Source organism: Aotus nancymaae, unplaced genomic scaffold (assembly GCF_030222135.1).
Source record: "Aotus nancymaae isolate 86718 unplaced genomic scaffold, 86718_ANA_hifiasm-v0.15.2.pri h1tg000006l, whole genome shotgun sequence".
Lineage (NCBI taxonomy): Eukaryota > Metazoa > Chordata > Mammalia > Primates > Aotidae > Aotus > Aotus nancymaae.
In genome coordinates, this window is record NW_026988417.1 from 38,321,757 (window position 1) to 38,590,806 (window position 269,050).

Sequence of the window (269,050 nt, forward strand, 5' to 3'; positions counted from 1 at the left end):
GGTCTCCTCCTACTTTGTTTTATTGGGCTATGCCCCGCAACCTGCTATCTGTAAATTTAACAGGGTCCTCAGAAGGGAGAGGATATAAATGTGTGCTCCATATGCCATATAGACCAGGGACTCTGCTTGTTGTCTTTTTAATAGTAGCTTTGCAGATAATTCTACATATATGTTATAATGATCTGAGAATATATGTGTATACACACACACACACACACACACACACACTTTTTTTTGAGACAAGAATCTCTCTTTGTCGCCCAGGCTGGAGTGCAGTGGTGCAATCTTGGCTCACTGCAACCTCCACCTCCCAGGTTCAAGCAATTCTCCTGTCTCAGCCTCCTAAGTAGCTGAGACTACAGGTGCACACCACCAAGCCTGGTTAATTTTTGTATTTTCAGCAGGCACGGAGTTTCACCATGTTGGCCAGGCTGGTCTTGAACTCCTGACCACAGGTGATCCACCTGCCTTGGCCTCCCAAAGTGCTGGGATTACAGGTGTGAGCCACCACGCCCGGCCGTAACAACCATTTTTAGCTCACTCGTGGCTGGCCAGATTTGACCCATGGGCTACAGTATGCCAATGTTTATTTGCTAGATTCCCTTTGTTTCATCATTTGAGAGAATGATGTAATACCCTCGTCTCTCAAAAGTGAGGAGTCATTTTTTTCCCATCTAATGTCAGGCTGTCATGACTCAGTTACTTGTGCATTGACAAAAATTACACCCATTTAGTTGTTGATGGAGAATGTTTTATTTATATAATTTTTTTCTGTACAGATGCTTCTGTCCTCATCTTTATATTTGTCTTCCTCTTTTCACTGAACTGTAAAATTCCTGAAGGATGAGACCTGGGCTGTTTAATGCAATCTGTACAATCTCAGCAGAGCACAAGCATCAAGTGGACATCTGATAAACTTTAATAATGATCAAACACAAGTAAAAATAACCACTGAAAATATAAAACTCAACAAGAGACATAAGAAAAAAACAGATGGAAAACAAGAAAAATTCTTAGTTTAGAATGATGCTATACGTAACTTGTAAAATATTTAAGTTTATTCATGAGATTATATTGGTTTCCTTATTTAAAGAAAAAAGGAAAAATACAATTAAAAATAGAAATTAAAATGCAGAACCAAGATAAATATTTTTGGCTCGGCCCAGTGCGGTGGTTCATGCCTGTAAACCCAGCACTTTGTGGAGGCTGAGGCGGGCGGATCATGAGGTCAGGAGTTTGAGACCAGCCTGACCAACATAGTGAAACCCTGTCTCTACTAAAAATACAAAAATTAGCTGGGCATGGTGGTGGGAGCCTGTAATCCCAGCTGGTCAGAAGGTAGAGGCAGGATAATTGCTTGAACCAGGGAGGTGGATGTTGCAATGAGCTGAGATCGTGCCGCTGCACTCCAGCCTGGGCGACAAAGCGAGAGGACATCTAAAAAATATTTATCTTTTTGGCTCTTGGACTAAAAAAAAGATTAGTGAGGAAAACCAAGAAATAATGGGGAGAGAAGAAAACAATACTACTAATTTTCTCTTTATGATTTAAAAAAAAACACTGCTAAATTTGACTGGCTTAAAAAAAAAAAACCTTTTGGCCAGGTGTAGTGGCTCACATCTGCAATCCCAGCACTTTGGGAGGCTGAGGCAGGTGGATCACAAGGTCAGGAGTTTGAGATCAGCCTGGCCAATATGAAACCCTGTCTCTACTAAAAATACAAAAATTAGCAGGGCATGGTGGCGGATGCCTGCACTCCCAGTCACTCAGGAGACTGAGGCAGGAGAATTCCTTGAACCCAGGAGGTAGAGGGTGTATTGAGCTGAGATCACGCCATTGTACTGCAGCCTGGGTGACAGAGCGAGACTCCACCTCAAAGAAAACAAAACAGAAATCCCACCTTTTAACCATATGTGGGGTGATTGTAAATTAACGGTGATGATCTTTTCGAGCTAAAAAATCAGTGACACATTTCATTAAAACAAAAGGATCAAAGGAACTTTAACCAGACCATACATGTAAAGGCTATTTAGCATAGCATTTTCATGGATTCAAAGTACATATTTAATGACAAGCAAACCAATAACCAGAAAAAATGAAGACTGTCCTTCCCTTTATAATATGATATTAAAGTACTGCCTATGGACAATTTATAAAGTGTTTGAAGTTTAATTTTTATTTTACAAAAATTGACACTATTAAAACCAACATGATTATCTTTCACTCATCCAATAACTGAGCTAACAGTATTATAAAAATAAGTAAAAAAATTCTAGATTCAATTACCAGATATGCGAATACCCATATAGCTAGTATAAATCTGATGATTAAAAAAATAATTTTGTTTCCTTAAAAACACTTGGTTCATTTACCATTTAATATCAGATAGATATTTGCTATCCTGAAGTACCAAAAAAATCACAAATAAAAATGGTAATGTCTACACTTTAGGTTTCTTGTTAGGTGGATCCTGAAGACTAAACTTCGGAATTTCACCAGAAGGAGCATATGGAATTCTCTTGGAAGACACCTTTTTGCCAATTGTTTCAATCTGAAAAAAAGAATTTTTTTAAGAGAACTATTAATAATTACATAAGTATAAGAATTTATAATGTACTGAAATGGGGGCAGGGGGAATCTAGAATTTTTTTTTTTTATCAGAAAAGGATTCTCAAGTTGTCTGGGTTGCTATGAGAGATCTTAGGTTTTTTCCCTATTTTTTCTTTCTAGAGTTAATCTACACTTCATTTTAATATTCATAACTAGATTTTCTCATTCCTGCCACTCCCCACATCTGACTCCCTCAAAGTAGTAAATCATGTGCTACCAGTCTTTAGAAACGTATGAAAATAATTAACAGACCAGATTCCAGTGAGTTCATATTTTATCTCAAACCTTATTCTCACTTCAATTTCCCTTATACTAAAAAGCCTTCAAAAGCTAACAGCATAATTCTTTTTTTTTTTTTTTTTTGAGATGGAATTTTGCCCTATTGCCCAGGCTGGAGTGCAGTGGGATGATCTTGGCTCACTGCAACCTCCTCCTCCCAGGTTCAAGCAATTCTTCTGTTTCTGCCTCTTGAGTAGCTGGGATTACAGATGTGCACCACCATGCCTGGCTAATTTTTGTATTTTTAGTAGAGATGGGGTTTTACCATGTTGACCAGGCTTGTTCGTCTTGAACTCCTGGCCTCATGTGATCCACCCACCTTGGCCTCCCAAAGTGTTGAGTCACTGTGCCCAGTTTGTAACAGCATAATTCTTTCTTGCTCTGTCTCCCAGGCTGGAGTGCAATGGCACAATCACGGCTCACTGCAACCTCCGCCTCTTGGTTCAAGCGATGCTCCTACCTCAATTTCCCAAGTAGCTGGGATTACAGGCGCCTGCCACTGCGCCCAGCTAATTTTTGTATTTTTTCATAAGGACAAGGTTTTGCCATGTTGGCCAAGCTGGTCTCGAACTCCTGACTTCAGGTTATCCACTCACCTCGGCCTCCCAAAGTGCAGGGATTACAGGTGAGTCACAATGCCCGGTATATAACAGCATAATTATTACGAGTTCAGGCTTCAGAGTCTGAAAGGCCCCAGCTGGAATCTCGACTGGCACTTGCTGTGTTACCTAAACTCTCCAAGTCTTTCTTCCTCACTTGGTAAATTGTGTTACCACCACTTACCTCAAAGGGTTGTGGTAAGTACTAAATTAGGTAAAGTGCTCAGCACACAACAAGCCAGCCTTCGTTAAATGATAATTTTGTTTTGGCTATTACATTTTTCATTTATTCTAAATATTCAAAATCATCATCTTACCATTAAAAATACTACTACTTCAATAGTCATGAATTTATCTCCCCTCCCTGGCAGAGATAAATATACTACTTAATTTTCATAAGTTTTTTGAATTAAAAAGTAATATTTAATTCTGGCTCATGCCACAAAGGGCTTCCGCTTTATATTAACCAGTTGTCTTAGTGACTTACAAATTCTCCTTATTTAGTGATTCCATTCCTAATTGTTTTCTTAATCCTCACTAGGAAAGTTAACTTTTATAATAACTCAAAATCATTTAAAATATGTATTTCTCTACATATCTTTTCCCTTAGATGAGTAAAACAGGAATGAGAGAAAATGTGTCTATGCCTTGCAAATAACCTTTTAAAAATAACATTCCTGGCCAGGCGCGGTGGCTCATGCCTATAATCCCAGCACTTTGGGAGGCCGAGGCAGGAGGATCATGAGGTCAGGAGTTCAAAACCAGACTGGCCAACATGGTGAAACCCCATCTCTATTAAAAAATACAAAAATTAGCTAGGCATGGTGGCTCGTGCCTGTAATCTCGCTACTTGGGAGGCTGAGGTAGGAGAATTGCGTGAATCAGGACCCGGGAGGCAGACGTTGCAGTGAGTTGAGATTGCGCCACTGCACTCCCACATGGGCTACGGAGCTAGACTCCGTCTCAAAAAAAATAAATAAATAAATGAAAAAAATAACATTCCTGAGTTTAGTCATGACTGGGAAAAACAGTCATGTTGTTACTCACTAAGGAGGGGTGAAAATAGAAGAGTCCCCAAGGTCTATGATGGAAGAGTTCACAGACAAGGATACCATTTCTTTCCACAAGCAAATCTCTCATGAATGAGAAATAGGCACTGAGTTCTAAGTAAGAAGAACCTTCAACAAGTTGGTGAGAGGTTAAGAGAACCAGATCAGATATTTTTGAATAGCAGATCAGGCCTTACTGGTACCTCTCCAAGATAGCTGGTGCTGAGAGGTACATAGCAAGCTATCAAATACTCCTGTTTTTCTGCTCTGCTTGGGCACTATATTGACAGCAATCCCAGGGCATATTTTTTTATTCTTCCTAACTTACTCTACCTCCCCATCCTCCCATCCACATACACACACTGCTCTGAGGAAATGGAAAGTAGCTCCTTTTTAATACTTTTGGGACTCCTTGGAGAACTGAAATAGATGTTAACATACAAATACACTGTTCTGGGTGGAGGCTTCTGTCAGCTTTCCAAATGTTCCATAATTGACAAACTGTTTTTTGTTTTTTGAGACAGGGTCACCCAGGCTGGCATGCAGTGGCATGATCTCACCTTACTACAACCTCTGCCTGCCAGGCTCAAGCAGTTCTTCCACGTCAGCCTCCTGAGTGGCTGATATTACAGGCGCAGACCACCACGCCTAGCAAATTTTTGTATTTTTTTGGAGATGGGGTTTTGCCACGTAGGCTAGGCTGGTCTTGAACTCCTGGCCTAAAGCAATCCATCTCCACAGTCTCCCAAAGTGCTAGGATTATAGGTGTGAACCAAGACATCTGGCCAGTTGACAAACTTTGAATCAGAAGAGGGCCAGCACCATTGAAACTCCCATGTGTTCCATTCAGACCCCTCACAGCACTGGGACAGAATGAGTACCGTTCAGAGTACTCAGAAGATATAGGATGAACACATGCTGATTGACCAGTACCTCTTTCTTCCTGTATCTTTAGATCACAAATTTAGGGAGGAAACAGAGTAGTCAGAAAAATCCCACAGAGACTTCCTAGAGAACTGACATGTTGCCCCAGAGTTACGTTACTGCTAAAGAAAATATGAAAATTCTAGGCTGGGCGCAGTGGCTCATGCCTGTAATCCTAGCACTTTGGGAGGCCAAAGTGGGTGGATCACGAGCTCAGGTGTTCGAGACCAGCCTAACCAATACAGTAAAACCCCATCTCTACTAAAAATACAAAAATTAGCTGGGCGTGGTGACATGTGCCTGTAATCCCACCTACTTAGGCATCTGAGGCAGGAGAATCGCTTGAAACTGGGAGATGGAGGTTGCAGTGAACCAAGACTATGCCACTGTACTCCAGCCTGGGCGACAGAGCGAGACTCCATCTCAAAAAAAAAAAAAAAAGAAAAAGAAAATTCTAAAATCCACGCAATGGATTTAAAAAGCAAATGAGCCCTTGTCCCAATTGTTGAAATAAACTTCTGATATTGATTTTGTTTTCCAAAAGAATTTCCCTAGAAAGAAGGTATCATCTTTTTTTTTTTTTTAAGACGGGGTTTCACCATGTTAGTCAGGCTTGTCTTGAACTCCCGACCTCAGGTGATCCGCCCGCCTTGGCCTCCAAAGTGCTTGGATTACAGGCGTGAGCCACCGCACCTGGCCAGAAGGTATCATCTTAATCAGCTACACATATTCTGACCTGCTATGGTGGTCTTTTGATATGTCACTTGACTAGATTATAGTCTCCAGTTGCTGAATCAAACACTAAAGACCAAACCAAAAAAAATTAAAAACCAGTCCAGGATCATGATTACCTGGAAGCCAATGGTCTGTAGTTCATTGTGGAGCCCATCCAGGACACGCCGTCCATCAAAGATAAAGGCTGGCTTCAGCATTTTTTTATGAATACGTTCATAATCCAGTTCCTGTAAAGACATACCACAGGAACAATTAAAACACATACATGAACACATATACTCAACCCCAGCTGATAGTGGAGCACCTCTAGAATTTTCCTTAGTATCATTTCTGTTACCTTACCTTAAACATGTCCCACTCAGTGCAAATAACAACAGCATGGGCACCATCACATGCTTCATATGGATCCTTGGAAATGGTCACAAGCCGGGACACTGTAACAACAGCAACAACAACAACAAAGAAAACAGAAATAAGAAAGGAGTTATTTTACATTACAGTAGTTTCCCCCTTATCTGAAGGGATACATTCTAAGATCCCCAACTGTGGAGAGTACTGAACACTATATATACTTATACACATACTTGTTTTTTTTTTAATCTGACAGCCAAAAGTCACTAAGAGACTAATGGGCGAGTAGCACATAAAGTGTGGATATGCTGGACAAAGTCATGATAAATGTCTTAGGCAAGATGAAGCAGCATACAATTTAAAACTTATGAATTATTTCTGAATTTTCCATTTAGTACTTTCACACTGCAATTGACCACAGATAACTGAACCCGTGGAAAGCAAAACCACACATGGGGGATAGTACTATAGATATTCTAACATTAGGACTGCAGGAGGAGTTGGGGATCATCTGATTGTAGAATCAATGCGAATGACGGAGAGAGGCCCCAAACCCTGCTCTGAAAGCATCTCCTTGGAACTCTGGGACTTTGTGGAATATGCTGGAAAAATACTGGCCCAATCAATCCAAAGCCGACCACTTCAAATCAATGTTGATGACATTATGCCTAAGACTTTCATTTCAGAGAAATGAGGTTTAAAAGAGGGCATACCAATGATATAAATGATAAAACTGAACAACCTAAAGTTCCCAGATGATAACAAAGTATTCATCTGTACTCAAAATGATTTATGAGACTCAAAGGCATACCTTGGTCATCCTCTGAAACACCTGGATGAGAAAGATCCACAACTATTTGTTCCCTAGGTACTTTTGGATCATATATATGGAGGTGTGCGCCTTCATCCATCAAATATTTGCTAATATATATACTTGAAGATTCTCTAAAGGAAAAAAAAATCAGTATTGCTAAGCTTTACATGGCATTATATTCTAATACAAGGGAGTTTAAGATACAGGTAAGATTCTATTTCTTAGGCTGGTTAAGTGGTGAAGATATGGATGTTTATTTTTATTCTTTATATATATACATGTATTTTATGTACACATCCACCAATCAAAAAATTAAGATGAGTTAACGCACTCTCAAAGGGGTTGAAATATTTAAAAAAACTGTTACCTCGTATCACCAGTGTCCTTTTTGAATGCAAACCCCAAAATAGCTATCTTCTTATCAGTTACTGTATTAAACAGACTATCTATGATCCGGGAAGCAAACCTCCTCCTCTGGTAGTCATTCATGTCTATGACCTGAAATTACATGTACAATTGTGCAATGATTAGTTGAAAGAGGCACAGCCTGTGACACACATTACTCAGAGTTTTATGGTGAGTGCTACTGTACAAATATAGTGCTTACATTTTAACAGGAGGCAAAAATTAACCAAACTTTAGTGCCTATGCATTTAAAAATAATAAAAAAAGAACCACTCATCCCTTTCCTTAAAGCCATCCAAGGCCAGCTGTGGTAGCTCACACCTGTAATCCCAGCACTTTGGGAGGCCGAGGTAGGCGGATTGCTTGAGCTCAGGAGTTCAAGACCAGCCTGGGCACCATGGGAAGACCCTATCTCTACAAAAAATACAAAAATTAGCCAGGCATGGTGGCATGTGCCTGTAGTCCCAGCTACTTGGGAAGCTGAGGTGAGATGGCTTGAGCACAGGAGGCAGAGGTGGCAGTGAGCCGAGATCGTGCCACTGCACTCCAGTCTGGGCAACAGAGCCAGACTCTGTCTTAACAAAAAAGAAAAAAAAAAGCCATCCGAAAAATTTTTAATTTCATTTGGCTTGATTTTCCATGCATAAGGCTGAGACGGATGCAAAAAATGGAGAACACAACCAAGTTTTTTTTTGTTGTTTTTTTTTTAAGACGGAGTCTCACTGTATCACCAGGCTAGAGTGCAGTGGCATGATCTCGGCTCACTGCAACCTCTCCCTCCCGGGTTCAAGTGATTCTCCTGCCTCAGCCTCCCGAGTATCTGGGACTATAGGCATGCGCCACCACGCCCAGCTAATTTTTTATATTTTTAGTACAGACAGGGTTTCACCATATTGGCCAGGATGGTCTCAATCTCTTGACTTCGTGATCTGCGCGCCTCAGCCTCCCAAAGTGCTGGGATTACAGGCATGAGCCACTGCGCCTGGCCCCCAAGTTTCTGAGGTTCAGCTACTAGACCAGCCTAAATAAGGCACATAGGAAACCATATTCTCCTTAGCCCATGTCTCTAAACTCTGTGGAAAAAAGCTATAAGCAATCAAACACCTTCATTTGCTTGTGCCTACTATTCACCAAAGTTCCAGTGGAAAGTGGACAGGGAACAAACAACATGCAGAGTTCTAGCTGCCTCTGGATGAAGCATAACACCACAAACATTTGACAAGGTTTTTCACTAACTAAATGTTATAAGAGTTTCTGATCACTTAATCTGTTAAATTTAGGTTGGTGACCAGGTGGGCATAGCAAAAGAAACTTTTTTTAAGGCTTTAAGCTTCCAGGACCATCTCAATCAAACCTTGAGAGCTTAAGCAATTAGCCCAAAGTGTTGGAAAATCAAGGGTTTATCTGCATTTTTCACACAATGAACAGTGAGATAAAGCCATCATGATGGATTGGGTGGAATGACACTAACTGTATCTATTTTCCCTTAAAAATGTGCATTTCTGGCCGGGCATGGTGGCTCACGCCTATAATTCCAGCACTTTGGGAGGCCAAGGTGGGCAGATCACGAGGTCAAGAGATCGAGACCATCCTAGCCAACATGGTGAAACCCTGTCTCTACTAAAAATACAAAAATTAGCTGGGTGTGGTGGCACGTACCTGTAGTCCCAGCTACTTGGGAGGCTGAGGCAGGAGAATCACTTGAACTTGGGAGGCGGAGGTTGCAGTGAGCCGAGATCAAGCCACTGCACTCTAGCCTGGGTGACAGAGCGAGACTCCATCTCAAAAAAAAAAAAATGTGCATTTCTGATTAGGCAGGGTGGTATGCCTGTAGTCCCAGCTACTCAGGAGGCTAAGGTGGAAGGATCACTTAAGCCCAGGAGTTGGAAACTAGCCTGGGCAACACAGTGAGACCCTGTCACTAAAAAGTTAAAAATTTTAAAAAAAGAAACGTGCATTTTTTTAGATTCCCTCCCATATCCACTGCTGAAACCTGAAAAATTATAAACTCAGGGGGAAAATATTTGGGAAAGGCACATATACTGACTAGTAATTTGGGCAAATTACTTAATATCTCTGTGTCAGTTCCCTCATATAATAAAGGGGATACTTTAGTGACAAGGTTTAAATGAGATACTGTATACCAAGTACCCAAAAGAGTACCCAGTACAGGGTAAGCATTCAATAAACATCAACTCTACTTCCAGAGCTCACAAGGCTTCCAATTTGGGAAGGGTTTCTAATTTTGGCTCTTTGAGTCTGAAAGGTCCAAAACAAATATCAACAGATACAAAACCACTTAAAAGCATTAAAATATAGGTTCTTTTTTTTTTTGAGACAAAGTCTCACTCTGTCATCCAGGCTGGAGTGCAGTGGCAGGATCCTGGCTCACTACAATCTTCACCTCCTGGGTTCAAGCAATTTTCATGCCTCAGCCTTGCTAGGCCAGTCTCGGACTCCTGATCTCAAGTGATCTGCCTGCCTCAGCCTCCCAAAGTGCAGGGATTACAGGTGTGAGCCACCACACCTAACCAGCATTACAATATAGGTTCTTACTTTATTTTGATTTTATGCCTTTCAAGGTAGAGAAGAATTAGGCTAGGTTCAGTGGCTAATGATTATATTCCCAACACTTTGGGAGGCAGAGGTGGGAGGACTGCTGAGCCCAGGAATTCGAGACCAGCCTGGGCAATTTAGTGATACCTTGTCTCTACAAAAAAAATTTTTTTAAAAATTAGCTGACATGGTGGTGCGTTCCTGAAGTCCCAGCTGTTTGGGAGCTTGAAGTGGGAGGACTGCTTGAGCAAGGACATCAGTGATGTGAACAGCGACGGCACCACTGCACTCTACCCTGGGTGACAGAGTGAGACCTTGTCTCAAACAAACAAAAACAAAAAAGACAGAGAATTATAATTAAGGATAATTGTTCTTATTTTACTCTGGGAGCAAATTTAGTTATAAAATTAGAATACTGGTTTCTCAAAAATTTCCATTACCATTGATTAGCAGGAAAGATAAATAAAAATGCAGATATCCAATAAATAAACATAAAATAAGCAAATTGAATATACTAATTGTTGAGTTCCTGGAATAAATAAATTCAGTCAAAAAAATTTCATGGACAAAAAGTGACATGCTTAATGAGAAGCTAAACAGAGATTACTATTATTATTATGTTAGAGACAGGGTCTCACTCTGTTGTCCAGGCTACTGTGCAGTGGAGAGATCATAAGTCATTGGAGTCTCCAACTCTTAGGCTTAAGTGATCCTTCCACCTCAGCTTCTCGAGTAGCTAAGACAGCAGGTGTGCAACACCACGCCTAGCTAATTTTTAAATTTTTTGAAGAGATGGGGTCTCACTATGCTGCCCAGGCCAGTCCTGAATTCCTGGCCTCAAGTGATGCTCCTGCCTTGGCTTCCTAAAGTGCTGTGATTACAGGTGTGAACCACCATGCTTGGCTAAACAGAAATCAACTATAAAGATGAACACCTGCTGCCAATAACGAGCGACTTCTGGCAAATTCAGAGCCTCACAGAGATAAACCAAATTCAGAACATCCTTTTGGAAGCAGCTCCCACCAAACCCTGCAGAAAGAAAAAAATGAACAATATTTTAATGTAAGAACAAGACAACTTGATCATGTGACAAATTTCTTTATACTAAATCAGAAAGCTTATATTAAGATTTTTAAGTAATAAAATTCAGATGGATAATTAATGGGCTTATAAATTGCATAAAATTTGCAGGCAACTTAACAACTCCACAAGTAACTTCCAAATAATTTTCTAACTAAAGTTTCATAATGACTACCTTTAACATTTTGTTTCCTTTTATCCCCTATTTTTTTCTCATTCATCTAGTATGACTGCCTCACATCCTTTACTTTAGCACAAGGTCAGCAAACTTTTTGTTTTTTTGAGACAGGGCCTCACTCTATCACCCAGGCTGAAGTGTAGTGGTGCAAACATGGCTCACTGCAGCCTTGACCTCCCGGGCTCAGGAGATCCTCCTACCTTAGCCTCCCAGGTAGCTGGGGCTACAGGTGTGCAACACCATGTCTGACTAATTTTTTGTAATTTTTTTGTAGAGGTGAGGCTTCACCATGTTGCCCAGGCTGGTCTCAAACTCCTGGGCTCAAGCAATTCGCCTGCCTTGGCCTCGGCCTCCCAAAGTGCTGGGATTATAGGCATGAACTTCTGTGCTTGGCCTGGGTCAGCAAACTTTCATGGTAAAGGGCCAGACAGTAAATATTTCAGCCTTTGTGGGCCATTCAGTTTCTGTTGAGACTATTAAACTCTGCCATTGTAGCTCAAAAGCAGCCATAGACAATATGTAATCTAATGGTCATGGCTACATTCCAATAAAATTTATATACAAAAACAAGCTGTGGGCTGGATTTGACCCACAGGCCATAGTTTTTCCACCCTTGCTCTAGTGCAATCCAATATGCTATAAGGAATAATAGGCTTTGGCATCAGAAACATCTGGTTATTCATTAGTTGCATGACTTGAGCAAGTTGCACAAATTTCCCTGAGTGTGAATCATCTCTAAAAAGAAAATAACAGCACCTTCCTAACAGGTTAAAAGGAATAAATGAGATATATAAAGTGCTGGTACTGAACCTGGCAAATAATATGCTTTCAGTAAATAGTAGCTCTTTTTATTAGAGAAAATTTTTAATTTACCAACACTGGCTTTTAGAAACTTGTTTCCAATTCTCTGGTCCATTCCAATGGCTGTTGCTACCTCTTCTACATCAGCTCCTGTGGCTTCACACAGAGCACTTATGGAGTTAATGCTGCTTATTCTCTGGGCAAGAAAAGCATTTGCCGCCTTAAAAAAAAAAATAGAGAAGAGTAAGATAAACCAAAAGAGCAATTTTATACATCTAGTTTATATTTCATTGAGTTGATGCAGATTACTGAGGGAGATACATAAGATACTCATGGGCTCAATTTGAGAAGACAATGGATGTAAGGGAAAATGTTTTAAATTAGAGAGGACAGATGATTAAGAAAAAGGGTAAAGGGAGGGAAACAGTGATAAAAACCAAATTACTATTTTAAGATTGCAGAATTTTTCAGACTATTTTATACCCTGATATTTGATCCCTCTTGTGAAAATTATTTCATAATTTGAATGTGCCAGCATAACCTCTTACTACTATTAAAAAAGTATCTGTGTAGCTTATCAGGCTTAAAATAAATAAATGCTTGGCTTTAATTTAATGGAGAGTTGAATGCTATATACTAACCAGTTTGGAAAGCTCTGAAGACCAAGTATTAGTGGTGAGGATCTTTTCTCTGGGAACCCAGTGCTCATATACAGCACAAAGGGCCTGCACAGCTCTCTGGCCCTCTGGAGTTTCATCCCCTCCAATCAGTACTCTGTCTGGGTTCTTTAGGTCCTTGATGGCCGTTCCCTCTGCCAGAAACTCAGGGTTGGACAGCACCTAGAATCCCAATACAAAGGAAAGGGTTTTTTTTTGTTTTATTTTGTTTTTTTGAGATGAAGTCTCGCTTTTGTCGCCCAGGCTGGAGTGCAATGGTGCAATCTCGGCTCACTGCAACCTCCGCTTCCCAGGTTCAAGTGATTCTCCTGCCTCAGCCTCCCGAGTAGTTGGGACCATAGGCACGTGCCACCCCGCCCAGCTAATTTTTGTATTTTTTGTAGAGATGGGGTTTCACCATATTGGTCAGTCTGGTCTCAAACTCCTGACCTCAGGTGCCTGGAAAGTTTTAAGCTAGAATTAATTATGAGCAACTTTAACATATCAGGATTTACATAAGAATAACCAGTATCTAATGCTTCATTTTTCATACCTGTAAATTCAAGTTGGGTTTTGTGTTTGCATCAAATATGCGACGAATACTTTCTGCTGCCCGCACTGGAACCGTGCTTTTCTCAGTCACAATTTTGTACCCATTTGAGTTTTGCACAATGCGTCTAGCACAAGCTTCAATATACTTCAGATCTGCTGCCCGGCCTTTCCCCATTCCATAGGTTTTTGTTGGAGTATTCACCTGATGAAAGTATATGGGATAAATAACAGAGTACCTATGAGATAGTGATTTTGAGATATACCCTGAACTATTGATTCAAGTGCAGAGGTAAAAATCATCAGTAGCCTTGATTTAATCCTCCATTAGATTCACAGAAATAATACATTTTATAAATATAATCATCAGAAGAAACAGCTTGAGGCATCTAGAGAATTCATTCAATAAATTTTTGTTGGGAAGCTACTATCTGTGTGCCAGATAACCAGGGCAGGCAGATTCCAGTTAAGCCCCAAAAATATACAAATGAATGAGTCAGTTATCCTAAAGGATTTCACAATCTGAAATGAAACAGAAGCCTTCTCTTATTCCTTTATTGTATATATTACAATAGTCCTTAAAAATGAGCTTTAAAACGCCTTTTTTTGTTTGTTTGTTTGTTTTTTTGAGATGGAGTCTTGCTCTGTTGCCCAGGCTAGAGTGCACTGGCACAATCTCAGGTCACTGCAACCTCCACCTCCCAGGTTTAAGCGATTCTCCTGCCCCAGCCTCCCAAGTAGCTGGGACTATAGACACGCGCCACCATGCCCCACTGATTTTTTTGTATTTTTGGTAGAGACGGGGTTTCATAAGTCATGCAGGCTGGTCTCGAACTCCTGACCTCGAGACATCCATCCATCTTGGCCTCCCAAAGTGCTGGGATTATAGAGGTGAGCTACCGCACCTGGCCTTCTTTTCTTTCTTTTTTTTTTTTTCTTTTGAGATGGAGTCTTACTTTGTTACCCAGGCTGGAATGATCTTGGCTCACTGCAAACTCTGCTTCCCAGGTTCAAGCAATTCTCCTGCCTCAGCCTCCCGAGTAGCTAGGGCTACAGGCGCATGCCACAATGCCAGCTAATTTTTATATTTTTAGTAGAGATGGAGTTTAGCCATGCTGGACCTGGCCTCCTTTTTTATTCCTCTATTTTTACAGTCCTATATTAACAGTCTTTTAAAATATCTACAGTATCATTCACAAATGCTTTCTGAGCTCATTAAAGCTAAACATTATCTATCATCTTCAGGATATAGAATACTATGTGGACAAAGACTTTTTTTTTTTTTTTGAGACAGGGTCTTGCTCTGTTACCCAGGCTGGAATGCAGTGGCGAAATCTTGGCTCAGTGCAAACTCTGCTTCCCAGGTTCAAGCGAATCTCCTGACTCAGCCTCCTGAGTAGCTGGGATTATAGGTGTGCCACAACACCCAGCTAATTTTTGTATTTTTAGACTGGGTTTCACCATGTTGGCCAGGGCGGTCTCAATCTCTTGAACTCCAGTGATCTGCCCGCCTCAGCCTCCCAAAGTATTGGGATTACAGGCATGAGCCACCACACCTGGCCAATGGACAAAGACTTTCCTATAGGGTAAAAAAAAAATTCATAAGCCCAGAGCCTAGGCATTTAGTTTTGGATTACAGTAACCTTGGAGAAGTGTGGCAGCCTCTGCCTCAATGATCTCATTGGAAAATGAGGATAGCGGGCTCTCTAAAAACTAACACATGAGTGTGCTCTGACAAAATGAAAGTGCTCTGAAAAGTCTAAAACTTAAAGGGAATAGGAATTATTTTTGAAATAATAGAAAGGAGTAATCACTCTCTTCTCTTGATAAGATTATAACCTAATGGGAGACTAAATAAAGGAAACAAGTGAAAATAAATCAAAACTTGAAGATTGAGTTGAGGTATGAAAAGCAGAAGGAAAAAGTTGTTTATATGCATGGAACAACTTAGGGCAAGAGTTAGATGTAATGGAGTACAGAAAGGCAAAGGCAGCTCATGATGTAGGGTGAAACTGGCTGGAGATGGAAGCTGTCTGATCAAACAGTTGAAAACTGATTGCTACAAAATGATTCCTGTCTGGCATTCAAAAACATATTATTTTTAGATGTCCTTTCTGCAAAAAATTCTCCTATTACCATTCCAGGCTCTGGTCACCTAAAAATTAGACTAAGTAACTCATTTTTTCCAGGTACCTACTCGAAAATATTCTCTTATTTTTTTATGCCTCTACTCTAACTTTCTGCAAGTTTAAATAGGAGATGGGTAGGTAAGTCATAGAAGCTGCATCAGTTTCTCTGAAGTGATTAAGGAGGTCAAAAAGAAGAGGCTGAATTCTTTCTCTTTTTTTTTTTTTTTTTTTGAGACAGGGTCTCCTTCTGTAACCTAGGCTAGAGTGCAAGGTGCAATGATGGTTTACTGCAGCCTCAACCTCCAGGGTTCAATCAATCCTCCCACCTCAGACTCCCAAGTAGTCAGGATCACAGACGCACAGCACCATGCCCAGCTAATTAGAGACAGTATTTGACCACGTTGTCCTTGCTGGTCTCAAACTCCTAGGCTCAAGCAATCTGCCTGCCTTGGCCTCCCAAACTGCTGGGATTACAAGCATGAGCCATCATGCCCAGTTTGTAAAGATCTTAAGTCATATAACACCCTCCTCAGCTTCCAGTTGGTGATAGTTATATCATTACATACAGAATATTTGAGTAGATGGTTACTAGGACAGCAAGATATAAGTTGCTTTGGTTCAAATATTGAATTACTACAGTTTAATCTCAAGTGTTGGTTCTGTTTTTTTCATTATAAAGGTAGGACAGTTCAGCTACATTATGAGGCAAAGGTGTCTATTGGTTAACTGATAATCTAACCAACATATGCCAAGTTATAAACAATTAATGTAAAATTCATTTAGATAGGAGATGCCTCTAAGTTTGCAAACTGATTTTCTTCATCTCACCTCTGCCAACCACTGGAAACAAGAAATGATGAAATAAATATGAAATATACTATTATCACATGTGCTCTCAATGTTACCAGCATTTCCTAGTTCTGTATCTCAGATTAGAACTTTCTTTGAGTTTATTTGTTCAATGACTTGAAATGACATATTTGACCATATGATTACGGGGTTTTGTGAACTGTTAGACAAAGTGACAACCAAAATGCAACTGGACAACTCTATACTAAGCAATGTTGAGGCTTAATACGAATGGATTTACCATTAAAATATGATAAAACTTTTATATAGACATTATATAAAATTCACACAGCAAAGGAAAATACTTACAGAAATAAATACAAGATCAGCTTCTTTGATGGCATCATCAATATTGGTAGAAAAAAATAGATTTTTTCCTCGACAGGATTCTACCACTTCTTTTAGTCCTGGCTAGAAAGAAAAAAGAAAAGGAATTGTACATATAACTTGCCAGTTATGTGAGATAACCTAATCATATAGAATTACTTTTGTTAAAGGGGACAGTAATATGGTAATTTAAATGTGTAGGTTGCTCTCAAATTATCTTTGTAGAAAAGTTAAGGATCATATACCAAAGGCCACAAGTGCACATCCTATTTTTTTAATAGAGACAGAGTCTCTGTCACTCAGGCTGGAGTGCAGTGGTGCAATCTCAGTTCACTGCAGCCTCTGCCTCCTAGGCTCAAACAATCCTCCCATCTCAGCCTCCCAAGTAGCTGGGACCACAGGTGCCACCACACCTGGCTAATTTTTGTATCTTTTTTTGGTAGTGATGGGGTTTCAAAATTTCACTGTGTTGCCCAAGCTGATATCAAATTCCTGAGCTCAAACAATCCTCCTGCCTCAGCTTCCCAAAATGCTGGGATTATAGGAGTGAGCCACCATGCCCAGCCCATTTATTTTACTTACTTATTTTTCAGACAGAGTCTCTCTGTCACCCAGGCTGGAGTGCAGTGGCATGATCTCGGCTCACTGCAACTTCCATCTCCCTGGTTCAAGCAATTCTCCTGCCTCAGCCTCCCAAGTAGCTGGGATTACAGGCATGAGCCACCACACCTGGTCTATGTTATTTTATTTTTTGATACAGGGTTTTGCTCTGTCCCCCAGGCTGGAATGCAGTTGCATGACAACAGCTCACTGCAGCCTTGACCTCCCAGGCTCAGGCAATCCTCCCACCTCCTCCTCCCAAAGTGCTAGAATTGTAGGAGTAGGCTACCACGCCCTGCTTCATAAGTATACTAAATAAAGCAAAATGGAAATTGCTATTGAACTTGTTACAGTCAGAAGAGCAGCTCATTTAATGCTTTGTCATTGTTTACCATGTGCCTCACTCATAAGAGTTAACTATTAACTCTGAGTATCAACACGATTTTCAGGAAATTCAAGGTCCTCTGTGATTTCAAGCAAATGTACTTTGCATTGTCATTATGATTGCACATATTTTACTCCCAATAATTCAGGCCATACAACTGGCTGTGAAAGTCAATTTATTCTTTATACTTAAATAAATGTATATTTTCTAAATCCTATTACAAGAAACCCTTTTATTTTAAAAAAATTCCTAGTTTAACAAGAGATATATTTATGTTAAAAATATTGAGGAGTATAAAACCACTTAACAAATATCCTTACAAAAAGAAAATCAAGCCTAAATCTGATTGGACCTGTCCCTGTAGATCTAACTACCAATTTACATAAAATAAAGAATAAGTTGAAAAACTCCAAGGGAACTCAACCAGCAAAACCCAGACTGAAAAATTTCTTTTTTTTTTTTTTTTTTGAGACAGAGTCTTACTCTGTCACCCTGGCTGGAGTGCAGTGGCGACATCTCGTCTTACTGCAACATCCACCTTCCAGGTTCAAGCAATTCTTGTGCTTCTACTCCCAGGCAGCTGGGATTACAGGCGCACAGCACCATACCTGGCTAATTTTTGTATTTTTAGTAGAGATGGGGTTTCTCCATGTCGGCCAGGCTGCTCTCAAACTCCTGGCCTTAAGCAATCCACCCGCCTCAGCATCCGAAATTGCTCGTATTATAGGCATAAGCCACTGTGCCCGGTCTAGACTGTGAAAATTTCTAGGCAATAAACAAACTAGTTTCTTCAACCAATAGAAGAGAAAAAAGGGAGAGGAAACTGTGAGGATTAAACTATTATGGGCTACCAGACTCGGCAACATGGTGAAACCCTATTTCTACTAAAAAAATTTCTTTAAATAGCTGGGCATGGTGGTGTGTGCCTGTAGTCCCAACTATTCAGGAGGCTGAGGTGGGAGGATCACTTGAGCACCCCCAGGAGGCGGAGGTTGCAGTGAGCCAAGATCAGGCCACTGCACTCCAGCCTGGGCAACAGAGCAAGGCCCTCTCTCAAAGAAAAACAAAATTATCTTTTAGAGATACATGATAAAGTATTTATGGATGAAATTATAAATAACCAGCATGGTCGTAGTTGAGAAGGGGGACTGGCCATGTAGATAACAGTTGAAACGAGGTGATAGGCACATGGAAATTCATTGTACTATTATCTTTAATTACATGCTTGAAATTATCCATAATAAAAAGAAAACAGGGGCCGGGCGCGGTGGCTCACACCTGTAATCCCAGCACTTTGGGAGGCCGAGGCGGGTGGATCACGAGGTCAAGAGATCAAGACCATCCTGGTCAACATGGTGAAACCCCGTCTCTACTAAAAATACAAAAAATTAGCTGGGCGTGGTGGCACACGCCTGTAATCCCAGCTACTCAGGAGGCTGAGGTAGGAGAATTGCCTGAACCCAGGAGGCGGAGGTTGCGGTGAGCTGAGATTGCGCCATTGCACTCCAGCCTGGGTAACAAGAACGAAACTCCATCTCAAAAAACAAAAAAAAGAAAGAAAACAGACCTAAAGCACTGAAGCTCACTCTTAGGGGAGAAGCTTCAAACAATATCTATGTTGTTGAGTGCCTTCTACTCTATGGGTGCTTTTTCATAGATTCCCATATCTTATATTCCTATAGATAGCAGGCAGACCTAACTTAAGAGATAAAACTGGATTGAGACTTTCCTTCTAAAGGCCTAACGCAATTACAGTCTATGTTTGATAACAGTCATAAATAAACAAGCTTTGGTGGGGCGCAATGGCTCACACCTATAATCCCAGCACTTTGGGAGGCCAAGGAGCGGGGGATCACCTGAGGTCAGCAGTTTGATACCACCCTGGCCAACATGGCAAAACCCTGTCTCTACTAAAAATACAAAAATTAGCCAGGAGTAGTGGTGGGCACCTGTAATTCCAGCTTCTCAGGAGGCTGAGGTAGGAGAATCATTTGAACTTGGAAGGCAGGTGTGGCAGTGAGCCAAGATCGTGCCATTGCACTCTAGCCCAAGTGACAATAGTGAAACTCTGTCTGAAAAAATAAACAAAAAATAACCAAGCTCTTCTGGGGAAAAAAAATAAACATATTAATGTTAGCTAGCAAATGCTATCATCAAATTTGCAAATGCTTTCCTGTTGAGTTTCAAAAGCATAATATGAACTCATTTTTCGGTGAAATAGCAACAACAAAAAAGGCAACTGAGATAGCTCAGTAAAATAGTTAAAAGCATATTTTTCTAAATTCTCTAAATTCACAAAATTTTGAAATTTCAGTTAAAAATATTTGTGGCACCAAACTCTAAATATGAAAGATGCCATTTATCCGTCTAAGGTTTGCCTGATGTTAGTACAATAATCCAAAAATATATTAAACTTATATTCATATTATAAAAACAGTTTATTTTTACAGTATACCACTTTTTAACTTTATTATAATATGGCAATGATACTAACAGACAAAATTAGAAAAAAGGGAAAAAGGCTGGGCATGGTGGCTCATGCCTGTAATCTCAACACTTTGGGAGGCTGAGACAGGTGGATCACTGAGTTCAGGAGTTCAAGACCAGCCTGGCCAACATGGTAAAACCCTGTCTCTACTAAAAATACAAAAATTAGCTAGGTGTGTTGGTGGGTGCCTCTAATCCCAGCTACTTGGGAGGCTGAGGCAGGACAATCGCTTGATCCCGGGAGGTGGGTGTTGCTGTGAGCTAAGATCGTGCCATAGCACTCCAGCCTGGGCGACAGAGCAAGACTCCACCTCAAAAGAAAAAAAGAAAGAAAGAAAAAGAAAACAGGGAAGAGAAAAAATTACCCATAATCTCACTGCACTAACACAACCATTCTGATAGACTTCTTTCTGGTCATTTTTCCCACCCACATTACCCAAAGTAATGTGTTTTAATGTCCATAATGTTTTTTGTTGTTTTTTGTTTTGTTTTCTTTTCTTTTGTTTTGTTTTGTTTTTGAGATAGAGTCTTGCTTTGTTGCCCAGGCTGGAGTGCAGTGGTGCAATCTTGGCTCACTGCAACCTCCACCTCCCAAGTTCAAGTGATTCTCCTGCTTCAGCCTCTCAAGTAACTGGGACTACAGGCATGTGCCACCACGCCTGGCTAATTTTTTCTATTTTTAGTAGGGATGGGTTTTCACTGTGTTAGCCAGGATGGTCTCCATCTCCTGACTTCGTGATCCGCCTGCCTTGGCCTCCCAAAGTGTTGGGATTACAGGTGTGAGCCACTGCGCCCGGCCAATGTCCATAATGTTTTATATCCAGATTTTTAAAATTTAATTTCTTATCAGTTGCACTTATAGATTTTTACATTGATAGTGTAAATAAATTATTTAATAAAACAGAAAACAAAGAGCATAAAAACAGAGTTGTTTAATATGTTTACCTCATAAATAGGAAGTGTAGGAGAATTCCACGCATTGATTCTTGATTCATTGACATCAACAACCGTTACCCTGATTTCGGGACACATATGAGCAATTACACTACATGTGGGTCCTCCAACATAGCCTGCACCGATGCAACAGATCTTCTTAATTTCAAACATGATTGTACTAGAAGGAAAACAGTAAGATTGTTCTAATATTGAAAACAGAAAATTCGAAGAGATCATATTGTACATTCATTACACTTTATAAAAATTGTCAAGATGACAGATATCTGGAAAGATTTCCTACATTCACTCTGAGGAAATATGAAAATAGAGATTTAAAATATAACATTCCAATTGGATGACCTATCCTGTTCTCAGCTGCACTAGCATAAAACATATGGAAAAAAACTACAGTAACTGATATTACTGAAGGGGAGCCACAAAGATTATAATGACCTAATATTTAGAAAGTAAAATCTTTCTTAGGCCTATAATACACTAGGACAATTTTGATTGCTGAAAGTTCCAGGATGAACATACTTGTACAATTCTTGCTTAAATAAATGCTAGTGTACAAAGATGAAGGTTTTTTGTTTTGTTTTGTTTTGAGACAAAGTCTTGCTCTGTCGCCCAGGCTGGAGTGCAATGGTGTGATCTTGGCTCACTGCAACCTCCGCCTCCCAGGTTCAAGCCATTCTCCTGCCTTAGCCTTCCAGGTAGCTGGGACTACAGGCATGAGCCACCACACCTGGCTAATTTTTTTTTTTTTTTTGTATTTTTAGTAGAGATGTGGTTTCACCATGCTGGCCAGGCTGGTCTCAAACTCTTGACCTCAAGTGATCTACCCATCTCAGCCTCCCAAAGTGCTGGGATTACAAACATGAGCCACTGTACCCGGCCAAAGATGAGTTTATAACAGGTTTAGATTATGATGAGATAGAATAAGATTAGTTCCACAGTCCAGAATTGGCCTCTGAGATTATATGCCCTACACACAAATTTGGCTTTCGAAGTTTATTTTTAGGTACTAGGCAATGATCTTAAACTCCATTTCAACTTTAATCAGAAACCATAAGATGGTTAAAGAAAATGTAATTTCTGTAATTACCAAAGCTGTTACACAGATTTTTTTCTTCCCAATGCCAGCAGAAAAGTGGGTTACACAGATTTTGATAGGTTTCAAAAGCATTAGGTAAATTGATTCACACTAATCAAAATTACAAGGAACTGATTTATAAACATAAGTATGCCCATTTATCTGTTATAATGAGAAATATCAAACTGATCATATTCTTAGAAGCAAAGAAATGATTTTGCCTTGCCAAGACCTCAGATATCATCTAATCTAACCCATTCACAGATTGCAAAGAGAAGGAAAATGGTAATCAGAGAGTTTAAGAATTTGTTAGTATACTCCTGTATGAATCAGAGAACACATTCTGGAAGGCTGGCCTAATTTGGATGCCTGGCAAGAAGAATATCCCTATTATGAAAAAAGACAAAGCATATAATTAAGATTTTCCAATTTTGGCTTGAGTCTGTTTTAAACAATGTTATAACTTTTCATTTGGTTCTCTGGATAGATTTTCCTACTATAAGAAAATGAGCTGACTCATCCATGTAAGTACTCTGGACTGTTTGTAGCCTGTGTTAATAAACTACTAATCTGGCTTCTAAATTGATCTTTTAGTGCTGCAGATATCAACTCATGGAGTCTGATCCATCATGACTTTTTTTTTTTATTATTTATTCTTTTTGAGACAGGATCTCACTTTGTCACCCAAGCTGGAGTGCAGTGGCACCATCTCAGCTTACTGCAGCCTCTGCCTCCTGGGTTCAAGTGATTCTCGTGCTTCAGCCAGCCAAGTAGCTGTGATAACAGGTGCTGCACACCACCACACCAGGCTAATTTTTGTATTTTTAGTAGAGACAGGGCTTTGCCATGTTGCCCAGGCTGGTCTCAAACTCCTGAACTCAAGCAATCTACCCGCTTCAGCCTCCCAAAGTGCTAGGATTACAGGCATGAGCCACCGTGCCAGGCCCCTCATGACTTTTAAAAAACTATTAAAAGAAATAGAATTTTGGCCAGGCGAGGTGGCTCATGCCTGTAATCCCAGCACTCTGGGAGGCCAAGGTGGGCGGATCATGAGGTCCAGAGATTGAGACCATCCTGGCCAACATGGTAAAACCCCATCTCTACTAAAAATACAAAAATTAGCTGAGCGTGGTGGCACGCGCCTGTAGTCCCAGCTACTTGGGAGGCTGAGGCAGGAGAACTGCTTGAACCCAGGAGGCAGAGTTTGCAGTGAGCTGAGATCACACCACTGGACTCCAGCCTGGTGACAGAGCAAGACTGTCTCTCAAAAAAAAAAAAAAAAAAAAAAAAAAAAAAAAAAAAAAAAAAAAAAAAAAAGAAAGAAAAGAAATATAATTTTGGGGCCGGGCGCGGTGGCTCAAGCCTGTAATCCCAGCACTTTGGGAGGCCGAGGCGGGTGGATCATGAGGTCAAGAGATCGAGACCATCCTGGTCAACATTGTGAAACCCCGTCTCTACTAATACAAAAAATTAGCTGGGCATGGTGGCGCGTGCCTGTAATCCCAGCTACTCAGGAGGCTGAGGCAGGAGAATTGCCTGAACCCAGGAGGCGGAGGTTGCGGTGAGCCGAGATCGCGCCATTGCACTCCAGTCTGGGTAACAAGAGCGAAACTCCGTCTCAAAAAAAAAAAAAAAAAAAAAAAGAAATATAATTTTGGTAAAATAGTAAAAATGGACAGAATTTTGAATCATATGATTCAATTAAATAAAGCAGTATTCTTAACCATATGAAATAAATTTTTAAAAATTATTTATTCTGGCCAGGCATGGTGGCTCATGCCTGTAATCCCAGCACTTCGTGAGGCTGAGGCAGGTAGATCACCTGAGGTCAGGAGTTTGAGACCAGCCTGACCAACATGGCAAAACCTCATCTCTACTAAAAATACAAAATTAACCAGGCGTAGTGGTGCATGCCTGTAATCCCAGCTACTCAGGAGGCTAAGTCAGGAGAATCGCTTGAACCTAGGAGGCAGAGGTTGCAGTGAGCCAAGATCACACCATTGCACTCCAGCCTGGGCAACAAGAGCAAAACTCCATCTAAAAAAAAAAAATTTATTCTGAGTTGATATTAAAAGTAAATTAAGATATTAAAAAAATTAAGATTCAGGCCGGGCGCGGTGGCTCAAGCCTGTAATCCCAGCACTTTGGGAGGCTGAGGCGGGTGGATCACGAGGTCAAAAGATCGAGACCATCCTGGTCAAAATGGTGAAACCCCGTCTCTACTAAAAATACAAAAAATTAGCTGGGCACGGTGGCGCGTGCCTGTAATCCCAGCTACTCAGGAGGCTGAGGCAGGAGAATTGCCTGAACCCAGGAGGCGGAGGTTGCGGTGAGCCGAGATCGCGCCATTGCACTCCAGCCTGGGTAACAAGAGTGAAACTCCGTCTCAAAAAAAAAAAAGAAAAAAATTAAGATTCAAAAATTAAATCTGTTGTAACAAGATATACATGAGAAGTCTCACTCCAGCCCCTTCTGTATCTACTTTGCTATCCCCTACTTTGCTTCCACACAAGCAACCCTTGTTTCTTGTATATCTCCCCAGCTACAAGTAATATATATTCTAATAATCTTGTCTTTCTAAATTCCATAGAATACCATATATACTATTAACACCTGGCTTTTTTCACTTAATTAAACCCAGTATATTTAGAATACCTAAAAAGTAGAATCTCAAAGTAATGTTGGACCAAAGGATCTTTTAGAGTTACCACTTAAAATAGCCAAAATGTTATTAGTTCATAGCCAAAATGATACTAGGGCAGCCTTTACCTTCAATCTCAACCAGGACAGATTCTGCTAACACATATATTAAAAGTAGAATCAATGTCTACTTGTTGCAGCTCCTGGGCTTAAGGAGTTCATAGTTTAATAAGGCACAGCCAGGCTAACAGTTCTTATTTGCTGCTGCTCCCTGATGTATCCTTGACTCCTAGAACAGCAGCCTCTCAATGATTATTAATTGAATGAATAACTCTCCACAAGGGTCTCTCTTTTTCAGATGAAGACTTCTATGTAAATAGCTTTAGTTCAGATTGCTGATCATAGTATTTTTGCAGTAATTGACCAGAATACTATCAAGTTCTTTTTTTTTTTTTGACACAAGGTCTCACTCTGTTGCCCAAGTTTAAGTGTAGTGGCACAATGTGGGCTCATTGCAGCCTCCACCTCCCAGGTTCAAGCGATTCTTCCACCTCAGCCTCCCAAGTAGCTAGGACTACAGGCACCCGCCACCATTCCCAGCTAATTTTTGTATTTTTTGGTAGAGACAGGGTTTCACCATGTTGGCCAGGCTGGTCTCAAACTCCTGACCTCAAGTGATCCACCTGCCTCAGCCTCTCAAAGTGCTGGGATTACAGACATGAGTCATCGTACCTGGCCAAGTTATTTTCTTGAGTTAGCGTGTTTCCCCAGAGTTACTACCTTTTTTTTTTTTAGATGGAGTTTTGGTTCTTGCACTCCCAGGCTGGAGTGCAATGGCTTGATCTTGGTTCACCGCAACCTCCGTCTCCTGGGTTCAAGCAACTCTCCGGCCTCAGCCTCCCGAGTAGCTGGGATTACAGGCATGTGCCATCACATTTGGCTAATTTTGTATTTTTAGTAGAGACCAGGTTTCTCCATGTTGTTCAGGCTAGTCTCAAACTCCCGACCTCAGGTGATCTGCCTGCTTCGGCCTCCCAAAGTGCTGGGATTACAAGTGTGAGCCACTGCACCTTGCCCCCCAGAGTTACTTCTTATCTGCCTTGATTGTAAGACCACATTTCAACTTGCTTTACATACATCAGCTAGGGTAGACTACTGATGGCAGGTGGACCTGCATTATAGAACTGGATGTGTTTTACACAAGCTTTATTTTGGGTATTCTTGCCTTGCTATTTCCCATGAAATACGGCTTATAGATGACAATGGGAAAATTACTGAAGAAGCTGATGTACAATCTGTGCAAGTCCAGTTAAATGGTCACTTGGAAGTTTCAATAAAATCTTCAATAAACTTTAACATGGAGTTTGACATAGTGCTAGTGATACACTTTGCATGACACAGATGTCTTCCAACTCTATTTTCTATTTCTACTTTCATGTACCCTCTGGTCCTCTATTGTTCTGTCAGAGACATGGGAGTGTTTCCTTGTTAAATGGGTTATTTTGAAATGAATTTTTACCTCTGTATGTTGGGAAAGTCACAACAAACCAAACCATTCTGAAACTACTCTTCATGTAAAATGTCATAAATTCAAATAAACATTCCAACCCAGAAGGGGTCACTAACAAATAATATATGCCCTACTACAGCCTAAACAGAATACAATTCTTCTAGCCCCAGCTCTCTACAGCATACTTTGCATAGGTACCCAGGAGCTAACAATGGGCATTATAGTTGGATACATCAGTTTCACACATCATTTTAATCATTTCCAGAAATTAAACAGTAAAAGATGCCTGACCAGAGAAAAATATTTAATCAGTAAGAAAGCCGGTATAAACTTTGTATCTAAGGGTTATCATGTAAAGCTGTGGAAGTAAACAGGAAGGAAGATGGATTATGCTTATTCAGTTACAGATTTTGTTAAAAAAAAAAAAAAGGAGTACAGCAACGGGAGAAGAAATGAAATCCTTTCAATCAGGGTTGTCTATCCCTTACCTTAAACTGGATCCTGGCCACTAACAAGCACATCTCAGAGCAGACAGTCAGCTCTTTCATTTCCAGAACTCCCCTGAAGAAAGACTACTGTTCTCCATTTCTTAGGGGATTTGAAGAAACTCAAAGGCTCACTGTGTCTTTGAGGTCTGCGGATAAACAGCTACTGCTCTGTATGCCCATGAATAGATTCCTACCAGCAAACCCCTCTTTTCTCTATACTAGTATTCCCAACCCTACTAAGTTATCTTCCCAAATATTTATAGGACTTATAATTTTTTTCAAGATCTCACAAAAACATGGTCTCCCGAGGCACCCAAGAAAGGCCTTCCCCGACATCAAACAGAGCAATTCTAGGGTGTGGGGGCCAAGAATGGATTCTAGCACATCCCAGACAGATATCACGATAGTCTTAGGATTTTGCTCTCAAAAGGGCTTTCTGGCTTCGTTTCTATTTGGTTTCTTAAGAGAGGCAGCCTGAGAAAAGCAGCAGCCCCTCAGGTGAGCATACGCTTAAACACAAACAAAAGACTACGACTCTGCAGCCAAAATGAGGTCCCCAACGAGAGAACCGCTTCCTGTGGTGGGCGTTCGGCTTTGGAGGCAGCAGGGAAATCTCATCCAAGTCAGAAAGTGGGTAGAAGCAGAAAGAGAAGGAGCTGGAAGACTCAGCGAGTCTTGAATAAGAAGCCCAGGCTACCCCGTCCCAAGGACAGCAGTTCCAAAATGCGGTTCCCGCCCAGAGCCTCAAAAAGACGCAGGTCGTGAGACTGGAAGCCCGGGACCGAGCGCAGCGAGCGACTGGGAGCAGTGCGCACACCCGGGAGCATCCCGCCCCGGCGGCGGGGCCAGCCCAGCAGCGGCGCTCACCCACTTACCAGCAGCAAGCGCGGGGACCGTTCCTATCCCGATCGTTCGGACAGCACCTTCTTACACGCCGCGCTGCCGCAGCTTCTCCACCCGCGCCCCGCTCTGCCTGTGCTCCCTCTCGGCGCACGCCTCTCCCTCAGGCTGCCACGCGCTGCAACCTCAGTCCAGGGCCTGAGCCCGTATTTAAAGGCTTCGGCCGGAGAAGGCGGAGGCTTCATTCCCCCGCAGCCAGGCCCTCCTGGATTCTGCCCTCAGACTCTTCCTAGCTCCCCCTTCCGCTACACAAGACTCTAGGCCGGGTCCCTATTTCCTTCAGGGCCTGGGGCGGGGTGACGGGTGTGGGGCTGGTCCTGGAGGGGCGGATCTGCCCCGCCCCTGGCCAAGCTGAGCGAATCCGCTCGGGCCAGCTCAGCGGTTCCGCCCCTACCGCGAGCGGCGCTGGGCGGGGCTGCGTGCGTGGCGTATCCGCTGGACCCGGAGATTGGGGCGCGCAGCGGGTGCAGGCCGTTTGCTCGCCTACTCTGCGGTCGTGGGTCGCGGAGTGGTCAAGCCTTGTAGTCCAGCAGCTGTCTTCTCGCCGCCCTGTCCTGGCCGAGGCGAAGTCCGCGTGCGCTCCATGTCCGTCAGGCTTTAGGGCTGCGGGGGTACTGGGCAGGTGGCGGGCCGAGGGGACCGGAAGGTCCTGGCCACCTTTCCGGTCTCCTCAGCACCCTGGAGCGTCGCCCCCGGGTTTCGGCCCCCTAGACTCTGCGGGTCGGTCCCGGCGGGCGGATTACTCCTCTCCCACAACCTCAGGATCCCAGGATCAACCGCGCCCTCCGGGCCGGCCACCCAAGGTTTAGTCAGATCCCTCCCGAGCCGCCGCTTCTGGGAAAGAGGCGCCTCCTGTCTGGAGGATGCTGAGTTTCTCATGACTGGATGAGCGGGTGTCCACGCCCTGGTCCCTGGCGGAGAGGCAGGACCCCCACGCCCTCCGGGCGCGCTTTCCAGAGACGTTCCTCAGGCCCATTCAGGGATTTGGGATGTCTGTGCATGCCGTGGAGCAGAGAGTATGCAACATGTAAGTGCCGTGTGTGAGGAAGAGTAAAATGAACCTATGGAACCTGCTCATTTTTAATGTGGAGTGCAGTTCTGCTCATTTCTTTTGCCGCTTCGAGGTCATTTTAAGCCTCTAATATAGAAAAAAAGCCAGGCACAGTCATGGCTTTTTATTTTTCTCATTAAGGATTACATCAGGTGACATAAGCCATTTTAACATACGTCATGAAGAAAGTGATTAGTAATTTGTAAAGGCACATTAATGATGTGAGCCTTACAGACTCCACAGATGTGAGGCTGACAAACCCCATCTTAGCCTCTCCCTCCCCACCATTTCTCCTTCAGGAGACTCATCCCTCCACTCCTCTTCAATGTATGTTTAAAAATTTCTCCTCAGGTTTTTCGGATGACTACGGAGTTTGCCTTACAAAAGGTAGACTCCGGACTCTCTGTGAAGTGAAATGGCCAAATTTTGGAACCGGATGGCCACCGTCGGGGTCCTTAGATCCCCTGAAGGTCCGAGCTGTTTGGCTGGTCGTTACCGGATCGCCCGGACACCCTGATCAATTTCCCTATGTTGACCAAATGTTGGTGGCTGGACTTAGTCCAGAACCCTCCCCCTTGGCTCCCATCTTGCGGCGTTCACAGCCCTTCATCCAAGGTCCTTCTGAGCTGGACCTCTCCTTTGCCCTTACCCCCTGCTCCCTCTGTTCCCCTGTTCTGCCCCCTTCTGAGGAGGAGGAGAACTCTCTTCACCCCTTACCCCCACCCTATGATCCTTCTGATTCCCCTAGAGTCCCCCTCTGTCTCCTCGTGCTCGTCTCCTGTTGCCTCCCCACCTGTCGCCTCCCAACTACGGCCTCAGCCGGAGGCCGCTGCCCCACTTCTCCCCTTAAGGGAGGCATCATCGCCGTCAGGTAGTGAACGCTCAGCCCATTTCTAGTCTGTGTTCCCTTTTCTACTTCTGACCTGTATAACTGGAAGGCTCAGAACCCACCCTTTTCTGAGAAACCTCAGGTTTTAACCTCACTGGTTGAGTCCATACTCTGGACTCACCGGCCCACCTGGTATAACTGTCAGCAGCTTCTCCTGACCCTTTTTCTTTTTTTTTTTTTTTTGAAGTTCATCATCTTTAGACTTAGGAATTAACAAGGGTCAGGGAGACTACGCCAGGCTGAGGGTTTTTTGGCTTCTGGAGACAGACCCAGCTACAGCAAACAAAGGGAAACACGAAGGCGGCAGCTGGAAGATTTGGTCTTGAACTTGGGGGGTGGGAAAGTGATGATCCCCACGACCAGAACAGCAGGAAGAAGCTGCATCCGAGGAAGGCCAGGGCCATCCAGAGGGGCAGCCCTGCCCTTGGGCTTGTCGCCAGGAGGGAAGGGAAACAAGCCCCCTCCCTCAGTGCTGAGGAAAAGGCATTTGGCTGGGTCTCCTCCTGCCCTCTCCCCATCCGTGGAGAGCCGGGGTCCTTGCTTCCCTGCCCCTTTCAGCCACCCAGAAGCCGGTCCTGGTTGAGCCTCTGGAAGAAGTTTTTGCTGAACTCATAGGTGCTGATCATGATGGCACAGGAGGGGGCAGCCTTGATGATCTGAGGAAGGAAGCCTGCAAAGAGTCCCCTGGTGCCCAACTCGGCTGGGATCCTCTGCAGCAGCAGCCAGGTGGAGTCCATGTGCAGGGGTGTCAGTCTCACAGCCTCCATCGCTCCCAGTGCAACCTGGCATTGGATCTTCACCACGTCAAAGGGTAGAGTCAGCACGGCAGCCACCGTCCCTGAGATGCCACCAGCCACAAAGCTCATGCCCACAGAAGTCTGGTCCTTTGGCCTGAGCCCATTCAGCCATCTCTTCACCAGCTCATAGTTGAACCAGTACAGGACTGAGAAGGGCACATCTCGAAGGGCAGTGGGGCCCCAGTCCAGCCACAGTGAGCGCCAGCCACCCTGAGCCACTAACACAGGCACCCAGCTCCCGGTATGACACGTGCTGAGCCTGCAGCTTTGTCCGCATGAGCTCCAGGGGCCTGATCACAGTCACGGTGCCCAAGCGGGCCAGCATGCCAGCCACCATGAGTACGTAGAGGTCAGAGGTCAGGGCTCGACCACACAGGAAGGCCTTGAGTTGGTCATAAGCTGTGAAGTAGATGGCAGTAGCTGGCACAGTCATCACCAGGGTGGTGGGGAGGCCACTCCAGAGGGTCCGGGTGCCCTCGTGCCTCACGATCTTCACGAAGGCATCCATGGTGCCAGTGAAGCGGGTAGGGTCTTGAAACCAGGTGGCACAGTGGGCACCATTTGGGCACAGGTACAGGGGCTCCAGGACACCATTGCAGTACAGGAGGCACTTCCCTGTGGATTGGAGAGAGGAGGGCAATTTGGTATAGGAGAGGCTCCACAGTCTGGAGGAAGGCATCAGCTCGCTGGCCACGGAAGGCCGTTGAGACTGCAGGCAAACCTTCACCACGTCCATGGGTGTCATGAAGAGGGAGGGTGACCACCGCCCCAGTGCCTGAGGCCACCATTTGCTGGAGGGGGCTGATGCCCCCAGGGTCCTGGTCAGTCATTTTGAAGCTTCAATCCTGGCTCTAGGCTGGTGCTCTAGGCTGGTACGCCCAAGGCTGGGTGGGTCCATACCGGCTCCGCCGCCTGCGCGGGGTCTGCGCACGCTAGCCCTCACCGAGGCCGACCTCTCCTGACCCTTTTTACGGCTGAAGAAAGGGACCAAATTAGAAGGGAGGCCAAAAAGTCCTTGTTGGCTTCATTAAACAGGCCGGAAGACAAGGCCCAAGACCTCTTAGAGGAAATCTTTCCTTCCACCTGGCCTGACTGGGACCCCAATACCTCAGCTGGGAGGGGGGCTCTGAACAACTTCCACCAGTATCTTCTCACAGGTATTAAAGGGGCCCCACAGAAGCCCATGAATTTGTCTAAAACTACCAAGGTCGTCCAGGGGACTGATAAATCTCCTGGAGCATTCTTGGAATGCCTCCGGGAAGCATTCCGAGTTTACACCCCATTTGACCTGGCGGCCCCCGAAAACAGCCATGCTGTTAATTTGGCATTTGTGGCCCAGACAGCTCCGGACATTGCAAAAAAGTTACAAAAACATAAAGGATTTACTGGAATAAATATTACTCAGCTTTTAGAAATAGCCCTCACCCAAGCCCTCAGATGGGGAAAGAACAAGCATATCAACATCTACACTGACAGCCGATACACCTTTGCTACCATACATGTCCATGGTGCCATCTACCGAGAGAGAGGGCTACTCATGTTGGCTGGAAAAACTATCAAAAACAAGGAAGAAATCCTGGCTCTACTAGATGCTGTATGGCTTCCATGCCAGGTGGCTGTAATCCATTGCAAGGGACACCAGAAAGAAAACACAGCTGTTGCCTGGGGAAAACAAAAGGCAGATTCTACAGCCCACGAAGCTGCTAGGTCCCGGTTACCCCATTAACTCTATTGCCAGCCATCTCCTTCCCACCTCCCAGCCTGCCAGCCTGCCCTGTCTACTCCCCAGAGAAAGAAGAGCAAACAACAAACCTCCAGGCCAACAAAGATAAGAATAGATGGTGGATCCTCCCAGACCCAAGAATCTTCCTTCCTGGTTCTCTCAGATCAGCCTTAGTCAGCCGACTCCATTCCATTACCCAACTGGGAGGGACCAAATTGACTCAACTCTTAAACAGGGCCATTTCAAAATTCCTCACCTCCAGGACTTACCTACCCAGGCGGCCAGCAGCTGTACAGCCTGTGCACAGGTAAATGCCAAGCAAGATCCCAAGCCTGAACTAGGCTGCCGTCTCCGAGGATGTAGCCTGGGAGAGAGGTAGGAAATAGAATTCACTGAAATAAAACCTCCCCGAGCCGACTACAGATATCTCCTGGTATTAATTGACACTTTCTCAGGATGGACTGAAGCCTTTGCCACCAAAAGAGAAACCGCTTCTACCGTGGTAAAATTCCTAGTCAACGAAATCGTTCCTCGACACGGACTCCCTTTTGCCATAGGATCAGATAATGGGCTAGCCTTCACTCATCCATAGTTCAGTCCATTAGCAAAGCCCTAAACATTGAATGAAAACTCCGCTGTGCATACCGACCTCAGAGCTTAGGACAGGTTGAACGCATGAACCGAACCTTAAAAAACGCTCTTAGAAAGTTAATTCTAGAAACCAGTGAAAGTTGGATGGCCCTCCTTCCTTTAGCCCTCCTGAGTGTTAGGTGCACCCCTTACCGGGCTGGTTTTTCTCCTTTCGAAATTATGTATGAAAGGGCACCCCCTATACTACCCAGGTTAAAGAATCCCTAATAGCAGAAATAGCCCACACTAATTTGTTACAGTACCTACAGTCTCTCCAACAAGTTCAAGACATCATCCAGCCACTCGTCTAGGAAGCACACTCTAATCCAGTTCCTGACCAGACTGGGCCCTGCCACTCTTTCTGTCCTGGTGACCTGGTGTATGTCAAAAAGTTTCAAAAAAAGGACTCACTCCTGCCTGGAAAGGACCTGTCCTGTCAAGCCTCTCCCTCTGCACCAAACCTTCTCATTCCTTCACCTTGGGAGATAATCTCAGGAAATGCCTCTTGCTTAATTAGTCCTGCTAATAACATGTCCATTTCTCCCTTTCAGACTACCTACAACCAGTCTTTACTCACTGTTATAAACTCCTCAGTTTCCTACTAGGCACCCAACAGCACCTGGCTGGCATGCACCTCAGGCTTAACTCATTGCCTCAATGGCTCAACCCCTGGCCCTAGCCTGTGTGTCACCATCCATGTGCTTCCCCAAGTATATGTGTACAGTGGACCAGAAGGACAACATCTCGTCACACCACCCAGACCGAGCAGCTCCACTTCTAGTGCCTCTCCTAGTGGGACTAATTGTGGCTGAGTCAGCAGCCATTGGTACTGCTGCCTTAGTTCAAGGAGGAACTGAGTTAGCCACCATCCCAACAAATAGATGCCAACCTAGGAAGGCTCCAGGTGGCTATTGATTTGTTACATAGCCAGGTAGAGTCTTTGGCTGAGGTAGCCCTTCAAAATCACCAAGGACTAGATCTTTTATTTTTCTCCCAAGGTGGGTTATGCGCTGCTTTGGGAGAAAGTTGCTGTTTCTATGCCAATAAAACAGGTGTCATTAAAGACACTCTCCAGAAAGTCAGAGAAAACCTAGATAAACACCAGCAGGATCAAGAAAATAATACTCCCTGGTACCAAACTATGGTTAACCATCGTAATAACTGGATTAGGAGGTCCCCTTTTTCTCCTCTTAGTAGGCTTAATCTTTGAGCCATGCGTACTGAACTGGCTCCTTAATTTCATAAGACAGCACATAACTTCTGTCAAACTTATGTATCTCAGAACTCAGTATAATCCTCTTTCACTATGGAGTCAATGATTTGACTCCCCAAAAACACAAGTGGGAATGATGTGAGCCTAACAGATTCCATCTTAGATGTGAGTCTGACAAACCCCATCTTAGCCTCTCCCTCCCCGCCATTTCTCCTTCGGATGCACACTGGGTCACACTGTACCCAGCACCTTGTAACCATTGTAACCACATCCTGCTTGGCAAGTCCGCCAGCTATTGTGAATACCCCCACTTGGTAACCAACAATTATGGGAACGCTCCTGCCTCCTGGTTACCAGCTTTCCTCTTCTAACCTGCTTGTTCTGCTTCTGTAAAATTCCACTTCAGCTAGACTCCCCCTCTCTTTTCCCCTAGAATGGGTATAAAAAGAAATTACATCCCCCTAGTCAGGGCCAAGAGATTTTTGAGCATGAGATCCCTCTCGGTTGCCAGCAATAAAGGCCTCTCAATTGAAACTCAAGAGTGTGGAGCTTTCCTTCTAACTCTCGAGGGTATAACATTAAAATACCATATAAATCACAGTTTTCTGGATACGATCATGATGGCAACTTTAAGAAAGTCGTTGAATGTGGATGAAACATAGTTTGCTATGGATTGTAGCACACGCGGCAGGATATGTAGGCTTTTTGTTTTTGTTTCGTTTTGTTTTGAGACAGAGTCTCTCTCTTGTCCCCCAAGCTGGAGTGCAGTGATATGGTCTTGGCTCACCGCAACCTCCTCCTCCCAGGTTCAAGCAATTCTCCTGTCTCAGCCTCCCAAGTAGCTGGAATTATAGGCTACCACAAACAAGTCTGGCTAATTTTTTTTTTTTTTTTGAGATGGAGTCTTGTTCTATCGCCCAGGCTGGAGTGCAGTGGCGAGATATTGGCTCACTGCAACCTTCGCCTCTCAGGTTCAAGCAATTCTTCTGCCTCAGCCTCCCGAGTAGTTGGGACTACAGTTGCACGCTGCTACGCCTTGCTAATTTTTTGTATTTTTTTTTTTTAGTAGAGATGGGGTTTCACTGTGTTGCTCAGGCTGGTCTCGAACTCCCGAGCTCAGGCAATCTGCCTGCCTCGGCCTCCCAAAGTGTCGGGATTATAGGTGTGAGTCACCGCACCCGGCCAGTATATGTAGTTCCTGCATTCTGTGAAGTTCAGTTCATTCAGACAACAAGTTTTAATGCCTGTTGTGTGTCAGACATTATCCTAAAGGCTGAAGATGCAAAAGGGGTCAAAACTCAATTCCTTTGGCTGGGCACAATGGCTTACACTTGTAATCCCAACACTTTGGGAGTCCAGAGCAGGTGGATCACCCGAGGTCAGGAGTTCCAGACCAGCCTGGCCAACATGGTGAAACCCCTTCTCTACCAAATACAAAAGTTAGCTGGGCGAGGTGGTGGGCACCTGTAATCCCAGCTACTCAGGAGGCTAAGGCTTTAGAATTGCTTGAACCCGGGGGCCAGAGTTTGCAGTGAGCCGAGATCACGCCACTGCCCTCCAGCCTGAGTGACAACACGCCTTCAGCCTGGGTGACAGAGCGAGACTTCATCTCAAACAAACAAATAAACAAGACTCAATTCCTTCTTGGAAAGCTCACAGGTTAGGTAGAAGAGATATATAAACAAGTAATTGCAGTACATTTGACAAGTACTATAGTAGGGCATCTTTTTGAACTTGGCACATACATAGATTTAAGTTACCTAATACAATTTGCTTTGCAATAAAAACCACTTATATATGATTAGTCCCTTCATTTTGAATTCAACACTTTTCTATTTAGTATTCCCCTCACATTCTTTTTCAGTACTTTGGTAGAATCAGAATCTTCAACACGGTTAATAGGCTCTCAGAAATTAAGTCAATTATCAGTGCCAGCTAGAAGGGACCTTTGGATTTATGACAGCAGTTCTCCAAATGGGAGCTGGGAGCTGGGAGCTGTCAACAATCTCCGAGGTTCTTTCTGGGATCCATGGTTTTCATGTGTTACTTGTTTTTTCACTCTTGTTCTCTCACAAGTGTACAGTGAAGTTTTGTGGAAACTATAATGTGAATATCAAAGCAGATAGAATTAAGCTGTCTTTTAAATCAGATATTAGAGATTTACAAAATGTAAAACAGTGTCAATCTTTGTTTTAAAAGGTAATTTTTCATTAAAATACGCTATTTATGTTAGCATCTAATGGGCTTATTGTCAATTTTAAGGAATTAATCTTTTATATATAATTTGTCAGTTTTCATTTCTAATATGGTAAATACCAATGATTATAATCCACATGAAAAAACTTACTTGACTCTTCCATTTTTTTTTTTTTTTTTTTTTTTTTGAGATGGAGTTTCGCTTTTGTTGCCCAGTCTGGAGTACAGTGGTACAATCTCAGTTCACCATAACCTCCACCTCCTGGGTTCAAACGATTCTTCTGCCTCAGCCTCCCAAGTAGTTGGGATTACAGCCATGTGCCACCACGCCCAGCTAATTTTGTATTTTTAGTGGAGACATGTTTTCTCCATGTTGGTCAGGATGGTCTCAAACTCCCAACCTCAGGTGATTTGCCTGCCTTGGCCTGCCTCCCAAAGTGCTGGGATTATAGGCATGAGCCACCGTGCCTGGCCTTTATCTGCTTTTTATATCAATTGGGTGGAGACTCTCAAACTTCAGTTCTTGACTTCTGTGCACCCACAGGCTCAACGCTATGTGGAAGCTGCCAAGGTTTGGGACTTTCACCCTCTGAAGCAATAACCCAAGCTATACCTAAGCCCCTTTTAGTTATGTCTGGAGCACCTGGGACACAGGGCACCAAGTCCCTAGACTGCACACAGCAGAGGGATCCTGGGCCTAGCCCATGAACCCATTTTTTCTTCCTAAACCTCCAGGCCTGTGATGGGAAGGGCTGCCACGAAGATCTCTAACATGCCTTTAAGATCTCTGATATGCCCATTTTCCCCATTGTCTTGCTGATTATCATTTGGGTCCTCATCACTTATGCAAATTTCTACAGCCAGCTTGAATTTCTCCTCAGAAAATGGGATTTTCTTTTCTGTCATGTTGTCAGGCTGAAAATTTTCCAAACTTTTATGCTTTATTTCCCTTATAAAACTGAATGTCTTTAAGAGCACCCAAGTCACCTCTTGAATGCTTTGCTGCTTAGACATTTATTTTGCCAGATACCCTAAATCATCTCTCTCAAGTTCAAAGTTTCACAAACCTCTAGGGCAGGGGCAAAGTGCTGCCAGTCTCTTTGCTAAAACATAACAAGAATCACCTTTGCTTCAGTTCCCAACAAGTTCCTCATCTCCGTCTGAGACCACCTTATCCTGGATTTCATTGTCCATAGCATTATCAGCATTTTTGTCAAAGCCATTCAACAAGTCTCTAGGGAGTTCCAAACTTTCGCAGATTTTCCTGTCTTCTTCTGAGCCCTCCAAACTGTTCCAACGTCTGCCTGTTACCCAGTTCTAAAATTGCTTCCACATTTTTGGGTATCTTTTTAGCAGTGCCCCACTCTACTGGTACCAATTTACTGTATTAGTTGTTTTTCATGCTGCTGATAAAGACATACCCAAGACTAGGAAATTTATAAAATAAAGAGATTTATTGGACTTACAGTTCTACATGGCTGCGGAGGCCTCAAAATCATGGCAGAAGGTGAAAGGCACATCTCACACTTCGGCAGACAAGAGAAGAGAAAACTTGTGCAGGGAAACTCCAGTTTTTAAAACCATCAGATCTCATGAGACTTATTCACTATCACAAGAACAGCATGGGTAAACCTGCCCCCATGATTCAATTATCACCCACCAGGTCCCTCCCTCAACATGTGGGAATTATGGGACATACAAGATGAGATTTGGGTGGGGACACAGGGCCAAACCAGATCAGTCATAGTGAGGTTTTGTTTGGGTAAAACATAACCTTTCGTTTCTTTTCTTTTCTTTTTTTTTTTTTTGAGACAGGGTCTCACTTTGTCACCCATGCTGGAGTGCACTGGCATGAACACAGCTCACTGCAGCCTTGACCTCCCAGGCTGAAGTGATCCACCTCAGCTTTCAGAGTAGCTGTGATATGGTTTGGCTGTGTCCCCACCCACATCTCATCTTGAAACCCAGTGGGAGATAATTGAATCATGGGGCAAGTCTTGTACTGGTGATAGTGAATAAGTCTCACGAGATCTGATGGTTTTAAAAGAAGAGTTCTGGCTGGGCATGGTGGTGGGTACTTGTAATCAGAACTACTAAGGAGGCTGAGGTAGGGAGAATTACCTGAACATGCATGGGAGGCAGAGGTTGCAGTGAGCCAAGATTGCATCACTGAACTCTGGCCTGGGCAACAGAGCAAGACTCCGTCTCAAAAAAAAAAAAAAGGAGTTACTCTGCACAAGCTCTCTCTCTCTGCCTGCTGGCATCCATGTAAGACATGACTTGCTCTTCCTTGCCTTCAATATGAATGTGAGTCTTCCCTAGCCATGTGGAACTGTGAATCCAAATAAACCTCTTTCTTTTGTAAATTGCCCAGTCTTGGGTATATCTTTATCAACAGCATGGAAATGGACCAATTCAGTAAATTGGTACCAGTAGAGTGGGGTGTTGCGGAAAAGATACCTGAAAATGTGGAAGTAACTTTGTAACTGGGTAACAGTCAGACACTGGAACAGTTTGGAGGGCTCAGAAGAAGACATGAAAATGTGGGAAAGTTTGAAACTTTCTAGAGACTTGTTGAATGACTTTGAGAAAAATGCTGATAGTGATATGAATAATAAGGTCCAGGCTGAGGTGGTCTCAGATGGAGATCAGGAACTTTTGAGAACTGGAGCAAAGGTGACTCTTGCTATGTTTTAGCAAAGAAATGTCACGAATATGAATAACTTCCATGACAAACATATAATGAAGCAGACCCTCCATATCTCCTTCCTCTCCTCACACCCCTCTAGCTGGAACACTGACCCAATGGATGTTGTGATGAACTATCTTTGACCATGCAGAGAAGTGCAGACATGCACAAGCAATTTGAGAAGCACTGCCCTAGGAGTTGGGGGAGCAACAATAGAAAGTGTAGGTTCTGAATACCTGATGCATGCATTTTAGCTCTAGACTGCTTATATTGTACTGTTACATGAAAGAGAACTTTAATCTGGTTTAAACCACTGGATCTCTTTATTCCAGCAAGTGAATCTACATGCAACAAATATTTACTCTCAATCTGCTCTTTCTCACCCCTCATTCCCTTACTATAAACCTTTCTATCTCAATTCGTATCATTAGTTGGTCAGCCCCCAAACCAGATGTCACTTGCTTTCTCTTCTTCCCTTTCATAGCCAGGCCTTGATTGTAATGTACTGGCTGTACCTCCAAAATATATTCCAGATCTAATCTCTTACACTTTGTACTGCCACAACCTTAGTCAAAGCCACTAACATCTCTGAACTCCAGTGGTTTACTAGTTTTCTGCCTCTCTTCTTGATATAATTCATCTTTCTATATAGCAGCTAGAGCGAGATAAAATCATAAATCAGGTCATATAACCTCTACCCCTTGTACCAATGGCTATCTTTTATACTCAGAATAAAATCCACAATCTTTATTTGGCTTCCAAGATCCTACAAGATATAGACCTTACTTCTGATCTCATCTTGTACCCATCATTTGATCTTCAGTCCCTTGAAAATGCCAAGCCTGTTTCCATTTCAGGGCCTTTGTGCTTGTCACTATTGTTTTTTCTTAGAAAACTGCCCAGATCTTTGTTTAGCTGCATTATTCAGATCTCAACTCAAATATAATCTTTCAGAGCCGGGTGTGGTGGTGTATGCCTGTAATCTCAGCTACTCAGGTGGGTGAGGCTGATGGATCTCTTGAGCCCGGAAGTCTGAGGCTAGCCTGGGCAACATAGCGAGATCCTGTCAAAAAGAAAAAGTTATTTCACCATGATTATATTTTAATTTTATTTTAGCAATTAGAAGTCCCTGAAATTAATTTACCTTATTTGTTTGTTGCTATTTATGTTTATTGTCTTTCCCCCATTACTAGAATATAAACTTCTTGAGGACCGGGACTAAAAAGAAATGACCTTGCCACTACAAGAATTCTTTTTTTTTTTTGAGACAGAGTTACCCAGTCTGAAGTGCAGTGGCGCAGTCAGCTCACTGTAATTATCTGCCTCCTGGGTCCAAGCAACTCTCATGCCTAGCTGGGATTATAGGCATGCGCCACCACTCAAGGCTAATTTTGGTAGTTTGAGTAGTGATGGGTTTTCACCATGCTGGCCAGTCTGGTTTCGAACTCCTGGCCTTAAGTGATCTGCCCTCCTCGGCCTCCCAAAATGCTGGGATTACAGGAGTGAGCCACCACAGCCAGCCCATTCCTTTTTGAAGACTACAAAATCTAGTTATGTGAAGAATGAATATTCACCCTATTAACATAATTTTGATCTAATCCATTACAAAATAATCACCATCCTTTTTTCTTATGACAGTGGCGTGTTTCATTTGTTTAAGACGGAGTCTCACTCTGTAGCCTAGGCTGGAGTGCAGTGGTGCAATCTTGGCTCACTGCAAGCTCTCCTACCTCAGTGTGATGGTTATTATTGAATGTCAACTTGATTGGATTGAAGGACGCAAAGTATTGTTCCTGGGTGTGTCTGTGAGGGTGTTGCCAAAGGGGATTAACAGTTGAGTCAGTGGGCTGGGAAAGGCAGATCCACTCTCAATCTGGGTGGGCTCTAGCTAATCAGCTGCCAGCCACGGTAGAATAAAATCAGGCAGAAGAATATGGAAAGACTAGACTAGCTCTGCTGGATGCTTCCTGCCCTTGAACTTTAGACTCCAAGTTCTTCAGCTTTTGGACTCTTGGGCCTTTGACCACAGACTGAAGTCTGCACTGTCGGCCTCCCTACCCTTGAGGTTTGGGACTCAGACTGGCTCCCTTGCTCCTCAGCTTGCAGACAGCCTATTGTGGGACTTTACCTTGTGATTGTTTGAGTCAATACTCTTTAATAAACTCCTCTTTATATATAAATCTATGCTATTAGTTCTGTCCCTTTAGAGAACCCTGACTAATATACTCAGCCTCCTGAGTAACTGGGATTACAAGTGCCCACCACCATGCCTGGCTAAGTTTTGTATTTTTAGTAGAGACGGGGTTTTCACTATGTTGGCCAGGCTGGTCTCAAACTGCTGACCTCAAGTGATCTACCCGTCTCAGCCTCCCAAAGTGTTGGGATTACACGTATGAGCCACCGTGCCTGGCCATATTTTGTTTTTCATCACTAGAACTAAATGCAGGGTTCAGGTTGTTTTTTTTGTTTTGTTTTGTTTTTGTTTTTTTTTATGAGACAGGGTCTTACTCTATTGCCCAGAGCTGGAGTACGGTGGCAGGATTATACCTCACTGCCCCAGCTCAAGAAGTCCTCCCACCTTAGCCTCCCAAGTAGCTGGGACTACAAGCACATACCACCACACCTGGCTTTTTTTTTTTTTTTCAGTAGAGACAGGGTCTCACTATGTTGCTCAGGCTGGTCTCAAACTCCTAAGCTCAAACAATCCTCCCACCTCTACCTCCAAAGTGCTGGGATTATAGGCTTGGGCCACCGTGCCCGACCAGTTTAGTAGTCATTATTGTTAGTGGTTCTCACTCTCAGCTACTATTAAATCACCTGTAGACACTTAGGCCAAATCCCAAGCCAATTAAATCAGAATCTCTCAGGTGTGGGGCCAATGCATAAGTAGTTTTTAAAGCTCTCCTGGTGAGTACAATGTGCAACCAGAGTTGAGAATTGCTGATCTGATAGTTTGTTGTTCATCTTCTCTTGCAATGGATTTATTCACCTATTAATCGAAATGTATTTGCTGCTATGGATTGAATATGTCCCCCAAAGTTCATGTGTTAAAAACTGGATCTCCAGTGTAGCAATGTTGGGAGGTGGAGACTAATGGAGGTGTTGGGGTCATGGAGGCACTGCCTTCATGAATGGATTAATGCACTCTAGCCTGGACAACAGAATGAGACCGTATCTCAAAAAAAAAAAAAGAAAAAGAAAAAGAAAAAAAGGATTGAGAGTTGGTACCATATGTTATGTAATTTTTGTATCTCTAATTTTCAGCACAGTGAACAAATGAGTGAGGGAACCAGTAATTGACCAAATTGACTCCTGATCTAAGACTCAGCAGTTAAGTATCTTTTCCAAGGTCACCTAATAAGGGTCAAACTTATGACTTGACTGTAGGACAGTTCTCTACACCACATTGTTTGAGAGCCAAAGAAAATCAGCAGCTCTCCTATCAAGGGGAAGAGGTTACAGAAGTCAGAATTGGAGTCTCATGCTGGTGGGAAGACCCATGAGAACTTTCACCACCACTGAAAACAGTGTTGTCTGCAATCTGGGGAGAAAGGAAAAAATATGAACTCTGAAAGTTTATGGATGATGGCTACCAGTACATTTCTCTGAAATACAGGGTGCTTTGTATGAAAAAAAGACACTTCTGCCTTTGCCTCCATTTACTACTCTGTTTATTGTTACTGTTATTATTTTAGTGACCTGTTGGTCTAAACACCAAAGCCCAATATCACTTATTTAGGTGTGAAATATAATTTTGTGTTTAAATACATGGAATAACATTTGAAAGATGGAAGTTTTTTTATACCCACAAGACACTCTCTGAATCTTGTTTTTTTTTAAAAAAAAAAAAATTGGCCAGGCGTGGTGGCTCATTCCTGTAACCCCAGCACTTTGAGAGGCCGAGGTGGGTGAATCACTTGAGGTCAGGAATTTGAGACCAGCCTGGCCAACATGGTGAAATCCCATCTCTACTGAAAATACAAAAATTAGCCGGGCATTGTGGCAGTTGTACGCCTGTAACCCCAGCTACTTGGGAGGCTGAGGCAGGAGAATTGCTTGAACCCGGGCGGCGGAGGTTGCAGTGAGCCGAGATCATGTCACTACACTCCAGACTGGGCAACAGAGCAAGACTCCAAAAAATTTTTGAGACTGAGTGCAGTGGCATGATCTCAGCTTACTGCAACCTCCACCTCCCGGGTTCAAGCGATTCTCCTGCCTCAGCCTCCCGAGTACTGGGATTACAGGCGCCCACCACCACACTGGGCTAATTTTTGTATTTGTAGTAGAGGTGGGGTTTTGCCATGTTGGCCAGGCTGGTCTCAAATTCCTGACCTCAAGTGATTCACCCACCTTGGCCTCCCAAAGTGCTGGGATTACAGGCCTGAGCCATTACAGGCCCACAAAGCTATTTTACTTAGCATTTTTTTCCCAAGGATAAATTGGGAACTACTGACAATACTACTGACGATACCTATTTTTAAATTATTTTACTTATTTTTGAGACAAGGTCTCACTGTGTCACACATGCTGTAGTGCAGTGAACCATCACTGTTCACTGCAGCCTTAATAACCTCCCGGACTCGTGATCCTCCCACCTCAGCCTTCTGAGTAGCTGAGACTACAGGCATGCTCCACCATGCCTGGATAATTTTTAAAATATTTTTGTAGAGACGGAGTTTTGCCACGTTGTCCAGATTGGTCTCAAACTTCTGGGTTCAAGAGATACAATTGCCTCAGCTTCCTAAAGTGCTAGGATTACAGGCATGAGCTACTGTGCCCAGCCTTTTTTTTTTTTCTTTTTTTTTTGAGACAGAGTCTTGCTCTGTTGCCCAGGCTAGAGTGCAGTGGCATAATCTCAGCTTGCTGCAACCCCTGCCTCCTGGATTCAAGCGATTATCGTGCCTCAGCCTCCCTAGTAGCTGGGATTACAAGCATGCACCACATCCAGCTAATTTTTGTATTTTTTGTAGAGACAGGGTTTTATCATGTCTCTTTGGCTAGGCTGGTCTCAAACTCCTAGTCTTAAGTGATCTGTTCACCCTCCCAAAGTGCTAGGATTACTGGCGTGAGTCACCATGCCCAACCAAATTTTTTAAAATAAAAAATAGGTTGGTGGGCATGGTGGCTCATGCCTGTGATTCCAGCACTTTGGGAGGCGGAGACGGGCAGATCACGAGGTCAAGAGATAGGGACCATCCTGGCTAACACAATGAAACCCCATCTCTACTAAAACTAAAAAAAAATTAGCCGGGTGTGGTGGCAGGTGCTTGTAGTCCCAGCTACTCAGGGGGCTGAGGCAGGAAAAGTGCTTGAACCCGGGGTGGGGGGGGCCGAAGGTGCAGTGAGCTGAGATCGTGTCACTGAACTCTAGCCTGGGCGACAGATAGAGACTCCATCTCAAAAAAAAAAAAAAAAAAAAAAAAAAGACAGCATACTAAATGTTTGTAATGCAAATGATAAAACTGCTACAATGAAAACAAGTTGAGAATTAGATGAAGAGTTGATTAAGGGAACTATAAGTCACTGTGTTAGGGCATTTATGTAATGAAAATTATAGCAGAAGTGATAAAGGGTTACAACTGTTAGCTATCTTTCTTCACTCAAAAGCTCTTTGAATATCTTTTTTAAAATTTTACAAATTTCTTTTTACAAATAGAGACAGGGTCTCACTATGTTGCCCAGGTTGGTCTCCTAATTCCTGGGCTCAAGGGACCTCTTGCCTCAGCCTCACAAATGCTTGGATTACAGGCGGAAGTCACAGTGCCTGGCCCTCTTTGAATATCTTTAATGCTACTAGAGATTAGCATCAGGGCATTATTAATACAAGAGGGCACAAGGAATTAGCCACTGCCAGTGGACACTTAGATAGGTGTGACTGTGATTCAGTTTTTAAAATATTGTGACACAATGAAAAAATTCCTTCGATGTTATGAAGGAAGAAAATGGCAAGTCCTATCCATTCTTTAATGGAGAAACTAAAATTTACAGTATTATCTTATTTAGCCCAAGATTTTCTTAAGCTTTGTATTTTCTAATTTAGCTTTGGCTTGCAGAATCATGCTTGAAGTTTGAGACTGAGCTTTCAACAAGCAGTTACTAGTGAAACTCTTCGGAAAGATGAGAAGATGTGGACGTAAGTGTAATGTGAAACAAAGCAAAGTAAAATGTAATTTCTAAGAAAATGTTGCCGGGTTGCTTACACCCTGTAATGTCAGCACTTTGGGAGGCTGAGGCAAGAGGATCGCTTGAACGCAGGAGTTGGAGACCAGCCTGGGCAGCATGATGAAACCCCATCTCTGCAAAAATTAGCCTGGTGTGGTGGGGTGCACCACCATGTACAGTGACATGTCTAGCTCCTTTTGAGGAAGGTATGTCTGCTCAAATAATTAACAGTATTGGATATTAGTCCCTCAAAGCAAATGTCTTTTACCTGGTATTCTAGGAAGAGAGAGAGAAAGAAAATAACCAAAGAAATGTGACTGCAATCCAATTTCCAAGAGAGAAGCTCTACTTCTGAATACTGGCCCCATACTGCATATTTTATAAGTATTTTTCTCACAACTTTTCTTAAAACTTAAGTTCTGTCTTATGAATGTCTTTAGTTAGGTCTTACAAAGACATTGTTTAATACAGGATGTTAACATCTACTAAGCAAAAGATGCTTGCTTCTCTTCCCACAAAAGCCAAACAGAAAACAAAAAGTGTTACTAACGTTTTCTATTTATTCATTAATTAAAAAGTGCATAGTACAAGCCCTTTATCCCAATCCAAGTACTCAGAAAAAGACTAACAATAGACCCTGGATGGCACAGACATGATTTGTTTGGCATGATTTAAACATATAAAAACAGTAATTAACATTTAGCACATCACACTTTGCTTTTAACAAAGTAATCTTCACACATGGTAACAAATACCTATCATTTTTCATTTAGAAATATTGTAAGAAGACTAAACTTACTATTGCAACAACAAAAATTTAACCCATTAATTGTAAACTCTTCATTTTTTGTTCTTCAAATTACTGTTTTGTGTCTTAAACTGAGTTGGTCAAATTTGAGCACATATTTATGTAGGGTGACAGACTTTCATTTAGAGTGATAGACTTCCAAGGTTCCTTTGAAAATTTAAGATACTGGTAATTCCATAAACACTACCACATAACAGAAGGACACTAAAAGAAGCCATACAATAGCTGTACTCAATAATTATTTTGGAAACATTGTAAAATATGACTGGCTGACCATGGGACAGTGCTTGGATAGGTAACATGAAGAAAATTCTTTTTTTTCTTCTTTGAGACAGAGTTTCACTCTTGTTGCCCAGAATGGAATGCAATGGTATGATCTTGGCTCACTGCAACCTCCCGGCCTCCCAGGTTCAAGCAATTCTCCTGCCTCAGCCTCCCAAGTAGCTGGGATTACAGGCATGCACCATCACAGCTGGATACTTTTGTATTTTTAGTAGAGACGGGGTTTCTCCATGTTGGCCAGGCTGGTCTTGAATTCCTGACCTCAGGTAATCCACCTGCCTTGGCTTCCCAAAGTGCTGGGATTACAGGCATGAGCCACCACACCCAACCTGAAAAAAATCTTTTACTAGAAACAGTTCCAATGTTAACCTTTCCCACATGGAAAGCAAAAAACAAAAACAAAACCTCCCACCATTTTTGTGCATAAAAATACATTAAATGACTCTAAAACAAAATAAACTTTTTTTTTTTTTGGTAGAGACAGGGTCTTGCTATATTGCCCAGGCTAGTCTCAAACTCCTGGGCTCAAGCAATTCTCCTGCCTCGGCCTCCCAAACTGCTGGGATTATAGGCATAAGCCACCATGACTGACCCTAAACAAATTTTTAATGACATTTGTGCAATGTGTTTAAGAGCCAAAACTGTGGCCGGGCGCGGTGGCTCAAGCCTGTAATCCCAGCACTTTGGGAGGCCGAGGCGGGTGGATCACGAGGTCGAGAGATCGAGACCATCCTGGTCAACATTGTGAAACCCCGTCTCTACTAATACAAAAAAATTAGCTGGGCACGGTGGCGTGTGCCTGTAATCCCAGCTACTCAGGAGGCTGAGGCAGGAGAATTGCCTGAACCCAGGAGGCGGAGGTTGCGGTGAGCCGAGATCGCGCCATTGCACTCCAGCCTGGGTAACAAGAGCGAGACTCCGTCTCAAAAAAAAAAAAAAAAAAAAAAAAAAGAGCCAAAACTGTGAAAATGTAAGCTTTATCTTTCCTTTTTCCCGGATTATTTAAAAAGGATTGTAGCCACAGTTCAGGTGAATGTTTACAAGCCAAATGATGATTAAGAGTGTGCTCAATAAAAAGGCCACAGGTAGAAGCTTGAACAATATAAATTACTAGGTCAACAAGAATATTTTATGTATAGTACACTGTCTCAGGAATGCAGAGAAATTTTACAAGAAATCCAAGACTAAATACTTCATTAAGAACACTGGTTACTAAGTAAATACATGGTTCATGTAGGAAAAGGCTAATACATGTAGATGTAATGTCAATTAAGTGCATGTGACAGAAATGAAGAACTAGGAATAAGAATCCACATTTTCCAGCTGGGCACAGTGGCTCATGTCTGTAATCCTAGCACTTTGGGAGGTCAAGGCGAGTGGATCACCTGAGGTCAGGAGTTCCAAGACCAGGCTGGCCTACATGGCAAAACCCCATCTCTACTAAAAATACAAAAATTAGCCAGGCGTGGTGGTGGGCACCTATAATCCCAGCTACTCAGGAGGCTGAGGAAGGAAAATCACTTGAACCAGGAGGTGGAGATTGCAGTGAGCCAATATTGTGCCACTTCACTCCAGCCTGGGTGAAAGAGCAAAACTCCATCTCAAAACAACAACAACAAAGAGTTCAGATTTTCAAGTGTCTAATACGAGACATTCTGTATCCAAGTTTCAGCCACTTCTTCCACTAAAGCCAATTCTTTTTCTTTAAGACAGGGTCTCATTCTGTTACTCAGGCTGGAGTGCAGTGGTGTGATCTTGGCTCACTGCAACCTCTGCCTCCCGGGCTTAAGCGATTGTACTGCTTCGGCCTCCTGAGTAGCAGAGACTACAGGCAGATGCCACCAAACCCCGCTAATTTTTGTATTTTTTGTAGAGATAAGTTTTCACCATGTTGGCCAGGCTGGTCTCAAACTCCTGACCTCAAGTGATCCACTCGCCTCAGCCTTCCAAAAGTGTTGGGATTACAGGCATGAGTCACTGCGCCCAGCCCCCAAAGCCAATTTTCAATGATTTGTGAGCCACAGATTCAGTGACTACATCAGCATCTCTTATAAGGGATTGGCCTTCTAAGCAGCTCAGAGAACAGATTGTTATACATGGGCAAGCCTTCAAAGTTCAAGAGGCAAAGGCAGAAAATGGAATCCTATAGGGATTTAGCTCTATCTTAAGCCATTCTGGCTCTTTCTGCTCTACTTTACCAGCTATAGAGTTAGGAAGGCTTCCAGTAGGCCCCAGCAAGAGGAAAAACCTTTATTCTGTGGGGTTCATTTATCCAGGATTTAACTTACCCATCTATTAACACAAGTAATTCAGAGTTGGTTATATTATTTCAAGAAATTGAGCACAAAGCCAAGATGTATAAGGAGGAATTCAAGCAATCAATATTAGATTCTATAATGAAAAAATGCCCTTACAATGTTTATGGTCTAGAATGTAATCATAATAAAGGAGGAAAATACCTTATGAGTATCACAATTGTACGAGAGACTATTAAACAGTACAATGATACAGAGAATTTATTCAATTCATACAAGTAATTTACCAGATCTATTCAGTGAATAGACTGACCTAAGGAAAAAAAAATCTTTACATTGATAGCAAAATATCTTCTAGCCCCCATAAATCATCTGCAATCATTTGCTAGGAAAAAATTTCATAACCACATGGGTCATACAGACATTTTTATTTTTATTTATTTTATTGAGATGGAGTCTCATTCTGTCACCCAGGCTGGAGTGCAGTGGCACAATTTCAGCTCACTGCAACCACCTCCTGGGTTCAAGTGATTTCCTGCCTTAGCCTCCCTAGTAGCTGGGATTACAGGCACACACCAGCACACCTGGCTAATTCTTGTATTTTTAGTAGAGACGGGGTTTCACCATGTTGGCCAGGCTGGTCTCAAACTCCTGACCTCAGGTGGCTCACCTGCCTTAGCCTCTGAAAGTGCTGGGATTACAGGTGTGAGCCACCATGCCAGGCCCATGCAGACATTTTTAAGCGCTTTTGGTATTCACTTTATTTCAAACTGAACAAAACAATACGACCTTATACTTTTTCATATATTTCAAAATTTCTCTCATATCAATATTCATTCCCACCCAATCCATCCTATTACCAAACAGGAATGAGATAAGGGATGAAGAAAAGATGCTTGTTTCTCATTTTCCTCCTTTTCCCTTGCAGTGAACCAGTAATTTATTAAATTTTTTTATAGGTCAGAGGGTAACAAAAGACTCAATGGAGTAAATAAGCAAATAGGCATTCAAATGTCAGTAACCTAACAGGCCCTAATATAGCTTTAAGATTTTTAAATTTTTTTTTTGAGAGGGAGTCTCGATCTGTCACCCAGGCTGGAGCAGTGGCGTTATCTCGGCTCACTGCAACCTCTGCCTCCTGGGTTCGAGTGATTCTCCTGCCTCGGCCTCCCAAGTAGCTGGGTTACAGGCACACACACCACCCCTGGCTAATTTTTGTATTTTTAGTAGAGACAGGATTTCACCATGTTGGCCACACTGGTCTCGAACTCCTGACCTCAAGTGATCTGCCTGCCAAAGTGCTGGGATTACAGGCATGAATCACCACATCCGGCCTAAGATTTTGATTTTAACAGGGAAGTGTTACAACAGAAAAGAAGCTTCCCAAGAGACACTCATTTAAAAAATAAATTACAGCTTCAATTATTACTGTATAGATTATATCAGCAAAGGCAGAAAGAATTAATGTTTTCCCCCTTTCATGAACCTTGTAAGGCTAGTGTTGAGTGGTTTACAAATGTTATATAATGGACTGTACATCATATGCCATATTGATCAATCATGTTTATTTAAAGTTTTCTTAACATTAGAGATTTTTAATGGGAGTATAAAATTAGTAAACAACAATTTTATAAATTTTTTCTCTTTTCCTATTCTAGCCACATAAGCCAGTTTAATGGATGATACAGATTTCAGCTGTAATTTGCAAAACAATCCAAGAGCTACCACGGTCCCAAAAATTAGAGAAAACTGCCATCCACAAATAAACTACCAAGGTAAATGTAAATACAGTGTGGTCCTAATTTGCTTTCATACAATCCCAGACAACCCCAAATAACTTTATAAATACCTTATGAAAAAACGCAATTTAAAAACCTATCAAAACTATTTAAAATATATAAATGCAGAGCTCTCAAATTTCCTTCAATCAGGCCAGAAATTACCACAAAAATTATAATCACAGTTACAAACAGAATGAGAGGAATGTTTAAGTTTAGGACAACCAAAAAAGCCATAAATTTTTAAAAATATAATCATTCACTCAAATATACTGTAAATAGGAATGGTGATAACACAGGAAGCAAAAATAAGCTTGCAAGTGAAATTTCTAGAAGCTCATGAAAACAAACCATCCCATATTGCAGATGCAAAAGGAAAAACAGTTCTAATGGGGTTAAGAGTACTCTGGTCATCTTCATTCGTTTGGTCGTGCAAGGTGTTAACCATTTTCACTTCCCATATCACAAAGTTAGTCCACAGGAGGAGCTGGTGGATCTTGTCCCTGGCATGAGAAAGAAATAAATTATGTAATTGACTTTTAAAAAATTTTTAAATTTTTATTACTTTTTAAAAACTTGACTTATTAATTCCCAGTGCAACCAACCTAACATGTAAGAAAGAACTAAGCAGCAATGCCCCCTGATCTTCCCATCCCAATTATATGCTTATTTGGATTTTTCATATGTTTTTACATGAGGGAACACTACATTAAATAACACTGTGATTCTCCAACATTTGTCTCATTTTTCCCTGTACTATGGAAGAGAGAAAGAATTTGTGTAACAGTGACGTGATCACTCCTGCTAGCCCCAGGAGTGGTCTTCAAACCAACAAAAGTATCTTCATCCCTCTTGCTAAAGTGATTGGCTAAGCAAAGTACTGTATATTTAAAATGAAGCTAGGAACTTTTGTTTCTCAATACTGAATATCCACAAGAAAGCATGTGGCTGCAGTTGCTTCTGGCAGTCATCCTACGACCCTAAGAAGAGCCCATCTTGGAATGAAGTGGATGGTATGAAGAAAGAAACTAGGTCTTTGATACACTGTTAAACTTTCTTAACACTGACCCTATCTCTGAATTTTTTTGATGTGTAAACAAATGAAGCCACTTGTTTTAAGCAACTTCGAATTGACTTTTGTTAACCTGCAATAGACAGCAAGTGAACTGTAAAGGAAATATCAGTTTTTAAGATTCTTCAAGATTTTATTTATTTACCCTGACTGACATATGAGGTCCAAGTTGGGGGTGATCAATATTTCTACTTGGAATTAGTCTCAATACATTTTCTCACTTATTCCTAAGATGTTGGAACTACTATTTCTAGAAACACGGGCCTATAATGAAATAAGGTCCAGGAGAGTGTAATCTTGCATTTGTCATTTTAATGGCTTTTTTTTTTTTTTTGAGATGGAGTCTCACTCTGTCATCCAGGCTGGAGTGCAGTGGTGCAACCTTGGCTCACTGCAACCTCTGCCTCCTGGGTTAAAGCAATTCTCCTGCCTCAGCTTTCCGAGTAGCTGGGACTTACAGGCACGTGCCACCACACCTGGCTAATTTTTTGCATTTTTAGTAGAGACGAGGCTTCGCCATGTTAGCCAGGATGGTCTCGATCTCCGGGCATGATCTGCCTGCCTTGGCATCCCAAAGTGCTGGGATTACAGGCGTGAGCCACTGCGCCTAGCCAAGAGTTCTGTTTCCTTAGCTCCAAACATTGAGGAAGTTACTCTTTGATATGAAAGTAACAAAGCTATGCTCTAAGATGTACCCAAACAACTCCGGGCGGGGGAGCAGGGGGAGTAACAAAGCTATACAAAGAAAGTAAGAAAAACGGGTAAGGAATAAACACTTTATCAAGACAATATGCAAGCTGTTTTGTAAATACTCTCTTCTCCAAGAAAAAACAAAAATAAATGTAAGGCTTTTTATATAGTGCTAATAATGCCTTCTTTAAGTCAGCATGCTACATATCTTGTGTGTGTATGTGTTTTTCTTTTTGATATTTTTTCTTTCTGTGCTACATTTCTAAATGTTGTACTCAAAAAAAACAAAACATTGACCAATTAACACTGCACATTTGCTTTCTCTTATATAAAAAAATGAGTCTAACTGAACTTCTAATATCAACACCACAACACTGGAGAAAAGAAACAATTATTTTAGGAATTCTACATGGTAAAGGTTGGAGAAGATAATTAGTGGCATAATCTGGTATTCAACAAGTGAATCTGGCCAGGTGCTGTGGCTCACGCCTGAGGTCAGGAGTTCGAGACCAGCCAGGCCAACATGGTGAAATACCACCTCTATTAAAAATACAAACATTAGCCAGCCATGGTGGTGTGTACCTGTAATCCTGGCTACTCGGGAGGCTGAGGCAAGAGAATTGCTTGAAACTGGGAGGCAGAGGCTGCAGTGAGCCGAGATTGTACCACTACACTCTACCTGGGCAACAGAATGAGACTCCCAAAAAAAAAAAAAGCAAGCAAATCTATCAAAAATTTCCTTTATTTTTTGATGCTGTCATCTTATAGTTTTTTATTATAAATTTTAACATTTTATTTATATTGACAAAAATTGTATATATTTGTCAAATACAACAGGTTTTGAAATATGTATACATTTGTAGAATGGCTAAATTGAGGTAATTTGCATATGTATGGAAATATTTTTAAAGAGATAATATTCAAATCCAGTGTTAAAAAAAACACATAAATACTGGTTCTGAAAAGGACTAAAAGGAATCCTTTATCAGAGGTTCTTTTTTTTTTTTTGGCTCACTGCAACCTCTGCCTCCCAAACTCAAGCAATTCTCATGCCTCAGCCTCCCGAGTAGCTGGGACTACAGGTGCATGCCACCACATCCAGCTAATTTTTTTATATTTTAGTAGACACAGGGTTTCTGTCTCTACTAAAATCTTGTTGCCCAGGGTGGTCTTGAACTCCTGAGCTCAGGTGATCCTTCTGCCTCAGCCTCCCAAAGTGCTGGGATTATAGGCGTGAGCCACCACACCTGGCCAACAGAGGTTCTATTAAAGATAGTACTGAAAACTCCCTGTTGGGTCACTTTATCATAGTTTTAACTTAGAAGGTTCTAAAAATGGTTGTAATCGTGACTATTAAGATTTATCAAAATGAATGATTTTGAACTCTCCTTTTCCCAGTCAGCTGATTGTGGATGCAGAAATGGGAAACAGGTTTGAGAGAAATAGGATGGGAAAATGAGGAAAATAAAATAAAATAGGCTCAGTGTCTCTACTGAATAGGTAGGACAGAAGGGGGTCAAACATTTGAACTGAAGCTACTAAAAGTTTAGGGGCTGAAAGCATGAGAGGCAAGGGATCAACTGTGAGGCAGAACTGGGCAGTGGAGAAATTGAAATTGAAGCAACATTGCTGTGGGTTATGAAATGGATTATTTTTGAGGCTTCTCATGTGAGTAAAGATCGGAATTCAAGCCTGGGCAACCTGGCAAAACCCCATCTCTACAAAAAAAAACACAAAAAACTAGCCAGGCGTGCTACTGCATGTCTGTGGTCCCAGCTACTTGGGAGGCTGAAGTGGGAGGATGACTTGAGCCTGGGAGCAAAACAAGACCCTGTCTCAAAATAAATAAATAAATAAATAAAATTTGGAATTCATTTAAAAATTATTTTTGGGCTTCTAGTCTCTGCTTCTTTCTATATTTAACTCCACAAAGATTAAGCCATGAATTAAATCTTGGAATCACAAATTTTTTTTTTTTTTTGTGATGGAGTTTTGCTCTGTCACCCAGGCTGGGGTGTAGTGTGCAGTGGCGTGTTCTTAGCTCACTGCAATCTCCACCTCCTGGGTTCAAGCGATTCTCCCGTCTCGGCCTCCTGAGTAGCTGGGATTACAGGGACGCACCACCACACCCAGCTGATTTTTGTATTTTTAATAGAGATGAGGTTTCACCACGTTGGCCAGGCTGGTCTCAAACTCCTGACCTCAGGTGATCCACCTGCCTTGGCCTCCCAAAGTGCTGGGACTGCAGGCATGAGCTACTGTGCCCAGCTCTAAACTGCAAGATTTAATAGAACTACACAGGTAGAATACTCTATGAGTTAAATGTTCCTTTTGCCAATTTAGATATTTTAGTCAAAACAAAGTCCTTCCCTGCCTTAGGCCACATACATTCTCTTACCCAAAAACCATTTAAAATCTGCAACACTTACATTATGAGGACTGGTTGGCTTTCCAGGTAGGTTTGATCCTCTTAGATTAGGAGGTCTCAGTAAGAACAAGATCAATGCAATAACCATCCAGGCCACTAAGATCATAGTAACACTGATGCCATTATCACCAGAGGGTCCTGGTACTAAAGACAAACAAGAAACACAGCATGATCACAATACTGTTAAAAGTAAAAAAAAATTTTAATGTTTAAGTGGCAGCTTCAAATATTGTATTCATATAAAAATTGTATTGATATTGATTTGCAGGTCTCTTAAAAAAAACTGTATTGATAAATTAGAGAAGTACATATTGTATCTTTAATTTCCCTTTCCTTTAGTGAAAACATCTAAAAAGTAAATGATGTTAAATAGTCATAAACCAAAACCTAATCAGTTTGTGTTGTTTTTGTTTTTTGAGACAGGGTCTTATCTATCACCCAGGCCGGAGTGTGGTGGCAAAATCATAGTTCACTGCAGCCTCAACCTTCCAGGCTCAAGGGATCCTCTAACCTCAGCCTCCTGAGTAGCTAGCTGCAACTACAGGTGTGTGCCACCACACCCCTACTTTTTAATACTTATTTTTAGTAGAGGCACTATGTTGCCTGGGCTGGTCTCTAACATTTTTTTTTTTTTTGAGAAGGAGTCTCGCTCTGTCGCCAAGGCTGGAGTGCAGTGGCACAATGTTGGCTCACTGCAACCTCTGACTCCCAGGTTCAACCAATTCTCCTGCCTCAGCCTCCCTAGTAGCTGGGATTACAGGCATGTGCCACCATGCCCAGCTAATTTTTGCATTTTTAGTAGAGGTAGGGTTTCACCATGTTGACCAGGTTGGTCTCAAACTCCCAACCTCAGGTGATCCACCCACCTTGGCCTCCCAAAGTGCTGCGATTTCAGGTGTGAGCCACTGTGCCCGGCCCCACACCCCTATTTTTTTTTTAATTGTTAGTAGCGACAATGTCTCACTATGTTGCCTATGCTTGTCTCTAACAAATTTTTTAATAGTACAATAATTCTTAATATTTTGGGGTAACAGAATCCTTTGAGAATTCGTTAAAAATTAAGAATCTTCTGACACAAGAACACAAAAACACCGCATGTTCTCACTCATAGGAGGGTGTTGAACAATGAGAACACATGGACACAGGGAGGGGAACACTACACACTAGGGTCTGTTGTGGGGAAATAGGGGAGGGACAGTGGGGGGTGGGGAGTTGGGGAGAGATAGCATGGGGAGAAATGCCACATATAGGTGAAGGGGAGGAAGGCAGCAAATCACACTGCCACATATGCACCTATGCAACAATCTTGCATGTTCTTCACATGTACCCCAAAACCTAAAATGCAATAAAATAAATAAATAAATAAATAAAAATTAAAAAATTAAGAATCTTTCTATTTTAAGAATTGACGGGGTCCTTCAACTGAGGCCTTGCAAGGTAAGCCGCCTGTGCCAAGTTTGTCGATTAATGAGGCTAGGGGCCCTAAATTCCCTAAGATCGACTTTTCTGCTACCTTCTACCCTGTGTCTGGCACCTACATCCTTCATGACTGTTCTTTTTGATCCATTCTGGATTAAAAATAAATATGAAAAGCACTCATGTATACCAAATTCCACAATTTTGCATATAATTATAGAATGTTTAAGGACACACAAAGACATGAATCCATAGATTTGCTGAGATCTATGAATCCAGATTAAGATCACAGAAAAACACACTCTCCTTTGGGGGGAAAATCTGCATCTTAATTATAGAGGCATTGTGAAAAAGAAGGGGAACATGCATAAAGTATACATTAAAAGACCTCGTTAATTATAGTCTCAACCAGAGAGATTGATTTGGCCTTCTTTTTCACACAAAGAAGTTGGATTCAGATTTAGATATTTTAGAAGTCTATGCATTTATCAAGAGAAAAAAGCTAGACAGGGATGTGTGTGCATATACAGGTATCAGTTTTTTCCCAGCTCCTTGACATAGCCATGTCTTATTTAATTTGAAATAACAAGTGCCTAGCACAGTGCCTGACCCATGATATGAGGTTAACAAATTTCTAACAAATGAAACATAGATTTTTTTATTGAAGTATATTAGAGAATTCTATTTTCAGAAATAAAAATGGCTGGGTGCGGTGGCTTATTCCTGTAATCCCAGCACTTTGGGAGGCCAAGATGAACGACTGCCTGAGCTCAGGGGTTCAAGATCAGCCTGTGCAACATGGTGAAACTCCATCTCTGAGGGAGAAGAAAAGGAAAAAATCCATTAGGTAAACAGTTAAGGCCAGGCCTCTAGAACTGCTTGCCTAAAAAATCACAGCAGCTGCTGCTGCCGCACAGGTAAACCTGAACAGATAGGGAGCCAGTAAAGCAAAGAAGCCTTTTTCTGATTGGTCGGGTGGCTCATGCCTGTAATCCCAGCACTTTGGGAGGCTGAGGCAGGCGAATCACGAGGTCAGGAGATTGAGACTATCCTGGCTAACATATTCCATCTCTACTAAAAATACAAAAATTAGCTGGGCATGGTGGCATGGGTCTGTAGTCCCAGCTACTCTGGAGGATGAGGCAGGAGAATTGCTTGAACCTGAGAGGTGGAGGTTGCAGTGAACCGAGATCGCACCACTGAACCGAGATCGCACCACTGCACTCCCCCTGGACAACAGAGCGAGACTCTGTCTCAAAAAACAAACAAACAAAAAAAGAAGCCTTTTTGATCTTCGTATAATTAGTGAGCTCCCGGGAGCTCACTAACCTGTGTATAGTTTCCTCCCCTTTTCAGGCATATACACAGTGGGCTCCGTGGGAAATTGCACAGGGAGAAGGGGGACTTACCTAAAACAAACACACAGTTATACAAACAGGAGAAGCTGCACTTTGCTCAGAAACAATCCCACAGCTGGAAGAAGGGAGTTTTAAAGACAGCTTTATACTGGTAAGAAAAGTTACTCAAACAGTTAGTTACAAGGAGGAGAGCAGTTTCTTATAAAAGTATTTTGCATTCAGCTGTAACCAAGCAATCCACTTGGACTCCCCTCTCTGTGGAGAGCTTTCTCCTTTTGCTTATTAAACTTTCGCTCCAACTTCATCCTTGTGACCACGCTCCTTTATCATGTTGGAGGTGAGACAAAGAACTCAGGGTGATACCTCACAAGTTAAGCTGTTAATATTAAGGTGCATTGGTGAGACTGCAACATTTCTACTAAAATTAGCTGGGTGTGGTAGCATGTGCCTGTAGTCCCAGCTACTGGGACGCTAAGGTTGCAGTGGGCCTGGGTGACAGACCAAGATCCTGTCTCAAAAAAATAAAATAAATGAAAAATATATATAGGCCGGGCTTGGTGGCTCACGCCTGTAATCCCAGCACTTTGGGAGGCCGAGGCGGGTGGATCACGAGGTCAAGAGATAGAGACCATCCTGGCCAACATGGTGAAACCCCCGTCTCTACGAAAAATACAAAAATTAGCTGGGCGTGGTGGTGTACGCCTGTAGTCCCGGCTACTCGGGAGGTTGAGGCAGGAGAATTGCTTGAATTCGGGAGGTAGAAGTTGCAGTGAGCCGAGATCATGCCACTGCACTCCAGCCTGGTGCCTGGCAACGGAGTGAGACTCTGTCTCAAAAAAATATATAAATACCTACATTTTCCTCTAGAAATCTCTCTCTCTGTCTCTCTCTCTATATATATCTACATATATATAAATATATGTATATATTATTTATCTACATATATATAAATATGTGTATATATTTATATATACATATATAAATATATATCTACATATATAATATATATATCTACATATATATAAATATATGTGTATATATATGTATATGTAGATATATATAGATATGTATATGTACATATATATATGTAGATATATATAGAGAGAGACAGAGAGAGAGATTTCTAGAGGAAAATATAGTATACCTAGGTGATTACTAGGTGATTACTTAAGTAGCTTGTCAAGACTACAGCTGTTTGCTTTTGATCTCACTGCCTCAGGAAAAAGTAAAAGAAATCCAGATAAGATGTTGAAACTAATCTGATACACTGCATTGGGGTCAGTGGGTCCAGGGCTCAATTCCACAAAAGGGAAGGAATTGGGGGCAGTGCTGAGGCCAAAGTGCTAGTGATAAAAGTGGACAAAGTCAAGAGTTGTGCTAGCCCTGCTGCAAAGAAGTCTTATGGCAAACAAATTAGTACAAAATATATATAAAAAAGAGTTGAGCTGGCCCAAGAGCAGGATGGATAGGAATATAGCCTCTGTTCCAACCCGTCACTTCCCTAGAAACAGCTAATGCAGGTGGGGTGTGGCAGCTCATGTCTGTAATCCCAGCACTTTGAGAGGCCAAGGCGGGCACATCCCTTTAATTCAGGAGTTCAAGACCAACCTGGGCAACATGGCAAAATCCCATCTCTAAAAAAAAATTAAAAAAAAGAAATTAACCGCGTGTGGTGGTGTGTGCCTGAGGTCCCAGCTACTCAGGAGGCTGAGGTGGGAGGACGGCTTGAGCCCAGGAGGCAGAGGTTGCAGTGAGCTGTAATTGCAACACTGTGCTCCAGCCTGGGCAACAGAGCCAGACCCTGTCTCAAAACTAAAACAAAAATAAACCACTTTCTTCCTTTGTCTTCTGGGTCATTAACATTGTCTGATCTAACACTTGGACACTCCTTCATCAATAATTCTCTATTTCTTTTTCTTTATATCAACAGTTCTTTTCTCTCTCTCTCTTTTTTTTTGAGACGGAGTCTCGCTCTGTTGCCCAGGCTGGAGTGGCTCAATGCAACTTCCGACTCCCAGGTTCAGGTGCTTCTCCTGCCTCAGCCTCTCGAGTAGCTGAGATTACAGGCATGCACCACCACATCCGACTAATTTTTGTATTTTTATTAGAGTTGGGCTTTCACCATGTTGGCCAGGCTGGTCTTGAACTCCTGATCTCGGGTGGTCCACCTGCTTCAGCCTCCAAAAGTGCTGGAATTACAGACGTGAGTTCAAAGTGCTTGGCCAATGTTAATAGTTCTTAAACTATAGTATACATCAGACTCACTGGAAGACTTCTTAAAAATGCAGAAATTCCACATTCCACTTGATGTACTCAATACTTTGGTATTCCATACAAAAATCATGAGCATCTCCCCCTGCCCTACCCCTTTCCACTCCTCCAAACTGGATCTCCATTCATCCAGTTGCCCAGGGCAGAAACCTAAGAAGACACCTTTTATTCTCTCTCAACGACCCTGTATTTAATCCATTATGAAGTTTCTGGCAATTTTTCCACCTAAATATCACTTGTATCTGTCCACTTTTAGCTCCATGTCCCTACCTACTCAAGCTACCAACACCTCTTAGCTAGTCTATTGCAGTGGCCTCCTAAGGGATCTCCCCATATCTGCTACTGCCTCCTATGTCCTCTTTCCAGAGTGATTTTTTTTTCTTTTTTTAAAAGCAAACACATGTTGAGTATCCCTATGTGAAATGCTTAAGAACACGAGTGTTTCAGATTTCAGATTTTTCTTTCAGATTTAGGGATATATGGAATATACTTATTGGTTTAGCACACTTAATCCTAACTTCCAAAATCTGAAATGCTCCCATGAGCATTTCCTTTGAGCATCATGTAGGCACTGAATAAGTTGCATATTTTACAGCATTTCAGATTTTCAGGTGAGGGATATTCAACCTGTACTATTATTTTTACTTTTTTTTTTGAGACAGAGTTTCGCTGTTGTTACCCAGGCTGGAGTGCAATGGCGTGATCTCGGCTCACCGCAACCTCTGCCTCCTGGGTTCAGGCAATTCTCCTGCCTCAGCCTCCTGAGTAGCTGGGACTACAGGCACGCACCACCGTGCCCAGGTAATTTTTTGTATTTTTAGTAGAGATGGGGTTTCACCATGTTGACCAGGATGGTCTCGATCTCTTGACCTCGTGATCCACCCGCCTCGGCCTCCCAAAGTGCTGGGATTACAGGCGTGAGCCACCGCGCCCGGCCCTATTATTTTTACTTTAAATAATAGTTAAGACCAGGCCTGACGGGGCTTATGCCTGTAAACCCAACACTTTGGGAGGTCAAGGCAGGAGGGTCCCTTGAGCTCAGGAGCTAGAGACCAGCCTGGGCAAAATGGCTGGTGTTGAACTTCTGGCCTCATGCAATCCTCCTGCCTTGGTCTCCCAAAGAGCTGAGATTACAGGCGTGAATCAGTAATCATACCCAGACATGACTTTTTAATATTCTTTCCAAGTAAAAAATTTTCAAGCTTCAGAGTTAAACCTCAGATTCCAAGTTTACTAATTCATATTTCTAGACAAAGGATTCCTGATCCTTTTTTAGAATCACAATAGTAATGACCCCGCTGAGTGTGGTGGCTCACCTGAGGTCAGGAGTTCGAGACCAGTCTGGCAAACATGGTAAAATCCAGTCTCTACTAAAAATACAAAAATAAGCCGGGTGTGATGGCGCATGCCTGTAATCTCAGCTACTTGGGGGGCTGAGGCAGAAGAATCACTTGAACCCAGGAGACAGAGGTTGCAGTGAGCCAAGATTATGCCACTGCACTCTAGCCTGGGCAACATAGTGACACTCTGTCTCAAAAAAAAAAGTAATGCCCACTTCTTTTTTAGAATATCACAATAGTAATATGACTCTTAGTTCCCTTAACTATCTCCTAGCTTGGTTCCTGTTGCAACCTTTCCTACCTGCATATTGCTGCCAGAAAAGTCTGCATAAGACTGTTCTTGGCTGGGTACAGTGGCTCATGCCAGTGATTTCAGCACTCTGGGAGGCTGAGGGAGGAGGATTGCTGGAGCCCAGGCATTTGAGACCAGCCTGAGTAACACAGTGAGACCCCTGTCTCTATAAAAAAATTTTAAAAATTAGCTGAGTGTGGTGATGTAGGCCTGTAATCCCAGCTACTTGGGAGGCTGAGGTGGGAGGATCACTTAATCTCAGGTGGTCAAGGCTGCAGTGAATTGTAATCACACAATTGGACTCCAGCCTGGGTGGCAGAGGTAGACCCTGTCTCAAATAATCCTAAAACAATCAAACAAAAAATCCCCTCTGTTCTTAACACATCTCTGCTGATGAACCTGGTAACTCAGTTTCCACTGCCTACTGCTTCAACTCTGGCTTTTTTTTGAGTGTCTCACTCTGTCTCTCAGGCTGGAGTGCACTGGCACAATCATAGCTTACTACAAACTCTTCCTCCCAGGCTCAAGCGATCCTCTCACTTCAGCCTCCTGAGTAGTTGGGACCACAGGTGCATACTGCTATGCCCGACTAATTTTTGCATATTTAAAAAAATTTTTTATTTTTTAGAGACAGGGTCTCACTATGTTCCCCAGGCTGGTCTCAAATTCCTGAGCTCAAGTGATCTGCCCAACTTGGCCTCCCAAAGTTCTGGGATTACAGGCTTGAGCCACCCCGCCTGGCCCTTATTCTTAGCAGAGATGAGGTTTTGCCATGTTGCCAAGGCTTGTCTCAAATTCCTGAGCTTAAGCAATCCACCCACCTCAGTCTCCCAAAGTGCTAGGATTATAGGCATGAGCCACTGTGCCCAGCAACTCTGAGGTCTTTATCTAATCTTATCTCTTGTCACTTGTCAGAAAATGCATCCTCTGCTGTGGTCACCCCAATACCTCTTCCTTCTTTTTATTCTTTTTATTTTTTTATAAGACCGAGTTTTACTCTTGCTGCCCAGTCTGGAGTGCAACAGCATGACCTCTGCTCACTGCAACCTCTGCCTCCCTGGTTCAAGTGATTTTCGTGCCTCAGCCTTCTGGGTAGCTGGGATTACAGGTGCCCACCACCATGCCCAGCTTAATTTTTTGTATTTTTAGTAGAGATGGGGTTTTACCATGTTGATCAGGCTGGTCTTGAACTCCTGACCTCACGTGATCCACCCACCTCGGCCTCCCAAAGTGATGGGATTACAGGTGTGAGCCACCACTCCCAGCCCCTCCACTTTCTTCAGTCAATGATTCCCTGGTCTGGCTATGCATCAGAATAGCCTGTGATAATATCAACACCACAGATTCTAAGGCCCTGCCTAATACCACCTGATCAGAAGCAGCTTTGGGGTGGGATTAGGAACCAACAATATTTTTTAAAAGCTTTCCAAAAAAAAAAAAAAAAGCTTTCCAAATGAATCTGATGCAACATTTCAATGTGAACTTGTCTGGTAGCATTTGCCAACTATGCAAAATTCAGTCTTCTTGGGTTACTCATTATTTTTTTATTTTTATCTTTTTTTCCTTTTATATATATATATTTTAAATATGGAACGCTTCACGAATTTGCATGTCATCCCTGTGCAGGGGCCATGCTAATCTTCTCTGTATCGTTCCAATTTTAGTATATGTGCTGCCAAAGCGAGCACGGGTTACTCATTATTTCCCTGTCTGGCATGTTCTCACAATTAACTTCATTTATTCACCTATATCCTACATCCCTCTTCCATAAAAATCTCCATTTCCTCCACCCACTTTTTCCTCTGCCTTCTCTGGACCAGTGTGGCATTTCTAGTTTGAAGGAATGCATTCCCATCTCTCTTAATTAACTTTTTGAGAACTGAGACCATCTCATAGCTGTTTGACTGTACCACCTCTTAGATATAAAATCTCTGAGCCTCTGTTTCTTTACCAGTGAAGTGGAAATAGTTCCATCATCTCAGAGCAGTTATGAGGACTGAAATGGTCAATACATGACAAGCAGTTAGCAAAGTGCCTAGAATACAGCAGGCAGTCAATAAACATTATCCATTAACTTTGGGAGGCTGAGGTAGGTGGATCACCTGAGGTCAGGAGTTCAAGACCAGCCTGGCCAACATAATGAAACCCCACCTCTACTAAAAATACAAAAATCAGCCGAGTGTGGTGGCACAGACCTGTAATCCCAGCTACTCAGGAGGTGGAGGCAGGAGAATCACTTGAATCTGGGAGGTGGAGGTTGCAGTAAGCCGAGATTACACCACTGAACTTTAGCCTGGGTGACAAAGCAAGACTCTACCTCAAAAAACAAAACAAAACAAAACAAAAACCCATTACCATTATCCATTACCAGTGTTAGGATCAATTAGAGCACAGAAAAGATGGAGTGCAGACAGATCCTGGTGTGAATAACTAGGCTGAACAAGATACTGAAGTGGGAACAGAAAACAGACAAATACAACTGGTAACAGCACGGAAGGAACACAACACGTGGTGACTAACTGGACTGGTAGGGGAGGAGGAGGAAAAAAAATTAGTGAAGGATGCCTCTAAAATTTCTGAAGGGTAGCAGTATGTGGTAGAATTTCTCTACTTAAAAAGCTAAATGGAAACAGTTTTCCTGACCTTCAAGGTTTGATAACATCATTTTCTCTTATTCTCCAATAACTCAGGGCCCATCTCAGAATAGGATACTAGATGAACCAATTCAAGTAGAACCTCTTGGTCACAGCCAGTCGTTTTGTGTTTACAGTAGTCCCATGGAATTAAGATCGGTTTTGGAATGTACTATCACATGGGCATAGCATGCAAGATTATTAACAAAAAATTAGAAACAAACCTAAATGTCTGCCAAGAGTGCCTGATTAATATGTAAATTATAACATTCCATTCTATACAATGGAATAATAAAAAGCTATTAAAAATGTGTGAGAGAAGTGTCTATGAGGTATGCTTTTTTTGACAGAAAAAAAAAAAGCAGGTGAAGAATGGTGTCTAAAAAAGGCGAGACAAGGAGGCCCGGCACAGTGGCTCACACCTGTTATCCCAGCACTTTGGGAGGCCGAGGCGGGCAGATAACTTGAGGTCAGGAGTTCGAGACCAGCTTGGTCAACAAGGTGAAATCCCACCTCTACTAAAAATACAAAAATTAGCCAGGAATTTGCCAGGTGTCATGGATCGTGCATGTAAGCCCAGCTACTTAGGAGGCTGAGACAGGAGAATCCCTTGAATCTGGGAGGCGGAGGTTGCAGTGAGCCAAGATGGCACCACTGCATTCCAGCCTGGGTGACACAGCAAGACACCAGCTCAAAAAAAGAAAAGAAAAGAAAAGAAAAAACAGGAAGACAAATAATTGATATTTATATTTGCTTGTACATGTAAAAAGAAACTCTGGAAAGATACAGAGAAGGCCAAGGATCTGGGTAGTTGGGAGAATATGAGGCAAGACAACTCTTCACTGTACGCTAATTAACTTCTTGATTTTTGAACCATATGTAAAAAGTTAAGTAAATAGAATTAAACAAAAAAGTTAGCGTAAAATATCTTGGGTTTGAAAACACTAGGTATCTGAACTTAGACTCCTTGAAATATTTAGGGACAGAGAATGAAGGGGGTCACTACAGGCTTTCTGTGATTATTCACATACCTTATGACAAGACTCACTCTTTAGAAAGTCTCAGAGCACAGGAAAACCAGAGTTAGACAGGCCTACTCACATTCCCTGACACTGCATGCAGTTGGTAAATATAAACATCAGGAGCAGGTTTTTTTCTTCTAAGACGGGGTCTCACTCTGTCACCCAGGCTAGAGTGCAGTGGTGTGATCGCAGCTCACTGCAACCTTGAACTCCTGGGCTCAAGGGATTCTCTTGCCTCAGCCTCCTGAGTAGCTGGAACCACAGGTATGCACCCACTATGTCTAGCTAGTTTTTTTTTTTTTTTTTTGAGACGGAGTTTCCCTCTTGTTACCCAGGCTGGAGTGCAATGGCGCGATCTCGGCTCACCGCAACCTCCGCCTCCTGGGTTCAGGCAATTCTCCTGCCTCAGCCTCCTGAGTAGCTGGGATTACAGGCATGTGCCACCGTGCCCAGCTAATATTTTTTTTGGATTTTTAGTAGAGACGGGGTTTCACCATGTTGACCAGGATGGTCTCGATCTCATGACCTCGTGATCCACCCACCTCGGCCTCCCAAAGTGCTGGGATTACAGGCGTGAGCCACCGCGCCCGGCCATGTCTAGCTAGTTTTATAATTTTTTGTAGAGATGGGATCTCAGATGTTCCCCAGGTGGTCTCAACTGGCCTCAAGTGATCTTTTCATTTCAGCCTCCCAAAGCACTTGGGATTACAGGTGTGAGCCACCGTGCCTGGCATAGGAGCAGCTATTTTAAAGTTAGTATAAGGAGGTGAATGGGCCTTTAAATGGACTGGCTACCATGGTTTTTAATGTGATAATGTTTAAGGAGCACAATCACCCGGGGAATATAAAATCTGTTCCCTCTCTAGGAACTCCCTGTATATTATTTACCTTAAGAAGTTAAGTATTTTCTACTTTATGGCCTGGAAAGATATCAAAGCATAACAATGTAGAGGGACTTTGTACACCAAAATATAGCATTTCCTATTTTGCTTATGCATTAAGTTTTTGGTTACAAGCAAATATGTGTAGAGTTGATAGTAAGGGATATCACAAATAAAATGCCAAATGGAATATTCACAATGAAGCCATTAACTTAGCTGGACACCAAGAAGACAAAAAGGTAGAGACAGATGCTCGAAGAGCTGGCAGATCCTGAGAGATTATTTGTATAAACTTGTATAGGTTTCCACTGGGGAAAGCAAAAGTAGAACAGCAGTGAAAGTGCACAATACACCAGTACGCTCTGACCCTGTAATTTTTGGTCCTATTCAGTAATTACATTATCCTAAGCAGAGCTACCAGTTTTCAAGCTGAGTCAAGGGTGATCTCTATCATTCCCTAATGTAGATCTGTTATTCTACTACAGGCTAAGTATTCCTAATCTAAAAACTCGGAATGCTCCAAAATCCAAAACTCTTTGAGAGCTGACATCATGCTCAAAAGAAATGCTTATTGCTCCTGCTGAGAAGTGGTGTTTGAAAAATAATAAGAAGGCCGGGCGCGGTGGCTCACGCCTGTAATCCCAGCACTTTGGGAGGCCAAGGTGGGTGGATCACGAGGTCAAGAGATAGAGACCATCCTGGTCAACATGGTGAAACCCCGTCAATACAAAAAATTAGCTGGGCATGGTGGTGCATGCCTGTAATCCCAGCTACTCAGGAGGCTGAGGCAGGAGAATTGCCTGAACCCAGGAGCCGGAGGTTGCGGTGAGCCGAGATCGCGCCGTTGCACTCCAGCCTGGGTAACAAGAGCGAAACTCCGTCTCAAAAAAAAATAAATAAATAAGAAGAAGAAGAAGGAAAAAAAAAGAAATGCTTATTGGAACATTTCACATTTTCAGGTTAGGGAAGTCAACTGGTAAATGAATCTCAAAAAGTCTGAAACTGAATACACTTCTGACTCCAAGCATTTCAAATAAGGGATATTCAACCTATACTTACTTTTAAGATGGAATCTTGTTCTGTCGCCAGGCTGGAGTGCAGTGGCGTGATCTTGACTCACTGCAACCTCTGCCTCCGAGGTTCAAGCGATTTGCCTGCCTCAGCCTCCCCAATAGCTGGGACTATAGGTGCACGCCACCACGCCTGGCTAATTTTTTGTATTTTAGTAGAGACAGGGTTTCACCTTGTTGGCCAGTATGGTCTCGATCTCCTGACCTCGTGATCCACCCACCTCAGCCTCTCCAAGTGCTGGGATTACAGGCCTGAGATACTGTTCCCGGCCCAACCTATACTTTCTTATTGTGTTCTGCGAGGGTGCACCATGGTGTAATTTCAGATTAGTGTTTTCTAGAGAAAGATAACCTGAATGGAAAGCATCCTCTCTTTTGTTTAAAGGATTCTATTTAAAAAAAGGAATAAATTACATTTTAATCAGGGGGCTAAGGGAGGCCTCACTAAGAAGGCACTCTGGAGTAAAGATGTAAAGAAAGTGAGGGTGTGAGTTGTGAGGTTGTCTGGCACATTTCAGGCAGAAGGAACAGTGAGTATTCCTGATTCAGGAGCCTGTGGGATGTTCACGGAGGCCAATGTGGCCGAAGTGGAGTGACCTGGGATTGGTGGTATAGTGACGTCAGATGCAAGAAAAAGATTAGGTTGGGTGTGGTGGCTCACACCTATAATCTCAGCATTTTGGGAAGCTGAGGTGGGAGAATCATTTGAGGCCAGGAGTTCAAGACCAGCCTGGGCAACATAGTGAGATCCTATTTCTACAAAAAAAAAAAAAAAAATCAGCCAGGTGTGGCGGCACACACCTGTGGTCCCAGCAACTCAGGAGGCTGAGGTGGGAGGATCACTTGAGCCCTAGGGATTGAGGCTGCAGTGAATCATGACTGCACCACTTCACTCCAGCCTGGGCAACATAGCAAGATTTTGTCTCTGAAAAAAAAAAAAAAAAAAGAAAAGAAAAATATTAAATCAGAAGAGTAATAGGATTCAGATCATGTTGGCTTTATAGGCCATAATAAAGACCTTGGCTTCCATTACATATTAAATTAAAAAGCCACTGAGGAGGGCTTTTTTTTTTTTTTTGAGACAGGATCTTACTCTGTCACCCCGGTTGGTGTGCAGTGGCTCGATTACAGCTCATTGCAGCCTCAACCTCCTAGTCTCAAGTGATCCTCACAACTCAGCATCCAGAGTAGCTGGGGCATGGGGCAGAGGCCACCACACCTACCTAAGTTTTGTATTTTTTGTAAAGACAGGATTTCAACATGTTGCCCCAGGCTGGTCTTAAATTCCTGAGCCCAAATGATCTGCCTGCTTTGGCTTCTAAAATGGGATTACAAGCGTTAGCCACTGCGCCCAGCCACCAGTGAAGAGTTTTGAGCAAAATGGAGATAATATTTAACTCTCATTTTGACAGAACCACTCTAGCTATTGTTTTGAAAAAGTAGAAACAGAAAGACAGTGATATGGTTTGGCTGTGTCCCACCCAAATTTCATCTTGAATTGTAACTCCCACAATTCCCATGTGTTGTGGAAGGAACCTGGTGGGAGGAACCTGGTGGGAAGTGATTGAATTATGGGGGTGGATCTTTCCTGCACTGTTCTCATGATAGTGAACAAGTCTCATGAGATCTGATGGTTTTTAAAAGGGGAGTTTCCCTGTACAAGCTCTCTTGTCTGCCACCACGTGAGATGTGCCTTTCACCTGCCGATTGTGAGGCCTCCCCAGACATGTGGAACTGTAAGTCCAATAAACCCTTTTCTTTTGTAAATTGCCCTGTCTTAGGTATGTCTTTATCAGCAGCATGAAAACCAACTAATACTGACAGCTAAGAATCTATTGCATGGTTGGGTGCAGTGACCCACACCTGTAATCCCAGCACTTTGAGAGGCTGAGGGTGGGCAGATCAAGAGGTCAAGAGATAGAGACCATCCTAGCCAACATGGTGAAACCCCATCTCTACTAAAAATACAAAAAATTAGCTGGGCGTGGCGGCGTGCACCTGTAGTCCCAGCTACTCAGGAGGCTGAGGCAGGAGGATCACTTGAACCCAGAAGGCAGAGGTTGCAGTGAGCCAAGATAGCGCCACTGCACTCCAGCCTGGCAACAGAGTGAGACTCTATCTCAAAAAAAAACAGAAACAAAAACAAAGAACCTATTACAATAATCTATTAACATACAAGACAATGGTGGCCTAGAACAGGAGGAGGCAGTGGGATTGTGAGAAGGGTAGAATAGATGACAGTGTAAGAAAAAGAGAAGCCAAGGATGAATCTCAGAAGGACAGAACTGCCATGAACTGTTACAGGAAGGATCTTGAGGGGAGCAGGAATTCTGAAGATGTTGAGTTTGAGGCACCTTATGAGACACCCTAGTGGAAATGCCCAAAAAACAGTCATCAGCATACACATAATGAGCCATGAGACCAGATGAGATCACCAAGTGAGTGAGTGTGTAGAAAGGGAAATGATCCAGGGGCTGAGTCCTGGAGCAGTCCAAGGTTAAAAAGTAAGAGGTCAGGGTACAGAGGCACTGAGAAAGAAGACAGCAGTTAGAAAGCTGCAATGCAACATGAGGAAAAATAATAAAGATGGTAAATATGGAAAAGATTGAATTATTAAAGGTTGAAACTAGCTAATTTCTCAGATTATAACTTTATCAGGAACGAGCAAAAGGCTAAGAATTGTATCCTAAGTACTAAAAATATGCCAGGTGTGGCAGCTCGTGCCTGTAATGCCAGCACTTTGGGAGGCCAAGGTCAGTGGACTACTTGAGCTCAGGAGTTTGAGACTAGCCTGGGCAACATGTGAAACCCCCATCTCTATAAAAAAACACAAAAATTAGCCAGGCATGGTGGCGCACTCCTGTAGTCCCAGCTACTCAGGAGGCTGAGGTGGGAGGATTGCTTGAGCCTGGAAGGTCAAGGCTTCAGTGAGCAGTGTTTGTTCCACTGCACTCAAGCCTGGGTGACAAAGTGAGACTGTGTCTGAAAACAAAACAAAAACAAACAAAAACACCCCAAACCATATTCAGTGCCAAATGCCAAAGCCCAGATAGATTCTATAAATAAGAACATACAGGCTGGACGCGGTAGCTCATGCCTGTAATCCCAGTACTTTGGGAGGCGGAGGTGTGTGGATCACTTGAGATCAGGAATTCAAGACCAGCCTGGGCAACGTGGTGAAACCCCATCTCTACTAAAAATACAAAAAATTTGCCAGGTGTGGTAATGCAGTCTGGTTACTTGGGAGGCTGGGGCAGAAGAATTGCTTGAGCCCGGGAGACGGAAGTTGCAGTGGGCTGAGATTGAGCCACTACTTTCCACCCTCGGTGACAGAGCAACACTCCATCTCAAAAAAAAAAAAAAAAAAGAACACATATATATTTCTCCATCATTTACTCTTTAGTCTGTGGTTTAACAATGTTGAATCTGCCGGGTGCGGTGGCTCACGCCTGTAATCCTAGTACTTTGGGAGGCCGAGGCGGATGGATCACGAGGTCAAGAGATCGAGACCATCCTGGTCAACATGGTGAAACCCCGTCTCTACTAAAAAAAATACAAAAAATTAGCTGGGCATGGTGGCACGTGCCTGTAATCCCAGCTACTCAGGAGGCTGAGGCAGGAGAATTGCCTGAACCCAGGAGGTGGAGGTTGCGGTGAGCCGAGATCGTGCCATTGCGCTCCAGCCTGGGTAACAAGAGCGAAACTCCGTCTCAAAAAAAAAAAAAAAAAAAAATGTTGAATCTACCTAGCAGCTGCTTCTATGACTAAATGAATAAATGATATTTCTGATATCACAATGATTACACATTGTTCTAAAATAATGGGGTAACAACTGTTAAAAGGGGAAGAGTAAAACAATAAAACAATGGAATATACACAAAATAGAACTACAGAAATAAAAGGCAGAAATGAACGAAAGCAACCAGTTTAAAAATCAAGTCAGGACAGGAGAATAAAACATATTATTTCTTCAAGGCTATTTATTTATTTATTGAGACAGAGTCTTGCTCTGCTGCCCAGCGATCTCAGTTCACTGCAACCTCCACCTCGGAGGTTAAAGCAATTCTCCTGCCTCAGCCTCCCGAATAACTGGGACTATAGGCTCGTGACACCACACCTGGCTAATGTTTTGTATTTTTAGTAGAGATAGGGTTTCACTATGTTAGCCAGGCTGGTCTCCATCTCCTGACCTTGTGATCCACCTGCCTTGGCCTCCCAAAGTGCTGGGATTACAGGCATGAGCCACCGCACCCAGCCTCAAGGCTTATGTCGATTCTTGTGAAACTTCAAATTCCCACAATCCTAAAACACATATTTAAATAAAAAAACGATTTTTAAAAATGACACATTTGTTTCAGTGGGAAAAAAAAAAGTTTTTCCAACTGAACAGTAACACGTATCTAAATATAAAGACAGCTACAAAATATATGTTTTATTGTTATTTTTTTTGAGACGGAGTCTCTGTCTCCAGGCTGGAGGGCAATGGCACGATCTCAGCTCACTGCAAACTCTGCGTCACAGGTTCAAGCGATTCTCCTGCCTCAGCCTCCCGAATAGCTGGGATTACAGGCGTGCACCACCACACTCAGCTAATTTTTGTGTTTTTTTAATATAGATGGGGTTTCACCATGTTGGCCAGGATATTCTCCATCTCTTGACCTCATGATCCACCCACCTTGGCCTCCCAAAGTGCTGGAATTATAGGCGTGAGTCACTGTGCCCCACCTGTTTTATTATTTTAAGAGAAAAGTATAAACTCACTAGAGAAAATGTAGAATATAAGAAAAATAATTCTATCCCCCATTGGAAACTATTGTTCAACCATTTAAAAGCCTAGCTCTCAGAAAGGATTTTTTCCAACTTCTAAAAGAACTGAGAGCAAAGAAAAACTTGGCAATATTCCTAAATAAATGTTCAAACTCTTTCACCTTTCTTTTTAGAGTTAGAAAGTGACATTTTACCCACAGGAATAAGAGTATATCTGGTTATACTCTTATAACCAGGTGGGGCTGGTTCAAGAGTCACAAATGCCACACATGTAATAAACACTTGTTTTCCCATGGGGAGGTGCAATAGGAAAACAGGTTTTAGCTTTACCTGTTGAAGCAAATATTTGAACTGTACACTGTAGATTGATGAATGCTGCTGGAGAAGTAACATAAGGAAGTCTGGAGTGACCCACTGAACCACCACCCATTGTCCTAACACACGCACATTTCTATTCCTTTCTTGTCTTGAAGGCATATATATTGCCTAAATAGACTAGATTCCAACAAAATTTCCACTTTAGCCTAGACACTGTACTAGCTCCTACTTCTCTAAGTTGTTACATCTAGAGAATTTGATGGGACACCCAGTTCACAAAGTAATAAAAATCATAATGTATAATAAGTCTCTTTACAATTACCTTACTGTGTATTGTTTTAATTTCATATACATAATAAACAGGCCGTTCTGCTTCAGAGATGTTACATATGAGCAACTATCCTACTAATAAATTTGGCAATATGTAAATAGCCTTAATATGTGTGAAGAAAACCAGAACATATCACTCCACAATATGCCTCTTTGACATAGAAATTATTTTTGAGAGGCCAGACATGGTGGCTCATGCCTGTAATCCCAGCTACTTGGGAGGCTGAGGCATTAGAATCACTTGAACCCGGGCGGCAGAGGTTGCAGTGAGCTGAGATTGCGCCACTGCACTCCAGCCTGGGAGACAGAGCAAGAATCTGTCTCAAAAAAAAAAAGAAAAAAGAAATTATTTTTGAGCTGTAGACAATTAGGAAGTAACAAACAGAAGAAAAGCTCTCTCTATTCCCCACTCTTTTCTGCCTAAAGGTAAAATGTAACTTCTCCTTTACACACAACTCTATAGACTTAATGGCCCAGAGACAGCACCAGAGGAGTCTGCAAACAAACCTTACTCCATTAGTTTCCGCCCAAATATTTACCTTCCCAGTTTCCTGTCCTTGGAAGCCTAAAATCTCTTTTCTGTGTTCTGCCCTTTTTCCATAAATGTATTGTTCCTTGTCGAAGATGCTACATAAGCCATATGTGTGGTATCTGAGCCATTGCTTTGAGTTACTTTGCATTGAGGTTTCTCCCATGTGATGTATGCCATACACATTAATAAACTTGCTTTTCCCTTGTTAATCTGTCTTTTGTTTGTTTGTTTTGGTTTTTTTTTGAGATGGAGTTTTGCTCTTGTTGCCCAGGCTGGAGTGCAATGGCGTGATCTTGGCTCACCACAACCTCGCCTCCCGGGTTCAAGCGATTCTCCTGCCTCAGCCTCCCACATAGCTGGGATTATAGGCATGAACCAGCACACCCAGCTAATTTTGTATTTTTAGTAGAGATGGGGTTTCTCCATGTTGGTCAGGCTGGTCTGGAACTCCCTAACTCAGGTGACTGCCTGCCTTGGCCTCCCAAAGTTCTGGGATTACAGACATGAGCCACCACGCCCCGCAATCTATCCTTGGTTATAGTGGGTCTCAGCAAAGAGCTCTGAGGTTAAAGAAAAAATTATTTGTCCTCCCCAACACATGCACACAAAGAATGTTTAAGTGCTGTTTATAATAGCAAAAAATATATCAGCAACCTGATTCCAGTAAAAGGAAACAATGTACACACTGGTGCTTCCCTACAATGAATTATTTAATCAATAATTATTTTTTTTTGAGACCACATCTCACTTTGTCATCCAGGCTGGAGTGCAGTGGCATCATCACAGCTCACTGCAGCCTCAAACTTCTGGGCTCAAGTGATCCTTCTGCTTCAGTCTCCCGAGTAGCTGGGACTATAGGAGCAAGCCACCATGCTTGGCTCAATAAATAGTAAGATAAATACATGTTGATATTTGATAAGTAGTGAAAAGTAACACATGCAATGTGATCCCATTTCTGTAAGTTTATATGACATCTAATTATGCCAAGCCTCACCATCCTGTGAATGTCATACTTTCCTTCTTCTTCTGGTACAAGACAGGAATGGTTTAAATACTATTTTACTAGTTCCCCTTAAAGCATCTCTCAAAATATATGAGTATCCTGAAAAAGGATGTGTCACATAATGGCCACCAAGTCTGTCACCTACATACACCATGCAGGACCCATCTTCCTCTGCTTCTCACTTTACCATCACTACTGCCCACAAAGCCATGTGGAGAAGCTTCTCTACTGCCAGATTCCCTGATGGGCATGTGAATGTCAGAGCCAAAGGAATGAACTTCACAGGCACCCAAAGTTTCGACACATGGGAAATAATGGCCTCCTCCCCTAAGAAGTTCTCAAGTGGCTGGGCATGGTGGCTCACGCCTGTAATTCCAGCACTTTGGGAGGCCATGGCAGGAGGATCACTTGATCCCAGGAGTTTGACACCCGGGTAAGTAACATGGGAAGACCTTGAGTCTACAAAAAATTCTAAAAAAATTAGCCGTGCATGGTGGTGCATCCCTGTAGTACTGGATCATTTGAGCCTGGGAGGTTGAGGCTGCAGTGAGCCATGATTGCACCACTGCACTGAGCGTGGGGGACAAAGCAAGATACTGTCTCTTAAAAAAAAAAAAAGAATTTTCAAGCTTTCTACCAGATGCAAATAGATGCTAGGAAGAGGGTGAATGGTTTGTGCAAGCAGCTTTGATGTTCCAGTTACACCTGCCCAAAGTACCCTATTATAGACATATTTGCCAAGAAAAAAGACTAGGATATACTCGAATTTGTCAACAGTGGTTATCTTTAAGTATTCTGGAAGTTTTTCTTTTTCCTTTTTTCCTTTTTTTTGAGACAGGGTCTTACTCTGAGTGCAATGGTGTGATCACAGTTCAATGCAGCCTCAACCTCCCCCAACTCAGGTGATTCTCCCACCTCAGCCTCTAGAATAGCTGGGGCTGCAGGCATGCACCGCCACAGCGCCCTAATTTTTGTATTTTTTGTAGAGACAGGGTTTCCCCATATTGCCCAAGGTGATCTCGAACTCCTGGACTCAAGCAATCTGCCGACCTCAGCTTCCCAAAGTGCTGGAATTATAGGTGTGAGCCACCACACTCAGCCTTCTTTTTTTTTTTTTTTTTCTAATTTTATAATATTTATTTATTTATTTTTTGAGTCGGAGTTTCGCTTCTGTTACCCAGGCTGGAGTGCAATGGCGTGATCTTGGCTCACCGCAACCTCCGCCTCCTGGGTTCAAGCAATTCTCCTGCCTCAGCCTCCCGAGTAGCTGGGACTACAGGCGCATGCCACCATGCCCAGCTAATTTTTTTTTTTTTTGTATTTTTAGTAGAGACGGTGTTTCACCATGTTGACCAGGATGATCTCGATCTCTTGACCTCGTGATCCACCCACCTCAGCCTCCCAAAGTGCTGGGATTATAGGCGTGAGCCACCGCACCTGGCTTTTTTTTCTTATTTTATAATTTTCTGCAATAAACAGGGTTTTTGAGGCATGAAAAAAATTTTTTTTTTTTTTTTTTTTTTTTTTTTTTTTTTTTTTTTTTGAGACGGAGTCTCGCTCTTGTTACCCAGGCTGGAGTGCAATGGCGCGATCTCGGCTCACCGCAACCTCCGCCTCCTGGGTTCAGGCAATTCTCCTGCCTCAGCCTCCTGAGTAGCTGGGATTACAGGCACGCGCCACCGTGCCCAGCTAATTTTTTTGTATTAATAGAGACGGGGTTTCACAATGTTGACCAGGATGGTCTCGATCTCTCGACCTCGTGATCCACCCGCCTCGGCCTCCCAAAGTGCTGGGATTACAGGCTTGAGCCACCGCGCCCGGCCTGAAAAAAATTTTTAACTTAAAAAATAAAATAGTCAAGTAGCAAATACATACTGAGAACCATTTCCTTATTAAAGAGCAAACTATGAGAATAATTTCTTTCTTTTGTGTGTATTTGTTATTCTTTTTTGTTGTTGTAACCACCAGAAGAGGCAATGTTAAAAATAATTTCTGACAAATATTCACAGGCATCTGGCCTCTAATTCCACCCCCAAAGTCATCCCTCTTCCTGTCCCAGTGGTACTTACATTCCTGAAGACATTCTGTGTCTGTGCAGTAGGATTGGGACTGCCGTAACTACAATGAATAAGAAAGGAAAGTTAGCTATTAGACTTAAACAGAAGTGGACAACAATTACTAGAAAGATCATGTTTTGGCCAGGTGCGGTGGCTTACACCTGTGATCCAGCACTTTTGGAAACTGAGGCAGGTAGATTGCTTGAGCTCAGGCATTCGAGACCAGCCTGGGCAACATAGCAAGACCCTGTGTCTATAAAAAGTGCAAAAATTAGCCAGGTGTGGTGGTGTGTGTCTGCAGTCCCAGCTATTAGAGAGGCTGAGGCAAGAGGATCACTTGAGTCTGGGAGGCGGAGGTTGCAGTAAGCCAAGATAGCACCACTGGACTCCAGCTTGGATGACACAGTAATACCTTGTCTTAAAAAAAAAAAGTTTTGTTTTGTTTTCTGAGACAGGGTCTCACTCTGTTGCCTAGGCTGGAGTGCAGTGGTGCAATCCTAGCTCACTGCAGCTTCAAATTCCTGTGCTTAAGCAATCCTCCTGCCTAAGCCTCCTGAGTAGCTGGTACTACAGGTGTGTGCCACCATGCCTGGGTAATTTTTTAAAGATTATTTTGTAGAGATGGGATCCTACTATGTTGACCAGTCTAGTCATGAACCATGTTTTGGTTGCTATTTTTATTGTAGTAGTATTATTATTATTGAGTTTCACTCTTGTTGCCCAGGCTGGAGTGCAATGGCACAATCTCAGCTCACTGCAACCTCTGCCTCCCGAGTTCAAGTGATTTTCCTGCCTCAGCCTCCCAAGTAGCTGGGATTACAGGCACCCACCACCACACCCAGCTAATTTTGTGCATTTTTAGTAGAGACGGGGTTTCACCATGTTGGCCAGGCTGGTCTTGAATCCCTGACCTCAGGTGATCTACTTGCTTCGGCCTCCCAAAGTGCTGAGATTACAGGCATGAGCCACTGCGCCCGGCCCCATGTTTTGGTTTTTAATGAATGCTGTCACAGAATGTATCTTCAAAATCATACACAAACACAGAATACGCTGAGAGGTTGTCTACTTTTTTTTCTACCCCAAATAATTTTCAAATATATTGTGATCTGTTGCAATTCACTCATTTCTTTTTTTCTTTTTTTTGAGATGGAGTCTCGCACTGTCGCCCAGGCTATAGTGTTGTGGCACAACCTCGGCTCACTGCAATCTCCGCCTCCTGGGTTCAAGCAATTCTCCTGCCTCAGCCTCCCGAGTAGCTGGGACTACAGGTGTGGCCTACCATGGCCAGTTAATTTTTTTGTATTCTTAGTAGAGACAGGGTTTCACCCTGTTAGCCAAGATGGTCTCGATCTCCTGACCTCATGATCTGCCCGCCTCGGCCTCCCAAAGTACTAGGATTACAGGCATGAGCCACGGCACCTGGCCCACCCATTTCAATAATTAAAAAAAGTCACCTGTGACACAAATTCTTGCTGCCAGTATATAATTAGGCATCCCAAAGGAAAAGTGCTAAATTGTAGAGAACTAAGAGTAAACCTTTGTTAAAGAGATTTTTCTTCTCATTGAAAATCAGAAGCAGATAAAAAAAAGATTCTATTTGTAGAAAATGCATCTCTGAAAGGGAGCAGAAAGAATCAGTGGTTGGCTAGATAAGAAACTAATGGCCGGGTGCAGTGGCTCACACCTGTAATCCCAGCACTTTGAGAGGCCAAGGCGGGAGGATCACCTGAGGTCAGGAGTTCAAGACCATCCTGACCAACATGGAGAAACTCCGTCTCTATTTAAAAAAAAAAAAAAAGAAACTAATAAAAGGAGTTACCACAAGGAGCGAAGTTATGATGGGGGAGTAGAGAAGAATGACACAAATAGGAGCTAAATTTTTCAGTGTTTTTCTATATAATTTTAGAATCATGATTATCAATTTTAAAGAGAAAATTAAAAAAGAAAAGGCCCATCTATCTATATTATAAGCCATCCTTTTATGAGCATATAGCCTATCCTGAAGCCTTTTAGGATGTTTAAAAATGAAAATCTCATAAACCTTAAAATAGAGATGAATAAATAGTAAAGAGAATGCAGGGTATATAACTTTCCAGTTTAGTCTCATTATTAACCACACCCTGTCCATTAAAGTAGTAACACAAACTTGCAATTGTTTGGGATGGCAACTATTGTGCAGTAGTCTTTAGCTGGATCAGCATGGCTCTGCAGAGTGACAGGCCTAGATTTAAAGTCTGGTTCTGCAACTTTCCGAGTTTCAAGACCTTGGGCAAGTAATTGAACACCTCTAAGCTTCAGCTTCCTCCTCTAGTAAAAGGAGATATAATATTACCTATATTTAAGAGTACTAGTGAGAATTAACATGGGTAACAGATGGGAAATGCAGTAACCACTTAAGAAATGTTAGCTTTTATTACTGTGCCATACAAATTATGACCTCAACTAAACAATTATTGGAAGTAACAACTAAATGAATCGTTTTGTAAATTATTCTCCAAGATGATCAGGCTTGCTTTGGTGTATACTACTAATAGTAGTCCTGTCTGGAGCCCGGCACAGTGGCTCATGGCTGTAATCCCAGCACTTTGGGAAGCCGAGGTAGGAGGATTGCTTGAGCCTAGGAGTTTGAGACCAGCCTGAGCAACATGGTGAAACTCTCATCACTACAAAAAAATAGAAAATTAGCTAGGCCTGGTGGGGCTAGACCTTGTCTCAAAACAAAAACACAACAAAAAAATCTTGTTTGAATTAGAATGAGAAAACAGATTTTGTTTTTGTTTTTGTGAGACAGAGTCTCACTTTGTTACTCAGGCTGGAGATGAGTGGCACAATCACAGCTCAAAGCAGTGCTCCCGCCTCAGCCTCCCAAGTAGCTGGGACAAAAGGTGCCTGCCAATTTTTTTATTTTTTGTAGAAATGGGATTTTATCATATTGCCTAGGCTGGTATTGAACTCCTGCACTCAAACGATTTGCTGGCCTCTGCCTCCCAAAGTGCTGAGATTACAGGCATGTGCCACTAAGCCCAGTGAAGAAAACAGATATTTTTTAAAATTAATTTTAATGAAATAGAGATTGGGTCTCTCTGTGTTCCCCAGGCTGGTCCTGAACTCCTGAGCTCTAGCAATCTGCCCACCTCAGCCTCCCACAATGCTGGAATTACATACAGGCATGAGCCACTGTGCCCAGCCAGATCTTAATTTACAAATATGGGGTATATCTTAACCCCTTCTAAGGAGTCAAGCCAAAAACTCTTACTAAAATTACACATTATTATTATTTATTTAAGATAGGGTCTTGCTCTGTTGCCCAGGGTAGAATGCACTAGCACGATCTTGGCTCACTGCAATCTATGCCTCCTTGACTCAAGCGATCCTCTTACCTCAGCTTCTTGAGTAGCTGGACTACAGGTGCACATCACCAGACTGGCAATTTTTTTTGTGTGTGTGTTTTTGTAAAGACAGGGTTTTTGCTATGTTACCCAGGCTGGTCTTGAACTCCTGGGCTCAAGGGATCTACCAGCCTCAGCCGCCCAAAATGCTGGGATTATAGGCGTGAGCCACCATACCTGGCCTACTTTTTTTTTTTTTTGAGATGGAGTCTTATTCTGTCACCCAGGCTGGAGTGCAGTGGCACAATGTCAGCTCACTGCAACCTCCAGCTCCTGGGTTTAAGTGATTCTCCTGCCTCAGCCTCCCAAAGAGTAGTTGGGATTATAGGCATGCCCCACCATGCCCGGCTAATTTTTGTATTTTCAAAAGAGATGGGGTTTTACCACGTTGAGCAGGCTGGTCGCGAACACTTTCTACGAAGCTTCTGGAATGAACACATATACGTTTTAAATGTCAGAGACCCGTGCAGAGAATGAAAATAGCTTGGTATGACAGAAGGGCAGTTGAGTATCCACTTTAAATTAGGTAGACAGAGGCAGTGACACTTAAGGGCTATTTACAAGATAGTAAAGATCAAGGGTAGGCACATCTCAGGCAAAGTACATGACTAAGAGGGCCCTAGGTGACAAGGTGCCCTGCCTGTGAGTCAGTATTGAGGAACCAAAAAACCACTGTGGTTGAGGTGTCTGAGACATGTTACTTAGCTGCTGCATTTAGTTAACCTCAGAACTAAATGCTCTCTATAAATGCTCAAATTGTCACAATCTGATGTTGTAATTTCTCTGACTGCCTCTAACTCTAAGATACACTAATGGAATAGGAATTTTTTTATTGTATAATATTTGAGCTATTTGAATACAAACATATTTTAACAAAAATGTTAAAACATATATTTTTAAAAGCACTTATAATTATATTTATTATATAAATATAAATTTATCATTTATATAATATCATTTATATTTATATTTATATTTTACATTTATATTATATATTATATATATTTATATTATACAGTATATTACATTTATCATTTATATTATACAATATATTACAGAATACTTAGAAATTAATGTGGATGGCTGAGCACGGTGGCTCATGCCTGTAATCCCAGCACTTTGTGAGGCCATGGCAGGCAGATAATGAGGTCAAGAGATTGAGACTATCCTGGCCAACATGGTAAAACCCTGTCTTTACTAAAAATACAAAAATTAGCTGGGCATGGTGGCAGGCACCTGTAGTCCCCGCTACTTGGCAGCCTGAGGCAGGAGAATTGCTTGAACCCGAGAGGTGGAGGTTGCAATAAGCCGAGATTGCACCACTGCACTCCAGCCTGGGCAAAAGAGTGAGACTCTGTCTCAAAAACAAAACAAAATAAAAAAAGAAATTAATGTGGATTTACTCACAGCCTTATTAATACAATTGTCATTACTATGTATTCTTTTCTATTCTTAAAATAGGCAGACTTCTACATAATTGCAATTGTTGTAACAATTTTAAAATTTTTTTATTTTTTTATTTTTTAGATACAGGGTCTCACTATGTTGCCCCAGCTGGTCTCAAATTCCTGGACTCAAATGATCCTACTGCCTCAGCCTCATGAGTAACAGAACACAGGGTGTGTGTGTCATGCAATTGTAACAAATATTTAGGGAACTTGCTATATGCTAAATATTATACTGAAAACTTTAATTTATTATCTTATTTGGTCTTCACAACCACTTCAGGAGGGTATTTTTCATACTCTACCAATCTAGAAACTGTATTTGGGGGAGGTTAAATAACTTAAATCCAGTACTACCTCCAAATTCTAAGCTCTTAACCACAACCCCCTCCTACTTTACAATGTACAAAATTTTATATCAGCTGAGCACGGTGGCGCTCAGGTAGCCATAGTCCCAGCTGCTCGGGAGGCTGAGGCAGGAGAATCACTTGAACCCAGGAGATGGAGGTTGCAGTAAGCCAAGATTGTGTCACTGTACTCCAGCCTGGGCAACAGAGCAAAACTCCATCTCAAAAAAAAAAAAAAAAAAAAAAGCCTTGGCAGTCATGGACTTAGGGAGAAATGTAGATCAAAGAAGATTCTAATGACAAGTGGACAGATGCAGCTTCCATAAGGAAACTTACACCGGGGAAATTAGTTGAAAAAAAAATTACAAGGAACAAAAAAGTCCTTTTGAGATGTCCTTTTTTCTCATTCACCAGAGCTGCCAGTGAACTGGCAAACAGTGAGGTACATAAACGTGGTTAAAAAAATATTTTGTATGTGGCTTTATTATTATTATTTGAGACAGGGTTTCACTCTGTCACCTAGGCTAGAGTGCAGTGGCTTGATTACAACTCACCTCAGCCTTGACTTTGACTTCCCAGGCTGACATGATCCTCCCGTCTCAAGCCTCCTGAGTAACTGGGACTACAGATGTGTGCCACCACACCCAGTTTTTAAATTTTTATTTTTATAGAGAAAGTCTCCCTATGTTGTCCAGGCTGTTCTCAAACTTCTAGGCTCAAGGGATACTCTCACCTTGGCCTCCCAAAGTTTATACAGGTATAAACCACCACACCCAGCCAAAAAGAACATTTAAAGTCAGAGGTTGACCAGAACAAAAAAGAAAAAAAAAGAAAAAAGAAAGTCAGAGGTATCTGGGTTCAAATCCTGTCTGTTTCTAAGGCAAGGTTTCAAACTATGAAAAAGATAAATACAACCTACAAGCCTTAAATTCACTGTGAGGATTAAGTGATATAAATATATAAATAAAATATTAATGTACATAAAGAACTCAGTTCATGGTCCATTGGATGTTTTCACTTCATTGCAGTATTATAGCTAACATCATGTGCTTAATTAAGAAAGCATCTTAACAGAACTCTAGTGCTTCCTAATGAGCATAACTTATTGCACATCATCCTAGAACTTATCTTTAATCTTCAATTTGGACTTTCTGCTTAAGAAGAAAAAAACCTTAAAAAGACCTTAGTCTTTGATATTTTGGATTTTAATATTGTTTATATTGTACATTTTTCTCTACACTGACAAAATGTTTTTTAAATATTTTATGCCTAAAAATTTTATATTCTGCCTCTAAAATTCAAATGTTTAAGTTCCTCCTCTATTAATGAGCAGAATTGCCCATTTAACAATGGAGTTTTATAAAATTTGTCTCTTCACTTTAACCAGAACCTGAATTAGCATTTTTGTTTTTGCAGGCTACTTCATTATCATAACTTCTTATTATCATCAGAAATTAAAAGACACACACACACACACACACACACACACACACACACACACAGAGAGAGAGAGAGAGAGAGGAGAGAGAGAGAGAGAGAGAGAGAGAGAGAGAGAGAGAGAGAGAGAGAGAGAGAGAGAGAGAGAGAGATTTCCACTGGTTAACTTTAACTCAGTAGGTGTCTTCTTTTTTTCATTTCTTTTTCTTTCTTTTTTTTTTTTTTGAGACAGGGCCTTGCTCTTATCACCCAGGCTGGAGTGCAGTGGTGCAATCTGGGCTCACTGCAACCTCTGCACCTCCGCCCACCCCGACACCCGCTCCAAGCTCAAGTGACGATCCTCAGACTCCCAAGCAGCTGGGACCACAGGCGTGCACCATCACACCTGGCTGTTTTTGTATTTTTAGTAGAGACGGGGTTTCACCATTTGGTCCTTGCTGGTCTCAAGCCATCTACCTGCCTGGGCCTCCCAAAGTGTTAAGATTACAGGCATGAGCCACTACGCCAGCAAGTGTCTTTTCTTAGATAAACTATATAACCAACATACTGGAAGAACAGTACCCTCTGAGACCTAAAGTTCATTATCACTTTGCCTACAGCGTCTGCATTGCTCTTGCTTCGCCTGTAACTTGTATTTAACTGGCTCTTTACTTTGCAGCAAATAGTTCATAAGAGAAAAAAGAGGAGGAAGTGGATTCTTTTTTAATATGAAAAGGTCTTGGCTGGGCGCAGTAGCTTACACTGTAATCCCAGCACTTTGGGAGACCAAGGCAGGTGGATCACTTGAGATCAGGAGTTCCAGACCAGCCTGGCAACATGGTGAAACCCCGTCTCGACTAAAAATATAAAAATTAGCCGTAATCCCTGCTACTCAGGAAGCTGAGGCAGGAGAATTGCTTGATCCCAGGAGGCAGAGTTTGCAGTGAGCCAAGATCTCGCCACTGCATTCCAGCCTGAGCAACAGAGTAAGACACTGTCTCAAAAAAAAAGAAAGACAATAAATAGGCTAGGAGCAGTGGCTCACACCAGTAATCCCCAACACTTTGGGAGGCCTAGGTGGGCAAACTGCTTGAGTTCACGAGTTCAAGACCAGCCTGGGCAACACAGGGAGACTCTGTCTCTACAAAAAATACAAAAATTAGCTGGGTGTGGTGGCACATGTCTATAGTCACAGATACTTGGGAGGCTGAGGTAGGAGAATGCCTTGAACCCAGGAGGCAGAGGTTGCAGTAAACCAAGATCACGCAACTGCACTCCAGCCAGGGCAACCGAGCAAGGGCTTGTCTTGGAAAAAAAAAAAAAGAAAAGAAAAAAATTTTAAGACTACAACTAAGCAGGTTAAAGGCAAATCTAAATATTGTTTGAATGTCTAACACTAATAGGTTGGGCTACTTTGCCTAAATGATATGCAAGTTGAGCAACCACTCCTGATTTTCTCATTCTGAATTTGAGTTTACTTTATTGAACCACAAATGATGCAAATTCAGTGTCATTAAAGAGGTAACAGAGATTATGCTGGGCCCGATGGCTCATGCCTGTAATCCCAGCACTTCGGGAGGCCAAGGTAGGCAGATCATCTGAAGTTGGGAGTTCAAGACTAGCCTGACCAACATGGAGAAACCTCGACTTTATTAAAAATACAAAAAATTAGCCGCATGTGGTGGCACATGCCTGTAATCTCAACTACTCAGGAGACTGAGGCAGGAGCATCACTTGAACCCAGGAGGCAGAGGTTGTGGTGAACCGAGATTGCACCACTGCACTTCAGCCTGGGCAACAAGAGTTAAACTCCATCTCAAAAAAAAAAAAGGGGATAACAGAGATTATGGGCAATGTATAGCCATACTCTTATGAAAGTTTATTTCAATTATATATAAAAGTATTTAAGTGCCTAGAAATGTGACTGCAAAATTGAGAAATTTCATGTGACCTCTGGCAAAACAAGTAATAGTGGCCATGACATGGGACGGATGAGTGGGGGACAACAGAAAGGGAAATGTTTACATTTTGCTCCATATTTCTACATTATTTCAAGCTTTCATGGTCTAGCTATTCACATATTACTTCTATTATTAAAAGAAAAGACAGAATTCTGATACTATGACACTGCTAAAAAGAAGCCTGACTTTGATTTGCTAATATCAAAAGACTGAAGTGAAGATGTATGAAGTGGGAAAAAAAAGTTGCAGAAATGTATTGTCCTGCAAGGCTCCAGGTGGCACCAACCCCAAGGCTTTCATGACCAGAAAGCTTTGGGCAGAGGCCAACTGGCATGCTGATACAGAAGGGACGCTCTGCCTCTTTTGAAACCAAAGAGGCAGCCCTGATGATCTCTCAATCACTGTAAAGGTCACTCTTCCCTTGTCATGAAGAATAATGTCCAGATCATTCTTCCCTTGTCTTGAAGAATAATGTACACTTGCAGCCTTGAAGAATAATATACACAAAGCTCTATGGTCTTGTCCTGTAAAATAAAAGAACTCCAACATCTATTCTCCTTCATTCTATCCAGGCCCCTTTCCTTTTAGTTCAAACTGGCAGTTTCCTGTTGGGGGTTGGTGATTGATTCTGCAGTTCACACCCATACAAATCTAATCAAGCGGTTAGTCTACCATACCTTTAGTGTTCTCTTGTGAACTTCTTATTTTTTGTGATGTGAACAGGAAAATTGTGAACGATTTTCCAAATCTTTAAGTTGTGGTTCCTTTTTGCTTAATAATTCCATCTTCAGTTGGATTCTCTCTTTTCAATTTTTACTATAAACAGTCAGGAGGAACCAAGCCACTCCTTCGACATTTTGCTTAGAAATCTCCTCAACTAAATATCCAATTTCATCACTCACAAATTCTACCTCTCATCTAGAAAACACTAGAACACAAACATAATTCAGCTGAGTTCTTTGCTACTTTGTAACAAAGATTGCCTTTCTCCACTGTCCAGTGATGTTCTTCATTTATCAGAATGGCCTTTATTTTCTATTAAAATTCTGTACATGATTATTTATGTATTCTAAAAGACGGAAGCTTGCTCCACCATTCTCCTCTCTTCTTGCTGAGACCTCTCCAAAATCATCTTTAATGCCCTTATTTCTACCAACAGTCCCTCACAGCAACTATTAGCTTGTTCCAGCATGCACTTAAAAACTCTTCCAGCCTATATCCACTACACAGTTGCAAAGTCACGTCTCCATTTTTAGGTATTTGTTCTAGTAGCATCCCACTTCTTAGTAACACTTTTTTGTCTTAGCTCGGGCTGTAATAACAAATACTATGTGACAGGTACCTTACGCAACAATTTATTTCTGACAATTATGAGGGCTAGGAAATCCAAGATCAAAGTTCTAACTGATTTGGTTCCTGGTACGGGTGCTCTACCTGGGTTGCAGATAGAGGTCTTCTTGCTACATCCTCACATGGTACAGAAGAGGATCATCTCTTTTACGTCTCTTCTAACATGGGCACTAATCCTATCACAAGGGCTCTACCCTCATGAACTCATTACCTTCCAAAGGTCCCACCTCCAAATACGAGCACATTGGGGATTAGGGATTCAACATATGAATTTTGAGAAGTACATAAACATTTAGTCCATGGCATACTATGATCTCTTCTATGTAAAACAAAAATATAAACTATATACATATGTGCATATTAAATTTCCAGAAAGATATATATGTCTATCTCTATTTTCCAAAAACAGCCACAGCATTATTTCAAAGTCAAACATGCTCTTCTAGAATTTTGCCAGTCCCCATTGAGAAGTGAAATCTGGTCAGACTCTGTGGCTCACGCCTGTAATCCCAACACTTTGGGAGGTCAAGGCAGGAGGATCGCTTGAGCCCATGCTATGGTCAAGCCACTGTACTCTATCCTGGGTGACAGAGCAAAACCCTGTCAAAAAAGAAAGAAGGAGGAAGAAGAAAGAAGGAAGGAGGGAGAGGGAAATCTATCTGCCCTCCTTGAACCTGGACAGGCTTGTGACTGCTACACTCAAGAATACAAGAAACATGTGACTTCTTAGACTAAGTTCTCTCCCTCCCCCATCTTCTCTTTGGAGAAATGCTCTCCCTTGGAACCGAGCCACCATGCTTTGAGGAAGCCAACCACATGTAGGCATTCTAACTCACAATACTGGCTAAGGTTCTAGCCACTCACCAGTATCAACTATCAGACAGTGAATAACCAAGCTTCCAGATACTTCCTGCCCTCAGCTTCTATGTCTTCCAGCTAAGAACGAAAATAATGATCAGCAGACAAGCCGTGTGAATTCCAGACACTGTCAGCTTAATCAATGGTTGTTCTATGCCACTAAGTTTTGGGGCAGTTTGTTATACAATAATAATAATGTGAACAATATACAAGAAACTGTCGGCTGGGGGTAGTGACTCATGTCTGTAATCTCAGCACTTTGGGAGGTCAAGAAGGGAAGACAGCTTGAGGCCACGAGTTTGAGACCAGGCTGAGCGACACAGAGAGACCCCATCCCTATTCTAAATAAATAAATAAAACATAAACTTTACATCCTAAATACACAATTCAAAATTGGTAAGACCAATTGTATCGCTAACCATAGAAGGACTATCCAGTGCCTGGATATTGATTTAAAAAAAGGATTAAGGTTTGAAACAAAGTAGTCCACTGAAATTTCCTTACTGACTAAAATAAAACTCAAAAGTTAATCACGTGATTAAAAAGGCTTTCATAGCAACATGAAAAATGCAAACTATTATTAAATTAAGGCCGGACAAGGTGGCTCATTCCTGTAATCCCAGCACTTTAGGAAGCCGAGATGGGTGGATCACCTGCCGTCAGGAGTTTGAGACCAGCCTGGCCAACATGGTGAAACCCTATCCCTACTAAAAATACAAAAATTAGCCGGGCGTGGTGGCAGGCGCCTATAATCCCAGCTACTTGGGAGGCTGAGGCAGGAGAATCGCTTGAACCCAAGAGGTGGAGGTTGCAGTGAGCCTAGATCATGCTACTGCACTCCAGCCTGTTATAGAGTGAGACTTTGTCTCAAAAAAAAATTAAATTGAGGAAAATATATATATTCCACAGCATCTAAAAACATATTTCTTAAAAAGATCTGGGAAGACACAAACCAAATTCATCTGGGAAAGTAGGAAATAAAAACTAAGTATGGAGAAGAAGGGAGTTCAGCCTTAGCTTTAATGTATTAATATTTTTTGAAAGCACATATCCATATATTACTTATATAAATATTTTTAAAATAAAAAAATAACATTAATATTTTACAAAAGTTTTAACATACCTAGCAAAAATACATTTGCTGCACAGATAAGTATCTCAAAAAAAAAAAATTTCCAGACACAGACATTTTTCTTCTAGGAAACATCCAATGGGCCTTGAAGTGATTTATCTAAGTACAGTAGACATCACAATTTACACGGCATTCAGGCCTATAAAAAGAAATCCAACCAAGAGTCTCCCAAATCACATGCTTTTACAGTACTTTCATATAAAAACAAATTTATTATTTATTTATTATTTTTTTTTGAGATGTAGTCTCACTATGTCACCCAGGCTGGAGTGCAATGGCGTGATCTCTGCTCACTGTAACCTCTGCCTCCCAGGCTCAAGCAATTCTCCTGCCTCAGCTTCCTAAGTAGCTGGAATTACAGGTGCCCACCACCACATCTGGCTAATTTTTGTATTTTTTGTAGAGATGGGTTTTCACCACGTTGACGAGGCTGGTTTCAAACTCCTGATCTCAAATGATTCACCTGCCTCAGCCTCCCAAAGTGCTAGGATTACAGGTGCCTGGTCCAGCAACAAATTTCGATAAAGATGTAGAAGTTTTAGTTATGCTGTTTAGATTAAGAGCTGAAATACAAAGCTCAACAATTAAAACATAAAAATAAAGAGGATTACCTGCATTCCAAAATCTTAGGTTCCAACAGAACAGAAAAAACACATGAGCATAATCCAAGTTCACATTTCTAAATCCATCTGCTCTCTCTTTCTAGAATTCCCATCATTAATAGAAGAAACTATATGCCAAGTGACAGCCAGTGAAGAACAACAACAGGAGAGGGTAAAGCCAGAAGCAAATTATTTCAATGGAAGAAAAATCCCCTCTCCAGGTTGTTTTCATGGGTATAAGGAAATGAGTTGCTTTATATATATAAATAAAATTTAAATACAAATGAGTTACTTTTTAAAAAAGAATACTAGGTGGCCAGGTGCGGTGGCTCATGCCTGTAATCCCAGCACTTTGGGAGGCTGAGGCAGGTGGATCACTAGATGAGGAGTTCGAGACCAGTCTGGCCAACATACCGAAACCCCATCTCTACTAAAAATATATAAAAAATAGCCAGGTGTGGTGGTGTGTGCCTGTTATTCCAGCTACTTGAGAGGCTGAGGCAAGAGAATTGCGTCAACCCTGGAGGTTGAGGTTGCAGTGAGCTGAGATTGTGCCAAGGCACTTCAGTTTGGGTGACAGTATGATACTCCATCTCAAAATAAAAAGAATACTAAAGTAGTTACAAGGAAATACCAAATTTTTCTTTTTCTTGTTTTATAAAGAATACTAGACAACTTGAATGATTTATTATTAGGCAAGGGTTTTGTGTAGGCAACTTTCTATAAATATACTGTATGGAATATATTCTACTACTACATCACTAAAAATCCATAGTTATCAGCTGGGCATGGTGGCTTGCACCTGTAATCCCAGCACTTTGGGAGGCTGAGGCAGGCAGATCACCTGAGGTCAGGAGTTTGAAACCAGCATGGCCAACATGGCGAAACCCTGTCTCTACTAAAAACACAAAAATTAGCCAGGCATGGTAGTGGGCACATGTAATCCCAGCTACTTGGAAGGCTGAGGCAGGAGAATTGCTTGACCCAGGAGGCGGAGGTTGCAGTGAGCCCAGATCATGCCCTTGCACTCCAGCCTGGGTGACAGAGTGAGACTGTCTCAAAAAGAAAAAGAAAACCCATTAGTTATCACCCATAGTTATCAAGGGGCATATTCCCATATTAAATAACACAGAATTTTATGTAACACGATGAAGATACCTGGACTGTAACTGAAAGAGACTCACCGTCTATTCTTATCTACTTTTTTGAGTCCTTTTAGCCAGTATTATAAAGCACTAAAACTCAAAGTAGAGCTGTCCTTCAATATCTGCAGGGGCTTGGTTCCAGGAACACCCCTCAGATTCCAAATCCAGACACTCGAATCCCTCATATAAAATGATATAGTATTTATATACAATCTACGAACATCCTCCCATAGACAAATTGTCTCTAGGTTACTTATAATACTTTAGACAACGTACAGGCTATATAAACAGCAGTTATACTATTGTTTTATTATTTGTATTATTATTTTTAAAATATTTTTTATTTACAGTTGGCTAAATCCACAAATGCAAAGAGCACAGGTACAAAGGGCCAACTGTTATTAGATTAGGAAAGAAAAATGTCCGTGATACGAGATAATACCTCAATTTTTTAAATGTTTCTGAACATTCCTGAGGCAAACAGAAGCATACACACACCTGGCAAAATACAACTGCATTAAGAATAGTCTAACACTCATTGTAATGCAACAATGTAAATAAATCATAGGAAGGACACATGCCAAGAGAGAGTAAAACTTTGTCACCAGCACCCCAAAACGGGCATTCTTTGTACTGCAGTCCCATTAGCCTTGAACTTAAAACACTGTTAGTTTATAATATGTACTTTTTTTTTTGACAGTCTCCCTCTGTCACCCAGACTGGAATGCAGTGGCACGATATCAGATCACTGCAATTTCCACATCCCAGACTCAAGCGATTCTCATGTCCAGTCTCTCAAGTAGCTGGGATTGCAGGCACTCACCACCGTGCCCAGCAATTTTTGTATTTTTAGTAGAGACTACTAACAACAGGATTTCACCATGTTAGCCAGGCTGGCCTCAAACTCCTGGTCTCAGGTGATCTGCCTGCCTTAGCCTCCCAAAGTGCTGGGATTACAGGCATGAGCCACCTTGCTCGGCCCTATAATGTGTACATTAAAATACCCCTATAATAACATAATCAGAGAAGCTTAATGAGGTGGCTCAGGACTGTAATCTTAGCACTTAAGGAGGGTGGGACAGGAGAATGGCTTGAGGCTAGGGGTGTGAGACCAGCCTAGGCTACACAGTGAGACCCCATCTCTATAAAAAAATACAAAAATTAGCCATCCACAATGGTGTGTACCTGTAGAACCAGCTACTCTGGAGGCTGAGGTGGGAGGATCACTTGAGCCCAGGAGTTCAAGGCTGTAGCAATCTATTATCACACCACTCCACTCCAGCCTGGGTGACACAATGAGACCCTGTCTCTTAAAATAAAGGAAAAATATATAGAGAGAGTCATTTTTGCCTCTCTCTTTTTTTTCCCCCCTGAGACAGGGACTCACTTTGTTGCCCAGGCTGGTTTCTAAATCCTGCCTTCAGATGATCCTCCCGCCTCTGCCTCCCAAAGTGCTGAGATTATGAGCGTAAGCCCAGCCAGATTTATATTCTTTGTACTAAAAATTATATATAAGCAGTGATGAGGTAGTAGTAAGAGGGGTTTGAACTGCTGTTACTGCCCATAAAGCTTTATGAGAGGATACTTTTTTCTATTTTTATAGATTTTTTTTAAACACTCTGATGAGCACAAATCCTACTGATTTACAAATCAAGGTAATGAGAAGTCTTATAAGAATTTTTGAACACCTACATCACAGTGTACATTTTCTTTTCAAATCATATAACTATGGTGCATTTAAAGATTTTCTTTTCCAGTGAAAGTTTTCTGTAATTATGATTTTTTTTTTCTTTTAGACAGAGTCTCACTTTGTTCCCTAGGCTAGAGTGCAATGGCACAATCTTGGCTCTGCCTCTTGGGCTCAAGCGATTCACTCACCTCAGCCTCCTGCGTAGCTGGGACTACAGGCACACGCCATCACACCTGGTTAATTTTTGTATTTTCTGTAGAGAATGGGTTTTGCCATGTTGCCCAGGCTGGTTTCAAACTCCTAGACTCAAGTGATCTGCCCACCTCTGCCTCCTTTAGGAAGAGTGCTGAGTTTACAGGCATGAGCCTGTAATTACTGTGCCAGGCCTGTAATTACTAATTTTTGTATACAGTTGTATGAGATGATTAGGAAATTTTATTTTTAGGTTATTTGAGTGAGTAATACATTCATATGGTTTTAAAATGTAAAAGTACAGTGAAGAGTATGCCTCCTGTTCCTTCCTCCTACTCCTCTACCCTACCCTTGATTACACAGATAGTGCTCTGTTTTTTTTTTTTTTTTTTTGAGATGGAGTTTTGCTCTTGTTGCCCAGGCACAATCTCAGCTCACCGCAACCTCTGCATCCTGGGTTCATGTGATTCTCCTGCCTCAGCCTCCCCAGGAGCTGGGATTACAGGCATGCACCATCAAGTCCGTCTAATTTTGTATTTTTAGCAGAGACAGGGTTTCTCCATGTTGGTCAGGCTGGTCTCAAACTCCCAACCTCAGGTGATTCCTACATGGCTTAAAAATGTGAACGTCCTACTAGACATACACAAAAATGAAAATCATAAGCCTATAATCTAACTTCATCTGACAGAAAAATATAAAGTAATTTTTAGATGGTATTGACTTTTTAAGGAATTTAACTGGATCTTAACATTTAAATCAGGGAAGATTGTACTTAGTTTTATTTAAAGTTACACCAATGTAAGGCCGGTTGCCTTGCTGGTAGCCAAATGGACACGCCCTTCTCTCTCCGTGCCTGAAAACTACGTCACCATTCTAAGCACATTACTCAGCATTTGCCCTCTCCACGCGGGCTCCCCGTACCCGTTTCAGCATTCCAATCTCAGCCCTGCACCTGCCAAAATTTTTAAAAAGCCCACCAAAAACCTGCCCTATGGCAAGCTTGCCCCGTACGTCCTCGATCAGCCCCTCATCCGTGCCCGGTTCCTTCATAACCAATAGAAATCCCTCCGCTTTGTTCACCTCGTCCATGCCCAGTTCCCTTCATATCCAATAAAATTACCTCCTCTTTTTCTCCCCGCAGTCAATCAACTACCTCCACTCCCTATAAAACCCCACGTCCCAAGAAGAAAAGCGCAACTTCTCCGGCCCCTCCTGTCGGACCATAAAACCTCGCCCAGGAGCTGATTAAATTTCTTTATTTCAATAACTGGCCTCAGTTGCCTCATTTAAACCTCAGTTGCTTCATTCAAACCTTACAACCAAGAACTGTCCTCCATTTCAGAAAGTCATTGTCACTGGTGGTTTTTTGAGACAGAGTCGTGCTCTGTTGCTCAGGCTTGAGTGCAGTGGCATGATCTCGACTCACTGCAACCTCCACCTCCAGGGTTCAAGCGATTCTCCTGCCTCAGCCTTCCGAGTAGCTGGGATTATAGGCACCCGCCACCATGCCCAGCTAATTTTTGTATTTTTAGTAGAGGTGGGGTTTTGCCATGTTGGCCAGGCTGTCACTGGTGGTATTTAAGCCCAACAAAACAAACATGTATGAGTCTGCATTTAACTATAATGTTCATGATTTTTCCTATTAGAAGTATTTACTTCATCTTGCCTTCTAATGTAGCTGTACCTGACCACATCATGGTCCTTTTTATTTTCTTCAACTGCTTTGCCTGTTTTTCTGCTCATGTTAATGAAGGACTAGGTCAATGAACAGTCAGGGTACACAAACAGCTTCCCTAATCATGGAAGTATGCAGGCAGGCTAAAGAGCCTCTTAACTCTCAAAGTAGGGAAGACTTCATTACGAAACTTTGTAGTACATTTCATTCCAAAACCAAGCATTTTTTCTCTTCCTTCCTACTTTATTTACAACCACTATAGAAGAGTTCAGGGTTTTTTTCTGAGACGGAGTCTTGCTCTGTCGCCAGGCTGGAGTGCAGGGGCATGATCTCAGCTCACTGAAACCTCTGCCTCCTGGTTCAAGCAATTCCCCTGCCTCAGCCTCTCGAGTAGCTGGGATACAGACACGCACCACTACGCCCAGCTAATTTTTTGTATTTTAGTAGAGATGGGATTTCACTATGTTGGCCAGGATGGTCTTGACCTCCAGACCTCTGATCCGCCTGCCTCAGCCTCCCAAAGTGCTGGGATTACAGGTGTGAGCCACCACGCCCAGCAGAGTTGAGGGTTTTCTTGGTTTCTCTCTTGGTCTGTAACATAGAATTAGGAGTCCTCCCCCAGAAAAGTTTCCTACTTTTCTTTGACAGTAACTCTTGTGGTTTTAGCCTGGTAGCAAAGGCCTAAGCCAGTTACTTTATATTGCATAGAAGGGAAAAGATGCACAACAACAGATCCAGCTACTCAATAGACCTATTCCTCCCTTTTGCACTCACTGAAAGGTTCGGCTTTCTGTTTCGTTTGGTAGTTTTATTTATTCATGTAAACAATTTAGAGTCAAACAGTTCTATAAGGTTTGTTTTGAAAAATAGTAACTTTTCATCCTCCTACCCATTTCTCCCTCCAGAGACAACCATTTTGAACTTTTAGCTGATTGTTTTACTGCTTACCTCCATGTCTTTTATATCTAAATAGGCATGATTGCTACTTGATTTTTCCATTTTAAACACTATCCATAGATGTACGAGTATAGAATATGAAGAGCTACCTCTCCTCCTGATCTCGTGTATACTCTTTCCATCCCCTAGTAATAGCTGAATCATAAAGTTGTTCAGTTGAGTACTCAATTTTCACATTATTCTGACTATATAAATGCTCTTCACAGTTGAGCCACATAGAAAACCATGTAAACTATACTGTAATTACTTTTTCTTTTCTGTACTACTTAATATGTTTCTTTAAAGTTAATTTTTTTTTCCATTTTTCTATGACTTTTCAAAACTTGTTTGCAGTTATCTAGATCACAAGATGTTTAGACTGACCAGGTATTCTACCAATTCATCTTTCTAAAAGAGTCTCTCGGAGAGAGATCCAAGATGGCTGATCACTAGCAGCTCAGGCTCGTAGCTCCCAGTGAAAGCGCAGAGAACGAGAGGACGCCACAGTTTCAGACGAATTTTTGTTGCTCATGGACCAAGAGATTCCCAGGAGAGGAGCCCCACGGGTCGCCAGGGCGACTCTTGTGGCCGGCGCGGCGGTTTTGCTGGCGCCTCAGCGTGGCAGTTCTTGGTGCAGGGTCCGGAGATTCCCAGGCAGAAAAGCACCATCAATCTTAACACCACTGTTTTGGCCGGCGCAGTGGATTGCTCAGATTTCGGCGCTGGGAATCAACAAGTTGGACGTCCGCTCAGAGACCTAGTTAGAAAGTCGGTAATTACAAAGATGACAGAGGGATAAATATATAATGAAGGGAAGAAACCAGCCTAAAAAGGCAGAGAATACTCAAAATCAGAATGCCTCTCCCTCTACAGGGGATTGCAATTCCTCATCAGCAACGGAACAAGGCTTAATGGAGAATGAGTGTGTTCCATTATCAGAAGCAGGTTTCAAAAGGTGAGTGATAAGAAATTTCTGTGAATTAAAAGAACTTGTTCTAACCCAATGCAAAGAAACTAAGAACCTTGAAAAAAGGTATGACAAAATGCTAATGAGAATGGACAATTTAGAGAGGAATATAAGTGAATTGATGGAGCTGAAAAACACAACACGAGAACTTTGCGAAGTATGCACAAGTTTAAACAGTCGAATTGATCAAGCAGAAGAAAGGATATCAGATGTCACCGACCAGCTTAGTGAAATGAAACGAGAAGACAAGATTGGAGAAAAAAGGATAAAAAGGAATGAGCAAAGTCTCCAGGAAATATGGGACTATGTGAAAAGACCTAATTTACGTTTGATAGGTGTACCTGAATGTGACGAAGAGAATGAATCCAAGTTGGAAAATACTTGGGACTATGTGGATATCATTCAGGAAAACTTTCCCAACCTAGCAAAGCAGGGTAATATTCAATTCCAGGTAATACAGAGAACACCACAAAGATATTCTTCAAGAAGACCAACCCCAAGGCACATAATCGCCAGATTTATTAGGGTTGAAATGAAGGAGAAAATAGTAAGGGCAGCCAGAGAGAAAGGTCAGGTTACCCACAAAGAGAAACCTATCAGACTTACAGCAGATCTCTCAGCAGAAACCCTACAAGCCAGAAAAGAGTGGGGACCAATATTTAACATCCTTAAAGAAAAGAACTTTCAACCCAGAATTTCCTATCCAGCCAAACTAAGCTTTACAAGCAAAGGAAAAATTAAATCTTTTGCGAACAAGCAAGTACTTAGAGATTTCACCATCACCGGGCCTGCTTTACAAGAGCTTCTGAAAGAAGCACTATACATATAAAGGAACAACCAATATCAGCCTTTCCAAAAATATATCAAAAAGCAAAGAGCATCAACACAATGAAAAATTTACACCAACTAATGGACAAAACAGCCAGCTAGCATCAAATGGCAATATTAAACTCATATATATTCAAATTAGATAAAAAGCCAAAACCCATCAGTAAGCTGCATCCAGACCCATCTTACATGCAACGATACACAAAGACTCAAAACAAAGAGAAGGAGGAAGATTTACCAACCAAACAGAGAGTAAAAATAAACAAATAAATAAAAAGCAGGAGATGCAATTCTCGCCTCTGATAAAATAGACTTTAAAGCAACAAAGATCAAAAGAGGCAAAGAAGGACATTACATAATGGCAAAAGGATCAATGTAACAAGAAGAGCTAACGATTCTATAGATCAACGAGACAGAAGATTAACAAGGACATCCAGGACTTGAACTTAGACCCGGAACAAGTAAACTTAATAAACATTTAATAGAACTCTCCACTTCAAACACACAAAACATACATTACAACCTCACACCTGTTCCAAAAGTGACCACATAATTGGAAGTAAATCACTCCTCAGTAACTGCATAGCATTTCATAGGTTTAAATGAAATATTGGTTGGCTGCTTGTTTGTTATTTTCTTCCCTTATTCCTTCCTGTCTACATCATTAAGTATAATTATTGGTAAAAAAGAGGTTTTCAATACCCATTACTAAACTGCATTCTAGCCTGGGCAAGAAAGCAATACTCCCATTCTCTCTCTCTCTTTCTCTTCCTCTTCTTCATTCTTTTTTTTCTTTCTTTCTTCCTTTAAAAAAAAAAAAAAAAAGAGTCTCTCCCAGAGCCATGTGACCTAAGCCAGCTCCCTGTAGTCCTGATACACAGCTGCCACCCTGGAATGTTCCTTCACCACTATCCTGGAAGGTACTTTGTTTCTCTTATGTGCTAGATCTGTTTTCTACACTCTAAATCCTGGTCTTCTTTCTTGGCTTACGCCTTCATTTGGGTGAAAAACAGTTCATCCTCTAGGAACTTCCTACAAAAGCATACTCCCCCGATTTGATTGAGAGATTGGCTGGATACAGAATGCTGAATTGGTAATGATTTCCCTTTGGAATTTTGAAGCCACTGTGCCAATGCCTTCTAGTTTCTAGTTTTGCTGTTGAGAAGTCTAAAATCATTTAGATTCTTGATCCTTAGTATGTGACCTGTTTTCCAGGAAAAGCAAGGGGGCCAGAATTGTTAGAACAAAGTGGGCAAAGGAGAAGAGCAGAGTGTAAGGGGACAGATCACACAGGGCCATGTAAATTTCTTTTTTTTTTTTTACTCTGAGTCTCATGGAAGCTAGGGGAGGATTCTGAGCAAAGGAGAAACATGACTGACTTAACTAAAATGGATCACTTCAACTGCTGTAATGAGATTAAACTTGAAGGAGACTGGGGGTGGCAAGAGGGCAGAAACAAGGTGATCCATAAAGAGGCTAAATACAGTAATCCAGGCAAGAGATGATGGTAGACTAGACCAAGGTGTTGTACTGGAGGTGTGAAAAATGGCTGGATTCTGGATGCATTTTTAAGGTTGACCCAAAAGGATGTTTCTGCATCAGATGTGGGTTGAAAGAACAGGGTAAAAGACAATTGATCTGAAATTGTTACCTGAACATTCAGAATAATGAAATAAATAAGAAAGACAGAAATGTAAGCTTAGGGGCAAGATAAGTTTGGTTACACACATGTCAAATTTAAAACGCCTATTAGTTTCTAAATGGAAAAGATGTGTCAACATTTGGATACACAAAAATCTGGAATCCAGAAGCAGAAGCATCTTAGCCCAACTGGCACTGGGGCATGATTTTGGCTCTTGTTTTGACCACTTACCCTCCCTTTGATCCTATTTCCCTTGCCAGGCTCGCCAATGTGAGCTACAAAATATCCTTTTTTTTTTTTCTTTTTGAGACGGAGTTTCGCTCTTGTTACCCAGGCTGGAGTGCGATGGAGCGATCTCGACTCACTGCAACCTCCGCCTTCTGGATTCAGGCAATTCTCCTGCCTCAGCCTCCTGAGTAGCTGGGACTACAGGCACGCGCCACCATGCCCAGCTAATTTTTTGTATTTTTCAGTAGAGACGGGGTTTCACCATGTTGACCAGGATGGTGTCGATCTCTTGACCTCATGATCCACCCGCCTCGGCCTCCCAAAGTGCTAGGATTACAGGCATGAGCCACTGCGCCCGGCCGCAAAATATCCTTTTAATAACTCCTTTTCTTGGCCAGGTGCAGTGGCTCACACCAGTAATCCCAGCCTTTGGGAGGCTGAGGCAGGTGAATCACCTGAGGTCAGGAGTTCAAGACCAGCCTAGCCAACATGGCAAAAACCCATCTCTACAAAAAATATAAAAATTAGCTGGGTGTGGTTGTGGGCACCTGTATTCCCACCTACTCGGGAGGCTGAGATAGAACTGCTTGAACCTGGAAAGTGGCGATTACAGTGAGCCAAGATGGTGCCACTGCACTCCAGCGAGGGCAACAAGAGCAAAACTCCATCTCAAAAAAAAAGAGTCATTTTCTCTTTAATCAATAAGACTTTTTTTTTTTTTAAGGCAGAGTCTTGCTCTGTCACCCAGGCTGGAGGGCAGTGGTGTGACCTCAGCTCACTGTAATCTCTGCCTCCTGGGTTCAAGTGATTCTCATGCCTCAGCCTCCTGAGTAGCTGGGACTATAGATGTGCCCCACCACAACTGGCTGAGTTTTATATTTTAGTAAAGACAGGGTTTTACCATGTTGGCCAGGATGGTCTCAAGCTCTTGGCCTCAAGTGATCTACTGTGCCCAGCCTACTCATCCAGAACTTCTGTTATTCATAATGAAGAACCTTAACTGATATCACTATAAAATCAGGGAAAGAGCCAGGCACAGTGGCTCACACCTGTAATCCCAGCACTTTGGGAAGACAAGGCGGGTGGATTGCCTGAGGTCAGGAGTTCTAGACCAGCCTGTCTAACATGGTGAAACCCCATCTCTACTAAAAATACAAAAACTAGCCGGGTGTAGTGGCGTGTGCCTCTAATCTACTCAGGAGGCTGAGGTAGGAGAATCACTTGAACTGGTGAGGCAGAGGTTGCAGTGAACCAAGATTGCACCATTACACTCCAGCCTGGGAAATAGAGCAAGACTCTGTCTCAAATAAATAAATTAGAAAAAGAAGTTTTAAATTGTGAATAAATACAATTTTATTTTAAAAATTAAAAATAGGGAGTTACATTCAGGGCAACTTGAATGTATGCTCCCAGAAAATAAAAAAAATTTATTTTAAAAAATTTAACATAAGAGATTTATGTATCATGCAATTTACTTTAGCTTTTTTTTTTTGAGACGGAGTTTCGCTCGTTACCCAGGCTGGAGTGCAATGGCGCGATCTTGGCTCACCGCAACTTCCACTTCCTGGGTTCAAGCAATTCTCCTGCTTTAGCCTCCTGAGTAGCTGGGATTACAGGCACGCGCCACCATGCCCAGCTAATTTTTGTATTTTTAGTAGAGACGGGGTTTCACCATGTTGACCAGGATGGTCTCGATCTCTTGACCTCGTGATCCACCCACCTCGGCCTCCCAAAGTGCTGGGATTACAGGCATGAGCCACCGCGCCCAGCCTAGCATTTTTTTTTAAATGTTTTTATACATTTTTTGAGACAGAGTCTTGCTGTGTCGCCAGGCGGAGTGCAGTGGTGTGATCTCAGCTCACTGCAACCTCCATGTCCCAGGTTTAAACAATTCTCCTGCCTCAGCCTCTTGAGTAGCTGGGACTACAGGCGTGTGCCACTATGCCCGGCTAATTTTTACATTTTTAGTAGAGACAGAGTTTCAGCATGCTGGCCAGGATGGTCTCAATCTCTTGACCTTGTGATCCACCCGCCTCAGCTTCCCAAAGTGCTGGGATTACAGGCGTGAGCCACCACACCCGGCCAAGCATTATTTATGAAGTATATACTGTACTTTTTTATGAAAATAAAGTAATAATAAAATCCTAACTGCTCCTAAATTGTATATATTCCTTGGCAAAGCCCATCTATTTCCACGGAATAGGCAAAACTAAACCACGCCCAGCATATAATTAATGAGCTACCCTGTAAATTAAATCTTCAAGTTTCTCCAGGTTTCTACTTGCTATAAGAACTTTAAATTCTTAAAAATTGATGATACTCTGGCCTTCAAGAAAACCCAATTACATTACATAAGATCAAAAAACCCCAAAATTCCAAATTGGTACTTAAAATAAGATGTTACTCTATTGCAAAGATGAATTAAATGCTCATTTTTAGAAAATGAGAATAAATCTGTTCTGCCATCATACTGTATCACTAAGTACATCTGTGAGTTTCCTAAGCACATAGAGATTTAAATTCTGGTAGTTATAACTAACGGCAAAAAATTATACCCTCAGATTTTCTGCTTTTAAAATACAGGCTGGGAGTTAGCTTAGAGTTCTATAAAGGTGTCAGATAACAGGTACTAAGAGAAAAGGTCCTCTGAAGTATAAAAATAGAAGATGATGGATGCAGGTGGGGTGCAGTGATTCATGCCTGTAATCCTAGCACTTTGGGAGGCTAAGGTGGAGGATCGTTTGAGGCCAGGAGTTCGAGACCAGCCTGGGCAACCTGGTGAGATCCCATCTCTACCAAAATGTAAAAAATTAGTCGGGCATATTGGTGCACACCTGTAATCCTAGCTACCTGGGAGGCTAAAGTGGGAGGATTGCTTGAACCCAGGAGTTCAAGGTTGCAGTGAACTATGACCATGCCACTGCACTCCAGCCTGGGGGAAAAAATAAGACCCTGTCTCAGAAAAACCAGAGCTAGTGTGGTTGACTCATGCCTGCAATCCCAGCACTTTGGAAAGGGGAGACAGGTAGATCACTTGAGCTCAGGGGTTCAAGACAGCCTGGGCAACATGGTGGAACCCCACCTCTACAAAACAACAAAAATTAGCCAGGCGTGGTGGCTGGTGCCTGTAGTCCCAGCTACTAAGGAGGCTGAGGCAGGAAGACCGCTTGAGACTCGGAGATGGAGGTTGCAGTGAGCAGATATCCTGCCACTGCCCTCCAGCCTGGGTGACAGCAAGATCACGTCTTTAAAAAAAAACATGATGATAATGGATGCGTATGAGGTAGAAAAGCCTATTGGAAAATAATATTGGCCAGGCGCAGTGGCTCACACCTGTAATCCCAGCACTTTGGGAGGACAAGGCAGGCAGATCATCTGAGGTGAGGAGTTCGAGACCAGCCTGTCCAACATGGTGAAACCCCATCTCTACTAAAAATACAAAAATTAGCTTGGCATGGTGGCAGGCACCTATAATCCCAGCTGCTCTGGAGGCTGAGGCACAAGAATCGTTTGAACCCGGGAGGTGGAGGTTGCAGTGAGCCCAGATTGTCCCATTTCGCTCCAGCCTGGGCAATAGAGCGAGACTCAATCTCAAAAAACAAACAAACAAAAACTATTGGCTCTTTGCTTCATAAAAAAATATTCTCTCCTTAGACTCACCTACTTTTACATCAAGTTATCAGAGACATCACATTACCATTATATTTCTATACCCTCAAGAGTCTGATTTAATGTATAAGTTCTTATTTTATTCATTTCCTTCTGAGGCATTCTTAAGGATCAAAGTCCTAGTGCATGCTGATTCTAAAAAAGTACATCATTGAAAAGAAACACATTTCTGATCACTACATGTAGCAACACTGAGTCAGCAGAAAACCTGCTTGTTATTGACAACTCAAACATTTGAGCAATTGTTTGTACCTACATTTATTAACTGACATACAAGAGTATTTTTAAACAGTTAAAATGTTGTTACAGGTTGAGTATCCCTAATCTAAAACCCAAAATGCTTCCAAATCTGAAATTTTTGAGCATCAACATGAGGCTAAAGGAAATGCTCTTTGGAGCATTTTGGATTTTCCGATTACGGATGTTGAACCAGTAAGTATAATGCAAATACTCCAAAATGCAAAAAAATCCAAAATACTTCTGGTCCCAAAGACTTCAGATAAGGGATACTCAACCAGTATAATGTATAATATAAGAATATACTTCATTGAGGCAGCAAACCACATTACCATGTGTGTACCTATGCAACAATCTTGAATGTTCTTCACATGTACCCCAAAACCTAAAACGCAATAAAATATTTAAAAAAATGAACAAAAAGAATATACTTCACTGTTAATAATGGTCAAATTTTTCCTTTTGCACATAAAAAGTATAATATAAATAGCCCTGTATTTAAGCTTATAGACTCAGTACAATCGACTCAAAGAGACTATTCAGATCCTGTTGTTCAGAAATCTACCTCTGTCAAATAATTGATTTGTTTTCAGAAATGCTTTACATAGGCTGGGCACAGTGTCTCACACCTGTAATCCCAGCATTTTGGGAGGCTGAGATGGGTGGATCAGGATCACCTGAAGTCAGGAGTTTGAGACCAGCCTGACCAACAAGGCAAAACCCTGTCTCTACTAAAAATACAAAAATAACGCTGGGCGCGGTGGTGCATGCCTATAATCTCAGCTACTCGGGAGGCTGAGGCAGGAGAATCGCTTGAACCCAGGAGGCAGAGGTTGCAGTGAGCCAAGATCACGCTACTGCACTCCAGCCTGGGAGACAGAATAAGACTCTGTCTCAAAAAAAAAAGAACCTTTACATAGAGATTTGTATTGTCATGCCATATGTTGGTGTAGGATTTGAACTGTATCATAATAGGAACTGTCAATAGCAGCTTAGCAGGCAAACAAGCTCCATACAGCTAAAAACAATTTTATTTGTATTGCTATAAAGTAGAAAAGGCAGAGAGAGAATTACTCTTTGGGGTGCCAAGGCAGACAGAACACTTGAGGTCAGGAGTTTGAGACCAGTCTGGGCAACACAGTGAAACCCAGTCTCTACTAAAAATGCAAAAATTAGCCAGGTGTGGTGGCAGGCGCCTGTAGTCCCAGCTACTTGGGAGGCTGAGGCAGAGGAATCGCTTGAACTCAGGAGGTAGAGGCTATGGTGAACTGAGATGGCACCACTACACTCCATCCTGAGCAACAGAGCGAGACTCCATCTCAAATAATAATAATAATAATAAAGACAGTAGTCTGTTTTCATCTCTAATGAAGTAACTGCTAGCAAACTTTTTTTTTTTTTTAGATGGAGTCTTGTTCTGTCCCTTAGGTTGGAGTGCAGTGACATGATCTCGGCTCACTGCAACCTCCACCTCCCAGGTTCAAGCACTTCTCGCGCCTCAGCCTCCTGAGTAACTGGGACTACAAGCGTGTGCCACCATGCCTGGCTAATTTTTATATTCTTAGTTTTTATAATCTTAGAGATAGGGTTTTGCTATGTTGGCCAAACTGGTCTCAAACTCCTGAGCTCAAGTGATCTGCCAACCTTGGCCTCCCAAAATGCTGGGATTATAGGTGTGAGCCACTGTACCCGGCCACATTTTAATCATTACAACTTAAACAAATGTGGAATTTCAATTTCAATTATGAAATACTTTTTAGTGACCATCAGATGAAAACCCTCCAATAACTAGTATTTTCAAGAAAACAGGCTACAAGGGATAGAGATCAATTCAGAAAAGGATTATCCTGTTCATCTCACCAGATTGATCAGTCTTCTCATCGCATGTTCATGAGAGCAAACACATTCACAGGGATCGAATCCACCTTCTGCCATGATTGCCCAGCTTGATTTTACTTGACTGTTAAATCTATGAGGAAGGAAACAATACTATAAGTCTACTATTCAGAATTACTCTTTCTCTTGAGCTATGAAAAATTCAGATATTGTATACACATTCACAACAGTTTTATTAAACTAAGTATAGTTCATATTTATTGCCTGTATCTATGAATTTATTATTAATCCTACATGAATTATGAATCTATACAGGTGAATTGGCTACCCCTTCTGCCATCAGCCCCATCTCCTAAAAATATGAATGTCTTCAGATGCTCTAAACTGGCCCCACCTGTGATGCTGATGATGCTAGAACCTACTCTGCTTAATTACTTATTTAACTTGATTAGTTCCAGTATGCAAACAATTTAAATCAGACATCTGAAAAGGTATCTAAAATGATACCAAGGTTTATGGGGGGAAATTAATGACATAGCTAAGAAATAGCTAGTTAGATTTTGAAAAATAAAGAGAAACAAATGAGAGGTCAAGATAGAGTATTGGCAACCGTATTTCCTGTTCTGCCTAAAACAATCTTTTAAAAACTAGACAAAATACATGAAACAACTGTATTATTATTATTTTTTAGATGGAGTCTCACTTTGTCGCCCAGGCTGGAGTGCAGTGGTGCAATCTCGGCTCACTGCAACCTCCGCCTCCTGGGTTCAAGTGATTCTCCTGTCTCAGCCTCCCAAGTAGCCTGGATTATAGGCGTGCACCACGCCTGGCTAATTTTTGTATTTTTAGTAGAGATGAGGTTTTGCCGCGTTGGCTAGGCTGGTCTCAAACTCCTGACCTTGGGTGATCTGACTGCCTCAGCCTCCCAAAGTGCTAGGATTATAGGTGTGAGCTGACATGCCTGACCAGAAACAATTGTTTTTTTGTTTGTTTGTTTGTTTGTTTTTTTGAGACGGAGTTTCACTCTTTTTACCCAGGCTGAAGTGCAATGGCGTGATCTCGGCTCATCGCAACCTCCACCTCCTGGGTTCAAGCAATACTCCTGCCTCAGCCTCCCGAGTAGCTGGGACTACAAGCGTGCGCCACCATGCCCAGCTAATTTTTGTATTTTTTAGTAGAGATGGGGTTTCACCATGTTGACCAGGATGGTCTCAATCTCTTGACCTCGTGATCCACCTGCCTCAGCCTCCCAAAGTGCTGGGATTATAGGCGTGAGCCACCGCGCCTGGCCACAATTGTTTTTAAGACAACAATGCCAGCCATAGTGGATCACGCCTGCAGTCACAGCACTTTGGGAGGTCGAGGCAGGAGAATCGCTTGAACCCAGGAGGCAGAGGTTCCAGTGATCCAAGATCGCACCATTGCACTATAGCCTGGGTCAAAGAGTAAGACTCCATCTCAAAAAAAAAAAAAAAGAAAAAACAATAGCCAGGCATGGTGGCATTAAGCCTATGGTCCCAGCTACTCAGAAGGCTGAGGTGGGAGGATTGCTTAAGCCCAGGCAGTCAAGGCTGCAATAAGCCGTGATCACACCACTGTATTCCAGCCTGGGCAACACAGTGAGTTCACATTAAAAAACAAAACAAAACAAAAAACAAACAAAACACTGGGTGCGGTGGCTCACGCCTGTAATCTCAGCACTTTGGGAGGCTAAGGTGGGTGGATCACAAGGTCAGGGGATAGAGACCATCCTTGAAAACATGGTGAAACCCTGTCTCTACTAAAAATGCAAAAATTAGCTGGGCATGGTGGTAGGCACCTGTAGTCCCAGTTACTCAGGAGGCTGAGGCAGGAGAATCACTTGAACCTGGGAGGCAGAGGCTGCAGTGAGCTGAGATCATCCCACCACACTCCAGTCTGGGCGACAGAGGGAGACTCTGTCTCAAAAAAAAAAAAAAAAAAAGACATTGAACATGAGGTTACAAAGAACAGTGATACCAGAGATACCAGAAAGATGGAAAAACAAATGAGGTGAGTCCTGAGTCCTATCACTGGCTCAGTTTACTGCCTCAAGATTCTAAGCCCAAGTGTGGGGTGAGAAAACCCAGACCAGCACAAGACAAAGATGCCCTCTCTCACCACTCCTATTCAATATAGTATTGGAAGTTCTAGCCAGAGCAATCAGGCAAGAAAAAGAAATAAAGGGTATTCAATTAGGAAAAGAGGAAGCCAAACTGTCTCTATTTGCAGATGACATGATTGTATATTTAGAAGACCCCATTGTATCAGCCCAAAATCTCCTGAAACTGATAAGCAAATTCAGCAGTCTCAGGCTACAAAATTAATGTGCAGAAATCACAAGGATTTCTATACGCCAATAACTGAGAGCCAAATCAAAAGTGAACTCTCATTCACAATTGCTACAAAGAGAATAAAATACCTAGGAATACAACTAACAAAGGATGTAAAGGACCTCTTCAAGAAGAACTCAATGAAGAGAGGACACAGACAGACAGAAAAACATTCCATGCTCATGGTTGGGAAGAATCAACATCATGAAAAAGGCCATATTGCCCAAAGTAATTTATAGATTCAACACTATCCCCATCAAGCTTCCAACGACCTTCTTCACAGAACTGGAAAAAAACCACTTCAAACTTCATATGGAACCAAACGAGAGCCTGCATAGCCAAAACAATCCTAAGCAAAAAGAACAAAGCTGAAGGCATCATGCTGCCTGACTTCAAACTATATTACAAGGCCACAGTAATCAAAACAGCATGGTACTGGTACCAAAACAGAGACACAGACCAATGGAACAGAACAGAGGCCTCAGAAACTACACCCACATCTACAATCATCTGATCTTTGACAAACCTGAGAAAAACAAGCAATGGGGAAAGGATTCCCTGTTTAATAAATGGTGTTGGAAAAACTGACTAGCAATGTGCAGAAAGCAGAAACTGGACCCCTTCCTGATACCTTACACTAAAATTAACTCCAGATGGATTAAAGATCTAAACATAAGACCTAACAGCATAAAAACCCTACAAGAAAACCTAGGCAAAAGCATTCAGGACATAAGCATAGGCAAGGACTTCAGGACTAAAACACCAAAAGCAATGGCAACAAAAGCCAAAATAGACAAATGGGATCTAATTAAACTCCAGAGCTTCTGTACAGCAAAGGAAAGAATCATTAGAGAGAACCAGCAACCAACAGAATGGGAAAAATTTTTTGCAATCTACCCATCTGACAAAGGGCTAATATCCAGAATCTACAAAGAACTAAAACAGATTTACAAGAAAAAAACAAACAAACCTATTCAAAAGTGGGCAAAGGATATGAACAGACACTTTACAAAAGAAGACATCTATGAGGCCAACAAACATATGAAAAAATGCTCATCATCACTGGTCACTAGAGAAATGCAAATCAAAACCACATTGAGATACCATCTCACACCTGTTAGAATGGCAATCATTAAAAAATCTGGAGACAACAGATGGAGGAGAGGATGTGGAGAAATAGGAACACTTTTACACTGCTGGTGAGAGTGAAAATTAGTGCAACCATTGTGGAAGACAGTGTGGCGATTCCTCAAGGACGTAGAAACAAAAATACCATTTGACCCAGCAATCCCACTACTGGGTACATACCCAAAGAATTATAAATTGTTCTATTATAAAGACACATGCACATGTATGTTCATTGCAGCACTGTTTACAATAGCAAAGACCTGGAACCAACCCAAATGTCCATCAACGACAGACTGGATAAAGAAGATGTGGCATATATACACCATGGAATACTACACAGCCATAAAAAAAAGATGAGTTCGTGTCCTTCATAGGGACATGGATGAATATGGAAACCATCATTCTCAGCAAACTGACACAAGAACAGAAAATCAAACACAGCATGGTATCACTCATAGGCGGGTGTTGAACAATTAGAACACGTGGACACAGGAAGGGGAGCATTGCACACTGCGGTCAGTTGGGGGGCACTAGGGGAGGGACAGAGGGGGTGGGGAGGGATAATGTGGGGAGAAGTACCAGATATAGGTGATGGGGGGAGGAAGGCAGCAAACCACCTTGCCATGTATGTACCTATGCAACAATCCTGCATGATCTGCACATGTACCCCAGAACCTAAAGTACAATAAAAAAGAAAAAGGAAAAAGAAAACCCAGACAAGAGCCTAGTGGTATCCCTAAGTTGGGAAGAAGAAGCTAGAAGAATGACTATATTAAGGAGAAACATTAAAGAGAGTAAAATCATGCAAATGGACTTGTAGAGATAAAAACAACAGTGTCTGAGATGAAACATACACCAGATGAGTTTAACAGCACATTAGACATTACAGAAGAAAAGATTACCGAACTTGAAGACATAGTAACAGTAGCTATCAAAAATGAAATCACAGAAAAAAGGGTGGATCAGTAGTCGCAGCTACTTGGGTGGGTGGGGCAGGAGGACCATGTGAGCCCAGTTATATGAAATATCTAGTTAGAATAGGCAAATTCATGGAGAAAGGAAGTAGAATGGTGATTTCCATTCTTAGGGAAAGAAGGGAATTAGGGAAGAAGGGAATGCGGAGTTACTGCTTAACCAGTAGTTTGTATCTGTGGTACTAAGAAGTTTTGAAAATGATGGTGATGGCCAGGCTTGGTGGCTCATGCCTGTAATCCCAATATTTTGGGAGGCTGAGGCGGGCAGAACACCTGAGGTGAGGAGTTCAAGACCAGCCTGAACAACAGGGAAAAACCCCCTCTCTACTAAAAATATATATAAAAAAAAAAAATAGCTGGGCATGATGGCATATGCCTGTAATCCCAGCTACTTGGCAGGCTGAGGCAAGAGAATCCCTTGAACCCAGGAGGTGGAGGTTGCAGTGAGCTGGGATCACACCACTGCAATCCAGCCTGGGCGACAGAGTGAGACTCGGTCTCAAAAAATTAAAAAAAAAAAAAAAAAATCCACCACTCTGGTTGCCCAGAGCTGGGAAGTTTGCAGGGAAAATAGGGAGTGACTGCTAATGTGTAAAGGCTTTTAGCGGGGGCTGAAAAAAATGTTCTATGGTGATGCTCACACAACTCCGTGAATATACTAAAAGCTACTGTACTGAACATTTTAAATAGGTGCATTGTATGGTATGTGAATCATAACTCAAAGCTGTTATATAAATAAATGGTGCCTGGAGAGCACATACATGTTCTAAACTCATCTGGAGAGTCAGGGAAGATTTTACTGAAGAACTTAACTAAAAGTTCAGAATGGATGAATGACTTAAATACATTAGGGCAAGGTGGAAGTAGAAGGTATGAGGCTTGGTGGGGCATTCCAGACACAAAGAGAAAAGCAGTACAAAGGTCCTTAGTAAGAGTATGACATGTTGGAGGAACTGAAAGAAAGTCACACTGTGCTAGAATTGAGATAGCAGAGTGGTTTAAAATGAGACAGGAGAGGGAGTCAGGCCACATAGGGTCTTTAAGGCCATGTTCAGGATTAGGTCATTACCCAAAGAGCAGTGTGAAGCCATGTGATTTCACCCTGGGGTGTTCTAAAAAGACTACCTTGGCAGGACGATGGAAAACTGAGAAGAGGGAAGCCACGGCAGGTAGAGAGAACCTAGTTAAAATTCTCCTTCAACAGATCAGTGACAATGGTGGGGCTCCTTGGAGAACTATATAGGTTTTAATGACAGCATATTGAATCACTGGAAGGAAGACAAATTATTTCATAAATGGTATTAGCTCCCTCCCTTTCCTCATTCCTTATGCCAAAATAAATTCTAGACACAAGTAATTTAACTTTTTATTTTGAGACAGGGTCTGGCTCTGTCACCCAGGCTGAAGTACAATGGCACAAACACACCTCACCACAGCCTCAACCTCCGAGGCTCAAGCAATCCTTCCCCCTCAGTCTCCCAAGTAGCTAGGACCACAGGTACACACCATGCCTTGCTAATTTTTAATTTTCTGTAAAGACGGGGTCTCCCTATGTTGCCCATGCTGGTCTTGAACTCTTGAGCTCAAGTGATCCTCCCGCCTCAGCCTCCCAAAGTGCTGAAATTATAGGTGTAAGCCACCGTAACTGGCCCAGTTTAACTTTTAAAAATGAAGTCACACATAAAATTAGTCAACTACAGCAACAGATTATAGTATCCACAAATTGTCCCATGATTTTACTGAAATTTAGAATATGCAAAAGGTGCCATTTCAAAACATAGATTATTTAATAAAATGGCAGGGTAACTGTCTATTTGTTTTAATTAAACTGTGACACATACATAAAGCCCTGGAAGACTGACCGATACAGGGAGACCCCACCTCCACAAAAAAAAATGTTTTTTAATTGGCTGGGTGTGGTGGTGTATACCTGTAGGTCTAGCTACTCTGGAGGCTGAAGTGGGAGGATCGGTTGAGCCCAAGAGTTTGAGACCACAGTAAGCTATGATCACACCACTGCACTACAGCCTGAATAATAGAACTAGATCTGGTTCTGTTAAAAAAAAAAATGCTGGGCTCGGTGGCTCACGCCTGTAATCTCAACACTTTGGGAGGACAAGGCAGGCAGATCACAAGGTTAAGAGATTGAGACCATCCTGGCAAACAAGGTGAAACCCTGTCTCTACTAAAAATACAAAAAAACTGGGCATGGTGGCGTGCACCTGTAGTCCCAGCTACTCGGGAGGCTGAGGCAGAACCATTTGAACCTGGGAGGAGGAGGTTGCAGTGAGCCGAGATAGTGCCACTGCACTCCAACCTGGCAAGACAGCGAGACTATCTTAAAAAAAAAAAAAAAAAAACCAACTGGAAGAACATACATCAGATTCAATATGTGAATAGCTCTGGGGAACAGAATATAACTTGGGGAAATAGAGTTTCATTGTCAATTTTTACATTTCTTTTTTTGTTGCGGTTCCCTCCCACCATTTTTACATTTCTTATATGTATTTATGTATTAAGACTTCTAAAATATAAATTTTAATTTTAAAAAGCCACACATATATAACTATGAGAAGATGACAAGAATACATGTAGAATAGAAGTCCAAGAAACCATAAAGGAAAGGACCAATAATTTTAACAACCAAAACCAATAAAAGTTTCTATAAAACAAAAAATACACCATAAAATGAAAAGACAACAAACTTGAAAAACCACGTGTGGGCTGGGCGCGGTGGCTCACGCCTGTAATCCCAGCACTTTGGGAGGCCGAGGCGGTTGGATCACGAGGTCAAGAGATAGAGACCATCTGGTCAACATGGTGAAACCTCGTCTCTACTAAAAATACAAAAAATTAGCTGGGCATGGTGGCGCGTGCCTGTAATCCCAGCTACTCAGGAGGCTGAGGCAAGAGAATTGCTTGAACCCAGGAGGCAGAGGTTGCGGTGAGCCGAGATTGCACCATTGCACTCCAGCCTGTGTAACAAGAGTGAAACTCCATCTCCAAAAAAAAAAAAAAAAAAGAACAACCATGTGCAATATCAGGGCTAGTTTCCTTAATTTACAGAGAACTCTGAAAAAAATCAGTATGAAAATGACAACCTAGTAGAAAAGTGGGCAAAGATTACATTCAAAGGAAAATACAGAGCCAATAAGCAAATACAAAATGGAAGTGTAAATCAAAACCATCTTACTTACACCTATCAGAAGGTTGGTAAAATTAATTCATCCGGCCGGGTGCGATAGTTCAAGCCTGTAACCCCAAGACTGTGGGAGGCCAAGGCAGGCAGATCACCTGAGCAGGAGTTCGAGACCAGCCTGGTCAACATGGCCAAATCCTGTCTCTACTAAAAACACAAAAATCAGCTGGGCAAGGTGGTGGGTGCATGCTAGTAATTCCAGCTACTCAGGAGGCTAAGGCAGGACAATTGCTCGAACCCGGGTAGTAGAGGTTGCAGTAAGCTGAGATCATGCCAATTGCCAATTCACTCCAGCCTGAGCAACACAGCAAGACTCCATCTCAAAAAAAAGAACAAAAATTAGCTGGGCATGGTGGTATGCACCTGTAATATCAGCTACTTAGGAGGTTGAGACAGAAGAATTGCTCGAACCCAGGAGGCGGAGGTTGCAGTGAGCTGAAATTGCACCACTGCACTCCAGCCTGGGCAACAGAGCAAGACTCCATCTCAAAAAATAACAATAATAATAATACATCCTAGTTAATTTGAATGTCCAAATTCAAACAAGTATGCAAAATTTTTGTACAGCATGTTTACTGGAATGCCATAACAGCAAAAATAAAAGTAATGCAAAGTACATTTCAGTGTTCCTATTAAATGATGCAATGAGTACATGAGATCCCATACAGCTATTAGAATAAGGTAGATTTCTACGTGGAAATTTGTTGAAACCACCAACACATATTGAGATGAAATCAAGCCGCAAACAGGGCAAACCTTTCCATCTAATATCCTTCTAGATCTGCTTGCCTGAGTTAAGGGGAGAAGGGGAGGTGAGAATTGGAAGGGGAGATGGAGATGCAGCCTAAGCTGGAGAGCCCCACTTTCCAGAAGGTAAGCAACACCATATGCAAACTCTACTTCGCATTTTTGTCTGAGGCCACCCTGTCCACACCTTTTAAAAAAAGGTGATTAGCTTTCATGTTAGAGAACTGATCGTACATACCCAACACAGAAAACTCTGAAAGTAAATATAACCTATGCTTATATGTAGATAAAGTCCACTGGTGAATTTCTGTTTCTCAACTGTTTTTTTCTTTTTGAGAGTGCAATGGTGATCTCGGCTCACCACAACCTCCATCTCCTGGGTTCAAGCGATTCTCCTGCCTCAGCCTCCCAAGTAGTTGGGATTACAGACGTGTACTACCATACCTGGCTAATTTTTTATTTTTAGTAGAGACAGGGTTTCACCATGTTGGTCAGGTTGGTCTTGAACTCCTGACCTCAGGTGATCCGCCTGCCTCGGCCTCCCAAAGTGCTAGGATTACAGGTGTGAGCCACTGCGCCCAGCCTCAACTGTCTTTTCAAACTGTGCGAAAAGGCTCAGATTATGCTGGCCTGGATATAAGCAAGTGTCAACCACAAATACTGGCCCATCCTTCCTTATTCCCAATGTGTACCCCCCCAGGCCAATACTGTGTTGGTTAAAATGAAAATATATTTTACTAAGTTTTTTTTATTAAAAAAAAATTTGAGACAAGGTCTCACTGTGTAACCAAGGCTGGAGTGCAGTGGCGCAATCACCACTCACTGCAGCCTCGACTTGCCAGGCTCCAGCAATCCTTCCACTTCAGCCTCCCTAATAGCTGAGACTGCAGGCACCTGCCACCATGCCTGGTTAATTTTTGTATTTTTGGTAGAGATGGGGTTTTGCCATGTTGCCAGGTTGGTCCTCAACTCCCGAGCTCAAGCAATCCACTTGCCTTGGCCTCCCAAAGTGCTGGAATTATTGGCATGAGCCAACAAGCATGGCCTTTTACTAAGTTTTTTTTTTTTTTTTTTTTTTTGACAGTTTTGCTCTTGTTGCCCAGGCTGGAGCGCAATGGTGCGATCTCAGCTCACCGCAACCTCCACCTCCCAGGTTCAAGTAATTCTGCTGCTGCTTCAGCCTCCAGAGTAGCTGGGATTAAGAGGCATGCGCCACTACGCCCAGCTAATTTTGTATTTTTAGTAGAGACAGGGTTTCTCCACGTTGGTCAGACTGGTCAGGAACTCCTGACCTCAGGTGATCTGCCCACCTCGGCTTCCCAAAGTGCTGGGATTACAGGCGTGAGCCACAGTGCCCGGCCTTACTAAGATTTTTATAAAACAAATTCAGGGCCGGGCGCGGTGGCTCACGCCTGTAATCCCAGCACTTTGGGAGGCCGAGGCGGGCGGATCACGAGGTACATGGTGAAACCCCGTCTCTACTAAAAATACAAAAAATTAGCTGGGCATGGTGGCGCGTGCCTGTAATCCCAGCTACTCAGGAGGCTGAGGCAGGAGAATTGCCTCAACCCAGGAGGCAGAGGTTGCGGTGAGCGGAGATCGCGCCATCGCACAACAGCCTGGGTAACAAGAGCGAAACCCCGTCTCAAAAAAAAAAAAAGAAATTCAAATACAGAAATTACCACCACTGTAGCCTCTGAACACAAAGAAAACACTAGCACACTGGCTTTTCTAAAGAAAGGGAGACTTGTTTTTATCACTGTATTATCTATCAAAATTGTAAAACATGGCTATTTTAAAGTCTCTTTTTAATTCATTAAATTAACAAAATCAGATGCCACCATCACCCGTTAAAAAACAGTCCTTCTGGAGGACAGAAATCTTAGTCATCATCATCTCTGAACACCGCCTATGCTGCTTAGCCACAGCACTCACAGAATAAATATTTACTGAAGTCTTGACAATGTTTATTTTCTCTATATCTATATGTGCCAGGAACAAGTAAATCAACTAGAATTTTAAATTCTACTTCAGTCTTAGTTAGCCTCCATGTAAAATGAGAAAGTATATTTATAAATAGGACGTTATCCCTCAATAGTGCTACACTGCTGTGGAACCTTCTTCCTACAAACTTGAGCTGTTTTAAGTACTACTCAGTTTTCAGTTAACAGTTTCCATTTTTAAATCTCTAAGGTTTTCTTGAAAATAGAATGAACAGAGTTCTCTTTTGGTGAGGACCCAAGAACAAGTGTCAACACAAACCAGCAGCTAGACACTAGAAGAAAAAAACTTAACCAGTCCCACTGCACATTTAAATCCCTCGGTCTCCAGAGACATTAAGAAGCTGCTCTATCCTAGGCAAGACAGAAAGGGATTACTGAATCAGAATTTTAGTAAATCTGCCTCAATGAGGTTTTTGATAGAAAGCAATTTAAAACAATGCTTCCGCCTTTCATGTTTCATAGACTTGTTCATCTCCCCAATACATATCGCTAATGTTAGAGAACAATGCTAATACCAAAGTCACGGGCTTGATCCTTCACAAGCAGCTTCAAGACTTGTTTCTCAAAAATGTGCAACAAGTCACAAAGGTCTAAGTCACGAAAACATGAATAGTTTACTAAGAGAATTCAAAATAGCCGGGCACAGTGGCTCACATTTATAATCCTAGCACTTTGGGAGGCCAAGGTGGGAGGATTACCTGAGGTCAGGAGTTTGAGAACTGCATGGCCAACATGGTAAAACCTGGTCTCTACTAAAAATATAAAAATGTGCTGGGCGTGGTGGTACATGCCTGTAATTCCAGCTGCTTGGGAGGCTGAAGCAGAACTGCTTGAACCTGGGAGGGTTGCAGTGAGCCGAGATGGTGCCATTGCACTCCAGCCTGGGCAACAAGAGCGAAAGAAACTCTACCTCCTAGGTTCAAGCGATTCTCCTGTCTCAGCCTCTCAAGCAGCTAGGATTATATAGGATTACAGGCACGCATCACCACGCCAAGCTAATTTTTTGTATTTTTAGTAGAAACAGGATTTCACCATGTTAGCCAGGCTGGTCTCAAACTCCTGACCTCAGGTGATCTGCCTGCCTTGGCCTCCCAAAGTGCTGGGATTATAGATGTGAGCCACCACACCCAGCTTCTATGCTACTTTTAAAAAATATTTTTATATTTTCATAATAGACATTTAATTTATATGTCACTATTTTCCCATTTTTGTGATAGCAATCTAACTCCACATATACATTAAGCAACATGGTTTATAAGTGACTTTTTATGTAGCATTAAGGGCAAAATAAACACATCTGAAGCTCTCAAACAATTCTTGGCACAGAAAAGCAGTGAAATAATATGAATGTTGAGGAGGCAAAAAGCAATTCCCCTTATTCTGCAGGTCCAGGTCATTTTCTCTCCTCTACAACTAACGCAACCTTTCCTGGTAGAGTTTGGCAGTAATAACTCAGTTGAGTCATACTGTTGCTATATGTGGTAAGGAAATTTTCCAGTGCTGTTAACCAATTTATCATTGCTATTAGAACCTTAAACAATCCAGCTCATGCAAATCTCTAAGAGACAGAGGAGTTAAAATGGCCAACAGAAAAAAAAAAAATAGCTCATAGTCTCTAAAATTTTTTTTTTAATTTATTTTTAGAGACAGGGTCTCACTATCTTGCCCAGGCTGATCTTGAACTCCTGGGCTCAAGTGATCCTCCACCTTGGCCTCCCAAAATGTTGGATTTACAGGCATGAGCCACGACCTCCAGCCTGAATGTAAGACATTAATATTAGGGGAAGCTGGGTGAGGAGTATACAGTAATTTTGTATTATCTTTGCAACTTTTCTGTAAGTCTAAATGTAACCCAAAATAAATATATTTACTTAAAAATTAAAAATGTCAAGTCCAACAGACCTTTAAAAAATAAATAAATGAGGCTGGGCACGGTGGCTCACCCCTGTAATCCCAGCACTTTGGGAGGCGGGTGGATTACAAGGTCAAGAGATCGAGACCATCCTGGTCAACATGGTGAAACCCCGTCTCTACTAAAAATACAAAAAATTAGCTGGGCATGATGGCGCATGCCTGTAATCCCAGCTACTCAGGAGGCTGAGGCAGGAGAATTGCCTGAACCCAGGAGGCGGAGGTTGCGGTGAGCCGAGATCGCACCATTGCAGTCCAGCCTGGGTAACAAGAGCGAAACTCCGTCTCAAAAAATAAATTAAATAAATAAATAAATAAATAAATAAATGGTCTGGGCGCGGTGGCTCACGCCTGTAATCCCAGCACTTTGGGAGGTGGAGGTGAGCGGATCATGAGGTCAAGAGATCAAGACCATCCTGGCCATGATAGTAAAACCCCGTCTCTACTAAAATACAAAAATTAGCTGGGTGTGGTGGTGTATGCCTGTAGTCCCAGATACTCGAGAGGCTGAGGCAGGAGAATTGCTTGAATCTGGGAGGCGGAGGTTGCAGTGAGCCAAGATCGTGCCACTGAACTCCAGCCTGGCGCCTGATGAAAGAGTGAGACTCTGTCTCAAAATAAATAAATAAATAAAAATAAATGGATGGGGGAATTTTTAGGGCAGTGAAACAATTCTGTATAATACTGTAGTGGTAGATATATGTCATTATACATTTGTCAAAACCCACAGGATGTACAATACCAAGAGTAAACTCTAATGTAAACTATGGACTTTAGGTAACAATGACTTTTCAATGTTAGGTCCGTTGTCTGTAACGAAGGTTAACACTCTGGTGTCTGGTAGTAGGGAAGCTATGTATATGTGGGGCAGGGGATATATGAGAACTCTATACTTTCAGCTCGGTTTTCCTGTGAACCTAAAACTGCTCTTAAAAAATGATATTTAGGGCCGGGCGCGTTGGCTCACGCCTGTAATCCCAGCACTTTGGGAGGCCGAGGCGGGTGGATCACGAGGTCAAGAGATCGAGACCATCCTGGTCAACGTGGTGAAACCCCGTCTCTACTAAAAATACAAAAAAAATTAGCCGGGCATGGTGGCGCGTGCCTGTAATCCCAGCTACTCAGGAGGCTGAGGCAGGAGAATTGCCTGAACCCAGGAGGCGGAGGTTGTGGTGAGCCCAGATGGCACCATTGCACTCCAGCCTGGGTAACAAGAGCGAAACTCCGGCTCAAAAAAAAAAAAGAAAAAAAGAATTACATTTCTATCAATCTGTCCTAAGGGACTGTCTGAATTGTAGATTACTGAAAATTCAAAAAATTATGAAGAACCCAAATATTAGTAATTAAAGCTATGGTACATTTGACCAATGAAGCATACTATGCAGTAACATGGTATAGCTAGCAAAACTGGTCTCTTGCTAACTATCTCTATAATAGATTTGGTGTATGCTGCTAGGCTATTCCACTGAAAACAAGGAAGGGACATCCCTGAAAAGGGTTAAATAGTCCCAGGTCTTTTTTTTTTTTTTTTTTTTTTTTTGAGATGTCGCCCAGGCTGGAGTGCAGTGGCACCATCTTGGCTAACTGCAACCTCTGCCTCCCGGGTTCAGGCGATTCTTCTGCCTCAGCCTCCCAAGTAGCTGGGAACACAGGTGGCCACCAGACCTGGCTAATTTTTGTATTTTCAGTAGAGACAGGGTTTCACCATGTTGGCCAGACTGGTCTCATGGTCTCAAACTCTTGACCTCAGATGATCTGCCTGCCTCAGTCTCCCAAAGTGCTGAGATTACAGGCGTGAGCCACCATGCCTGGCCAGAGATTCCCAGTTCTAATCCCCAGAAAACTGGACTTGGAAGGTTCCATAAGGGACCTTGAAAGACAAGACTCTGGGTTGAGTCTAGGTGTGGCAATGAAACAGGAAGGGTCTCTGCATACCTCTACCTGTCTCCCATCACACATTTTCAATCAGTCATTTATGAGAACCAAACAACTAGGCAAAGAAGAGGAACAGATGACAATGAAGCTGAATGCAGCACAGAAGACAAAACATGTTCTGCTCCTGTCAGATCTCTGAATGAAAAGCTGAAGTATATGACACTAATTCTCACAAAATATGTCTGCCCTAAGCTATAAACTATTGTTTTTGTGATCATAAAATGAAACCATTTGCTTTGTAATTACTGTCTTCAATTTTCTTTTGTGAATGATATGTATTGCTTTTAGAATGAAAAGATAAACTTTGCAGTAAGAAAAAAAGGTTTATGTATTAAGTGAAAAAAAGCCTATTAAGGTTGGGCGCAGTGGCTCACGCCTGTAATCCCAGCACTTTAGGAGGCCGAGGTGGGCAGATCACGAGGTCAAGAGATCAAGATCATCTTGGCCAACATGGTGAAACCCCGTCTCTGCTAAAAATACAAAAAAATTAGCCAGGCATGGTGGCACGCGCCTGTGGTCCCAGCTACTCGGGAGGCTGAGGCGGAAGAATTGCCTGAACCCAGGAGGCTGAGGTTGCAGTGAGCCAAGATTGTGCCACTGCACTCCAGCCTGGTGACAAGAGCAAGACTCTGTTTTTAAAAAAAAAAAAAAAAAGCCTATTAAAACAGACTACAAAATGGCATATATATAAATAAATTTGAAAACACAGCATTAAAAAAAGCTGGAAAGAAAATGAAAAATTGCATGTATGAAACTCTGGTGGACGAAGAACTCAAAAATTTATGGGGAAGTAGGGTTAGAACACTAGCTCTAGGTGATCCTAGGGAAGTCCTTATGAGTGACAAAAAGAAATAATTACTGACATTCTGCTTATCTTAAATTAGTAATAATGGTTAATGTAATACCACCATTATCTATTGTTCTCCAGAAACTTTTTGGAATCACCCTTCCTATAATTCTACCAAGAGGCTTAAATATTTTTTTTTTCCTGAGGACATACCAAGTAAAATAATTTTTATTTGAGACAGAAGACTGTATATTAGGCATTTTAGTTCTTCCATCCAAGCATTTAATTCCTTTACTTTTTTTTTTGAAACGGAGTCTCCTGTTGCCCAGGCTGGAGTGCAGTGGCACGATCTCTGCTCACTGCAACCTCACTCCACCTCCCAGGTTCAAGTGATTGTCCTGCCTCAGCCTCCCAAGTAGCTGGGAACACAGGCATGTGCCACCCATGCGTGGCAAATTTTTGTATTTTTAGTAGAGACAGGGCTTCACCATGTTGGCCAGGCTGGTCTCAAACTCCTGGCCTCAAGTGATCTGCCTGACTGAGCCTCCCAAAGTACTGGGGTTACAGGAGTGAACCACTGCACCCAGTCACATTTTATAACTTGGGAATTTCTGACTCTTGCTGCTCTGACTCCATTGTGCTAACAGACAAACTAAATGCGTGACTTGGAAAATTCTTTTTCTTTCCAAGTTAATCCTCCCTGGTACCCACATCAAAACATAACAGAATAGTGTAACCTGACTGTGAGCTTATCTTCTCTATACATCTTCTGATCCATTCCTTACATTGAAAAAAAAAAAGAAGAAGAAAAGCAGTATTCTAAGGACCCAAAATTACTGCAACTGGATTTTTTCTTTATTTTTCTCAAAGCTGTAGCATAAAAATATGTATCCTTATTAAACCTCTCTACTCTTTTGCCAATCTCTGGTTTCCTCTCTCCTTCAACAGAGGTTAGTTCTCCACTCCTTCTTCCAAGAGCAACAATATTAAGAGATTTATTTGCCTCCTAAGAAATGAGTCAGAATTCCAATATGCTCAGTGTGATATTCCTGTGATTAAGGTTTTTAAGTATGTAGAATTACTACCTACCTAGAATTTAAACTTGGGGAGGAATTATTGTATATTAACTCATTATGCTGGTTATTAAGATGATTAGATATTGATTTTTCATTTTCCTATGTTTCTATGTATACTTTTTGAACCAAATTATATATTTACATACGTATATTTATATATATGTACAAATTTACATACATGTGCAAACAAGAGATGCTACCCAGAATAAAAATAAAAATGTTGATGTCAAAACATGAGTAACATTAGTAACTTAAGGCTAAGTTTTCATCTATGGAGAGATGTTTGCAAACAGTCCCAAACCTTCAGATTTAGTACTGAGAGAGGACCTAAGTGGCCTGGGGACAGAAGTAGTAAGGAGACTTTTCACTGTATATAAGTATGTGTTTTCTGAAATTATACCATTTGAATATTTTAACTATTTGAAGAGTATTAACTCTGTAAAAGAATACTCTTACAGTAAGTTTCTTGTTCTTCTGACTATAACCATTAGTTCTAGAGACAAATAATTATACCTCAATTGACTCGAATTGAATATGCTAAATTGTTTCAACCCTGTCTATCATCACTGAATTTGTTGGTTAGAGATAATATATCATAAAAAGGATAACTCTGCAGGTAAATGTTACCAAATGAGGCACAGCGCGGTGGCTCACACCTATAATCCCAGCACTTTGGGAGGCCGAGGCGGGTGGATCATGAGGTCAAGAGATCGAGACCATCTGGTCAACATGGTGAAACCCCGTCTCTACTAAAAATACAAAAAAAATTAGCTGGGCATGGTGGTGCATACCTGTAATCCCAGCTACTCAGGAGGCTGAGGCAGGAGAATTGCTTGAACCCAGGAGGCGGAGGTTGCAGTGAGCCAAGATCACGCCATTGCACTCCAGGCTGGGCAACAAGAGCGAAACTCCGTCTCAAAAAAAAAAAAAAAAAAGGTCACAAAATGAACCAAATCCCATCATCAGTGAAGATATCAAAAAGCATATAAACAGGCCCTACCATGGATACTTCTAAAGTCATCCTTTGACCTAAATCTGAGGCAATCATTGTTTGCAAAATTAGTTTTCCAAGTTTACTTTTCCCTTCCCTACTCACTCTCTGGTGGAAGCTTTAACTGCAGAAGAGAATCTAAACACTGAAACAGTGTATCTACCATAAACTATTAATGCTGGTATAGTATTTTTGTTAAATTAAGTTTAAAATAAAAGCAAATGGAAATTCATTTAATTTTAAAAACACATGTAGAAAAAAATCAGGAAAATGACATTGCCTCAACTAGTTTTGTTTTTTTATCTTTTCTCAACATACATCTGCAATCAAAGACATCTGTATGCTTACCATAGTTGAGATGACAAACAGAAAAAACGGTAGAGATTACTCCTGCCAAAGCAAGCCCACTTCAGAAATAACAAGTGGAGCCAGCATAGAAACTTAAAAATATCAGTGACATCAAATCCATGACTACTCAAGTCTTGGGAAATACAGAAAAGGCCCCCAAAACATCAAGGGAGGAATTGTCAGCTCCGCTGCTGGGGAGAACTGACACCATCAAGAAAAAGGAAAATTAGCCAGGCACGGTGGCTCACGCCTGTAATCCCAGCACTTTGGGAGACCAAGGCGGGTGGATCACAAGGTCAGGAGTTCCAGACCAGCCTGGCCAAGATGGTGAAACCCCGTCTCTATTAAAAAAAAAAAAAAAAATCACACCTTCACAAGTGGCACTTTTACAACTTTGGAGATATAGCAGTTTTTACCCACTCAATTAAAGAGGAAAGAACTGAGGCTCTGAAAGCTTCAGTAATTTGCCCAAAGTCACATGGCTCAGGAGGTGGGATTCAAACTGCATGTCTTCTCTCAACTCTCCTTTCTTGAAAAGGATGTATCTAACAAGTTCTCAGGGGACTAAGTAACCAGCAAAAAAGTTCAGAGGAGGATACAGAAGAAACAAAGGTAGCTTTAACCATCAAGGGCTTGCGATCAAGTTAACTGTGAATTTAATTTAAATAATATCTGCATACCAATATATAATTAACAACTAAATAAATGTTACAAATTACCTTTGTGATCACTACTCTGGAGAAAGCTCAAAACTCAAGGAAAGGATAATACTTTTCTCCTTAACCTTTCTCTGCAACAGATGATTCTGTTAAAGATTCACCCTCCACCCCAAGTCTGCCACCACTTTTTTAGAAATTCTCATTAATGTGACCCTATTTTCTCAGGTACCTTAGTCTATTGGGTTGCTTAAACAAAATAACACAGACAGAGTAGCTTGCAAACAACAGAAATTTACTTCTCATGCTTCTGGAGGGTAGGAAGTCCAAGATCAAGGCACTGGTAGATTCAGTGTCTGCTGAGGACCCACTCTCTGGTTGGTAGGTGGTGCCTTCTCACTGTGTCCTACTATGGTGGAAGAGGGCAAGCAGTTCTCTGAGCCCTCTTTTATAAAGGCACTACTCCTCATCATGAGGGCTCCACCCTCATGACTTAATTACTACCCAAAGGCCCACTTCCTCCTAAAACGATCACACTAGGGGTTAGGATTTCAAATATGAACTGTGGGGAACACAAGCATTCAGACCATAGCACTATGTCTTAAACAGTACCTTCTCTTTCCTTGATGACCCTTTTTTCTTTACCTGTATCTGACTCCTATTCTAGAATCACTTTAGACAACACTTGCCAAAACATCATGGGATAGCAGTAAGAATGTCCTTAGACAAAAAAACTTAAGGCAGTACTGAGAAATATTAATAAATCACTTAGCCTCGTTGTGACTTCAGCTTATGTATAAAACAGGAGTGATAATTGAAACTACGCATTTTAAACAGTTGTGCAAAGATCAAGTGAGAATTTGTAAGCGTACTTAATAAACTGAAAAAGTTTTAAAACTTAGGGTCCATTGAAGACCAAAATATCTTTAACTCTTAGCCCAAGTTCTCTGTAGAGTGCTCTGGAGTGTGTGTTCCGCTGGGGCCACAGCTATCACTCATCTGCATAAAAGGGAAACAGAAGAAAGACTTGGTCCCTCACCTACTAATTTCCTGTCCTTTCCAGGCTGCAGTTAACTCTTGTACAATCCTAAGAATTCTCTCTGTGCCTGGTCAAAGTCCAGGGGTAACACTGATCATAAACAGTCAAACAAAGGAAAGCTTTTCAATTAAATCATCTTTGTTTATATTCAATATCATAACCCTAAGTTTCATAATTTGAAAATGTTTTCTAAAATTTTTACCCAAGAGAGCACATGTCATCAGAACCTCCTGAGACTGTTATCATGGAGAGAAAAATTTTAAATCCTAAAAAAAAAAAAAATCTACCCAAAAGTATTTACTAGTCATATCCTACATTTTAACATTTTAAACTCAGGAAAATATAGCCATCTATGGTGGCTTACGCCTGTAATCCCAGCACTTTGGGAGCCCAAGGCAGGTGGATCACAAGGTCAGGAGATCAAGACCAGCCTGGCCAACATGGTGAAACCCTGTGTCTATTAAAAATACAAAAAAAAGGCCGGGCATGGTGGCTCACGCCTGTAATCCCAGCACTTTGGGAGGCCGAGGTGGGTGGATCACCTGAGGTCAGGAGTTCAAGACCAGCCTGGCCGTCATGGTGAAACCCCATCTTAAAAAAAAAAGAAAAAATATATATATATAAAAAGAATAAAAAAAATACAAAAAAAATTAGCTGGGCATAGTGGCACATGCCTGTAATCCCAGCTACTCGGGAGGCTGAGGCAGTAGAATCGCTTGAACCCGGGAGGCGGAGGTTGCAGTGAGATGAGATTGCACTATTACACTCCAGCCTGGGTGGGTGACAGAGTAAGACTCTGTTCAAAAAAAAAAAAAAAAACCACCACTCAGAAAACATTTCTCTTTTTTTTTTTTTTTGAGACAATCTTGCCCTGTCACCCAGGCTGGAGTGCAGTGGCACGTTCTCGGCTCAATGCAACCTCCGCCTCCTGGGTCCAAGCGAGTCTCCTGCCTCAGTCTCCTGAGTATCTGGGATTACAGGCACAAACCATCACGTCCGGCTAGTTTTTGTATTTTTAGTACAGACAGGGTTTCACTATGTTAGGCAGGCTGGTCTTGAACTCCTGACCTCAGGTGATTGGCCTGCCTCAGCCTCCCAAAGTGCTGGGATTACAGGCATGAGCTACTGTTCTGGCCAGAAAAGTCTTTTTCATAAATGAGAAACAAAAAACTTCAACAGAAAATATAAAAATTCCAAACCAGGGCTGGAAATGCAGGCTGGAGTGCAGTGGGGCGATCTCGGCTGACTGCAACCTCTGCTTCCTGGGGATGGAGTCTCTGTCACACAGGCTAGAGTGCAGTGGTGTGATCATAGCTCACAGTAGCCTTGAACTCCTGGGTTCAAGTGATCGATCCTCCCTTCTCAGCCTCCCGAGTAAACTCTTCTTTAAGAGACAGCGCAAGACAGGGCAATCGTAGCACTTTGGGAGGCAGAAGTGGGTAATCACGTGAGGTCGGGAGCAAGACTGTCTCTTAAAAAAAAAAAAAACCATACTATGTTGATCCTACATCATAGTGGATACAAGTTACTTATAAATGATTTTTTTTTTTTAAACAGGGTCTCTATTGCCCAGGCTGGAGTGCAGTGGGATAATCACGGCTCACTGCATCCTTGACCTTCTGAGTTCAAGCCATCTTCCCACCTCAGCCCCCCAAGGAGCTGGGACTACAGGCATGAGGCACAACAGCCCCACTTATAAATGTTAAGAAAGCAGTATGTTTTGTTGTTTTGAGACAGGGTCTCTATCACCCAGGCTGGAGTGCAGTGGCATGATCACAGCTCCCTGCAGCTTCAACTTTCCCAGCCCAAGCGATCCTCCTACCTCAGCCTCCGGAGGAGCTGAGACTACAGGTGTGTGCCATCACGCTCAGCCAATTTTTTTATTTTTATTTTTTGTAGAGACAGGGTCTCAATGTGTTGCCCAGGTGGGTCTCGAACTCCTGGGCTCAAGTGATCTCCCCACCTTGGCCTCCCAAAGTGCTGGGATTACGGGCATGAGACACTATGCCTGGCCAGAAAGCAGTTTTTAACAGCTATATTACAAAATACTGGTGTGTTCTAAACTTGTGAGGTATATTACAAGCAATGGTACTAGTTTGTTCATGATGCATATGTTATCTAAATAGATTACAACAGAATCAAGACTTTTCCTTAGTATTTCATTCACATGCTTGTCTACATGATTTTTTGAGCAGAAAGCAGTAGAGTGCTGGTCGCAGTGGCTCACAACTATAAAACCAACACTCTGGGAGGCTGAGGCAGGAGAACTGCTTAAGCCTAGGAGTTTGAGACCAGCCTGCCAAGTTTTTTGTGAGACCATCTCTACAAAAAACTTTAAAAATTAGCCAGGCATGCTGGCATGTGCCTGCAGTCCCAGCTACTTGGGAGGCTGAGAAGGAGAATCATTTGAGCCCAGGAGTTCAAGGCTACCGTGAGCTATGATCACACCACTGCACTCCAGCTGATGTGACAGAGACCCCATCTCTAATTAAAATAAAAAAGCAAGAAGCAGAGTACGGCTACTGCTCTCCAAACTATGTAACTCACAGCCTCTTTCTTCCATATTACAGCTGAGATTATATGTGCACAAAAATGCATATAATCATCATTAGTCATATTAGGAAAAATGCTTAGAACTACTGTGATAAAGAAAGCAATTATTGGGCCAGGTACAGTGGCTTACACCTGTAATCCCAGCACTTTGGGAAGCAGAGGCATGCAGATCACCTGAGGCCAGGAGTTTGAGACCAGCCTGGCCAACATGGTGAAACCCAATCTCTACTAAAAAAAACAAAGATTAGCCGGGCATGGTGGTGGGTACCTGTAGTCCCAGCTCCTTGGGAAGCAGAGGCAGGAGAATCATTTGAATCCGGGAGATGGAGGTTGCAGTGAGCCGAGACTGTACTCTGTGCCACTGCACTCCAGCCTGGGCAACAAGAGCAAAACCCTGTCTCAAAAAAAAAAAAGAAAAGGAAAAAGGAAAGGGAAAAGGAAAAGGAAAGGAAAGGAAGCAATTATTAACTATTAAAAGAATAAAATTTTTTAGTCTGTTCAAAATTTCAAGCAAGTCAGTTTCTTCTACATTACTTTTCCTAAGAGTAAAAAAGCAGTAAACTATATATTGTATAAAAAGCAAACTTGTGGCCAGGCGCAGTGGCTCACGCCTATAATCCCAGCACTTTGGGAGGCCGAGGCAGGAATATCACCTGAGGTCGGGAGTTCGAGACCAACATGGAGAAACACTGTCTCTACTAAAAATACAAAATTAGCCGGGCATGGTAGCACATGCCTGTAATACTAGCTACTCAGGAGGTTGAGGCAGAAGAATCGAATGAACTCAAGAGGTGGAGGCTGCAGTGAGCCAAGATTGCATCATTGCACTCCAGCCTGGGCAACAAAAGCGAGACTCTGACTCAAAAAAAAAAAAAAAGCAAACTTGTTTTTGCCAGGGCATGGTGGTGGCCAGGCAGATCACTTAAGGCCAGGAGTTTGACACCAGCCTGGCTAACACAGTGAAACCTCGTCTCTATTAACAAAAAAAAATTAGCTGGGCATGGTGGCAAGTGCCTGGTGCCTGTAATCCCAACTACTCGGGAGGCTGAGGCACAAGAATCGCTTGAACCCAGGAGGTAGAGGTTGCAGTGAGCTGAGATCGTGCCACTGCACTCCAGCCTGGGTGACAGAGCAAGACTCTGTCACACACACACACAAAAAAAGTAAACTTGTTTTTAAAACTATGTTGTAAGATAAAACGTGATAGCAGCCACAACACTGACCTCTAAGTCTGGTGCATACACCAGAAAGATGTTTACTGCATCCCTGTAATTCAATTTGAAACACTTTTATTAGCTGTTAAATTTTGAGAGCTCTGCATTTGTAATACTTGTCAATGAGTGCGGTCAACCATAAATTGGCTTCATTCTGTCATTCTGTATTTTTACAAAGCTGAGACACATCTGTGCTTTGGCCTAAATTTAAAAAAAAAAAAAGGAAATGAAAATAAGCAATGAGAAGGTAACTTTCTCCAAAACAAAAGCACAGAAGTCTTAACTTATAAAATACATGTACAAGCCCTACTATACACATAAAAATTGGTTTAGAAAAATATACCTTTCCAGAGTTAATTTTTAAAAGATAAAATATACATTTATAATTTAAAACGTCAAATGCCAAGTTAAAAAAAAAAAGAAGAAGACAGACAGACACAGGTACTCTCCTCTCCTCAGAGACAGCTTCTTTTTTGTCTTTTATTTATTTATTTATTTATTTATTTTTAATTATAGAGATGGGGGGTCACCATGTTGGTCAGGCTGGTCTCAAACTCCTGACCTCAGGTGATCCACCCATCTCAGCCTCCCAAAGTGTTGGGATTACAGGCGTGAGCCACCGTGCCCAGCCAGAGACAGCTTCTTATTAAAAAAACCTTCATGTGGGCCGGACGCGGTGGCTCAAGCCTGTAATCCCAGCACTTTGGGAGGCCGAGGCGGGTGGATCACGAGGTCAAGAGATCGAGACCATCCTGGTCAACATGGTGAAACTCCGTCTCTACTAATACAAAAAATTAGCTGGGCATGGTGGCGCGTGCCTGTAATCCCAGCTACTCAGGAGGCTGAGGCAGGAGAATTGCCTGAACCCAGGAGGCGGAGGTTGCAGTGAGCCGAGATCGCGCCATTGCACTCCAGCCTGGGTAACAAGAGCAAAACTCCGTCTCAAAAAAAAAAAAAAAAAAAAAAAAAAAAAAAAACCTTCATGTTGGCCAGGCGCAATGGTTCACACCTGTAATCCCAGCACTTTGGGAGGCTGAGCCAGTGGATTGCATGAGCTCAGGAGTTCAAGACTAGCCTGGGCAACATGGCAAAACCTCATCTCTACAAAAAATACAAAAATTAGCCAGGCATGGTTCCCAGCTAGTAGGGAGGCTGAGATATGAGGGTGGCTTGAGTTTGGGAGGTGGAGGAAGCAATGAGCTGAGATGGCCCCAGTGCACTCCAACCTGGGTGGTAAGAGTGAGACCCTCCGTCTCACCAATAAAAAGAAAAGAAAAACTTTCATGTCTCAGAAAGATTTTAGAATTCAAAAAAGACCAAAAAATATATATATATTTTAAAACTTCACATAACATTTTCTAAGCATATACAAGTATATATATATACTTCTGTATATACTTGTTGAATTATGATTAAAATCATTTAAGATGTCTCAGCTGCGTACAGTGGCTCACACCTGCAATCGCAGCACTTTGGGAGGCCAAGGTTTGCAGATCACCTAAGGTCAGGAGTTCGAGACCAGCCTGGCCAACATGGCAAAACCTCATCTCTACTAAATACACAAAAAATTAGCCAGGCGTGGTAGTGCACGGCTGTAATCCCAGTTACTCAGGAGGCTGCGGCAGAATTGCTTGAACCCAGGAGGCAGAGGTTACAGTGAGCTGAGATCACCCCACTGCACTCCAGCCTTAGCAACAAAGTGAGACTGTCTCGAAAAAAAAAATTAGTAAGTATTTAATATAGCTTCTATTTATAATTAGACTGGCTACTGTAATTATTCAGTTCTTAGGTTATTTAAAGCCATGGTTCACTATATTATAATTGTGAAAAAGTGGAAACTACATTCATTTTCAATATTAAAGAAAAACTTCAAGTAAACTTGTTTATTCAAAATATCTTTGGATGCAGTGGTTCACACCTTTAATTCCCAGCACTTTCAGAGGTCAAGGCAGAAGGATTATTTGAACCCAGGAGTTCCAGATAAACCTGAGCAACAGAGTGAGACCCTGTCTCTACAAAAACTTAAAAAAAAAAAATTAGCTGAGGTGTGGTAGCATGGGCCAAAAGAGCTTGAGCCAGAAGACTGAGGCTGCATTGAGCCATGACTGCACCACTGCAATTCAAACAGTAAAACACAAATCAATGGAGAAAATGTAGGAAGAACTCAGATGACTATATCAACAGATACAAAGTAATAGGTTTTGGGTGTGGGGAATGAGCGGGTTATATAATACACAAGGAAGAAGAAAATGCTCTAAATTTACTTGAAGCCTGGTAGGCTCTCAGCACTCAATACAACAATGCAAGACCTAGGAGTCTTTGCAGATTTTTTTTTTTATTTTTTTTGAGACAGAATCTCACTCTGTCGCCAGGCTGGAGTGCAGTGGTGCAATCTTGGCTCACTGCAACCTTCACCTCCCGGTTTCAAACGTTCCTCCTGCCTCAGCCTCCCAAGTAGCTGGGACTACAGGTATGCGCCACCACGCCCAGCTAATTTTTATATTTTTTAGTAGAGACAGGGTTTCACCATGTTGGCTAAGATGGTCTCCATTTCCTGACCTTGTGATCCACCCGCTTCGGCCTCCCAGAATGCTGGGATTACAAGCGTGAGCCACTGCGCCCAGTTGCAGAATGTTTTTTAAGGTCATCTCCTGTCTGTGCAACTTCAGGCAAAAAGACCAACAAAACAATGGACTTCATTAAGGACAGGACTGCAAAAGGGACAGAAAAGACTATCCTTTCCTGAACAAAAGCATGGCCTATATTAAAGTACTAAACACAATTCTGAACGCCATAGTTCATAAGCAGTAGGGTACAGTGATAAAAAAGACTTGGGTTCAAATTCAAGTTTCTGCCACTTACTGTGTCTCGTTGCCTCCATTTGTAGGATACCTACACATCCGAGTAGCTTTGAGTTAAATGAAAACATGTAATAATAATTTTTAGCATAATACTTGACACGTAAAGTAGTGTTCCAAAAAAATGGTAGCTATCATTACTACTATCAAGGAAGAAGCAATCTTCTAAGGAAAAGCCATTAAAACATTGAGAGATTCTCAAAGTTTGATATGCATTAAAATCACCTGATAGATTTATTAAAAATACAGATTCTAAGAACCCATTTCTTCCAGAAATTAATTCCACAGGTCTGAAGTAGAGTTTAAGTGTACTCTGGCCCAAACATCAAAGAGAAAAAAGGCGCTGCCCTATAAAAAGAGGCTGAAAATTAGAGTTTTTCTATGGGGGAAAAAAAACAGCCTACTATAGGTAGTATGTTCAAGAGGAATACAGACATGTTTACTAAGTTCATTTATTTTAATCAACATTCACTAAGTACCTAATATGCAGTGAAAAAGACAGAAAGGTCCCGTATTCACAGAGTTTAATTTCTAGTGTAGGAGACAGAACATTTTTTTAAAAGTTATTCCATATATTGATAAATGCTGTGAAGAAAATAAAATACAATGGAGAGATTGGTCAGCCTCCTTGAAGAGGCAACGTCTGAACTAACACCCGAATAACACAATGGAATCAACCACAGCAAGATCTCGGAGAAGAGTACTGAAGCCCCAGGGTAAAGCAAGTGCAAAGGCCCCACAGCAAGAACCAGCTTGGCAAGTTCCAGAGACAACAACGTAAGTGGGGTTGGAATACAGAAAGAAACTCATGTGGCCAGGCTCCAGGGTACTGAACTAAGTAGAAGGATACAAGGTAAGATAAGAGAGGAAGGCAGTGGTAAACATGTAGTGCCTGGCAAGCTTTGGCAGAGTTTGGATTTTATTCTGAATATGGATGGGAGACTTTCAATAAGGCAGTGTCAAGGTAATTTACATTTTAAAGGTTCCTTAAGCTGGTAAGGGAAATGCACAATAAAAGTTAAGAGACCAGGAGTTGCTGCAATAGATTAGAGATGAAGATAGCCTGGCAAAGGTGACGGCAGTACGGATGTGAAGAAGTGGACAAATCTAGAACACATACTGAACACTATAATTTAAGCCAAATTGAAGAAAAAGAAACTAAGTTGTATAATGAGTAGTAAACATCTAGGACTAATCATATAAGAGACGCAAAATGAAAACAGAGATTTAAAGGTTTTAGGTAAGTTTATGAGACTCAAACTCAAAACAGGTTATCAGCAGATTTAAGATAGTTCATGGCATGTACTTATCCTTTGAAGTCGAGATGAAGCAGACATTTCCTTCCATAGCAGGCTCTTTTGGTGCCAACTGGTAAAGCACTGGACCAAATGGGCACACACCAAGACTCAATGCATATTAAGTGTGATGTGGGCCGGGCAAAGTGGCTCACGCCGGTAATCCCAGCACTGTGGGAGGCCAAGGTGGGCAGACCACTTGAGGTCAGGCGTTTGACATCAGCCTGGCCAACATGGTGAAACCCCATCTCTACTAAAAATACAAAAATTAATTGGGCGTGATGGTGTGTGCCTGTTATCCCAGCTACTCAGGAGGCTGAGGGTGGAGAATCGTTTGAACCTGGGAGGTGGAGGCTGCAGTGAGCTGAGATCCACCACTGCACTCCAGCCTACACTATAGAGCAAGACGCCCATCTCCCAAAAAAAAAAAAAGGCGTGATATGTACAGTTAAAATCTTCTAGGACCTTACTGCCTGGCGCCTGAACAGCAGATCAGCATTTGGAACAGAGTATAACTATGGCATAGAACTAAATCTTACCCGAATCAAACCCCTGAGTTAGCAAAAACGACTTAAAGTTTGATATCATCAATTCCGGCTGTGCTTTCTTTCCCAAGAGCCAAACAAGTGAGGCCTTACTTTGCCATGCAATGCATATTAATTTCTTTTTTCTTTTTTTGAGACAGAGTTTTACTCTTGTTGCCCACGCTGGAGTGCAATGGCATGATCTCGGCTCACTGCAATCTCTGCCTCCCAGGTTCAAATGATTCTCCTGCCTCAGTCTCCCAAGTAGCTGGGATTACAGATATATACCAGCATGCCCAGCTAATTTTGTATTTTTAGTAGAGACAGGGTTTCTCCATGTTGGTCAGGCTGGTCTCAAAAACTCCCAACCTCAGGTGATCCACCGCCTTGGCCTCCCAAAGTGCTGGGATTACAGGCTTGAGCCACCATGAAAGGCCTAATTTCTTAAAGTTTACATTACCATAGAGATTTGTGAGGAAACCTTTTAAAACCATGCTTTTAATGATTATGGTTTGGGAAACATAGAGTGGTCCCCTATTATCCACAAGGGATACATTTAAAGAAACCCCAGTGGGCTGCTGGCTCGTCATGCCTGTAATCCTAGCATTTTGGGAGGCCAAGGCCAGAAGATCATTTGAGCTCAAAGTCTGAGACCAGCCTGGGCAACAAAGTGAGATCTCATCTCTGTTAAATTTCGAATTAAAAAATAATAAAACAAGGCCGGGAGCGGTGGCTCACGCCTATAATCCCAGCACCTTGGGAGGCCGAGGCGGGTGGATCACGAGGTCAAGAGACCGAGACCATCCTGGTCAATAAGGTGAAACCCCAGTCTCTACTAAAAAATACAAAAATTAGCTGGGCATGGTGGCATAGGCCTGTAGTCCCAGCTACTCGGGAGGCTGAGCCAGGAGAATTGCTTGAACCCAGGAGGCAGAGGTTGCGGTGAGCCGAGATTGCGCCATTGCACTCCAGCCTGGGTAACAAGAGCGAAACTCCGTCTCAAAAAAAAAAAAAATAATAATAATAATAATAAAACAAAGACCTCTCCAGTGGATGCCTGAAGCCTGTATAGTACAGAGCCCTATACATAGAGACTATGTTTTTTTCCTATACATACCTATGATAAAATTTATAAATTAGGCACAGTAAGAGATTGACAGTAGTTAACAATACAACAGTTATAACAATATACTATCATAAAATTTATGTAAATGTGGTCTCTCAATATATGATTCTATTTTCGAACTGCGGTTGACCACAGAAACGGAAACCCCTGAAAGTGAAACCACGGATAAGGGGACACTACTGTAAAGTGAATACTCCCTAAAATTTAAGGTCTGAAGTCCGTATCTGCAAAACTTCAAATTATTACTCAAAAAATAGAATGTGAAAAAAGCAAGTTACGTACTGAAAAGCATATGTGGTATGATACCATATTTGTATAAAATATACAAATTCAAAAAAGTAGTTTAGAAGGGTATAAACTAACATTTTGGTGATCTTTGGGTGGCAGGATTATTGATTTTTCTTTTAATCCTATCTGCTTTCATCAACATTTTCTCTATTACAAAGTATTTCGTATAGTCAAAAATATTAGTTATAGGCTAGCATAAAAAGTAAAAACCTGAAAAAAGAGAACTTCAAGAAATTCTTCCTTCTAAATCAGGATTCCAACTGCGATCCTAAGAAAAAGGATCTCACTGGCAAACACTGGAGAAAAGATTCATTAAGAGGTCCATGCTATGCCACAAGGACATATCCTTCAAGGAAATAATCTAAATTCCTAACTCTTCCTGGCTTTGATAAGGAGCAATTAACCATCACGTACCGTTATTGTTCTTTCTTGCTGCTGACCACAGAAACATCTCAATTAATGAGTTCTGGGGGCGGGGGTGATCTTTTTAAAAACCATTTTAGAAAGAAAAAAAGGACAAAAGGGTTTAGTTTTCTAGTTGGTCGCAGTGCTGTTGAGGGCCGCGGAGGGCGGCAAGTTCGGAGCAGGCTACACTACAGGAATCCGCGCGGCCGGCCACCCTAAGTGGAAGGGAATGCAAGCTTCCTGCAACCTCCACAGCGCTAGGCAGCGAGGATGCCTCCTAAGAGCCACAAGACTCCAACACCTGGACGGTCTTACGCTTTCCAAGTTATAGTATGTACAGTTGCCAACTGTTTCTGACAATAACATATAAAAACTGGAAGATCTCTTCTGCAACTGTAGCTATTACTTGCGTAGAGCTCATCCGACTCTCTCGATGCAAAACTGAGACATTCTATTAAGGCCACAGCCTCGGTTTTGCCAACTGGGGCAACTGAAAACATCCTACTGACTCTCTACAGCCAACAAACCATCTCGGCTAAAATCCCAGCACATATAAACAGCCACTTTGGGGAAGTCTGCCTTTAAACAGCAACACGGGACTTCGGATACAGCCGGTAACCAGTTTATCACACGCTATTAGTTCCAATAAAGGGTGCTGCTACCTCTGTACTGTCAGCCTTGGTTCCACTTACTGAACAAACAGAAAAAGGGGATCCTTTAAATTCCCGACACAATAGGGACTTAAAAGCTCTCGCTTTCCGGGTGGCAGCGTTTTCGTCTCATTTATCACAACAAAGGACGCATCCCAGTGACTTCACCGTACCCAGAAAGGGCTAGGAAGCCGGGAAAACAAGATAGTGTAGATTTCGGGATTTGTGAGTTTTTCCTTCCAGCTCCGACTCTTTTACTCCATGATACGCCTCCACCCGTGTCGACTATCCGATCCTAAAAATAAAACCACCCGTGGCTACCGTGCCCTTTCCTGCCAAGCCCCGACTCAGACTTCCTCCAGAGAAAGCTCAATTGCAAGCTTTCCGCGGGGAGGCAGGGGGTGGCGCGGGCTCGGCAGCAGCGGAGCTTCTCCCGGTGCAGAATCGCCAGCCCGGCCCAGGAATCGCCGAGCCGGAGAGACAGCCCGGTTCCGCCACAGCCGCCGCAGTCCCCGAGACCCTGAGAAGCCTCTAGTTAAAACTGGGGCGAGGGGAGGATGGGCCAGCAAACGCTGGTGGGAGATGGGGAGACACTCACCCGCCCAGACAACAACCGATGGGGCGGGGAGGATGGGGGCCGGGACCGAGTCTCGGCAGAAAGATCGCCTGGAGCTTCCGGAAGGCTGCGGCTGCTCCGGACGTCGCTGCCGCTGCCGCTACCGCTCCTGGCCGCCAGCTTCCTCCCCCTCCTCTGTTTTGATTCGAGTGACCACGTCACTCTTAGCCACGAGACCCGGATCTGCCGGCTCCCGAGGGCGGCAGCGCAACAGATTGCCACGCCTGGAGACTCCAGCGGCCCCGCCTGCCGAGCATGCGCACGACCAGCACCTGCCCTGTGCGTCCCGGGAAACCTGGCAGGCGCCAGCGGCTTAGGGCGCCTACGCCACGCTGTGCGTGGGGGCGCGGAGCGCGGGGGATGTAGTTCCGGTTGGGAGGGGCGTGGCTGAGAACTGTGAAGGAAACGGGGCGAGTCCGGGTGTCTGTGGAAATCTTCCGTAGCCTCTGTTTCGTCGGCGGCGAAGAGTGTTCTCTAATGTGCCTCCCTTTGCCTGAGCTAAAGGTTTAACTCGACAGAATCTTTAGAATACCTTGGTAGAGGTAGACGTGGTTACAAATTGATGTCTGTTGAGACGGGATACCCCTGTAGAGTGTTTTTGGTCACTCAGGCCCGGATGGAAATTGGAGATGAGGATTACAAAAATTTGTCAAATGTGGCAGTTATTGATCCCCTTTACCCTAACATTTTTGCACCGGAAAGTTGACCAAAATTAAGTTCAACAGGAACTTTAAAGTGATTATGTGGCCAGGCTTGGTGGCTCACGCCTGTAATCCCACCACATTGGGAGGCCGAGATGGGCGGATCACTTGAGGTCAGGAGACCAGCCTGGCCAACATGGTGAAACCTCGTCTCTACTTAAAACACAAAAATTAGCTGGGCGTAGTGGTTCCTGCCTGTAGTCCAAGCTGCTCTGCAGGCTGAGGCGGAGATTGCAGCGAGCTGAGATCGTGCCACTGCGCTCCAGCCTAGGTGATAGTGAGACCCTGCCTCAAATAAAGTGAATATGTGACCAAAGATGACTTGTTGATTAGGAGATAGTGGGGAAGTAGGAGGGAATGCTGTGGCTAGGCACCCAGCCGGCCCAAGTCTTCGTTGCTTTGGCTGTAGAGCTGGAATAAGGGTGCTGTGTGTGCCCGAACAATCTTTTTAGACCAAATTGGTGCTGCGTACTCTCCTATTCTAGCCTCTCAGTCTCCCTGCTAAACTTTTGGGGCCCCGGAAATTTCCCAATTTGGCAAAATGTAAAACTGTATTGTTTTCTTAGAGCCTTAAATTGGCAAGCTTTAATTAAAATAGGACAAGTGGCGAAGTAAAAGGGAGTCCCAACGATTTCACAAAAGTGCCTCTTCACCAGTCTTGACGGAGAGGTGAAAGCTGCAAGCTTTCTTATTCTAATTTGATGACCTTATCACCTACGCAGACTTCCACCTCAGCTATTTGGTTAATTACCCCTCAACAAGCTGAATCCACTTTCCCCAAATTAGTATAATTTACAAGAGCTTTTTAATTAAAGTGGATATTGAACACAGGTAAAGGTTTCTACAAAATTAAAGGTTTCTGGTAAAACTTGAAGTGTTTCCCAGTTAACTAATTACAAGTAGGTACAAAGAAGTAAAGATTTTGGCCCTTAATCTGCAATCTTGAACTCTGCTTACTCGGATTCAGAGTTTGAGATGGATTCTGGTGACCTAATGAGCTGACACTGTACCAGAGGGTCTTTAATTTGTGGAACTCTAAACATTAAATTTTTTTATGCTTGAGTGCACCCATGTGCACATATGTGTTTGAGGACACAGCTGTTTTTAAGAGAACAGTGTGGTACAAAACTAGAATTGTACTGGGTGTTGCAAAATTCTCAGTACTTTTTTTTTGAGATAGGGTCTTGCTCTGTTGCCCAGGCTGGAATGTAGGAATCTACATTCCATCATAGCTTACTACAGCTTTGAACTCCTGGGTTGAAATGATCCTCCCGTCTCAGGCTCCCGAGTAGCTAGGACTACAGACTCATGCCACCACACTGAGCTAATTTTTTTTTTATTTGTTATACAGATGGGGGTCTTGCTATATTGTTAAGGCTGGTCTTGAACTCCTGGTCTCAAGTGATTCTCCTGTTTCAGCCTCCCAAAGTGTTGGGATTACAGGCATGGGTCACTGTGCCCATCCAGTACTTGCTTTATAAAGTAAATTACAGGAAAACCAAGATGTTAAGATTAGCCTGGCAAGGTGGCGTATGCCTGTAGTCCCAGCTGCTCAGGAGGCAGAGGCAGGAGAATTGCTTGAACCCAAGAGTTGGAGGCTTTGAATAGCCACTGCACTCCAGCCTGGGCAACATAGCAAGACCTTGTCTCAGAGAAAAAAAAAAAAGATGTTGGGATCCTTGGTAGCCAGGCTCTAAGATGACCCCCAAAGATTCTCACCTCTGGTGGCCTGCACGAGCCCTTTGAATCAGGGGTACTGTGTTTTACCGAAAGAATGCAGCCAAATGTGTGTGACTTCTGAGGCTAGGTCACAAAGGCACTGATTGCAGCTTTCCTTCTGATTCTCTTTGATTGCTTGCTCTGGGGGAAACCAGTCTCCACACTACTCCATTTTAACAGCCCTATGAAGAGGCCTACATGGAGAAGAGAAAAAGCCTCCACCAACTTGCCAGCCATGTGAGTGAACTAACTTGATTGATCCTGCAACCCTAATCAAGCATTCAGATGACTGTATTCCTGCCCAGTGTCTGATTGCAAGTTCATAAGAGCTAGAAGAGGCTAGCTCTTAGCCACAGACACTGATATGGGGTATTATTATATCCTTTTTTGTCCTGATCTTTTTTTTTTAATTGTACTTCAGTTCTGGGGTACATGTGCAGAACATGCAGATTTGTTCTATGTATAGATATACATATGCCATGGTGGTTGGCTGCATCCATCACCCTGTCGTCTACATTAGGTATTTCTCCTAATGCTATCCCTCCTCTATCCCTCCACCCCCCAACAGTCCCCGGTGTGTGACGTTCCCCTCCCTGTGTCCATGTGTTCTCATTGTTCAACTCCCACTTATGAGTGAGAACATGCGGTGTTTGGTTTTCTGTTCCTGTGTTAGTTTGCTGAGAATGATGGTTTCCAGCTTCACCCATAAAAAAGGGTGACATGAACTCACCCTTTTTTATGGGTGCATAGTATTCCATGGTGTATATATACATTTTCATTATCCAGTCTATCATTGATGGGCATTTGGGTTGGTTCCAAGTCTTTGCTATTGTGAACAGTGCTGTAATAAACATACGTGTGCATGTGTCTTTATAACAGAATGATTTATAATTCTTTGGGTGTATACCCAGTAATGGGATTGCTGGGTCAAATGGCATTTCTAGTTCTAGATCCTAGAGGAATCATCACACTGTCTTCCACAATGGTTGAACTAATGTACACTCCCACCAACAGTGTAAAGCATTCCTATTTCTCCACATCCTCTCCAGCATCTGTTGTCTCCTGACTTTTTAATGATTGCCATTCTGACTGGCATGATATGGTATGTCAATGTGGTTTTAATTTGCATTTCTCTAATGACCAGTGATGATGAGCTTTTTTTCATGTTTGTTGGCTGCATAAATGTCTCCTTTTGAGAAGTGCCTGTGTGACATGGTAATTGCCCCATAAACTGCATACCTTGACCATACCTCAGCTTTCCGTTGAAACTGCTCTCTGTAACCCTAACGTGACAGGCAAGCAGTCCAAACTAACACCATTTTGGCCCCTGTGCCATTTTAAGAAAAACTAAGACTTGTAATAAGTAACTAAGGTCTGTAATTTTCCACCCTACCCAATGTGTAAACTAACGCTTATCTTGACTTCTGTGAACCACTTAAGTAACAATCGGAATGTCCAAAGCCCCTCGCCCTCCCCTCCACCGAAGAGGTGGTTTACGGGCATAAATGGTCTTGACACCTTCCTTTCGGGGCCACAGTTAGAGAGACTCGAGTCCTCCGTGGCCACCAGCAATAAAGACCCTGTAACGTGGCCTCGTCTTTGTCTCAGTGGTGATTTCGCGCTCGCTCAGTTACAACACCTGTTCATATCCTTCGCCCACTTTTTGATGGGGTTGTTTTTTTTTCTGTAAATTTGTTTAAGTTCATTGTAGGTTCTGGATACTAGCCCTTTGTCAGATGGGCAGACTGCAAAAATTTTCTCCCATTCTGTAGGTTGCCTGTTCACTCTGATGATAGTTTCTTTTGCTGTGCAGAAGTTCTTTAGTTTAATTAGATCCCATTTATCTATTTTGGCTTTTGTTGCCATTGCTTTAGGTGTTTTAGTCATGAATTCTCTGCCCATGCCTATGTCTTGAATGGTATTGCCTAGGTTTTCTTCTAGGGTTTTTATGGTTTTAGGTCTTATGTTTAAATCTTTAAAAAAATATGTAACGCTTCATGAATTTGCGTGTCATCCTTGTGCAGGGGCCATGCTAATCTTCTCTGTATCTTTCCAATTTTAGTATATGTGCTGCCAAAGCAAGCACTTGTCCTGATCTTTAAGTGCAGTTTTTCTTTCTTTATTCTTTCTTTTTTTTTTGAGACTGAGTCTTGCTCTGTTGCCCAGGCTGGGAGTACAGTAGTGCAATCTCCACTCACTGCAACCTCTGCCTCCCAGGTTCAAGTGATTTCCTACTTCAGCCTCCCTAGTAGCTGGGATATTACAGGCACACACCACCACACCTGGCTAATTTTTGTGTTTTTAGTAGACACAGGGTTTCACATGTTGGCCAGGCTGGTCTCGAACTCTTGACTTCAGGTGATCCACCTGCCTCAGCCTCCCTAAGTGCTGGGATTACAGGCGTAAACCACTGCGCCCCGCCCCTAAGTGTACTTTTTCTAAACTTTAAACAATGGAAGAACTAAAAATTGTGTAATTCTATATGTAAAGAACAACAGAATTCCTACCATAGAACTGAGAACATAGTAAACATTGAATAAAGATTTGTTGAATGGACACAGAATTAAAAGAGAAACACCAATTGGAAAATTTGGAACAAATACTGATAGATAAAGGAGAAATACCCTAATATATGAAGGGCTTATATAAATTGATAGGAAAGATTAACGCCTGCCATACACGCATAGGTATAAAGTATGAACTGATGGTTCATGTCAGGTCTCATGTGCAAGCCTGGAGCCCGAAAGTCTGAAGTCCTGCCTGCTCCGGCTGATGTCTCCCACCCGCTACCTGCATTCGCCATTGTCCCTGATCACCCAGCAGAGCTTCCTCAGATGAGCCCCTCACCCAACCCTGCCATCTTAACTGTTCTTATGATAATGTAAATACCTCTCACCCAACCCTGCCATCTTAACTGTTCTTATGATAATGTAAATACCTCTCACCCAACCCTGCCATTGTAACTGAACTTGTGATCTTACTTCGTAGCACCCCCGCCCCCCAAAAAACTACCCAAACCTATAAAACCAACTCCTATCCCACTGCCCTTTGCTAATGCCCTTTTAGGCTTTAGCCTACCTGTACCCAGGTGAATAGACAACCATGTTGCTCACACAAAGCTTGTCTGGAAGGTCTCTTCATTCAAAGCGCACATTTTTCAACAGTTCACACACACAAAGGAAATACAAATGTTTGATATTTGAAAATCTTCAGTCTCACTGGTAATCAAAAACACAAATTAAAATGATTTTCTGCCAGGCGCGGTGGCTCACGCCTGTAATCCCAGCACTTTGGGAGGCTGAAGCGGGTGGATCATGAGGTCAAGAGATCGAGACCATCCTGGTCAACATGGTGAAACCCTGTCTCTACTAAAAATACAAAAAATTAGCTGGGCATGGTGGTGCGTGCCTGTAATCCCAGCTACTCAGGAGGCTGAGGCAGGAGAATTGCCTGAACCCAGGAGGTGGAGGTTGTGGTGAGCCAAGATCGCGCCATTGCACTCCAGCCTGGGTAACAAGAGCGAAACTCTGACTCAAAAAATAATAATAATAATAAAATAAAATAAAATTATTTTCTTTTTTGGCTACTTAAGGAAATTATTTATTTATTTTAGAGATGGAGTCTTGCTCTGTCACCCAGGCTGGAGTGCAGTGGCTATTCACAGATGTGACCATAACGCATTGCAGCCTTGAACTCCTGGGCTTAAGCAATCCTCCTACCTCAGCCTCCTGAGTAGCTGGGACTACTAGCATGCGCCAGCTTTTTTTTCTTTTAAGAGACAGAAGTCTCACTATGTTGGCCAAGCTGGTCTCCAACAACTGGCCTCAAGTGGAGTGCAAACTACTGCACCCGGTCTGGGCAACATGGCAAAACTCTGTCTCTACAAAAAAAAATAAAAATAAAAATTAGTCAGACATGATGGTGGTGCCAGTAGTCCCAGCTACTCAGGAGACTGAGGTGGGAGGGGATGGCTTGAGCCCAGGAAATAGAGGTTGCAGTGAGTCAAGATTGTGCCACTGTATTCCAGCCTGGGCAATAGAGCCAGACCTTTTCTCAAAATAAAAATTTATTTTTTTCATATTTGAAAATAGAGATAGGGTCTCACTATATTGCCTAGGCTGGTCTCAAACTCCTGGGGTCAAGTGACCTTCCACCTTGGCCTCTCAAAGTGCTGGGATTATAGGCATGAGCCACCACACCCAGCCTATTTTATTCTTTTTGATATTATAAATGGAATTGCTTTTTTTTTTTTTGAGACAGAATCTCACTGTGTCACCCAGGCTGGAGTGCTGTGGCACAATCTCAGCTCACTGCAACCTCTACCTCCCAGGTTCAGTCAATTCCCATGCCTCAGCGTCCCGAGTACCTGGGGCTACAAGTGCACGCCACCACCCCAGCTAATTTTTGTATTTTTAGTGGAGACAGGGTTTCACTATAGGCTTGAACTCCTGGGTCTTGAATACCAGGGTCTTAAACTCCTGGCCTCAAGTGATCTGCCCACCTTGACCTCCCAAAGTGCTGGGATTACAGGCATTGAGCCACAATGCCTGGTCACTTTCTTAATTTCCTTTTCAGATTGTTCATTGTTGGTATGTAGAAATGCAGGTGATTTTTGAGTGTTGCTTTTGTAGCCTGCAACTTTGCTGAATTTATTAGTTCTAAATTTTTTTTGGTGGATCTTTAGAGTTTTCTACATATAAGATCATGTAGTCGGGCACAGTGGCTCACACCTGTAATCCCAGCACTTTGGGAAGCCGAGGCGGGGGGGTGGATCATGAGGTAAGGAGTTCGAGACCAGCCTGGCCAAGATGGTAAAACCCCGTCTCTACTAAAAAAATACAAAAATTAGCCAGGCACGATGGTGAGTGCCTGTAATCCCAGCTACACGGAAGGCTGATGCAAGAGAATCATTTGAATCTGGAGGGTGGAGGTTGCAGTGAGCTGAGATGGCGCCACTGCATTCTAGCCTGGACTACAGAGCAAAAAAAAAAAAATCATGTGATCTGAAGAGAAAGCTTTAGTTCTTCCCTTCCAATTTGAATGCTTTTTTCTTCTTTTTTATTTTTTTCTCTTTCTTTCCTTCTCTATCTCCCTCCCTTCCTCCCTCTCCCTCCCTTCCTGCCTCCCTTCATCCCTCCCTGCCTCCCTTCCTCTCTCCCCGACTCCCTTTTTTACTTTTCTTTCCTTTTCTTTTCTTTCCTTCTTTTTTTTTTTTTTGAGACGGAGTTTCGCTCTTGATACCCAGGCTGGAGTGCAATGGCGCGATCTCGGCTCACCGCAACCTCCGCCTCCTGGGTTCAGGCAATTCTCCTGCCTCAGCCTCCTGAGTAGCTGGGATTACAGGCACGCGCCACCGTGCCCAGCTAATTTTTTTGTATTAGTAGAGACGGGGTTTCACCATGTTGACCAGGATGGTCTCGATCTCTTGACCTCGTGATCCACCCGCTTCGGCCTCCCAAAGTGCTGGGATTACAGGCTTGAGCCACCGCGCCTGGCCTTTTCTTTCCTTCTTTCCTGCCTAATTTCTCTGGCTAGGAATTCCATCAATATGTTGAATAGAAATAATAATTAACTATTCCTGTGTTGATTAGTAGTAGGATCACACCAGTGAATAGCCACTGCACTCCAGCCTAGGCAGCATAGCAATACCTTGCGGTGGCTCACACCTGTAATCCCAATACTTTGAGAGGCCGAGGCAGGCAGATCACGAGATCAAGAGATCGAGACCATGGTGAAACCCCGGCTTTACTAAAAAATACAAAAATTAGCTGTGCATGGTGGCACGTGCCTGTAGTCCCAGCTACTCGGGAGGCTGAGGCAGGAGAATTGCTTGAACCTGGGAGGCGGAGGTTGCAGTGAGCCAAGATTGCCCCACTGCACTCCAGCCTGGCACCTGGCAACACAATGAGACTCTGTCTCAAAAAAAAAAAAATTATTGGCTAGGCACGGTGGCTCACGCCTGTAATCCCAGCACTTTGGGAGGCCGAGGCAGTCGGATGACCTGAGGTTGGGAGTTTGAGACCAGCCTGACTAACATGGAGAAGCCCCATCTCTACGAAAAATAAAAAATTAGCCGGACGTGGTGGCACATGCCTGTAATCCCAGCTACTTGGGAGGCTGAAGCAGGAGAATCACTTGAACCAGGAGGTGGAAGTTGCAGTGAGCCAAAATCGCACCATTGTACTCCAGCCTGGGCATGGGCAACAAGAGTGAAACTTCATCTCAAAAAAAAAATCATTTATTAATTTGAAATTACAAATACCCTACAGCATATGAAGAAATGTTATGGGCATATTGTTAAAGGGAAAAATGATACAACTTGTACACTATGATTATATCTGGGTAAAAAATATTTTGCAGATGGATAAATGCTAAAGAAGGTAAGTGAAAATAGGCAATGAGATAAATCTTCATTTTACCATGTTTTGGAATTTTTTTTTAACTTTTAGGTTTGGGAGTACATGTGAAGGATTTTTACATAGGTAAACACCTGTTACAGGGGTTTGTTGTACATATTGTTTCAGAACCCAGATGTTTTTTTGTTTTTCTTTTTTGAGATGGAGTCTCACTCTGTCACCCAGGCTGGAGTGTGGTGACACAATCTTGGCCTGTTGCAACCTCCACCTCCTGGGTTCAATGATTCTCCTGCCTCAACCTCCTTAGCAGCTGGGATTACAAGCACATGCCACCACGCCCGGCCAATTTTTGTATTTTTTGTAGAGATAAGGTTTTGCCAGGCTGGTCTCAATCTCCTGACCTCAGGTGATCCACCCGCCTCAGCCTCCCAAAGTACTGGATTACAGGTGTGAGCCACCGCACCCGACCCATCACCAGGGTATTAAGTCCAGTACCCAATAGTTATCTTTTCTGCTCCTCTTCCTCCTCCCACCCTCCCCTTGGAATTTTAAAAGTATTTCAGCTTCAGAACTATAGTTGGAACTTAATATATCAAGAATTATTGTTTTTTTGGTTTTTTTTTGAGATGGAGTCTCACTCTGTCACAGGCTGGAATACAGTGGCACAATCTCAGCTCACTGCAACCTCCGCCTCCCGGGTTCAAGCGATTCTCCTGTCTCAGCCTCCTGAGTAGCTGGGATTACAGGCACGCACCACCACGCCCAGCTAATTTTTGTATTTGTAGTAGAGACAGGGTTTCACCATGTTGGTCAGGCTGGTCTCGAACTCCTGAGCTCGTGATCTGCCCACCTTGGCCTCTCGAAGTGCTGTGATTACAGACGTGATCCACTGCACCCGGCCACAAGATTTTATATATTCATTTTTTGCTGTATAATAATAGACAATATTATTTACCAACTTTTTAGAAAGTAATAAAATTAAGCTAAACCGGGAATAGAATGATTTTTCAAGCTTTTGTATAATAAAAATTGAAGGGCCTGGTGCGGTGGTTCCCGCCTATAATCCCTGTACTTTGTGGGACCGAGGTGGGTGGATCACTTGAGATCAGGAATTCAAGACCAGCCTGGCCTCTGGTGAAGCCTCCTCTTTTTTTTTTTTTTGAGACGGAGTTTTGCTCTTGTTACCCAGGCTGGAGTGCAATGGCGTGATCTCGGCTCACCGCAACCTCCGCCTCCTGGGTTCAAGCAATTCTCCTGGCTCAGCCTCTCAAGTAACTGGGACTACAGGCGCGTGCCACCATGCCCAGCTAATTTTTGTATTTTTAGTAGAGACGGGGTTTCACCTTGTTGACCAGGATGGTCTCGATCTCTTGACCTCGTTATCCACCCTCCTCGGCCTCTCAAAGTGCTGGGATTATAGGCGTGAGCCACCGTGCCTGGCCTAAATTTTATATTTTTAGTAGAGACAGGGTCTCACCATGTCGGCCAGGCTGGTCTCGAACTCCTGATCTCAGGTAATCTGCCCACCTCAACCTTCCAAAATGCTGAGATTACAGGCATGAGCCACCATGCTGGGCTTCACTTTAAATAGGATTCTGAGCCAGGTGCAGTGGCTCACACCTGTAACTGCAGCACAAGGCAGAAGGATCATTTGAGGATCATTTGACTCCATCTCAAAAAAAGAAAAAAAGATATCTTACACCAGGCATGGTAGCATGAGCCCAGGAGTTTGAGACCAACCTGGGCAACATAGCAAGACCCCCATCTCTAAAAATAAAAATAAAAATTTAAAACAACATCTTACTTTTCTTGTACACTTTATGTACACTATTGTTTTCCTCATTTTTAGTTTGTTTTATTGGGACAGTCTTGCTCTGTCACCCGGGCTGGAGTGCAGTGGTGCAATCATACCTCACTGTAACCTTGAACTCCTGGGCTCAAATGATCCTCCCACCTCAGCTTTCCAAGTAGCTAGAACTACAGGCATGTGCCACTATGCCCAGCTGACTAAGGAGGTCTTACTGTGTCGCTCAGACTGGTCTTGAACTCCTAGTCTCAAGTGATCCTCCTACCTTGGGTTCCCAAAGTGCTGGGATTACTAGCATGAGCCGCTACATCCAGCCCTATTTATAGTAGTTTTAATTACGTATATTTTTTTCTTTTTTCTTTTCATATATTATATATTTTTTTTTGAGATGGGAGTTTCGCTCTTCTTGCCCAGGCTGGAGTGCAATGGCGCAATCTCAGCTCACCGCAACCTCCACCTCCTGGGTTCAGGCAATTCTCCTGCCTCAGCCTCCTGAGTGGCTGGGATTACAGGCACATGCCACCATGCCCAGCTAATTTTTTTGTATTTTTAGTAGCGATGGAGTTTCACCATGTTGACCAAGATGGTCTCGATCTCTTGACCTCGTGATCCACCCGCCTCAGCCTCCCAAAGTGCTGGGATTACAGGCGTGAGCCACTGCGCCTGGCCCCATATATTATAATTTTTAAACACTCAGTAACCTTAGTGAAACTGCCTTTGCAAATATTATGACAGAGAAATCTAACATGGTTGACTCCATCTTGCTGCTACCCTTGTTGGCTATCTTTGCTCATTCCTGGGCATAGACCAAGCTAACCCTGGGAGGAATTTATTTATAGTTTAAAATGGATGTCCAGATCTCTATCACTCAGGATTACATGAAGCTGTACCCTCGGGCAGCATGGCCCCAACTGGGCCACAGGAACCCCTTGTCAGGTTGCTGGTTTGGCTGGCTACGTGGCAGAAACCATGGAGTGGGAGCACCAGGAGTGCAGAGCCCACCTGTGGCACTACTGTTGCAGCAGTTTCAGTGGGCCTCCAGGCTCCTCAGATGCCAACTGGTTCTTTGGCTCTGGGTGAAGAGTGTGTCTGCTTCTTTTTTGGGCACCCTGGGCAAATCAAGAAGGACTGCTATGGATGTCAGCGATGGCTGTGATTGAATCCTGACAAGGCTTGTCCACCTGGACCTTTAGAGTGGCTGTGGAGCTGCTCTGGGGAAATTCTGTGGACATTTCTTGTACTTGGTGCTAGTTCATGGGGAGAGCTGGAGGTTACTGTTGCTGATGAAACTGCAGTTTTAGAGATGGCTGACAACCACTGTTTATGGCAGATGGATACTGCCACAGGGGGCTGCTCCTTTCTTTGTGCATTTGTTTAAGAAGAGCACAATCTGAACACTTAGATGTCTTTATGGCAGGTATGCTGTGGAGGCACTGCGCAGCCCAGTGTCATGGTGTTTCTCTCTTTTGGAGGACTTGGGATTCAGTATAGGGATAAAGTCCTTGCTTTTTAAAGGCCTGGATGTTCCGCCTTTTACCTGTGACTGTTTTTTCACATACTTGGATTGTTGGGCCCTAAAAACTGCAAGTACTTTGTTGGCCCCGTTCCTTAATGGGCTCTGTCTGGAGCTCAGTGGTCCAGTTGGAGAAACAGGCTAAATTAAAAGCTATATAGCTAAATGAAGTTGGTCTCCTTATAGAATCCTATGATGAATTTCTGTGATTTGTGTTGCATTGGCGTCTTTTCTTAGTCTTCCACTAGCACACCCAGACTCCTTCTTCAAGACACTCGGATTCTCTCTCTCTCTCTCTGTGCTTTTTGAAATGTGGATTGTGGCTGGGCATGATGGCTCATGTCTGTAAATCCAGCACTCTGGGAGTAAATCCAGACTGGGCAACAGAGTGGGAACTTGTCGCTACAAAATAATAATAATAATAAAAAGAAGAGATGTGGATTGCTAGTCTGATTTCTCTGGGTCTCAGTGAGGACTTGGGCTGTGTAGGACAAGTGAACTTTGACTTGTTCTATTTGTAGGGGCATAATTTGAATCCAACTGTCCTTTTGGACTGGTGAGTTTTGCCAGTCTCATGGCTAGAGTTTTGAAATCAAGGCTGTAGAGTCTTTGTTTGTCTTGATCTGTATCCTTTTTTTCCCCCTCATGCAGGACACACTGTCTATATCTTTATGTGTACATTTGTATATGCCTGTTTGTATATTGTCTATGGTACCAAATGGGCTCATAAATAAAGAAGTGCTCATAAAATAAGCAAATAAGCCAAAATGCTTTTCAAGTGTGATTTTAGCAATCTTTGGTAAATAAACATAGTTTTTTTTTTTTTTTTTTTTTGACACGGAGTTTCGCTCTTGATACCCAGGCTGGAGTGCAATGGCGCGATCTCAGCTCACCGCAACCTCCGCCTCCTGGGTTCAGGCAATTCTCCTGCCTCAGCCTCCTGAGTAGCTGGGATTACAGGCACGCGCCACCGTGCCCAGCTAATTTTTTGTATTAGTAGAGACGGGGTTTCACCATGTCGACCAGGATGGTCTCGATCTCTTGACCTCGTGATCCACCCGCCTCGGCCTCCCAAAGTGCTGGGATTACAGGCTTGAGCCACCGTGCCCGGCCTAAACATAGTTTTATTTTCTTTTCATGTTTAAAACATTTTTATTTATTTGCTTTTTTTTTTTTTTTTTTTTTTTAAACGGAGTCTCGCTCTGTCACCAGGCTGGAGTGCAGTGGTGCAATCTCAGCTCACTGCAACCTCCACCTCCTGAGTTCAAGTGATTCTCCTGCCTCAGCCTCCCAAGTAGCTAGGACTACAGGCACGTGCCACCACACCTGGCTAATTTTTGTATTTTTTAGTAGAGACAGGGTTTCACCACATTGGCCAGGATGGTCTCAATCTCTTGACCTTGTGATCCGCCTGCCTCTACAGGCATGAGCCGTTGCGCCCAGCCACTGCTAGATGTTTTAATGTCATTAAACTGTTGTTTATCTTATATTTTTGATACTTGCTTATGTAGACATGAAAATGTGGTTTTTGTTAAAGGGAAAGTAATTTTGTATGGTTGAGAGGTTTCTTTTTTTTTAATGGAGTCTCACTCTGTCACCCAGGCTGGAGTGCAGTGGTGTGATCTCAGCTCACTACAACCCCACCTCCCAAGTTCAAGTGATTCTCCTGTCTCAGCCTCCCAAGTAACTGGGGTTATAGGCACATGCCACCACAGCCAGTTTAGTAGAGACAGGCTTTTACCGTGTTGGCCAGGCTGGTCTCTAACTTCTGACCTCAAGTGATCCGCCCACCTCAGCCTCCCAAAGAGCTGGGATTACATGTGCAAGCCACTGTGCCCAACCAGTTTAGAGGTTTTTAAAAGTTGTTTTAAAATTAAAAGAAAATACGATAAAGCTAAGTAGATTTAAAAGTTGGGGAAAGATGAAAATAGTCAAAAATTTGTAAGCGAGTATAAATGAACTAACTGCTAAAAATTTTTTGAGAAAGTTGGGGAAATATAAACACTGACCAAATATTTACTGATAATAAAGAAATAAGAAATATTCGGGTTTTTTTAAAGATAAGATAATAGCTTTGTGATTTTATAAACTTTTCTTTTTTACTTTTTTTTTTTTTAAAGACCATGTCTTGCTCTGTTGCCCAGGCTGGAGTGCAGTGGCATGCATGATCTCAGCTCACTGTAACCTCTGACTGCCAGGTTCAAGCAATTCTCCTGCCTCAGCCTCCCAAATAGCTGTGATTACAGGTGTGTGCCAAGATGCCTGGCTAATTTTTGTATTATTATTATTATTTTGAGATGGAGTCTCGCACTGTCATCCAGGCTGGAGTGCAGTGGCGCAATCTTGGCACACTGCAATCTCTGCCTCATGGGTTCAAGCAATTCCCCTGCCTCAGCTTCTCGAGTAGCTGGGACTACAGGTGTGCGCCACCATGCCCAGTTAATTTTTAAAAACATTTTTAGTAGAGACAGGGTTTCACTGTTTTGGCCAGAATGGTCTCGATTTCCTGACCTCGTGATCCGCCTGCCTCGGCCTCCCAAAGTGCTGGGATTACAGGCGTAAGCCACTATGCCTGCCCTAATTTTTGTGTTATTATTTTATTTATTTGTTTGTTTATTTTTGAGATGGAGACTTGCTCTGTCACCTAGGCTGGAGTGCAGTGATGTGCTCTCTACTCACTGCAGCCTCCAACTCCCAGGTTCAAGTGATTCTCCTGCCTCTGCCTTCCAAGTAGCTGGGATTACAGGTGCCCATTACCCACCATACCGAGCTAATTTTTTGTATTTTTAGTAGAGATGGGGTTTTGCCATGTTGGCCAGGCTGATCTTGAACTCCTGACTTCAAGTGATCCGCCTGCCTTGGCCTCCCAAAGTGCTGGGATTACAGGTGTGAGCCACGATGCCCAGCCAAAAAATTTTACATTTTTCTATACTGCCATCTATGCCAAAGATCAAATGGTCTCTCTGCAGCTAGAAAAACAAAAACTCAAATGGATCCACACAGTGGTTCATACCTTTAAGTAACCAAACCTAAAATACGTTGCTATTTGTCCTTCTGGAAATGAGGAGAGATAGACAACTGCTAGTTTCCCAAACAGGACAGTTAACCTTCATGGAAGCATGATAATGAAGTTCCCTCTGATTTAATCCTTACACATGAAAAAGTAGTCTTAAATAACCTGATATTAACTCATCAGTTATTTTTCTATCGTTTTGTCTTCCTGTCCCCACTTTACAAGAAAAATAACTTTGAAAGGACTAATACTGTCTTTGTGTTTTGCTTCTGCTTTCTTCAGCCCTTCTCTGTCTGTAAAGCCAATTTCTTTTGCACAGCTCACTGGAACACTTATTTTTATTTATTTATTTATTTTTGAAACAGTGTCTCACTCTGTCACCCAAGCTGGAGAGTGGAGAGTAATGATGCAATCATGGCCCACTGCAGCTTCAACCTCCTCAGCTCAAGCAATCTTCCTGCCTCAGCTTCCCCAGCAGCTAGGACTACAGGCATGCACCACAACACCTAGCTTATTTTTAAATTATTTTTTGTAGAGACAGGTTCTTGCTATATTGCCCAGGCTGGTCTCAAACTCCTGGCCTCAAGGGATCCTTCTGCCTTGGCCTGCCAAAGTGCTGGGATAGAATAAGTGTGCCCATGCCATCATGCCCAGGCCACCGCACCTGGCCCACTTATTCTGTTTTGTGGAATGAAGTGTTGCCCAATTCTGTTTTTTTTTTTTTTTTTTTTTTTTGAGACAGGGTCTTGCACTGTTGCTTAGGCTGGAGTGATGTGGCACGATCTTGGGTCACTGCAACCTCCACCTCCCAGGCTGAAGCGATCTTCCCACCTCAGCCTCCCAAGTAGCTGGGGCCACAGGCGTGTGCCACCACATCCAGCTAATTTTTGTATTTTTTTTGTAGAGATGGGGTTTTGCCATGTTGCCTAGGCTGGTTTTGTTGGGATTCAGGAGAGCCCTTAGCTCCCCTAGGAGGATGTTTCTTCAAGGTTCTTGGTCTCCTGCTCTCTCAAGAATGAGAGAGGGGAACAGGTGTGCTCACAGAGTAAATACCGGACCCCAAACAGAGTTTTTGCAAAAAGTGAATTAATTTAGGTAGAGAAAGAAAAAAAAATGGAGAAGGGAGAAAACTTCCGCGAAGAGTGTGGAAGGGGACTCCAGAGGGGAAATCCAGGAGAGAGAAAGGTGGCTTCCACGAGTGTTCCTGGAAGGGGATCCAAACACGGAGTCCAAAAGGGTGTGGGAGAAGGGGACTTTTAACCTGGGAGGAACCCCCACCTTCTCCAATACCCCTGGCCAATGAAAGGAGTTCCTTAGAATTTCTGCTGGAGTGATTGACTGTTGACCCTTTTCCGCGCCCGCAAAAATTAAAACAGAATCCATTAAATCTCCCAGATGGAGATAGATGGGAGCAGGTCATGGCGCTGGGAAGTTCTTGCCCTTAAAACTATGCCCCCTTGTGGACCCAGAAAGAGTACAGATTCCCTCAGTTTGGTCTCAAATTCCTCCTGGTCTCAAGTGCTGGGATTACAGATGTGAACCAACGTGCCCAGACGTTTTTTTTTTTTTCTGTTTTTTTTTTTTTTTGAGACAAATTCTGGCTTTATCACCCAGACTGGAGTTCAGTGGCACCATCTTGGCTCACTGCAACCTCCACCTCCCAGGCCCAAGCAATTCTCTCACCTCAGCCTCCTGAGTAGCTAGGACCACAGGTACTCACCAACACACCCGGTTAATTTCTGTTTTTTTTTTTGTAGAGACGGGGTTTACCATGTTGCCCATGCTGGTCTGGAACTCATGAGCTCAAGAGAGCTTCCTGGGTCAGTCTCTCAAACTGTTGGGATTACAGGTATGAGCCACACTCGGCCTGACCAATTCTAGAACCACGATAAAGTCAGTTGAGATCTTTGCATTTCTTGTAATTTGTCCTTTAACTAGGATGATACAGGAACTTGGATACAAGTCTTTCCTAGTTTACTACAAGTTTATTTTTCAATGCCAATTCAGCAGTCTCTGGACTGGGTCAATAATTAAGGGTCCTAGAGGTTTGATAGTATTCTAAGACAATGTACCATGTCTATTCATTTGAACCTAACTGCAAAAATCCTAAAGGGATTGGTGAGACAGATTATTCCTTCTCCAGTCTTGCACAGTTGGAGCTAACTGTGCAAATGTTTTGTTGCCTAGTGGAGAGGATAGCTGCATTTTCTCTACTTACCCAATTTGCCCTCTATGATTGAGAATGGACTGGCAGGCAAGTCAGTGTATGTCTCATCTTACTACCATACATATGGACTAGTCCACTGGCTGAACCAGAGGGACCTACTTAGGGGAAAATGTTCAGATTAAAATTAATGATTAAGGAAAGAAAGGTGAAATTACTGCTGAAGGGAAAGTCAATAAATGAGTTGTATAAAAGGGAAAACCTAACAGTTTTGCTGAGGCATAAAGAGAGGCTTAGAACAGAGAGTAGTCTTAACTTGGACTCGGATGTTTGTTGGGGAGAACTCTAGCAAAACAACTTTTTTGGAAGAGCCAAGAAGTAAGCTGAATGAAAACAACAACAGCAAAACTTACCAGAAGTGGTCTTTATTTTCAAGATGAATGAAAAAAGGGGAGCTCCAATTATGACTATAGAAAATCCTAATGTGGGTTATGTCTTTTGGTTTTTGTTTCACAGGACGTTATCGCTGTGGAGGAGAATTTGCCTAAGAAATATATAGACTTGGTTAATAGTAGGTTGATTATTATTCGTTTTTTTTTTTGAGACAGAGTCTCGCTCTGTTGCCAGGCTATAGTGCAGTGGTGGGATCTCGGCTCACTGCAACCTACACCTCCCAGGTTCAAGCGATTCTTCTGCCTCAGCCTCCCCAGTAGCTGGGATTACAGGCATATACCAAGCACACCCAGCTAATTTCTGTATTTTTAGTAGAGAGTGGGTTTTACCATGTTGGCCACGATGGTCTCAATCTCCTGACCTCATGATCTGCCCACCTTAGCCTCCCAAAGTGTTGGGATTAAAGGCATGAACCACCGCACCTGCCCCCTTCTTTTTTGAGGGGGCAGGGGGATGGAGTCTCGCTGTTGCCACCCAGTCTGCTGGAGTGCAGTGTCGCAGTCTGGGCTCACTGCAACCTCCCCCTCCCGGGTTCAAGCGATTCTCCTGCCTCAGCCTCCCGAGTAGCTGGAATTACAGGTACCTGCCACCACATCCAGATAATTTTTGTATTTTTAGTAGAGACGGGGTTTTGCGATGTTGGCCATGCTGATCTTGAACTTCTGACCTCAGGTGATCCGCATGCCTCGGCCTCTCAAAGTGCTGGGATTACAGGTGTGAGCCATTATGCCCAACCAGATATTAATATTAACTAAAAATATTCTAAGACAGGGCCGGGCGCGGTGGCTCAAGCCTGTAATCCCAGCACTTTGGGAGGCCGAGGTGGGTGGATCACAAGGTCAAGAGATCGAGACCATCCTGGTCAACATGGTGAAACCCCGTCTCTACTAATACAAAAAATTAGCTGGGCATGGTGGCGCGTGCCTGTAATCCCAGCTACTCAGGAGGCTGAGGCAGGAGAATTGCCTGAACCCAGGAGGCGGAGGTTGCGGTGAGCCGAGATCGCGCCATTGCACTCCAGCCTGGGTAACGAGCGAAACTCAGCCTCAAAAAAAAAAAAAAAAAAAATTCTAAGACAATAAGGGCATTCAGTTAGATTATCATCAGTGCCCTGTTTAAAAGATTAAAAATAGGCCAGGCTCATGCCTATAATCCCAGCGCTTTGGGAGGCATACACGGGAGGATCACTTGAGCCCAGGAGTCTGAGATCAGCCTGGGCAACATTGTCTCTATTATTATTATTATTTTAAAAAAAGATAAATAAAATATATTAAGGATATAATATTACCTAATTTAGGGGAAAATTGGAGAAAAACTAATAAGCAGAATATTTTGACTTCAGAACTTTACTACTTAAGAGGGAAGTCAAAACTGGTTGCTCCAATTCCAATTCCAACCATCCTCAACACATAACAGTTTATTTGACATTAAAATACTTGGCTACACTTTCAGTTGCTATGATATCAGGGTGTGGTTGGCCAAGAGTATGCTCAGGTTCCAAAAAATGATGTTATGAAAGTCAAACATATGATCTAGTTTAAACATAATCTAGAGTCTTCTCTAACTCCAAGCTAAGGGCATCATGGTTCATATCTAAACTGAGAGTATGAGAAAGTGTAAGGAAAGGTGTTCACAGATAAATTGGTATATTTTGTGAAAAAAAAAGGGGATTTTTTTTGAGACAGAGTCTTACTCTGTCTCCAGGCTGGAGTGCAGCAGTGTGATCTTGGGTCACTGCAAATTCTGCCTCCCAGGTTCAAGCAATTCTCCTGCTTCAGCCTCCTGAATAGCTTGGACTACAGGCACACGCCACTACGCCCAGCTAATTTTTGTATTTTTTTTTTTTTTTTTTTGAGATGGAGTTTCGCTCTTGTTACCCAGGCTGATGGCGCGATCTCGGCTCACCACAACCTCCGCCTCCTGGGTTCAGGCAATTCTCCTGCCTCAGCCTCCTGAGTAGCTGGGATTACAGGCACGCACCACCATGCCCAGCTAATTTTTTGTATTTTTAGTAGAGACGGGTTTCACCATGTTGGCCAGGATGGTCTCGATCTCTTGACCTCATGACCCACCCACCTTGGCCTCCCAAAGTGCTGGGATTGCAGGCATGAGCCACCACGCCCAGCTGTTTTGTGAAATATTTTGTAGCATCCAACATGAAAATTCAAATGGGAAGAATTTAGAAACAGAAACCTCCCAAGAAATAATCTTTATTTCTTGAATTATAAATTAACTAGGGCCAGGGCAAAAGTTTTGAGAGAGCATAAGATCAGTTGAATCCAGCAGAAAATGAAAAAGATGATATTTGGCAATATTTTGAAAACATATACGCAGTCTTTCAAATTATAGAAAATGATATTAATATTTGTATTTTGACTAGGGACAAAATCTATGACAAATATTTCTAGGCAAATGATCTATAATGGGTGGGGAGGCCTGCTTGCCTATTGGAAGACTGACTTTACTTACAAACATAATTTAAGATTAGATACCATTTCGATGATTAAATCATAGAACTACTGAGTAATAGAAGGCCAAGGACAGACACTGTGATTATTTAGTGATTGAATAAACATGACATAGAAACAGAACACGCAGTACTTGGCTTTGATAGTTTTCCACCCAAATGCTGGAAATCATACACAATGACTGTCATTAAATTATGGATAACCATGCCTGCCAATTATTTGCAAGCAGAGTAGATAGGTCATCAGGGACAGGGTAAAGTGAAACTTAACAGTCATTCGGCAGCAATAGTTGAGCAATTTTTTTTTTTTGAGTCTCATCCTGTTGTCCAGAATGGAGTGCAGTAGTGTGGTCTTGGCTCACTGCAACCTCCACCTCCCGGGTTCAAGCGGTACTCCTGCCTTAGCCTCTCAAGTAGCTAGAATTACAGGCGTCTGCCACCACACCCAGCTAATTTTTTTTTGTATTTTTAGTAGAGATGGGGTTTCACCATGTTGTCCAGGCTGGTCTCGATCTCCTGACCTCAAGTGATCCACCTGCCTTGGCCTTCCAAAGTGCTGGGATTACGGGCGTGAGCCACCATGCCTGGTCTTTTTTTTTTTTTTGAGGCAATCTCACTCTGTCACCTAGACTGGAGTGCAGTGGCATGATCTCAGCTCACTCTAACCTCTGCCTCCTGAGTTCAAGTGATTCTCGAGCCTCAGCCTCTTAAGTAGCTGGGATTACAGGCATGCACCACCATACCTGGCTAATTTTTTGTAATTTTAGTAGAGATGGGGTTTCACCATGTTGCCCATCTGCCCACTTCGGCCTCCCAAAGTGCTAGGATGTGAGCCACTGCGCCCAGCCATGTTGAGCAATTTTGATGTGCCAGGTCTTGTGCTATGTGTTGGGCATAGTATATAATTCTCCCAATAATGCTATAGATCAGCAGTCTCCAACCTTTTTGGCACCAGGAACTGGTTTCATGTGAGACAGTTTTTCCACTGACTGGGGGTAAGGGATGTGGGGTGGGGATGGTTTCAGGATGAAACTATTCGACCTTAGATCATCAGGCATTAGATTCTCATAAGGAGCACGAAACCTAGATCCCTCACATGCACAGTTCACAAAAGGGTTGGTGTTCCTGTGAGAATCTAATGCTGCCACTGATCTGACGGGAGGTGAAACTCAGACAGTAATGCTCGCTGGAGATGGGGTTTCACCACGTTGGCCAGGCTGGTCTCGAATTCCTGACCTCAAGGGATCTGCCTGTCTTGGCCTCCCAAAGTGCTGGGATTATAAGTGTGAGCCACCGCACTCAACTAGCAAAATTTTATTGGACTCTGAAACCATGATGCCTGGGCTCTTGGAATTCTCACTATTCTGAGGTAAAGCTACAAGCCAAATATTCGATTTGGATATATCTGTGATTTTCAAGTTCTGTTTTTGTTTTTGTTTTTCCTAAATTGATTAACAAAGATAGAGTAATAGAGGTCAATCTCAGGATTCCTCTTTAAACCCGGATCAAATCCTAAACAGCCAGTTCTTTGCTGCCTCCTCCTGGTTTTCTTTAATTGTCAAGAATTAAAAGGTGCCGGGCGCGGTGGCTCACGCCTGTAATCCCAGCACTTTGGGAGGTTGAGGCGGGTGGATCACGAGGTCAAGAGATCGAGACCATCCTGGTCAACATGGTGAAACCCCGTCTCTACTAAAAATACAAAAAATTAGCTGGGTATGGTGGCGCGTGCCTGTAACACCAGCTACTCAGGAGGCTGAGGCAGGAGAATTGCCTGAACCCAGGAGACGGAGGTTGCGGTGAGCCGAGATCAAGCCATTGCACTCCAGCCTGGGTAACAAGAGCGAAACTCCGTCTCAAAAAAAAAAAAAGAATTAAAAGGTATAGAAGGCATTTCTTCAGTGAGAGAAGGGGAGAGGGAGAGAGGGAGAAAGGAAACGAATGTCAAGCTACTGTGAAACCTAAAGTTCCATAAATTAAAAAAAAAAAGTCTCTAACCAAATAGTCTAGTTTTTCATCACTCAGAATCTCTTTAATTGCTTTGTAAGTCTCACCCAAGTAAGTCTCCAGACATGACCATGTAGGGAAGAATAAGCAGGACATTTTTCTGCTTTCTGCTAGACAGTACTTTCAAAACAACTTTTGCATTTCCGTGGTAACACCAAATCCCTCATCCTTGTCTTACTTCATTATGGGTCCTGATGTACTTCCAGTAACCTTCCTGAAAGGTATGATTGAGAGAAATAGGTTGGGTGAGAAGATTGGAAAGGGGAGGCAATGCAGACCTAGAAAACCACTGATTAATCATAAATTAACATTTTCAATATATGACATAGTGCTATGACTTGGAAAACAGTTTCCACAGATTATATTGTATAGAAGAAATTTGCTTCTATTTCGAGTTCTTCTCATTATCCCTTTTTTCCTTTATCGCCTTTTGCAACTTTTTTTTTTTAGAAACAAAAAAAAAAGTTACAAAAGTCTTTTTATTGGATTTACATTTTTCAATATGTCCTTTATCTCACTGGTCCTCCTTTTCATTTTTCTTTCCACTGCTTATTACATTGTAGAAATTTATATATATATATATATATATATATATATATATATATTTTTTTTTTTTTTGAGACGGAGTTTCACTGTTGTTACCCAGGCTGGAGTGCAATGGCGCGATCTCGGCTCACCGCAACCTCCACCTCCTGGGTTCAGGCAGTTCTCCTGCCTCAGCCTCCTGAGTAGCTGGGATTACAGGCACACGCCACCATGCCCAGCTAATTTTTTGTATTAGTAGAGATGGGGTTTCACCATGTTGACCAGGATGGTCTCGATCTCTTGACCTCATGATCCACCCGCCTCGGCCTCCCAAAGTGCTGGGATTACAGGCTTGAGCCACCACGCCCGGCCCAGAAATTTATATTTTAAAATTTGCCACACTGCACTTTTTGTTCTGTGTCTTGAATAGAAATTGGGCAAGAGGAGAAGTTTAAGATATAAGAAATGTGTGTTAGATTCATTTTCTGCCTCTGTAGAGAAATAGTGCCTTCTAGTGTTTGCAATAACATTTAGGGATTTTTTTGTTTTTTTTGAGACAGAGTTTTGCTCTTGTCGCCAAGGCTGGAGTGCAATGGCATGATCTCAGCTCACCACAACCCTCAACTCCTGGGTTCAAGCGATTCTTCTGCCTCAGCCTCTCTAGAAGCTGGGATTACAGGTGCCTGCCACCACACCTGGGTAATTTTTGTATTTTTAGTAGTAGAGACAGGGCTAAACTATGTTGGCCAGGCTGGTCTTGAACTCCTGACCTTATATGATCCGCCCTCCTCAGCCTCCCAAAGTGCTGGGATTACAGGTGTGAGCCACTGCGCCCAGCTATTGCAATAACATTTGTATTTGCACCATTTCAATTTATCTGAAAAGCAAAATAATATTTTTTAGAAAAAAAATTTATACTTTTTGAAGTTCTCTTGCCATATTTATTAAATATATGCATACCATTATTATCTCCACTTGGAGATAAAAATCTAGAATCATAAAACATTTATTTAGTGGCTGGGCACAATGGCTTACTCCTGTAATCCCAGCATTTTGGAAGGCCAAGGCAGGAGGATCGCTTGAGCTCAGAATTTCGACACCAGCCTCAGCAACATAGGGAGATACTGTCTCTACAAAAACATTAAAACATCAGCTTAGTGTGGTGGCACACACCTGTAGTTTCAGCTACTCAGGAGGCTGAGGTGGGAAGATTGCTTGAACCCAGGAGTTCAAGGTTGAAATGAGCCATGATTGTGCACTACACTCCAGCCTGGGCAACAGAGAGAGACCCGGTTTCAATCAAAAAACAAATTTACTTAATAGTGAGTTGATGATAGCACTTACACCAAACATATGAAAAGGTTAAAAAAAATGTGGCCGGGTACAGTGGCTCACACCTGTAATCCTAGCACTTTGGGAGGCCGACATTGGTGAATCATGAGGTCAAGAGATCGAGACCATTCTGGCCAACATAGTGAAACCCCATCTCTACTAAAAGATATAAAAATTAGCTGGGCATGGTGGCACATGCCTGTAGTCCCAGCTACTTGGGAGGCTGAGGCTACAGAATCACTTGAACCCTGGAGGCGGAGGTTGTAGTGAGCCGAGATCACACCACTGCACTCCAGCCTGGTGACAGAGCAAGACTCCATCTCAAAAAAAAAAAAAAATTAGCCAGGCATGGTAATGTGTGCCTGTAATCCCAGCTGCTCAGGAGGCTGAGGCAGGAGAATTGCTTGAACCCAGGAGGTGGAGATTGCAATGAGCCAAGATCACACGACTGCATGTTAGCCTGGCCAACAGGGTGGGACTCTGTCTCAAAAAAAAAAAAAAAAAAAGAAAGAAAATAAAAAAAAGAAGTTGTCATTCCATAATTGAAGAAGGAGAAAACCATATATTTGAAATTTTTGCTGTGTTTGGGGTGGGCATGGTGGTTCATGCCTGTTATCTCTGCATTTTGGGAGACCAACCTGGAAGGATTGCTTGAGCCCAAGAGTTTGAGACCAACCTGGGCATTGTAGCAAGACCTCATCTCTACAATTTTTTTTTTTTTGAGATGGAGTCTTGCTCAGCCACCCAGGCTGGAGTGCAGTGGTGTGATCTTGGCTCACTGCAATGACCGTCTCCCAGTTTCAAGCGATTCTCCCATCTAGCTTCCCGAGTAGCTGGGATTATAGGTACCCTCCATCATGACCAGCTAATTTTTTTTTGTATTTTAGTAGAAACAGGGTTTCATCATGTTGGCCAGGCTGGTCTTGAACTCCTGATCTCAGGTGATCTGCCTGCTTCGGCCTCCCAAAGTGCTAGGATTACAGGCATGAGCCACTGTGCCCAACCATTTTTTTTTTTTTTAATTAGCCGGGCCTGGTGCCCAGAAGGTCAAGGCTGCAGTGAGTTATGATCATGCCATTGCACTCCAGCCTAGGTGAAAGAGTGAGACCCTGTCAGAAAAAGAAATTTTGCTGTGTTTGCCTTATACTTCTGGCCATGGTGGAACTATTGATATTGGATTAGCTCTCCCACTGGAATTGACTGTAAAACTGGACAAAACATATGCAGCAACTATATTCAGGCAGTATAAAGTGAACAGCAGAAGACTGCGATTTCTGAGAGAAGGAAAACTCATGAGGTGAGCCCCATGACTGATCAGCTGTTTGCCTGGGGACAACTCCCTAACTATAGTGCAGAGGGCTTGATTTTGAGCAGAACATAGCGGTCCTGCTGACTGAGGTGGCAGATATGAGAGTCTGGGACCTCTGAGCTAACTAAAATCTCTGGGGCAAAGCATTAGAGAGCAACCAAGCTATGCAGGAAGGTCCTTATCTATCAACACAGAAAAAGCATTTGAAAAAATTTCTTTTTTTCATTTTTTTCCCCACACTACACAGAGGCTTTTTTTTTTTTTTCCTGAGAGTCTCTCACTGTGTTGCACAGGCTAGAGTGTAGTGGCATAATCTTGGCTCACTGCAACGTCCACCTCCCAGGTTCAAGCAATTCTCCTGCCTAAGCCTCCTGAGTAGCTGGGATTACAGCCGCCCATCACCATGCCTGGCTAATTTTTTGTACTTTTAGTAGAGCCGAGTTTCACCATGTTGGTCAGTCTGGTCTCAAACTCCTGACTTCAAGTGATCCACCTGCCTCAGCTTTCCAAAGTGCTGGGATTACAGGGGTGAGCCACTGTACCTGGCTTTCTTTTTTGTTTTTTGAGAGAGAGAGAGGTGGGGTCTCTCTAATTACTCCAGGTTGGTCTGGAACTCCTGGGCTCAAGCAATCCTCCCACCTCAGCCTCCCAAAGTGTTGGGACTACAGGTGTGAGCCACCATACCCAGCCCAACATTTGACAAATTTTTTTTTTTTTTTTTTTTTTTTTAGATAGAGTCTTGCTCTGTCACCAGGCTGGAGTACAGTAGGGTGTAACTTCTAACTTCTTTTTTTTTTTTTTTTTGAGATGGAGTTTCACTCTTGTTGCTAGGCTAGAGTGCAATGGTGCAATCTTGGCTCACCAAAACCTCCGCCTCCCAGGTTCAAGTGATTCTCCTGCCTCAGCCTCCCAAGTAGCTGGGATTACAGGCATGCACCACCAGGACCGGTTAATTTTGTATTTGTTTTATTTATTTATTTATTTATTTGAGACAGAGTTTCACTCTTGTTACCCAGGCTGGAGTGCAATGGCTTGATCTCGGCTCACTGCAACCTCCGCCTCCTGGGTTCAAGCAATTCTCCTGCCTCAGCTCCTGAGTAGCTGGGACTACAGGCGTGCGCCACCACGCCCAGCTAATTTTTGTACTTTTAGTAGAGACGGGGTTTCACCATGTTGACCAGGATGGTCTTGATCTCTTGACTTTGTGATCCACCCGCCTTGGCCTCCCAAAGTGCTAGGATTATAGGCATGAGCCACTGCGCCCGACCAATTTTGTATTTTTAGTACAGACGAGGTTTCTCCATGTTAGTCAGACTGGTCTTGAACTCCTGACCTCAAGTGATCTGCTCGCCTTAGCCTTCCAAAGTCCTGGGATTACAGGCATGAGCCACTGCTCCCAGCCAATTAATGTAACTTCTAAGTCAGCTTAAGTTTTGGCATTCTCTCGTTTTCAGTACCAATTGTTAGATCAGTTTCTAGACTGAAAAAATTAGTATCTTAATTGGTCATTCCTTCTAGAGGCAACTCTTCACAAATCCATCCTCTGTGTTGTTGCCAGAGTGTTCTTTTTAAGATCTTTCTGTAACTATGTCATTTCCCCATTTAAAACCCTCTGCAGTACAGGGCAAAGTTCAAATTCCTTTGCATCTGAATCCCATTTTCCACTTTATGCATTGTACTAGAACACTGTGTATCTCTTTGTTTCCTGCACACATCATGCTCTTGTACATGGTGTTTCTGCTGCCTAGAATGTCCTTTCCACCTTGACTTATTGCTGCATACCTGTTCATCCTTTCAAATCTGGTGCCTGCAGCACTTGCTGGTGTTCTGTGACACTTTCCTGAACCTCACAGTGAGACTATCCTCCTCTGCGCTGTTTCACAACCTTGCACATAGTTCAGTTGTTTCATGCATCACACACTGTTATTTTATGTATTGACATGGCTGTCTGCACAACCAAGGTCTGAGCACCTTAAAGGCAGGGACTGACTCACAGTCACAATCTAATGCAAAGGACAGTGCTGTTCTGGAAATGTTTATTGAACTGAACTGAAAATGCTGCCACATAAAGAGAGCTTACGGAGAGCAGAGAGGAGATAGCATGCTGAAAATGCCAAGCATAAACTTTGCAGTAGCTGAATTATAAGAAGTTCACCCAAAGAGTCAGCTCTGAGTTACCTCTATTGAGGTTCAAAATCACATAAATGAAGCAACTGAACATCAAATTTAACAACTTACTTTGAAGATGGTTTCTTGCTAGCCATTCAGGAAAATATGAAATGATGCAATTATATTTTTTAAATAAAAAATATATAGAAATTCAAATCACGTATTAAAATGTAAGGCAAGTTTACCTCTTCAGAGAGAATGAATAACTTTGAAGAGGAAAAAATGTTCTAAAAATTTCTATTAGTGTAGTATCTCTAGTATCTCTTCTTTTTCCTGCATTATCATTTTGTATTTTCTAAGAGATGGAACTCACTTTCTGTTCCTATGATTTTAAAAGGCCTTTTAAAATCAAAACTCTACGTTTTAGATGAAATATTATAAATAGGATATTGTGAATTGTAGTTATTTGTTACACAAAAGAATAGATATAAAACACATTGAAATAGGTAAGACATTTTGAAAAGCAAGATTTTGTATTAAACTGTCTGTGATGCATCGTAATAGGTTAGTCCAAAAATATTAACTTGGTTTTCTTTTTCTTTTTCTTTCTTTCTTTTTTTTTTTTTTAGCTCAAAGGACCTGACATAAAAATATTAACTTGTAATAAAAATGTTCAGTAGCACTAATATGTGATGGCAATTTCAGGAAAGTCAATGTTCTGAGCAAGAAGAACAAGGAACAGAAGGTATAATGATAACAGATGACAGAGGAAAAAGCAGACTCAATCAACTCCTACTTTGCCATCATTTTTCCATTACAGAGAATTATCCTCAAATTAGAAGGAGTAGGACCTACCTGGTAAAGAAGAAATTTATGTGCAAGGCAGATGAGGAAATAAGAGAGCATCCAGCCCCTTCACACAACTTCATTCTCTGTTTTACTGAAAGAACTTGAAATGTGGTGGTTACTTTACTGGGGACAGGGGAGGTGCTGGAAGTTTGAAAATGGGCTAATGTCTTCATTTTCTAAAAGAAGAACCTATAAGTCTCTGAGCACATTTTTCCTTGGCAAAATTCTGGAATGTATAATTAGATGAATGGTTTGTGAATCTTTAGAAAAGTGGCAAAAACAAGGCACAGCATAAATTCGCTAAAAAATAAGTGGACTTAAACTAAGCATTCTTTCTTCCTGATAGGAATCCTACTTTCCTTGATCTGACACCTGCAGGGTGAAGTATGGGCCTTGGAGTCAGCTAAGGCTGAATTCCAATTCCAGTTCCACCACTCCAAAAGTGTCACTTGGACACCAAATTCTCTGATCCCCCGCTGTAATGCAAATGTAGTGGAGCTACTTTGGGTTAGCTTGCCCTCCCCCAGGGCCTTCATTGAGACCAATTTCACACATGGTATTATAACAAAAATCCCAACTTTGAAGGCATTGATAAATAATGGGGATTATATTACACATAACAAAGCAAAATCTTCATAAAAATCACCTTCTATAACCTGAGTCTGGCCGGGTGCAGTGGCTCACACCTGTAATCCCAGCACTTTGGGAGACCAAGGTGGACAGATCTCGAGCCCAGAAGTTCGAGACCAGCCTGGGTAACATAGGAAAACCCCGTCTACAAAAAATACAAAAATTAGCCGGCATGGTGGTGGGCGCTTGTTCCCACACTAGGGAGGCTGAGGCAGGAGGATCACTTGAGCCCAGGAGTTTAAGACCAGCATGGTAACATAGGGAGGCCCCGTCTCTACAAAAAAAAAAAACAAAAATTAAGCCGGGCACAGTAGCTCATGCCTATAATCCCAGCACTTTGGGAGGCCGAGCTGGGTGGATCACCTGAGGTCAGGAGTTGAAGGCTGCAACCTGGCCAACATGGTGAAACCCCATCTCTACTAAAAATACAAAATTAGTTGGGCATGGTGGCGGGCGCCTGTAATCCCAGCTACTCAGGAGGTTGAGGCAGGAGAATCTCTTGAACCCGGGAGGGAGAGATTGCAGTAAGCAAGATGGTGCCACTGCACTCCAGCCTGGGTGACAGAGCGAGACTTTGTCTCAAAAAAATAAAGGATAAGAAAAGGCAGCCAACAATATTTGGGAAAATGAACATGTGGTTAGCTAAAACCAGAAACCAGACCATGCTCATGTATGCATTACAAGGCCTTAATTATACTCCCATAATAAAAATTAAAACAATAGGCCAGGCACGGTGGCTCACACCTGTAATCCCAGCAGTTTGAGAGGCCGAGGTGGGAAAATCATGAGGTCAGGAGATTGAGACCATCCTGGCTCACACATATCTACTAAAAATACAAAAAATTAGCCGGGCATGGTGGCACACACCTGTAGTCCCAGCTACTCGGGAGGCTGAGGCAGGAGAATTGCTTGAACCCGGGAGGCAGAGGTTGCAGTGAGCCAAGATTGCGCCACTGCACTCCAGCCTGGGTGACAGAGCGAGACTCCAACACACACACATGCGCGCGCACGCCCCCCCCAACACACACACACACACACAATTCTACCTCAGAAAGTTTTTGAGAGGACTAAGTTAAAAATAATCTATCCGGCTGGGCGCGGTGGCTCATGCCTGTAATCCCAGCATTTTGGGAGGCCGAGGCAGGTGGATCACGAGGTCAAGAGATTGAGACCAGGCCGGGCGCGGTGGCTCACGCCTGTAATCCCAGCACTTTGGGAGGCCAAGGCTATAGAATGGATTGAGGCCAGGTGTTCAAGAGCAGCCTGAACAACATATCAACACCCTGTCTCTACAAAAAAAAAAGAATTTTTTGTGACACAGGGTCTTGCTTTGTCAGCCAGGCTGGAGTCCAGTGGCATGATCTCAGATCACTGCAACCTCTGCCTCCCAGGTTCAAGCAATCTCCTGCCTTAGCCTCCCGAGTAGCTGGTATTACAGGCATGCACCACCATGCCTGGCTAATTTTGTATCTTTAGTAGAGAAGGGGTTTCTCCATGTTGGTCAGGCTGGTCTCAAATTCCCAACTTCAGGTGATTCGCCTGCCTCGGCCTCCTGAAGTGCTGGGATTACAGGCGTGAACCACTGTAATCAGCGTAGTTCAACCTTTTTATGAATGACTTGGCATGAACAAGCATGGAGGAAGCATGCTTGTCAAATCTGTAGATAATACAAAACAGAGAATGATCGATGGGTGAAAGGCTGAATGACAGAATGCATATTTCAGGAGATCCAAAAAGGCTGAGCCAGGAAATAATATAATGTAAAGCTGACTTGAAAAACATAACTGCTGTGTAAAAACAGAATGATGAGACTTGAATTTACTAGTATTTCAAGTGAAAAAATACTGGAACATCTTGTTGACTACAAGCTCAGAAATGAACCATCAGTCATTGTTGTATAAAAGCTGAATAGCAATTGCAACAATGATGGCCCTACACACAGAATATTTCCTTTCTTTTCTAAAATAATTTTTAATAAAAATACAGATGGGGTGTCCTTATGTTGCCCAGGCTGGTCTTGAACTCCTGTGCTTAAGCAATCCTTCTGCCTCGGCCTCCCCAAAGTGCTAGAATTACACATGTGAGCCACCACACCCAGCCTATGTCCTATGTTCTTATTTCCCTACAGGATCAAGTAGTGGTGTCATAGCCTGAATATCCCAGGTTCTTGGCTCCATCATTTAGTAGCTGCATAACTTTGGGCATGTTGGTGAATCTTTCTGGGTCCTAACCTTGGACTAATTTATTACTCTGTGTGTGTGTGTGTGTGTGTGTGTGAGAGAGAGAGAGAGAGAGAGAGAAAGAGAGAAAGAGATAATGAGACAGGGTCTCACTTTGTCATCCACACTGGAATGCAGTGGTGCAATCGTAACTCACTGCACTGCAGCCTTTAACTCCTGGGCTTAAGTAATCCTCCCACCTCAGCCTTCTGAGTAGCTTGGACTATAAGCATGCACCACCACACCTGGCTATTTTTTTTTTAAATATATATATACAGAGTCTTACTCTGTTGCCTAGGCTGGAGAGCAATGGCATGATCTTGGCTCACTGCAACCTCTGCCTTCCAGGTTCAGCGATTCTCCTGCCTCAGCATCCCAAGTAGCTGGGATTACAGGTGCCCACCACCATGCCCAGCTAATTTTTGTATTTTTAGTAGAGACAGGGTTTTGCCATGTTGGCCAGACTGGTCTCAAACTCCTGGCCTCAGGTGATCTGCTTGCCTTGGCCTCCCAAAGTGCTGGGATTACAGGCATGAGCCACCAGGCCCAGCTGCAAACATATCTTAATAGTGGTAGCTAACACATTTATAGTGCTTACTGTATGACAGGAGCATATATAAGGTTAACTTTTTAATAGTTTTTAATTTAACTTTTTTTGAGACAGTACCACTCTGTCACCCAGGCTGGAGTGCAGTGGTGCAATCTCAGCTCACTGCCACCTCCGCTCCCTGGGTTCAAGCGATCCTCCCTCCTCAGCCTCCTGAGTAGCTGGAATTACAGGCACAAACCGCCATGCCTAGCTAATTTTTTTGTATTTTTAATAGATACAGGATTTCACCATGTTGCTCAGGCTAGTGTTGAACTCCTGAGCTCAATGATCTGCCCACATTGGCCTCCCAAAGTGCTGGGATTACAATTTTTGATTTTATAATTATAGGTTCACAGGAAGTTTTGAGGTTCCATGTGCCCTTCACCCAGTTTCCCCCAGTGGTTACCTCTTACATAAATACAGTACAATATCAAAACCAGGAATTTGACATTGTTGCAATGTGTGTGCATAGTTCTATGTCATTTTATCACATGTAGATTTGTGTAACCACCACTACAATCAAGTCACTGGTTTTGAAATTTTACCTTACCTTCCTTTACATCCCTTTATCCTCCCTCATTTATCATTTAATTGTCTTAAGTATTTCCTTTATGTACATTGAGAACCACATTAGACAGGGTTATCATTTTTGCTTTAACTGCCAAACATAACTTAGAAAATGCAAGAGAAAGAAAGAATATTGTATTTATCTACAGTTTTCCTCTTTCCTATTTTTTTTTCTTTTTTTTTTTTTTGAGACGGAGTTTTGCTCTTGTTACCCAGGCTGGAGTGCAATGGCGCGATCTCGGCTCACCGCAACCTCCGCCTCCTGGGTTCAAGCAATTCTCCTGGCTCAGCCTCTCGAGTAACTGGGACTACAGGCGCTTGCCACCATGCCCAGCTAATTTTTGTATTTTTAGTAGAGACGGGGTTTCACCTTGTTGACCAGGATGGTCTTGATCTCTTGACCTCGTTATCCACCCGCCTCGGCCTCCCAAAGTGCTGGGATTATAGGCGTGAGCCACCGCGCCCGGCCCAGTTTTCCTCTTTCCATGTTTTATCCTCCTTCCTGATGTTCCAAAATTTTTTCTTTTATTATTTCCTTTTTGTTTAGAGAGAACTTCCTTTTTTTTTTTTTTTTTTTTTTGAGATAGAGTCTCGCTCTTTCGCCCAGGCTGGAGTGCAGTGGCACGATCTGGGCTCACTGCTACCTCCCACTCCCAGGTTCTCCTCCCTCAGCCTCCTGAGTAGCTGGGATTACAGGCGCACACCACCACACCCGGCTAATTTTTTGTATTTTTAGTAGAGATAGGGTTTCACCATGTGGTCAGGCTGGTCTCGAACTCCTGACCTTGTGATCCACCCACCTCGGCATCCCAGAGTGCTGGGATTACAGTGCAGTGACACGATCTTGGCTGGCTGCAACCTCTGCCTCCCAGGTTCAAGCCATTCTCCTGCCTCAGCCTCCCGAGTAGCTGGGATTACAGGCACCTGCCACCACACCTGGTTAATTTTCTGTATGTTTGATAGAGATGGGGTTTCACCATGTTGGCCAGGTTGGTCTTGAACTCCTGGCCTCAAGTGATCCACCCACCTCAGCCTCCCAAAGTGCTGGGATTACAGGCACGAGCCACTGCATCTGGCCTCATATTTTTAGTGCTAAATTCCAATTTGGTTTTCTTTTATATACTCTGTTTCTTTTCTACCATTTCCTATTTCTTTGCTAAGACTTTCCATTTTTTTCATTTGCTTTACGCATGCTCGTAATTGCTTGTTGGAGTATTTTTATGATGTCTACTTTAAAATTCTTGTCAAATAATTCAACATCGGCTGGGCACGGTGGCTCATGCCTATAATACCAGCACTTTGGGAGGCCAAGGCAGGTGGATCACGAGGTCAAGAGATCGAGACCACCCTGGTCAACAAGGTGAAACCCTGTCTACTAAAAATACAAAAATTAGCTGGGCATGATGGTGCGTGCCTGTAATCCCAGCTACTCGGGAGGCTGAGGCAGGAGAATTGCTTGAACTCAGGAGGCAGAGGTTGCGGTGAGCCGAGATCGCGCCATTGCACTCCAGTCTGGGTAACAACAGTGAAACTCCGCCTCAAAATAATAATAATAATAATAATAATTCAACATCTATGACATGTTGGTGTTGGCATCTATTAATTGTCTTTTTCTCATTCAGTCTGAAATCTTCTTGGGTTTTGGTATGTTGAGTGACTTTTTAATTGAGACCTGGACATTTGGGGTAGATCTTATTTATTTAATTATTTAAATCTTGTGTTTTGTCAGCCCTACCTCTGACACTGTTCTGGTGGGTAAAGGTGGGTGGAAGAATTTCCCTTCTTCCATCCATAGTATCAACAGAGGAGAACCAGGTAAAGTCTAGATTCTCCTCTGTTGATACTGTGGGTGAAAGGGACATTTCATTACTACTGAGTGGGGGTGGGAGTGCTGGCTCTCTACATGGTCTCCACTGAGAGAGGAGGATATGTGTAGACTTGTTACCACTGAGAGGTTCAGAAAAGACCTAGTGGTCCTGACTTTCCACTAGGCTTCCTCTGATATCACTTACAAGGAAGAAGGGTGCCTAGGGAGTGGGGAAGTCCAGGCTCCCCATGTGGTCTCCATTGACACCATGGGGCATTCAATATTCTTTACCACCAGGCAGAGATGAAAGTCTAGGCTTTCCATTTGGCTAACACTACCCTACAGGAGAGTTGGGCTGACACGCCACAGCTTGCAAAGAATGGAAGTCTAGGCTTTCCAGTGGGCGTTTCCTGCTAATCATGTAGGTGGCCACAGTTTGGGTTTTTTTGTTTTGTTTTGTTTTGTTTCTTTCTGTTATGCTTGACTAGAGTAGAACAATTATTATCTAAGGCACTAGTATCCAACCTTTTGGCTTTCCTGGGCCATATTGAAAGAATAATAATTGTGTTGGGCCACACATAAAATACAATAGTACTAATGATAGCTGATGAGCTTAAAAAAAAGAATTGCACAAAAATATAATTTTTTTTTTTGAGATGGAGTTTCGCTTTTGTTGCCCAGGCTGGAGTGCAATGGCGGCATGATTTCGGCTTACTGCAGCCTCAGCCTCCCAAGTTCAAGTGATTCTCTTGCCTCAGCCTCCCAAGTAGCTGGATTATAGGTGGCCACCACCATGCCCAGCTATTTTTGTATTTTTAGTAGAGACAGGATTTTGCCATGTTGGCCAAGCTGGTCTCAAACTGCTAACCTCAGGTGATCTACCCACCTTGGCCACCCAAAGTGCTGGGATTACAGGCGTGAGCCACCATGCCCAGCCAAAAATATAATATTTTAAGAAAGTTTGCAAATTTGTGTTGAGCTGCACTCAAAGCCGTCCTGGCCTGCATGTGGCCTGTGGGCTGTGGGTTGGACAAACTTGATCTGAAGGTTTTCTCTTGCTAGGCTACTCCTTTCCTGATCATTTGGCCCTTGGTTAGAGAGAGCAGACTTAGCCAGACACGGTGGCTCACCCCTGTAATCCTAGTACTTTGGGAGGCTGAGGTGGGTGGATCCCTCGAGCCCAGGAGTTCAAGACTAGCCATGAACAACTCATCTCTACAAAAAATACAAAAATTAGCTAGGCCTGGTAGTGTGCACCTGTGGTCCCAGCTACTTGGAGGCTGAGATAGGGAAGAGGAGTTCATGGCTGCAGTGAGGTATGATTATGCCACTGCACTCCAGCCTGGGGGACAGTGAGACCTGTCTCAAAAGGAAAAAGAAAGACGGGAGGGAGAGAGAGAGAGAGACGGAAAGTTGAGGGGAGAGAGAGACAGAGAGAGAAAGGTAGAGGGAGAGGGGGGAAAGAGAGAGATGGGGGAGAGAGAAGGAGAGAGGGGGGAGAGAGGGAAAGAGAGGGGGAAAGAGAGAGAGAGTGAGAGGTTGGGGGAGAGGGCTTGTGCAGGCTTTTCTTTTTTTGAGACAGAATTTTACTCTGTCACCCAGGCTAGAGTGCAGTAGTGCGATCTCAGTTCACTGCAACCTCTGCCTCCTGGGTTCAAGCAATTCTCCTGCCTCAGCCTCCCTAGGAGCTGGGATTACAGGTGCCTGCCACCATGCCCTGCTAATTTTTGTATTTTTAATCGAGATAGGGTTTCTTCATGTTGGCCAGGCTGGTCTTGAACTCCTGACCTCAGGAGATCCCCCTACTTTGGCCTCCCAAAGTGCTGGGATTACAGGTGTGAGCCACCACGCCCAGCCGCACAGGCTTTTCTTATGGTTTCTTTTCTTTTTTCTGTGGCCATTGGTGTTTCTAGGTTGCTTGCTTTTTCAGTGTCCAATCTGGAATATATGCAGTAAAAGAAAACCCAGGAAACTCAGTATCATGTTGTTCTTTGGGTCTCAAGGTCTCTAGCTGGTCTACTTTCTCTGTTAGACTTTTAAGTGTCTTTTTCTATTCTGTTTTATATTCAATGTCCAAGGGTTTTAGTTACAATTAATAGAATAGGGAAAAGTGCATCTGTTCAATTTCTTCCTAGAAGCAGAAGTCTATGTCAACTTTTATTTTTTTATTTTTATTTTTATTTTATTTTTTTTAGATGGAATTTTGCTCTTGTCACCCAAGCAGCGGTGGCATGATCTTGGCTCACTGCAACCTCCGCTTTCTGGGTTCAAGCGATTCTCGTGCCTCAACCTCCCAAGGAGCTGGGATTACAGGCACCCACCACCACGCCCCGCTAATTTGTCTATTTTTAGTAGAGATAGGGTTTCACCATGTTGGCCAGGCTGGTCTCAAACTCCTGACCTCAGGTGATCCACCTGCCTCGGCCTCCCAAAGTGTGTGAGCCACTGCACCTGGCCTATGTTAACTTTTAAAATCCTCTGTGGTAATCAGTATATTAGACCCATTTCAGATGGGAAAACTCAAGTATAGAGAGGTTAACTCATTTGCCCAAGATCACACAGCTAGTTAGTAGGGAGATAAGATTCAAACTGAGGCAATCTGGTGTCAGAGCCCATGGTCATGACTACCACATGGGCTTATGATAGCCTTTCATTTATTTATCACTTTGTACTCTCAAAATACCATCACATTTACTTTCATTCATTATTAACATTATCATATTAAATACTTATTGAGCACTGATTATGAAGCACTTTGTACTAGGTGACAGGATACAACAATGAAAAGACTAGGTCCCTGATTATAAAATGCTTATAGCCTAGTAAAGGGTACAGACATATAAATAAATAACTGCAGCAGAACATGATGAGTACTATAGTAGAGATATATGGCAGATATTGTGGCTGCATGAAAGAGGATGTAACTTTGTTTGGTGAAGTCAGGCAAGTTTCACAGATTAATTTTATTTATTTATTTAGAGACAGGGTCTCGCTCTGTTGCACTGCCTGGAGTGCAGTGGCAAGATCACAGCTCTCTGCAGCCTTGAATTCCAGGGTTCAAGCTATCCTCCCACCTCAACCTTCTGAGAGGCTAGGACTACAACTGTGTACCCCCATACCCAGCTAATTTTCCTAAAAAAATTTTGTAGAGACAGGATCTCACGATGCTGCCTAGGCTACAGATGACTAATTTGGGTCTTGAAGGAAGGATAGGCTTTCAGCAAGAGCATGAAAGGGAGAAAGAATTCCAGGCAGAGAAAACAGCATATACAATGGCATGAAAGCATGAAATAGCATCTCTGGTAAGCAGTAAATACAATGACATAGCCATTGTGCAAGGTGCATGTTGTAGGGTGGAAGATATGGTTGGCTTGCCCAAATTATCCTAACACCGCTTATTAAACAATTCATTATTTCCCTACCAAATTGAAATTCCATATTTATCACATATTAAAACTTTATTAATGGTGACTCTCTGTTCTGGCTATATTCTTCTTCTTTTTTTTTTTTTTTTTGGAGACAGGGTCTTGCTCTGTTGCCCAGGCTGGAGTGCAGTGTGGTGTTATCTTGGCCCACTGCAACTTCTGCCTCCTGAGTTTAAGGGATTCTCCTGCCTCAGCCTCCTGAATAGCTGGGACTACAGGCCCATGCCACCATGCCTGGCTAATTTTTTTGTATTTTATTAGAAACGGAGTTTCACCATGTTGGCCAGGCTGGTCTCGAACCCCTGACTTCAGGTGATCTCCCGGCCTCGGCCTCCCAAAGTGCTGGGATTACAGGTGTGAGCCACCATGCCTGGCCCTGGTTTGATTCTTAACAGCTTTAAAGTGTACTTGGTATCTAATAGTATGTTTCTTTTTTCTTTCTTTCTTTTTTTTTTTTTGAGATGGATTCTTGCTCTGTTGCCCAGGCTGGAGTGTAATCGTGCAATTTCAACTGACGGCAACCTCCCTCTTTGGAGTTCAAGAGATTCTCCCACCTCAGCCTCCCAAGTAGCTGAGAATACAGGGGCCCACAACCACGCCCAGCTAATTTTTGTATTTTAGTAGAAATAGGGTTTCACTATGTTGGCCAGGCTGGTCTTGAACTCCTGACTTCATGATCCGCCTACCTTGGCCTCCCAATGTGCTGGGATTACAGGTGTAAGCCACCACACCCAGCTTTTTCTTCTTTTTTTTAGAGATAGGGTCTCACTTTGTTGACCAGGTTGATCTTCCTGGCCCCAAGCAGTCCTCCTGCCTTGGCCTCCCAAAGTGCTGGGAGTGAGCCACTGTGCCCAGCCTTTTTTTCTTTTTTAAAGACAGGATCTCACTCTGTCGCACAGGCTGGAGTGCAGTGGCATAATCACACTCACTGCAGTCTCAACCTCCTGGGCTCAAGCAATCCTCCCACCTCATCTTCCTGAGTGGCTGGGGCTACAGGAGCATGTCACCATGCCTGGCTAATTTTTTGTAGAGGCAGGATTTTGTTATATTGCCTGGACTGGTCTCAAACTCCTAGTCTCAAGTCATCCATGCACCTTAGCTTTTCAAAATGCTGGGATTACAGGCTTGAGCCACTGGGTATGAAATTGGTACATTATTTGGGGAAGATGTGAAAATCTTTAAAAATTTTGGTCTTCCAATAGGGAAATGTGCCTTTTTATTTATTCAAGTTTTCTCAGTTAAGTTTCATGTTTTTTTAAATGTACGTACTGCATAGTTACAATGTTTATTGGGAGATAATTATTTAAGTTTTAATTATGCATTATTTTTTTGGAGACAAAGTATTGCTCTGTTGCCCAGGCTGGAGTGCAGTGCTGCTATCATAGCTTATTGCAGCCTTGAACTCCTAGGCTGAAAACGTCCTTCTGCTTCAGCCTCCCCAGTAGCTAGGTATCCAAGTGCATGCCACCACACCTGGATAATTTTTTAATTTTTTAATTTTTTTTTTTGTAAGAATGAGGTTTTGCTATGTTGCCCAGGCTGGTCTTGAACTCCTGGGGTCAAGCAATCCTCCTGCCTTGGCCTCCCATAGAATTGGAATTACAGGTGTGAGCCACTGCACCCAGCTTTTAGTTTTATTTTGTGAAGATATAATTCGTTTTTTGTTTTTTTTGAGACAGTCTTGCTCTGTCGCCCAGGCTGGAGTGCAGTGGCGAAATCTCAGCTCACTGCAACCTCTTGCCTCCCAGGCTCAAGCGATTCTCCTGTCTCAGCCTCCCGAGTAGCTGGGATTACAGGCGTGCACCAACACACCTGGATAATTTTTGTATTTTTAGTAGAGACAGGGTTTCACCATGTTGGCCAGGCTGTTCTGGAACTACTGACCTCAGGTGATCCACCCGCCTCAGCCTCCCAAAGTGCTGGGATTACAGGCGTGAGCCACTGTGCCTGGCCCCATAATTCTTAAATTGATTTTTAATATTATCATACAGTTACATAGTGGATTCATATCAAAAGTTTAACTCATTAATCAGAAAAATCAGTAATGTTTGCACTCCTTCAGAAAAAGGGAACTAAAAATATATAGTGGGGAAAGGAATGCTGAAATAGGATTGCTACATTAGATACAAAACTGGTCAGTGTTCTAAGGGACAATAAAACATAACCTTTGTAAATGGTCATCCTTGCTACCAACAGAAAGAAAAAAAAATTATTGCATCCCTGTTAATTTCTAGAAATTAAGCTCTACTGTCAGAGGATTAGAAGGCATCTGGTCCCTAATCAATTATTAGTCAGAGTTACATTTTCTGAGTCTGATGATCCTTGGGCAGGCTTATTTTAAAATGCTTTAAAAATGCTCTAGCACAGAATAGCCAGTACAATACTCAAGAAGAACAAAGTTGGAGAACATAGTTGGAGAGTCACTAGACAACTTAAAAACTTAGAATAAATCTACAAAGATCGACAGTGTGGTTTGGAGAAAGAAAAGACAAATACATAGATCAATGGAATGAAGAGAGTCCAGAAATAGACCCATACAAATATAGTAAACTGATCTTTTAAGGAGCAAAGGACACTCAATGGAGAAAAGATAGTCTTTTCACAAATAATGCTGGAACAACTGGACATCTAGTTGCAAAAAAATGCCTTAGACAGTAACCTTACATCTTTCAGTACTATAAAAGTTCTAGAAGATAACACAGGAGAAAATCTAGGTGACCTTGGGTTGGCATTAAATTTTTTTTTTAACTTTTTTTTTTTTCCCTACTGTTCCAGCATTTTTTTTTAACTTTTAAGTTCAGGGCTACACATACAGTTTTGTTATATAGGTAAACTTACGGCATGGGGCTTTGTTGTACAGATTACTTCATCACCCTAGGTATTAAGCCTAGTACTCATTAGTTATTTTTCCTGATCCTCTCCCTCCTCCCATCCTCCACCCTCTGATAGGCCCAAGTGTGTGTTTTTCCCGTCTATGTGTCCATATGTTCTCATCATTTAGCTCCCACTTATAAGTGAGAACATATGGTATTTGGTTTTCTGTTCCTGCCTTACTTTGCTACAGATAATCGCCTCTAGCTCCATCCATGTCCTTGCAAACGACATGATCTCACTCTTTTTTATGGCTGCATAGTATTCCGTGGTATATTATGTACCATGTTTTCTTTATCTGGCATTGAATTTTCATTTTTATTTTTTATTTTTAGAGACAGGATCTTGCTTTGTGGCCCAGGCTGCAGTGCAGTGTCAGGATCATAGCTGCTGTCTCCACCACATCTGGCTAATTTTAAAATTTTTTGCAGAGACCGGGTGCAGTGGCTCAAGCCTGTAATCCCAGCACTCTGGGAGGCCGAGGCGGGCAGATCATGAGGTCAAGAGATCGAGACCATACTAGCCAACATGGTGAAACCCTGTCTCTACTAAAAATACAAAAAAATTAGCTGGGTGTGGTGGTGTGCGCCTGTAGTCCCAGCTACCCAGGAGGCTGAGGCAGGAGAATTGCTTGAATCCGGGAGATGGAGGTTGCAGTGAGCCGAGATCACCCCACTGCACTGCAGCCTGGTGCCTGGCAACAAAGCAAGACTCTGTCTCAAAAAAAAAACATTACAGGCATGAGGCACTGCACTTGGCATTTATTTATGTATATATGTATTTATTTTGGGGACAGGGTCTTGCTCTGTCACCTAGACAGGAGTGCAGTGATGCAATCATGGCTAACTATAGCTTCGACCTCCCAAGCTCAAGTGATCCTCCCTCCTTGGCCTCCTAAATTGCTAGGATTACAGGTTTGAGCCACCATGTCTGGCAAAATTTTAGATACAACATAAAAAGCACAATCTATTAAAGAAACAATACATAAATTATACTTCATTAAAATTAAAATATTGGCTGGCACGGTGGCTCACGCCTGTAATCCCAACACTTTGGGAGGCCAAGGCAGGTGGATCACAAGGTCAGGAGACCAAGACCATCCTGAGTAACACAGTAAAACCCCTGCCTCTACTAAAAATACAAAACAATTAGTCAGGCATGGTGGCACGAGTCTGTAGTCCCATCCACTACTTGGGAGGCTGAGGTAGGAGAATTACTTGAACCTGGCAGGTAGAGGTTGCAGTGAGCTGAGATCCCACCACTGCACTCTAGCCTGGGTGATAGAGCAAGATTCCGTCTCGAAAAAAAAAATTAAAATGTTTTGCCCTGTACAAGACACTATGAAGGGAATGAAAAGTCATAAACTGGAAGAAAAATTCGCAAAACATATATCTGATATAATAGATATATTGATATATTGTATATATCTGGTATCTTGTATCCAAAATACACAAACAACTTTTAGAACTGAGCAATAAGAAAACAACCCCAAATTAGCCAGGTGTGGTGGCTCACACCTGTAGTCACAGGTACTTAGGAGGCTGAGGCAGGAGGATAATTTGAGCCTGGGAGGTCGAGGCTGGAGTGAGCTGTGATTGCACCCTGCACTCCAGCCTGGATAAAAGAACAAGACCCTGTCCACAAAAGAAAAAGAGAGAGAAAAGAAAAACAAGGTAATTTTGTCCCCTGTTTCCTGATCGTTGTAATTTGGAGCACTGCAGTTAGGGGTGTCGGCTCTGTAGTCAAAAGATCTGTGATGGCCGGGCGCAGTGGCTCACGCCTATAATCCCAGCACTTTGGGAGGCCGAGGTGGGTGGATCATGAGGTCAAGAGATTGAGACCATCCTGGTCAACATGGTGAAACCCCGTCTCTACTAAAAATACAAAAAAAAAAAAAAATTAGCTGGGCACGGTGGCACATGCCTGTAGTCCCAGCTACTCGGGAGGCTGAGGCAGGAGAATTGCTTGAACCCAGGAGGCGGAGGTTGCAGTGAGCCGAGATCGCGCCACTGCACTCCAACCTGGGCAACAGGAGCAAAACTCCGTCTCAAAAATAAAAAAATAAAAAGATCTGTGAGAATTCTTTCAGTCCCTAGTGTTTAACTTGGGGTTGGATAAGTTATTTAACTTGCCTTGTTTCAGTTTCCTCATGGCAAAATGAGGTTATTGTGAGATTAAATGAGTTAATTTACATTTTGTAACTTAATTACATATGCACAGCACTTGGAAGCATATTTGACATCAAGTGAACACTCAACAAATGTAACTTTTTTTCTTGGGATTTTGAACTGTCTAGAACTTCAACATTGTTAAATAGTATTCTCATGGTCATGAGATGGCCTTGCTGTTTCAACTTGATATCCAGAGGCAGGGAAAAGGGAATGACTGTTTTGTGTCCTGGAAGCCTTCTTCTCTTATTTGGGTCCCCCATCAGATTTCTTTTCATGGCTCCCTGGCCAGAATTATGGCATATGCTCATGCCTAATTTAATTACCCACAAAAATACTTAAGAAACCCATGATTCTTTGGTCAATCAACATTCACCTTCGGATCTTGGGAGGGGGGTCACATGGAGAATGAACACCTGAACAAACTGGGACGCTGCAGAGGAGGAGGATGGGCACGTGGTGGAAGTGGATTTGGGTAGGCAATTATCAAGACCTGCTTCGTGTATCAATTCCGAATGTATACAAATTTGAATTCTTTGTCATTCCTCTTACACCTGCACCTCTTATCTTTCCTGTTTCTGTTAATGATACCAAAGGAAACCTGTGCATTTTCTTTGCTTCCTTCCTTACCCTTGCCCTTTAAATCCAAATAGTTGACAAGACGTACTGGAAATAATCTGCCTACACATCATAAGCTTTCCTCTATTCACTTTATTACCACCCTCTTTCAGGTACTCATAACTTGTCTCCTAGAGCAGTCCTTTCTAAATGTTTCTTTGCATCAGAATCACCTGGAGAATAAAAATGCAGATTGCTGGATCCAGAAATTACTGGAGTGAGAACCAATAATTTGCATTTCTAACAATTTCCTAGTTGACGCTGGCACTGTTCTAGAATGTTTTAACAGATACCTAGGCAGGCTTTCTTCCTCTAGTTCTTCTCCATTTCAGTCTAGCCTACTGAGAGCTGTCAGTATTAATCTTCCTAAAGCAGAGTTTCAATACATAATTACATTAATCAAAAACTTGGGGATTCTGTAAAGCTAAGGGAAATAGCTCATTTGGCCCAGACAATAGTTGTTTATGGATTACTGGTTGGTGTTATATTTTCTTTTCTCTCTCTCTCTCTCAACTACTTTATTGACATGTAGTTCACATGCAGTAAAATTCACATTTTTTTAAAGGAGTGATGAGGCTGGGTGAAACTTTATTTTTATTTTTAATAACACCTTCATTGAGATACAATTTACATTTTATACAGCCACCTATTTAAAGTGTTCAATTTCTGCCAGGGGTGGTGGCTCACGCCTGTAATCCCAGCACTTTGGGAGGCCGAGGTGGGCAGATCACCTGAGGACTAGGGTTCGAGATCAGCCTGGCCAAAGCAGCAAAACCCCATCTCTACTAAAAATACAAAAATTAGCTGGCGCATGCCTGTAATCCAGCCTACTTCGGTGGCTGAGGCAGGAGAATCACTTGAACCTGAGAGGCAGAGGTTGCAGTCAGCCAAAATTGTGCTACTACACTCCAGCCTGGGCGATAGAGCAAGACTCCATATCAAAAAAAAAAAAAAAAAAGTGAGACTTTCTTCGCTGAGAGTCGCCGCGGTTTCCTGCTTCAACAGTGCTTGGACGGAAACGGCACTCGTCCCCCACCCCGGCCGGCCCCCCACAGCTAGCCCTCCGTCACCTCTACACCGCGCCCTTGCACTACTCCAAGGCCCCCGCCGCCTCTCCAGCGCCGCGCGGTCACCGCCGCCGTCGCCTCTCCTTAGCAGCCGCCATGACGACCGCATCACCTTTGCAGGTGCGCCAGAACTACCACCAGGATTCAGAGGCTGCCATCAACCGCCAGATCAACCTGGAGCTCTACTCCTCCTATGTTTACCTGTCCATGTCTTACTACTTTGACCGCGATGATGTGGCTTTGAAGAACTTTGCCAAGTACTTTCTTCACAAATCTCATGAGGAGAGGGAACGTGCCGAGAAACTGATGAAGCTGCAGAACCAACGAGGTGGCCGCGTCTTCCTTCAGGATATCAAGAAACCAGACCATGATGACTGGGAGAGCGGGTTGAATGCGATGGAGTGTGCATTACATTTGGAAAAAAATGTGAATCAGTCACTACTGGAACTGCACAAACTGGCCACTGACAAAAACGACCCCCATTTGTGTGATTTCATTGAGACGCATTACCTGAATGAGCAGGTGAAATCCATCAAAGAATTGGGTGACCACATGACCAACTTGCGCAAGATGGGAGCACCCCAATCTGACTTGGCAGAATATCTCTTTGACAAGCACACCCTGGGAGACAGTGATAATGAAAGCTAAGCCTTAGGCTAATTTCCCCATAGCCATGGGGTGACTTCCCTGGTCACCAAGGCAGTGCGTGCATATTGGGGTTTCCTTTACCTTTTCTATAAGTTGTACCAAAACATCCACTTAAGTTCTTTGTACCATTCCTTCAAATAAAGAAATTTGGTACCCAGGAAAAAAAAAAGTGTACAGTTTTATGGTTTGTAGTATATTTGCAGAGTTGTGCAACCATCCCCAAAATCAATTTCAAAACATTTTTAATACTCCAAAAAGAAACCCTGTACTCATTGGCAGTCATATCTTTTTTCATTCCTACCCATAGCCTACGCAACCAGTAACCTGTGTTCTGTTTGTATGGATTTTCCTATTCTGGATATTTAATATAAATGGAATAATATAATATGTGGCCCTTTGTGATGGCTTCTTTCACTTAAGATAATGTTTTCAAGGTTCATTCGTGTTATAGAAAGTATTTCATTTCTTCTAATTGCTGAATAATGTTCCATCATATGGGTAGTGTTGCTATGAACATTTATGTGCATACTGATTTTTTTTTTTTTTTTTTTTTTTTTTGAGATAGGCACTATCTTGGCTCACTGTGGCCTTGACCTCCTGGGCTCAAGCGATCCTCCCACCTCAGCTCCCAAGTAACTGAGACTACAGGTGCACACCACCACGCCTGGCTAACTCTCTCTCTCTCTCTCTCTCTCTCTCTTTTTTTTTTTTTTTTGGTAGAGACAGGGTCTTGCTATATTGCCCAGCCTGGTCTTCAACTCCTGGCCTCAAGTGATCCTCCTGCTTAGCCTCCCAAACTGCTGGGATTACAGGCATGAGCAACTGTGCTCAGCTGATTGGTATCTTAATACACAAAATCAGCTGGGCACGGTGACTCATGCCTGTAATCCCAGCACTTTGGGAGGCCAAGGTGGGTGGATCATTTGAGGTCAGGAGTTCGAGACCAGCCTGACCAACGTGGTGAAACCCCGTCTCTACTAAAAATTCAAATATTAGCCAGATGTGGTGGTGTGAGCCTGTAATCCCAGCTACCCAGGAGACTGAGCCAGGAGAATCGCTGGAACCCAGGAGGCAAAAGCTGCAGTGAGTCAAGATTGTGCCACTGCACTCCAGCCTGGGAGACAGAGCAAGAGTCTGTCTCAAAACAAAACAAAACAAAACAAAACAAAAACCAAAAAAAAACGATATATATATACACAAAATCCATTATTAAAATCACAACCTCTGAACTCCCAAGACACACAATTTCTCTGCCACTTATTTAAAAATTGTCATATGCTCTCCTGTATTTGTCTTACAATGAAATTTTCTATCTCCTCCAATAAACTAGGTGTTTTACTTTTTTACTTTTTTTTAGGGGGTGGGGGACAAGATCTCACTCTGTTGCTCAGGCTGGAGTGCAGTGGTATGATCATAGCTCACTGCAGCTTCAAACTCCTTGGGCTCAAGTTATTCTCTTGCCTCAGACTCCCCAGTAGCAGAGACTACAGGCACACACCATCATGCCTGGCATGAGGGCTTGCTTATGTTGCCCAGGCTGCTCTTGAGCTCTTGGGTTCAAGCAATCCTCCTGCTTTGGCCTCCCAAACTGCTAGGATTACAGGTGTGAGCCACTGTGCCTGGCCAATGAATTCATTTTTGTTGCTTTTTTTTTTTTTTTTTTTCAGACAGAGTCTTGCTCTATTGCCCAGGCGGAGTGCAGTAATGTAATCATGGCTTACTGCAGCTTTAAACTTCTGGGCTCAAGTGATTCTCCTACTTTAGCCTCCAGAGTAGCTAGGACTACATGTGTACACCACCACACCTGGCTAATTTTTAAATTTTCTGTAGAGATAAGATTCAGTGTATTGCCCTGGCTGGTCTCAAATTCCTAGCCTCAAAATGCTGGGATTACAGGGTTGAGCCACTGTGCCCGGCCCCTAATAAATTCTTAATTTCATGAGCAGAGTATGTATCTTATTTCTCTGTGCATTCCTGGCATTTAACAAAGTGACTTAAACTTCCATAAACGTTGATAATTACAGCTGCTTTTCTTCAATATAAAGCTTTGGGAAGAAAAGATTACAATAACTTTCTGTGTTAAAAACTTGGGATGGGGCTGGGCAAGGTGGTTCACACCTGTAATCCCAGCACTTTGGGAGGCTGAGGCATGTCGATCACGAGGTAAGGAGATCGAGACCATGCTGGCTAACACGGTGAAACCCCATCTCTACCAAAAATACAAAAGATTAGCCGGGTGTGGTGGCACGAGCCTGTAATCCCAGCTACTTCGGAGGCTGAGGCAGGAGAATTGCTTGAACCCAGGAGGCAGAGGTTGCAGTGAGCCAAGGTCACGCCACTGCACTCCAACCTGAGTGACAGATTGAGACTCTGTTTCAAAAAATAAAATAAATTAAAAAACCAACCAACCAACCACAGTTTAAGCACGGTAGATTGAATGCCTGTAACCGTCTCAGTGATTCCTCGGGTGTCTGTATACTATAGTTTGAGGTTAATTCTCTCCATCCCTGCTAAAATGTAAATTCCACAATTGCAGGTATTTTAATCTCTTGTTCACTGATATGCCTCCAGGGCCTAGCACATAGTAGGCATTCAATAAATATTTATTTAATTATTTAGTTAATGAAGTTAATCAGAATTAGATCATAATACTGAAGAGCTTATGTTCTGCATTATTAGAAACACATTTTTTTAAATTTATTTTTAGATGGGTAAAATTCACAACAGGAGACATGATGAAAATTCTCCCACTTTGCTTCCCCCAAATTACTTAAGTTTCTTTCTTTCTTTTTTTTTTTTTTTTTTTTGAGATGAAGCTTTGCTCCTGTTGCCCAGGCTGGAGTGCAATGGCATGATCTCAGCTCACCGCAACCTCTGCTTCCCGGGTCCAAGTGATTCTCCTGCCTCAGACTCCTGAGGAGCTAGGATTACAGGCATGCACCACCACTCCTGGCTAATTTTTTTGTTTTTTTGAGACGAAGTCTGGCTCTTGTCACCTAGGCTGGAGTGCAATGGCATGATCTTGGCTCACTGCAACCTCCGCCTCCCAGGTTCAAGCGATTCTCTTGCCTCAGCCTCTTGAGTAGCTGGGATTACAGGTGCCTGCCACGACGACTGGCTACTTTTTGTATTTTTAATAGAGACAGGGTTTCACCATGTTGGCCAGGTTGGTCTTGAACTCCTGATTTCAGACGCTCTGCCTGCTTTGGCCTCCCTAAGTACTGGGATTACAGGTGTGAGCCACCACGCCTGGCCCTGATTTTGTATTTTTAGTAGAGACATGGTTTCTCCATATTGGTCAGGCTGGTCTTGAACTCCTGACTTCAGGTGATCCGCTCCGCCTTGACCTCTCAAAGTGTTGGGATTACAGGCATGAACCACCGTACCTGGCTGTTAAATTCCTTACTGAGAGGTAACTGCTGTTATCAGTTTCTTCTACATTTTTCCAGTGATATTTTATGGTTCACAAGCATCAAATATACAAGCATATTCCTTTCTCTCCTCACAAATATGGTGGCATACTATACACAATATATGCTGTGTCATACCCTTTAATAAATAAACTTTTTCTTTTGGAAATATTTTATTTTATTTTATTTTATTTTATTTATCATTTTAGAGGCAGGGTCTCACTCCGACACCAGGTTAGAATGCAGTGGTGCAAATCATAGCTCATACAGCCTGAAACTCCTGGGCTCAAGCCAGCCTCCCACTTCAGCCTGCCAAGCAGCTAGGACTACAGGCATGTGCCACCAACCCTGGCTAGTTTTTTTATATTTTTTGTAGAGATGTTTGTTTTTCTTTCTTTTTCTTTTTCTTTTCTTTCTTCCTTTTTTTTTTTTTGAGACAGAGTCTCACTCTATCACCCAGGCTGGAGTGCAATGGCGTGATCTCAGCTCATTGCAACCTCTGCCTCCTGGGTTCAAATGATTCTCCTGCCTCAGCCTCCCCAGTAGCTGGGATTACAGGCGTGGACCACCATGTCCAGTTAATTATTTGGATTTTTAGTAGACACGGGGTTTCACCATGCTGGCTAGGCTGGTCTCAAACTCCTGACCTCAAATGATCCACCCACCTTGGCCTCCCAAAGTGCTGGGATTACAGGCGTGAGCCACCATGCCCAGCCAGAGATGGGGTCTTTCTATGATGCCCAGGCTGGTCTAGAATTCCTGGCCTCAGGTGATCTTCCCACCTCCCCCTCCCAAATTGCTGAGATCATAGGTATGAGCCATCACAATTGGCCTTGGAATAGTTTTAGATTACAAGAAAGTTACAAAGATAGTACAAAGATTCTTGTATACTCTTTACTCAACTTCGACTAATGTTAACATCATTCATAACCATATGGCTATGTCCAAATTGAGAAATTAGCATTGCTACAATACCATCAACTAAATTACAGCATTTATTTATTTATTTATTTATTTATTTATTTATTTATTTATTTATTTATTTTTGAGACAGAGTCTCGCTCTATCGCCAGGCTGGAGTGCAGTGGCGCGATCCCCGCTCACGGCAACTTCCATTTTCCAGTTTCAAGCAATTCTCCTGCCTCAGCCTCCCGAGTAGCTGGGACTACAGGCAGGCACCACCACGCCCGGCTAATTTTTTATACTTTTAGTAGAGATGAGGTTTTACCATGTTGGCCAGGATGGTGTCGATCTCTTGACCTCGTGATCTACCCGCCTCGGCCTCCCAAAGTGCTGGGATTACAGGCGTGAGCCACCGCGCCTGGCCCAGAATTTATTTATATTTCACTAGGTATATCCTTTGGTTCTAGGATCCAATTCAGGATACCACGTTGCATTTAGCATGGTGCTTTTTTTTTTTGAATGGTCTGGTTCTGTTGCCCAGGCTGGAGTGCAGCAGCGGATCTCGGGTCACTGCAACCTCTGCCTCCTGGATTCAAGCAATTCTCCTGCCTCAGCCTCCTGAGTAGCTGGGATTACAGGTGCATGCCACCATGCCCGGCTGATTTTTTTGTATTTTTAGTAGAGAAAGGCTTTCACCGTGTTGCCCAGGCTGGTCTCAAACTCTTGAGCTCAAGCGATCCGCCTGCCTGGGCCTCCCAAAGTGCTGGGATTACAGGCATAAGCCACGGCTCTGGCCTGGGCCCTTCTACCTGGTCCCCCTTTGAGTATTCCAAGTTTCTTTACATGCCAAGATTAGAATTGAATAGTGATAATGTAAAGTGCTCAAAAAGTTTGCACTCTTCAAAATAGTTTTTTTTTTAAAGTCTACTGGCACAAATACATATAGCATTGGGTGATTTACATTAAGCCAATAATTACTTGTACTATGTATGACCTATGTATATGGTTGAGTCCTCTTAGGACCACTAGGGGGCTCTGTTAGAAGGGTTTATATAATTTATGTCAGTCCACTTAGGGGAAATGTTTTGAGATGACGTTTTAGAATTCTGAACTCTTAAAACTTGGAAGAGATAATCCAATCCAGTTTTCTCATTTCGCAGACGAGGAAATCAAAGATGGCAAGAGAGCTGGCATGGGAGTAAACTGGAATTTAAAATTCTCCTCTTGGTACCTGGGACAGGAGTTTAAGAAATTCTCTTTTGCCTTATGCCTCCACTGATTCACCTCCATTGGCTATTTCCGTGTTTGGTGTCACAATTATAATTACTTTTGCTAAGATCATGTGTTTGTGATATTTTTATAATAAGATATTTTATTGGTTGGCTAGGTGAAGGAAGTACATGAAGTATAAACTTCTAAAATAACATCTTTATTACTTATTCTAAAATGTTCTATTCAAAGTGTTTCTCAGTACCATATCATTATTACTATGCACCTTAGAAACCACTTTATTTTTTAAAAAATTATTATCTTTAGAGATGGAATTTCACCATGGGGCTGCCCATGTGCTGGGATTACATGCATGAGCCACCGTGCCCGATCAGAAACCACTTTCAAACTGACTTTCCACTTAAAATATTTTACACTTTTTGTTTTGTTTTGTTTGAGACAGATCTGTCGCGCAGGCTGGAGTGCAGTGGCCCGATATCACTCACTGCAACCTCCGCCCCCGGGGTTCAAGCGATTCTCCTGCCTCAGCCTCCAGAGTAGCTGAGATTGCAGGCGCCCGCCACCATGCCTGGCTGATTTTTGTATTTTTAGTAGAGACAGGGTTTTACCATGTTGACCAGGCTTGGTCTCGAACTCCTGACCTCAAGCGATCCGCCGTGTCAGCCAAAACATTTACTCTTACGTGTACTCATTTAATCATTCAATATTTATTGAGTGCCTACTAGCACCAGGCACCTTTGCAGGCCTAGGTTTACAGAAGTAAAGCTCCCCTCCCCCACCCCCAGTGCCCTGAAGGGCACTATAATTGTTTCTATTTCTCCAATTTTCACTTTAATATATACGAATTTTCACATTCTTTAGTTCAGAGATGGGCACAAGAATGAGTGAAAGAGATAGAGTGTCTTGGGGCCATCCTACACTCTAGGGATGGGCACAGGAGTGTGTGTGTGTGTGTATAGGAGTGGGAGTGAGAGTGTGTGTGTGTCTTGGGCCTAACCCACATTCTAGGGATGGGCACAGGAGTGTGTATGTGTGTGTGTGTGTGTGTGTGCGTATCAAGCTCTGTATTATCTAAACAGGTCAAAGATCAACATCTAGCTTCTAGATCCATCCTCAGGCCTCTTCACGGAAGACCTGTCTCAAATAAACCGGATCTGATTCAACAATAACCAGCCTTAATTCAGTAATCTGTGCTACCTGAGACGGTGGGAATAATCTTGGTACTATAAATGTTGCAGAACAAAAACGACTGCAGCGGAATTTCTGGGGCTACACCAACTGAAAATGGGCCGGATCGAGTTCCGGGAGAGCGTTTTCCTGCACTAGACAGGGAGTTCAGCCATCGGGTTCCGGGTCTAGCTGAGTCAGGAAGGCGCTCCAGCTGATTGCGGCCTCGGGAACCCGTTCGGTTGCGCCTGAACCTTCGGTCAGAGGCCAGCGGCTGGCAGCCTGGACCACAGCACCCGGGTTTAAACAGAAGCGGAGGCGCCGGGGAGGACCGGAGGGCCCGGCCAGCTTGGAAGGCGCACCCTCCCGGCTCCAGACGCCGGCAGGGCGGAGCCAAGCGGCCGCAGCCCCAGTCGAGACGCGCGCTCGTGGCTCGGGCGAATGGGGGCTACAACGGGAGCGGCTGCGCCGCCCGGCCGGGTCAGCGTCATGCGCGTGCGCGGACCCAGCGCCATTTTGGTGGCCGGGCGCGGAGGTGATTCCACACTGAGGAGAGCGCGGCGGCCAGGGTGGTAGTGGCAGTGTTCGTGTGCTCGGGTCTGAATCGCTGAGGGAGGAGGCGGTGGAGGAAGAGGTGGCGGCGGTGGCGGTGGTCGTAGCGGTGGCGGAGGAGGCGGGTACGAATCAGCTGCGGGCGGAGACATGGCCAACATCGCGGTGCAGCGAATCAAGCGGGAGTTCAAGGAGGTGCTGAAGAGCGAGGAGGTCAGAAATGAACTCCCGGACATCCCCTACCTCTACCCAGGGTGGGAGGGTCCTCCCAGCTGTGACCCCGATATCCCCGGTAGTCCCTGGGTGGCCCTCCTTGCGGCCGCCCTTCTGCCTGTGGGGAAGCAGTAGCGCTCCCCTCCTCCTTCCGCCGCCTTCCCCTCCCCTCCCATAGCGCTAGGATGGACGGTCTCACGGGCGGGGGTTCTGGGGTGGAACACAGTTTGGGGAACTGATGGACAGGGGGGAACTCCTCGGCGGGATGGAAGCTCACGAGAGATCCCGAGGCGGTGGCCACAGCTGGAAGTGTGGCTCTGGGGTGGGGAGGGAGCAGGCCGAGCCCGAGAAAACCCGGGAAGTGGGTTGGGGGAAGGGGAAAGGTGGTAACTGGATCCGAGGAGCCGGTGCTTCTCTAAGGCCCACACTTTTGAGGATATTCTGGGTTATTGCCTGTCAGGCCTTCACCGTCCTTTTCTTAGGGAAGGAGCGGTGAATACTTAGGTATCGATTAAAAAGGAAGGACATTCAGAGTTAGTCCTTCTTAGTTGGGTGTTAGGAGTCAAGGGGAGAATAATAGAATACTGTCTTATTTGGTGGCAGGGATAAGGGAATTTTCACCTGAGTTAGCAAGTTAATTCCAAATGAGATCGTTATCTCTTTTCCACTTAACCCCCAAATTCCTAGGCCTTGTCTTTATCGACATCTCAATCTTTGAGTGGGCAAAGGCAAGGTGTTTGGTGTATTAAAGACATTTAAATATTTTTAGTTAGAAAAAAAATAATGGAATGTAAGAGTAGCCTATTTCAAAATATTGTTTACAAGTTACAAATCAGAGAGACTGTCCTAAGACAGTACCTCTGTGACTCCTGTTGTGCCACGAAACTTCATTATGATGTCCCTCATAGTTAACTTGATTCTTACTTTTGAAAAGTAGACCTATTAAAAACGTGGGATTTCACCAGATTAATACATTGTTTTATCTCTTTATTGAGTAGATTTGTCACGATGTAGCAGATTTTCAAAAAAATTGTCTCCCGTTGCTCTTAAATCCTGCAGAATTTAGATACATTAGTACGTTTAAGATATTCACAATGCTCTAGTAATTTGACTCAGAATTACATAAGTATTAGTACAGTTTTTCATATCAAAAATCACCAAGAATACCAGATTGTCTTCCCCACATGGATTAAGCAAAAAATAATAACAGAAAATGGTTATTTTCAAGATTCACGTACCATTATTGAATATATCATTGCTTTTGTGTTTTTCTTTTACGGTTAGTACTTCGATAATGTCAATAATGATTTGTGAAATTCAGCATTATAAGTATGTGATGAGTAGACATGGAGAAAAAATTGTTGAAAATTCAAAAATGACAAATAGACTTCTTGAAAGTAGTAGTATGTAAGTCATGATCGGTTTTACAGAGCATGTGTATGAACTCTGACCTCTATGTTTGTTCATATGCCAAAACTCTGAATGGAAGGATGACTTTGTATTTTGTGGTACAGTGCAGAAATAGAGTCATAAGTGTCTGTACTGATACAGTGAAACAGCAATTTTAACTTATTTAATATGAAAATGTATTCCAGGATATTTGACATATATACTTCTAATGGAAGATAGCAGCTAATATTGTTGCCAACAACCTAAAACATTTCTTGTTTAATAAGGTTGTACAAGCTTGAAACTTAATAGACTTTTAATGCTTTATTTTCTGTTACTTAAAAGTGGTAAGTTACTGCTCTAGTAATTAATATGCTCTCTTTGCTTTTTATAAGCTGACTTTTCACCGTGGTATTCTTAGTACTTAACTTGAAGATTACCAGAAATACTTGTATTGCTGTCTAGTAATACATATTGTTAAAATAACACTGCTCTTTATACATAAGGGATGATGAAGCCTTACTTCAATTAAGTGTCATAAGCGTTTCAGAAGAAGAAAACAGGAAAGGCAAACAGTTTTTTTGTTTTGTTTTGTTTTTGAGAACAGTACCTATATAAATATGGAAAGAAACTTCTTCCAGGAAAGTAAGTTGCAAAGAACATTTAGGAAAAGGTTACATCATTTAATCTTGGAATAAATATAACCAATAAATAGCTTATTTTCACCATTATTTTTTGATATTTTAGTGTCCCAGATCTGTAAGTTAGATTGTTATTTTCAACTCATTGAAGGACTTGTAGTATAGTCCATGTGTTTCCTTTTTAAGGGTGTAAATCCAGTCTTTTGAATGGCTGATCAAATAACTATTTTATCATGTCACTTTTTTGGTACATCTGCACTTTACCAAAGTTTATTTCATATGCTGTGTGCTTGTGTTTACTAAGAACACTGGTTGATTTAAGGACTTTTTGGGGTGGCCTTTTAAGTGCCTTTGTAAATATAGCTGATGCTTGTTGGATTCTGGTGGCCGTTCTTAGAGTGTGTTAATTAAAATACAGCCAACAAGATAAATGTGAAAAGCAAAGCGCAGAATAGTGTGGAAGAGGCCACCATTTGTTTCAAATGGAGGGGAATATGTGTATTTGCCTGTGTAGGTAAAAGGTTTCATGAGAAACTGGTAAAATTGATTGCTTTCTGTGTAGGGGAATTGGGTCTCTGGGGCATGGGGTATAGATATTTTTTGAATTTTGTGTGATACGAATGTAATTTACTCAAATAAAGGCACCATTTGGCCTCTTTCCCTTAAGACAGTGTTTGGAAATTTGTCAGATGTTTCTTTTTAATTTATTAATATTTATTTTCTTTGTTTTAGATGTTTATTTTTAAATATGAGTATGAATTTTAACTAGTTTTAAATATTCCAAAGTTGTTAGGCATGGAATATTGATATAAAGTACATTTCATAATAATTTTATGAGTTGGATTACATAAGTAAATTGTTGATTATGAGGATATAAACCCTCTGAAGAGGCACATCTAAAAAAAAAGGATAATTATTCATAGGTTGTATTATTTACTATTAGTTAATGCTGCTGTTAGTAACTAGCTGCCATTTGTAGAATGGCTAGTTGTTCTTAGTATCGTTTGTTTATGCATTATTGCTAATTCTCAAGAATAGTTCTTTAGATTTCCTATTTCCTAGATGAGAAAATAGAGATTCAGGCAAGTTAAATTATTTGTGTGCAAACATGGAACTTGGGATTTGGATCTAGGTCTGCTTGTGTTCATATTATACCATGCTGTCATGACTCTCCAACGATAGGCATGCTTTTATTTATTTAAAAAAATCGAGCCTGGTTTGTATTACTGGTTAAAGGATTTAAACACAGTTTAATCTCATTGAAATAGTGTTCCCTATAATTAACTTTAAGATTTAGTTGAATTTCTTTCTCTCTTTTTTTTTTTTTTTTTGAGACGGAATCTCACTCTCTCTCTCAGGCTGGAGTGCAATGGCGGGATCTCAGCTGACTACAACCTCCGCCTCTCAGGTTCCAGTGGTTTTTCTGCCTCAGCCTACCCAGGAGCTAGGATTACAGGTGTCCGCCACCATGCCTGGCTAATTTTTGCATTTTTGGTAGAGACAGGGTTTCACCATGTTGGGCAGGCTGGTCTCAAATTCTAACCTTAAGCGATCTGCCCGCCTCAGCCTCCCAAAGTGCTAGGATTATAGGCATGAGCTACCACATCCAGCCAGATTTACTTGAATTTCAACATGTAAAATATTTTAAAATTTGAAACTAATGAAATAAAACACCCTTAAATCAGTGCATTAACTCTTGCTTGGTCTTATGCTGTATGGCACTTGGTTTTTCATGTTGTAATTACACTTTGGTATTATTTTCTAGTATTCTCATAGAGCATGTCTAAATCTGTTGCATAAACAAATTGGTTTCATGAAAATTACTATAGTGCATTAAGTTTTCTGTCATCATTTAAATAGATTTTTATATCTATTTTCCTTAAAAAAAATTTTTTTTTGAAACAGTCTTGCTCTGTCACCAGGCGCCAGGCTGGAGTGCAGTGGCACAATCTTGGCTCACTGCAATCTCCGCCTCCCGGGTTAAGCAGTTCTCCTGCTTCAGCCTCCTGAGTAGCTGGGACTACAGGCACACGCCACCATGCCCAGCTAATTTTTGTATTTTTAGTAGAGACAAGGTTTCACCATGTTGGCCAGGATGGTCTCGATCTCTTGACCTCGTGATCCGCTCACCTTGGCATCCCAAAGTGCTGGGATTGCAGGTGTGAGCCACCACGCCTGGCCTTCCTTTAAAATTTTAATATATTTGATGTAGCTTGATCTAGATTATTCTATACCAGAAGTAGTTGCAAATCTCTAAAAGTAAGCCTTTTGATTTCTGTAGACCATGGGTTTCTTAACCTTGGCAGTATCGACATTTTGGGCAGGTAGTTCTTTATTAAGTGGCTCTCCTGTGCATTGTGGATGTTTAACAACATCCCTGACCTCTACCAGTATATGCTGTTAGCACCGCATATCCCCATCCCACCTCCCCAGTATCTCTTCTTACTGGATGCATCAACTAAAAATGTCTTCAGACTGCTATGTGCTGAGAACCATGTAGACAAAACTTTTTTTTTGAGATAGTGTCTCGCTCAGTCACCCAGGCTGGAGCGCAGTGGCATGATCTCAGCTCACTGCATCCTCCACCTCCTGAGCTCAAGCCATTCTCCTGCCTCAGCCTCTCAGTAGCTGGGATTACAGGCACCCACCACCATTCCCGGGTAATTTTAGTATCTTTAGTAGAGATGGGGTTTCATCATATTGGCCGGGCTGGTCTGACAAAACTCTTTAAAAAGAGTATTTATGGGCCAGGTGTGGTGGCTTATGCCTGTATTACAGCATTTTAGGAGGCTGAGCTCGACTGAGGCCAGGAGTTCAAGACCAGCCTGGGCAACATAGGGAGACTTTGTTACTATTAAAATTTTTAAAAAATCAGCCAGGCATGGTAGTGTGTGCCTTTAGTTCCAGCTACTTGGGAGGTCAAGGCTGCAGTGAATTGTGATCATGTGACCGCACTCCAGCCTGGGCGACAGCAAGACCCTGTCTCAAAAATGAAAAAAGAAGATGATTCCTGGCAGAGGTTGCAGTGAGCTGACATTGTGCCACTGCACTCCAGCCTGGTGACAGAGAGAAACTTCATCTAAAAAGAAAAAAAAGAGAACACTTTGAGACTTAACTGTATCAGATGTGTAAGATAATTTAAAGAATAAATGGACATGAACAGTAAAGGCACAAAAAATACATACTGGCTTTGAATGTTTTAAGACTTGGTTTCCCCTTTTTAATGTTTTTCTTTTAAAAATTCTCCCTTTTGATTTAAATAAAAAGGTAAAATTATCTACCAAAAATGAATGTAACCAGAATTTGAACAGTTGTTTAAGACTAGAGGCAGGTATGGTGGCTCACATCTGTAATCCCAGCACTTTGGGAGGCTGAGGAGAGAATCATTTGAGTCTGGGAGGTTGAGGCTGCAGTGAGCAGTGACTGTGCCACTGCACTCCAACCTGGGTGACAGAGCAACACACTATCTCCAAGTAAACAGTAAAAAAATGGCTTTTAAAGTTTTTATTTATTTTTATTTTATTTTTTTCAAAAGTGTTTTTAAAAGTTATGTAAGTTACAGTTTTATGTAATGTTCAGTGTTTCTTATGGGTTCTGGAATAGGTTGAGCAAGGAAAACCTATAGATTGGGTTAAAAAAAATCAAAGTCTGTGCAGGTAATACTCTTTGGGGTGAATTCCTTGTATATACGGTTACAAAGACTTTGAGCCCTGTCCATTGGGCATAGGTTTAGACACATCTGGGCTCCCCATCTTCTTTCCTTTTTACTTATTTTTGAGACAGAGTCTCACTGTTACCAAAGCTAGAATGCTGTGGCATGATCACAGCTCACTGCAGCCTCGAATTCCCCAGGCTTAGGTGTTCCTCCCAAGTAGCAGTGACTAAAGGCGTCTGCCATCATGCCCAACTAATTTTTGTATTTTTTGTACAAATGGGGTTTCACCATGTTGCCCAATCTGGTCTGAACTCCTGGGTGCAAGTGATTCTTCCACCTTGGCCTCCTAAAGTGCGGGGATTACAGATGTGTGAGCCACCATGCTTGGTCTGTCACCACTTCACTTTTTTTTTTTTTTTTTTTTTAAGACGGAGTATTGTTCTTGCCGCCCAGGCTGAAGTGCAATGGTGCGGTCTCGGCTCACTGCAGCCTCCGCCTCCTGGGTTCAGGCGATTCTCTTGCCTCAGCCTCCCGAGTAGCTGGGATTACAGGCACCCGGCACCACGCCTGGCTAATTTTTTTTTTTTTTTTTTAAGTAGAGAAAGGGTTTCACCATGTTGGTCAGGCTGGTCTTGAACTCCTAACCTCAGGTAATCCACCTCCTTTGGCCTCCCAAAGTGCTGGGATTACAGGAGTGAGCCACTGCACCTGGCCTTCTATCACCGCTTCTTAAAGACTATACACTCTTTTTTTTTTTTTTTTTTTTTGAGACAGAGTGTTACTCTGTCACCCAGGCTGGAGTGCAGTGACATGATCTCAGCTCACCCCAGCCTCTGCCTCTCAGGTTCAAGCAACTCTCATGCTTCAACCTCCTGAGTAGCTGGGATTACAGGCTACCCCACCATGCCCAGCTAATTTTTTGTATCGTTAGTAGAGACAGGATTTTACCATGTTGGCCAGGCTAGTCTCAAACTCCTGACCTCAAGTGATTCGCCCACCTCGGCCTCCCAAAGTGCTGGGATTACAAGTGTGAGCCACCATGCCCAGCTAAGACTGTATATTCTTATTTTATTTTTTCCCAGTGGATACATTATTGACAGTTATTGAAAATATTGACTACAGCCCCAAAAAGGCTTAACTGGTTGGAAAGATAGGGCAGACAAAGGATAGATAAAAATAGTAGGTGCAAAGAGTAAATGCTGTGGGATTCTGAGGGTATTTGTATGAGGGAGATTCTTTTTTGTTGTTGTTTTGTTTTGTTTTTGAAACGGAGTCTCTGCTCTGTCGCCCAGCCTGGAGGGCAGTGACTTGATCTTGGCTCACTGCAACCTCTGCCTCCCAGGTTCAAGTAATTCTCCTGGCTCAGCCTCTAAAAGGGCTTGGATGCTGAGATGACAGGCATGTGCCACCATGCCTGGCTAATTTTTGTTATTTTTGTAGAGACAGGGTTTCACCATGTTGGCCAGGCTGGTCTCAAACTCCTGACCTCAGATAATCTGCCTACTTGGGCTTCCCAAAGTGCTGGGCTTACAGGCATGAGCCACCATGCCTGGACTTTTTTATTTTTTTGAGATGGAATCTTGCTCTATTGACCAGGCTGGAGTGCAGTGGTGTGATCTCAGCTCACTGTAGCCTCCGCCTCCCAGGTCAGGTGGTTCTCCTGTCTCAGCCTCCCTAGTAGCTGGGATTACAGGTACACCCCACCATACCTAGCTAATTTTTTGTATTGTTAGTAGAGACAGGATTTTACCATGTTGACCAGGCTGATCTTGAACTCCTGACCTCAAGTAATCCGCCCACCTTGGCCTCCTGATGTGCTGGGATTACAACTGTAAACCACTGTGCCCGGCCAAGACTATATATACTCTTATTTCCCAGTGAATATATTAGTGACAGTTATTGAACATGCTGACTACAGCCCCAAAAGGCTTAATTGGTTGGAGAGATAGGGCAGGCAAAGGATGGATAAAAATGGTAGAGGCAAAGAGTAAATGCCATGGGATTCTGAGGGTATTTGTATGAGGGAGGTTCTTTTTTGTTTTTGTTATGTTTTGTTTTTTTTGAGATGGAGTCTTGCTCTGTCGCCCAGGCTGGAGTGCAGTGGGACGATCTCGGCTCACTGCAACCTCCACCTCCTGGGTTCAAGTGATTCTCCTGCCTCAGCCTCCTCTAAGTAGCTGGGATTGCAGGTGTGCACCACCACGCCCAGCTAATTTTTGTATTTTTAGTAGAAACAGGGTTTCACCATGTTGGTCAGGTTGGTCTCGAACTCCTGACCTTGTAATCCACCCGCCTCAACCTCCCAAAGTGCTGGGATTACAGGCGTGAGCCACGGACCTGGCTGTTTTGTTTTGTTTTTAGTCAGAGTCTCTGTCGCCCAACCTGGAGTGCAGTGGCTCACTCTTGGCTCACTACAACCTCTGCCTCCCAGGTTCAAGCAATTCTCATGCCTTAGGCTCCTGAATGGCTGGAATTACAGGCATGTGCCACCACGCCTGGCTAATTTTTGTATTTTTAGTAGAGACAGGATTTCAGCATGTTGGCTAGCTGGTCTCAAACTCCTGACCTCAGGTGATCTGCCTGTCTTGGCCTCTCAAAGTGCTGGGCTTACAGGTGTGAGCCACCCGCCTGAACTTTACTTACTTATTTATTTATTTTGAGATGAAATCTTGCTCTCTCACCCAGGCTGGAATGCAGTGGCGTGATCTCGGCTCACTGCATTCTCCTTCTCCCAGGTCAAGCAGTTCTCCTGCCTCAGCCTCCCAAGTAGCTGGGATTATAGGCATGTGCCACCACACCCAGTTAATTTTCCTATTTTTGGTAGAGATGGGGCTTCTAGCCAGGCTGGTCTCGAACTCCTGACCTCAGGTGATCTGCCCACCTTGGCCTCCCAAAGTGCTGGGATTACAGGCGTGAGCCGTTGTGACTGGCCTGTGTGACTGTATGAGTTAGGTTCTTGAGCTGGGTAGTTTTTTTGTGGTTTTTGTTTTTTGTTTTTGAGACGGGGTCTTACTTTGCCGCCCAGGGACACAATCATAGCTCACTGCAGCCTTGAACTCCTGGGATCTAGCAAGCCTTCCACCTCAGCCTCTGGAGCAGCTAGGACTACAGGTGTATTCCACCACACCCAGCTAACTTTTATTTTTTGTAGAGATGGGGGTCTCACTATGTTGCCCAGGCTAGTCTTGAACTCCTGGCCTCATGCAGTCCTCCTGCCTCAGCCTCCTAAAGTGCTAGGATTACAGGCATTAGCCACCTCACCCAGCCTTCTTGAGCTGGAAAAGATGAAAGTTAAGACACTTCAAATTTCAGGAGATAGTTCCAAAGGAATTTGGTAATATTGCGAATTCTTTTTTTTTTTTTTTTGAGACAGAGTCTCACTCTGATGCCCAAGCTCCCAAGCTGGAGGGCAGTGGCGCAGTCTTGGTTCACTGCAGCCTCTGCCTCCTGGGTTGAAACGATTCTTCTGCCTCACCCTCCTGAGTAGCTGGGATTACAGGCACGTGCCACCATGCCTGTATTTTTGTATTTTTAGTAGAGATGGGCTTTCACAATGTTGGGCTGATCTGGAATTCCTGACCTCGTGAGATGCATTCCTCGGCCTCCCAAAGTGCTGGGATTGCACGCATGAGCCACCGTGCCCGGCCTATAGAGTTTTTTTTTTTTTTTTTTTTTTTTTTTTTTTTTTTTGAGATGGGGTTTTGCTCTTGTTGCCCAGGCTGGAGTGCAATGGTGAGATCTTGGCTCACTGCAACCTCTACTTCCAATTCTCCTGCCTCAGCCTCCTGAGTAGCTGGGATTACAGGCACAGGTCACCACGCCCACTGCCTAATTTTGTATTTTTAGTAGAGATGGAGTTTCTCCATGTTGGTCAGGCTGGTCTTGAACTCCTGGACCTCAGGTGATTCGCCCACCTCAGCCTCCCAAAGTGCTGAGATTACAGGTGTGGGCCACCGTGGCTGGCCGAGATTCTTAATTAAGTAAATGAACTTTTCTGTAGGCACATGAATTGGAACTATGGAACAAAGAGATTATTGATAAAATTATTCAAGAAACACATTTACATATTTAGAACAGAAAGGTTGCACAGCTCTTATATACTCAAACATAGTTGTAGAGTTCGATCATGTTTTTAACTTTCTTCATGGTTACATTTTTTGGGGAGAATACCCTTTTTCATATTAAAGTAAAACGTGTACATAATAAAGTGTGACTGGCACCCAAATCAAGAAACAGACCCTTCCCAGCACCATAGGAATCCCCCTTCCTTTCTAGTTACTTTCCTGACTTCTAATAACACAGATTAGTTTTGAGTATGTTTGAGTGAAAGAATAGATGTAAGAGTATATATTATGTGGGTATTTTAAGTTTGAAGGTTTTTCAAAAGGTAATTTTCTAAACCTTTGTTAAGAAAAGTATAACATCTGCTGGGTGCGGTGTCGCGTGCCTGTAGTCCCAGCTATTTGGGAGGCTGAGGCTGGAGGATCTCTTGAATCCAGGAGTTCTGGGCTGTAGTGTGCTATGCTGATCGGTTGACTGCACTAAGTTCGGCGTCAATATGGTGACCTCCCGGGAGCGGGGGACCACCAGGTTGCCTAAGGAGGGGTGAACCGGCCCAGGTCGGAAACGGAGCAGGTCAAAACTCCCATGCTGATCAGTAGTGGGATCGCGCCTGTGAATAGCCACTGCACTGCAGCCTGGGCAATATAGCGAGACCCCGTCTCTTAAAAAAAAAAAAAATATATATATATATATATATATATATAAATAAAACATCTTAGAAAAAGTACTAAAACATACTGAATTTCAGAACTGAAAGAGACCTAGGCCAAACTCCTCATCTATAAAACCAAGAAACTGAGGCCCAAAGAGGTTGATTGTTGCTCAGAGAAACAGAGCTGGTTAATGGTGAACCAGGGTTTTTGCATACCAGTTTAGCCATAATAAGTAGTTGGTTTGTGGGAATATCCATTTCATAAATGATAGTATAAAAGCTGACTATTAATACAGCTTTGCAGAAGGGGTAACAATGCAATATTATTTCAGTGTATCTTTTTTTTCCTGTTAGTATGAGAACTTAAACTTGCCAGGAGGTAGAGAGATTTAACTCCTGAAGCATAATTTAGTGAAGTTAGCTTAGTAATTAAGAGCGTGGGCTTTAGAATTAGCTTTGCTTTGAGTCCTGGCTTTTCTTCTTAAAACCTGAAGTACTAGCTCTGTATCTCGATTTTTTTTAATCTGTAAAAATGTGGGAAGATTAGGAGAGTCTTTACAGTGCTTAGAACAATGCTTGGGACATAATTAAACATTCAGTAACCCGATAGCTGTTAGATGTCAGAATTAGCTATGTTTTCTTATTCTGTTCTGCTTATTGTTCTTGGGTTATAAAGGTATTGTTCAGTGGTTTAGTGATTGCTGGATGTAAATATGCCTCAAGAAAAGCTCAAGATGAGGGCTATGGATCTTCTGATAGTGTTTCTTTGTCATCTGTGTGCCAGTTATCCATGGGGCCAAGTAGTCCACCCTTATCTGTAGTTTCATTTTCTGCAGTTTCAGTTACTGTCTGTCAACCATCATCCAAAAATAAGTGAGTATAGTACAATAAGGTATTTTTAGAGATCACATTCACATAACTTTAATTATACTGTATTGTTACAATTATTGTTAATCTCTTACTGTGTTTAATTTATAAATTAAACTTTAACATAGGTATGTACATATGGGAAAAAACATAGGGTTTGGTACTATCTGTGGTTTCAAGCATCCTCTAGGGATCTTGGAATGTATCCTCTTTGGATAAGAGGGGATATATTAATACAGAGGAATATATGTGGGCTCTGTTTTCCAGATGTTATTTAATCTTTCTTTAGGAGACAGTTATAAATTGGAGAAAAGTTTCTGTTAAAATGTTACCTTCCTGAATGAAAAAGTTCATTTGGGAAACTCTCAAATAATATAGAGATAATGGGATTATTTTGGATTTCTTGACATGGCTCTGGTTTGCTGAAACTAGACCAAATAATCCAGATTCTAGTCCTATGGTATGTAATCTTGGATCCCTTTGCAAATCCCTTCTTCAGTGGGCTTTGGAAGCCATAAAATAGCTAGTCTCATTCATCTGCCATCCATGTTATTCTCTTATGTAAATCTGAAAGGGTGGGAGAGCTGTATTTCATTGAAAGTGCTTTTTAAATTTTTTTTTTATTTTTTTAAGGCTGGTCAAGTGAAGCAGTGGAAATGGAGAGGGAAAAAATCTGTAATTGGTTATAATCAATTAATTGTAAACACCACTACAAAACCCATTTTTCCTTTCTTCTCCCTTTAGTTATTTGCTTTTACTGCAAATTTAGAGTAACTGTTGAATGTCTGACATTTTATTTATTTATTTATTTATTTATTTATTTATTTATTTATTGACAGACAGACAGACACAAGGTCTTGCTCTGTTGCCCAGGCTGGAGTGCAGTGGCAACAAAACAAGACCTTACAGCTCACTGTAACCTTGAACTCCTGGGCTCAAGTGATCCTCCTGCCGTAGCCTTCCTGGTGGCCACCACACCTGGCTAAATTTTCTTTTTTAAATTTTGTGTGGAGTTGGAGGTTTCACTGTGTTGCCCAAGCTGGTGTCAGACTCGTAGACTCAAGCAGTCCTCCTGCCTAAGCCTCCCAAAGTCCTGGGATTACAGGCATGAGCTGCTTCACCCTTCCTATCTGATATTTTTTTGTATGTGGCAGCTTTGAGATTGATATTATTCTTGTTTCACAGATCCAAAAGTTGCAGCTGTGAAAAATTAAGTAACTTTATCAGTATCAATAAATTTGTGGTGGAACAGAGGTTTGAAATCAGGTCTCTGCATCTAAAATATTGGTGGTTGTGGTGGAAAGAGTTACACTCATATCTGCTGCTTGCTCCCTACATTTTTGAAGATTTTTTTAAAACTATGAAATACTTTATACTTAGAAGTTTTGAAAGTAATACATGAACATCTTTATATCTGTGGTCCATATTTAACAAATTATAATCTTCTCATACTGTATTTGGGCTAAACTGCCTCTACCCAAATAAAGTAAAACATGGAGGTAAAGCTCACTGGATAACTTTTTTCTCATTCCATTTTATTTTTCTTTCTTTCTAGGAGTATCTGCTATATGAAGTTAGTGTATATCTTTCCCCTTCATATTTTGTTTTTACTGTTAAACATAGTATCTCTTGAATTTAAAAATAAAATACTTTTTGCTTTTTTTAAAGTTTTTTTAAAAACAGTTTTCATAAGCGATTGTAATGTACATCTCTTTTGGAATCTTTTTCTCTTAGCATTTTTTAAAGATGTATCTGTGATACTGTATTTTATGCTAGTTCTCTAATATAAACTATATTGTATTCCTTGTCAGTTTTTAAAGTTTATTTTCCTATTGATGGCATTTAATTCCAACTTTTAGATAAAAGGATGTACTGAACATTTTTGTAATGTTGGGGGGACATGTAAGAGTTTTTCTAGAAAGTAGAATTGGAAGATCTGAGCATATTTTCAGCTTCTGCCTGACTGGATATTGCTTCATTGTTCTCCAGATGATTGTATCAATTTACATTCCCACTATCAGTTTATAAGAGTTCTAGGCTGGGCATGGTGGCTCATGCCTGTAGTCCCAACCAGGCATGAGCCACCCCAAAACCTTCCAAAACCTACTTGTCCTAAAATACCACTCCAATAAGCCTTTCTTAAAGCCAAAGTTTCCTTCTGTTTTTCATTGTCAGTCAGACTTCATGAGAGCAGTTATCTTATTATTGATAATTGTACATATGTCCTTCTACTCCTGATTAACCTCCTTGAGGATTCATATTCATTGTTTTCTCTTTAGCATTTTGTAGGGTGCCTAGAATGTAGAAGGCTTAGTAATTTAAGTACATCAAAAAAGTCTTTGATAGGTATCTAATTTTGAGGAGCTGCTGCTGAAAGTGCTCTTAGCATAGGTTTAGGGCAGGCCTCTGTTACTTTTACCAAATGTGTGATTATGGATTTTTCTAGTGATTAGAAATGTAGGCCTATGTACTGTTTTCTCTCAATTAACTATGGGTGCTTTTCTTTTAGCCTTCTTTGTTTCAAATGAACCATCTTGTTTGGTCTTGTCATACCCAATTATGGGTTGACTGATGCTATTGCTTTTCAGTGAGGTGATAATAAAACATTTTCTGCTTTTTCTTATTTTTTTTGAGACAGAATTTTACTCTGTCACCCAGACTGGAGTGCTGTGGTACGATCTTGGCTCCCTGTAACCTCTGCCTCGTGGGTTCAAACAGTTCTCCTCCCTCAGCCTCCCAAGTAGCTGGGACTACAAGGCATGTGCCACCACATGCAGCTAATTTTTTGTATTTTCAGTAGAGACATGTTGGCCAGGCTGGTCTGAAACTCCTGACCTCAGATGATCCTGAGCCTGGACTTCCTGCTTTTTCTTAAATCACTGTAGTGACTTAGATTTTATAGACTATAGCACAGTTTTTGCGTCTTGTCTATTAGACATTTAGTTATTTCCAATTTTTTGATGTTATACATGTGCAAGAATTTTGGGTGTGTATATCTGAAAGTGATACATACTGAGTGGTCATTGAGTGTTGGATGAAATTTTAGGTGTCTCTTTTGTTAGGTGCTTTCTTTCCATCTGCCCATAGGAACTGTGAATGTGAGTCATTGAGAGCAGAGTACTTTCTTGTTTTTTGTTTTGTTTGTTTTTGTTTTTGAGATAGAATCTCGCTTTGTCACCCTGGCTGGAGTGCAGTGGCACGATCTCAGCTCACTGCAACCTCTGCCTCCCAGATTCAAACAATTCTCCTGCCTCAACCTCCCAAGTAGCTGGGATTATAGGCATGTGCCACCACACCTGGCTAAGTTTTTGTGTTTTTAGTAGAGATGGTGTGTCACCATGTTGGTCAGGCTGGTCTCGAACTCCTGACCTCATGATCGACCCACCTTGGCCTCCCAGAATGTCTGGGATTACAGGTGTGAGCCACCACGCCTGGCCACAGAGTTCTTTCTTACTGATTTTCTATTCCCCATTGCTTAGCACATTGCCTGTTAAGCAGGAGGCACTTGTTTTCCTGAATGAGTTTAAGGATATTCCTAAGCTCTGTGGAGCTCATCCCCAACCACTGTGAAAGTTTCATCCTGCTTCTGGCACTAAAAAGAGTTAAATATGTTGATAACGGTAGCCTCCAGGTAAAGATGGATTTCAGTTCCATCTAAGTGTTGATAATGTAGTCAGGTCTTGAATTAGGATGATGGAATGTCCAAGCCCAAAACTGGGAAACAACATGGTGGGAAGGGAATGTTTTTTCCTTTATTTTGTAGTTTTCCCCTTTGAAGATATCATGGGTTATCTATTTAGTATATATGATATCATCTGTTCTTCAGTTCTTTAGTGTAACTATATATTTTTTTCATTTATTCAGAACATATTTACTGAATGCCATCTATGTTAATAAAATGGACGTGATCCTTGCTGTTACAGAGTAAATTATGGCTCAGTAAGGCAGTGAGAAATTGAATAGCTAATAAGTATGTTTGTTGACTTTAAGTGAGGGGACCTATGGAAATTGGGTGTTCTAGCCTCAGGGAAAGAGTGCCTTGGGAATAACGGTTAACTGACTGATACGTAGAGGATAAATTAGAGTTAAATTAGTCATACGTTAGGATGATCAACTCTATATACGTATAGGTAGCTGATAATCATTGTACAATGAATAATGGGAGACCATTTTATTGTTTTTTCCTATGTATGTATTGTTTGTATTTATCAGAGACTAGGTCTCACTTTGTTGCCCAGTCTGGAGTGCAGTGATATGATCATAGTTCACTGTAACCCTGAACTCCAGGGCTCAAGTGATTCTCCTGCCTCAGACTTCCAAGTAGCTAGTATTACAGGTAAACACCACTGTGCCCAGTTATTTATTTATTTTGGAGATAGAGTTTTGCTCTTGTTGCCCAGGCTGCAGTGCAATGGCATGATCTTGGCTCACCACAACCTCTGCCTCCCGACTTTAAGTGATTCCCTGCCTCAGCCTCTGGGTAGCTGGGATTACAGGTGCCCGCCGCACCACCATGCCCAGCTAATTTTGTATTTTTAGTAGAGGTGGGGTTTCTCCATGTTGGTCAGTTTGGTCTCGAACTCCCAACCTCAGGTGATCTGCCCACCTCCACCTCTCAAAGTGCTGGGTTTACAGGTGTGAGCCACCACACCCGGCCAATTATTTTTAAATTATTTGTAGAGACTGGATTTTGCCATGTAGCTCAGGCTGGTCTTGAACTCCTGGTCTCAAATGATTCTCCTGCCTTGGCTTCCCAAAGTGCTGAGATTATAGGCATGAGCCTCTGCCTGGCCAGCTTCTGTTTTTGTTTTTGTTTTCCTGACGGATTGTCTTACGACTCTTTTTATTTATTATTATACATATATTTTTGAGATGGAGTTTTGCTCTCGTCACCCAGGCCAGAGTGCAGTGGTGCGATCTCAGCTCACTGCAACCTCTGCCTCCTGGGTTCAAGCAATTCTCCTGCCTCAGCCTCCCAATTAGCTTGGATTACAGGTGCCTGCCACCACACTCAGCTGATTTTTGTATTTTTGGTAGAGACAGGGTTTCACCATGTTGGCCAAGCTAGTCTTGAACTCCTTACCTCAGGTGATCCGCTCACCTTGGCTTCCCAAAGTGCTGGGATTACAGGCGTGAGCCACCACGCCCAGCCCTGTTTTTATTTTTTTTAACCAAACTACATCATAACCTCTTCTTGGTTTAAGGGAAGCTAGGAAATCTTTAGATAAGTACAGTGCTCCTCAATTAAAATGAGAGTTTCTCTTTTTTTGGTTGTTTTTGTTTTGTTTGAGACAGAGTCTCATTCTGTTGCCAGACTGGAGTGTAGTGGCGGGATCTTGGCTCACTGCAACCTCCAACTCTCTGGTTCAAGCAATTCTCCTGCCTCAGTCTCCCAAGTAGCTGATATTACAGGCACGTGCCACCACACCCAGCTAAGTTGTGTATTTTTAGTAGAGATGAGATTTCACCATGTTGGCCAGGCTGGTCTCGAACTCCTGACCTCAGGTGATCCACCCACCTCGGCCTCCCAAATTGCTGGGATTACAAGAGTGAGCCACCGTGCCCGGCCAAGAGTTTCTTTTGTAGGGAAGAAGGAAAAAAGAAAATTGATTACACAATAGCCGTGTAGAGGGTAAAGGGACAAGAATCAACTCAAGATCATTTAGGAAACCCTTTTAGGTACCTTAGGCAAGAGATTATTGTAGTGTGGGACTAGAGTTAAATAGGGAGCCGAAGAGAAGTTAGAAGTATTTGGAAGACCTTCTGTCACCCAGGCAGCCTCAAACTCTTGGTCTTAAGTGATCTTCCTGCCTCAGCCTCCTGAGTAGCTGGGATGGGACTCCAGGTACGTGCTACCACACCCAGCTACCACTTTTTATTAAGAAAATTTTCAAGTGGAAAAGTCGAAAGAACAGTATACTTTGTATCCTCACTAGCTAAGATCATGTTGCTCTCATGAATATAATTTACTACCAAAATCTTGAGCATGCATTTCTTAAAAATAGAGGGTCTTTTGGTTGGGCATGGTGGCTTACTCCTGCAATCCTAGGTCTTTAGGAGGCTGAGGCAGGAGGATAAGTTGAGCCCAGGAGTTTGAGACCAGTTTGGACAACATGATGAAAGCCCATCTCTACAAAAAATGGAAAAAAATTAGTCGGTGTGATGGCATGTGCCTGTGGTCCCAGCTACTTGGGCAGCCTAGGTGGGAGGATTGCTTGAGCCCGTAGGTACAGTGGCGTGATCATGGCTCACCACGTTCGCTGCACTCCAGCCTGGGTCGCAGGATAAGACCTTGTCTCAAAAAAAAAAAAAAAAAGCTTCCAGTTAACTTAAAAGTCTTATCTATGTAAAGTACACAGATTGTATATGATTGTATTCTTGGGTCTTTTAAAATTTATGATTGTTCACTCCCGTACATACCTTTCTTTTTTTTCCTCATCTCATTAACACTGAAAATCCTGATGTCAGCCAGGTGAGGTGGCTCACGCCTGTAATCCCAGCACTTTGGGAGGCTGAGGCAGGTGGATCACCAGATCAGGAGATTGAGACCATCCTGGCTAACACGGTGAAACCCTGTCTCTACTAAAAATATGAAAAATTAGCTAGGTGTGGTGGCACGTGCCTGGAGTCCCAGCTATTTGGGAGACTGAGGCAGGAGAATCGCTTGGACCTGGGAAGGGGAGGTTACAGTGAGCCAAGATCATGCCACAGACTCTATCTCAAAAAATTAAAAAAATTCTGATGTCTATGATTCTGAGTTTAGGTGTAAAGGTTTGATTAGCTTCAGATTAAACATTTTGGTAAGAAGACCCCAAGTTGGGCCGGGCGCGGTGGCTGACGCCTGTAATCCCAGCACTTTGGGAGGCTGAGGCGGGTGGATCACGAGGTCAAGAGATCGAGACCATCCTGGTCAACATGGTGAAACCCCGTCTCTACTAAAAATACAAAAAAATTAGCTGGGCATGGTGGCATGTGCCTGTAGTCCCAGCTACTCAGGAGGCTGAGGCAGGAGAATTGCCTGAACCCAGGAGGCAGAGGTAGCGGTGAGCCGAGATCGTGCCATTGCACTCCAGCCTGGGTAACAAGAGCGAAACTCCGTCTCAAAAAAAAAAAAAAAAAAAAAAAAAAGAAGACCCCAGGTGATGTTGTGTACTTCATATTGAATCATATTAGTACATGTGTAATTTCAGATTGTCTCACTGTTAGTGATGCTTAGTTACTTGTTTAATCATTTGATTAAGGTAGGAACCACAGGATTTCTTTGTAAAGGTACATTTTATTCTCTTTGCAATTAGCAAGTAAATGATGGATTAATTCTTTGGCATCCTGGAAATAATTTTATTCCCAACACCCTTTTACCAGGCGCACTCTCACACACACCCACGGTCACTCATTCTGGGACAGTTTAGCCATGCCAGTTAATCTGACATGTTTATCTTTGGGATTTGGGAGGAAACTCAGAAAGATGGAGAGAACATGCAAGTTCCACATAAGACAGCTGGCCCTGTGAAAAATCGTTTTTTTTTTCTTACAAACATTATAAGGAAATGATGTTATCCAAGGAGACCTGCTGTATTTTCTCTCTAGGCTTTTTTTTTTTTTTTGAGATGGAGTCTTAAGCTCTGTTGCCCAGGCTGGAGTGCAGTGGCACAATCTCAGCTCACTGCAACCTCTGCCTCCTGGGTTCAAGTGATTCCGTTGCCTCAGCCTCCCAAGTAACTGGGATTACAGGCATGTGTCATCACACCCGGATAATTTAGTAGAGACAGGGTTTCACCATGTTGACCAGGCTGGTCTCGAAATCCTAACCTCAGGTGATAGGCCCACCTTGCCTTTTTTTTTTTTTTTTTTCCCCTTGAGACAGGGTCTTACTCTGTCACCCAGACTGGAGTGCAGTGGTGCAACTTTGATTCACTGCAATCTCTGCCTCCCAGCCTCTAAGAATCCTCCCATCTCAGCCTCCTGAGTAGCTGGGATTAAGGTATGTACAACCATGTCTAGATAACTTTTTTTTTTTTTTTTTTTCTGTACAGATAGGATTTCGCCTTGTTGCTCAGGCTGGTTTTGAACTAAATTCAAGCAATCCACCTGCCTCGACCTTCCAAAGTGTTAGGATTACAGGTGTGAGCCATCACACATAGCCTTGTTGTCTTCTCTTAAAAGAGATTAATAAATTTGAGGGAAAACTCAGGTTGTCCTTGTAATTTAAATTTTGTTAAGGGAAAATAATAACATTTAAAATCATTGTTTCTCTGTGTTAATGATGAGTACTGTACAATTAATTTCCTTTTTAAAAAAATTTTTCTTTCTTTTTTTTTGAGATGGAGTTTCGCTCTTGTTACCCAGGCTGGAGTGCAATGGCGAGATCTCGACTCACCACAACCTCTGCCTGCTGGGTTCAAGCAGTTCTCCTGCTTCAGCCTCCCGAGTAGCTGGGACTACAGGCGCGCGTCACCATGCCCAGCTAATTTTTGTATTTTTAGTAGAGACAGGGTTTCACCATGTTGACCAGGATGGTCTCGATCTTGACCTCGTGATCCACCCACCTCGGCCTCCCAAAGTGCTGGGATTAGAGGCATGAGCCACCGCGCCCAGCCTAAAATTTTTTTTCTTTTTGAGAGAGAGTTTCGCTCTTATTGCCCAGCCTGGAGTGCAATGGCGCCATCTTGGCTCACTACAACCTTTGCGTCCTGGGTTCAAGTGGTTCTCCTGCCTCAGCCTCCCAAGTAGCTGGGACTACAGACATGTACCACCACACCTGGCAATTGTTTCGTATTTAGTAGAGATAGGGTTTCACCACATTGGTCAGGCTGGTCTCAAACTCCTGACCTCAGGTGATCCACCTGCCTCAGCCTTCCAAAGTGCTGGGATTACAGATAGGAGCCACCACACCTGGCCCCTTTTTAAAAATTAAAAAAAAAAATTCTTCTCACCCAGGCTGGAGTGTGGTGGCACAGTCATGGCTTACTACAACCTCAAATTCCTGGGCTCAAGTGATCCTCCACCCTCAGCCTCCCAAGTAGCTGAGACTACAGGAATGCACCACCACACCTAATTTTTGTGTTTTTTGTAGAGGTGGAGTTTTGCCATGTTGACTAGGCTGGTCTTGAATTCCTAGGCTGAATCCTCTTGCCTCAGCCTCCCAAAGTGCTGGAATTACAGCCTTGTAATTTTTTGTTGAGAGCTGGGCATAGGCAGGGCATGGTGGCTCAAGTCTATAATGCTAGCACTTTGGGAGGCTGAGGCAGGTGGATTGCTTGAGTTCAGGCGTTCAAGACCAGCCTGGGCAACATGGTGAAACCCCATCTCTAGAAAAAAAAAAACCACACAGAACAGCTAGGCATGGTGGTACATGCCTGTAGGCCCAGCTACTTGGGGGGCTGAGGCAGGAGGATCACTTGAGCTCTGGAGGCAAAAGTTGCAGTGAGTTGAGATGGCGCAAGTGCCCTTCAGCCTGGGGAAAGAGTGAGACTCTGAAAAAAAAAAACAACTGAACATGTTTTACTAGGTAAAAGTAACTGAGTTGTTTTACTAGGTAAAATTAACTAAGTTATTTTACTAGGTAAAAATAAGCCTTAAAAAAAATAATAAGCCTTTAGTGTAGGGCATTATGTTTATCTGACTAAGGATTGGGCTATATTGGATAATATTTGTTGTAGCTGTAGGTGTGAGAACTAGCATTTCCTCCAGTGTTCTTGTTTTTGTTTCCTTTGTTGTCTTGGGGTTCCTTAGAGACTTTTTAAATAAGGCCTGAGACATGCAGTTATATTTTTTCTTTTTTACTTTTTAAATTCCTTGCAAGTATTGCACAAATGCAATTGTTTGAGTAATGTCCTGTTATACAAAAGCCCTCTAGGCCAGGCATGGTGGCTGACAACTGTAATCCCAGCACCTTGGGAGGCCGAGGTAGGCAGATTGCTTTAGCCCAAGAGTTCGAGATTTGTAGACATACAGAGACATGGCGAAACCATCTCTACAGAAAATGCAAACATTAACCAGGCATGGTGTCCTGGTTACTCACAACTACTCAAGAGGCTGAGGTAGAAGGATTACTTGAACCCAGGAGGCAGTTTGCGTTGAGCCGTGATCATGCCACTGCACTCCATTCTGGGTGACAGAGCAAGACGCTGTCTCAAAAAAAAAGCCCCTCTTGATGGTAAGGTTTCAGCATTCTATTTTCCTATAATTGGATTTTAGTCTTTTAGTGAATCAGTGTACCTAGGCTATAATATTCACAGTTGCTTCTCAGTTCACTTCCTCCTTAGATGAGATTGGATGGCCAGATGGGGGTGGGGTTGGGTTTTTCACTTTCCTCAGGTCAGTTAGCTCTGATAAAACTTCAGTTGATTAACCTCTGGTGAAATATTTTCTCTTGAAGGCAGGCCTTTTTAAGAAGAACAGAATACTTTTGACTAATGTCAGAATGGCTAGTTTTCCCCTTCTCCCTGCCAGAAGCATGCAGGGAATTTTCCATACTCACTGTGAGAACATCCTGCATTCAGGTGATCCTCCTGCTTCAGCCTTCTGAGTATTTGGGACTACAGGCGCGCACCACCACACTTGGCTAATTTTTGTATTTTTAGTAGAGACCAGGTTTTTCCATGTTGCTCAGGCTGATCTTGAACTCCTGGGCTGAAGCAGTCTGTCCACCTGGCCTCCCAAAGTGTTGGGATTATAGGTGTGTACCACTGCACCTGGCCTTTTTTTTTTTTTTAGTACTATTGCAAATATTTGGGTTTTTTCAACCAAACAAATTTATTCTCAGGGTTCTGGAGGCTAGAAATTGGAAATCAAGCTGTCAGCAGGGTCAGATTCCCTCTGAAACCTCTGGAGAATCCTTCCCTGCCTCTTCCTAGTTTCACTTGGTTTGCAAGTGTTTTTGGTGTTCCTTCGCTTGTAGATGCATCACCCCAATAATCTGTCTTCATGTGGCATCCTCCCTGTGTGTCTGTCTTTTTTTTTTTTTTTTGAGACTGAGTTTCGCTCTTGTTACCCAGGCTGGAGTGCAGTGGCACGATCTCGGCTCACTGCAACCTCCGCCTCCTGGGTTCAGGCAATTCTCCTGCCTCAGCCTCCTGAGTAGCTGGGATTACAGGCACGCGCCACCATGCCCAGCTAATTTTTTGTATTTTTAGTAGAGACGGGGTTTCACCATGTTGACCAGCATGGTCTCGATCTCTTGACCTCGTGATCCACCCACTTCAGCCTCCCAAAGTGCTGGGATTACAGGCTTGAGCCACCGCGCCCGGCCCTTTCTGTGTGTCTGTCTTAACATGTTGACCAAACTGGTCTTGAACTCCTGACCTCAAGTGATCCACCTACCTCAGCCTCCAAAAGTGCTGGGATTATAGGCATGAGCCACCACTCCTGGCCTGTTTTTATTTTTTAACTTTCTGTTAAAATTTTTGAACTTGCACTGAAGTTGAGAAAATAGAACAATAGATGTCATCACCCAGTTTCTTTCTTTTTTTTTTTTTTTTTCTTTTTTGTAGAGACAGAGATCTCACTTTGCTGCCCAGGCTGGTCTTTAACTCCAGGGCTCAAACAGTCCTTTTGCCTCAGTCTCTCAAAGTGCTGGGATACAGGCATGAGCCACCACTCCTGTCCTCCGCTTTCTGTAGTTGTCAACATGTGGCCAGTTTTGTCTGTCAGATTCCCACTACCTTCTAGATTGTTTGTTTGTTTGCTTGTTGAGATGGAGTCTCATTCTGTCTCCCAGGCTGGAGTGCAGTGGCATGATCTCGGCTTCTGCAACCTCTGCCTCCTGGGCTTAGAGCCTCCTGGGTAGCTGGGACTACAGGTGTGCGCCACCACACTTGGCTAATTTTTTGTTTTTAATGGAGATGGGGTTTCACCATGTTGGTTAGACTGGTCTCAAGCTCCTGGCATCAGATGATCCGTCTGCCTCGACCTCCCAAAGTGCTAGGATTACCAGCATAAGCCATTGTGCCTGTCTTCTAGATTATTTTGAAACAAATCTGAGATATTTTACAGTAATCCCCAGAATTCTGTCATTGTACAGTGAATAGTTCATTGTGGATCTTTAACATACAAGGACATTTTTATGAAACCCAATCAAGTGTCTTATTACATTCAACAAAAGAAACACTAATTTTTTAATATCATGTAACAACACAGTACACTACATGCAGGTTTCCTTGACCTCTGATATATCTTTTTACAGTTACCTTATTATTCTTAATGGTTGTAATCATTTTTTTTTTTTTTTTTTGAGACAGAGTTTCGCTCTTGTTACCCAGGCTGGAGTGCAATGGCGCGATCTCGGCTCACCGCAACCTCCGCCTCCTGCGTTCAAGCAATTCTCCTGCCTCAGCCTCCTGAGTAGCTGGGATTACAGGCACGTGCCACCACGCCCAGCTAATTTTTTGTATTTTTAGTAGAGACGGGTTTTCACCATGTTGACCAGGATAGTCTCGATCTCTTGACCTCGTGATCCACCCACCTCGGCCTCCCAAAGTGCTGGGATTACAGGCGTGAGCCACCACCTCTGGCGGTTGTAATTGTTTAGTTTACTCTCTAGTCCTTTTATGTCGCAAGCAGTCTTAGAGTACAAATGTTGTATCACATACAGAGGATTGTATTGTGTAGGAAAAACGGACAACAAAGACTGAATTGAAAAGGTGTTGCTGGAGAGTAGGACTTGATGTGAAGAAGTTTGAGGAGTAGCTTTGACTATTTTTCTTTTCTCTTTATGTAATAATCTTAAGGGTTTTGGCCAGGCGCAGTGGCTCATGCCTGTAATCTCAGCACTTTGGGATACCAAGGTGGGTGGATCGCCTAAGGTCAGGAGTTGGGGACCAGCCTGCCCAACACATGGTGAAACCCTGTCTACTAAAAAATACAAAAATTGGCGGAGTGTGGTGGCACATGTAATCCCAGCTGCTCAAGAGGCTGAGGCAGGAAAATTGATTGAATCCGGGAGGCGGAAGTTGCAGTAACCCAAGATCGTGCCATTGCACTCCAGCCTAGGCGACAGAGCAAAACTCCATCTCAGAAAAAAAAATCATCATCATGATCTTAAGGGTTTTTTCTTAATCTTAAGGTTTCTTATGTGGGGGTGCTGAGACAGGGTACATACTAGTCACCTAGGAAGGAGTTCAGTGGCAAGATCACAGCTCACTGCAGCTTTGACTTCCTGGGCTCAGGTGATTCTCCCATCTCAGCCTCCTGTGTTGCTGGGACTGTAGCCATGCACACCATACCCAGTTAATTTTTTTGTCACCATGTTGCCTGGACTGATCTTTTTTTTTTTTTCTTTTCCATAAGGATAGAGATGGGGTGGTCTTGAATCCTGGTTTCAAATAATCAGCCCACCTCAACCACCCAAAGAGCTGGGTAGGATTACAGGTGTGAGCCACTGTGCCTGGCCTAATCTTAAGATTGAAATATGTAAATTCTAAAAGTTGAGTAAGTGTCAAATAAAAACTCTAAATGATAAAGTATTGTGTCACAGTGTAAATGGCAGTGTTGTTTTTTTTTTACTGGCATACATTGAGGTGTCCTCTAATTTAAATCTTAGAAGTAGGCTGGGTGCAGTGGCTCACACCTGTAATCCCAGCACTTTGGGAGGCCAAGGTGGGCAGATCATGGAGTTCGAGACCAGCCTGGCCAATATGGTGAAACCTTGTCTCTACTAAAAAATATATAACAAATTAGCCAGGAGTGGTGGTACATTATATAGTCCTATCTACTAGGGAGAGTGAGGCAGGAGAATCGCTTGAACCTGGGTGGTGGAGGCTGCAGTAAGCTGAGATTGTGCCATTGCACTCCAGCATGGGCGACAGAGCAAGACTGCATCTCAAAAAATAAAAATTAAAAAAAAATCTTAGAAGTGAAAGAAAAGCTCTGTCTTGACTGAATGAGTTTTAAAACCTAGCTCCACTGATTATTAGCTTTGTGACTTTGTTGCCTCAGCTTCCTTATTGGTAAGCACATAAGTTTGTTATAAGATTGAGTTATTATATACACATCAGTTAATATATTGCCTGTAAATTATATATAAATATGAGCTGGGAGTGGTGGTTTACACTTCTAATCCCAACAATTTGGGAGGCTGACTGAGGCGGGAGAATTGCTTGAGCCCAGGAGTTTGAGGCTGCAGTGAGCTATAATGCACCATTGTACCTCCTGCCTGGATGATAGAGCAAGGTGCTATTTCTGTTTTTTAAAATTTTATATGTATTAGCTATTATTGATCATTCAGCAACATTAGCAACTATTTCCTTGAAATATTCTTCCTGCAGTGTTAGTGATATCAGACTATCCAAATATCTCCCTCCTTTCCTCCCTTTCCCCTTTCCTTTGCCTTTCCCCTTCCTTTCTTTCCCTTTTTTTTTTTTTTTTCCTTTTGAAGGAGTCTTACTCTGTCACCCAAGCTGGAGTGCCATGCTTCCATCTCAGCTCACTGCTACCTCTGTTTCCTGGGTTCAAGTGATTCTCCTGCCTCAGCCTCCAGAGTAGCTGGGATTACAGGCAGGCACCACCATGCCCCCAGCTAATTTTTGTATTTGTAGTAGAGACGGGGTTTCACCATGTTGGCCAGGCTGATCTTGAACTCCTGACCTTATGTGATTTGCCCACCTTGGCCTCCCAAAGTGCTGGGATTGCAGGCATGAGCCACAGTGCCTGGCCTTTCCTATCTTCCTAAAATATCTTCAGACCAGATCACTCCTGAACCAGAGACCTGAATTTTCATTTGTCTACTTGGTTCTTTGGATTTTCACAGATACCTTGTATCCAGCATGTCTCAAACGGATTTTTCTCCTCCTCCTCAAATCCTGACTCTTCAGTTCTTTGTTTCCTTATCTTTGTTTTGCTGTCATCTAGCCAGCAAAAAATCCCCTCCTCTAAGATCATACACTTTTAGTTAGCAGTAACTAAGTCCTTTAGGTTTTACTTCTTGTCTGTCTTAATTCATCTACTTCTTTTCATTGCACTGGACCTTATTTTCTCTAATCCTCCTCCAGGCATTTCCCCGTAATCCAGCTAGGTGATCTCTAAAAAACCCGATTCTGATTGTTATAACACTTCAAATTTTTATTATTCTTCATGACTCTGAATAATCTGGCTCTTGACTACTTCTACTGCCTCATTTCTACTTTTTAAATCTTTGTATTGTAGTCACATTGGTGGCTTTTCAATTCCTAAACTTACCGAGTTCTTTTTGGCCTCTATTTTGCACAGTATGTACTCTCTGCCTTAAGTGTTGGCTTTACCTAACATTAAGTCTTTTAAAAGTAGTTTCTTCGGCCGGGCGCGGTGGCTCAAGCCTGTAATCCCAGCACTTTGGGAGGCCGAGGCGGGTGGATCACGAGGTCAAGAGATCGAGACCATCTTGGTCAACATGGTGAAACCCCGTCTCTACTAATACAAAAAATTAGCTGGGCACGGTGGCGCGTGCCTGTAATCCCAGCTACTCAGGAGGCTGAGGCAGGAGAATTGCCTGAACCCAGGAGGCGGAGATTGCGGTGAGCCGAGATCGCGCCATTGCGCTCCAGCCTGAGTATCAAGAGCGAAACTCCGTCTCAAAAAAAAAAAAAAAAAGTAGTTTCTTCAAGGAAGCTTCCTCTTTCTAGAGTTTCTGTTTGCTAAATGTTCTTCATAGTATCCTGTACTTCATTTAAAAATTATATAATTAGTTGTTCAGTACCTTAGAATGAAAAAACTATCGATTTAGGGTAGAAAAAATTTCTAGTTGATCATTATACCACAAGGATCTGTTAAATGCCTTGCAAATAGCAAGTATTCAGTAAATATTCATGGATTGATAAATCCGGAGCTTGAATTACTCTTCATTGTAGATTGTGTGAAGTTTGACAGAAGTCCAGAACTTAACTTTTTTTTTTTTTTTTTTAAGAGATGGGGGCTCATTGTCACACAGGCTGGTGTGCAATGGCACAATCAGAGCTCACTGAACCCTTGACCTCTTGGGCTCAAGTGATTCTCCCACCACAGCCTCCTGAGTAGCTGGGATTACAGGCACATGCGTTGTGTTTTTTTTTTTCCCCTTATACAGATGGGAGTTTCACTGTGTGGTCCAGGCTGATTTCAAACTCCTGGGCTCAGGTGATCCTCCTTCCTTGGCCTCCTAAAGTGTTGGGATTACAGGTGGGATTTAAAAATTGCTTGCTGTGGCTGAGCGTGGTGTCTCACGCCTGTAATCCCAGCACTTTGGAAGGTCGAGGTGGGTGGATCACTTGAGGTCAGGAGTTCAAGACCAGCCTGGCCAACGTGGCAAAACTCCCATTTCTACTAAAAATACAAAAATTAGCCGGGCATGGTGGCGGGTGGCTGTAATCGCAGCTGCTTTGGAGGCTGAGGCACAAGAATCACTTGAACCCCTGAAGGGGAGGTTCCAGTTGCACCACTGCACTCCAGCCTCTGTGACAGAGCCAGACTCCATCTTAAAAAAAAAAATGCTAGTTGCTATAGCTTCTTTATTATTTTTTGTTTCTTCTAATTTTTTTTTTTTTTTTTTTTTTGAGACGGAGTTTTGCTCTTGTTACCCAGGCTGGAGTGCAATGGCACGATCTCGGCTCACCGAAACCTCCGCCTCCTGGGTTCAGGCAATTCTCCTGCCTCAGCCTCCCGAGTAGCTGGGACTACATGCCACTGTGCCCAGCTAATTTTTTGTATTTTTAGTAGAGACGGGGTTTAACTATGTTGACCAGGATGGTCTCGATCTCTTGACCTCGTGATCCACCCGCCTTGGCCTCCCAAAGTGCTGGGATTATAGGCATGAGCCACCGTGCCCGGCCTAATTTTTTTTTTTTTTTTTGAGATGGAGTCTTACTTTGTTGCCCAGGCTGGAGTGCAGTGGTGCAGTCTCCACTCACTGCAACCTCTGCCTCGTGGGTTAAAGTGATTCTCCTGCCTAAGCTGGTCTCGAACTCCTGACCTCAGGTGATCTGCCCACCTCGGCCTCCCAAAGTGCTGGGATTACAGGCATGAGCCACTGTGCCTGGCCATCTTGTACTCTTTTTAACGTGGATACCAGAAAATTTTACATTACATATGTGGCTTATGTTATATTGTATTTAATACTGCTGGTCTAGAAGTTTTTAGTAAGGATCATACGTGTGTCTCCATGGCCTCAGCTTTTCATTCTCCTAATCCCTTTGTTTTCATATCACTTCTGCTTTGGGAATGTTATGTGCCATAAGCTTCAGGATTTTTTAAAATTTAACTGCTTTGCCAGGTACGGTTGCTCGTGTGTGTAATCCCAGCATTTTGGGAGGCCAAAGTAGGCAGATCACTGGAGGTCAGGAGTTCAAGACCATCTTGGTCAACATAGCAAAACCATGTCTCTACTACAAAAAAATTAGCCAGGTGTGGTGGTGGGTGCCTGTAATCCCAGTTACTCCGGAGGCTGAGGCAGGAGAATTGTTTGAACTCAAGAGGCAGAGTTTGCAGTGAGCTGAGATCGTGCCACTGTGCTCTAGCCTGGGTGACACAGCAAGACTCCATCTCAAAAAAATAAAAAATAATATAAAATAAATTTAACTGCCTAGAAGGTAGAAATTGTGTTTATTTCTTAGGCCTTTGAATAATAGGGGATATTAAATTATGAAAAAATAATTAAATTATGAAAAAATACTTAAAAGTTAAGCTTTTAAAGTATCATTTCCAACAACTTAGGAAGAACTGAATTTCAGATGGAGTCTTGCTCTGTCCCCAGGCTGGAGTACAATGATGCTATGTGGGTTCACTGCAACCTCCACCTCTCAGGTTCAAGTGGTTCTCCTGCCTCAGCCTCCTGAGTAGCTGGGATTACAGGCACTTGCCACCATGCCTGGCTAATTTTTGTATTTTTTAGTAGAGACGGAGTTTTGCCCAATACAAGGTGGAGGAACTTCTGACCTCAGGTGATCCACCTGCCTTGGCCTCCCAAAGTGTTGAGATTACAGGTGTGAACCACTGTGCCCTGCCTAAATTTCACTTCTATATGCATGATAATGATGAGCAGGGCTTCTTAAATAGTTGTGACTTGACTAGGAAACAAATTAATATTTTTTTTTATATTAATGAGAATTACTTATAACTTTAGGGGGCATTTAGAATTTGTCTTATTTGAAATTCGGATTTAAATTTTATTTTAGAGCACATTTTTTATAATAAATAGAAGTGAGGCTAAGATGGTTAGTTATTCTTTTAAAAAAATGCAGTATTTGCTTTGGGTTAAAATTTTCTGCTCCAACATCATTATCAAGAGTCAGCGTGTTAAATTCAGCATTTATATTCAGTCAGTGATAAATTCAGCATTTACTATGTGGCAGGCATTGTTCCGTATACTGTATTTGTTAAATTCACCAGTGTAGATCACAGAGGATGAAACTGGAGTACAAAGTGGTTAATTAACTTGTTCATAGCTAGTAAGTTTTAAACAGGTTAAACAACAATATACTTTGTATTTAGTCCTTATATGATAAAATCTTCCAGTGTTTAGTTTTTCCCACTAGAATGTCAGCTCCAAGTGGGACTTAGGTTTTGTTCACTAACATTTGAGATAGCATATAAAGACCTTAGTCATTATTTGAAAGAATTTTTATAGTGATGATGGTAACAATGACAATATCATTTTACTGAGAGATGTGGCCTTGGAAATATATTAGAACTGCTTTGAGTTCTTTGCTATTGGTTGTTGACAGTAATGTTCTCTTTTTTAACCTCATTCAGATTAGCTTCAACATTATGTGCTATTATGCATGCTTTATGTGTATCTTAAAATTGCTAACTTCTATAGCTTCTTTCTTTTTTATTTTTTTTAAATTTTTGTGACAGAGTCTTGCTTTGTAGCATAGGCTGAAATGCAGCAGCCTCTGCCTCCTGGGTTCAAGCAATTCTTATGCCTCAGCCTCCTGAGTAGCTGGGATTACAGACGTGTGCTACCATGCCCAGATAATTTTTGTGTTTTTAGTAGAGATAGGGTTTCACCATCTTGGCCACGCTGGTCTCAAATTTCTTGCCTCAAATGATTCACCTGCCTTGGCCTCCCAAGCACTGGAATTACAGGGGTGAGACATAGCTTCTATGTATCTCTATTCCTTTCATGCATTAGGATTACCTTGAAGCCCCAAGGGAACGTCAGAAAAAAACAAGGCTACCAGAGGTCCCACTGTGTGTTTAGCTGAGTTGGGAGAAGAAAGTTTATAAAAGCAATCTTTCGGCTATCCTCTTGAAAGATTTACAGTGATAACAACACAGTTCTTCAGAATTTCACCCAAAAGCTTCAGCTGTCTTGGTTGTTGTAGTCATTAAAGTGAATAACACATTATTTTGTTATTTATTTTTAGATACTACATTTTATTCTTAGACTATAGAAACACAATTGTGAATTAATTTTATAAAATAGAGCTTTAAAATTAAAGTTTTTTTTTTTTTTTTCCGCAACCAGAATCTCACTCTATTACCAAGGCTGGAGTGTGGTGATGCAATCTCAGCTCACTGCAACTTCTGTCTCCCAAGTTCAAGCGATTCTCCTGCCTCAGCCTTCTGAGTAGCTGGAACTACAGGTGCCTATCACCACACCCAGCTAATTTTTGTATTTTTCATAGAGATGGTGTTTCATCATGTTGGTCGGGCTTGTCTCGAACTCCTGACCTCAAGTGATTGGCCAGCCTCGGCTTCCCAAAGTGCTGGGATTGCTGTCGTTAGCCACTGCACCCAGCCAAATTAAAGGTTTTATAGTTAATGTTGTTTGGGAAAGGGGAACTATGCTGCATACTTCTACCCAAGAAACTTAATTCTGAAAGTATTCTCATTTTACGGGAATAAAATTGAGAATTAGGTGTTAAGTGATATACCTGAATGAATACCACAAGTAAGTGACAGAACTAGGATTCAGCACATGTATGTCTTACTCCAAAGGGCATACCTTTTGTAATACTGTCATCTTTCATCATTCTCCATGTCTTGCTTACAGTTCCTGACTCTTAAAGTGAGACTTTAAGTTCGTTTGTGGGAGCAGTGGGATTGGAGTTTTAGAATATGAAATAACTGGATGTTTGAATTAAACTGTGGTGGTATAAAGAATAGTAGTTGCTTGATGGAAAATTGAGCTGGGAAAAATTTTTGGCTTAACTTTCCGTTTCCTACTCTAAACCCTGTAAAATGTTTTTTTTTTTTTTTTTTTTGTCTTTTTGAAACAATCTTGCTTTGTTGCCCAGGCTGAAGAGCAGTGGCAAAATCTTGGCTCACTCCAACCTCCACTCCCTGGGTTCAAACGATTTTTGTGCCTCAACCTCCCAAGGAGCTGGGACTACAGGCACACACCATGATGCCTGGCTAATTTTTTGTATTTTTAGTAAAGATGAGGTTTCACCATGTTGGTCTTGAAATCCTGACTCAGTGATCTGCCTCAGCCTCCCAAAGTGTTGGGATTTAAGCCACTGCACCTGACCGGAATGCTTTTTGTAATGGATTTCATCATGGTAATGGTATTTTCTTGAGCTGATATAGTACATTTTTTATAAAGTAATAGTGTTCTTTCTCTAAAGCGAAAAAAAAAAAAGCAGTTTTTCTCTGATTTATAATTTGGGGGCTGGATACCATGGCTCTTTTTGAGGCCGAGGCAGGGGACCGAAACTGGTGGATCAATTGGGCCCAGGAGTTTAAGACCAGCCTGAGCAACATGCCAAAACCCCATCTCTACTAAAAATAAAAAAAATTTAGCCAGGCATGGTGGTGCGCACCTGTAGTCCCAGCGACTGGGAAGGCTGAGGAGGAGAATCACCTGAGCCTGGTAAGTTGAGGTACAGTGAGCTGTGATTGCGCCACTGTATTCCAGCCTGGCTGATGGGAGTGAGACCCTGTCTTAATAATTTGGGGACGATGTAGACAGAAATAAGGACAGAGGTATGAAAATGAATAATTATTTAGCATTTTATTAACCAGAGATTTGGGTAGTTTCAAAAAGCAGCTTTGCTAATCTCTCTCTCCTCCTCTCCCAAAAACTTTAATCAGGTCCTTTAGTATCCTGACATCTTAGGGTTATTTGCATACTACTTTTTGGAAGTGGGATTGTGGAAAGCTGTCGAGGTCTTTGAAAGCATGATTAGCTAGGTTATTATTTTTGTTTGTGTTTTCAGTAGACATTAATCCCAGCACTTCGGGAGGCCAAGGCAGGCAACTGCACTCCAGCCTGGGAGACAGAGCGAGACTCCAGCTCAAAAAATATATATATTTTTTTCTGTTGCTAAAATGTACATTTTCACTTCTACCACAAATACTAAGATTGTTCATAATTTTTTAGGGCGTAAGTGGTAGTTTCTTATTGTACATATTTATAGTTAAATTTAGTTTTTGGATAAACAGTATTTTCAGAAAAATATAAAAAAACAGTACTAATTAGTAAGTTTTTAAATCCTGTGTTTTTATTAAAAGGATTAATTAGGAGTGGTGCGAACTTTTAAAAATTTAGGTTTTAAGTTATATATTTTTTCTGAACTAAACGTTCTGTACAAAAAAATTTAATATAGACAAGAAAGTAAAAATTGTGTCTCTTTTTGGGTTGTAGGGGGAAGCCAAAGACCTTTAAAACAGTAATTCTTACACTGTTTTATCTAATAAGTTTAAGAAAGTGTGTCTAAAAGCAAAAAACTTCACTTTTGAAATCTTGAGTGAGGCTTTCTTTCATAAGAGTATATATGTTGTGTCAACTAGGTAACAATATGGAATCCTAACCAAAAAAATAAGGATACAGGCTGAGCGCGGTAGCTTGTGCCTATAATTCCAGCACTTTGGGAGGGTGAGGTGGGCGGATCTTGAGGTCAGGAGTTCCAAACCAGCCTGGCCAACATGGTGAAACCCTGCCTCTATTAAAAATACAAAAATTGGCCGGGCGCAGTGACTCACGCCTATAATCCCAGCACTTTGGGAGGCCGAGGTGGGTGGATCATGAGGTCAAGAGATCGAGACCATCCTGGTCAACAAGGTGAAACCCTGTCTCTACTAAAAATACAAAAATTAGCTGGGCACGGTGGCGCGCACCTGTAGTCCCAGCTACTCGGGAGGCTGAGGCGGGAGAATTGCTTGAACCCAAGAGGCGGAGGTTGCGGAGAGCCGAGATCGCGCCATTGCACTTCAGCCTGGGTAACGAGCGAAACTCCGCCTCAAAAAAAAAAAAAAAATACAAAAATTAGCTGGGCATGGTGGCACGGTCCTGTAATCCCAGCTACTTGGGAGGCTGAGGCAGGAGAATCGCTTGAACCTGGGAGGCAGAGGTTGTAGTGAGCCAAGACAGCACCATTGCACTCCAGCCTGGACGACAAAAGCAAGACTCCATCTCAAAAAAAAAAAAAAGAAGATAGAACTTGTACTTAAGGGATTTTGGTTTAAAAAATTAAGAGGAGAGGATTTACTGAATTTTTTTAACGTAGGTTTGAGAACATAAGTGCAGAGCTCATTTGCAGGCAGGTACTTATGAATGTTAATGTGAATCCCACTGGATGGTTTTCTCAATCATTTAAGGTTATTGTGGCTCTGAGAATGGACTGTCCATAAGATTAAGAGACTCAGTAATGCTATATAGATAGGAAAGTACTTGGAGTAGTATAAAGTGCAAAATAAGTCAGTGTAAATAAATTTAAAGTAGGAGTCTGGTTTTGGAAGTAGGTAGTTGCCATTTTAGTAAACTAAGCAGAAAAACAAGAAGGCCTTAGATTCTTTTGAGGCATTTAGGCCTCTGGAATTTTCATGGAAAGGAAAATCAATTAGATGACTAGAGCTTTCACCATTCTGGTGGATGGTATACTATTTCAGTCAGTTAAACTAAACATCTAGAGTTGTTATTATTGTTAGTTCAAGTGAGAGTTTATGGCCTAAATGGCTTTTAATGACCCTGAATTTTCTTGTTTATATGAGCAGAACCCATGTATCCTGGGGGAGATATTGCAGAATATAGTATCTTAGCATTCATCTATGGATGATTAGATTTGTCACTTTGGACCTAACATACATGGAATTGGCAAACATAAAATAGGTTTTATACTATTTTTCTCTAATAATATTCCTAGAAAGTCAAGAAGCCATTGTATTGTTGTTCAAAGTGGTGTTACTTCATTTAGAGCATTGAAGTTAAAATTTCTTAGTTTGTTTTAAATATTCTTAAAACTGGCTAATTAAGTCCTAGAAAAACCCAGACTTATTTTACTAGAGCAAAAAATCAAGCTGATGAAAGAGGGGGTGAAATTTTTTATAGGTAATATATTAGGCGTTTTTCTTGCTGACATAACTAACATTTATTTTCTGTTTATTTTTAAGACGAGCAAAAATCAAATTAAAGTAGATCTTGTAGATGAGAATTTTACAGAATTAAGAGGAGAAATAGCAGGACCTCCAGACACACCATATGAAGGCAAGTACTTTTTTCTGTATCAAAATATTGTGCATATTAGAACTTGTCTGAAACATTAAATCAAAATAATCTTAAACACCTATAAATTATATGGAGGGTAACTTCATTTGGCTTAGATATATAACAATTTTAAAAATATTAAATTTAGATACTTAATATAAACTGGTGTTTCTTACTGAATTTTAGCTAATTTTTTTCTTCCCACAAAACAGTTTTAGCAGAGCTTTGTTACAGGTATTATAGGTTAGAATTTAATAGAATAAAACATCTGGCGTGTTAAACCTCTAAATTATATGGACTATAGACCCTCAGTTACCCTTAATATGGTAACTAAAACAGACCTTGCCTTAAATATCTCACTGGTAAATGTTGCTTTTGTTTTTAAAGTTCTTCTTTTTGTCATTTAGCATTTCATTCACTCATATGTCTTCATACAGGCTGTAGTCCAAATGTTTATTTTCTTTATTCAGGAAAGCTTTTAGTGATCATTGCAAGACATATAGAAAGGAGATGGCTTTGCTGAACTTGGTGTTCACAAATTAAGTCTGTAGCTACTTTAGATCATTGGGTGGTAAGATACAGAAATAAGCCTTATAGCATTTTACTTTCTCATGAGATGAATCCTCATTAATTAATATTGTAAATTTAAGATAACCAAGGCTCTTGCATTAATAGGTATTCAAATGTTTGTTTACTAGAAAACATATAACAGTATGGTAATTCCTAATTGTATAATCTTTACATGTATTTTCTCATTTAATCCTTTCAGCAAATCTTATGAGGTAGATACAGAGATTGCTGTTTCATAGATGAAGAAACAAGCTCAACAAAGTAACTCATCTAAGGTCAAACATCTAAGTAGCACGGCTGATAGCCTTTGCCTTCAGAGCCTGTGCTTGTTTTTTTGAGTTGTAGTTTTGCCCTTGTTGCCCACGCTGGAGCGCAGTGGTGAGATCTCAGCTCACCGCAACCTCCTCCTCCTGGGTTCGAGTGATTCTCCTACCTCAGCCTTCCAAGTAGCTGAAATTACAGGCATGCGCCACCATGCCTGGCTAATTTTGTATTTTTAATAGAAACAGGGTTTCTCCATGTTAGTCAGGCCATTCTGGACTCCTGACCTCAGGTTATCCACCTGCCTCAGCCTCCTAAAGTGCTGGGAATACAGGTGTGAGCCACTGTGACCGGCCAAAGCCTGTGCTTTTAATCACTTAATGTAAATCAGAATTGACTTAATATTGGAAGTGGTGGCGATGTCTATTTTGTTTTCTTTTGTTATCTCTTTTTTTAGATGCAAAGTTTTACTGTTACCCAGGCTGCAGAGCAGTGGCATGGTCATAGCGCATTATAAATTTGAATTCCTGGGCTCAAGTAATCCTCCACCTTCCTCAGTAGCTAGTGCTACAGGTGCATGCCACCACATCCAGTTAAATACTTTGTGTGTGTTTTTTTGTTGTTCATTTTTTGTTTTTTTGAAACAGAGTCTCTCTCTTGCCCAGGCTGGAGTACAGTGCACAGTCTTGGCTCACTGCAACCTCTGCCTTCTAGGATCAAGTGATTCTACCGCTTCAGCCTCCCGAGTAGCTAGGATTACATGCGCATATCACCACGCCGGCTAATTTTTGTATATTTAGTAGAGATGGGGTTTAACCATGTTGGCCAGGCTAGTCTTGAACTCCTGACCTCAGGTGATCCCCCTGCATTAGCCTCCCAAAGTGCCAAAAATCTAATATTCTTGAATATTTTTCTGTTTTTAATCCAGATTTTTAAAGACCCTAGAATGTCTTTAGCATATTACACCAATTTTATTTGTTCCTTTTTTTCTTTCGAGACGAAGTCTGTCTTGTTCTGTTGCCCAGGCTTGAGTGCAATGGCACTATCTCAGCTCACTGCAACCTTCGCCTCCCGTTCAAGCGATTCCCCTGCCTCAGCCTCCTGAGTAGCTGAGATTACAGGCACCTAACACCACGATCAGCTAATTTTTGTATTTTAGTAGAGACAGGGCTTTACCATATTGGCCAGTCTGGTCTGGAACTCCTGACCTTGTGATCTGCCCACCTTGGCTTCCCAAAATGTTGGGATTACAGGTGTGAGCCACCACTCCTGGCCCATTTTTTCTTTTCTTATTGGCGAGATGGCATCTTGCTATTTTATCCAGGCTGGTCTCAAACTCCTGGACTCAAGCAGTCCTCTTGACTTGGTGTCCCAAAGTGTTGGGATTCTAGGCATGAGCCACTGGGCCCAACCTTGTACCAATTCTTAAGTTATAAAATTTTATTTTTTGTTTTATAGTTTATATGAACCATTTCTAGATATCATTTAATTTTTTATACTGTTTATTGAGTGCTTCCTATCTGCCTAGCGTGGTCTGGCCGTTTTCATGGATGCTATTTCATTTAGTCCTTTTCACAGTCATTACATGTAGAGGAGACCTTTACTTAAACTTAGAAAAACCAGGTGCTTGTCTTAATAGCAGATTTTTTTTTTTTTTTTTTTTTCCTGAGGTGGTGTCTCGCTCTTTTCACCCAAGCTGGAGTGCAGTGGCGCGATCTTGGCTCACTGCAACCTCCACATCCTGGGTTCAGGCAGTTCTGCCTCAGCCTCCTGAGTAGTTGGAATTACAGGCGCCTGCAACCACGCCTGGCTAAATTTTGTATTTTTAGTAGAGACGGCATCTGACCGTGTTGGCCAGGCTGGTGACAAACTCCTGACATCAAGTGATCCGCCCTTGTAGGCCTCCCAAAGTGCTGGGATTACAGGCGTGAGCCACCGAGCCCAGCCGCAGATTTTTTTTTTTTTTTTTGTTTAGACGGGGTTTCACCAAGTTGGCGGTGGTCTTGAACTCCTGACCTTAGGCAATCCGCCCACCTTGGCCTCCCGAAGTACTGGGACTACAGGCGTGAGCCACCGTGCCCAGCCTTTTATTTATTTATTTATTTATTGCAGATGTTTTTATATAATAATATACTGGCTTCTTTTTGCAGTCAGGCCTTATAGTTATTCTTGAAATTTTTTTTTAGGTTGTTTTGAAGTATTTTTGGAAGATAGTAGGACAATGACATTACTCTAGAGGTCAGCCAGCAAAGTTTTAAATTTTTAAATTGATTTTTATAAACAGGGCACTTTCTGAGCTAAATTAGGTAGGTAGAAGCAATATTTAATACATAATTTTTAAAAAATTGCATAATGTATACTTACAGAGCAATTAAGATATATTCTTTATTGGTTTGAAACAAGTTTGGTCATTTTTTTTTTTTCTTTTTCCTCGATACTGAGAATCAGGCCAAAAGTTTGGTCATTGAAAAGTGCTTATTTCTTGCTGGGTGTGGTGGCTTATGCCTGTAATCCCAGCATTTTGGGAGCCCAAGGCAGGTGGTTCACAAGGTCAGGAGTTCAAGAACAGCCTGACCAAGATGGTGAAACCCTGTCTCTACTAAAAATACAAAAATAAGTTGGGTGTAGTGGCATATGCCTGTAATCCCAGCTACTCAGGAGGCTGAGGCAGGAGAATCACTTGAACCCTGGAGGTGGAAGTTGCAGTGAGCCAAGATCGCTCCACTGTACTCCAACCTGGGCAACAGAGGGAGACTCCCTCTCAAAAAAAAAAAAAAAAGTGCTTATTTCAGCTGCTGCTGCTAAATGAAACAATATTTTGATAAGATTAGATTTAATATACTTTTTGGCATATATTTGAGATAGAATGACTTGAATTCTATTATTTTTTGTAAAACTGTTAAGAGAAGTTATTCATTTTATTAAGGAAAAGCACTAAGGGCATAAACTTTAATGCTTTTTCTTTGAAATATAATGATAGGTAAAATATTTAAATATTTATTGCAAGGATGTTGCAATATTTTGAGTTTTTAGAAATCTAAAATGCTAAGTCAAAAGTTTACATGTGGAATGTTAAGCTTTTTATAACCATTATTAAGTAATGAGGCAGCTGTTTTTTTTAGTATTAAAAGAATCAGATTGTGAAATAGAATACTTATAGGAAAATGCCATGTTACTTAACTCAGTTTTCTTAACTTCTTTTACCTTAATAATTCAATGACAAAGGGACAGTTTAGTTCTTGAGCTTTTCTTCCTAAAAGTTCTTCTAGTCATTGTTGACAGTTTAAAAATTCTCATTTCTTTCCCATCTCATCCTCTTTGGGTTAAGTTAAAGATCATTAATTTTTTTTTTTCTTTTTGAGACAGTCTCACTCCGTCACCAGATGCCAAGCTGGAGTGCAGTGGCGCCATCTCAGCTCACTGCAGCTTCCGCCTCCTGGGTTCAAGCAATTCTCCTGCCTCAGCCTCCCAAGTAGCTGGGACTACAGGCATGCGCCACCACACCCAGCTAATTTTTGTATTTTTAATAGAGATGGGGTTTCATCATGTTGGCCAGGATGGTCTTGATCTCTTGACCTCATGATCCGCCCTCCCCGGCATCCCAAAGTGCTGGGATTATAGACGTGAGCCACCACGCCAGGCCAAGATCATTAATTTTTAATATTAAAAGCTATTCTTCAAAAGTTAATGTTTTATAGTAAAAGCAATTATAATATGAATAATGTAGTTATCATAAATTAGTATTAGTATTATTAGTTGTATCACCCTGATCAAATAACACTGTGATTAATGTTAAGTGGTTATATATTGAAAGTTGTCAGAGCATGTAACATATGGGATAGTTATAAGATTTTGGAGACTCTGGAGTCCAGCATTATTTATATAATATCTCTCAGCTCTCACATTGCTCCTAAGGGATTATTATGGCCATTCAAGAAGAACTTTGTATAATGGGTTATAGAGATGGTAATCTGGAGTTTAACCAGAAAAAAAAAAATTATTCTTAGGAAGGAAAAAGAAAAGCCTATGTAGTGCTGAAGCCAAATTTATTATGACTATATTTGAAGCTAGCATTTATAATTCTGGGTATAGACAGCTTCTTCAGATACCTTTCTCTTACCCGTCCTTTTTTTCTTCCCGCTACTTTTCTTTAAATTTCATTATTATTATATGTTCTGTGATTGAGGCATTTAGTTCAACTCGTGCATTAGTCACTATGGGATTCTATTAAAAAGAACTAGTGGCCAAGCGAGGTGGCTCACGCCTGTAATCCCAGCACTTAGGGAGGCCAAGCCAGGTGGATCATTTGAGGTCAGGAGTTCAAGAACAGCTTAGCCAAAATGGTGAAACCCCATCTCTACTTAAAAAATACAAAAATTAGCCGGGCTGGTAGTGTGTGCCTTTAGTCCCAGCTACTCAGGAGGCTGAGGTAGGAGAATCACTTGAACCAGGAGGTGGAGGTTGCAGTGAGCCAAGATTGCCCCACTGCACTCTAGCCTGGGCAAGTGGAAAAAAAAAAATAGCAGGAAGAGAAGAGATCAAGCGTGATGGCTCAAGCCTATCATCTCAGCACTTTGGGAGCCTGAGGCAGGTGCATCACCTGAGGCAGGAGTTCAAGACCAGCCTGACCAGCATGGTAAACCCCATCTCTACTAAAAATACAAAAATTGGCTGGGCTCAGTGGCTCATGCCTGTAATCCTAGCACTTTGGGAGGCCAAGGCGAGGGAATCACCTGAGGTCAGGAGTTTGAGACCAGTCTGGCCAACAGGGTGAAACCTTGTCTCTACTAAAAATACAAAAATTAGCTGGGGATGGTGGCAGGCGCCTATAATCCCAGCTACTTGGGAGGCTGGGGCAGGAGAACTGCTTGAACCCAGGAGGTAGAGGTTGCAGTGAGCCAAGATAGTGCCATTGCATTCCAGCATGGGTAACAAGAAAGATTCAGTCTCAAAAAACAAAAGCTAGACGTGGTAGTGGCAGGCACCTATAATCTTAGTTACTCAGGAGACTGAGGCACAAAAATCGCTGGAACCAAACCAGAATCTCGCCACTGCACTCCATCCTGGGCAACAGAGCGAGACCCTGTCTCAAAAAAAAAAAAAAAAAAAAAGTATTAGAACCAAAAAGGGCTTGAAGAAAATAGTACCACTTTTTTTCCCCCTCAAATTCAGTTATCCATCCATTCATAACAGTGGAGGAGTGAGGAGGTGTATTTGACAGTCTAGAATATACTGAAGAAAGTCTCCTGTTTGACTTTTTAGAGAGCTGAGTGTATAGAATTTTAAAGATAATAATGCTCCTAACACACAATTTTTTTTTTCCAATTTTTTTTTTATTGCATTTTAGGTTTTGGGGTACATGTGAAGAACATGCAAGATTGTTGCATAGGTACACACATGGCAGTGTGATGTGCTGCCTTCCTCCCCATCACCTATATCTGGCATTTCTCTCCATGAACACACAATTTTTTATTTTACTTTTTATTACCAGAAGTTTCAGGTACATAAAAAAGAAGAAGAATGTAATGAAACCTGTCCAGCCAGCTTTAATAACTTATCAGTTCATGGCCATCTTTGATCTAATCTATTCTTTGATTATCTTGAAACAAAATCTCATAGTCTTATATATATATATATAAATATTTCAATAGCACAGTTTTATTGACTATATTTTATAATATTCCATGTTATTAATAATTTGTCATAAAATCTTAGAAGGTGCATTAGAGTTAAAAGTTGAATCCAGCCTCTTATCCAGTGCAAGACTTCTCCCTTCAGAGTTTCTTTTCTTTCTTCCTTTTTTTTTTTTTTTTGTGTTGAGACAGATTCTTGCTCTGTCACCCAGGCTGGAGTGCAGTGGTGCAGTCTTGGCTCAGTGTATAATCTGCCTACTGGGTTCAAGTGATTCTTGTGCCTCAGCCTCCCAAGTAGCTGGGATTACAGCCACATGCCACAACACCTGGCTAATTTTTGTATTTTTAGTAATGATGGGTTTTGCCATGTTTGCCAGGCTGGTCTTGAACTCCTGGCCTCATGAGATGGGCCCACCTCAGCCTCCCAAAGTGCTGGGATTACAGGCGTGAGCCATTGTGCCCTGCCTAGAGTTTCTTAAGAGGCAGTTATCTTCTCCTTGAGCACCCCAACTGTGAGAAGCTAGATGAACTTTTAAAAAATGCTTGTTTAGCTGCTAGTTGCTCAAGATAACGTCAAAACAAAACAAAAAGATGCCTTCTATTTGTATATTACTCATTAGAAAAGCTCCTTGGTAAAATTTTACATTTTATATACCCATTTAAAGAGATAGCTTTTTGTCTTTTTGTCTCTCTCTCTTGTTAAATTTTGTTTAAAAATTTAAGGATATAAAGTTTTTTATATTAAAATAGAGACAAGGTCTTGCTATATTGACCAGGCTGTACTCAAACTCCTGGTCTAACTTTAAGCAGACCTCCCACCTTGGCCTCCCAAAGTGTTGAGATTACAGGCATTAGCCATGGAACCAGCTTGTTTTTATTACGTTGGTGCAAAAGTAATTGCAGTTTAATTGCACCAATAAAATGGTGCAATTAAAATTAACAAGTATGAACATTTAATTTAGGGCACAAATTAAAAGATTGGGACCTTATTTCATTTTCGAGAACCAGTTAAAAGTAGAATTTTGTTTATGGCATAATCTGTATCCTTTGTATCATCTATACTTTTATACCTCCTTGCCTTCTTTCTTCTTTTCGGTTTTTTTTTGTTTGCTATTTAGCAATTCTTAACAAGGTGGATTATAGAAAACAGTAGGCAATTAAAACTATAATAGTTAGGCCAGGTGTGGTGGCTCATGCCTGTAATCCAAGCACTTTGGAGGCCAAGGCGGGCAGATCACCTGAGGTCAGGAGTTCAAGACCAGCCTGACCAACATGGTGAAACCCCGTCTTAAAAAAAAAAACAAAAAAAACTATAGTCGTTAATTGCCCTGATGAAATGTTGGTGTTGGATTGTTTGGATTTGATATATTAATCTCTAGCTCTGTTACTCACTGATAAACAAATACAGTTGTATGAAATGGATATTCTGTATGCTTTATTTTTTTTTCTCTCTCTCTCTTTTTTTTTATTGTCCCTAGATAGCTTCAGGATCTGTATGCTTTAAACAGCCTTTAAATTTAAAACTAGTGCTTTTGATTACTTTCTGGGTTTCAACTTTAAAATGAATGTTTATAATTGAATATAAAATAATAGCTGCTTTGAAAAGTTCATCAATATAAATATATTTATAAATATATTTATATAAATAAATTATAAATATAAATAAATTAATATAAATAAATATAAATATCTTTACATGTTTGAAGTGAGCAGCATTCTTAACTTTGTTTTCCCCATTTTTTTAGGAGGAAGATATCAACTAGAGATAAAAATACCAGAAACATACCCATTTAATCCCCCTAAGGTATTGTAAGCCTATTTTTGTGCATGAACTTATAAAATATTTTATATTTCTGACCTCATTTTATTAATATATATTTTAGGGTCTATTAAAAGTCACAGCTTTTTGAGTTGTTTACTGTGTAAACTTGATGTGGGCAGGATTTTAGGTAATGGCAGATGACTTGCCTCTGAAATTAGATTGAAAAGCAAACTTACCCAAAGGCAGCCAGTAATGGCTCAAAACTGAATAGGATGTACATCTGACAATGGCTTATATACTAGATCTAGAAATACTTGCAGTGTTCCCAAATTTAGAGAACCCTTTTACATATAAACAGAGGTTCTTACTTGACTCAAAGAAGTATGTGTTTTAGGAGAGTACATTCTACCTTCATTCAGCCATTATTTGAGTACTGTGTGCCAAGGAATATAGCAGTAACTAAGACACTGTTACTACTCTCATAGAGCTCAGAAATGGAGATTGCAACTGTGAGCAATACTGAAATTGAATTGCAACTGTGATAAATGTTGAAAGGGGGAATGCAATACTCTATGATCATGTATAACAGGGGGACCCAATCTAAACTTATTTTTTGATTGAACCACTTCCTTTATGTCTCTGCTTTTACTGTCATCAGCACTTTAATTTAGGCATTCAACTTTATTCTCTGTTTTGTCTATTATTTAATCATCCTTTCATCTTTGCCATTTCTACTCATTCTCTGCACTGTTGGTCTAGAAATCTTCCTAGAGTGCAGTTTCGATCATGCTTCTTTTCTTTCCCTGAATACAGTCTAAACTTCATAGATTAGCACTTAAAACCTCCTAGAACCTGACCCCAATCTTCTTTTTTCTCTAATCTTTTACCACTTCCACCCGCAATGTGGGTCTCATTTTCTATCTTAGATTGTTTATTTGTAGATGATGCTTATTCTTCCACAGCTTTCTATCATTTTCACTTAAATCTTTTCCCTATTATTTAAAATTCTAGTTTTCTCTGAGGCCCAAGTATCACTTTCTCCATTAAGCTGACTTAATCAAATGTTTCTCCCTCTACTCTCTCAGTAGTGTTTTATACAATTTATATAGTGGCAACACAAATACAGCTCCAACTCATGTATTATTTTTGGTATTTATCTTTTACTAGCTTTTATGCTCCTGAGTCAAGGACCATTTCTTATATACCTATATATTATCAGTAGTTCCCAATAGTATAGTATCCCTTGAGCAAATAATAGCAGTTACTCAGAATGTTCTAGAATTTGTTCATTCAACCTATTGGTTGTTTCCATTTAAGAATAGATAAGATAATGGAAGTTCCATGGTAATTTTGGCTCACCTAGCAGTATGGGCTGCCTATTAGTCTGTTGTTTTATGTACATCTATTTTCTGCTAAGCCTGGTGGATTTTTTTTTATTATGATAAAATATACATAACATAAAATTTACCATTGTAATCATTTTCTTTTTTTTTTTTTTTTTTTTTTGAGGCAGAGTCTCACTCTGTCGCCTAGGCTAGAGTGTAGGAATCTTGGCTCACTGCAAACCTCTGCCTCTCGAGTTCAAGCAGTTTTCTGCCTCAGCCTCCTAAGTAGCTGGGATTGCAGACTTCTGCCACCATGCTTGGCTAATTTTTGTATTTTTAGTACAGATGGGGTTTCACCATCTTGGCCAGGTTTGTCTTTAACTCCTGACCTTGTGTTCTACCCGCCTCGGCCTCCCAAAGTGCTGGGATTACAGGCGTGAGCCACCGCGCCCGGCCCATTGTAATCATTTTTATGTGAACAGTTCAGTGGCAGTATATTTACCTTGTTGTTTAACCTTTACCATCATCTGTCTGTAGAACTTTCTCACCTTCCCAAACTGAAACTTTGTACCCATTAAGCAATAACTCCCTATTATTCCCTGCTCCCAGCTTCTGGTAACCACTGTTTCTGTTTCTCTGAATTTGACTACTTCAGGAACCTCATGTAAGTGGAATTCTATAATGCTATTTTGTGTCTGGCTTATGTAATAATGTAATCAAGGTTCATTCATATTATAGCATGTTTCAGAATTTCTTTGTTTTTAAGACTGAATAATATTCCATTATAAGTGTAGATCAAATTTTGTTTTTTCATTCTGCTGTAGATGGACATTTGGGTTTTGTTTTTTCATGGAAATGAGAAAGGAAGAAAGAAAAGAGCTCTTAGAAGGACTGTTCTCAGCCACTGTATTTTTACTATTTAATAATGAGGGTAGCAGCTGTCACTTGTTTTGTGCTAGGATTTTTTTTTTTTTTTTTTTTTTTTTTTTGAGACGGAGTCCTACTCTTGTTGCCCAGGCTGGAGTGCGATGGCGCAATCTCGGTTCACCACAGCCTCCTCCTTCTGGGTGCAACCGATTCTCCTGCCCTAGCCTCCCGAGTAGCTGGGATTACAGGCACCCACCACCACTCCTGGCTAATTTTTTGTATTTTTAGTAGAGACGGGGTTTTACCATGTTAGCCAGGCTGCTCTTGAACTCCTGACCTCAGGTGATCCACCTGCCTCGGCCTCCCAAAGTGCTGGGATTACAGGCGTGAGCCACAGCACCTAGCCTGTGCTAGGAATTTTATATACCTTTCCCAAAAGTTTTTATAACTGCCCTAATAAATGAGTGAGCTGAGGCTTAGAAGTTAAATGGAACCCAGATTACATATGGCTCTGATAAACCGAGACTCCATCTCAAAAAAAAAAAGAGGTTTAATTGGCTCATGGTTATGTAGACTGTGCAGGAAGCACAGTGGCTTCTGCTTCTGAGGAGGCCTCAGGAAACTTACAATCACGGCAGAAGACCAAGGGTAAGCAGACACATCTTACATGGCAGGAACAGGAGCAAGAGAGAGTTGGGGGAAATACCACATACTTGAAGACAAGTAGTTCTCATGAGAGCTCACACCACCATAGCACCAAGGGGGATGGTGTCAAACCATGAGAAACCAGTCCCATAATCCAGTCACCTCCCACCAGGCCCCACCTCCAACATTGGGGATTATCATTTGACATGAGATTTGAGCGGGGACACAAATCCAAACCATATCACATAAGGGTACATAAAACAGTGGTGTCTTAAATAGTTGATGGTGCCTGAGATTTGATGAAATGTGATAGTTACAAGTGCCTGGAATAGTAGTAAGCACTTGGTAAATGTTATATGGCATTAACCAGTGACTACCACCCCAAGAGAGGGAGTCCCTTTCCAAAATAGCTTGTTGACTTTCCTCTATAACAACATTTTAATATACAGTAGCATTGACACTTAAATTTTCTCTATAAATTGAAATTCTCATACATTGCTTGAGGAAATTTAAGATGTTATCGCAGCCTCATTGGGAAACAGTTTGATCAAAATGGCAAACTTAGAGTTCTCTTGTGACTCAGCATTTCTACTTCTAGGTATAACATTTATTCACACAGTAACTTGTACACAGATGTTTATACCAGCACTGTTCATTATAGCCAAAAAATGGAAGCAACCAAAAATGCCCATCGACTGGTGAATGGATAAATAAAACGTCGTATATCCATATTGTGGAATACTATTTGGTTATAAAGAAGAATGAAGTACTGATAAATGCTACAACGTACATGAACCTTGAAAACAGTATGCTAAATGAAAGAAACCAGACACAAAAGCTTTACATTGTATTGTTTTATTTATATGAAACATTGGAAAAGGCAAATCCTAGAGACAGAAAGGAGATTGGTGGTGGTTTAGAGATAGAAGAATGGGAAAGTAACTGCTGATGGTTACAGGGTTTCTTTTTAAGGTGATAAAATAGTACAAAATTAGATTGTGATGATAATTGCACAAGTCTGTGAATATACTAAAAGTTAGAAAGTTGTACACTTGCCAGGTGAGGTGGCTCACACCCGTAACCCAGCACTTCTGAAAGCTGAGGTGGGTGGATCACCTGAGGTCAGGAGTTCAAGACCAGCCTGGCCAACATGGTGAAACCTCGTCTCTGCTAAAAATAAAAAAATTAGCTGGGTGAGGTGGCAAGCGCCTGTAATTCCAGTTACTTGGGAGGCTGAGGCAGGAGAATTGCTTGAACCTGGGAGGTGGAGGTTGCAGTAAGTTGAGACCCCGTGCCATTGCACTCTAGCCTGGGCGGCAGAGCGAGACTCCATCTCAAAAAAAAAGAAAAGAACGTTGTACACTGTAAGTGGGTGAATTATGTCTCAGTAAAGGTGTAGCCTTTATAGTGTATAATAGCTTCAAAGTAATTGCATAGTTATGGCTCTATTTTAGGCACTTTGACCTGTTACTTTAATTCTTGAAATAAATAATAACTGTTTTATTAAATCTCTTCCACCTCACTCCCAATTTTTTTTAGAGACGGTGTCTTGCTCTGTTGCTCAGTCTGGAGTGTAGTGCCATGCACAATCATAACTTAATGCAGCTTTTAACTCCTGGGCTCAAGTGATCCCTCCACCTTGGCCTCCCAAAGTGCTGGGATTACAGGTATGAGCCGCCACACCCACCCCCCTGTTTCATTGAAATGAGAAAAATAGACTCAAAACATAAGAACTGAAGTATATCTGATGTTTTTGCTACTACCTCATATTGCTGTTTAGCCACTATTATCTGACCAGGCATGGTGGCTCACACCTATATAATCCGAGCACTTTGGGAAGTCAAGGCAGGAGAAGCATTGGAGCTCAGGAGTTTGAGTTCAGCCTGGACATCATAGCAAGGCCCTGTCTCTAGTCACAATAAAAAAGAAAAAAATACAAACCACAGTGCTTCCATTATTCATATTAAATAAAAAAAAGAGAGAGAAAAAGGCCTCTACATCTCTAATTCCACTGTCCTTTTGAAGGTAGCTTTGACATTTAGAAACATCTTCTTCGGTTCAACCCCAATTTGTCTTACTGTGGCTTCAACCAATTAGTCATAGTTGCAGTTTAGTGTTCTTTAAATATGGTATATATGTAATAAAAATTTTAAAAAATAACAAAAAAGAACAAACAAGAAAATAAATATGGTATATACCTCACTTATGGCATTATGCTCTTACAGTAAATGTTAATAAACATGATAAATATGTTCTAGATGTATACTACATTGATTTGAATTTTTACTGGTTGGTAAATAAATGGGAAGAATGGGAATTATTTATGTAAATTTCTTGCTGAATTATATGTTCACATGTGTAGGGACTCAGGCTTAATTTTAAGTCTTAATGATTGGTAAAAGTATCAAAGTAGCCGGTTATATTCTTGTTACTACTATGCAGCTAGTAACAAATTTTTCAAATTTCAGAATTTGAAAAAAGATTAAAAATGCACATTTGTCTTACCATGGTCACAGAATATTTTCTGTTTATTATTATGGAATAAATTATTGACCAGAGGCATAGGTTTACTTCTAAACAGAGAAAAAATATCTTTGAATCAGGTGAAAAATAGTGTAGAATGAATTTGATTAAATGCATATAACCAATATGATTTCTAGCATTAAATTGCAGTGTATATTGTGTTAGTGAAAAAAATCATTAGTAAAATTCTAGCCCAATGGTTTGTCCTGCTCTAATAGAGATTAAGTTGTAGGCTGGGTGTGGTGGTTTGCACGCTTGTAATCCCAGCACTTAGGGAGGCAGGGGCGGGTGAATGGCTTGAGCTCAGGAATTCAAGACCAGCTTGGCCAAAATGGCTAAAACCTGTCTCTACTAAAAATGCCAAAAAAAAAAAAAAAAAAAAAAATTAGTTGGGTGTGGTAGCATGGGCCTGTAGTCCCAGCTACTCGGGAGGCTAAGGCAGAATTGCGTGAACCTGCGAGGCGGTGAGCTGAGATCGTGCCACTGCACTGCAGCCTGGCACAACAGAGCAAGACTCTCTCAAAAAAAAGAGTTTAAGTTGTGAATTTTGCTCTTTTTCCTTGGTGTTATCAACATACTTTTTACATGTTAATGTATTGCATATACATACCAATGCTAATAATCTTTAATGAGCATATGCTCATCTGTACATGCATATTCAAAGTAAAATAGTATTTATTTGGTATGATAAGAGTTAAAGCTGGTTTAATAATGCAATATGCTTTGAGACCCTGTCTCAAAAATAAATTAATTAAATAAAAAGCAAGATATGGCCAGGCGCGATGGCTCGCATCTGTAATCCCAGCACTTTGGGAGGCCGAGGTCGGTGGATCACCTGAGATCAGGAGTTCAAGACTAGCCTGGCCAACATGGCAAAACCCCATCTCTACTAAAAATATAAAAAGTAGCTGGGTGTGGTGGCATACGCCTATAATCCCAGCTACTCAGGAGGCTGAGGCAGGAGAATTGCTTGAACCCTGGAGGCGAAGGTTGCAGTGAGCCAAGATCATGCTACTGCACTCTAGCCTGGGCAATAGAGTGAGACTCCATCTCAAAAAAAAAAAAAAAAAAAAAAAAAAAGATACACTTCACATATTTTCAGATCTTAAAACTGGAAGTTACAGATGGAAATAGGAACTCAGATCTACCATGAAGTAGGAGCTGAAGTGTTTGTTAAACTAAAAAGTGAATCAAATGTACAGTGCATCTTGTAGGAGGAGATAAGAACCATTGATGCTATGCCAATATTGACAATTAAGAATAGTTTCCTTCGTTTCTATCTGGGAACATTTAGTATCCACTGTTACAGTGTTCAGATTTCTGTTTTTATTCATTGAGTGCTTCCCAAAGCTAATGAGTGTTCTGAAGTTCCCAGACAATGCCAGTATTAGTTTCGTATGTGAAAATAAAAAGACTTTATTATTATTGTTGTTGTTGTTACTATTATTATTATTATTTAGACGGAGTTTCCCTCTTGTTGCCCAGCCTGGAGTGCAATGGTACAATCTCGGCTTACCACAATCTCTGCCTTCTGGGTTCAAGTGATTCTCCTGCCTCAGCCTCCCAAATAGCTGGGATTACAGGCACATGCCACCACACCCGGCTAATTTTGTATTTTTTGTAGAGACAGGGTTTCTCCATGTTGGTCAGGCTGGTCTTGAACTCCCAACCTCAGGTGATCCGCCCACCTTGGCCTTCCAAAGTGCTGGGATTACAGGCTATGATTATTATTTTTTAATAGAGACAGGGTCTTATTACGTTGCCCAGGCTGGTCTCAAACTCATAGCCTCAAACAGTCTTCCCACCTTGGCATCCCAAATTGTTGGGATTACAGACTTTATTCACTGTGCTCGGCCACGGAGATAATCTTGAAGATTAAATTCTTTTTTTTTATTTTTTATTTTATTTTATTTTTTTACATAGAGACGGGGTTTCACCATGTTGGCCAGGATGGTCTTGATCTCTTGACCTGGTGATCACCCACCTTGGCCTCCCAAAGTGCTGGGATTACAGGCATGAGCCACCAAGCCCGGCCGAAGATTAAATTCTTTTTTACAAAATTTGTATTTCAGTTTAGTTTTTGAGACAAGGTCTTGCTCTGTTGCCCAGGCTGGAGTGCAGTGGCACGATCATAGCTCACTGCAGCCTCTGCCCTCCGGGCTCAAGTGATCCTCTCACCTCAGCCTTCAAGTAGCTGTGACTACAGGCATACACTACCATGCCTGGCTTAATTTTTTGTATTTTGTAGAGATGGGGGTTGCCCAGGATTCTCTTGAACTCCTGGGCCTAAGTGATTTCACCCACCTCAACCTCTGAAGTGCTGAGATTGCAGGTGTGAGCCACCACATCCAGCCCTTGAAGATTAAATTCTCATCTGCAAATTCAGAATTATTCTTTTTCTTTTCCTCCTCCTCCCTCCCCCCTCCTCCTCCCCTCCCCTCCCCTCTCCTCCCCCTCCTCCTCCCCTCCCCTCCCCCCACCCCCTCCCCTCTCCCTCCTCCCTCCTCCTCCTCCCCCTCCTCCCCCCTCTTCCCCCCTCCCCTCTCCTCCCCCCTCCCCCCTCCCCCCTCTTCCCCCCTCCCCCCTTCCCCCCTCCTCCCTCCTCCCCCCTCCCCCCTCCTTCCCCCTCCCTCCTCCTCCCATTTGTGGTTATACCTCCTCCATTTGTGGTTATACCTGTTATAAAACAATGTTTGATTCAGGCTCAGTGGCTCACGCCTGTAATCCTAGTAGTTTGGGAGCCTAAGACAGGCAGATCTTGTGATCCCAGGAGTTCAAGACCAGCCTGGGTAATATGGTGAAACCCCATCAGTGCTGGAAATTTAAAAATTAGCTGGATGTGATGGTGTGTGCCTGTAGTCACAGCTACTTGGAAGGCTGAGGTTGCAGTGAGCCAAGATTGTACCATTGCACTCAAGCTTGGGATACAGGACTGAGATACTGTCTTAGAGAGAGAGAGAGAGAGAGAGAGAAATGTGTTCATAAGCCCTACATTACTGTCTTACTTAACTTGCATTGTATTTGATATTATTTAAGCCTATAATAACATGTTTGCCATAATGTTAAGTGCACATTCCTTCAGTGTGAGTCACTTAAATACTAGGAATACTTTATTAAGTAGGATGGATACAGTGTCTTTTAGGGAAGACCAGACAAATAAGGCAGAAATCATAGAAGTGTAATTAATACTATAGCAAAGGAAACTACAGCTGTGTGGAACAGATCAGGAAGGAGTGATATAGAAACAAACTTGAAGAATAACTAGGAATTCATTGAGAGAAGAGGGTATAGAGGCGTGTTACTGAGAAAACAAATATGTATGAAGGCCCAGAGCAGGGGAAAAGTTGAATATGACTTTTTGAGCAGGAGAGTGGAGTATGGGATAGAGGTAAAACTTGAGATTTCAGGGGTAGTCTAGGGCCAGGTTAAAGAGTGTGGGCTTGGCCTACCGCGGTGGCTCCTGCTTGTAATCCCAGCACTTTGGGAGGCTGAGGTGGGAGGATCACCTGAGGTCAGGAGTTTGAGACCAGCCTGGCCAACATGGCAAAACCCCATCTCTACTAAAAATACAAAGATTAGCCAGGTGTGGTGGTGGGCTCCTAAAATCTAAACTACTTGGGAGGCTGAGTCAGGGAGAATTGCTTGAACCTGGGAGGCGGATATTGCAGTGAGCCAAGATTGCGCCATTGCACTCTAGACTCTAGCCTGGGTGACAGAGCAAGACTCCTTCTCAAAAAAAAAAAAAAAAGAGAGAGTGGGCTTACCTGAAGGGAATGAGAGGTCACTAATGGTCCTTAAGCAGCACAGTGATGCAAATCAGATTTGTTTTAAAGGGCTCTCTTTAATTTTGGTGTGGAAAATAATTGGAGGGAACAGGCAGGTATGCAATAAAGTCAGGAGACTGTAGTAACCTAGGTGACGAATAATTGTCTCCTTTAATGGGAAGGTGGTTGGAGAGAATTAGGTATCATTGAAAGTAGTAAAATTATTAAGACTAAAAGGAATCAAGCATAGCAAGAATGAAGGAATGGAAAGTATCTGTTGGTTTTCTTATTTTAAAGTCGTTGGCGAGTTAAAGTGCTTTTTTAGATTGAATATGAGTTAGTGAGCGAGCAGGATATAAGGAAGAAACAGGTAGTGTAGAAAAATCAAGAAGTGACAAAGAGATAAGAGAAGTGGAAACTCTTAGCTTCTTTCCATAAATAGCTTAGGAGCATATATTAAAGAGTTAATTTTTTTTCATTTGGTCAAGCTCTCTTGCTCAGGCTGTAGTACCATGGTACAATCACAGCTTGCTGCAGCCTCAACCTTTCAGATTCAAGCGATCCTCATGTTTTAGCATTTTCACTTGTTGGTTTATTATTATTATTATTACATACTGAGGACAAATAATGAGATGATTAGACTCAGAATCTGGAAACAGATTGTGAGAGTTTACATTAGTCTCTGTTTAACTACCTCTTTGATTTTGGGTAGATTTCTTAAACTCTAAGCCTTAGAGTCTTCTCAGTACCTGCTACATCATAATGGGCCCTCCAATGAAAATAATTTGAGAAAAAATTCTACAGAAAGATTAAGAGAAGCACAGTCACTTACTATTTGTGCTTCCATTCACTGATTTTACTTGCTTTTTTCCTCAAACCTATTCTGCACCTTGCCTCACATGAAGAAAAGTTCCATTTACTATTTATGTTTTTATTTTGTGTACTACTTTGTTTACCAAAATGGATTTTAGTCTCTGTTGTATTCTTGTGTCATCTACCATTATGCTAGGTAAAATGTAAGCTCCTAGTAATTGTTGAGTTTGTTTAAAGGTGGAACATTTATTAAAGAGTTTAGAAACAATATATGTTAGTGACAACATTCAGCTTACTGAATCCTTTGTCTTCTATACCCCTTCTTACACCTAGGCAAAATGACTTAATAGATATAGGGAACTTTCTTTTTTTAGATTGAAGATTTCATTTTCTTGTAGTTCTACTTAAACTGTTTTATTTCTGTTACTTAAAAACTCAAGTGTGCTTTATATTCTAGGTCCGGTTTATCACTAAAATATGGCATCCTAATATTAGTTCCGTCACAGGGGCTATTTGTTTGGATATCCTGAAAGATCAATGGTAAGAGATTTTGAATTCACCTTCTCTCCTTCTCATATGAATACCAAGGCTATAAGAGTGTTAAATGTGTAATTGCCTCAAAACATATATTATACTTTATCTTGTTTGGGCAGTAACTTTATGAAGTCTCTTAAGTATGTAATTGTAAATGCAGTATAATTGAGATCACAATCCATATTTAAATAGAGACTTGATAGATAATGTTAGATGCTAGCTTTACATTTTGAAAAGTCTTGGATTTCATTTGTTATTTTGGTAAATTTGATTCTTTGCTATCTTAAGAAGATATTTGTGAAAGACTAAAAAAGTAAAAAGTAAGTATTGAAGTAGCCGTCTCCCCCTCAGATGGAATGTAAGCTACAGAATTGCTGCAAGTTGTGTTAATTGAGCACAGTTAAGGTTTTTGGTTCATGTATTCCAACAAGGACCACCTTTGTAGGTGATGTCTTCATTTGGATAGCAGTATTGTGCTTTCACTTGGTTTGTCTCATTTGCTCTGCGCAGCATTTAAGCGTTTTAAGAGTTCCTGCTCTGGAGCCATCAGGTTCACATCTTTGCTCTCCAATTTACCAAGCTGCATGGTCATGCGCAAATTGCCTAAAGTCTGTGTGGCTTAGTGTCCTCATCTGCAAAATGGGTTGACACCCACTTCATAGAGCTGAGAGGATTTAATAAGTTGTTTTATATAATTCTCTTAGAATAGAGCTTTGCTTTTTGTTGTTTTTGTTGAGACAGGGTCTTGCCCTGTTGCCCAGGCTGGAGTGCAGTGGTACAGTCATAGCTCACTGCAGCCTTGTCTTAAGCCCAAGCAGTCCTACCACCTCAGCTTCCCAAGTAGCTGGGAATACAGGTGCAAACCACCATGCCTGGCTAATTTCTGTATTTTTTGTAGAGACAGGGTTCTAGTTGCCCAGGCTGGAAACTTGCATAATCTAACGATGATAAAGATGATAATTAATTATTTAGCATATGATTTTATAGATGGGAAAACTAAGACCAAAGGTATAAAAAGTAATTGGAGTGGGAGAAAACCATAAAATTAGAAAAAATCAATTGAGTGTGTTATTATGACCTTTTCTTCTGATTTTACTCTTTTACAAGAGAAAGTATAACAACAAAATAAACAGCAATTGGTAGGAAGACTTGGAGCCGAAACTGTGTTTAATGGGCCCAGCCTGGCTACCTAATCTTCTAAAGATTATATATTATTGTTGGTACGAGAATTTTTAAGCTATGTTTTTTTTTGTTTTGTTTTGTTTTGTTTTGTTTTTGAGACAGAGTTTCACTCTTGTTGCCTAGGCTGGAGTGCAGTGGCACAATCTTAGCTCACTGCAACCTCTGCCGCTCGGGTTCAAGTGATTCTCCTGCCTTAGCCTCCTGAGTAGCTAGGATTACAAGCACGTGCCACCGTGCCCAGCTACTTTTGTACTTTTAGTAGAGATGGGATTTCATCATGTTGTCCAGGCTGGCCTCAAACTCCTGACCTCAGGTGATCCTCCTGCCTCGGCCTCCCAAAGTGCTAGAATTATAAGAGTGAGCCACCACACCCAGCCTAATCTATGTGTTTGATTTGTTAAGAAAGGGGGAAAAAATGGTACCTGAAAGAAAATGAAATAGGAATGACAGCATTTAGCGTATGGCCAATTTGGTTTACTTAGTAACTGGATGAACAGACTAGAGTTGCAGGTTTTGTTTTCTTTTTCTATTCCAGTAGCACATCAGAGTAAATCCTGTCCCTCAGTAGATCATCTCTTGGGATCTAGTTTCTTGATCTATATTACCATATATTCTATATTCCACATCAATCAAGACTTTCAAACATAAAACAATGTGAAATAGGCAGGGCGCGGTGGATCACAAGGTCAGGAGATCTTGATCTTCCTGGCTAACACAGTGAAACCCTGTCTCTACTAAAAATACAAAAAATTAGCCAGACATGGTATCATGCGCCTGTAGTCCCAGCTACTCTGGAGGCTGAGGCAGGAGAATTGCTTGGACCCAGGAGGTGGAGGTTGCAGTGAGCTGAGATTGCACCACTGCACTCCAGCCTGGGCGACAGAGTGAGATTCTTGCCTTTAAAAAAAAAAAAAAGAAAAAAAAAACAGTGTAGAATAGACTTACTTTTTATCTTCTGTTACTCTTTTTTGATTTGTGACTTTTGCCAGTTTATTGAACTTAAGTGTCAGTGTTTTTAATCCATTAGGTTCCTGTAAGTAGAGGCTCTCGAGAAGTATCAAAAAAAAAAAAGAGAGAAAGAGAAATAGAAAATAAAATAATCCATTACTTTATCCCCACAGCTCCTGAAAGCTCTAAGATTCAGTGATAGGAGTATATATTTGCAGTATTAGAGACACTGTACTTTTTTCATTTGGCTTCCAGGACATTAGTTTTCCTATTCTCCCTTTCCTGTGCTCACTCCCAGACTCCTTAACCAGTTCCTCTCACATCTCCTGGATCTTTGTGTATTAGAATGCCTCAGGGATAAGTCTTGGATTTCTGCTCCTTTCTAGCTGCACTCACTTTCTTGGTAAGCTCACCTGATTTCATAACTTCACCTTTACATACTGCAAACTTGCAAATTATCTTCCCTGAACTTGAGACTACTATCCTGCTGCCTGCTTATCATCTTTACTTGAATATATAATGAACATATCGAACATTTGAAAAACTGAACATATAGTCTCCTAACCTGAAACCTGTTTCTGTAGTCTTCCCCAACTAAGTTATTGGCAGATACATCCTTGCATTTGCTCAGGCCAAAATCACATCATGATCCTTGGTGTTTCTTTCTCTAATACCCCATGCCCTGCCTGTGGATCTATTGGCAAAACTTCCAAAATTTTAACTGGAGCTTTACTAGTTGGCTTTTTCAAACACATTACCTCTAGCCTGGATAATTGCATTAGTCTGCCTCCCTGCTTCTGGCTTTTCCCTACTCAGGCTATTCTCAGCACCCAGAATGACAACCTTAAAAACAAAGCTTGCAGTTGAAAACTTCCCACTGACTTCTCTTTTTGCCCAAAGTTAAGCCAACAGTACTGTTACTTGCAATTATCTCCCTGTATAGCTAGTTGAAAGATTATGTTGTGTGTATATAGGGAAAGAAGTTGAATTTTTATACCAAAACATTTTCTCCTAATGTGCTGCACAGGAACAAAACATTTTTTACATCAACTATTCCCTTTTCCTAAGGCAGGTGAATAATTAAGTTTTGTATCTGTACAATTGAAATATTAAAAGATACCAAAGACACGGTAGGTAAAATAGGTGAGACTAGATATTCATGAAGTCATTACTCTCTTCTCTGAGCTTTACTGAGGTATAATTGACATTTAGTGCATATCCATATTTAAATGTGAATGTTTAGGTTTCAGAACTGGAATCTGATAGAGAAAAATAAAGGATCTTAATCATAGGAAAAATTAATTACATAAACGTTAAATAATTTTTGGCAGGCATACTAGAAAGTAATTGGTTAATCTTGGTCTTTTATTAATGCATGTAGGGGTGGTGATTTACTTTCATTAATATTTAACAACTTATTTTAGTATGATTTATTTCTTAATTCCACACCTTATGCTATGTGGAAACTATTTTCTAATGTTTTTTCACTAACTAAGGGTATCTACTTACCTGGGGAAGAAAATGACAACACATAAAAATTTTACTCAGTGATGCTGCCCTTCTAAAAGACACAAACAGGCACAGAATATCTACTTGATCAATAAGGTATGCTCAGCATCATTATTTATCAGGGAAATGCAAATTAAAATCACAATTAGATACCACTACATGCCTGTAAATATAAATACCTCATGCATTGCTGATAAGAATGTGGTTTAACCACTTAAAGCCAGTAATATCTACCAAAGCTAAACATACACCTTCATTGTGGCCTATCAGCTTCATTCCTAGGTATTAATTTCTAAAATTTCTCAAAGAAATTAGTACCTATGCCCACTTTTTTTTTTTCTTTTTTTTTTTTTTGAGGCAGATTCTTGCTTTGTTGCCAGGCTGGAGAGCAGTGGTGCAATCTTGGCTCACTGCAGCCTCTGTCTCCTAGGTTCAAGTGATTCTCTTGCCTTAGCCTCCTGCATAGCTGGGACTACAGGCACGTGCCTCTATGCCCAGCTAATCTTTATATTTTTAGTAGAGACGGAGTTTCACCATGTTGTCCAGAATGGTCTCGATCTCTTGACCTTGTGATCCACCGGTCTTGGCCTCCCAAAGTTCTGGGATTACAGGCATGAGCCACCGCTCCTGGCCCTATGCCCACTTTTTAAAAGACATTATAAAAGAATATTTATGGCAGATTTATTAATAGCTCAAAATGGGAAATAATTTAGACGTCTTATCAACAAGAGAATTGATATATTGTAATCACACATTGGAGCACTACATAACAGTAAAAAAGAGCATATCATTGGTATGCTCAGTGTCAGTGACATGTTCAGCATGGATGAGACTCAGACATGTTGAGTGACAAAAGCCAGACACAAAAGAATACATACTGTGTGATTCAATTTTTGTGAAATTGAAGATGAACTAGAATTTATGGTGATAAAAAAATATGATAGTGGTGAGGGTGGGCAGAAGTTGTGAGTGGGAGGAACAAAAGTGAGGCATTATAGTGCTAAAAAATACTATATTTTGATCCAGTTGGTGGTTACATGGTTATATACATATATAAAAATTTATCCAGCTGCACAGTATCTTATCTTTGCTTATACTTTAACAAAAAAATTATAGCAGCTGGCTGCAGTGGTATGCACCTGGAGTCTCAGCTACTTAGGAAGCTGAGGCAAGAGGAGTGCTTAAGCCCAGCAAGTTTGGGCTCTAGTGTGCTTTGCCAGTCAGGTGTCCACACTAAGTTGGGCATGAGTATGGTGGCCTCTTAAGAACAGAGGACCACCAGATCGCCTAAGAAGAGTTGAACCAGAAAAGGTTGGAAACAGAGCAAGTCAAAACTCCTTTGCTCGGCCAGGCGCAGTGGCTCACGCCTGTAATCCCAGCACTTTGGGAGGCCGAGGCGGGCGGATCACAAGGTCAAGAGATCGAGACCATCCTGACCAACATGGTAAAACCCCGTCTCTACTAAAAATTACAAAAATTATCTGGGCCTGGTGGTGCGTGCCTGTAGTCCTAGCTACTAGGGAGGCTGAGGCAGGAGAATTGCTTGAACCCAGGAGGTGGAGATTGCAGTGAGCCGAGATTGTGCCACTGCACTCCAGCCTGGTGCCTGTCGACAGAGCAAGACTCTATCTCAAAAAAACAAAAACAAAAACAAAACAAAGAAAAAAACTCTTTTGCTCATTAATAGTGAGACAACACCTGTGAATAGCCACTGCACTCCAGCCTGGACAACATAGTGAAACCTAATCTCTTTAAAAAATAAAATCTATAGTAAAAATACTGCCATTCTCTTTAAGTAGCATTTAGTGTTTTGAATGATCGTGGTTTAATTATTGATGATCTGTTGGAAGATCCACAGCAGAAAAGTCAGTTAACAGTATGAACAATTCATGTGATTATTCTACATAGTAAAGCCCTTACTGAGTCCTTACGAATGAATATATGAATATATGAAAAGTTACATAGCCATATTAACTATGTCTTACTGATTTGAAACTTGAGCAAAATTAATTTAGTGGAGATAAATTTATAAGGTGCTAATTTATTCACATCATCTACTGAATTATAAAGATGAACACATTTTGAAATTTCATAATCCTGCTTGCCTGTTAGGATTTGTTATAATAAATTTAAGCTCTTGTGTATACTGATCCTGAAGATCTTAATACAATATGGATTTGATTACTACTTTGTAAATAGAAGAAGAAATGGAATAAAAGAATGTCGTCAATTGTATACTTCTTCATATTACTAAATTTAGATGTTAAAATTAATGTAGAGCAGTCCAAAATTGTACACATTTCTTTATATCATTGAAGATACAGTTTCTTTGTTTTTCTTTTGAGATCTCACTCTTGCCAGGCTGGAGTGTGGTGGCGCGATCTCAGCTCACTGCAACCTCCACCTCCTGGATTCAAGCAATTCTGCATCAGCCTCCCAAGTAGCTGGGGTAACAGGCACGTGCCACCAAGCCCAGCTGATTTTTGTATTTTTAGTAGAGACAGCATTTCATTATGTTGACCAGAATGGTCTCGATCCCTTGACCTTGTGATCCACCCACGTCGGCCTCCCAAAGTGCTGGGATTATAGTCATGAGTACCCAGCCAAAGATACAGTTTATGTAATATTCATTTATTTTTTTAAAGTTTTAGGCTGGGCGCAATGGCTCACGCCTGTAATCCCAGCACTTTGGGAGGCTGAGGCGGGTGGATCACCTGAGGTCAGGAGTTCGAGAACAGCCTGGCCAACATGGTGAAACCCTCAATCTACTAAAAATATGAAAGAATTAGCTGGGTGTGGTGGTGCGCACCTGTAGTCCCAGCTACTTGGGAAGTTGAGGCATGAAAATCACTTGAACCTGCGTGGCAGAGGTTGCAGTGAGCTGAGATTGCGCCACTGCACTCCAGCATGGGTGACAGAGCGAGACTCCATCTCAGTAAAAAATGAATATTTATTTATTCATTTATTTTGTAGAGATAGGATCTTGCTATGTTGCCCAAGCTGGTCTCAAACGCCTGGCCTGAAGTGATCCTTCCACCTCGGCCTCCTGAAGTGCTAAGATTACAGGCATGAGCCCCCACGCCTGGCCTATAGTATTCAGGGTTAGAAAAATAAGTATAGTGGGCTGTTTTTGCATTACCATAAAGGAATACCTGAAACAGAATAGTTTATAAAGATAAGAGGTTCATTTGGCTTATGGTTCTGCTGCCTGTATGGGAAGCATGGTGCCAACATTTGCTCAATTTCAGGTGAGACCTCAGGGAGCTTATGATCACAGTGGAAGGTGAAAGGGGAGCCTGTTTCACATGGTGAGAGCAAGGAAGTTGCCACACACTTTGGAAACACTTTTTTTTTTTCCCTTTTTTTTTTTGAGACGGAGTTTCGCTCTTGTTGCCCAGGCTGGAGTGCAATGGCGCGATCTCGGCTCACCGCAACCTCTGCCTCCTGGGTTCAGGCAATTCTCCTGCCTCAGCCTCCTGAGTAGCTGGGATTACAGGCACGCGCCACCATGCCCAGCTAATTTTTTGTATTTTTAGTAGAGACGGGGTTTCACCATGTTGACCAGGATGGTCTCGATCTCTTGACCTCATGATCCACCCACCTCAGCCTCCCAAAGTGCTGGGATTACAGGCGTGAGCCACCGCGCCCGGCTAACACTTTTTTTTTTTTCAACTGAGTCCTCCTCTGTCACCCAAGCTGAAGTGTGATAACGCAATCTCAGCTTACTGTAACCTCCACCTTCCGACTATACACATTTCTTGTGTCCCTATGCCTCAGCCTCCTGAGTAGCTGGAATTATAGGCGTATGCCACCACGCCCAACTGATAATTGTATTTTTAGTAGAGATGGGCTTTTGCCATGTTGGCCAGGCTGGTCTGGAATTCCTGAGCTCAAGTGATCCACCTGCCTTGGCCTCTCAAGAGTACTGGGGTTACAGGAGTGAGCCATCACACCCAGCCTTAAAACACTTTTAAACAATTAGCTCTCACAGAAACTCATTCATCACCAATGAGATGGCACTAAGCCATTCATGAGGGATCTGTAACGGTGATCCAAACACCTCTCCCCAGGCCATACCTCTAGTACTGAGGATTACATTTCAGCATGAGATTTGGAGTGAACAATGTATCAATAGGTTTTGTTTTGATATTAATTTTCTTTTGTGTGTGTGTGTAAGCTTATTATTTATTTATTTATTTTTGAGACAGAATCTCACTCTGCCGCCCAACTAGAGTGCTGTGGCTCACCACAGCTTCAACCTTCTAGGCTCAAGTGATTTCCCACCTCAGCCTCCCAAGTAGCTGTAGCTACAGGCATGTGCCACCACACCTGGCTAATTTTTTGTAGAGACAGTTTCACCTCATTGCCTGGCTGGTCTTGAACTCCTGGACTCAAGCAGTCCACCCACTTCGGCCTCCCAAAGTGCATGAGCCATCATGCCTGACCTGTTGAACTAATTTTCTTGCAATTAATTATTAAAACTAGCTGTGCACAATGACTCAAATCTGTAATCCTAGCATTTTTTGGGAGGCCAAGGTGGGAGGATTGCTTGAGCCCAAGTGTTTGAGACAAACACTGGCAACATGACAAGACCCTGTCTTTACAAAAAATTTTTTAATTAGCTGGGTGTGGTGGTGCGTGCCCGTAGTCTAACATGAGAAAATCACTTGAGCTTTGAAAGTCAGGGCTGCAGTGAGCCTTGTTCACACATTCTGTGAAAATTTCAATCATGCAGAAAAATGACAACTTTTTCTCTTTTACATTGTTTAGAATTGAATCTAAATTTATAGCTCTAGATTTTTTTTTTCAATTTTAAGGGCAAACTGCCACCCCCACCCCCCCCACCCCTTTTTTTTTTTGCCCCTGCCAGACACAGTTTTACTCTGTCGCCCAGGCTGGAGTGCAGTGACACGATCATGACTCACTGCAGCCTTGACCTTCCAGGGCCAAGCATTCTTCCCACCTTAGCCTGTCACAGGTGCACACCACCATGCCTGGCTAATTTTTTAAAATTATTTTTATACACATGGATATCGCCATGTTGCCCATGCTGGTGTTGAGCTCCTGTGCTCAAGCAGTTCTCCTGTGTTGGTTTCCCAAAGTGTTAGGATTACAGGCATGAGCCACTGCACTCAGCTTTTACGTTTTTGTTGTTGTTGTTGAGAGTCTTGCTCTGTCACCCAGGCTAGAATGCAGTGGCGTGATCTCAGCTCACTGCAACCTCTGCCTATCAGGTTCAAGTGATTCTCCTGCCTCAGCCTCCTTAGTAGCTGTGATTACAGGTGCCAACCACTATGCCTGGCTAATTTTTGTATTTTTTTTTTTTTGAGGCAGAGTCTTGCTCTGTCACCAGGTGCCAGGCTGGAGTGCAGTGGCGAGATCTCAGTTCACTGCAACCTCTGCCTCCTGGGTTCAAGCAATTCTCCTGCCTCAGCCTCCTGAATAGCTGGGACTACAGGTGCACGCCACCACACCCAGCTAATTTTTGTATTTTTAGTAGAGACGGGGTTTCACCATGTTGGCCAGGATGGTCTTGATCTCTTGACCTCATGATCCACCTGCCTTGGCCTCCCAAAATGCTGGGATTACAGGCGTGAGCCACTGTACCTGGCCCAGTTTTTGTATTTTTGGTAGAGACAAGATTTCACCATGTTGGCCAGGCTGGTCTCAAACTCCTGACCTCAGGTAATCTACTTGCCTTGGCCTCCCAAAGTGCTGGGATTACAGGCGTGAGCCACCGCGCCGGTCTGATTCTTTTTCTTTAATGTCCCCTTCATTCAGGTTTCTGATTCTTGAAATGGTAATCTTTAGGTCTATAGTAAATTGTGTCTTCACAATAGGAAGACGTGCAAATAGAGGAAATAGAATTTATAATAAGGATTTTTTGAATCTTTAAGATAAGAGCTTACTACTTAAATTTTTAAAAATTTGGACGAGATGCCATGGCTCATGCCTGTAATCCCAGCACTTTGGGAGGCCAGGGCAGGTGGATCACCAGGTCAGGAGTTCGAGACCACCCTGGGCAACATGGTGAAAGCCCATCTCTACTAAAACTACAAAAATTAGCCAGGCATGGTGGCAGACGCCTGTAATCCCACATACTTTGGAGGCTGAGTCAGGAGAATCGCTTGAACCCAGGAGGCAGGCAGAGGTTGCAGTGAGCCGAGATTGTGCCATTGCACTCTGGCCTGGGCGACAAGAGCATAAAAGTTACTGGCCAGGCATAATGGCTCACACCTATAATCCCAACACTTTGGGAGGTCAAGACAGGTGGATCGTTTGAGCCCAGAAGTTCAAGACCAACCTGGGCAACATGGTGAAACTCTGTCTCTACAAAAAAATATAAAAATTAGCCAAGTATGGTGGCATGAGTCTGTAGTCTCAGCTACTTGGGAGGCTGAGGTTGGAGGATTACTTCAGCTCAGGAGGTTGAGGGCGAGGCTGCAGTGACCTGTGATCACACCACTGTAACTCCAGTCTAAGTGACAGTGAGACGCTGTCTCAAAAATAAATAAGCAGAGCCAGGCACGGTGGCTCACACCTGTAATCCCAGCACTTTGGGAGTCGGAGGCAGGTGGATCACCTGAAGTCAGGAGTTCCAGACCAACCTGACCAACATGGTGAAATCCCATCTCTACTAAAAATACAAAAAAAAATTAACCAGGCATAGTAGCATGCAACTGTAGTCCCAGCTACTGAGGAAGCTGAGACAGGAGAATTGCTTGAACCGGGGAGGCAGACGTTGCAATGAGCTTGGATTTTGACATGCCACTGCACTCCAGCCTGGGCGACAGAGGGAGACTCTGTCTCAAATAAGTAAGTAAGTACACTGGATGTGGTGGCTCACTCCAGTAATCTCAGCACTTTGGGAGGCAAGGGGTGCAGACCACCTGAGGTCAGGAGTTCAAGACCAGCCTATCTAACATGGTGAAACCCTGTCTCTACTAAAAATACAAAAATTTGCGGGCTAGGTGGCTCATACCTGTAATCCTAGCTACTTGGGAGGCTGAGGCAGGAGAATCCCTTGAACCTAGGAGGAGTAGGCTCTAGGAGCCGAGATCACACCACTGCATTCCACCCTGGGTGACAGAGGGAGACTTTCTCTAAAAAATAAATAAGTAAATACATTAATGAATTGGTGCTCCTGCTTAGGATCAGGAGTTGAGGCTGCAGTGAACCCTGATTACACCAGTGCACTCTGGCCTGGGCAACAGGGTGAGACTCTGTGTTTAAAAAAAAAAAAACATTGGCCGGGCACGGTGGCTCACGCCTGTAATCCCAGCACTTTGGGAGGCTGAGTCGGGTGGATCACGAAGTCAAGAGATTGAGACCATCCTGGTCAACATGGTGAAACCCCATCTCTACTAAAACATATAAAAAATTAGATGGTTTCACAGCTGAATTCTACCAGACATACAAAGAGGAACTGGTACCATTCCTACTGAAACTATTCCAAATAATCCAAAAAGAGGGAATTCTTCCCAAATCATTTTATGAGACTAACATCATCCTAATACCAAAACCCGGCAGAGACTCAACAAGAAAAGAAAACTACAGGCCAATATCCATGATGAACATAGATGCAAAAATCTTCAATAAAATACTGGCAAGCCGATTACAACAACACATCAAAAAGCTTATCCACCATGATCAAGTAGGATTCATCCCGGGGATGCAAGGCTGGTTCAATATACGCAAGTCTATAAATATAATTCACCACATAAACAGAACCAAAAACAAAAACCACATGATTATCTCAATTGATGCAGAGAAGGCCTTCGACAAAATTCAACAGCCCTTTATGCTAAAAACTCTCAATAAACTAGGTATCGACGGAACGTATCTCAAAATAATAAAAGCTATTTATGACAAACCGACAGCCCATATCATACTGAATGGGCAAAAACTGGAAGCATTCCCTTTGAAATCTGGCACTAGACAAGGATGCCCTCTCTCACCACTCCTATTCAATATAGTACTGGAAGTTCTAGCCAGAGCAATCAGGCAAGAAAAAGAAATAAAGGGTATTCGATTAGGAAAGGAGGAAGTCAAATTGTCTCTATTTGCAGACGACATGATTGTATATCTAGAAGACCCTATCACCTCAGCCCAAAATCTCCTGAAACTGATAAGCAACTTCAGCAAAGTCTCAGGATACAAAATCAATGTGCAAAAATCACAAGCATTCCTATACACCAATAACAGACTTAAAGAGAGCCAAATCAAGAACGAACTGCCATTCACAATTGCTACAAAGAGAATAAAATACCTAGGAATACAACTAACAAGGAACGTAAAGGACCTCTTCAAGGAGAACTACAAATCACTGCTCAACGAAATAAGAGAGGATACAAACAGATGGAGAAACATTCTATGTTCATGGTTAGGAAGAATTAATATCGTGAAAATGGCCATACTGCCCAAAGTAATTTACAGATTCAACGCTATCCCCATCAAGCTACCAATGACCTTCCTCACAGAACTGGAAAAAACCACCTTAAACTTCATATGGAACCAGAAGAGAGCCCGCATAGCCAAGTCAGTTCTAAGCAAAAAGAACAAAGCAGGAGACATCACACTACCGGACATCAAACTCTACTACAAGGCTACAGTAATCAAAACAGCATGGTACTGGTACCAAAACAGAGATATAGACCAATGGAACAGAACAGAGGCATCGGAGGCGACACAACATATCTACAACCACCTGATCTTTGACAAACCTGAAAAAAACAAGCAATGGGGAAAGGATTCCCTGTTCAATAAGTGGTGTTGGGAAAACTGGCTAGCCATATGCAGAAAGCAGAAACTGGACCCCTTCCTGACACCTTACACTAAAATTGACTCCAGATGGATTAAAGACTTAAACATAAGACGTAACACCATAAAAACACTAGAAGGAAACCTAGGCAAAACCATTCAGGACATAGGCGTAGGCAAGGACTTTATGACCAAAACACCAAAAGCATTGGCAACAAAAGCCAAAATAGACAAATGGGACCTAATCAAACTCCACAGCTTTTGCACGGCAAAAGAAACAGTCAATGGAGTGAATCGGCAACCAACACAATGGGAAAAAGTCTTTGCAGCCTACCCGTCTGACAAAGGGCTGATATCCAGAATTTACAATGAACTAAAAAAGATTTACAAGAAAAAAACAAACAAGCCCATTCAAAAATGGGCGAGGGATATGAACAGATACTTTACAAAAGAAGACATACATGAGGCCAACAAACATATGAAAAAATGCTCATCATCACTGGTCATTAGAGAAATGCAAATCAAAACTACATTGAGATACCATCTCACGCCAGTTAGAATGGCGATCATTAAAAAATCTGGAGAAAACAGATGCTGGAGAGGATGTGGAGAAATAGGAACACTTTTACACTGTTGGTGGGAGTGTAAATTAGTTCAACCACTGTGGAAAACAGTGTGGCGATTCCTCAAGGACCTAGAAATAGAAATTCCATTTGACCCAGCAATCCCATTACTGGGCATATATCCAAAGGATTATAAATCGTTCTACTATAAGGACACATGCACACGAATGTTCATTGCAGCACAGTTTACAATAGCAAAGACCTGGAACCAGCCCAAATGGCCATCGATGATAGACTGGACAGGAAAAATGTGGCACATATACACCATGGAATATTATGCAGCCATTAAAAACGAGGAGTTCACATCCTTCGTAGGGACATGGATGAACCTGGAAAACATCATTCTCAGCAAACTGACACAAGAACACAAAATCAAACACCACATGTTCTCACTCATAGGCGGGTGTTGAACAAGGAGAACACATGGACACAGGGAGGGGAGCACTATACACGGGGGTCTGTTGGGGGGAGGGGGGATAGCGGGGGGGTGGGGAGTTGGGGAGGGATAGCATGGGGAGAAATGCCAGATATAGGTGAAGGGGAGGGAGGCAGCAAATCACACTGCCACGTATGCACCTATGCAACAACCTTGCATGTTTTTCACATGTACCTCAAAACCTAAAATGCAATAAAAAAAAAAAAAAAATTAGCCGAGCATGGTGGTGCATGCCTGTAGTCGCAGCTACTTGGGAGGCTGAGGCAGGAGAATTGCTTGAACCCAGGAGGCAGAAGTTGCGGTGAGCCGAGATCGCGCCATTGCACTCCAGCGTGTGTAACAAGAGCAAAACTCTGTCCCAAAAAAAAAAAAAGAAAACAACTGCCATGTTAATTGTTTTTAAGTACACAGTTGAGTAGTGTTAACAATGGTTAAATTTAAGCAAACAGAGCAACAAAAGAAAATTTAAAAAAAAACACAAAAAAACGAATGGTTAAATTATTGTGCGTCCTCTCTCCAGAAGTCTTTTTCTCTGGCAGAACTGAAACTATACAGATTAAACAACTTCACAATCCCATCCCCCACCTTTAGCCTCCCCCTGCCCCAGCCCTTAGCAGTCACCATTCTACTTTCTTGGAATTTGACTACTCTAGGTACATTAATGGCAGCATACAATATTTGTCCTTTTGTTTCTGGCTTATTTCACTTAGAATAATGTCTCTATTATTCTGAAACATGTCTGGCATGGGGTAGCATGTGTCAAAATTTCCTTCCTTTTTAAGGCAAAAGTAATAATTCACTGTATATATGTACACACACACACACACGCCAAGCATTTTGTTGATCTGTTCATCCATCCATGGAAACTGAAGTTGCTTCTACCTTTTGGCTATTGTGAATAATACTGTTATAAACATGCATATATGAATACCTACTCCAATTCCTACTTTCAGTTCTTTTGGGTATATACCCATAAGTGGAATCACTGGATTATATAGTAACTGTGTTGGTTTTTTTTTTTTTGGAGGGACTGCCATACTGTTTTCGATAAGAGTTTTCACCATTTTACATTCCCACAAACAGTGCACAAGAGTTCCATTTCTCCACAACCTAGTTAACAATTACTATTTTTTTTATAGTAGCCATCCTAATGGATGTGAAGTGATAGCTCATTGTATTTTCGATTTGCATTTTCCTAATGATTAGTGGTGCTGAGCATCTTTTCATGTGTTTATTGACACTTTATATATAATCTTCTTTTTTTTTTTTTTTTTTTTTTGAGACGGAGTTTCGCTCTTGTTATCCAGGCTGGAGTGCAATGGCGCGATCTCGGCTCACCGCAACCTCCGCCTTCTGGATTCAGGCAATTCTCCTGCCTCAGCCTCCTGAGTAGCTGGGATTACAGGCACGCGCCACCATGCCCAGCTAATTTTTTTTGTATTTTTAGTAGAGACGGGGTTTCACCATGTTGACCAGGATGGTCTCGATCTCTTGACCTCGTGATCCACCCGCCTCAGCCTGTGCTGGGATTACAGGCGTGAGCCACCACGCCCGGCTTATATATCTTCTTTGGAGAAATGTCTGTTCATGTCCCTTGTCAATTTTTTAGCCAGGTTTTTTGTTGTTGTTATTGAGTTGTAGGAGTTCTTTATATTCTATGAATATTAAGCCCTCACCAGATAAATGATTTGCAAATATTTTCTCCTGTTCTGTGAGTTGCATTTTCACTGTATTGATTGTGTCCTTTGCAACACAGAAGGTTTTTTGTTTCAAGTAGTGAGGTCTTGCTATGTTGCCCAAGCTATCCTCTAACTCTTGGGCTCAAATGATCTTCCCACCTCAGCCTCCCAAGTAGCTGGGATTACAGGTGTGTGCCACCACACCAGCTTCACAAGAGTATTGATTGATTGATTGATTGTGTCTCGCTCTCTTGCCCAGGCTGGATAGTGCAGTGGCGTGATCTTGGCTTACTGCAGCCTCTGCCTCCTGGGTTCAAGCAATTCTTCTGCCTCAGCCTCCCAAGTAGCTGGGATTACAAACATGCACCAACACACCTGGCTAATTTTGTGTTTTTAGAAGAGGTTGTGTTTCACCATGTTGGCCAGGCTGGTCTTGAACTCCTGACCTCAGGTGATCCACTTCAGCCTCCCAAAGTGCAGGGATTACAGGCGTGAGCCCCACCGCACCTGGCTAGGAGTTTTTAACTTTGATAAAGTTGTCATACATTTTCCCTTATTTTTTATTTGGTTTCCTGTGCCCTCAATGGTATATCCAAGGAATAATTGCCAAATTCAGTGACCTCAAGTTTTCCACCCTGTGTTTTTGCTTTCTGGCTCATAACGTTTAGATCTTTGATCCATTTTGAGGTTTTGTTTTTTTGAGACGGAGTTTTGCTCTTATTGCCTAGGCTGGAGTACAATGGTGCAATCTCAGCTCACCACAACCTCCACTTCCCAGGTTCAAGTGATTCTCCTGTCTCAGCCTCCCCAGTAGCTGGGATTACAGGCAAGCACCACCATGCCCAGCTAATTTTTTGTATTTTTAGTAGAGATTGGGTTCTCCATGTTGGTCAGGCTAGTCTCAAACTCCTGACCTGAGATGATCCACCCGCCTCAGCCTCCCAAAGTGCTGGGATTCCAGGCATAAACCACCAAGCCCAGCCTTGAGTTAACTGTTATATAGGATATAATAAGGTAAGGGTCCAACTTAATTAATTTGAGAGATTATACTTCCATACTCGAGGAAAAAGAAAAAAACGAGATTATCAGTTTTTAAGAAAAGTGTTTATTGCCTTGTTGAGATATATGTAAAACTACCTATGGGATAGGCATGTAATGCTATGTGATAGTATGAGGGACTTGCAAGATTCGTAAGATTAAGATGCTTTTATTTTTCATACCTTTATGTTTTTATTTCAAATTAAAATAAGTATTATGAGTTTAATAATTGCCTTAGTATTAAATACTTTCTTTGAGTGGCAACTTTTCTTTGCTATTCAGGTAAATTTCCTTTAAAATTAATAATTTTATTACAAATTATATAAGATCTTGTTTCAAGTGGCACCATGGATTTTAAAATTAGGTTGTTTAGAAAGTCCATTGGAAAAGTAAGTAGCACACTTAAGTGTTGTATATTTCATTGTTTATATGTTGCCTTTTTGATCTTTATGTTATTTTTGGTGGTTTAGGTCAGCTTTATGCTGAGAACATCTAGGTAGCTTTTGATGTGTATGTGCCTTTAAACATTCTCTTTGAAATTACCCAAATTATCAAATGAAATTAGAGAAAGCATTTTCCTTTGTTATTGTGAGAATAGTAAGACAGGCCAGCAGGGTGACTCACACCTGTAATCCCAGCATTTTGGGAGGTGGAGGCGGGAGGATCACCTGAGGTCAGGAGTTCAAGACCAGCCTGACCAACATGGTGAAACCCTGTCTCTACTAAAAAAATACAAAAATCAGCTGGGCCTGGTGGTGTGCATCTGTAATCCCAGTCATCTGGGAGGCTGAGGCAGGAGAATTGCTTGAACTTGGGAGGGAGAGGTTGCAGTGAGCCGAGATTGCACCCCTGCACTCCAGCCTGGGGGACAGAGCACAACTCTTATCTCAAAAAAAAAAAAAAAAAGAAGTTCCCAAGGGATGCTGCTGCTGCTGGTTCCATGAACACTGTGAGCTCATTGCCTTAAGACGTCCATTGTTGTTGGTTGTTAATAACTTTTTGGCTAGGGGGGGAGGTGTGGAAGACAATGTCTCCGTCCCCCAGGTAGAGTGCAGTGGCGCCATCTGGTGTTCACCTCCCAGGTTCAAGCGATTCCTGCCTCAGGCCCCTCAAGTAACTGGGATTACAGCCATGTGCTACCACATCTGGCTAATTTTTATATTTTTAGCAGAGACAGGGTTTCACCATGTTGCCCAGGCTGGTCTCAAACTGCTGACGTCAAGTGATCTGGCCTCCTCGACCTTCCAAAGTGCTGGGATTTCAGGCATGAGCCACTGCACCCAGTCTAAATTAACTTTTATTATAGGCATCTAGGAAAGTGCTATTTATGCACCAAACTTGGGAAAAGTGAGAAAACAATCACTAATTTTCTCTATTCTGTGGTTCAAATCAGGAACCAAGTTGAAAAAGGATGATTTAGAGTAATCGACCAGTTGTGGTGGCTCACAGCTATTATCCCAGCACTTTCAGGGGCTGAAGTGGGATTATTGATTGAGCTCAGGAGTTGGAGACCAGCCTGGGCAACATGGTGAAACCCTGTCTCTACAAAAAAAAAAAAAAAAAATTGTTTTTAATTAGCTGGGTGTGGTGGCATGCACCTGTAGTTCCAGCTACTCAGAAGGCTGAGGTATAACAGTCACCTGAGCCAAAGAGGTCAAGGCTGCAGTGAGCCGTGATTGTGCCACTGCACTTTAGCCTAGGCAGTGTGAGACCCTGTGTCAAAAAAAAAAAAAGAATGATCTAATTTGCATGGTAAAAATGGGCATTCTCTTCACGTTCTGCAATATTTTTAATATGTCCACATGATATTTATACATATCTCTATTAACTAGTGAAACTTTTTTTTTTTTTGAGATGGAGTCTCGCTCTTGTAACCTAGGCTAGAGTGCAGTGGTGCAGTATCAGCTCACTGCAACCTCTTCCTCCTGGGGTCAAGCGATTCTCCTGCCTCAACCTCCCAAGTAGCTGGGATTACAGGCGCACGCCACCATAGCCAGCTAATTTTTGTATTTTTAGTAGAGATGGGGTTTCACCATATTGGCCAGACTGGTCTTGAACTCCTGACCTCAGATGATGTGCTCGCCACTGCGCCCAGCCAGTGAAACAACTTTTTAACAGAAATGCCAAGAATTCTTGCTAGATAGGTATATAATATTTTTTAGATAAATATTAGCTTCATAAAGATATTTTCTTTATAAATACATTTAGAAGCATAAATTAAGTGATGTAGTTTAAGCAGAAAAACCTGCCCTATTTCAGAATGTTGTGGAATAATTTCTTGTTTTCTTGAAAACATATTTGCTTCATAGTATTTGTTTTTAGAGTGCCATTGAAAGAAAGTCTCACAGGCTATTAGCACTAATTTTTTATCACTTTAACTTTATGTTTAGAGAAATGGATAGAAAATTAGTGGATAAAATTAGCAAGAAGGATCTTGGCAACAATAAGAAAAAACAAAAATAAGACAGTTCAGGTTGAGATTATTTGAGTTGTCTTAAGAAATAGAAAAGCCGGCCGAGTATAGTGGCTCACACCTGTAATCCCTGAACTTTGGGAGGCCAAGGTGGGCGGATCACCTGAGAAGTTTGACACCAGCCTAGGCAACATAGCAAAACCCTGTCTTTACAGAAAAAAAAAAAAAATTAGCTGGGTGTGGCAGTGTGTGCCTCCAGGCCCAGCTACTCAGGAGGCTAAGGCAGGAGAATTGCATGAGCCCTGGAGGTGGAGTTTGCAATGAGATAAGATGGTGTCACTACACTCCAGCCTGAGCGACAAAGCGATACCCTGTCTTTAAAAAAAAGGAAATAGCAAATTGTTAAGGAAGAAAATATCTGATTGGCAGATACATAATTATAAATTTCTATGATTTGACTATATAATTAAGATAAAGATCTAAGTAACTTTTAGCTCTACTAGTTTTTTATTAAGAAAATGCTTTTGCCTGCAGAACTTTATTAATTGGGATATTTTTATATTTTGGATTTTAGGGCAGCTGCAATGACTCTCCGCACGGTACTATTGTCATTGCAAGCACTATTGGCAGCTGCAGAACCAGATGATCCACAGGATGCTGTAGTAGCAAATCAGGTAAGATGGCTGCTTTTGAAAGAGTTTGTTACATATGAGTCTCTAACCATTTTAGTGGTTTTGCAACGTTAACACATGAGCATACTCTCTTGAAACTAAATATTGAAATGGTTTTCTTCCTTGTGGTAGGATTATTTTGTCAGATGTAATAGTGAAAACTTAAGTAATAGAATGTTAATATCCTAGTTTAATTGAATATATAGATGCTATTTTCCTGACATGAATATTTTTAAACACATAAAGTCAAAAGAATTACACAGTGAGCACTCATATTCCTACCATCTAGATTCTATGATTAATGCTCATGTATGTATCCTTCTATTTATCCTTCCATTCATTGATGATCCCTCACTGGTAATAATTTTAATCACCTCCTATCATGGCACTGATGTGGCATGGCAGAGTTGCCGATGACCTTGTAATTGTTGAATGGAATAAATATTTTTCATTTCGCTTTCCAGCTACAGTGGCTGAGTTTAATAGTTACAACAGAGACTGGACTGAAGTTATTAGTATCTGACCCTTTAAGAAACAGTTTGCCAGCCAGGTGCGGTGGCTCATACCTGTAATCCCAGCAACTCTGGGAAGCTGAGGTAGGCAGATCACTTGAGGTCAGGAGTTGCAGACCAGCCTGGCCAATGTGGTGAAACCCTGTCTCTACTAAAAACACAAAAATTAGCCCAGTGTGGTGGCACACACCTGTAGTTCCAGCTACCTGGGAGGCTGAGGTGGGAGAATCGCTTGAACCTGGGAGGCAGAGGTTGCAGCAAGCCGAGATCGTGCACTCCAGTCAGAGTGACAAAATGAAACCCTGTCTCAAAAAAAAAAAAAAAGTTTGTCGATACCTATTCTAAGCCATTGGAATATAACGAACATTCTTTTTTTTTTTAAATTTATTTAATTTAGAAAGTTTTTCTTCTCTTCTAAGATATTACCTTCTTTTCTTCCTAACTTTATAGCTGTTCTTTGTTCGTTCCCACAATTATTTTTCTTCTTCTTCTTTTTTAAATGTAGTTCCTCAGCTCTGACCTTGTTACCTTTAATCCAAGGAACATTCATACTTAACCACCAAGTCACAGCCTTTGGAGTTTTTCTCTGTGTCTCCTTTTCTCCTGATAACCATTCCCTGTATCGCTCTATTACTATATTTACAAAATTACTCTGATTGCTATAGGTCACTTTTAAAAAATTGTTTCATTTCGACTGCTCTGATCTCCCTTTCTCAACCTCTTTCTTCCTTTCTCTGTCTTGTACATTGCTATCAGGTAGCTTTATAAAGTGCAAATCTTACTTACTTCATTAACAAAAACTTGTTTGTAGCTCTACTATCACCTACTCGAGTCCAAATTCTTTAGCTTGCAGATCTGAACTCTCTGCAGACCTAGCTTTATTTCCTGAATTGTTTTCTTCAAACTCCGGCTTTTTCAAGCATTGCATTTATTTTTACATATTGTATCCAATCTCTGCCATATTTCCTCTGCCTGAGGAAACTTCCTCTTGGCAAACTTCTTTAACCTGTAAGATTTTAATTTATATATTACCTTTCTTCTTTTCCCTTCAAGATCTGTTTACTCCTTGCTTTATGTATATATCCTTGTAAATATGTTCTGTTATTTGCCTCAGAGTGCTTCCACTTAGGGTTTTCCATGTTTTATATATGTGCTATTTATTCATATTTGGTTGTTAAAATCATGGCTTGAGTTCCAGCTTTGCTTTCCTGTTGTGCTCTAAGCCTTAGAGGTTGAGGTTGGACTGAGGGTATCTTAGCTCCTAAAGTAGTTCAGTAATTTAACTTATTTCCTTGTTATGAAGCAGTGGTATAAACAAGATTTATCATTTTAATATATAATATATTTAAATATATAAAGTGCTTTTAAAAGAAATAGTAAAGTGAATTGAATAGTAATTTATACTTTGCTTTACTAAGTAACAGTGTTTCCAAAGTATTTGATAAATTTACCTCTTCCAATGCCTATGGGAAGTCTTTTAATAAAAGTACTCTATTGTGAGTTTATAATCATCTCAAGATACTTAATACGTTAGGACTTTCCATGTGGGGTTTCTGTAAATCTCTGTACGTTAATGCAACTGTAAGAAAGCAAGAGAATCTAGTTATATTCTAGCCTGAGCTGTTTTTAACACAAAAGCTAGTCACATTGTAAAAAATTATTCTAATGTCCCCATATTTACATATTTTTATAAGTTAGTAATTCTAGGTTTAGTTGTATAAGATTTGCTGCTGTACAGAACATCTCTAATACCTCACTTCACCTAATATTAGTTTTTTGCTAGTTATATTTGTTGAATTTGGAGATCAAAGTAGATTAATTTTATTTGTCTTTATTATTGTCAACACAAATTGTGAGTCAAAGCTTCAGGTTAAGTGGTCTTTTCTCAAGTGACATAGCTTGTCTATAATGCAGAGTGAATCACATTTTAAATGTAGATCTGTTTTATTTGCAAAAGTAGGGTTGTAGGTAATTAAGAGCTGAAATACCATATTAAATATTATAACTGTAATGCCATCTCAATCAATTTTTTCCCCCCATATAGTACAAACAAAATCCTGAAATGTTCAAACAGACAGCTCGACTTTGGGCACATGTGTATGCTGGAGCACCAGTTTCTAGTCCAGAATACACCAAAAAAATAGAAAACCTATGTGCTATGGGCTTTGATAGGGTAAGTACATAAGGGCATGTTGACTTTGATCTATTGATTGATTTTAAATTATTGCAAATTCTTGGCTGACAAAAGTGGTTTAGAAAGTAAGAGACATTACTAGCCTGGGCAACATGGTGAAACCCATCTCTACAAAAATCAGCTGGACGTGGTAGTGAGCGCCTGCAATCCCAGCTACTCTGAAGGCTGAGGTGAGAGAATCCCTTGGGCCCAGGAGGTCGAGGCTGCAGTAAGCAATGATCATGCCACTGCACTCTAGCCTGGGTGATAGAGCAAGACCCTGTCTCAAAAAAAAAAGGAAAATAAGAGAAAATCTAGTTTTAGTAAACAAATTTTCTGTTTTCGAAATCAGTGATTTTTTTTTCTTTTTACTGATTACAGTCATTGATTTTAGAAGCTTTTCATGCACTGCAAATGTAAAGCAACTTACAGAAAAGAAACAAGGTGTTAATTCTCAATATAAAGAGAGTGAGTGATTCAGTACTGTTTAAATGTTTCCTTGAGATTTAATTTCTTGTCCCCTTTTCTTCTCTACAGAATGCAGTAATAGTGGCCTTGTCTTCAAAATCATGGGATGTAGAGACTGCAACAGAATTGCTTCTGAGTAACTGAGGCATAAAGAGCTGCTGATATAGTCAAGCTTGCCTCTCCTTGAGGAGCACCAACATCTGTTATTTTTAGGATTCTGCATAGATTTCTTTTAAACTGGCATTCTTGCCTAATGATGTTATCTGGGCACCATTGGAGACTGAAAAAAAAATCCCTGCTCTGTAAATAAAGCTAATTAAACGTCTGTGTAAATTTAAAAAGGGGAAATACTTTAATTTTTTTTCTTAATAGTGTAAAAATTCCTTGAGCTAAGCTAAAACCATGGAAGAAACATGCTACTTTAGTATTTAGCAGTGTACCAAGACTAGCAAGAGTTTGCTTCAGGATTTTGTTGAATAATTAAGGTAATATTTTGAGTGTGTCAGGGCCATTCAAATTGTTGGTGTTGCATCACAGCTACCTTAACTGTTTTAACATGGATCCTCTGTGCCTGTGAATTTACTTGCATGCTTGTACTTGACTTCTTAGGATGGGTAGCTGAAAAGACCACCATTTTAAGCATTTGAGAATTCTTAAATAGGAGATTTACTCAGAATTGAAGATGGTGACCTATTCAGAGCCTTTTTGTCCTTGTCGACAGACTGGGACCTAATGTCTTTCCCCTCCCCCCTTAACACACACAGCTAATATTCTAAGGTAAATTTCTCTGTATTTGGTGAGGAAATGTGCTGAGGGACAGTGTGTATCCCTTGCTTCATTTTTAGGTCATAGGTTTGGAATGTTTTGTCCCAGTTCCTCAAACACTCTTAAATTTTTCCCAAGTAATATAAAAATAGAACTGCCAATTTTATTTCTCTTGTAAAAATAGTAAATACTTGATGTTACATTATTCCCAGGTTTACTGAAAGAACCCAACTTAGTTTTTCAGTGAATTTGACACTTATTTTTAAAATGATGACATTTTTCTTTGAGAACTGGCAAGGATGCAGTCAACTGTTTCCAATAGTTTTTAGTCTCATTTTGGGGTCTATAGAGATTGCTTTATTGGATAACTTCAAGTCATTCTTGCTTGCACTTCCCGTATTGACACATGAAAGCTGTGTTGGTGTTTTATTGTACATACTTCACATGCACATAGGAATAGAAGTGTGTTATAAATCTAGCTTTCTTTATGATGTTTCTGATAATATGAGAATTTAAAACTTTCTCTTGTACATAGTCAGACTATTTGTATTAAATTTACATTTCATTCTAAGTTCAAAAGTTTGAAAATTATTAGTTTTGCAAGATCAGACACTAATGTGACCATTTTATGAAGGTTGAAGTAGATTTATGCAGGCAGTTCTATGTATAGAAATACAATTCTTTCTAAATTTTTAGGACCAATACAAAATAACAAAAATGTAATGGAATCAGACTGAATTATAAAGTAAGGCTGTATATTGAAAGTCATATTATAAAAAGTTTGCTTTCTTTAAGTGTTATTTATCTTAAATTATAATCAAGTATTTGGAAGATAATTTTTGAATCATAAAGTCAGCATAACTTCATTTGACTTCTCAATAATCTTGATACTAGAAGCAATAAAAGAACCATTATTAAATATATTGTAATGTTAAAGATGTCAAGGTTCTTCCAAAAATTTGTAAGGCTTTCCTAATTAACAGTAAACTCTTGTAGTTGATATTATTGTATTCTAAACACAAGTTGCTGTTTTTCCCCATATGTTTGCTTAAGCATGTCTTTATACAATCACCTCCTTTTATTGCTGTAGTTTATTTTCTAAAGATGCCAAAGGAAACAGGATTTTTCTTTATTTATTTTAAATATCTGAAACCTTGTACTTTATATTTTGAAGTAAGGTGGGATTGTGTGAAAATGTGGATGGTTTTTCTTCATTATTGGTTAGAATTACCTTTTTTAAGTGGAGGGCAACTTGGTAGTATTAATAGAATTTGGGTTTAAAAATATCAGACACATCTACCCGGTTTATTTTTTTGCCTGTATTATCAGGGTATATTTAATTGTCCTGTGGTTAGACAAAGGTGAGAGAGCTCAGAGGTTACTAAAGGTCAAGCATTACGTACGTACATACATACATACATGCATACATACTCTTGGAGGCAGCTATATCCTGCTTTGATTTTTATGCACATGAGCCCTATAGGGTATATACTTATCTAACTACACTTCAGTATCCCCAGCGCCCACGAAATTGGAAAGTACAATATTTGGTTTGAGACGTTCTTCATAATAGATTCTTTATTATAAAAATTTACCTCATTTACATTTAATGTGATGATCTTTTTTTTGTCCTTTCTGTTATATTTCCCACTGTACTATTTGGTTTTTGTCTTTCTCTTGTCTGCAGGTAGATTTAGTTACCCAAACATAGAAACTAAAGCAATTGCTTTTTTCCTCTGGTCTTAAATATGTGTGGAAAAAAAGACACTAAAAGATCAGGCCTAAGGGAAAAGTACCCTGGTGGAAATTATTTTTGTAATTCTTAATGTTTTTGAGTTGGCTCCGTTTGTCAGTTTTAAAAGCCTCAAAAATCATATTAAAACAAAAATCCAGTGAAATCCCATTTAGGGCAGGCAGATTTGCTAGAAGTCACTGATACTCCAGTAGGCTTTTGTTATAATCAGGCCTGTTCCTGAGTATGTGCCTCTTTTAAAGGAAGAAATAATTAGCTGTATAGTATTTCAGTACTGATTACTGAATGGATGAATGAATGAATGAATGAATGAATGAGTGGCATTTAGTGGACCCAAATAAGTATTCAGTGGTATATAAATATTTGAGGAACTAGGTACTGAATTAGATGCTCTGAATTGGCACCCCGAAATGTTTGGAATTAAAACCGTGGTTTACTTAAACACATAACACGTTCAAGGATATATGAATGTTTGGAGTCTAAGTATTTTGCTTTTGAAGAGAGTAATCTATAAAATGAAAGACTGATTTTTTTTTAGAAGTAATACACATTTATGATTGTTGGTGGCACATAAAACTATGCAAAATAATTCTTTTTAAGTATCTGTAGGAAAGAATTGGCAGTTTAAATGGATTTTGCTTATTTATGCACTACAGAATGCAGCATACTGTATCACTGTTGAGGCTGCTTAATAAGTTTACCAATGTGAAAAGCAGATCTTGGGTGTAAGTGTATGCCTGTTTTGAGCTTTTAAAACTCTGCAGTAGGTGTATGATAATGTTTTACAATCCTATGTAGGAAATTATGAATTTTTGTTGCATTTGTTTTAAAGATTTAAGATGGATTGGGGTAGGGAACAGCTGGAGCCAGCTATACACCTTCTAGTATGTAGAGGGAAACAATGTTTAGATATGAAAAAGGAAGCTGTCTGTTTACAGTTAACTTTATTTCATGGACTTCTACAAAATGATGTTGTATTAATCACTTTTTCTAGTTCGAGGAATTTCAATTCCAGGGTACAAACCATTGATTTTAAAAATTGCATTTCCATTGTTTTAGTACCATTTTAAAATAAATGCTTACCATCAGCCAGTTGCTGTCGCTGGGAAGAAGGTAACTTGAAGTATTTGCTGATAAATAGCCTTTATTCCCAAGTGTGACTTTTCTTCGGTGTCTACATATTATGTCACACATTCTATTTGCACTGCTGCAATATAGATCAAAAATCTTGTGGCATGGGGGTAGGGGAGTGTTAGTATCTCCCTTGTCTCATTTGTTATGTTACTGCTTTATTGGACTGATCTACCCTCATGAACTTGCAATTACCTAAATGGAAGGTTTGAATGTGTCACCTTTTGCTTGGTTATTTCAACCATGCTGCTATATATAATCAGGTGTGGCACAGTTTGTCAGTTTGATTCTAGGTGTGAGTGGATAGAAATCATTACACTGTGCTGTTAACGATCCTTGTCTGCTTGCTGTTACCTACTTTTTACAGGCATCATAATAAAAGCTAGACTATTTCTTTGGGGGGAAAGAGACTTATTTAATGTAATTTAAAAACTTTTCCAATAGAAAATGAAATATTATTGAAAATAATATCTATTTTTTAGCTTTCAGCAATTGATGGTGCTTTGTTGTGGTGTCTGCTGGAAGTCTACTGCCATTATAGGGAACCTTGCTTGTTAGCTTCTCTAGATCTCTATTCTAAACAATCTGTTAGTGATGATAAATTCTGTAGGAGGGTCTATTCTGAGCCGTTAACTTCCTGTAAGGGGAAAATGGGTGGGTTACCAGAAATACCATTGAAATAGGGTGGGCTGTGGGTGGAGGGTTGGGTATTTGTCTTGAGAATTAAAAACTACGAAACACTTTTGTACACAACTGATTTTTTAAAAAATAAACACATTTTTAAAGATGTTGAATTTTTCCCCCCTTATTGGGAATTCTTAAAAATAAATGCATGCATGTTTTCCCCTGAAAATGGTTTATATCTTATTTCTGGGTACTCATCTGTGGATAAGCAATTAAGTCTTAATCTAAATAGTAAGAACTAGGCAGGTATTTCTCCTTGACAAATTTCATAGTGATTGACATATGATGAATGCAGTAAATTGTATCAGATTATTGAATTTAAAAACATTGAAATTTAGTTCTAATTGAACTTATTAAAACTAGAACACAATTTGCTTAGGTTCTAATGCAAAATTTAGAGTAATTAAGAGTTAGTTGACCAGGCGCGGTGGCTCACCCCTGTAATCTCAGCACTTTTGGAAGCCAAGGCAGGCGGATCATGAGGTCAGGAGTTCAAGACCAACCTGACCAACATGGTCGCGGTGGCTTGCCCCTGTAATCTCAGCACTTCTGGAAGCCAAGGCAGGCGGATCATGAGGTCAGGAGTTCAAGACTAACCTGACCAACATGGTGAAACCCCATCTCTATTAAAAATACAAAAAATTAGCTGGATATGGTGGTGCATTCCTGTAATCCCAGCTACTCGGGAGGCAGAGGCAGGAGAGTTTCTTGAACCGGGGATGGAGGTTGCAGTGAGCCGAGATTGCCCCACTGCACCCCGCCCCAGCCTGGGCTACAAAGCAAGACTCCATCTCAAAGAAAGTTAAGTAATACTTTGTATTCTATTTCCATATATGCTTTCTGGAAATGTTGCATGGTACTGTCAAAAAGACTGAATTGTTTCAGAAAGTCCAGGGTTTAATCCCGGCTTTTTACTCAAGAGGAGAGAGCTGGACTTTTCTGAGTTTCAGTTTCTTCATCTAGGTAAGATACTTGCCCAGTACTTTGTAGCATGTTTGTGGGTAAGTAATTGATGTAGCTGTAAAAGTACTTAATATATTTGTATAGACGTTACTATAATTCTAACACTAAATTTTGGCTGAACTATGAAAGGATTGCTCTGTTCCCAGTCTGAAACCACCAACAAAATACCTTGTTTGAAAATTGTTCAGGCTGGCCGGGCACGGTGGCTCACACCTGTAATCCCAACATTTTGGGAGGCCAAGATGGGCAGATCAGGAGATGGAGACCATCCTGGCTAACGTGGTGAAACCCTGTGTATTAAAAATACAAAAATTAGCTGGGCATGGTGGCATGCACCTGTAATCTCAGCTACTCGGGAGGCTGAGGCTGGAGAATCACTTGAATCTGGAAGTTGAAGGTTGCAGTAAGCCAAGGTCATGCCACTGCACTCCAGCCTGGCGACAGAGTAAATTTCTGTCAATAAATAAATAAAAAGGCTGGGAACAGTGGCTCACACCTATAATCCCAGCACTTTGGGAGGCTAAAGCGGGTGGATCACAAGGTCAAGAGATCGAGACCATCCTGGCCAACATGGTGAAACCCCGTATCTACTTAAAATGTAGAAATTAGCTGGGCTACTCGGGAGGCTGAGACACAAGAATCACTTGAACTCGGGAGTCAGAGGTTGCAGTGAGCCAAGATCATGCCACTGCACTCTAGCCTAGCAACAGAGTGACATTCTGTCTCAAAAAAAAAAAAAAAAAAAAAAGTTCTGGTTTGGCAAAGTATCTGTTTTTTGTTAGGTCTATTTCAGAGGTCCATTCATTGTCTGTAGATTGCCTCTTCCTCCATAAATGCTGATAATTGGAAGAGACTTTGTCAAGGTTTGTACAAGTTATTTTACATGGCAAAACTGATTGTGTCTTTATGGTATTTGTAAGCAACTCACGGCAGGCCTGTAAGTTTCTTTGCCAAGAAATGGAATTCCCCTTAACCTGGAATAGCAACACGAAGTGTTCTTTTTGTGAAGCAAGACTGAGTCTTTAGGTACTAAAAATCTAGGATGATAGAATTCAAGGCCAGGTGTGGTGGCTCACGCCTGTAATCCGAGCACTTTGGGAGGCAGAGTCCTGTGGGTCATCTTAGGTCGGGAGTTGGAGACCAGCCTGGCCAACATGTTTAAACCTTGTCTACTAAATGCATAAAAATAGCTGGACGTGGTGGCGCATGATTGTAATCCCAACTACTCTGGAAGCTGAAGCAGGAGAATTGCTTAAACCTGGGAAGCAGAAGTTGCAGTGAACTGAAATTGCACCACTGCACTCCAGCCTGGGCGACAGATTGAGACTACGTATTTTTTTTTAAAAGCCAGGCACGGTGGCTCATGCCTGTAATCTAGCACTTTGGGAGGCCAAGGCAGGTGGATTACAAGGTCAGGAGTTCGAATTCGAGACCAGCCTGACCAATATAGTGAAACCCCATCTCTACTAAAAATACAAAAATTAGCAGGCCATGGTGG

General features: G+C 42.0%; 4 protein-coding genes, 1 long non-coding RNA gene, 2 other non-coding genes and 1 pseudogene across 8 annotated transcripts; 3 read left to right on the top strand and 5 right to left on the bottom strand.

Moving 5' to 3' along the window:
• Nucleotides 1-729: 729 nt before the first annotated feature.
• On the bottom strand, nucleotides 730-28,195 carry UGDH (UDP-glucose 6-dehydrogenase). Of its 2 annotated transcripts, none has more exons than XM_064366480.1 (12): nucleotides 27,906-28,195; nucleotides 21,309-21,477; nucleotides 16,874-16,975; nucleotides 13,591-13,791; nucleotides 13,023-13,220; nucleotides 12,454-12,601; nucleotides 11,257-11,351; nucleotides 7,729-7,859; nucleotides 7,359-7,492; nucleotides 6,539-6,630; nucleotides 6,313-6,423; nucleotides 730-2,551 (listed from the first exon to the last, which is right to left on the bottom strand). In XM_064366480.1, exons 2-12 carry the CDS (start codon nucleotides 21,468-21,470, stop codon nucleotides 2,441-2,443), a joined length of 1,485 nt encoding a protein of 494 aa, XP_064222550.1. In that variant the 5' UTR covers nucleotides 21,471-21,477; nucleotides 27,906-28,195; the 3' UTR covers nucleotides 730-2,440. The 2 variants fall into 2 exon arrangements, with proteins under 2 accessions (XP_064222550.1, XP_064222555.1); XM_064366485.1 differs by lacking the exon at nucleotides 27,906-28,195 and adding an exon at nucleotides 27,031-27,307.
• A 2,110-nt stretch (nucleotides 28,196-30,305) lies between these two features.
• Nucleotides 30,306-31,519, bottom strand: LOC105727333 (probable mitochondrial glutathione transporter SLC25A39; annotated as a pseudogene).
• Nucleotides 31,520-50,168: 18,649 nt separating this feature from the next.
• On the bottom strand, nucleotides 50,169-134,259 carry SMIM14 (small integral membrane protein 14). Its single transcript, XM_064366500.1, has 5 exons — nucleotides 134,085-134,259; nucleotides 103,453-103,561; nucleotides 75,896-75,944; nucleotides 54,595-54,737; nucleotides 50,169-50,906 (listed from the first exon to the last, which is right to left on the bottom strand). The coding sequence occupies exons 2-5, from the start codon at nucleotides 103,525-103,527 to the stop codon at nucleotides 50,874-50,876; spliced, it is 300 nt and encodes a 99-aa protein (XP_064222570.1). The 5' UTR covers nucleotides 103,528-103,561; nucleotides 134,085-134,259; the 3' UTR covers nucleotides 50,169-50,873.
• Nucleotides 62,852-62,958, bottom strand: LOC135271938 (U6 spliceosomal RNA). The gene has a single exon (XR_010340066.1). It is a non-coding gene; the product is annotated as a U6 spliceosomal RNA (small nuclear RNA).
• Nucleotides 134,260-134,508: 249 nt separating the features above from the next.
• LOC135269690 (uncharacterized) lies at nucleotides 134,509-162,734 on the top strand. Its single transcript, XR_010337937.1, has 4 exons — nucleotides 134,509-134,606; nucleotides 136,678-136,759; nucleotides 150,969-151,060; nucleotides 162,204-162,734. It is a non-coding gene; the product is annotated as an uncharacterized LOC135269690 (long non-coding RNA).
• Nucleotides 138,502-138,608, bottom strand: LOC135271907 (U6 spliceosomal RNA). The gene has a single exon (XR_010340029.1). It is a non-coding gene; the product is annotated as a U6 spliceosomal RNA (small nuclear RNA).
• A 15,731-nt stretch (nucleotides 162,735-178,465) lies between the features above and the next one.
• On the top strand, nucleotides 178,466-179,164 carry LOC105732735 (ferritin heavy chain-like). Its single transcript, XM_064364130.1, has one exon. The coding sequence runs from the start codon at nucleotides 178,481-178,483 to the stop codon at nucleotides 179,030-179,032; it is 552 nt and encodes a 183-aa protein (XP_064220200.1). The 5' UTR covers nucleotides 178,466-178,480; the 3' UTR covers nucleotides 179,033-179,164.
• Nucleotides 179,165-186,252: 7,088 nt separating this feature from the next.
• On the top strand, nucleotides 186,253-266,311 carry UBE2K (ubiquitin conjugating enzyme E2 K). The gene is made up of 7 exons (XM_012474955.3): nucleotides 186,253-186,507; nucleotides 221,054-221,147; nucleotides 229,357-229,415; nucleotides 239,768-239,850; nucleotides 259,007-259,106; nucleotides 261,660-261,788; nucleotides 262,326-266,311. Exons 1-7 carry the CDS (start codon nucleotides 186,445-186,447, stop codon nucleotides 262,398-262,400), a joined length of 603 nt encoding a protein of 200 aa, XP_012330378.1. The 5' UTR covers nucleotides 186,253-186,444; the 3' UTR covers nucleotides 262,401-266,311.
• Nucleotides 266,312-269,050: the final 2,739 nt, after the last annotated feature.

Coding starts and splice junctions, on each gene's coding strand:
- UGDH (XM_064366480.1), bottom strand. CDS start 21,470: ATGTTTGAAATTAAGAAGATCTGTTGCATCGGTGCAGGCTATGTTGGA. Junction 13,792..16,873: donor CTGATCTTGTATTTATTTCT/GTAAGTATTTTC, acceptor TACTTTCATCAG/GTGAATACTCCAACAAAAAC. Junction 13,221..13,590: donor AACCCAACTTGAATTTACAG/GTATGAAAAATG, acceptor TTGGGATTCTAG/GTGCTGTCCAACCCTGAGTT.
- SMIM14 (XM_064366500.1), bottom strand. CDS start 103,527: ATGGCAGAAGGTGGATTCGATCCCTGTGAATGTGTTTGCTCTCATGAA. Junction 75,945..103,452: donor TGAGAAGACTGATCAATCTG/GTGAGATGAACA, acceptor TATTCATTGTAG/TTACGGCAGTCCCAATCCTA. Junction 50,907..54,594: donor AGCCAACCAGTCCTCATAAT/GTAAGTGTTGCA, acceptor TTCTCATGCCAG/GGACAAGATCCACCAGCTCC.
- LOC105732735 (XM_064364130.1), top strand. CDS start 178,481: ATGACGACCGCATCACCTTTGCAGGTGCGCCAGAACTACCACCAGGAT.
- UBE2K (XM_012474955.3), top strand. CDS start 186,445: ATGGCCAACATCGCGGTGCAGCGAATCAAGCGGGAGTTCAAGGAGGTG. Junction 221,148..229,356: donor TCCAGACACACCATATGAAG/GCAAGTACTTTT, acceptor CCATTTTTTTAG/GAGGAAGATATCAACTAGAG. Junction 259,107..261,659: donor ATGCTGTAGTAGCAAATCAG/GTAAGATGGCTG, acceptor CCCCCCATATAG/TACAAACAAAATCCTGAAAT.